This window comes from Eublepharis macularius, chromosome 5 (assembly GCF_028583425.1).
Source record: "Eublepharis macularius isolate TG4126 chromosome 5, MPM_Emac_v1.0, whole genome shotgun sequence".
NCBI classification, from domain to species: domain Eukaryota; kingdom Metazoa; phylum Chordata; class Lepidosauria; order Squamata; family Eublepharidae; genus Eublepharis; species Eublepharis macularius.
In genome coordinates this window covers 132221400-132454069 of record NC_072794.1, presented here as the reverse complement: position 1 = coordinate 132454069, position 232670 = coordinate 132221400, and the positions used below count along the sequence as shown (strand labels likewise).

Below are 232670 nucleotides of genomic sequence, written 5' to 3'. Positions count from 1 at the left end.
CCAAATGCTCTTTTAACAGTTGACTGGAATTTTTTTGTTTACTGTCAACACATTTGTGGTACTTACGAAATCTAACTGGTTCCTTGACCAGTGTTTTATTTATTTCAGTAGATGCTAATGATGGTTTGAAACATTCACCTGCATCATTTTCCGAATCTTCTGTTTCTGTACAAGGAAAAGAAACTTGCTCGCTTTTCTTATGGCTAGAAGTCAGAAGGTAGTCAGCTGGTGTCTGCTTTTGATATAGCTTGTTTAATACACATGCTTCCTTAACTACATGAAAGGTTGGCTGCTTTACTGACTTCTCAGTGACGATCAGATGAGGGATTCCACTACTTAAACAAAAAGTATCCTGACAAGCCCCATCACATGGTGGATAATCACTTGTCTGGTAGCCTTTAAATGTGAAATGCAGCAGAGACTCTGGAGATGATTCTACTTGAGAGTCTCTAGGGTTTTCTAATTTTTGCACTTGTAGAAGGAGGCAATTTTTGCAACAATCTGTGAAGTTGGTTGGGGTGTTTTCTGAGATCAGTACAGTTTCATTTAATTTGCTTTCTCCTTTTTTTGTCTTAAATGAACTGCATGGAAGATTTTGATGAAAGCACTGACAGAGATCACTTTCACTATCAGAAGCAACCAGGTCTACAGAACAAGGGGAAAAAATTACCATCAGCTCAAGAAAATTCTTTTCCCGCATACAATTCATTGTTTTCTAAATGCTGTTATTTACAGAGGAGTTAGCCGTGTTAGTCTGTGGTAGCAAAATCAAAAAGAGTCCAGTAGCACCTTTAAGACTAACCAATTTTATTGTAGCATAAGCTTTCGAGAATCAAGTTCTCTTCGTCAGATGCCTGATACAGAGACTGGTCAAATACAGAAGAGGAGGAGAGAGAAGAGGCAATTAGGGGGAGGGTGCAATCAAAACATTCCTTTGCTAGTATATGTAAACATCTTTTAGTGTGTGTATCAGTTGGCTTCAAAGGAGTTTGCCCTGTTAGTTTGTAGCAGCCAAACAGCTAGACCATCCAATTCCAATGCAGTATGAGCCTTCGATAACCACAGCTCTCCCTGCCAGATGCATCTGACAAAGAGATCTGTGGTTCCCGAAAGCCCACGCCAGGTGCCACTGAGCTCCCCCAGACCCCACCTCTGTAAAGGAAATCTGTTACCTGTGGTAATGTGATAACCATTCATAGTCATTTATGTACAGTTCGTACTCACTCACAATTACTTCGAATTTGGTGACAACTTATATCTACAGATTAATGGCACAGCCATGGGCACACGCATGGCACCACAATATGCTAACATATTCATGGCGGACTTGGAACAACGCTTCCTCAGCTCCCATCCACTGGAACCACTACTATACTTAAGATTCCTGGATGACATCTTCATCATTTGGACCCATGGGAAGGAAGCTGTTGAGAGATTTCATCAGGACTTCAATAACTTTCACCCTACTATCAACCTAAGCCTGGACCACTCTACACAACAGGTACACTTCCTGGACACCACTGTACAACTACATAATGGACGAATAAATACCACCTTATACCGGAAACCAACAGACCGATACTCATATCTACATGCCTCCAGCTACCACCCTAAACATACCACTCGGTCTATTGTCTACAGCCAAGCCTTACGTTACAACCGTATCTGCTCCAATGCTCTCGACCGAGACTCACACTTAAGAGATTTACAACAAGCATTTTTGGGACTACAGTACCCACCAAATGAAGTGAAGAAACAAATCAACAGGGCCAGACTAGTACCCAGAAACAGTCTACTCCAGGACAAACCTAAAGGAACTAACAACAGAACACCACTGGTTGTCACCTATAGCTCCCAGCTCAAACCCATCCAACGTATCATCAGTGAGCTACAACCCATCCCGGAAAATGATACCTCTCTCTCAGAAGCCCTGGGTGGAAGACCTTTCCTTGCCTACAGACAGCCCCCCAACCTTAAATGACTTCTCACTCACAACCATGAATCGGCCAGCAGAGTCACCAGCACAGGTACCAGGCCCTGCAACAGACCCAGATGCCAGCTCTGCTCCTATATCTACCCAGGGAATACAATTACAGGACCCAATGGCATCAACTACACTGTCTCTGGCTCTTACAGCTGCTCATCCTCCAATCTGATATATGCCCTCATGTGCCAACAATGTCCTTCTGCTCTGTACATTGGACAAACCAGCCAACCTCTATGCAAAAGAATAAATGGACACAAATCTGACATTAGAAATGGAAACATCCAGAAACCAGTGGGAGAACACTTCAATCTACCAGGACATTCCATCAAAGACTTAAAGGTCGCAGTAGTTCAACAGAAACCTTTCAAAAACAAAATCCAACGGGAGGCTGCTGAACTGGAATTCATATGCAAATTTGAGTCTGTCAAGCTGGGACTGAATAGGGACTATGAATGGTTATCACATTACCACAGGTAACAGATTTCCTTTACAGAGGTGGGGTCTGGGGGAGCTCAGTGGCACCTGGCGTGGGCTTTCAGGAACCACAGATCTCTTTGTCAGATGCATCTGGCAGGGAGAGCTGTGGTTATCGAAGGCTCATACTGCATTGGAATTGGATGGTCTAGCTGTTTGGCTGCTACAAACTAACAGGGCAAACTCCTTTGAAGCCAACTGATACACACACTAAAAGGAGATGTTTACATATACTAGCAAAGGAATGTTTTGATTGCACCATCCCCCTTCCTCCCCCTAATTGCCTCTTCTCTCTCCTCCTCTTCTGTATTTGACCAGTCTCTGTATCAGGCATCTGACGAAGAGAACTTGATTCTCGAAAGCTTATGCTACAATAAAATTGGTTAGTCTTAAAGTTGCTACTGGACTCTTTTTGATTTTGCTGTTATTTACGTAATCCATGATTCTAACACAAGCAACAAATGTAATGCAGAATGAAACTGCCAAAGTACTCTATGTTTAAACAACCCTGTAATAGTTTGATATCCAGTTTACCTCCTGCTCCAATCAAGCTGCATTGTACCTTCAAATCCTGATGCCCTCCCTTGTAAAACCCGCCCACCTCTGGCTGGGATATAAAGGCTCAGGGATCTCCATTCCTACCCCTGTCTGAAGAAGGGAGCTCTGACTCTTGAAAGCTTATACTGTGAAAATCTTGTTGCTCTCTAAGGTGCCACTGGACTCAAATCCTGCTGCAGACCAACACAGCTACCCATCTAACACTTTACCTTTGTAGCTACTTTCTTCCCAACGGTCAGAGTAATAATCACATTCACTTTCTGTATCACAGTCTGCTGAGTTGTTGCTGGACATATCACCTAAAACACAAATATAGCATAAGAAGCCTTTATAAGCCAAATTAATTTTAAAAGAGCAATGTATAATACTGCTGCATACTTCTATGTATAAAAATTAATTCTCACGTTGTTATTGGATTGCTTGCAACAGACCTAATTTTGGAGCCAATGGTTTCAAATATAATTTTTGCCCCTAGCTGCCCCATGAAGTCAATGGATCTTTGAACAGTGATATTTAATTCATGCTGTAAAGTACAGAGTTAGGGTTTTTATGCAACACTATTTACATTTTAATCTATTCTGAAGATTCAGGCAGTCAATAACAAAAATGTAGTGCATGCTAAAGCACACTGTTATACCTAGTACCCAGAAACAGTACAGTAAAACCCAAGTACAGTAAAAAACAATAAAAAAACTCCCATTACATACTATCCACAAAAGCATAAAAACAAAAATACGAGCATTGAACAATCATGATTCTCCTTCTATTATTGTGTTGCCAGATCCATCCTCTATACAGGTATGACCATAATTAATCCAATCTAGATATATCACTATGTGGGGTATTCTGTCAAATTTTACCAAGATGTGGATCTAATCTCTTTTAATCTCCAATTGCCGCAAAATGCTGTGGCTCGACTGTTAGCAGGAGCGAGCAGGAGCATGAACATCACTCCCATCCTACAGTCACTCCATTGAGCAGTTACCATGCTCAATTCAAGGTATTGGTTATTACATACAAAGCTCTTCATGGCCTTGGCTCAGCATACCTACAAGATCGCCTCACTCCTTATGTCCTTCCATGGTAGCTTCGCTCATCTGAACAGGGTCTCTTGCAGGTGCCAGCCTGCACATGGGCAAAATCAACAGCAGCCCACATACGAGCTTTCTCTGTGGTGGCCCCTACCCTGTGGAACGGCCTGCCTGAGGAGCTCAGGAGAGCCCCCACTCTCCTGGCTTTCCGCAAACAATGCAAAACCGAATTATTCAAAAAGGTTTTTTACTCAGATCGGAAGGATTATAGGGAGGGGTCTCAAATGTTTCACTAACGGAACTAGGGACCATAGATTTCACCACTACATTGCCTTGCATATTATCTGTTGCTTGAATATGTACTCTTACACTACCTGTACTTCATGTTTATCTAATGTCAGTCCTAGAATTGATTATGTTCTGTTTCAGCACAGATCCTTGCTAATGCTACATCTTTGTAAAATCCTATGACATTGTTGTGGAAATGTCCTTGATACAGTATGGAAATGTTCCCGATACTGATTGCACTAATCTCACACTATGTAATCCACCTTGAGTCTCTAAATGACATAAATAAATAAAAAATAACTATGTTCAACAGCCAGTCTTGAACGTTTGGCATAGTTTTTTGCTTCCTTGTATCACCTTTGCATCACCAGCGATGACATGATGTTGCATTGAAAACTGCATTGCAACCTCGTAAGTCTTCCCGTTTCCCTCCGTTTCTTCCCCTTCCAGCCAGCTGAGTGGCAGGGAGGTGTGAGCTAGGGGGCAAGCAGCTAGCAACCTTATAAGAATGGGCTAAGGGAAGGGTGTAATGGAAAATTCAGCCTCTGGAAAATGGCCTGGGCATCATCATCATTAATTTATTTACAAAGTTTATACTCTACCTTTCTGACTTCCTTAGGCCAGTCTGGCTGCAGAAATATTATGTAAGTAGCACAAATAAATTGTTATAAGAGACTGCTATGTCCAAGATCTCCTTGGGCACATAAAGCTAGTCTTGCAGTTTAAGCAGGCCCATGGCTCATCAAGGCTGCTTTGCAAGAAAGTCAGACATTGAAAGGTAGGTACTTCGGTTGTGCTAAGACACCACAAGTCCAGTCATGAAAATAGCACCACTTTTATGTTTCCTATTACCTGCAATGCACATAGTTACAGGCAGGAAACTGATACAGGATGAACACTTTTTGATGAGCTGTATGTCCCTTCAAATCTGTGCCTAAATTCTTAAAGTCTTGAGCTAAAAGAAGCACAGTACAAGAGATTTGTCTGTTCCAAAGATCCACTGTTTGGAGGGAAAGTACTTTAGCAGAGATTTCTTTAAAGAATTTGTCCTTTCTCCTAAACTCCTAGAATCCAACGGGAGTTTTTTCCCAGGACAGTGCACCCAACATATTAAAGATTTAAGAAATATAGTAATAGATATGGATAAGAACTTAAGTACCCTAAAAGTCCTCAATTGGAAATGTGAAAATAAATCAGAGAACCCTCACACAGTAGATCTGACATTCAAAAACAATAACTGAGAATTTTCCTACAAATATATTCTTGCATGTATTTAACTGACAGACCAAAATGATAACTTTGTAAAGCAACAAGAAAAACACTATCTTGACTTCACAACTGTTCAGAAATATTTAACTAATCCCATCCTAAACCGAGTTATGCCTGTCTAATTCCACTGACCTCAAAGGGCTCAAAACGATGTAACATTATTAGTATTGTACTATAAAGGCTTCCTAGAATATTGAAAAAAAAATCAAATGCTTTTATCTTAACTGCCAATTTTAGCCCTGTGATATTTATTCCAGATGGTTGTGATGAAATGAGATCTATGCTGGGATAAATTCTGTTCGCTTTTCTGGTGCCACTTGAACTCTGCTTGATATTAGTTCTATTTGACAATCGGGCCATTGCCTCAGCAGTTTTTTTGAGACATCCTCCAGCACAAGGAATGAGGCTTCTCTCGTCTTGTTCCAATCCAGCTCAGTCAACCCCTTTCCCAATGGAAGGACGCGTGATTGATGCCCGTTGGCTTTCCCCCCGCTCTGACTTCACTAGGGCAACCCCTTCCTCACCTGCAGGCGTTGCCCCTTCCAGTTCTTACAGCGCTTCCACCCCCATTGCCCTTTCCCGACATTTCACTTAAAGTTTAGGGAGCTCATGAGTGACGTCAGAGATCCTCACAATCCGTCATGTGACGCCACTGCACCTCTGTGACGAAGCAAGGTTTTATGCCCTTCTCCTTTTGGGAACCTGGCGAGTGTAACAGGCGACCCCCCCCCCCCTTTTTCCAGGGTGCTTCAACGAGAAACGACGGTTAGAATTCAAACCAGCCAATTGGAGTGTGCGTAATGCAAACATTCACTCTCACGGCCCTCGAAATCCTAAGTATTACATCCATGTTCCAGTCATGAAGCCCATCTCCGTTCCCTTCGCCCGGACAATCAGAGCGCGCCCCTGAATATGACCCCGGGCACGCGAAAAAATCCCAACCACGAAACCTCCGTTATGCAGCGCGCCGCGCCTCCTTTAACTACTTTGGTTCCACCCTGGCGTTTAGCATTCCTCTGCGGCTATTGTGCAAAAGACCTGCCGTTCAGGAGGGAAAGGCCGCCTCCATTCGTTGATAGGCTGATCAGCTCAGCCAATCCGGCGAGGCGGCGTCTGGCTCTTGTGCCTAGAGAGTTAAGCGGCCACAGCAGGGGACTTTCGCAAGAGCCGTTCCAGGTACCCGGATATAAGTATGAAGGGGAGGGAGGAGGGGAAAGAAGCCTGATGTCAATCGCCTTTCAGCGGTCATGCAGGCAGCTTTGACCCGCGGGGGAGGGGGTGCCGCTCTGAGGGGAGGTTGGGGGGAGTAGGGGCGCTTCCCTTTGAGTAGGAGGGACTCTGAGGGCAAGACGGTGCCGCTCGTCCCATCCACCCCCCCTCCCATGACTTGGAAGGGTGGGTGAGATAATGAGGGCTGAGTAGCCTTTGCTTCCTTCCTTTGATGGGGGGGGGGGGTTGAGGGAAATTCTGAGGGTGGGCTGGGTCTCCATTGAGGGGACCCATGACTAGAAGATAAAGGTCACCTTTGAAATGCAGGCACTAGTAACAGATTTCCTATGAGAACGAAGTTGTCAAAATGCCTTTTAAAAAGTTTATTATTATTATTATTATTATTATTATTATTATTATTATTCAGTTTGTGTTAGGCTGTTGATAGGGAGCGATTGGAGGCTGGAGTCCAGAAAATGGTCAAGAGAGAAAGCAGGAACAAACTGCCTAGTCATAATTTGTGTCTGAGATGGGCCACAAATGATTCAGCATTTGCTTCCTTCTGTTTGACTAGAAGATCTTTTCCTTTGAATCCACCCCCCCACACACACCCGGTTGATTTTCTTTATGACACTGGTCGAAGGAGTATGGTATTTTTTAGAAAGTATTAAAAACCCAGAGAGGTAAGATGTTCCCCCACCTATAAAAATACTATCAGTTATGTACGTTGAGCTCAGATTTTTCTCCCAGTATACTTCACAAACGACTGTGTTGTATACATAGGAGGAAATATGCTTCCTAGTTTGTTTTACCTTTGAAGGTGTACTTGTTGCTTTTAGCAGCAGCTGTTTCAACTTGCCTAGTTAAATGGCTAGAAACCCTTTGAATACTGTTGTGATTAGAACTATTATAGGTTAATGGCCTTTTTGGATCTGGCTTTGTGTAAAACTGTCTTATTGAGCAAGCTCTTCAAATTTAATGTGATCACTGCTTCGACATGAAGAATCAACTACCCATGTCCTTGGGGCCTAATTATTCTACTTGTTGGCACATGAATAATTGTAACATATTCATACTTCATTGCTAATGTATCTTAGCTCTGTCCAAGAGATACAAGTACCTGATACACCTTGGAAATGCATTCAAAAATAAAACAGAGACACAGGTTCTTCTGACAGAATTGGGATATTGCATCAATGCAGTTTTTCTCCCTGTCCAATATGACTATATTAACCTGTCCTATATGAACAAACACAGAAATCTCACTGCATTCTGGGAGCTCATGCTAACAATGTCAGCTGCTGGACACAGGCAGGTTATGCAGACACAGCCTGGCAGTTGTCACAAAAGAACAGTGTAATAAATTGATGACAGCGTGACATTTGTATTGTAGCTTTGTTCATACACATGCTGCTGTTCATTTTCATGTAACTTATGTTTATTCTAAACATGTGAAGGAAAGTTGCTATCATTATTTCAATAAAAATGACTAAAACTGATCTAGTTAGCTCTCCCTCAAGCTACTAGTACATACCAGCCCCCATACTTACAAAGAATAAAAGCTATGAGTGTGTATGGAGGTCAGGGGGTTAATCAGGGAGCTGTTGCAGTGGGAAAAATTATCCCCCTTCATTCCTCATTACCATGCCCCAGTACCACATATCCTTCCCATGATGCTGCTTTTAAAAGCTAAATTACATATGAGGGTGGGCAAAACAGTTTTTCTGAAAGGTGTTTTTATAAAAGGAATTAAGTTGTAGTATAATGGAATGGCCCACTTTTATAAAGGGAACATGGTTGTAGTCAGTTCCTCTGTTTATTGTATAATCTCACTCTTACTGCATTATTTTCTACTTTTGTAAGCTGGGTATAGAGGATGGAGGGTTCACTTTGGATGTGCATTATATGGGTTGATCTCTTACAAAGCTCATTTGTACAATTTGGTATCTTGGTCTGACCTGGTTTTGCCGGGTTATTTAGAACAGGTATCCTTAACCCTTTTGAGTCAGCAAATATCTTTGGAATTCTGACATAGGATAGTGGGAACAACCACAAAATGGCTGCCACAGGAGGCAGCACCAACCACAAAATGTCAGGGAGTGAAATTATGCTTAACTCTCATAGTAATTTTTCAACATGTCAGGCAGAAACTGTTTAACAGGACAGTTTTAAAAAATGAACAAAATGTTTAAAATTATTTTCTTCTTGCTTACTCACAACTTATACTTCAACTTATGCGGTGAAGATCCTTATGCTGGGACGGCAGCTGCTGCCAAAGCCATGTATTTTTGAATGCCCAGCCAATCACGTAACCAATGGCCAATCTAAAGCTCTGCTGCACAAAAGACCTACCTGAACCTCCCCACTTTTTGTAAATGTTAAGCACAAGGAAAGCTGTGGGTGAGCTCCATGGTGGCTATGGGCACTGCTGGGAACCCATGATTTACAATATAAGCGTCTGAGTATCAAGTGGATGATACAAATGTATCAAAGAAAGTTACAAATTCCTTCTGAAAATTCAAAAACAGTTGATTTGAGTCCCTCTTTTTCATTATCTATCTGCCCAAAATAACTTACCAAATCATAATGGGTTTTTGTTGGGGTCAGGAACAGGAAAGGAGCATATTTAGAGTGCAGCATAGCTTGGGTATCTTCAGTGTCAAGACTGTTAAGATCTTTTGTCAATAACAAAAGAAAATGCAGTTTCCAGTATTAGGTTTTCTGCCTGAGTATGATATAAAGAAAGCTTTATTGAAAAACCCTTTAAAAGCTGTGGCTGAGTGGCTGTCATGCTGTGTGATTCTTGTTAATTGTTTTCAGTCTTCTAGGGACTGCTTCCTTATCCTTTGCAATGACTGCTCTTTGGGATGATATTTTACATAATGACCAGCTCATTCAGTATGTGGCCCCAATTGCAGTGGATGCAGCACTACTTGAAGGAGTTCTAATGAGGACCAAAGATGACCCCAATGCATCTGATGTAAGCTGAAAACTAGATTTCATGCAAATATGTAGACAAATCTAGCCTTGTATACCTTAGAAGGAAACTAGAAAAAGGGAGGGTGGGTGTCTCAGCCCAGTTATAACACTTGCTTGGCCTTGTCCCAGACTGCCAGATGATTTTGAGTAGTGTCATGCTGCTGTCCAAACAGGGTCATGGCAGTGCTGCATATTTCACTGTTACCTATAAAACTGACCCATTCTGTCCTTTGGTATAGCATGATGTATGTTTTGCTTACTGGGTTATTTGGGCCAACTGTGGTTGTTTTTGCAGCCCCATTTGCTTTCAGTAGCAGGTTTGACTTCTACTATGTAATGCTGTGAAATAATTATATGTAATGAATAACCTGTCGGTATATGGCTGGGAAATGTGAACTAAGCAGTACATATGAGGAGATGGTTTCAGACTCACTTCATGTACCATTCGGTTACAGTATTTATAGTCCCCCTTTCTCACTGAGACTCAAGGCAGATTACACAGGATATGCATGATAGTGGGCAAACTGAGGACCACTGCATGTGTGATGCTGGGAAATCCATGACTGGATATCCATAACATCTATTAAAGGGAAGTAGAAGTCTGGACTTCGATGCCTGGAGGGGTGAGGAGTGTTGCAAATCCAAATATCCTCTTTTTACCCATATTTCCCCCCTTCTAGGTTAAAAGCAGCCCAAGAAAATTGATTTTGATCAGTGAAACTATTCAGGGACAAGGATTATATCTCTTCCCTCCTATACTATAGCCTTGATACAAATTGAGGTCATATAGGACTGCCATTTCCCTTCCCAATTAAAAAAAAACACTGGGAGAATATGATCATGATCTTCCAGATCTCATCTGATTTGCCTTAGTTTATGTAATTCAACATTTTAGTCTATCGTTCTCTCTTGTGTGATTCCTGTACTAGTTTCCTGTATACATTTGTGGTCCCTCCCTCTTCTTGTTGTTTTATGCCACTTAGGAGAAAGCTGACCCCAATCCTTAAGGTTTGGATTACTTTTGACATGGTGAACTCTGTGTAGGGCTTAGGATTTGCACAACTGCTGTAGATATTAAGCATATTCCCTGTGGGAAAGGAATATGTAGTTAATATATCTGTTACTGCCCCATTAACAACAGGTTGTGAATTATGCTCCCTTTACACTGCTCCCGTCTGTAGTATCAAGCAGTCTTCTTGAGCAAGCCTATTCAGTTCAACAAGATTTTAATCTGCTTGTGGATGAAGTTAGCCAAAATACAGCATTCTTGGAGTCCACTCTTGCTAGGTATGTCTGTCATATTATAATTAAGTAATATCTTGAATGGAAACCTTCCATTAATGATGGATATATTTCTTGCACTGATACTGCATTATTTGCAACCCTCAACCTACGTTTTTGAATGTCTTCCAGTCATTCACAACCTTACCACCTCTTGAAGGGCATTTAAATACTTGAACATAAAAGGCTGGAAACACCCAAGTTTCTGATTTGACATTTCTAAGAACTACATGAAATACAGCATATTGTTTTAAGGTTTTCTTCACAGAAGTTCTGCACTCGTACTGAAAGTGTTTTCCTTACCTCCTTAGGTAAAATTTTGTCAGTTGAACTTCAGCTTGTCATGTACCTATTAAAATATTCACGGTAGATATTTTTAAAGTCTGTTAGGAGGATACTTTAATTCTGTAGAGTGAAGTCAGGTTCAGTCAGAGACAAACTATGGGGTCCTGGGATTCCTTTCCCTCTCAAGTAAGTTGACTTTCATGGTCCCACCATAATTTGCCATTGCTCCTGAACCACCATTTTGTTTTCTGCCTTACAAGCTACGATTCCAAACCAGAATTTGGAACTTTGATTTGTAGAATGCAGAGCAAACCATAATGTGGTTTGGACATAAAGACAAGCTATGCATCTGACCATGCCTGAGGCTTGATCGTTTATGTGAAGTAATTCCATTTGATTTTCTTGGTACGTGCTACTCCTGCATAATATGTCCAGGGTCACAGCATAGATTACATCTGCTGTTGCTACTGAGATCAGAGCATTGAACCTTTTGGCAAAGAATATTATTTTGTTCAAGTTGTTTTGATAAGACTTTCTTCAGGTAATTTTCTTGTTTTGTCATAGCAATGTAAATGCTTCATTTGTCTTCCTTTTCTGTCCTTCCCAGTACTATTAAAGTGGATGACTTTACAGCACAGCTTTTTAAAATCTATAGGCAAGTTTTGAAAGAAGGAGTTACTCAGGTATGTCATATGAATGTTCCTGTTGCTTAAATATTCTCCTTTAAAAAGTTGTAATTCCATAATCTGTAAAACTCATCTGAATTGTTCAGTTGATATAGACATGCTTATTCCTAGAGCATAAATGAAGGCAGAAGTTGCTCCTGTGTGAGGCATTTAGTTATTCTAGTTCCAGAAGCTGTCTCAAACCTGTGTGGCACTTACACAGCAATCCAGTAGCTTTTTTAGCTGTCTGACTAAAATATAAGATGTTTTAGTTAGCACTTGACATATAACATTGCCAGTGTAGTTGTCAGTTGAATGCAGAAGCATTGTGTTATGATTTCCAGTACAGCTAAACTATGAAGCTGTGATATATTGTCGAAGGCTTTCACGGCTGGAGAACGATGTTTGTTGTGGATTTTCCGGGCTGTATAGCCGTGGTCTTGGCATTGCAGTTCCTGACGTTTCGCCAGCAGCTGTGGCTGGCATCTTCAGAGGTGTAGCACAAAAAGACAGAGATCTCTCAGTGTCACAGTGTCACTGAGAGACTGTGACACTGAGAGATCTCTGTCTTTTGGTGCTACACCTCTGAAGATGACAGCCACAGCTGCTGGCGAAACGTCAGGAATGCCAAGACCACGGCTATACAGCCCGGAAAATCCACAACAACCATATGAAGCTGTGAATCAACTCGTTGCAGGGGCAAGTGCGAGTCTCCAAATAAGTTGGCTGAGGATGTTTTGTGAGGTCTGACAGTGATCGCTTACTACATATGCCTCTTGTTATTTTTCTGTCCTGTTCAGACAGTGGTTTTAGGAATCAATCGCTCTGACTACATGTTTGATCAGGAAACAAATAGCACTCCAGCTCTAAAGCAAGTAGAAATCAATACCATTGCCGCCAGCTTTGGAGGACTCACATCACGGACCACTGCAGTACATCGGTAAGTTGCCAGCAAAGTGACAGACTCTGGTGTTGTAACCCTGAGCAGTTAACTCCCTTCAGACTTCAGTGGATTTAGATCGGTGTAACTTGGTTTAGGATTGCACTGCATTGCATATTCTCAGCAGTGCAGCTTATGGTTACTCTACAGACAATCTTGTCCATGTACTTTTTGAGTCTGGGCAGTTCATCATTCTGCTGTTGTAGGCAGGATCAATGAGGTATGGAAGATTATGAAGCCCCTCTCTTCATCCACTGGAAATCCTGCTCAGTTCCTTCTGAGGTTTTATCTACATATTTTCAAGCTTACTTGACAATCTAATGCATGCTTCTTAAACATGAAAGCTGATCTTTCTCAGAATGCTAAATTCTGTCCCTGATGTCAATTTTTTCAATGCAATTGTAGAACGCCTGTGAAAAATCAGTCTCGAATATAGGAACTCTAGTTCTCTTAGGTCACTTCATCTGTTACATTTTGCACACCAGAATATTCTAAGGAATACAAAATGTCATTAATCAACATATGTATGCATATATAGCAATTGGGACCCTGTACATAAAGGAGTGATGTTTATTTAGAGTATTTATATACCCTGGATCAGTGTTGTGTAGTCCTAGTGGGCGTACCCTGATAACAAAAAGGCCATCATATCATACAATCTAGAAAGTAGTTCTTGCTTAATTCCAAGGTTATATACATTAATTGTATTCTGATTTCTTGTCACATATATTTGCTTCATTATCACAGTCACGTGTTGAATGTTTTGGGGAAGTTCACAGAAGCGTCAAAATTGCTGACCAATAATCCATCTAAAGGGATCGCTATGGGCATTGCAAAAGCTTGGGAACTCTATGGTTCAGACAGGTAAGAAAGAGCCAGCAAGAAAATGTACTCTCCTATGTGTATACACACACTGGTCCAACATAACTTCATTGTGAGGGGGCAGCTACAATATTGATTTTACTGTATTTTGTGATTTTTGTCTCTTTAATTTTGATTTCCCAGGTTACCTCTTACATCCCTTGTGTTTCTTTTCTGTTTTTCATGCACACACAGAAAATAATGTGTGTTTGTTTCAGAGCGGTGGTAATGTTCTTGGTTGAAGAAACTCAGAGGAATATTTTTGACCAACGCTGTGTAGAAAATGAGCTCTGGAAGAGGTAATTGTCTAATATAATAACATAATAATAACATTCGATTTATATACCGCCCTTCAGGACAACTTAATGCCCACTCAGAGCAGTTTACAAAGTGTTATTATTACCCCACAACAATCACCCTGTGAGGTGGGTGGGTGGGGCTGAGATTGCTCCAGAGAACTGTGACTCGCCCAAGGTCACCCAGCTGGCTTCATGGAGGAGTGGGGAATCAAACCCGGCTCTCCAGATTAGATTCCCGTGCTCTTAACCACTACACCAAACTGGCTCTTATATTAGGAGGATGTGAGGTTTCAGGGAAAGCTATTTTATTAGTCCCCTGAAAGTGGATGTGTCTTTCTCTTAAGAACAGCCCTTAACTCTCCCACTGAAGTTAGTAGGTCTTAAAAGTACTTAAGTCAGCCCGATTTGTTCTCAGTGTGATGTTTACTTACATGTAAAGTTGTCTTAGAATGTAAAAGTTGCTTTTTAATCTTCTTGATAGTACTGCACTGCAGTTCATATACAGCTGCTTCTATCTTACTGTACCTAGGCTCTAAAACAGGGGTCCACAACTTTTCCAGCCTGCAGACACCTTTGGAATTCTGGCACAGGGTGGTGGGCGCCATCACGAAATGGCTGCCATGGGAGGCGGAGCCAGCCACAAATTTTTAGGGAGTAAGGTTATGCATAACTCTGATAGTAGGTCTTCAGCATTTTAGGCAGAACTTCTATGTAACAGAAAGTCTTTTAAAATTAGCTTATTGTTTAAAATATTTTCTTGCATACACACAAAGTAAGTATAGATATAGGGCTAGCTAAAAAGCTAAGAAACCCTCATCTGGCAATATGTGTCTTCATGTTGTAGACATCTAATGCAAAAGGAAAAGAAAGAAAATGCTTCTTGTGGCTATCCCTTTACATGAGTCCTTTTCTCATGAGCCCAGCCGTTTAACCTTCACTGTTACTTATAAGAATGATTGTTGGTGCTGAAGGGCTGATGAGAGTTCCTTGCACACGTATACAGTACGAGAACAGCTCTGGCAAGATTTTGACAGGAACATACATGATTTTTAAGCGAACAAAATTTGATGTAGTGATGTAAGTACATTAAGACTTGGAATATCTGAGGATTTCAATAGAAATGCAAATATGTTGCATTAAGCACTTTAGCCATGAAGCCCAATCATGTTTAGTCAGAGTCAAGTCCCACTGTGTTATTATAATATCAGTTTGTTATTAGCACAGAAAACCACTGTGTGTTTTATACCACAAATATCGAAAACTCAACAAGCCTCACTTGTTCCCACTCACTTTCTAAAAACATTTGGCAGGTACCAGGAAAGGTGCCACATTGGTGACCCATGTTCTAAAAAATAGTGCGTTTAAATCAAGTTGTTCATCACTTGACTGCTGGTGTTAGGTTTTAGTTTGATCATTTCTTTCACCTTTATTAAAGCAATACTGTGGTACAAATTATTCTTTTTCTTCAATTGGGTTTAATTCTGCACACCTTCCCCAAAGTTATTTTTGAGCTCTGATGTTATAACTGGAAAACGACTTAACTTGAATGCGTCCATTTCTCATTGCAAAGGTCAATACCTTTTGTCACTTGTTTTCTAAAGGAATATCCGAGTGATCCGAAGGAGGTTTAAAGATGTGTTTGAAAAGGCATCTTTGGGTAATGACAAGAGATTGCATATGTAAGTTTTCCTCACAGAGTTGCCATTGAGTATGGGCAAGTGCACAGTTCTCTTCTGCCATTTGTCATGTTTCTGTTTGTGTCAAAAATAACACAGAGTGTAGATTAATACCTAACTTTAGGGCTAGATGTTTGCAGGTGTTCACACGTCCAGCTTAATGTAGGCTGTAACATGTTCTGGTAGTTAAACAATGACTGTTATGTTTCTTCCCATGCTTCCAGATATACTCTAATGCATCGAACTAAAAGTTTATGTGGATTTTCTCAAATTCTTCAATAAGAGAGTTAATCCTTGTATCCATAAACAAAATAGGGTTACGCAAACCCTATGTTAATCCAATGGTGATCACTTCCCTACAGTTGTATGAAATTTTACCTTAAATTAGAATCTTAACTGCTTAGAAACAGGACTCCTTTGGCATCTTAAAACCTGACCATATTTTCCCAGCATAAGCTGCCATGATGGGCTAGAGCCCACTTCATGCAGTCTTATATGGGAATAAAATTTTGTTAGTCTTTAAAGTACCTTAAGACTCCTGCTAATTTTTGTAGCAACAGACTAAATTCCTACTCCTATTAAATTAGTGGGGAGGATCCTACCCTACAGTGAGCAAAGTTTGTTTATTTACTGAAATATTTATAGCCTACCTTTCTTTTTGGCTCACGTTTGAAGCCTTCCTCCAACTTAAGTGGCTCTGCTGTTGGATGGGAGCTCCTTAAGCGGGAGGAAAGAGGTATGCTCAACTGAGAGATTCCGATGTGCCCAAGGTCACCTAGCAGGCCTCCATGGTTGAACAAGGGATCCAAACCCGCTTGTCCAAGGTCCTTCTTCGACATTCTAACCACTATCCCACACCAGGACCCGGGAGGATGGTTGGATTCACCCTGTTGACTTCGCAGGGCTACTGATCTACTGCTTTCATATTGTGCCCTTGTTGATAGGTTAATGAAATGTGGGATTGATTTTTTTTTATCTTTAACTCCAGAGATGGGGAGGAAGTTGCAGTGGTGTACTATCGAGAAGGTTATGTGCCAAAAAGTTACAATAAACAGGTCAGTACTGTTGTTTTGAATCCTTAATTGTATCAGACATGAACTTGCAGAGCTGAGTTTCCAGTGTGAATTTAATACATTGAAGTCATCAGTTAAACAGTACTGTATTCCATACTAGCATGCTTGTTTATGCTGACACCAAGATTTCACATGAGTAGCCCAGTCTGGGAATATAGTTGATGCATGTGTAGGAGCAGGAGCTTACTGTTCTCGGCTGAGTGTTCTCCCTCTTGCTTAAGATTGTGGCTTTTGGACTGCTATGACTATTTTAAACAGAGGTTTTCAGTTGGGGGTGGGATGTGGGTTTACTTCAAGAACTTAACTGTAATGGTTCTTATAACTGACTCTTGCATCGTATTAGTAGCCTGCCATGGATAAACAGAAATGGAGTTTTTTCAGCCACTTCCTTGGTCTGTGATCTAAGAAATTCTCAGAGGTTGTTGCTGTGCTTCCTTTTGCTATATGTTAAACTGTAATGGCATGTGTGTTTCTATTTATTTTTACTTACATATGAATTCTTCTCCTCCAAGAGAACATGGAAAGATGTGCCTAGTCCATCTAGTCAGTTTTGGTCCCCCTCTGTGATCTTAGGGGAATAGCATTCTGAGATGTTCTCTAAGAATTCTCTTGTGAACAGAAACGTCCTCTGACTAACATCTTGCTATGTTCCCAATGCCACCTTATTAAAGAATGTATCAACAGCTATTCTGAGTCACTGAAGGATACTATTATGAATATATGGAGTTGTTATACCAATGGTCTGATTCAACCCATCTTGCTCAATATTGCTCTAACAGCAGCTCTCCAGCATCTTAGGTAGGGTAAAACTTGCCACCTGCGATCATTTAACCAGAGATGTTAAGGATTAAACCTGACACCTTTCAACAGGTGCTCTGTCACTGAGTCACAATCTCTGTTGGATTATCCTGGATGGTTCTGCTTTCTTTTGGAGCAATTTGTATTCCAGAAAGATCCACAATATGTAATGAAAGAACTTAGCATTGCTAGCGACTATTAATTTCTGCTCTGGCATCATGGAGTTGTAGAATATGCAACAGTTCTGATTGGAAACTCTTAAATAAAGAATAGATGCTTACATTGGAAACCAGTGTGAGATGAATGACATTTGCTGTATTTATCCTAAGAACTGGGAAGCACGGTTGCTGTTGGAAAGGTCCAGAGCAGTGAAGTGCCCTGATATTGCCACACAGCTTGCTGGGACCAAAAAAGTTCAGCAGGAGCTGAGCCAACCAGGAACACTAGAAAAGCTGCTGCCCAATAAACCTGAAGCAGTGGCTCGAATAAGAGCAACATTCACTGGCCTCTACTCTCTGGAAATGGTAAGGAGTGATGCTTTGTCCTGTCTTTGGTTTGTATGTACACTGCTATCATTGTGTTTACAAAGATGGTAGGAAAGCAGTGCAAGTTAATTCAATTAAGTAATCTGCGCATGGCAATATTGGATTGTTTTGTCTAGAAAATTCTGTACTGTGCCCTAGAACTCTGTTGTTGGAAGCCAAAACTGAGAAAAAGTTACACCATAATAAAATATTAGGGGTACTTTTTTTTCTCTGCAGGATGAAGAAGGTGATAAGATGGTTGCCATGGCCATAGCTGATCCAGAGCGGTTTGTTTTAAAACCTCAGCGGGAAGGAGGAGGTACTTGGTTCTCTCTCTTATGATGAGCACAACAGTCCACTGAAGAATTGGGTATTATCATTGACTAGAACAGGGCTTCTGTTACAGTTCTCTTAGGGCTTATCTACATGATCATTCCTCTTTATTGTGCAAGAATAGAAGTATTGTATTGTAGTCAGAAATCTGTTTTAGAAGCAATAGGGCAGCACATATCTACAGCACTGAATATCCCAAATGAAATTTAGTACGGATAGGACCAGCTATAGGCTTGTGGGTGGAGGACCTCTGGGCCCTCCATTAAACCCCACTAAATGTGCTGTCCCTTTAGGCATAAATACAGCCTTCTGAAGGAAAGCACAACTCTTTTCATAATCTTTTAACCCCCATCAGTGCCAGCAGAGTTCAAAAGGAGCACCAAAAAAGGTTCTCTCTTTTCCATGTCTCATTCCCAGGAGAAACCTGCCCTTCCTTGTGGGAGCAGGATGGCCCAAGCACCTCTGGTCAGCCATGTTCCCTCTGCCAAGCCGTGCTTCTTAGCAGTTGTCCCACCATACAGACCCCATGCTAAACATATTTACATTAATAAATGTTGCAGAAACTTGAAATGCTAGTCCTAAGTATATTTATATTTTACAAGCATTTATTTGCAAGTAGGGGGTGAGAGTTCTAGAGTCTCCCTACTTATTCTGTAACATTTACTGTCTGCATTTGACATCTACTAGCAGTGAAGGGAAGGAAGCCTGAAAAAGAACCTCTTTCAAGGCAGATGTTTTATCCCAACAAAATGGTAGTCTGCTCGTCACTTACAATGTGGCCAAGGATGAGTGTGTATTTTCTTTCTATTCTGTATTTGCTGGGGTAGCTTCAGGGACAACTGCATTTACTAGTTGCTCCAGCTGTGTTAATTTGAACTTCTGTTATATTGTCAGGGAACAATCTCTATGGTGGTGAGCTCAAACAAGTTCTGGAGAAGATTAAAGACAGTCCTGAGAGGACTTCTTACATTCTCATGGACAAGATAAGACCTCTTCCAGCACTGAATTACTTGCTGAGGGCTCACAGCCCACTGAAAATATCAGAATGTGTGTCTGAATTAGGAATCTTTGGTGTCTATGTCCGGTAAGAAAGCACCTTTATTTACTGGACCAAGGCCTTCACTTTGAAAAAAATATATTCATATATGACTGCTGCTTTTCAAAGAGCAGCACTTTCCACTAGCATGCTGGTTAAAATTCTATATATACTCAGTGAATACAGAACAAAGTACTAATGTGTGCACTTAACAATATTGGGCAAAAAAGCAGTTTGAATCAATAAATGGAAAATGGATGCTTTTAAGGGCATTTTAGTTAGATGCTTTTATGCCACGTTCATCATGTAAGTATATTTCAAATCACTGAACCTTCATTGCACATCTTCAAGAGGTTAGTCCAGAGGCATGGGATAGCCACTGAAAAGCCGCAATTTATTTATTTGTTTTAGGCTATTTCTATGCTGCCTCTTCACAGTCCTGTTTGAGGAAGCTTACAAATTAAAAACCACAATATTAAAACACAGTATAAAAACTATCCATAAAACAGAAACAGGCCATTGAAAAGGTGACCAACCTCTAATTAAAAACCCAGCTTAAAAGATAGGATTTTAGCCAGCCACCTAAAAGAAAGTGAAGTGGGCACAGGTGAGCTTCAAGGCAGAAGTGGGTTAACCAAGGGGGAAGTGCCACCACAGAAAATGCTGTCTCTAGTCACCATCCCTCTCACCTCCAAAGGCAGAAACAGAGAGAGCAGGGCTTGAGAGGAGGTTCTTAACTGGCAGGCTGGATAGTATGGGAGAAGGCAGTCTTTTGGGAATCCTGGCCCCAAGCCAGTAGGCCCTTAAAGGTAAGAACCGGCATTTTGAATTGTGCCCAGAAACAGGTGGGTAACTAGTGTAGATCGTTTAGCACAGGGGTGATATGATCCCTGATATGATCAGACAGTAGACTGACTGCTGCATTTTAACCAATTGAAGTTTTAAGTAAGAGTGGAACCACCAAACCACAGCGCCCCCTACTCCCAGCCCAGTCCACCTCTCCAGAAGGATTCCCATGGTTGATGGTGTCAAAAGCTGCTGGGAGGTTAAAGAGAATTAACAAAGAGACACTACCTCCCCCTCCCCCATCATGGCAACATTTCCACCCATATGTCTACAGCCCAGGTCATCTCTATTCCACGGGTCAACCAGGGCTGCAACAGGAGTGCCAACCTTGCTGACCAGAAAGACCCCCAAGAGACATCAGGAACCTCTTGGAATCAATCAGCCTCCTGGGGCAGACCATCCTAATTGTCCCCCCACGCTTGCAGCAGCTTTAAGAGTCCATGAGTCTAAATGTCACCAGCTAATGGTCAGTCTATAACAAGGGCAGAATGGAAAATTACCGTATTACCAAATCATTTATCTTATCGCCTGAGAAAACCAACTCGAGAAAACCTACTGTACGAGTCAGTACCAAAAAGTTCTGGGATAATCCCATTGTTGTCATGGTGGCCAAGAAGTCTTTAATCAAAAACTGCACGTTTGATGGTAGAAAGAACAATCCTGTTTAAAGCAGAGGCCTTTCCAGCTAGGGTCAATCTGTCATGTATCTGAACTGAACTTCAGTTTGTTCTCTCTCAGCCATTTGACCATCACATTCAGACACTTTGTACTTCTGATACTCAGTTGTTCAATGCTTTTCAGTGCCTGCATTTTGAGGGGTTTTTTTTCTCTTGCAGGCAAGGTAAAGATCTCATAATGAACAAACATGCTGGTCACCTCTTGCGAACGAAAGCTGTAGAACACGCAGATGGTGGAGTAGCAGCTGGAGTAGCTGTATTAGATACTCCCTATGTGATATGAAAACACAATACCTCCTCATCACCAGCATCCTCACTGTGCTTGAAGTGGGACCAGTTTTCTTTGAGGGCATGATTGCCAAATGGTGAATAATCAGGTCTACACTAGAAGCCCTGCTCTGTTATAATCTTAAGGCCAAATGGTAGCAAAGTTGTGCTGATTTTCACATCATTTCTTCTATGTCTGACAGTAATGATAACCAGTTGACCTGCATTGACAACTGCTTCCTGCTTGATGTACCTCATGGACCTCTAATCCTTTTTGTGGTTCTGTGATGGACAAGATGTTCTGAACAGATATTACATGGATAAGACTGTACAAGTTTTTACTACAACTATCCCCTTAATCAAGTGCCTGATTTGCATTTGACTTGATAACTAATTTTCTCTCTTTTCAATCTACTTGGGGCGGGGAATACTTCTTCCTGAGTGAAATGGATGGTTTTCTTCGCATTGTACTAGTTCCTGTTCTTACATTCCTGATAGACCAACATATGACTACAGAATACATTTTTTCAGTCAGTTCCCCTTAGACTCTTCAGATGATTAAATACTCAGTATATGCCTGGATCTTAGTTACCATAAAGAACATGAGAAGGGTGGGCAGTTTTGCAATGTAAACTCTAGAGAAGGAAGGGTTAAAATGCTTGTGACCCTTTGACTGTAGCCGAATGAGTCTTTAGACTCATCTTAACTGAAAATTAATGTGTCATTTATCTTATGCCATTTTGATGAGTAAATAATCAGTGCTACAGAGTGAACAAACATCTCTTTACTGCTTTGTTTTAAGAGAGATGTGAAAAATAGACAAGAGATGTATTCATATTCAAATCTCAATATATATTTTAAAATACATTCAATCAAGTATTCTTTTGAAAGGTCTCAATTTATATTAAAAGTCCAGAAATTTTAAAGAGATGGAACATAATTTTTGATGGAACATGTAAATCCAGTGTGTGGGGAAGGGGTAATTGATGAGGGGGGGGAAGCACAATTTTAATTCAACTACTAATTCTGTATGAGAGGTTACTTTGGAATAACAGCTTCTCAGGTAACATAAGCTGCTTTTTAAGTTTATGGGAATTCATACAACGTGCAGTATGGTGGGGGGGGGCGGTTCAAGTGTCCGCTGTTCAGAAAAAAACCTGAATTTTTTTCATGGTTCTTTAAGATCACACTTAGTATACACAGAAAATTTATGCCTTTGGAGAGAAAAGGTTTATGGCTTAATTAACCACACAATATTAAGGACCAGTGAATACTAGCCATACCAAAATCATCACTAATGGCTAAAATGAACTTTGTTAATAAAAGGGCTCAATACATATTGGAAAATATTAGTAGCAATTGTTTTTCCTTTTTTCTCTTGATACTTTATTTCTAGGCTTTTTATTTCAGCATCTTAGTGCCCAGCAGAACTAAAATTCTTCATTCATAGTGTATATGCAACTTGTTTGCATATAGTAATAGTTGTCCACCTAAGTTCACATATACCTCCCCAGACCAGATAAATTGCCCTACCTCAATGGGATCTACTCACAACATTACATTTATAAAACTTCAGATGTTCAACTATATTCTTAAACTACAATTTTTGCATAGATCCTATTATTAATGATATGGTTGCAAGGCATCACATATTAAAACATTATATACATCAAAAATCAATACAAAAAACACAAAAGTAAATTACAGTATCTACAACTTCTACCAACCCTCAGTGACATCACCATATTCCTCTAAAGGCTTTCTGAAATAAATATTTACTTCCTTCTAACAGCAAATAGGCAATGACTCCTACATACAACTAGAGAGCCCCTTCCAAAGAATTGGAGTTACAGCAGAAAGAATTCTCAGAAGCTCATCTGTGGTTCCAGCTGACGTGAGGCAGAATATGGCATCCAGGTTTTTAGAACTTTTAGCAGGAAAGAACTAGCAACCTTGAATTGAACCTGAAAATAAATAGGCATAATTTGCTCACAGTAGCCTACACCAACTAACAGACTAGCTGCCATGTTTTTGCACAAGATGAAGTTTGAGTTACCTTCAAGGTTAGCCCCACAGTGTGTGTGGACATATCCTTTTCAAATACAGCATCTTTGAACCAACTGCCTCCTTAGTGTGACTGCAACAAGTTGTCCTTCGAGACATATTTTGAACAGCCCACATTTAATGCAACAATGCAAGTTTACTTGTATACTGTATGGGGTGTTAGCACATCTCTTGAGTGATTTGTAAAGTTCTGTGTGCAGCTTCAGTCTGTGATATGCAACTGTTAGAAATAGAATATTTGCAACAAACAGATCAAATGTTTTTAAATGTAAGCTGATACTGGATGTGAAATCCTCATTGTATTCATTGTTACAAGTACAGTACTTTTAAGTATTTCACAGCATTGCTTGATACACAAATTTCATTCCAAATGGTCATACATGTATGGCCAGTAACCTTAGTGAAATTGAAGCAAAATCGTTTTAAAACCAAAATCTGTTTCACAGTACAAACCCAGAAATCTGAAACTTTAGGTTGACAAGTATTGCTCAGATCCAGGAATGTCCCTATCTCCCAATTTCCCTCCATTAGGCATGGAAATGGAACAATTAGAATAAATGAACCTAATTCTACTGAACACTAAACTGACTGCTGCAGGTTAGGTTCAAATTTCAACCAAACAATGCTGCTTGTATGGGGGAGGAGCTAATGCTGCTTATGTCCAGTCCCAAATCTAAGCAAGGGTTCCTTATGAAAGGACAAATTCTTAGGAAACCACAGGTGGATCCTCCCCCCACACACCAGTTACATTCACACATGTTCATCAAAATAGCACTGACACAGGAACTGAAAAGGGCATAAGCTATGACACACTGCAAAAAGTCTGCAAATCCTGGTCTAAGTTTCACAATGACCTGAATTTTGTTTTACAAAACAAGAACTGGATAGGGCTCCCATAAAAAAACCATACACATCCTTCAAGTATTTATAGGTTTATTTCTTTGATTTTTATTTCAATTAAAAACAAATCTAGCCATTTTCCAACCAAAAATACATATCGGACCAAGATTAAAAGTAAAGGACTTGTTTCCTATTAACAGCACATAGCAGCCACTGGCCTAGCTTTAATGCTGTAGAATTATGGGGGTTAAATATACACAGATGTTGCAGACCAGACAAGTGCATTTACAATACGAAACAGCAGGTAAGGAATGAGAGATGAGCCAAGATCAGGGCAATATTCATCGTCTCAAAGATATGGTTTGTGGGATGTACTGTTTTAGGCAGTTTCAATTTGCAAACTATTACATGGGCAAAGCAGACAATTTTGGATGGTACAACACTGCTATCAAAGCCAAGATTTAACACCTAGCTTTTGATAGAAGTTTACAAGCATGGCTTTTCCCATACAAAGTCACAGAGGAAGCACACCCTCAGATCATTCACTAATCGTCAGTTATTGCAATTGTATACTTTTATTAGTTTGCTGAAACATGAAGATTATCCTTGTCATCTGTATTTACTAGAGGGGTTTGTTTCCTCCATTAGTCACTTGCATCACATTTCCTCCTACACCTGATTTGATCATTTTTTTCTATGCCACCTCATTGAGGAACTGAACATCCAAGAAGGACCAAATTTTGCTGACCTTCATGATGACTTTGGTGGGTTGTCAACTATGGCTGTATTCCTCTGACTCTGAGAAAGGATACCTCTTGCACGGGCTAGTACACAGGGGTATTTTCCCCCCTCACAAGCAAGCATCTTGTTTTTGGTCACACATGCACCATCATGTGAAGAAACAGAAGCATAAATTGGCTATATAGTTGGAAGTAATTTCCACAATTGCAGTAGTTCTTTCTAGCTGTCACAATCGCCAACAAGAATCACTATGATTATCCATATACAACACAATTCACACTTTTCCCCATGTAACTGTGTGCCTCACATGGAGAAGGACATCGCTGAATTGATGCTGCTTTAAAGTTCCTTGGATATCTACAACATACCACTTGAATGAAGAGTCCTCTTACTGTTCAGATTCAACCAGTTCCAGCATTGCAACAACCCCACAGCAAATCTGAGAGCCAGCCTCTGTACAGAACAGCCAGATGCTGAACTCAGCATTTCATGGCTATCACCTCCTGCAAATAATATCCACCAACAGTAAGGAACAATTCTCTGGGAAAATTCAGCTATGCACTTACATACAAACTCTTCATGCTACAAAACCCCCAAATACCTAGACACACTGCCCCCCTTGGGAAGGAAGATTTACAGCCACCAACAGTTAACTCCAGACTAAAATCAAGTAAAGTTAATGTTTTTCCAATGTGACAGTTTCATGACAATTCTCTAAAAGTTCCCATAGTCTATGACACACAGCCAGAGTACTATTCAGAGATTTTTAAACTAAATGCCAGATTGCTAAAAGTTTTGTTCCAATAACTCTGCCTCAGCATGAGGGTACCTGACCAGTCTGTTGGTTTTCCAAGGCTTTTGGAGGCCTGTAAATACAGTTCAGGAGCAAGGCCATGTTTCCAGATAAATACCTGTGCTTTCTAAATTCTGTCCGTTGCAACAGGTTAAAAAATAAAAATAAAACCAGAAAACCTATGAAATGGTTAAAATATTAAGTTGTTCTGCACAACATGAATGAGGCTGGAATTTCAGATATTTGCAGTATTGGTCTACAACATAATGCACACAATTCTGCAGGGACACAGACAGCTACAATACAACATAAGGACTGGATCTTGGAGCACCAGTTTCTTCTCTTCATTTACAGTATCTTACATTCTGCTCAGCTTGGGGCAACTTTTCTGCCTTGAAGAATACAGTCATTGTGTGGATGGGGCCCATTTTCTCGCCAAGTTTCCTGTTCTGCTGCTCTTTTCTCTGGTATGACCTTGCTACAGTATTGTTTCACACCTATTGTTGAAAAGGTGGTTTATAACCGCTGGGTCTGCCACAGTTGAGGTATCTCCCAGCTCCCGATCATTTTTGGCAATCTTCCTTAATACTCGCCGCATAATTTTACCTGTAAAGAAATGGTAGCCCAGCATCAGTTATATGTCATTATTGGGGGGGGGGAACCCTGTGATACTTGGGCAACTAGTTATGCAGGATTTTAGGACCTGGGCACTTTAGCACAACTCACAGCTGACACACAGTGTGATTCTGAACTCTAATCCTAAAGAAATGCAAGATTCTAATCTCTGAGAAGAACTAAAGTTCAGAATAGAGCTGGGATTTATTAGCTAATTCTTCCTAGCCTGGCAGTTCCAGAAACGAATCAGCTACCAAAGTATTCTTTTTTCATTTTGGGTTGTCTCATCATAGGGTTGGAAACATAGTTGGAAAATTTGGATTAGGATCACAAAATGAAGCAGGAGAGCGGCTCATAGAATTTTGTGAAGCCAACAACCTGTTCATTGCTAATACATGCTTCAGGCAACCAAAATGACAATTGTATACGTGGAAATCACCAGGTGACCAATACAGGAACCAAACAGATTACATAATTGGAAGCAGAATATGGAGACACTCTATTCTCTCAGCTAAAACAAGACCAGGAGCTGATTGTGATACAGATCATGAGTTGCTAATATCAAAAATTATAATAAAGCTGAAGAGAAACACTAAAAGAATCGTAGCACCAAAATACAATCTAAATAATATTCCTGAAGAATTAAAAGACCAGGTAAGAAACAGATTTGCAATACTAAGTTTAATTGATCATGAGCCAGAAGAACTATGGACTGAAACCAGAGATATTATCAAGGAAGAATGTACAAAGACTATTCCTGTAGCCAAAAGAAAGGAGAAGCCTAAATGGATGACTGAGGAAACTCTTAAAATTGCTAAAGGTAGATGAGAAGCAAAAGCAGACAGAAATAGGGTCAAAAATCTAAATACAGCTTTTCAGCGGCTTGCATGCAGAGACAAAGAAATCTATTATAATAACCAGTGCAAAGAAATAGAAGAGAACAACAAAAAAGGAAGAACAAGAGACTTGTTCCAAAAGATCTGAGAAATCAAAGGGAAATTCAAGCCACGGCTTGGGATGCTGAAGGATCAACATAGCAATACAGTATCTGATCAGGACAAAATAAAGGAAAGATGGAAACAATACACTGAAAACTATACAAAAGAGATGGAAGGATGACAGACACTTTTGACAAAATCTTTTGATGAACCAGAAATCCTAGAAAGTGAAGTAAAAGCTGCACTCAAAGCAATTGAGAGAAACAAAGCACCTGGAGTAGATGGAATACCGATAGAGCTATTTCAAGCTACAGAAATGGAGTCCATCAGAATCTTAACAAGAATATGTCAACAAATATGGAAAACAAAACAATGGCCCACAGACTGGAAACACTCAGTCTACATTCCAATTCCCCAAAAAGGGGATGCCAAGAAGTGCAGCAACTATTGGGCAATCGCGTTAATTTCCCATGCAAGCAAAGTGATGCTCAAAATTATACAGCAAAGACTCTTACCATATATGGAACGATGTTCAAGCTGGATTCAGAAAAGGAAGAGGCACCAGAGATCACATTGCAAATTTACGAGGGCTAATGGAATACACCAAGGAATTTCAGAAGAAAATCAGCCTGTGCTTTATAGATTACAACAGAGCTTTTGATTGTGTGGATCATGGAGAGTCTTAAAAGAAACGGGAGTGCCACAACATTGTTTTGATGTGTAACCTGTACTCTGGACAAGAGGCTACTGTCAGGACAGAATATAGGGAAACAGAATGGTTTCCAGTTGGCAAGGGTGTCAGACAAGGATGCATATTATCTCCCTACCTGTTCAACCTCTATGCAGAGCATATCATAAGGAAAGGTAGATTAGATCTAGAAGAAGGTGGAGTGAAAATTGGTGGAAGGAACATTAACAATTTGAGATATGCAGATGACACCACATTACTAGCAAAAAATAGGGATGACTACTGATGAAGGTTAAAGGAGAAAGTGCCAAAGCAGGATTACAACTGAACATCAAGAAGACAAAAATAATGACTACCGAGGAATTACACAATTTTAAAGTTAACAATGAGGAAATTGAAGTTGTTCAAGATTTTCTATTCCTTGGCTCAATCATCAACCAACAGGGGGACTGCAATGAAGAAATCAGAAGAAGATTGAGGCTTGGAAGAGCAGCTGTGAGGGAGCTAGATAAGATCCTTAAAGATAAAGATGTCTCTCTGGGAACCAAGATCAAGATAATCCAAACTATGGTATTCCCCATTGCCATGTATGGATGTGAAATCTGGACAGTAAAGAAAGTTGACAGGAAGAAAATTGATTCATTTGAAATGTGGTACAGGAGGAGAGTTTTGCGGATACAAGGACAGCCAAAAAGACAAATAAGTGGGTACTAGATCAAATCAAGCTTGAATTCTCCCTAGAAGCTAAAATGACAAAACTGAAGCTATCGTACTTTGGTCACATTATGAGAAGACAAGATTCTCTGGAAAAGTCAATAATGCTAGGAAAAGTGGAAGGCAGCAGGAAAAGAGGAAGACCTAAAACGAGATGACTTGACTCAATAAAAGAAGCCACGTCCTTCAGCTGCAGGATTTGAGCAAGTCTGTTAAAGATAGAACATTTTGGAGATCTTTCATTCATAGGGTCGCCATAGGTCGGAGGCAACTTGACAGCACATAACACACACACACACACACCAAAGTATTCTAAAAGCACACCAAAGAAGGAAGCCACACACTTCTTTGAAGAAGAAACTGACCCGAAGCAAGTTTTACCGAGCCCTGGAGTGGCTGCATGCAAATTCCCTTGCTTTAATCTATACAGGCATCAAGCCTGCTCCCTCAGGGCCTGCTTGCAATCCTTCCTACCATTCAAAACCTATTCTCATGCATGATAAATGCACCCAAGCCCAAAGGAGAAGAAGGAGGATTTTGCCTGGCTGTGGTTTTGCACACATCCTTTAGGTTAAACTAGGAAGAACTGTGCCTTTACTGACAACTTTATGAGCTTGCCAAATCCTGCTACAAAAGGGAAAGAAAGGAACATTCAAGCACTAGCAACAATCTAGAATTATTTCACTAGAATTATTTCACTAGAGCTGTGCTTCCTAGCTCCATGAAACAGAGAAATCAAAATCATACCTGAACGGGTTTTAGGCAGACCAGGAGCATGCTGAATATAGTCTGGAGTTGCAATAGGTCCAATCTTTTCTCTAACTGCAATGGAGAGACTGATGTTAACTGCTACAGCTTGATCTGCTCAGCGCATTTCATACAAGAGGCTTGAGGAAATCAAATCCTATCAGAACAGGAAGCATGATAAAAGGCTTGCCTCCTTAAATCAGCTGGAAACAAACAGTAACTGCACAAAGCACTGACATCCCACCAAGTAAAGAGATACTATTGAACAAATCCCCCCCCACACATTACCCGTGCTGGAAGATGAAAAATCTGACCTAGGTTTTTAAAGGAAGAAGTAAACACTCCACCTTTGGACTTGGATATCCCATTATACACAGGAGGAAGGCTTGGAGAACATCTGCAACACTAAACTTTAGAAAGTTATCATACAAACTCTTCCTTTGTTTCCCCTTTGGGGTTGAAATTATTTATTTACTTTCTTTATACCCCACTATTCTCCTCAATGGGAACCCCAAAGCAGCTTACGTCTTCTCCTCCATTCTCACCATAATCCTGTGAGAGGTTAAGCTAAGAGAGTGTGACTGGCCCAATGTCACCCAGCAAGCTTCCATGGCAGAATAGGGATTCAAACCTGGGTCTCCCAGATCCTAGTGTGACAATATAACTGCTACATTACAGTGGCTCTCGTGGAAGGTTCTTCCCTCAGAGTTTTCTATTTCCAGTTAAGCAATCATTCATTTCCTCAAAAACATGGAAGTGCTGAGCAATACACAGAAATCTGGGGCACATTCAAAGGTTCCAAGGTTCCTATTCAATTCCATGTGTAGCTGTGCACAATGCACGCTTCCTTCCACTGGTAAGAACTCGTCTAGTGAGTCTCCCACTGAAGAATCTCAAGATCTCCCAGAACAGACACTTTGGAAGCCTCTAATCTCAACAGCCATATATTCTCAAAGCTTAAAAATGATGTACCTTTAAGCACAAGTTCCTGTAACAGCTAGATGAATGGCACCCTGTTTTGGAGTCTTAAAAGTGCTAAGCATCTTTATTAACACTGCAGAACTCCAAAGTTTCATTTTCCCTTCCAAATTCCTGGCCATGATTAAAGGCTACTATAGCAAAATGAGAGACATACCACTACGCAGGAATCATTCAGGGAGTAACTACCACTTACAGGCACATTCTTACTTCCCACACCTAATATAAAGAAGCTCTGGGAAACCTTTCCTCATTAAAAGATAGTTCATAGTTCATTTAGTTACTGCTGTCATATAACAGCACAGCTAGGCAATTGCCCAAAATATCAAGGGCAACCTTGGAGACTGGCCAGCAACAACTCTGGCAATGGGAGCTGGAAGGCTGCTGTGCATATGCCACCTTTACAGAACCCATGCCCTGTTCATGGGGCAATCAGCCTGCCTTGTGCATTCTGACCGGCTGCCAGCTAGCAAAGAAGGCACCACGTGGGAAGCAACAAGGCCAGCAAAGCTAATTTTAGCTTCTGGAAGAACTGAGATGACCCTTTTATTTAAAAAATGCCTTGTCAGCAAGGATGAGAGAGAATTGTTACAGGGCAGGGTTGATCTGAGAAAGATCATGCCAGAGCTGAATGGTCTCTTTCCAATCAGAGGAAAATTCACTTCTCAGCTATCACAGGGGCTCTTTTTTGCTGAACAGGTTAACAAAACATCAACTATGTTGTGCAATACCTGTGCTCCTGCACCCAAAGTCTTTTAACCCCATGAAACTTTACCCCATCCTGCCTGATGGATGCCCTTCACTCAGTCAAGCAACAAGGGAAGGTCTACCATGGTCACCTTGCTTCTTCAGTTCCTCCATCAAAGTCTTTGTGAATTCGTGACCATCCCTTAGAGTCACAAAACAGTAGAGGCACTCTCCCTTCACCGGATGCGGGTGGCTTACGACGGCTGCCTCCGCAACAGCAGAGTGTTCTACCAGAGCTGATTCGACTTCCGCAGTACTAAGCAAATGCCCTGCAAGCAAGAAGAAATGAGCTGGCCTGAGTCACAAGGCATCTTCACAATCATTTCTCTGACATTTTTTCCCATTCTTCCACCAAGGAGTTCATTGCAGCATACACTGTTCTCGCCTCCTCCAATTTTATCCTAACAACCCTGTTGGATAGGCAACTCTGAAAAAGAGTGGACAGTCCAGCATCACCCAATAATCTTCTTAGCTGAATGAGGATTTGAACACAGGCCTCTCCAGTCCTGATCCAACACTAAACACAAAACACATGAAGTAAAAAGCCCAGTAGCACCTTTAAGACTAACCAATTTTATTGAGCCATAAGTTTTCAAGAATCACAGCTCTGAGCTGTGATTCTTGAAAGCTTATGCCTCAAAAAAGTTGGTTAGTCTTAAAGGTGCTACTGGACTTTTTACTATTTTGCAACTACAGACTAACACGGCTAACTCCTCTGGATCTGAAACACATGAAGATGCCTTATACCAAGTCAGACTATTGGTCAAAGTAAATCTTGTCTGCTTTGAATGGCAGCAGCTTTCCGGGATGTCAAGCAAGGGTCTTTGATATGACTTTGTACTTGTTCCTTTTTGTTGGAGATTGAACTTGGGACCTTCTGCAGGCAAAACAGATGCTCTGCCACTGACCCACAGCCATCCACCACATTATACTGGTTCACAGATATTAAAAGATGTTGCACAATGAGAGGGGCAGTTGAGTCCCAGCTTAGAGGCTGGAGCTCAAGGAACTCCTTTTTGCTATGATAATATTGGCTGAATGTCAGCAAATTCCCCACGTACCTAAATTTTGGATTATGCTGGTCAAGGAGATAGTACAACAACAACAAACCCCCTGAAACAAACAAGGAAATCCTTTGATTGAATCTTTAGTTAATATGGATACTTCACATGATAATGTTCTGTTAGACTGTGGTGGGAAAAGAGTCAATTCAAATGCATTTTATGAAGGTGAATGCCTTTACTGTAGCTTATTGGAATAGCAATTCTAATGGGTGTATTATTTCCAGGTATCTCTGTATGCCTAAGGATTTATCTGACAGAAGAAAAGTTTATCCTACAGATGATATTTCTAATGCAAGGTAATCTGCCCACTAGGCAATGAAAACACATTACAGGAATTTCGACAATCATTGTACAAAATTAAACGTATCTATTTCTAAACTAGATTGAAACAGATACACATAACAGAAGCAATGACATCGTTTTCAGGGATTTCAGTGTTTACTTCTCAGAGTCCTAATCATTTTGAGAACTCAATGCCTACGCTGACTCTCACCATTCAAAATCAGCAGGATTCAAAATGGCTCAACTTTGGTGGGATCATGTCCCCATTTAGCACAACTGGTGTACCCAATGCTGCTCCTGGATATCCTTTCCATCTGCTCTACTTTATACTTTTCAACAATGACTGAAAACCTACTGAAGGAGGAAATATTTCATACCCAAAAGCTTGAAGATATTATGAACTTTGCCATGTTTCTGTTAGTTTTCAAGTAGCCCCCCACCACCACTTTCCACAAATATTGGAGGACTTGCCTGAAACATTCAACATGTCATCAATTCGACCTGTGATCCAATAATAACCATCTTTATCTCTTTTGCAGCCTGGAGAAAGGAACAATAAATTGTACAGTATAAGGAAGCCAAACAGGAAAAAGCATGTAGGTTGGACTGGGGGGTTATTGTAGCACAGTGCACTAAGCACACAGAAGAAAACAGAACAGTAAAAAAGACTGAGTTAAAAAGAAAGAACAAAGATAATACTATCATTTTAAAAGGTATTATGAAAAAAAATAAATATAGGGGAAATGCTAGGGCCTAGAGTCTTCCTAGGGAAATTCAGTTCCTTAACCTCAGCTATAAGGGAATTCAGGCCAAGATTAATGGGAGAGAAGGAGAAAAGAGATCTAATTTGAAGGCCTTGCTCATTACATTACATGTTTCAAGCTAAGCTCTAGCATTCAAAACAAATTTAAGCCTTCACAAAAGCCAAATATTCTGTGAACCTGGGCAGGTCATGAGAGGGAGGGCAGGAAGGGTTACATGAGTGCTTAGTTCTCGTGGCCCCTTTTTACATGCCTAGGGTAAGTCTGATTGCCACCTTGGGACCAGGTAGCAATTTTCCCCAGGTCAGTTTGGCTAGGGATCCTGACAGTGTTTTGCCATCTTCGGTGCATGGAGCAGGGGTCACTGGGGGTGTGGGGAGGGGAGGTAGTTGTGAATTTCCTGCATTGTGCAGAGGGTTGTACTAGATGACCCCAGAGGTCCCTTCCGACTCTATGATTCTATATCAACTTGCCAACACACAGAGCTAGTTTTGCATCCACATTAGAAAAAAGGTTCAACTCAGATGATGACACTGGAAATGGAATGAGCCACTGCAAGGAAGTGTGCAAAGCCTCTTGTAGCTAATGATTCACTCTTCCACATTAGTAGAGAGCAAGCTCGCTAAAACATGAATATCTCTGGCTGCAGGATGTTGTGTTGGAGCCTTACCATCTCCGGTCACATAGTAACCAGGAAACTTCTTGAAATAAGTGGTCTCAAATCGCTGGTGATTTTTGTACACGGTGCGCATTATTCCAGGCCAGGGTTGCTTAAAAACCTAAAGGAGAGGATAGAGAAGAGACTTTATTAAAAAGTGAAGACAAGTAGAATGCACAGCTTCCAAACCATTTCTCCTTTCACAAAAAAATCATGTATCTACCTGGCTATGTGCAACCTCTGCTTCTGGACCTTCATACTGATCACTTAGCCATATGAAGAGGGAGGGATGTGATAGTATGGACAGTGGGGTGGATTTGGCATGAGAAGAGTAAGTTCAAATTCTCACTCAACCACATAGCTCACTTGGATAAGTCATCATTTCTCAGCCTAACCTACCTTGTAAGATAATTTTGAGCTTCTTGTTGGAGAAAAATTACAAGAAGTATGTCACCCCACTGCCATGATGCCTTACTCAGTCTCACAGCACAGTTCCAAGCACACTGTGCTCAGTGTGTGGAGAGCAGCAGAACCCTATGTTTGCACCCTTGGCAATGATGCCCAGCGCTCTTGGCTTGCTCTCTATAATGCAACCATTAAACACAGGCAGAATGGTTTCAACTTTCATAAACTGATGTGCAACAGCCAAAAACTGGACAATGTTCAAGCAACAACTCTCTCTCATCACCCCCATTGCCTTTAGTCACTATAACTCTGCTCTGAGCCACAGTGCATTCTACCAACATGTTCCACGGAACGCTACTTGAAAGCCCTTTTGTGAAATCACAGCGCCAATATTCTAAATCTTCTCTTTTCCCGGAAGGAAACTCTGATCTAATCCAAGACCAGGTCAATGCTATTACAGTGCTGAAGTGCTGTCACACTCAAAAACCAAGATCACCACACCAGGCAGATAAAAGCCACTACAGCACAAGAATGGTGCCATGGGACAGAGGGTGCATGAACAGGCTTTTGCAAAATGGGAATTATACTCCATCGCTCATAACACACTTCCATCACTGATTGGATTTAGGTAGCAATAACAAGAACTTCTCACCAGGTAGCCTTCTGCTTCTCCTTCCAGCTCTTCCCCAGCTTCATCCAGCACTGCAGGAACCACCCCAAAGAAAGGGAATGTCTGCCACAGAATAGTCATAACAGAATTTTGAAGAATTGAAAAAATACAAGCTTAACACCAGAAAAAGGACAAAGGAGCTGGACTTGGGAAGGGAAGCTAGCCTAGAAATGAGCAAGATCTCCAGACTTTAAGACGGCCAATGTTGCTGTTCAGCATTCAAGCTGGCTTCTGAGAAGGAAAGTCTATTAACACACAATCACCCCATACCAGGTTTGCCTTAGAATGTGTTTTAAACATGGACACCCCGCCGCCATTCATATTGCTGTCTGCTGTTTCCGCTGCATGTTCTTGAGAGTAGTACTGTGCAGAACCGGTGCCCCCTGACCCGGAGCAATCCCCAAGTCAACAATTAATCGGAAGAAAGAGCACTGCAACTCAAACAGAAAAGAACTAGCAACTGCCATACTCACTGCAGAGCCTGGCTTCATAGGTATGGCGGCAGGGAGAGGAGTCAACACATGGCCACCCTGGAGGAGGAAACAAAGAATGAGAATGAAAATACCCGTTTCTTCAGACTGAAAGGACCCACCTAAACGTTTTACAGTCCGAAGAGAGCAGAAAGTTAGTTCTCAACATGCTGGTTCATATATCTAAATGAAGGCCACAAAGCAGAAAGAGAAATTATACAGGGTTGAGAAAAAGAGGAAAGAAAAGGAAACAGAAGAAGAAAGCAAAAAAGCTGGGGATGATGGAGTGGGTATATGGATTTGGCATGGGTCTATGGAGTGCTCTTATTAGCAGTTTATTAGAAAAACTAGAGGCAAGAGCTGGGAGACAGGTTTGGGGAACAACAGGTTCCCCAAAATGCCCAGGCATTTCTAAGCTACAGTTCTGCGACAGACAGACAGTACAAGTTTGCAGATGCAATCCCAACATCCAATGCTTGGAAGAGAGAAGGGAAATCGAAGCATTCACACTGACAAACAAGCAAAAGAACTCACTGTTTCTGTCTGCCAGAAGGTATCCACTATAGGGCATCTCTCTTCTCCCACAACCCTATAGTACCACAGCCAAGCTTCTGGGTTTATTGGTTCCCCAACCGTTCCTAACACCTTCAGAGACTTCCTGCTGTACCTGCCGTAGGAAACGTGTGTTTTAAAAAGAAACAAAAAAAACACCCCTTTTCGTATGAAACACAGAACTCACAGGGGATACTCACTAGCCTTATACAGCAGTTCTAGAAACCCCAAAATTTCCATGTACATAAAACAGTACATAGAGTGGCATGCCAACAGATAGCAATGGCAAGCACAGTTATCTGGCTGAGGTTCAGGCAATGTTTTCTAGCACCTGCAGTAGCAGGGCTCAAACTAAGTTCCAGCCAAGTGTATTATTCCCTTCTACCTTTCTTTAGATGGTTACATAATACAAAACTGAAGGATAAAACTAAACATTCACTCAAAACGCAGGGGTAAAGACTGGGGTAGTTTCCTTTGCCCCAATCTAGAGCAGTATTATTCTAAATGCACGCCGGGGAGTCTGTGGTTAAATGATAGAGCACAAGTCACCAACCTTTTCTTTAAAGAGAGCTACTTCTGAGCAACGAAAAATATCCTGAGGTACTTCCTCCCCTGGCATGCTACCAAGTTTTATTCTGTCCTAGAAAAGGGACACAGACTAGAAAAAGCCCAGAAATGAAGCTATTGGCTAAGCAGCACAGGGAAATATTCTATGAAATAAAAGCTTTTTTAAAAGCCTAGGGCAAATACTTTTGCAATCTTCTCCTGGGTTTTCTAGGGGATATGCGAACTATTCTGCAGCAGCCAGCAAGCTACCATCAGTAGCTCATGGGCTATCTGTGAGAAACCCCTGTTAATTTGTATGCAGAAGATTCCAGATGGAATCCCTGCCATCTCCAGTTAAAAATCTCAGGCAGCAGGCACTGCTGAAGAGGTCTTTGGTTAAATGACAGAGCACTGCTGAAGAGGTCTTTCTATCCCAGACTTCAGATAGCTGCTCCAGTCAGAGTAAACAATATTGAGTTAGATGGGCCAATGGTCTAACTTAGTATGAGGCAGCTTCAAATGTTCATATCCACTTTCCACTTCTCCTGAAGTCATGCTTACTTCCTAACAGGTTCTTCTCCATACTTCATAAGGAGGCGGATGGCGGTGGGTGCTGTGTAGAACTTGGTCACCTTGTATTTGTCAATGATGCTCCACATGCGGCCAACATCTGGGTAAATGGGAAGCCCTTCAAACTGAGCAGGAGACACAATTATTAGCAAGAACCACTTCCACTGTTACTTCCAGTACTCGGTGCAAAATGCAGTCCTGCAGTCCAAATAATAGTGATCAACACAAATGTTATCTGGGACCAGTATCACCATCTAGCTCAAACTAGCAAAAGCAGGTGCTTCAAACTCAGATTAGTTGCTCAGGAGAATGCACCCAATAGAAGAATGGCAGAAAGAAAAATGGAGACAGTATGGCACTTTGTTTTATGAGACTGTCACAGAACATGAAACTCATCTCCTTTGCTCTGGACAGCATGAATTTCTGTACAAGATATGGCATTAGAAGTCACATTCATCTTTAGATATCAACATTGCTTAACTATTCTCTCTGGCTCCAAGCCATTGAAGAGGATATTTTTGGACATTGATATAAGCACATCACCCTGAGATGACATACAAATTCAATTGCTGTCAAGGCATTCAGACTTCTTGTCTCCAGTTCAGAAAGTATCCCCTTCCCATACACCTGTATCTCACATCACAGAACTTACTAAAATACTGGTTGCCCCGTTTGCCAAAGGCCCATATGTGAGGTAGGAATGGCCAGTTATCCATCCAATGTCAGCTGTGCACCAGTAAATGTCCTCAGGATGGTGGTCAAACACATATTTAAATGTAGCAGCAGTGAAAATCATATATCCACCTATAGTATGTACAACACCCTGAAAAAAAGAACACAAGGTGTTCATAAAGAGATGGCACAAAAGGACACACTGCAGCATTGTTTTGCCCACCACAATCAAATATATTAATATCAACAATACTTCAGAACAAAAGCAGGAAATCTCTACTTTTAAGATGGTTCAAGAGGTGAGTTTGTGAGACCAGTTTTTACAGGGGAACACCACAAAACTTAGTGACAGGGCTTTTTTTCTGGGAAAAGAGGTGGTGGAACTCAGTGGGTTGCCTTCAGAGAAAATGGTCACATGGCTGGTGGCCCCGCCCCCTGATCTCCAGACAGAGGGGAGTTTAGATTGCAATCTAAACTCCCCTCTGTCTGGAGATCAGGGGGCGGGGCCACTAGCCATGTGACCATTTTCAAGAGGTTCCGGAACTCCGTTCCACCGCGTTCCTGCTGAAAAAAAGCCCTCCTTAGTGACATTTCTCTGTAATTATTCTGTGTTCACTGGCAGTCTCCTAACTGAGGTGAAGCAGTGCTGGTGCCTATTCCAGTACAATTCTGATAGGGACTCTTAATTGATTTACAGTGATGTGACATTTTTACAGTTATTAAATAATGGTAACATTCTAAAAGTCTCTCTGTCCAATTTAGAATAATCAGACATGATGTTAAGGTGATAAATCAACTTGCTGGGAGGTAAAGCCAACTGGCACTCTTGGCCATGGCATCCATGCCTATAGCTTAACACAACCCAACTCAGTAATGTTAACCAGGGAGTAGAGAACTGAAGACATATTTTTGGCCACTATTACTGATTGGAGAGCAGACGGCGCATGTTTGGAGTTTTTTGCACAACAGCTTCTGAGCTGATTCACTGCAAAACCACAAGCAAAAGGATCAGAGAGAATTTCAACATTGTTTCTGTTAGAGATCATTAAAGATCCCCCTTCTTGACACACCCAAATTTTACCAATTTTTCTTCACCCTAAGGATAATTACTGATTTATAATTATATGCTATTACTCCTATAAATCTTTTATGAAGATGAACTAGTCCTTTTGAGTGTATATGAAGCTAGAAGTCAACAGCAATGTTGTACAAAAACTGGACTGTTCCCTAGATGTTGAAATAATGTTTTACAGTGTGAGTTACTTTCTCAACGTATGCCCCAGGAAATAAAACTAAGATACTACACTAAAATTATTCAATGGTTACACCTTCAAATAGTTTTTTTTCAACTGCTCTGTGTTAGAATTGCATTTTTAAGAATAAAGTACAAGGACATACCATTTCATTTTATTTCACAGTGATAATAAATTCATTATATTACATCAATTATTTTCAGGGAGAGAGACTAATAAACTGACCTCTGTATAGCATGCAGCAAAGACTTAGGAACTGTTCTGTGTTACCAACAAAGCTTGTACGTAGTTATCCCGGAACAGGTCTGCGGTTTATACTTCACCTAATTGGTAACACTTGGCACACATCACACTACAGAGAAATCGTTGTAAACACATCCTTCCCTGTGATTCCACTGCTACCCCCAGCCCAGCAAAACCGTAAGCAGCAGGAGTCTGAATACAAGTGTACACACAGCAGACAAGGGAGTGGTAAATACAGTGATATATAAAGCCATGTTGAGTCCCTTTGGGGGCAAAAGAGGGCTATAAATATTTCAAGTGAATAAATATGCATGCAAGTCTACCCTTCTACGTTTTGACATTAGCCTAGAATACAGCAACATACCTTTGGTTTCCCTGTTGATCCAGAAGTGTAGAGAATAAACAATTCATCTTCTGCATCACACCAAACAGGCTCACACTCTTTGCTAGCATTTTTCATAATGTCATGCCACCAAATGTCTACTTCTGAATCCCAAGGAATCTGAAAAAAAAACACAGAATAAGAGGCATGATATTTAAAGACAAAGAGAATGTGGAGAAATCACAATGGAACTCTTGCTTCTCAAGTGAAGGCACTTAAAGCTTTGCTTCACAGTTCCTGTTTTTATTTTTAAGAGCAACTTCCCCCTTTATTGGCTGCAAAAACATTACACTCATTAAAGCGCTGTTTCCAGAAAGTGTTTACCTTCAAACCCAATCTGTGTCATCATTGAATGACTATTCTTATTCTTGAAAGTAGTTCTTTTTTCCCTAGATGTAACAAAGGCTGCTTTAGAATATTCAACTGCTTGAGTCTCAAAGGCACTTGAAAGGCATGTAGTTCAGGAGAAAACACGCTTTTTGATATTACTGCTACTGTTTATAATTTATACACACGCTTAACTTACCAAGTTCCTTAAAATGCTTTTGTTTTCCCTCCATCCAAGGAGACAGGATGCTGTTCCTGATGTTTTACAAATGGAGGACTGAGGCTGAGATACAAACTTAAATTTAAATTTAGTTTAGAATATGTATCAGCTTTTGGTTGCTTCAAATGGAAAATAGAAAATTGGTATATATTCCTACGAATTAGTTTTTTTCCCCTCTTTTTTCATGATTTTTAAATTTTTTGTTTTTTTATTGTTATCTAGTTTTTTCATGTCCTTTATATTGTTTGTTTTGTAATGATGTTGAAAATTTCAATAAAAGGCATTTTTAAAAAAAGATACAAAGTTGCCCAAGGTCAAGAATGAGCCCATGGCAGAAGTGCTTGAGAACAATAACTCTTTCACAACAGTCCTATGCTTTAACAATTGCCCTAAATCTACATTGTTTCTTCTAGTGAATATAAAGAGAAGTTAACATGAGCTCCTAGTATTAGAAAATATTCATTTCCAACCTGCTGAATTCGCATCATTTGAAAGCCATTCCATTTTTATTTGTATCTTAGGACTTTCAAGAACACAGATAATCTTGAAGAACAGATCAAAATTGTAAGTGAATATTAATAAATGGTTTGGGTGCCTTTGAGGTGTTCCTATCAATCCAGCCAAGGCAGCTGAGCTTCTCCCACACTGAAACCAGCATCATCCACACTTACTTCATTTTCAATGTTCTGTGCATACAGTGAGGCCATGTTGAAAAATCAAGTACTTCTGTGATATGTAAGTAAGCGTAAGGCCACTTGGAGATTCTACTGGCAGAGGTAAGATTCAAACCAAGGTCCCTGATTTTTAGCTCACTTTCTTAGCCACTTTTTCTACCAACTCACTCCTAAGAGCATCTTCCAAGCATGCCAAGAACTCCAACATGCGTGTTTGCAACAAATACTTCTCACACAGGGCCATGAAGACATGCAATTAGTGGTTTTTATACTTAATGTTCACACATAAATATCTGATCATTTTAGTGCTTGTTCTATATTAAATTTAAAATGCAAAATAAGCAAGTATACCAATTATAATTATACTATTATACTATACTATTATAATTATACTAATTACAATGCTTCTATTGGGCCTGCAAGTGCTCAATAAGCGGCCCGTCCCTACATAAATCTCACCCATCATCACGGCATTGAAGAGAATATTTCAGCAAAACAGCTCTCTGAAAGCCCAGTGGCACTCTGGAAGAGGAGATGGTAGCTAGCTACATTAATCTATGTGCTTCTTCACCAGCAAGCCCATCACTATTCCTTGCCTAGTTGCCCAGAGACAGCAACTCCCCTATCCCAGACAAGATATACACATAAAAGTATCCTGTAAGCAGCTCATGGTTCACCATGTTCACCATAGTGCACATCGACTTCCTGATCCTGAACACAGTACTGAAAATTAAGCAACCTTTGTTTAATAGGGCTTACTTCCAAGTAATGTATTTTAGTTAAAGACCCCAGGAGGGCAGACATTGCAGAAAACACACTGCAATGGAAATTTCCACCGTACTGCTCAGCAGCCACATAAGCAGAAAAGTAGGCACACTACTTTCAATTTCAGCCTGCAGCGTGCTTTGGGGTAAATACTTTTATTTTTAAAATATACTGCCTTTCTGCCACAATGAAGACAGTAATTACAACAGCAATGCCTGGAGGAGAGGGAAATCTAGATAGCAAACAGGAGGGACTTCATCCGGCGCCTAAAAGAGGGGTGAACATCCTTCAGAAGTGAATTTCATAGGTAGGGCACAGAAAACTATCTTATTCCTAAAGGTGGAAGGTCCCCCAAGGAAGACTTCCAATTACTATCTTGATAGATAGGTAGGCTCATATATGTAAAGATGGTTCTTCAGACTCCCTGTGGTTAAGAGTGGCAGGACTCTAATCTGGAGAACCGGGTTTGATTCCCCACTCCTCCGCTTGAAGCCAGCTGGGTGACCTTGGGTCAGTCACAGCTTCTAGGAGCTCTCTCAGCCTCCACCCACCTCACAGGGTGATTGTTGTGAGGATAAATATAACACACTTTGTAAACCACTCTGAGTGGGCATTAAGTTGTCCTGAAGGGCAGAATATAAATCAAATGTTGTTGTTATTCTCAAACTGTTACAGCATCAAAGTTTAAAACTTTGTGCCTGGAGACAACTGAAACAGAAAGAGCACCAATAAAGTATGATCATTGTGTCAATAACTTTGCCTGCATATTCTGAACTAATTCTGAAGACTTTCCAAAGGCAGCCCTACATATAAAGCATCAGTACTCTAGCATGGGTAGCTGTGACACAAATCATCCATTTCTGAAGAGGGCCACACTGGTGTATCATCTAAAGCTGACACAAGATGGTCTGAGTTAGAGGCTGCTGATGCACCCATAAGCAGTTTTCTCCTTGCAACATGCTCACTGCATATAATAGTGTGCCCAACATGCATTAATCTATACACTGTGCCAATGGAACAGTCACTCTGGATTCTTGGATTCATCAAAATCAAGCAACTCCTGGTTAAGACAGGTTCAGCTACACATTCAGCTCTACAGAAGTCTAGAATTGTTATGCAGAGGCGAGCAATGGCAGATCACCTCTGAATGTCTCTTGCCTTGAAAACCCCTATGAGATCGCCACAAGTCGGCTGTGACTTGATGGCAAAAAAAAGCTAATGTTACATAATTTGCAATAAGGAAGGCTAGATATATGGCCTGAGCTTCTCTCTTCCATTTTCCCACTTACAAGGCCTCACTCTCACCTAACCCATTTTCTGTAAGGCTTTAAGTTTGCATGCTTTGTCCCACATTACACCAATTTCATCCTTGCTGTGCATATTTTGCTTGTGATGATTCCTCCTCACACTTCAACCATTTCAGGCTCTTAGTAAATATCTACTGCTTTAAATTTATTACACTGACCTTCAAGCCCACTCCCACCCACCCCCAAGACAGGCAGGCAATTATTTCTATTCTGCAGACAGAGAAATAGACGACTGTGCATACAAAAACAATGCAAAAGACCCACCAACAGCCAGGACAGACACAAAACACAAGGCAAGTGGGTAAGACCATGTGCTCTGCCCTGCCCCCCCAGCATGCCAGAAACAAGTTAAGTATCACTTCCCTGAACAAATTAGTAACTCCATTCAGCTGCCTGTTTTTATGTATATATTCTCTCAATACCCAGCAAACAAAAGTGTGCACATGTACTGGCATTATAGCCGAATGAGTTGTAAAGCAGTCATCTCAAAATTTAAACCTCATGCCCAGGTTTTTGGCCAGCACATGATGAACCACGTATATTTCCATCCCATCACTAAGCTCATCTTAAACTGAATACAGATGCACACTAAAGTGACAGTTTATAGCATGTTCTTTGATCCTTTCTTCAAACCTGAATCTGACAGACATTCCTGCAGGAAATCAAGCAATGATTGCAGTTCTTCATTTGCCCCCTCAGTGGCTCCATCATTCACTATTCCTGCATCTCCCACTCCCAAATTTGGGGGAAAGCTTTCGCGCAGCCAAAAGTGTGCATGGATTGAGAGAAGCAAGAACAAGAGACAGAGCATGTAGTCGTATACTATGGACTAAATGAGGATTCTGACACATGATGAAGCAATCCCATCAACGATATACCACCATGTAACTAACATTTCTTTGTGTGTCAACAAGTCATAAAAATGATGCAGAACAAAAGCAACTATGAACACACTAAAAGTCTGCTTATCAAGATATGATCTCACTTTCAACTTGGAAAAGTGATCATTATATTATTATTTGTGATGTACATTAACATGTTAACTTTTAGAAATTAACATAGCAAAGTAAACTTTGTTTCCTTTTGACAAGTACAGAATGATATGGTCCCAGTTCTCACTGGATGTAAAAAATCTTCTTTGAAAATCCCAGCCCAAGGAGTCAAATTAAAAACGTTATCTTTTCCAAAGGGCTGACATGGAATGTTTGTACAAGAGCAGCAGCAGGACTCGTGCAACCAAGAACAGGATATCCTCACGCAGGCTTCTGTGGGGTTCCCTCTCCCTTTGAAGCCCAACCCTCATTACTAATGCTTGTAAACTTTTGGAAAGAAGCCATATAACTACCTCCCTGAAAGCTTACAGGTATAGCACTCTCTTTTTACACTAACTATAGAATTTACAGGTTATAAAAGTCCTGCCCCAGTTACTCACTCCCTAAGGTGAACAATAATGAAAGGCTGATGGTCAAAACTGGCATACTAGCATTCTCTTATATCACATGTACAGAAGGTCTGTAAATTGACATTTGACTAGCATTTCAACACCCCTTTTTTCCAGTGTCGTGCATAAGCAGGAAGACTGTCCCTCGGGAAGGGAGGGGGAAGGCAGACAGCCCAAATCACTATCCAATTGGTGCAGAGGCAGCTGACCTGGCACAGATGACTGTGTGGCACGGGCAGAATGGGATGTGCATGTGCATGGAGCTTGGACTGAAAGGGCAACATATAGTTGAGCAACAGAACCTTGCATTAGTGGTGGCACACTGGTGGTTGACCTTGGGGTTGAAGTCCAACATACAAAACAAGCAGTAGCAACTGACACACTCATCACCATTATCCCTTTCTCATTATCCTCCTCTTCCGCTATAAAGTCTTCTCTTTACTCCTTATTCTCATTTTTCAGGAATCTTTTTATGGGGGCGGGGACAGTTGGCTGCATTAATGTACCAAGGAAACAGAATTACTTAAATAGTTTCTGGGGGGGTAGCCATGTTAGTCTGTAGTAACAGAACAAAATTCAAGTCCAGTAATACCTTAAAGATGAATAACAGTTTTCATGGTATGAGCTCAGTTTGTCAGATACAAAAAAAGAGGCTTTTAAAATGATAAAAGAAACTACACATTTACAGGTAGATTGTTCCCCAGGTCTGGCTGAAGCCAGTTCACAGATCTCCATGCTTGTCTGTAGGACTTGTAGATCTGTGTGTGGTCTAGCAAGGTTGCAAGCATTCTCCATGCCATGCATGTCTATGCTGACTTTCTACATTCCTGCTGAGCCTGCATACATTGGATGGCTTTTCAAGGAGCCCCAATAATACCTGAAGTCCTATCACCCACACTTGAGAGCTGTAAAGATATCACCCTCTCTCTTTCTCCAGACAGGCACAGAATTACATGTCCAGAAAAACAATCGGAAAAAAGACTATCTATAAATGGTTTAACATGCCTTAATAAGAGAACTCTGAATAGAAAAGCCAATGGGAAAAGTTAGTACTGTACGTTGAAAGATGATTTAATTTAACTTAACTTTATAGAAGCTTAGCACCGGCAATCATTTTGATTGGATTAAAGCTTTGCCCGCTAAGCGCTGGAAAGAGTATATAATACATAAGTCTAGAGCCACATTTCACCCTGTTACCAGCAAGACTCTGCCATTTTTGTATAATGCCCACAAAAGCAGAGCTGCCAGGACGGAAGCACCAGAATGCCTTGTTCACGGGCTCATAAGAGCTGTTTTGACTAAAGAAATAGATTCAAGTACGGGACTCCCAAGAGATTCAGCATGAGCATGCTGTGCATTATGCCTCTTCATTTCAAGCAGCTCCAGCTATAGTTGAAGAGACATTACCACTTACACTCAAACGCCCCCAAAGCGCACACCTTACATATGTGAATTTCAAAGCTGATTTAAGTTTTTAGATTAACAAGAAGATAATCTAAAAAAAAGGAAGTGTTAGCACTACAACAAAGTCACTGTCCCTCCACAACAATCCCAGGGCAATGCTTGTATCCTGCCAAGCCCTTCCACTCTTTGGGACAGTGATGTCTATAACTACCATGCAACTGCTGGAAACGTGGTTAGAAGCGCACACGTTACCGTGCAGAGGGTGAAAGAGTGAGCGCAGTTAAGAGAGAGGTGCAGAAAGGGGCAAGCAGAGGAGAGGAATGTTGAGATAAAGTTTCTGCTACACAGTAAATACCTTGGGGTGGACTTTCTTTGAGCTCTCAGCCTTTTTTTCCTGTTAAAAATCCACAAAGAGGATATAAGATTTGAGAAGCGAAAAAGTTGCATTGGGCACCTACTCAACTTTATGTTAAAATGGCATGGGATTAGGTTATGCAGCTACAAAGGCCCAACAGGGAGTGCATTAGACGGTTGCAAAAGCTCTTCTTCCAGGAAGCCAGAACAGCAAAGCAGGGTTTGGGCCAGAGACAGTCTCTGTTGAATGCCTCTCTCTTCTCTTCAGCATTTTCCTCCTGCATACAGAAGCCAGAGCCAGCTGCAGTTGGGCCACTATTTTGGAGATTAAGCAAGAGCACAGGAATATTTCCTAATTAACCAATTAGTCTCTGAATGGAGCTGCCTGCACAAGACCAAAAGGCATGATCAATGGGGAACTAAAGGCTAAGGGAAGGAACACAGGTAGTGATGCTAACGAGTAATCAAAAGCCCTTATCAGCACAGATATTCACTGTGCATTTTTGCACATTGCATTATTCTGCCATGTAACTTCCCACTATTTCCTTAATCAAAGCTCTTATCTTAAGTTAGAAATGCAAACTAGTTACTTCCATGAGTGTATCTTCTGGCATACATCCCTCTTTATTATCAGACTTTATCTGGAATGTCCGGGTACCAGTGAGACAGCGACAACCGGCAGGCTGTATGGCCCAGCGGACTGGGAGATAATCCTGTTCACTCCTGCCCACTCGGTTAAACAGCCCTGGGTTTCCCTGGAATGCCCAGATAGTCCTCCTGCAGTGATGGTTAGGAATGCTTCTCCCCAACTCATACTCCACTTCCTTGATTTACACTTTGTAACCAGAAGAACCAAAGCCACAACAAGAGTAAAGGCTTACCACTGGGGCTGAGAGTGCTGGGTGAATATGCATACATTTTAACACCCTACAAGCCACAAGGTGTAGAGTGGTGACATGTAAGTGTCAATACACCATTCTTTAGTAGTGCAAACAGGGGAGGATATTCTTTCTAGCTGCTCCTCAGCACAACACCATACACTAAAAAATGAAAGGCTTCTGGAAATGTTTAAGTCAGTTATGGCAGTGTGGCTGAAAGGAAGACAAATTACACTCGTGCAATAATTTCTTTCCAAGAAAAATTCCTGTACAAGCTGTAAGAAATCTTACAAGAACTGCCACTTTAAAACACAACCAACATCTTCAATTTCACACATTTCTAACAGGTGCAAGAAGAACATGGGGAGGGGGGTTGTAAAAAAGAGATGGGACCAATAGGACTTTTGAAAGCCAACTGATTTTTTTACTACATTTACCCCTTTGATTTGCTGGACAAGAAGACAGTAAGGAACAGATGAGAGATTAAATGTAATGGACAGCTTCATGTGAGGAAGCAAGTGTCCAAGAAGAGACTGCATCTGTGGAACAAAAATGACATGGACTGGTTTTCCTGCAGCTCCATCCAATGATGCATTCTAGTTTGGATTGCCAGCCTCCAGGTGGTGGCTGGAGATCTCTCAGGATTAGGACTGTTCTCCAGGCCACAGAGATCAATTCCCCTGGAGAAAATGACAGCTTTGGAGAGCGGTACCTCCCCTCTCCAGGTTCCACCCCCTAAATCTCCAGGAATTTCCCAACCTGAGGCTAGCAACAGTTGTACTAGTGTAACATTCAGAAGCCTGGCATTACATGTACAGGGCCCATCGCACAGGTCCTCTCACATGATCATCACCAGTCTCAACTGCTTGGCAACAGAATGAGGAAAACCTGCGGAACTGGCCCTAGACTTTTAACTGTTACAGCAGCACTATAGGATGAAGCCATGGAATAAGTGGCTCCCATGCTGCCGCTGTTGTAACCTACAAAGGGAACTGCTATGAGGCTTATAATAGGATACTTTAATGTAATGAACAGACAAAAGGAAATACTTCTTTGCTCAACAAGCAAGTGACAGCCATGAGCATAGATAGGGGTTTAGAAGGTGGTTAGATTCATGGATAATAAGCCCATTATGGTCATGGGGAGTAAAGGGAACTTCCATACTCAGAGGCAATAACCCTCTGAGACCTAGAGCTAGAGGCAGTATCAGGAGGAGAGCGAGGAGACAACATCAGGAAGTCTAGGCCTCTAGGCCCTGCTTGTTGGCCCTCCAGGGAAACTGGTTGGCTGTTGTGTGAGACAGGATGCTGGACTCTTACGTTCTTATGAATTTGGCCAGCTGGCACTTACTGAGACAGCATGCTTGTGTGTAGATAGTACTATGTCCCAGAGCAGGTGGGGCTTGCATGATGTAGTGTTCCTTCACAAAATTACTTCCCAATACATAGAAAAGTAGAGTGTCAAGGAGAAGTCTGATGCTTTTAGTATGGAGAAGTGTTCAGTCACGTGAACCCTCTACCACTTCAGGGAGAATGAGCCAAAGTTATCAACACAAACTCGCTGATCAACTCTTGCTTCAAGAATTGCTCACCATGGGCACTATTGTATACAACAGTGTACAACAGTGCGGAAGGCTCTCTAGAAGAGGATTACTTGGTTGTGAATATACCACTCTATATGAACAGTCTCTTGAGCCTGCTCTGAAAACATCTGTTCTCAAGGAAACTGCCAAAAACACACATCCTCTAAATTATTCCCTTGGAGCTATGATAGAAGAAACTAGTTAGCACTGGGCATTAACAAAACAGCACTGAGACTAGAAGGGTAGATGATTGAGAAACTGATTAGTTTGTAGGAGGAAATGTTGATATAGGCCATGACACATTTATATGATAAAAGGAACGGTCACAAGCAACAGAAAGCACTGTGGAAAACCTGAATGGTAATGGAGAGAGTTGTTACCAAGAAAATTTACACCACAAGGTTCCAATTCCACTAACAAAAGGAGCAACTTTATTAGAGCTATGCTCATTAGAGCTCACAGTTTTTCAACCGTAGCAGAAGATCCACACAAACATAATGGAGGCAGGTAGCATTGCTGTACTGGAAATGCCTGTTCTTTGCACACATCTATCCCTTTTATTCTTTTGTGGGAGTCACAGTGCTGGAGAAGGGAAAGAATACATCCTGGAAGGAAAAAGTAAATAAACAGATGCGTGTGCACGCACACAGAAATGTATATGTAAATACAGTTTGCATTTTGCAAACATTGACATATCCCCAGTCTCAGCTTAAAACTGGCCCAGCTGACTGGCAGAGAAACTCCTACACCTTTCCATGATATCATACAGTTGGCCTGGCTTGCTGTTTGGCCAATGCTTCCTGCTCTCATGAAATAAGATTTCAGCTCCCAAGTTCTAAGCAAGGAAGGTGAAAATTGCCCTCTTAAGCTGTACATGGGGCTGCCCTTGAAGACAGTCTGAAAGCTACAGGCTAGAACTTAGATGATAGCAACCAGAAAAGGGGCCTTCTTGGTCATGATCCCCAAACTCCCTCCTCAGGGAGATACATCTGTCTTTTTGTCTTCCACCAGCAGGTGAAGACTTTTTTTGGCATACCCCCAGTAACTTATTGGTCCTCCTCCTTGGTTGCTTTGTGTATGTTTTTATGTCTATATGTTTTTAATGGAATTTTTTTATACATACACTCACAGACATGTCCATTTTAAACGTTGCTTTAATGTTTAAAATGTCTTAATGTTCTGATATTTGGAGACTCTGTTTGGGTGGAACAGTGATACAGAAATTAGATGATTGATAGATACCCAATTTTTAGCTTTCCTTTTGTTTTGTTAAGTAACTCAGTTTTGATGATTTTTTGATATTTGATAATTATATCAGTTTTGATACAAGTGAAATGTATATCTTGTAGACACACTTTAAAACTTTAAATATGTTTTGGGGATATGAGAAAATTGCAGACTGGCATGTTTGCCACCATGCTTTCTTTTAAAAAGGCGATGTGAGACATCTTGTGATACAGTATGGAGGTATTCACCCTAGAAAAAAAAACCCCAAAATAAGCAAAGCCAAAATCCAGTTTGTCTCCTGTCATCAGTAATATTACAGGCTCAGACCAGCAGGTGCTTCAAAGAATTACACAACCACATTACACACAGCAATCTCAGTAACAATGCAAGGGCTAGTTAAGAGCTGCATTTCAAAAGTAATACCAAATTGCTACTTGATGGCCAAGTTGATGAAGGCATATCCTTGAGGAAAGATATAAGAATTCACCACTGTAAGAAGAATTAGAAGTGTATAGCCTCTCTCAAAAGATCCTAAATAGATCTTTTGAACAATTAAAGTAACGTACCTGCACACTTTGACAGAGTCTCTTAAGAGGTGGAGATTTGCTGCTGGGCCCATCTGATAACAGCTCTTCCCTCCCTAAATGCTTGACCACAATGCACCTTCGCAGAGGAGCATCTCTAAACAAGGGGAGGAAAAGTGAAGTCATTAGCTTAAACCACAGATATGAAAACCATGGACTAAGATGCAAGAATTAAGGAGAAGAATCTGGTTCAAACGAACTTCAATCTGTAAGCCTGTGGGCACCTTTGGAATTCTGACACAGGGTGGTGGACGCAACCACAAAATGGCTACCACAAGAGGTGGAGTCAACCACAAAATGTCAGGGAATGAGGTCATGGACAACTCTTAATAGTAACTATTCAACATTTCAGGCAGAAGCTCTGTAAAAAGATGCCTTTCTAAGTGAACCATTTTGGTGTAGTGGTTAAGAGCAGTGGGATTCTAATCTGGAGAACCAGGTTTGATTCCCCATTCCTCTGCTTCAAGCCAGCTGGGTGACCTTGGGTCAGTCACAGCTCTTCTAGAGCTCTTTCAGCCCCATCCACCTCACAGGGTGATTTTTGTTGTGGGGATAATAACATACTTTGTAAATGGCTCTGAGTGGGCGTTAAATTGTCCTGAATCTGATATAAATCAGATATTATTATTATTTTCTTGCATACACTTTCAGTCATGCAGTGAAGATACTTGTGCTGTAGTTGCAGCTGCTGCCAAAAGCCATTATTTTTAAAAACTGCACAGGCACCAGGAACTGTGTCAGCAGGCACCATGACACCATGTTGGGGACCCTTAAACTACGGTATTAAGAAGTCAAGAAGTTCTTGTACTACAAAGAACATGTGTTTACTCGACTAATTTGCTAACGCTCTTCCAGCTTTACTTAGCAGACACTACAGGCTGCACCAGTATACACAACTGAAGGAGAGCAATTATAAGGCAGCATGGAAGTCAGAGTCTCACTGCATGCACTGGCATTCCTAATCAGTGTGACTGAATGCCCCAATCCTGCAGAGATCAATATCCACTTCCCAAGTTCTTAAGAGCTCATGAAAATTTTTTGCTACACCCACCCTAAAAGAGGACACAACATTTCAAGACTTCAGCAACTTCCTGAAAATGAACCCTTGTTGGCCCTCTGCAGGTTTACTAAATATATGAACAGTTTGCCATTTTTATCCAATCCTTTTTCAAGTGGGGAAAAGAGCATCCCAAATCAGGAAGGGGAGGTAAGCTCTGTCAGCTTGAATTCAGACTCTTCCAAAACCACAGTCTGGTAGCAGAAGAACAAAAAGTATGCATAGATATGAGACTATGAATTCCATCCAAAGCATTACCAGCTGAGGTTATAAGATGATGGGGCTGGAAAAAACTACCAAATAATAGGCAAAATGTGCCGCAGTTTCCCCTTCCACCCAAATCATTGGGAAATCCTTCTCTTGTCTAAAGTGAAGAAATGAGTTTTTACAGAAACAAAAAATGTGTATGTTAAAAACATTTAATCAACATGATAAGGGCAAGGAGTTGATAATGATAACAAATGAAAGTCTGGGTAACTAAGGGTTTTGGGGGAGTGTTAGTAGTTGTATTACAATAATTTTTTCAAGGCATTAGTAGTCATCTCAACATCACAGCAAACCGTATTTCACATGAGTAATAGTTTAGAATCTACGCCAGGGGGTTCAGTCTTCCAGACAGTCAAGCATGCTGAGGTTTAGAACCAGTCTGTTCCTATTTTCCATCTGTTCAGCATGCCTATCTTTAGGTGCAGTGGCCTCCAGATGACAGATGTAACTCTGGTTTGTCAATTAAGCCATAATAGCAAGCTATACTTTGTTAAAACTGTGGCTCACAAAGCCCCGTCCCACATGGATTCTGATTCTGGTTTGCTAGCTAATCACAAACCATGGTTTGTAAATTCATACATCATACTAAGTTAAAGTTCCTTAGCCATGGTTTGGGGTAGTCTTGCCAAGTGCTCACAGTGGGTGGGCAATTCCCCAAGGAAGCCCCCCCCCCAAGCCATTGCCTCTTGGCCAGCAGGAGAAATAGTGCAGGGCAGAAATGATGCCAGGCTATGTGCCAACATCAAGTTCAGGCAAAAACCTGGATGTGACATCAGAGGGTAGCCCAATGTAATGTCCACCCCTTGCCCTGCCCTCAAAGCTCCATGGCACCACTAATTTGACTCCACTGCCTGGCACCACTAATTTGAATCGAGCCATTCTAAGTCAAATTCTAATTCACATTTTACCTCTGTATAGTTTTTATATGGGGGCATGTTTAATTTCCTATCCTAATTGTTAACAAGATTCTGTGCTAGAATGCTACTTACTTCCTGTTTTACAAGCAGCTAACTAAATTGATTTTTAAAAACTGCCTACAAACTATTAATCTGCCCTGACCTGGCCCAGGCTAGCCTGATTTAGTCAGATCTAAGAAGCTAAGCAGAGCTGGCCCTGGTTAGTACTTGGACAGGAGACCTCCAAGGAAATTCATAGTTGCTAAGCAGAGGCAGGCAATGGCAAACTACCTCTGAACTTCTCTTGCCTTGAAAACTCTACAGGGTTCTCATAAATTAGCTGCGATTTGACAGTACTTTCCACCACCATACAGACAATTAGTACAGTTACAGGTGCTTTCTAAAGAACCTCGTCCCAAGAGGAACTTTTTCAGCTTTTCCAACACTAAGCTATGACATTTCAAAGATCACAATTACGGATATTTACATCCGTACAGAAGCAAAAGTTTCCAACAGGAATCACTTCATTCCAGTGGACTTACTTGTCTTTACATTTCTGCAAGGCTTCATCTGCTATCTGCTTCAGGTTAATCAGTTTATCACCTCTATAAAAGGCATCTACAAAACAGTAAGTAAATCATTAAACTGGCTTGCCAGGATAGCTTGCAAACCCTTGAAGGTCATTAGAAGAAAGGAACAGATTAATGAAAAAAAGGATTGGAAACAATGCAATTAAGTTGAAGGAAAGTTTGCTGAAATATAGACCAATCAAAATAACAATAGATGCCTCTAAGAAACACAGCGAAATCTCATCCTTGGCAGGGGCTCAAGTTAAGAGTAAGCAATACTTGGAATATTCTTTAGGGAACAACCAGAAAACTGCATGACCCAACAACTCTTTGCCATGCAGTGGTTCTTTAAAACAGTCATCATTAGGACACAGTAATATGGAGCAACTGGCAAGGGACTAATATGTAAGCTCTAGAAAAACTATTACAAAACTAAAAGGTACAGTTGCAACTGCCAAGTTACTAGATGTCATAAGAATGCTACAATTTTTTTTTTGCATGGCAGCAAAATGGAATGTCAAACTTCACTATCAAAGCACCATTTTAAGGAAAACAGATATGCAATTTCCAATACATGTTGGTAATAAACATCTGACAGCGTTCATTGAACAAAGCGGCAGGATGCTGTTTTAATACAACTCCACCAATGACTACCAACAGCTTCTATACAATATTTAAAATTGCTTATATATTAACAATATTGAAGCTGGGTCAGCAGGAGGTTTGGGAAGAGAAGTACAATTCAGCACTTCAGGTCCGGAATGAGGGCAAAGGTGCCATCCTTTAATTATCCGTTTCTTCTTTTCCAACACATGAACCTCTGAATAATATAATTCACTAGCACTGACAAGGATTTGCTTGTCCCCAAAAGCAAAACAGAGATCTACAAGTTGATCAATGGCTGCCATTATTTGACCTGTATATTGTTAGGGACTTGAATTGCACCCTGATTGAGTCAATCTGGGTAAAAAACAGGGTTTAAACATTCTACATCAAGAACTCCTTCCTCTTCCCCCAAATAAAGTACAGTGGCCTGAATGCATTTTTCCTCATTAATGATTGATCCTGTTGCATGAAATATTTTGATATCCAGATTTAGAGAAAGACTTTTTACCTGCAGTAATGAGAAGAGAACAGCGAGAATCAAGGATCCTCTCACAAAGGGACTCTGCCGAAAAACCTGCAAACTGACAAGACAACACTGAAATGAAAACATCTTTAATTATACTTGCAACAGGGACACTTTAAAAGAATGCCAACATTCCAGATTGACTAGTGATTTTCAAACTGTGTTTTGGGGTACCTTAAGGTTTTTTGGAAGTTTATCAGGCATTTCTCACTGCAAAATTCAGAACTGAAGAACAATCTTCCCTGAAAGGCCACTTACTAGGACTAGTATTTACCCACCCCTAACTCCAATTTCCCATCTATGAGGAGCTGGAGAAACAATGGCCTCTACATAGAGATGCTTTAGACATTTCTATGGTAAAGACCACAGAGACTAAGGAGGCAGCCCTGAGCATCACGCAGAAGAGACACAATAGCCTTTCCAAACTCCACCATCTCCAGGCACTGCCTCCCAAATCTTTCAGCATTTGTTGAGAGTGTTTTGGGAACTCTACTGAATACCCATAACTGTCAATCATCTCCTGCAACATATATAGCCTGGCCAGCAGCCTTTATGTACCAGGCAGTGAATCTTAGAATACTTTCCAAAATACTCTGCAATGCTCAGGGTTTTTAGGAAATCCAGACATGGGTTCAAATAAGGCAACAGGAAAAGGATTCCCTACTGGTACCAACTCTGAAAACCAATAGACTACCCAAACCCCTGAGGCTCTCTGTGGCAAAGTAAAATGGTTACTCTAGCATCTGCTCAGCTAAAAGGAAGACTCCATGCAACAAACAAACCCTCAAAACAAATCAAAGATACATCAGACCAAGGAACCAGCTTTATGCCAGCAGTTATCTACTACAATTGCTGACCATTTCAATACGTAGTTTATAACAGAATTGACACCGTAAGTAAATTACCCCTTCCTACCACGATGGAATGAAGTGCTCCAATTCTGGCACAGGCAAGCATAGCTATCACCAGTTCAATAATCATCGGCATGTAGATAGAAACTCTGTCTCCTTTCTTCACGCCTGAAGAAGATAAAGAGATGGTGTTTCTCAGGCTGCTCAGCTGACACCATTCCACCAATCAACCACACTGTTCTGAGCCTATTTCAACAGACCGACTAAAACCAAAACAGCATAGCATCAAGAACAAGTTCAAAATCACAAGCTACCAATTTAAACAGTGAATTTACATAAATGATAATTTTAAAAAATCCAGGAAAAGGGGTTCTGCTGGAAATGTAAATGAAGAGAAAACATGATATTGAAATCTTCAGTCTGCTTTTGATATTTTAGAATCACAAGCCAAGAATCAGCAAACTGAAGTGTCTCGCCTTTAAAGCACTTTGCAAACACTAATGAATTAAAGCTAATGGCCCCAGTAGCAAGTAAATCATATTATCCCTATTATGGAGCCAGACTCATTTGTGACTTTCAAAATGACCATGGCTACATACAGGTACTTCGCTATTTTAAAAAGTTACAGGATATTATCAGCAAAGATTCTTTCATTGGTCAGTTATGTACAACAACATCCAGTGTTGTTTAACAGTTAGAGCATCAGCCTTTAGTCAGGGAGACATGGGTTCAAATTAAATCCTGCTCCCATTATGAAGCTCATTGAGAAACCTTCGGCAAGTTATCCTATCTCACTGCTGATTCACGTTACAAAGATGCATTCTAGAGTTCCGTGTTTCCCAGGCACCTGCAGGCCTGATTAAGATTGGGTCATCAGAATGTGGGGAAAGCATCCTTCAGCTCCCCCAACACACACACACACTATTCCCAACCTGAAATTAAAATTAACACACCACCTCTGCAGAGACCAGCTTAAGATGGCTCACAATCAAAATCAAACAAGCCACGGCATACGAACAGCATAAAACAAATAATGAGCAGCCTAAAATGATGTTCATGAACAGTCTCCATGCTACGGTGTTCCATAATTAAAAAGCCTGAATAAAAAGAAATGTTTCAGCCTGGTGACTTAAGGAAAGTAAGGCAGGCCCCAGGTGAGCCTCAAGGTATTTCAACAGTGAGGCATCATCCCTGAAAAAGCCTTGTGGTCGCCATCCTGCTTGCAACAAGGGGCACAGAAAGTAGGGCTTGAAAAGATTATCTTAACTGGCAGTGTGGACAGTACAGCAGGAAAATCCAAGCCATATGCCCATATCCATGCCAACCCCAAGCTATTTAAGGCTTAAAAGGTAAGAACCAGTATTTCAAGCTGTGTCCAGAAACAGTCAACCAGTGCAGATCTCTCAGCACCGCTTGGTAACCACATTTTGGGCCAACGGCTGTTTCTGGACAGTTTTCAAAAGCAGCCCCACATAAAACACATTACAGCAATCTAACTTGAAAGCAATCACAGTATGGGTCAAATGCTACAAACACATGAACACAAGGCATTACAGGTGAATAACTGTTACCTCCCATCAACTCTGCAAACATCTTAAATGCAATGTTTATAATATTTACTACATTTTAACAGCCATTTAATGATATTACTAAACATGTTCTTTGTTATCAGCTGCAAGAATTTTTTAAACAGTTGAAAACCCACTTTGTTTTGGACACTGGCATCACACAGTTCACATATATCTAGGAGCCAGCAAGGTGGAAAAAACATGAAATAAATTGTGCTTTCTATGTCAGCACTGCTTTACTGACACCCATCCACATATTTGTATCTTACTGCATTTCTACTAATAGAAATCACTAAACTATCATACAGCTACACTTCAGTGTTTTGAGAAAATATCTCTTTGCTGTATGCAGAAATAGCAAATTCTTGCTTAAACTCCTTAATGTTTTGTTCTATTACTCCCACTGTCCCTCCACCTCAAAGATTTTTGTGTTTTCTTATGTAGTCTATAACAGAATCTAGGCGTCTCCCCACCACAGTCAATAAATGCTACTCATTTTGTAGGCAAACTTATTGCCAAATTTGCTCAAAACTAGATAAATTCTTGTTATCAACTGCTAACTAAGCAGATGTATGCAAATTCCAAAGAGAGAGAATACTAATTTTAGAGTTTACTAAATGAGTGAGAATCAAAAACAGTGAAGAGGCCAACACTGTTAAGTCCAGAGTCTTAACAGATTAAATACAAAACAGTTAAGAGCAGGACCTGAATTGCAATGTTTGCTAAGGAACAATGTAATAAAGTTGGAATCAGTATTGTAAGACTCTTTTAGTTTTTTTAGTTTAAAATGTCCTAAAGTAGAAGACAAATCTTAATAGGATACTGATGGTGCACCAGTTTGGTGTAGTGGTTAAGAGCGGTGGGACTCTAATCTGGAGAACCAGGTTTGATTCCCCACTCCTCCACTTGAAGCCAGCGGGGTGACCTTGGGTCAGTCACAGCTTCTAGCTCTCAGTCCCACCCACCTCACAGGGTGTTTTCTTGTGGAGATAATAATGGCATGCTTTGTAAATCACTCTGAGTGGGTGTTAAGTCATCCTGAAGGGCGGTATATAAATCAAATGTTATTATTATACTGATGGTATATCGTGTTTTTAAAGGCACAAAAAAGTTAGTTTCCATTGCTACAAGCAAGCATCTTCCAGACAGTATCATATTAGCTGAGGCAATTGAAGTGGAAACCTAACATCATAAATGCAGCACATATTGATGCTGAGACATAAGGGTTCACAAGCTCTGGCTGTTGATCTCCATATTTAGAAAAAAATCTTACAATTATTCTTGAGTTGGGAGAGGGAGCATTATGCAGAGCTGCCAAGACCCCTGGAAGACCTTTAAAGCATAGGATGACAATCTCCCCCACTTTAACTCTCCCTGGGAAGGGAGACGAGAGCTCATCCAAACTGTGGTCCCTTGGAGCACTGCGTAAGTTCAGGAATGATCCCTCTGTCTCTGCCATCCCACCTTCAAGCCTGGGAGGAGGAAAGCAGGCCATCTTGCTCACTGGGATGTTCGTGCCAGTATGATAAGTTTGCGAAAACTCATTTTACCTTGCTCCTGAAGAACATTGGCAAACTGGCAGACTTTACACAGCAACTCATTGTAGGTGATCTTCATGTTATCCCCTGGTTCATTTCCTTCCCTAAAGAAAGTGACACAAGATTATATTATAAACACAAAGCACCTAAGGACAAACTTGTAGTTTTACAGCCTAAATAGTAACTACAGCTCAATACCATCCATATTTTCCTAAGGGTTGCCAGCAACCAAAACCCCACACAGCTTTACAAGGAGGTTTCTTAACCGATATCCTTCACAGAAGGTGAAACAAGGCTGATGCTACCTTAAAGATAAGCAAACGTCTTAATGGAGAGAGAAGAGAAAAGGGCCTCAAATTTACGGAGATGCTTTGAAAAATTCATCCTAGATTTTCAGATGCATATATAGCAAGAGGATTGCAGTAGGGTACATTACTGCTTATTGATGGAGTGCAATTTCTGGGGATTTTGGAGTGACAGGTCGCAAAACATTTTTCACCTATGGTATACAGAAGTTGCTTCACCTGGTTTAGCAAGAATCTTCTACCACCACCTCAACACCCCAAACACAAACATTTTCTGCTGCAATTCACAAGAGCTCTGGAACCAATTTATCACCTATAGTTGGCTTTTAACTAGGAGAGAATCCTAAGATATAAAAGGCAAACTGTGTTGCTAACAACTCACTTTTTATCCCCGCTCAGGCACACTCATGGAAATAAAAAGTGAGTCATCAGCAACAGACTTACCTGGCCGCAAGAGCCCAGAGACTGAGTCCGCGCCCACAGATTCAGCCGGGGCGCAGGGGGAAGATGCCCGTGAATGGGCCACTGCCAGAGCAGCCAGCAGAGCTGAGCCAGTCCCTCCTGGGCTTTGACCACCAGCCTGGGTGCAGGGAGGACATGCGCCAGCCTGAGTGGCCACTAAAGCAGCCAGCAGAGCCATGCCGGTCCCTCCGGGGCCTCAGCTCCTGGCCTACACAGTGCCAGGGACGGCACAGGTCAAACCGAGGGTGGCAGCAGCCGAGGGAACAGCTGGTCACACTGCATCATCACCTTCCAAGTTGCAAACGCTAGCGCAAGTGGCAGCAGAGACAGCAGAAGCCTCGGCATGGAGGGCCGAGCTTGTGGATAGGGTACTAGGTTTTCTAGAGCCCGTTGTTTATACAATGGGCTTGGTTGGTAGTTTAGGAAGAAAGTAATAAACTGGCCACTTAAATCATTTGACAGGTACATTGTATAAGGCATCACATATTAGGTCAAGCTTACAAATAGCTTCTTGAAACTGACTTATACCGAATCAGACCTTTAGTCCATCAGGATACGTATTATCTACTTAGACTGGCAGAGGTGATTCACATCATCTACAATCAGATCCTTTTAAGTGGCGATGCTGGGGATTGAACTTGGGGCCTTCAGCGTGCCAAACAGATGCTTTACTACTGACTACAGCCCCTTCCCTTATGTGAAAAGTAAGCATCATTTTCCAGGTCAGCAAGCAGTAAAAGCTTATGTAAAAGTAGAAATGAATTGGTTTTCAACCTTTGGACTGTCCATATGCCACTTGAGAAGCTGGCCAGTAAAAACTACAGAGCTACTATCTCTTCTATTTGCAATGTTTCCTTATCCTTCAATTGAGTTATATTTTATGTTCAGTGTTCAAACCTTTTAAACTTCAAATGTTTGCTGTCTTGGGAACTCTATTTGGTTATAAAGGTGACATAAAAATGTTTTTAAATAATGAAATATTTTAGGAACAGATAACACTGCATCTCCTAATTGGTACATTACCACTGAAAAAGTGACAGAGACCAGCATCACCCCTTCAAAGATTTTTCCCTACAAAGCTTAACAAGCTTGAGAAGCTGATTACTAGGAGTGGGTGGATAATATGTAGAGGTTTATAAACATATGCAAAGAAAATGGACAGATCTTTTTCTTCTGTTCCCCAGAACTCGTGGGCACCCATGAAGTTGATGGGCAGTAGGTTCACAAGATGAAGTACTTCTTCACTCAAACAGTAATTAACTTGTGAAATTTACAGCCACACAATGGAGTGATATAGTCACTGATTTAGTTGCCTTTAAAAGGAGACTGGACAAATTCATGGAGAATGGGCCCATCAATTAGTATTAATCATGAAAGCTAAATGGAACTTTCATGGTCAGAGGCAGCAACCTTCTGAATATCTGTGCTAGGGACAACAACAGGCTGAGGCTTTGGCCTTCGTTACCTGCTACAAGTCTCTGAGGACACCTGGTTGGCCACTTTGCAGAACAGTATACTGGACTAGATGCCCAGGTCGATTTACCCGAATTAACACGGCTGCTCTTACATTCTTCTATCAAGCTACACGCCTAATATTACTTGCAGCATCAGGGATAAAAGATCAACCCTTGAATATGACTAGTCACAACAACTTCAAATGCTGTCAGCTGGTGGTTTCTAAAATTATTAAGAAATAAAATAGGGGCAACTGAAGGAGCCACAGCTTGGTACACCAGAGCTGGAAATGGCACCTGAATGTAACAACGTGTCGGCATGGGCTGCTCAGCTACATGACATGCAATTATCGAAGGCTACTTAGCAAGCTTCCTCCTGGAGTGTTTCTGTGTGTCTATCTCCCATAAAGCATGACACTGAGGCTTCTCTAAGACATGGCCTGGATGGAGATGAAGAAAGCAACTATGGGACAAAGCCAAGAAAGCCAATAAAAATAAGAGAATTGAAATCCAATGCATTGCCTAGGCTAAGGAGAGAAAATTTAAATTTTCCTTTTAGAAAGCTTGTACTAAGAGTAAAGGTTCCCTGCTGCTAGCCTAAAAGGACACTGGAGTATTTGCCAAGCATACTCATGCTACAGTTAACAGTGCCACAACATGTTTTGCCTTTCCCCCCAGAGTAATCCCCAATTCAGGAGTACTGCTGAAGGCCACAAGGTAAAGCAAACTTAACAATTTGCATTAAGAACAGTGCCATATTTTGAAGGAAGATTAAAAATACTAGCTTAACATTGAAATGGCAATAATTTCAAAAAGTTACAGTTTTGTCTGACTCTCAAAAGCTCATACCCTGGAAATCTAGTTGATCTTGAAGGTGCTACTGGAACTGAATCTTGCTCTTCTATTACAGACCAACACAGCTACCCACGTGAAACAGTTCTAAGTAAGTGCAAAAATGCACAGGTAAACATGTTTTATTTTAAAGCTATACAGTCTCAATCTACAGGAAAATATTACATATAAACTGCATTTTAATTTTGACAGTGGCATGAACAAAAGTGATTGCCAACTGTGCCATTTGAGATTTCCTTCCGTTTAAAAGATGACATTTAAATGCATCAGAAGTTATCAATTATCCCTTGCCTCTACCTTCCGTTCAGAAGACATTTTTAGCCATCTGAACACAAAGTAGACAAAGTAGATAATTTGGGTTTTTTTAAAAAAACAACAACAACATAAAAGTCTGTGAATAAAATAGCGAAGATCCTCAACCTTCCTTATGCCACAGATGCAATTAAAGGTAAAACAGCAAAGACAGTTCTTAAACTTATGTTCTTACAACAGCAAGGAAAAAAAAATTGAGCAATAGCTAAACTGATATTTTTATTGTGGATCTTAAGTTATCTATCCAAGATAACCCAACTCTCTGCAAAAATTTACAAGTTATCACAAGTCAAAAATATTTCATTGAGGTGTTTATAACAAGCTGTTGCAGACTATGGCACAATAAATGAACAAAACAGGATGTGACATGCCTTATTCTTCCAAAAGGCAGGCATAATTCAATTATCCCTTGCCAAGAGGACTCTTAGAAATCACAGTGAAATCCTGAAAATTCTCAATCAGTATAGTTAAGTGGCAATATTTCAGGGTAGCTTGGCACCCAACTTAAGCACTAAAATGTCTTCTTTAATTCATATTCTACTACACAACACAATAGCAGCAAATGCCTTACCCCTCACACTTCAAAGAAGTCTATTTGTTTCAAACTAGAGGGAGGGGCTGACATGTTGAAAATAGCATAGGAAGAGAGCCAGTGAGAAATCGGTGCCACACAACTGTTTGCAGAGTCCAGCTAATATACACCAAGAAACAGAGTTGGAAGAATAGACCAAGCCCTGCTCTAGTATGAACTGACCTCATAGGAAAGTAAGCACTGTATATATTTCCATTTTTCCCCAACATTTTTGTGTTTTTTTCCAGAAAAATAGGATTCTGTCCCCCCCCCCCACATTACTTTGAAATTTCCAGAAATTTTACATGTCTAAATGGAATTAAGTGGAAGAAACAATGAGATGGGAAAATAGAAAAGTGGGAATGATTGTTTTTTTCAACTAATAAAAAATCTGAGCTAATGAAGTAAGATGGGGGAGTGAATGACTGAAAGAATGAACAAAGGAAGATAAGCAGAGACTGTGAGAAAGGATGAGGAAATTTATTTGAGCCTTAAGAAGCCCTAAAAGCAACATAATCTGCAATATCCACACATGCACCACTAACACGTATGTCTGCTCTGTGTACAAAAAAAAATTAAAAAATCATGCCAAATGACCAAAGCTTTTTGATGAAATAGGTAGTCTGAGTGCATATCCTCCAGGCTTCTCAAAAGCTACAGGACATGGTACAGAATAATCCACCAGGATGGATTAAATTTCCAAATCATTTTATCAAAGTACTCTAAACCTCGGGGGAGGGGGGGATGACACCAACACTTCCAACTCCCCTCCCTCAATGGAAACCTAAATATAACTTCACAGAGCAAATAACACAGCTCAGTAGATCCAAAAGCAGCTGAAACATGTCACAGGGACAAAAGAAGCAAGGGAGCTATTTAACCTGGGGTAAAATTGTCAATTGTGTATGAATAGTGTGCCTTGAAACTAAATATACAGGCCTAATTTGATCTTGAGCAGGGGGTGGGGAGGGGAAATAACCAACTATTGTTGATCGCCCTGCTTATTCTTTACATACTTGCTGCACATCTTCCTTTGATATTGACGTGCCTGCTCCTCCACCAGTTATGTCTGAATGCAGTCCACGCACCCAACCAAACAGTGTACACAACGCAAACATTGTCTCTTGCTTTCACATTAACTTTTTTCTCCATACATGGAAAAAGTGCTGCCAATTGTTCAAAACTGTTTGACTAAAAATAATTCAAGAAAACACAACTCTAGTCCTCATGACTGTGTGCTAGTAAACAAACTGTACAATCCTAAACAGTGTTACTCCAGTCTAAGCCTATTGAAATCACTCTTTTTAGGATTGTGCTGTAAGAGTTTGAAAAAATTAACTTTCAGCAGAAACTTGTATGCCTCTGTGATGGATTGCATTTTTTAAAAGCTTACAAGTGCTGTAGAAACAGCTGAAGGACTGTTAAGGGTTACTTCTTCACAGAAACTGAGAGCCTTGAGTGACAGGCTACTCTACAAAATCTGATTGGGTAGCACAAGCTGAACAGAGAAAGACTTCTGAACTGGATGCTGGGGAGGGAGGAGCCTGATTTCCACCCTAGCTGAGAGGAGTTGAGTACTGACAATTTGGAGAGTCAGCCCTGACTGAGAGCGGTTGAATACAGACAGAAGAACTCGAGGAAAGTTGGCAAGAAAGTTTGGGAAGTAGGTAAAGACTCCCATTCAGGCCAAAGAAAGGGGCTAGATCGAGAATTTCCCTACCCAGTCAAACAGAGAGTTAGCTCTGAAGAGAGAAGAGATTCCTGGTCTGGTGTGGTTAGAAACTGCCATTGGAGACCTTAAGAGTCAGTTAAAAACTCAAGACAAGTACTAGGGGATGGAATGAAAAACAAAGCTGCGTGTCAACACCTCACACCAAAACGCTTGACACGCCTCCAATCATCTTTACAGAGACATTAAAAACAGAAGCAGGAAGAGAACAGGCTGATGGGAAATGTTATGGGCTAGCTTCCAGGGGTCAGAAACATGTTCTCCCTGTATACATGCCAACCAGTAAAAGTTAAAGCACTCCAGGTCTGTCTCCACACTCTCATCAAAATGCAACATTCTACCTCATCATAAGCTGCTAAGAGGTTCAACAATAGTATCAGGGAAGTATTCCCTTGCTGATTTCATGAACAAGTCTGAACTTCCAAAATCAGGCCAGAGTTAAGGTGATACAAAACACTGTAATGAAACATCAGAATGCAGTGCTAAACAGAGTTGCATCATTCTAAGCCCTGCAACTTCAAAGGACTTAGGGCATAATTTTGCATATAGTTGCACTGTTAAGGGTTAAAAAACTGCCTACTACACTGTGCCAGAAACCACACCCTTGCACAGCTACTCACAGTTGCTTAACAGCCAACACTGACATAACCAGTTAGTGATTGTAAAAATTTAATGGGCCTTACTGCACTGCCACATATCCTGACACTCCCACTAATAGCCTCAGAATGGTAAGTTATATAGAGAAGGGTCCTCCCCCATGCCCCATTAGGACTTCAGAACATCTAGTGCACATTAGTTCTCTTCAGGGGCTAGCACAAGACTTCTGTGGACCAGCATACATAAATAAGCAGGACGTTTAGCCTGGAACCAGCAGCTTGGTATTCTATTAGTCAGACAGATTTTAAGCAAGATCTTTGTGGAAAGCAATTGAATATGAACTCTGCCTACCCTTTCCCCCGACCACACTTTCTGACATGTTAACCAAAAAGTGGCAAAAAAGAGATGAGAAATGAGTTTTCAAGACTTAGGGCAGATGAATGTGAGGAGATGTAAGGCAAGCCACTTGAAAAGAACCACATGGCGATTTGAAATTTCTATCACTGCACAAACCCAGCATGGGGCTTTTTTCATAGCACACTGAAGAATTTCCACATCTAAATAGCAAGCAACTTTACACTTTGCAGCCTCTCCATGAGGACATTTTAAGTGCCCTTGACTCCAGTTTTGAAAGAAGGTGGCTGTGAAGGTCTATCATATCAAAGCTTTGCTCATCACAAAGTGTTCAGGACAATCTGTTTAATTAAAAGCAATTCAGTAAATTCTGGGCCAGTGTGACATTTTACAGCATTAAATAGCTACCCAAAGCTTTTAAGTAAATTGCACTTTTTTTCCAACCCTCATTAATCAGAAGCTCCATCACCTATTATAACATAGAACTGAACTTGATCATTCGTGTAGAACAAATAGATTTATCAAGAAAACTGCAGAATTCTCCCACTTTTTTTCACCAGCAAAAGCTCAAGAGTGCTATCCAGCATTTGAGAAATACCTTCAGAGAGAGACAAACAGAGACAAACTTCATGGATATATGAAAATAAAAATCTATGTAAGACTCAGGGTTAGCTCATTTATATACTCTGCCCAGATATTACTATTCTACCAGTACAGCACAAAGTTTGGCACAGGTGATATCAAAGTATTTCACTTCTAGCTATCACTATTGCAGGAAGAAGTTAAATACAGGTGGAAGTTTGCATAGGAGATACACTCTCTTTCCAAAATGACTCTGGAACACCAAATTCTCCAGAAAAGCATAAATATTAAGCCTCTCTTGTACATGTGTGAACTCAGCCCCAATATCCTATGGCCCTAGCATGCAGAATGGCCTGCCTTAGGTCAGGAGGGCTCCTACACTCCTGTCATTCTGCAAACTAAGTAAAAAAGGAATTGTTCAGGAGAGCTTTTCTACAAAGGCAATAGGGCTATACTATAAGAGAATAGTTCAGGAAGGCATTTTATAAAGGAAATGGGCTGTGGATTATACCACTATGAACAGGATGTATTCTCAGTTTGAAATGTGGTGCTGGAGGAGTTTTGCAGATACCATGGACAGCCAAAAAGACAAATAAGTGGGTACTAGATCAAATCAAGCCTAAATCCTCCCTAGAAGCTAAAATGACAAAACTAAGGCTATCGTACTTTGATCACATCATGAGAAGATAAGATTTTCTGGAAAAGTCAATAATGCTAGGAAAAGTGGAAGGTGGTAGGAAATGAGGAAGACCGAAAACAAGATGGCTTGACTCAATAAAAGAAGCCATGTCCTCCAGTTTGCAGGATCTGAGCATGTCTGTTAATGATAGGACGTTTTGGAGGTCTTTTCTTCATAGGGTCGCCATAGGTCGGAGGCAACTTGATGGCGCATAACACACACACACATATCAGTTTGCTGCATCTATTACTTTGCTGCTGTTTCATGGTTTTCTACTGATATAATACCACTTTTCTTCATTATACCCACACTCTGTATCATGCCTAGTATCCTATGCTCATTCACATTTCAATAATCCTAGTCCTCCTAGTAGTACATGTTCAATGGAAGTCTCCTCATATTGATTGCATTGACCTACACTATGTTTATTAGATACCTCTTTGTAGGCACTGTTATCTATTTCCACTGTGTAATCCACCTTGAGTCTCAATGAAAAAGCCAGACTGTAAGTACAGTAAAAAGAAAGGTAATTGATTTTTCATATTTGGCTTACTGTAAGGAGTCTCAATGCCATTCATATAACTAAAAATGCTTACAAGTGACATACCACCTAAACAATATAGAGTGAACCTCATTCTCTTTCTTTCCCCACACCCCCAATACAACTATCAAATAACCCAAATATCACTTTCATTTGAGCATTATCATTTTGGGTAGTGTTCCATAAACTGCATCTGGCTGTGAACTGGAAACTTCCATAAACAAATATAGCTGGAAGTTAAATTTTTCTGCATTAGAAACAGAGGAACAAAAAACTGCCCCCAAGAGATATACAGTGAAACACGCTAGACATCTATCTACTGAGATGGTTTTATTCACTCTAGCAACATAAGCAATGAGCACATGGTATGCTTCTCATTTCAGTAATCTGAGAAAATGATAGCATTTTGCCAGCATTTCAACAACTTTATCATGAAGATTTAGCAATGATAATACATTGATGAAATACACTTAACTTCTCTAGGACTGCATGTTATACGGTTCAGGTTTCTCAATCACACAACAGAACACGCAATGCCTGCATACCAATCACGGTGGTATTTTAAGAATCAAGTTTTGTATAGAGTAACAAAAATACTAACATGACACCAACGTGAGCAACATTACCTACTTAGAAATCACCACGTGTTTGCTGAAACTGGTCAAGAGCAATAAGATATTTGCTAACAACCCCAACCAGCATTATTTAAAACATCCTGAAGGCTTCCTACATCCTGAGCACCATAATAATCTCTAAATATCAGAAACAGCACTGATCGTATAGTCCATTATAACAAAGATCTTTTAAAAGCCCCAAATCCTATATTATCTATAGACAGACATCCACAGACATCACCTTATTTAACACTTGCTTGTCTTGCAGATGACTCACTGAGACTTTCTCCCATATAAACCTACCTGGGATTAAGGGAGAGTTGTCTAAGAGCAAGATTGCATTCTTGCACAACATGCATTCATTTCAAGACAGCTTGAGCAAAATATTACACTGTGGAACCAGCTTCCCATGAACAAGAAAGGGATTTTACACAGACATTCTGTGTGAACTGTGGCCAGGCACAGCAGTCCTATTAGGAAACTGATCAACAGTCTTGCACATGGAAGAAAGAAGAAACTCTCCTAGAAATTCATTTGCAACAGTAGCTTCAAATTAAGGCCTGATGTAAAACAATTTCATAAGCCACAAATGACTAAGAGGACTGTGATGGAAATTTTGCAGATTTTGTAAATGGTTTAAATAGCCCCAAGCATGTTAAATGTAGCTGCCATTATCCAGTTCTGAACTGCCAAATATACTACTAGAGGTGGGCACAAAGCAAAAAAAATGGCAGTTCATTTGGTTCGTGGTTTGTCATGGTTCATGAACTATGAACTTTCACGAACTTGCCTTGGTTCGTGACCTGATTCATTTGGTTTGTGAAAACATCACTTCTGAGTCGGCAGAAGGTCTGCAGAGAGCCCATCCCCACCCCCCGTTGCCTACAAAACTGATTGATCGCCACCAGGTTGTCTGCAGTGATGAACCGAAATATGAACCAGGCAAAAATTCATCACAGTTCGTGAGAAATGAGCTCACACGAACCACTGGTTTGCGAACTACAAACTGGCCCGGTTCGTGACGAACTTTGGTTCGTAATTCGGTTCATGCTCACCTCTATATACTACTAAAGAAAAGGCTATGGTAATAAAGGGCATTTAGAATAATCTAAAAATATAAACCCTCTAAAAAAATTATGATTCATAAACAATGAGATTCCATATTCTCCATTGACTATTAATTTAAAAAGTATGTATATATATCAATTATAATGACCCTGCAATGTTGCTATTCATCTAAGCCATTTTACTGTGTTTCCTCATACCATAAAACCGGGTTTGTTCAGTCATATTTGACAAAATGTATACGTAGAATAGGATGGCAAGTATGGAAATGTATTTCCAGTTTTTCAAAATCGTCATCACTGCTGTAGACACTCAAGAGAACACTAGACACTCAAGTGACAAAATAAATAGATCAATTCCAGCCATAACAGAATGTACAGAGGTAGCTGTTGCACCAATAAAAGCACATGACATTAATCAATACTGAGCAATACTAGGCCATGTACTTGTATCCTAGATGAACTTTCAAACTTGGCATGAACTGTCTGTGTGTTTTTTTCTAACTGTTAGGTAATTCTAACAGGTGTGCTTTAATCTTTTGACAGTTAATTAAAATAGTGGACTCTATCGAGATTAATGTTCCTCTATCAGAGATTCAACCAATAGTGATCACTCAACTTAACTTTTTCTGTCACTTCTCAGAGATTTATAGTTTTGTTTTGTAAGTTTGAGTATAATGTCATTTTTTACTAATTGGAAGGTTATAAAATAGAAACTATGAATAGTCAATGAAGCATCAGACCAATTATCTTTGGTTTGTGCTATCATGTGAATAGATCTTAGATATTTGCATATGATGACTTATAAAAATGCAAATTCAGATAGAATGGCAGAGCTCTGATGGAAGAAATCTCTTGAGAGAATTTAGGTGAGAATTTATTTTTACCTATGCATTTCATAGAAACTTTGATTATGTTAAACTTGGAATTTATTAGGAAATGTTAGCAAATTTATTTCTTATTGCCTTTCTGTGTTCTGTTTTTATAGGATTTATATTAATAACCATTTATATTTTAATTACTTGCTTCATTAAAAACTAGGGTGTATTTTCAATAAAGTGAAATAAATTCTAGACAGGTGTCTGTGTGTTTGATAAAGAGTTGCAAAGCAATATTGAACCCTATATAAATAAATGTACTGATAAATAGGTGGTTCAAAGAACTTATGTGTTTGACAGGTCTGAGAACTAATTGCTGAAAGCTTTCCAAGAGAAAAGATACATCTTTCGTTTGGTTAAGTAGAAGCTTAGTTTCAGACACGGGCAAAAGCTCGTTAAATAGCTGCCTGCTACACATTCCCCTCTACCGAGCTGTCATGTTTCCCCAGATTCACAGGACGTCACTAAAAACCATAAAGACGCCTTTTCAAACACCTGAGCAGAGAAATCATTTAACTGAATAGTGACACAAAAAGCAGTGCTACATGATCAGTTGGAACAGAGTACCAGAAAGGGCATATACCAAAAGATTTAATCTGAAGCTGTAAGGGAAACCAGCTACAGAATTAAAAGCTCTGCAAAGAAACAAAGCCAAATTACCTCCTCAACAAAAATTTAAAATAGATGTTCTTCTGCAGTTACATTCATAAATTTCGAACTCTGAACACTCAATGAATAGACATGGAAATGGGCGTTTTCTAAACACAGACTCTAGTTTTGGCCCTTGCCACAAATCTATGTCATTTCCAATACAAGGCTATAAGTGAATCAGAGGTCATAATAAGTTCTTAACATGCTGTCTGCACAAAATATGACGTCAAGATTAGGATAATGATATTATCAATGCCATAGAAGTAGAAAAGAGGTAGGGTCCAGTAGCACCTATAAGACTAACAAAATTTGTGGTAGGGTATGAGTTTTCGTGAGCCACAACTCACTTCTTCAGCTGTGGCTCATGAAAGCTCATACCCTACCATAAATTTTGTTAGTCTTATAGGTGCTACTAGACTCTTGCTCTTTTCTACTGCTACAGACAAACTAACATGGCTACCTATCTAATGCCATAGAAGTTAGTCTTCCCCTTCAAATGTTATATCCATGCATAATGTTACTTCCCAATCACAGCACCGCAGAGTGATTTCATGATCTCTTAAGATTTTTTTTTAATATGAAAGATTCCACACAAACATCCAAAACATACCAGAAATCGGACTGAAGCTGCAATCTAATCAGTATTTCAGCAATGTACTTTCCCAAGCTTATTACGTTATTCAGTCTGGCTTCTTACTCAATTACTGCCTTGGCAGATGTCACTGCTGATGAAATGTGATTTATGAAATAAAGCCTTGCAATAACTATAAATCTAACTGCTACCAACCAGGAAGAGAAAGCTTGAGCAAATATAACAACTATATACATTAGAAAGCTGAAGGTTACATTTGTTATTCCCCAGTGCCACATTTGAACACTGACAAAAATCAGTCCTTTAGACAAGAATTTGGTTAGGCACCTATATGAAAAGGAGTCCAAATTTGCCAAATCTCCCTATCAGTTTTGCAAAGACATGTTACTGGAAAGAATCAATTCAAGGTATGTAAATATAGATCTATTACATCCTGTTGCAAGAAAGGAAAACACTACCAATTGTTTGCTTTGCAACCAAGAAAAAAAATGGCCAACAGAAAATATGTGTCAACTAGTTCCAGATTTTTGACTGATAAGAACTGAAGCGAATGAGTTCACATCTCCTTCCTTTGCACCACAGAGTGTTTTAGACAGATGTTAGCACCTTTCCTTCTATACTAAAAGCTGAAAAAGAGGCAAGAATAAAAACAGCATGGAAATTGAAGCAAACAATATCCCATATAGGTTGCTACATTCAGACTTGTTTCAGAGTTTTTAAATAAAAGCCAAAGTAGTTGTTGAGTTAAAACAGCAGTCACTCACTAACCTTGTTGAGCCTGTGGGCAATTTTAGAACTTGAAGAATGAATAGTGGGCATTTCAACAAAATGGCTGCCAGGGGGGATTGTCCCTCCCAAATGTTAGGCAGTTCCAAGACAAGCATACACCCATGAAGAAGGCAACTTTTTTCTGGGGAGGGGGTGCTCCTTGGAGAAATGCATGTGATACCTCCTGGGCCACCTCCTCTGAACCACCTCCTGCTCCAATGAGATGAAGGAAAGCCAGGATTGGGCCTCTGATTTGAGGGAAAGGGGAGTGGGCACCAAGAAACATGTTGATGGATTCCCTGGCACCCATGTGTCTATTCCCCACATTTAATAGAACTTGCCTCTAATCTGTTGTCACAATGTTAAGACATTTCTCTATCCCACATCTATAGCTGCTGGTAGCAAGAGTAACAAAATTAACAAGGCTGCAACTTCAGGACACAGGTAAATTCTTCCAGATGTTATGAAGTGGAGATCATTCTTTGTTCCATGCACTGTTTAACATTTGTCTTATGAACTTTTATCAGGGCTATATGCAAATCAATTTCTATTTGTGAAGGTCATTAATGATGGGTCCTAAGATCAGCCTCAATTAAAACAGAATAGTCAAAAGCCACTCACACCTGCCCACATTCTACGTGGTGTGCTACTATATATGAACAAGCAGGGGACTTCCAAGGACTTGCAGAGGTCATCTCATTTTCCCCTTCCTCACATTTCCTCTTTTCTTTCCATGAAAGTCCCCATAGCTTTTCCTTTCTTCTCTCCCCACCCATCAGCCAACTTATCTTTATCCTGCTGTCTTCAGCCTTCCTTCCTTCCCTCCTCTTGCAGTCTCTACCCAGAAATACTATGGCCAGTTGCAATTTGCCAGCAGCCAGGCAGGACCAAGTTATGGGGCAAGGAATCCACAGGGACTTGCAGGAGGTACTTTGTTTTCCCCTGTAGCCCCTTCCCCACACTATTTCCCCAAACTGTTAGATATATTGATTGATAGATACAATCCTTTAAAGTGGAGAGCAAGCAATGAATCAATACTTGAAGAAACCTATGTGCCATTCAGATTGTTATACTTAGGTCTGCAACACAGTATCAGTCTAAGCAACCAGGAACTTCCTATTATATAACCTCAGTTAAAGTTCAAGTTATTGTTAGAGCTTGAGCCACACACACTGAAAAAGAGCTGAATGAATGTAAGTAGCATAAACAGAGCCAGAATTCCTAACTGCACCCATACAGCAAACAGCATTTTAGTTTTAGGCTGAGCCAAGAGTTAACACATGTCTGCAAATAAAAAAAAACACCTTACATCTGCCTTTATAAAATGTTTAGGGGTCAAAATCAACACTGAGACAACTGTTTCATATGTTACCACAGAGATAACATGTGATGATGATCTTACCTGAAAGTTTAATCTATACATACGCATCTTGTGTACACATATAGTGAACCAGTAGCCATACACAATTCCCAAAATATATGCACACAAAGAAGTCTCTACATGTACACCATTATCTACCAATGGGATTAATGCTAATTCCTGAATAAAGAGTCTAGATGTGTAGGCAGAAATTCGGAGTAGGAAGATTGTAATGATCCTACTTTCCCTGTATGGGGAAGACGTTCATAAAAATTTGATCTGGCTTTATAGCAAAGACATTAATGCAAAAGGAACTATTTTCTTCTTCCTTTAAGTGCCTCTAACTAAAGGCAACAGTATCACTGTATGATACTGTATATGATACTCCCGTCTCCTGACAAATATGTTTGTACATTTATTTAGAAGATTTGTATGCCACCTCTCCAGAGAACCTGCTTAAGGCAGCTTACAGAATAAAACATACCATACCATAAAAGTCATTAGCAATAAAGTATTAAAAATCCAGCCAGAGCATAAAAACAGCATAAAGCATTTAGCAGGCTATAAGCTGATACTAAAAACTATTTTTAAAAATCAACCTCTTAATTGAAAGAATGATTTGACCTAGCATTTATAAAAAAATAGGCTAGTCACCATGTGAGCCTCAAGGGGAAGGGCATTCTATGGAAGGTTGGTGGTGCTACCACTGAAAAAAACCATCTCTGGTAGCCAGAAGACTTACTTTTTTAAAAATTATTTTTTAATTTTATTTATAGAATTAAAAGCACAATAAAAAGGGCAGAAAGCAAAACTAAAGAAAAGGATAATAAAAAGCTTACAAGAAGAAGAAAAGAGAACTTAGAAATAAAAGAAAACAATAATATATATTTCATTTCCATTCTTCTCTACATTTATCTTTTTTTAACAAACATCATACTTAAAATTTAATCTCTCCAAAAAATTTCCTCTACTACCTCCCTTTTATTTGTTTTTTCCCAGATTTATCTTCTTAAAAATCAAAGCCACAGATCATCAAATCATTTTTCCTTGTTTCACGCAGAAAGTCAACAAGGGGATTCCAGTTAGCCAAAAAAGTAGACAATGTTTTATCTCTGATCAAAGCTATACATTTAGCCATCTCCGCTAACTCTGTCATTTTTGTAATCCAATCCTCAGTTGAAGGCAATTCTATGCTTTTCCATTTTTTGCGCATATAAAACCCTAGCTGCTGTAATCATATACAAAAATAAAACCCCATGCTGATTTTCCAACTGTTTGTCCATTAATCCCAACAAAAAGGCTTCTGGCTTAAACTGTATAGTAGTCTTTAAAAATTTTGTATTATCATATGGATTTGAATCCAGAATTTTCTAGCCTTACAGCAAGTCCACCAGAGATGATAGAATGTTCTTTCTTGTTTCTCACATTTCCAACATTTATTCGACATACCTTTACTCATTTTAGCTAATTTGTAAAGGGACATATACCAGTGATACATAATTTTATAAAAATTTTATTTCAGTCTAGCAATCAAAGTAAATTTAAGCCCCTTTATCCACAAGACTTACCTTTTGAAGCTTTGTCATAAGGAGCAGGGCCCATAAGAAGGATCTTGTCAGGCTAGACATTAAGAAGCAGCATTGGAGGCAGAAATTAGAAACAGAGGAGCAGCCAAGAACGAAGAAAAGAAGGATTAACCGTTCTCTTCCATTATTTATCTGCTCTAAATTCCACACATATAAAGATACAGGGACATCATGCCTTTTCTTCTGCAGGTGGAAAAACATCTTGGAAAGGGAAATTTTGAGGAAACAGCAGGAAGAGAAACAGTTAAGCAGCCCCACTTCCCCTGCGGCTTTTCTGGTCCCACTGCATCCAATACAATTTTTCAGATTAAAACAAGACATTGGGAGACTGTTCATATATCTATGTATTTTCTGATTGGGTTCCTAAGAAATTACATAAGAACTTGCAGTATCTTCATGTGCTTGCAGAACAAAACAGCTAGCCTTAAATAGGATCTCAGAAAGTGACAAAGCTTGCATGTCACTTTGTTGAACTAGAATATATTAATCCAGTTACAAACACAAAAGTTATGATCATGTCCCTCTCTTACAATCTGGTAAAACAACAGTATTTGTTGTTTCTATCTGAGCACCAGCCATACCTCCTAAAGCAGTCCAATAACATCTCAAGAGGATCTCTCTGAACAGTTTTCCCTTTCACAAAAATTAAAGGCAACATATCTTTTTATGTCCTTAAGCCGTGTAGGCAAGGGTCATGTAACCCTTGCTATACACAACTTCAGTACATTCAACTACCAATATTAGAAGAGACAAAGAAAAGAGGACAGGCTCATGTGAAAACATTTCTGTTAAGTTGCTCCAGTCTAAGCTCACTGATTACATCTGGTTTAGGCTGGAATAACTCTGCACAGGAGACATCTGCCTTTGTGAAATAATTCTTCTCAAACCCCATCAAAGGCATAAAATCAACAATCTGTTCAAAGGAGGCAAAGAGCACTAAACATCAACTAGATATACTCAGCACAGACCAACATACTCAAAGGATAGTTAATGCACAAATACAAAACTAACACTCAGGACTGTTCAGCAAACTACCACGTCCATTCAAAGTGCATTTCATGGCAGAGCCTTCTCAAGTCTGATGGCATACATAGAACTAGAAGCACTTAATGAAATTTATTCCCTACAGTCACTGGAAGTTAAAACAGGTGCAGCCTTTTTACTGATTTCCCTAACTGCTATCTAAAAGGAAAGCAGTTACCCGTGCTGCAAATTCTATCCCACGAAAGGACTAGAACTGCCTTTGCAATCTTTGTTGTAATAGGCAGGCAGGCAAACATCTGACCACTCAAAAGGAATATTGTAACAGAGAGGAAGAGGAAGAGAAGGGAGCTTACAAAATGATAAAGCAAGAAGAGACCAGAGAACAACAATATGGGGGTAGGGGAATAGCATTTCACAGCCCAAATTTTACAAGGTTCCCCATGACCAGCAGTCATGAACATACAAAGATGCTCAGGGCTTGAACAGAGCCTCAAAGTTCATTTAAAAACACATGTCTGTTCTCCCTGACAATTTGAGCTGGAGATTATTTCTCTGTCCTGTCCTACCTATGATGCAATCCATCAGCCAGTACTACTTTCACAATACTGCCATTCTATTTGGGGGCTGATTAATTAAAAGAGCAAGAAGGGACTTAAAAGAATTCAAACCTAGATTTCTTCAAAATGATCAAAAATTTAAAGAACCTTCTCTAGGAATTTGGAGCTCATAATTCAGAAAGAAAAAAGACTAAAGGGAAGATTAGCGGTGTGTCACTCTCACGTAACACTACAACCCATTTAAATTGATTGGCGGTCAAGTTCAGGACAACCAAAACTGAAAAGAGCATTTTTTTTACACATTTCGAATGTGGTGAGTATGGCACCTATTGTGGTTTTTAACAGCCATCAGAAGTTCCACGATTAGAGGCATCATCAGTTGCTGAAAGACAAACAAGAGGAGTGTCCTGCTTTCATACCGTGTTCTATGCTTCTCAGAAGTATCCATCAGACCATCATTACAAAGGCAATGCTGGAACAGATGGACCCTTCGTCTAATCCAGGAGCACCGTGCTTATATATTCATGCTATTAGAACATTATTTAAAGAAAAAAGTTCAGAGGAAAGCAGCTATGCATTTTGCAAGTTTCTGTTTCATTGGTCCTCCCCAACTCCCTCTTCATATCCTTTCTTTAAATATAAATTCCTGTTACCAACCAGCCTAACCACCATTAACCATATGTCCCCACAGACATTAGAATGCTAGAGCTAAACAGGTTTCCAATTTTAGCCAGAATCTAAAACTACTATGAAGCTGGTATTATGTATTTTATGAATGTTGTACCCTGTCCTGAGCCTGCTTGCAAAGTAAAGTGTCCGATCTGGGTTAAACAGGACCCCCTTTGGTTAGTTTTAACCATGACTAACATTGCTATTGATGTAACAATTAAGGCACAGCAGCCCTAATGTGTATTTCAGGAAAGGGAGAAGTGAGTAAGTGATGCTGTAGCCACCTCCTAATCGTTTCACCATAGTTATGAAATATATTTCATTTTTTACGCGGCGCCTCTGTCAACGGAGCTTATATCCCACCCACCTACATTTTAACCAACAACACTTAAAAATAGAATTACCAGTATTATATTTTTTTAAAAAATTGTGCCCCACCTTTCCCTAGCTCAAGACAGCGAATAACTTTATTATTATTATATTTGCACCTGCAAAGTTCTATCACCAGATCCACTTTCTGCATGCTACATGACATTCAGCTGTAGCCACACAACACAGCCTGCAAAAGGCAGGGTAGCCAAGTCACACTGAGCTAACAATAGAATCACTTTGAAACTTACTTTAAAACCCGACCTGCTTCTTTAACAGAAGATTTTTTTAGGCCCACCTGTATCCCAATCCCAATAACAGTTTTAAGAAATCCCACTGGGACTAAACCAAAACAAAAACACAAGGTAATACATTATATACTTTTAGGAGGAAAAGGCTTGCATCTGAAACACATGCATGACTAAAGCTGCAACGCACATGCATGAACTGGTGAGTTAATGAAATCAGTGGGCCTTGCTTCCTAGTAAATATAGATTGGATTTCCTGATTCTCTGTTCGCTCTGTTAAGTTCGCAAGTACTAATCAAAGAAAAAGGAACTAGAACTGTCAAGGAAAGGAAATAAATTACGTGAATGTTCTGGAGCACAAGAAAATAAAGAGCAATAATGTGTTTAAGAAAAAAAATTATGAGTCTTCTTGGAAAAGGGAGCATCATGAATGGTAAAGAAAATAATCACATTCTGCTGCAGGAACCTGCTATAGAGACAATATTTCCTGTACTGACACTGCAATCTGGAGTAAGCTCTACTGAGTAAACCTGAGTGGACCTGCTTAGGATTGTTCACCGAGTGTCAAAGCTCCCTTAAGCTTCCTGTGCTCTGATCAGATATGCAAGTTTCACAGGGTGGCCATTGCTTCAGTGAATTTGCAGGGGAGGGAGGGGTGAGAGGAATTAGAATTGTTCAAAGCGCAAAGAAGAAAGTTACCCCCTGCCCTTGCAATGAACTTCAATGTTTGTGTTCTATTGAAGCACCTGTTATTTAGGGAACTCATGGCTGCTTGTAGCAAGCTTTCTAGAGGACTTTTTGAAGTACACGCAAGCCACTGATATGGCTAAAGTAAAAGAAGCATTACAGAAATTTTAAGCAGCGCTGAACACTTATATCTAGGAACCTGTTAGAACTTGAGGAGCCAGAAGCAACTGAAGGCAGATTTCCCCTCAAAAAAAATGTGTGCCTGCTTTAATTACAGACGGTTTCTCAAGCATGTTCAAGTGAAAATCAGCTGTAACGACACAATGCTCATTCTTTATTACTTACCTCTAAGGTCTCTCCACACACTGTGTCAGCACAAAATAAGCTAATGGCACAACACTTTTTTTCATTTTTAAGGTTTATACAAAAGAAAATAAAAAGCAAAATATTACCAGTAAAAAGCTATTTTGTCCCCAAGTTTATTCTCGTAGACATTTCTGTCCAGCAGATTGTAGCAAATGTTAGTTGTAGCCCCTTTCATCCATTCAATGGAGATTTTTCCTTTAGTGACATCAAAGTTGTACTGCAGAAATGGTCCACTGTGTTGGCTTCTCCAGTAAAATTCTTTGGCGATATCACCCCAAAATTCTGCAGAAGAATATATTAAAATGTTTAGACATCAGCAAATAGCTAGAGCCATCTAAATAAGACAAAACTTAATTGGTCTTATTTCAGGAAGAGAATAGATTAAGAGACTCAAGGATGCAAATGACTACAGCTGAATTGACATGGTACAGAAGGATATTAATTTCACCAGATATTAGCTTATTATTGAATAATAATAACTGCACTTATATACCACTCTTCTAAACAGATTAGTATCTCACCCAGAGCTGTGAACAAGTTAGTGTTATTATTATCCTCACAATACAGCTGGGGAGCTGGGGCTGAGAGGAGGGGCTTACCCAAGGCCACCTCCTGAGCTCATGGTAGTAGTGGGATTAGAACCAGTAGACTGCTGATTCGCAGCTGAACCACTGTGCCACAGCAGCTCAGTTTATTTCTCACAAACAACGAGTTCATAAATTCTTTTCTCAAGATTGCATCTATATCTTATATACTTGAGGGCAAATCACATACATTTCAATGGGAACTTTATCCAAGTAATCGGACTTTAAGAAAGCATAATCTAATTAAAATATGTGACTTCTTCCCATTTTGAAGACTGCAAAATTACAATTAAACTGCATCTTTCATGCATATATTAAAAATGATCCATTTCTACTCAACTTCATGAGAAGTCAGATATGAATCCAATATGTGCCAACGTTATACATTTTCTGCTTTATCCTTACTGCAAATTTTTTTTGAAACATGGCATTGCTAAACTGTACCTTCAGCAACTCACCCCTAAAAGTTTGTGCCACCTCTCTCAGTCACTGGCAGCAGACCATCAATGCCATCTGACAGCTTGAGAATATAGCCATTTATAGAACAGCAGCACTGACATATCTCACAGAACCCTGAAACTTAACACTACAGCCATTATATGCGAGTACAAAATACAAAGGGCCCATTGGTGTCTCAGAAAGCTGAAGAATAGAGAAATGTCTCACAAGGAAATCTGCCTAACATTTTCTCTCTGAATATATCTTCATCCCTGAGGCACAAACATCTTGACAGGGCCTCCATGTAGTAAATTCGGAATCAAATGGGGTGCAACTATCAGATGCATGCAGAAATATCTATGACAAATACAACAGTTAAAACCAGGCACACTCATGTCTTACTGTTTTCACCTCCAGGAAAGTATTACTGTTGCATTTGCACAAGTCAAAGGAAGGATTATTACAGCCATTTAGCTAGGGTGCTTCCAGCAAGACCTCCCAGGTACAGTTGATTGTATGTTCCCAAGCCATACAAAATACTGCCAACAATAAAGACACTTTACAACAAACATTTTTACTATCTAACCTATCTATATAACTGGCTCACCTGTTGTTCACTATACCAACACTGTAATACTTAATTTCTTTTTGAGTACTGTAAAACCTGAGTCTCTTTAACAACCAAATTTACGCCTTCTTAGAAACTGGCAAGTACCACACAAGATAAATTATTTCAGTTTCCCATTCAGAAAGAGGAGGCTATTTTGGCTATGCCATTTGCATTTAAAGCACACTGGCAAGTTTTATCTGTAGACCTCAAAGAAAAACCAAGAACTTCTCTCCTCCACTCCAATGGAAAATTAGAATGTGTCATCTACGCAGCTTTCTCAAAGGCAAATCTCAATCTAGCATCTTTAAATCACTTGGAAGAAAACATCAGGTACCTGTCACTACGAGAACCAACTAATCAAAGTTATGAAGCCAACACTATCTGACAAGATATTCTGACATGTATGCATCCTCTTGAAATTACCTCAGACTGGCCCTTGGCTTGCATTTAAACCTACTCACAAACAGCAGCAGTTTATTCCAATAGTAATTTCAGTGAAGGTCTTTCACTTTTACACTGATTGCAATGTCAGAAGAGATACAGGTATTGTAGACACTACAGAATTGAAGTACTGCCAACATTACGGCTGAAGTCAATGAAAGTATGCATGTATCACACACACATTAACAGAAGTGTGGAACGTTACTTCTTTCCCTGGGATTTGCCTCTGCGCACAAAACCATATCTACCAGTCTCGGACCCAACTGTAGCTAGCTCCTAAGTAACATTTAGGAGGCTGCCCATGACTTTAGGTAACTCTAGCAGCCCCAAAATTAGCACAATATGATACAGGCACTGTTGCTGGCCTACTGGCCTCATAGGTGATATAGAAGAGAACCTTGCTGGCCCCAGGCAACCACCAGACTCCAAAAGCTAGCACAGAAAGAACCCAAACTATATTACTGTCCTTCTATATGTTCCCCCATGCCGCTGCAGCACTATAAGAGCACTGCCACAGTAATTACACCATAAGCAAAGGCTTTGACATATCAGACCAGGAAGAAGAAAAAACATACATACAGATGTATATTTGGATAACCAAATAAACACACAAAGAAAGCTGTGTTAGGTGATAACTGTATATTACCATATTCAGTCTTAGCACAAATTAGGAAAATGTCCCCTGAACTTGGCATGCCTGAAAGAACAGCAGCAAACATCTAAAAATTTATAAACTTTTGTACATAGTGCAGCAACATCCAAACTACTGCTGCTTTCAGCAGTCTCCAGTGAGAAGAAAGGTGGGACATAATGAAGTAAATAAACAAACAAACAAATAAAACACTAACACAACTAAGCAACATTGTGGCTTCTTAAAATGCTGGCTCTCTGCTGGGATTTAGACGCATCACTTGTTTCACATACTTCATCTACAAGGCAACAACAGATTGGTACCCTACCCTATAGGGATTAAGTCCATAACTACCTATAACAAGCATGATGCCAAGTGGCTGTGCACCCAACTATGAAAATAAAGATACGGCACATTGTGGCACTAACAAGCAGGATTTGAGTCCACTGGCGCCTTAGAGACCAACAAGATTTTCAGGGGGTAAGCTTTCAAGAGTCAAAGCTCCCTTCTTCAGATATCTTCCTTCTTCTGAAGAGAGCTGACTCTGGACAGCTCATACTCTGAAAATCCTGTTGATCTCTAGTGCCACTGGACTCAAATCCTGCTGTTCTACTGATACCAGCACGACTACCTACCTGAAAGTGGCACAGGCAAGGCTGCCTCTCCTACAAAGGTTACCTACAACAACCCAGCAAAGTAACCCTAGCACAAACACATCCGTGTCGCGCAGGCTACCCGGTGCTGTCGGGTGGCACACAGACGCAAGGGCCGTCCATGCTCTGATCGCCCAATGGGAACGTAGGGTGAGGAAGAGCCCTGCGAAGCTCAGAGGGCGGCCGCGACTCGTCTTCGGACACTCAGGAATACAGAAGAGGAACTGGCATTCAGCCTGCATCCAGACAGGCAGGGGCGGAGGTCGTGCGAAGCACATGGCGAGGCAAAGCGAAGGATGGGGAACCAGGCGGGCCCCGAGCCCCATGTGCTGAGGGTGCTCACTGCCTGCCCCGTGCAAAGCGCCTCAACGGCTGGCGAAACCTCCTTGGCGGGCGCAGCTGTTTCCCGCCCAAGCTGCAGGCCCGCGGGTGGCTGGCTCTAGACCGGCCGGCCAAAGCGCGCCCTGCCCTGTCTGCCCGCCGCAGCCCAACTGGGCCTGGCTTGGCACTCACCCTGCGGCTCCTCCACCGAGCGGCGGTAAAGCTCCCTGTACTTTTCCAAGGAGGGCACATGCGCCTGCCGCACGAGTTCTGGGGGCGCCCGGTACAGCCCCGCAGCGCGCTCTTCGTCAGGCAGCACCATCCTCGCGGCTCCAGGCGGGCGAGCGGACAGGGCGAGAGCCTGCAGAGGGGAGCCGGCCAGCAGCAGGCACTGAGCGGGGAACGCCGCGGCGGGGCCACCTCAGCCAGGCTCCGGCTGAGGGGAGGAACCAGCGGGAATGGGAGGGTGGCAGCCAGGCCCCGCCCAGGGCTGCCGGGAGGAGGGAAGGGAAGCCGAGCCGAGCGCCGGGATTCGCCTTATCGCCCACGAGGTGTTGCTTCATTCTACGTCCTCAGCCGCCGCGCCGAGTCTCAGCAGATCCGCCCTCTCCCCGGCGTCCCTCGCGGGCAGCGTTGTGAACGGAGAAGCAGAAAACAGTTAGCTTCGGTTTAGTTATCAGCCTCCTCATCCGTTTATCGAAGGTTCATGACCACTTCTTATTTTAAAAAATAAGCCTGTGAAATTCCGTTCGTATCTCCGTATTAGCCGTGAAAAAAGCTGGTTCACACACTTGTGGGAAGATGAGGTGGCAGAGGCCGGAGACGCTAGAATAGACTACTAGTTCAGACTCCAGGAACTGGATTCCGAATTCCTTCATATCAAGAAAAATTGTAGAGTATTAGCTGAGCAGGGAGAATGGTTGAACTTCCTCCTTTACTTGCGGTGCTGATTTTCTGCATGTGTGGTGGATAAGGAAGTATGGGATCCTCGGCTTTCAGTTTGAAGCGGTTCATTCCATTCTGTGTGTAGGAATCTGGCATAAATCACGAACGTACCACTTTTTATATGTGCGCCTATGTATACATAAACTAAATTGTTCTTACCATGACGAGTATATAACCAGTTGGATACTAACCGGGGACAAACATGCACGGAGAAATGACACACAAGCATTTATTTTAAATTCTAGATGCACTGAGGAGAGAGCAATAAGCTGCTTTAGATCCCCAAACACTTGCACTGTTGTTCATGGCAGCAAATGTCTAAATGCCTGACACGGAGCAGAAGCTCTCACATGCTGATAGGATAATAGTTGGAATAGAATGGTCAAAACAAGGTTCTGATCTGCTGTGAGGAGCCATCTTTTCTAGGGCTGTCAGCCAATCAGGACACACTTTGAGATCAGCGTTGCCAGGCATAAGAAAGCGGGGAGGGCAATCGGAACTGATACTCCTTTACATCCAAAGACTTCTTGCCTGGAACAACAGGTTGCAGGCCCAGTTAATTAAGAAACCTGCTCTTTCCGTTCCGAGGGTGGCAAGCCAAAACTGGGTCTGTGGAACTCATGAGTCTGAAACCAAAGTCATTCAGGCTAAGGCACAGAGATTTGTGGCTGTTCTGTACAGTGAACATAACTTTGTAGGCTTTTTGACATATGAAAATGTAAAAAAACAAAGCCACAGAGCAAACATTCTGCCCAGTTGTTCAGTAACTACCTCACAAAGTTGTCGTGAGGGCAAAATGAGACCACACCCTCTTTGTACAATATTCTGAGCTCCTTGGAGGAAAGGTAAGATATAAATGTGACAGACGGAATATTAAACACTTGCAGTCTGGAATGTATCTCTTGTGAATGCAGATTAAAATCAAAGCGAACACCTTTAAAATGAAACATTCATTCTAGCTGCAAGGAGTTTTAAGTGATTTTTTATGTGACACTAAAAAATTCCTTTGAGCCTCTCCTGCTGTTTGTACTGTGTAGATTTTGTAAATGCTTAATAGAATGTGGTAGTAGGGTTTCATTTTATATTAAATGTACCTTTTCACCATTGTAGACCAATTTAAGCAAAGACTACAGTTATTTAAACCTCAGGTGTGAAAATGCGCTTATAGACAAAGCAAATGCTAAAACCAGTGTGTCACTTGTGGAAACATGTACATATGCAGATGCCTTCAGCAATTTACATTTGTAACCCACAGCTTGTCCCAGGTAGTGGCAAAGTGCACTGTGACTCATCAGCAGCATGATTCACTTGTGGGAGGGGTTTCCAAATCATGCCATGAAGGATGTGATCTCGGATTTCCTCCCACAGTTGCAATCTTGGCACCAGCTTTCTAGCAGTCAGGGTCAAATTAATGTTGAACTGCAATAAATTTGGGTAACAGGGTTCAATAACGACCCCTTGGTTAACAAACAGATCTCAATGGCAAAAAGCTCACACTGATTAAAGAACCTTAAGACCTGTAGGTCAGAGGAGTAGAGAAAAAAAAGAAAGATTGATTAAAGGACCTTTATTTTAGCAGTCCTTAGTCCTCTTGACCGTTGTTGCACCACAGTACCTATTGCACAAGCATCTATAGGAAATACTAGGCAATCTCCATAGCTTCACTGAAAACACTCTGCATTTAATTGAGCAATGCAAACCATACTAAAATGTATTGTGTGACCATAATCTGTAACTGTGTATGGTAAAGGTGGAGGAAGAGAGGTGGGGTTAGGGATGAGATAGGGGAAGTTCTGAAACGTTTGCCTAAAATATCATTGATAGAATTGTGTGAACGTATCAAGACTAATACATATGCATTATGCACATCACTTGGTTTCGCCAAACTTATTTACTCTGTGCATGACATCTGAAAACTGAATGTGTGAACTGACTTAGTTGAAATGAAATCATTCATTACATCTGAGATTAGATTAAAGTATAATTATTTATTGCATCAGATTATATAAAATTTCTTCCAGTGCAGTTCTAAAAACAGTTACCCCCCCCCTTCTAAGGCCATTGCCATTTTTCATCAATGTGCTCTGCAGAAGCTGAAAGAAGGTGTCAGGTCACTTCTCCTTCATTTGCTTGCTGCCAGTGATACGGCAGATTCACCAAGCACCAATTCCAATTAATTAATTAATTAGCACCATCTCTGTACACATGACATTACAAAGCAACAAACAGATCCCTGCAATGGCTTCCTTTTTTAGGCAGGGCCCATCAGCCTCTTAGAGATAGTGGTTGCAGCCTGATCTTTTCTGGAGCAGCTGTCAGGATCCAAACACTGCCAGAAATAATCTGGCAGGCCAAAAAAGAATGCCGTCTCTCATGTATTCGCTTCTCTTGTCAGTCATTCTATATATTTGAAACAGAGCAATGAAGTTCACTGTTTTCCTTCAAGTCTTCCCATAAATCCATCAAAATCTACAGCCACCAACGCTGATTGATCCTATCATGTGACAAGGGCAGTTGCTGCAGCTCTCACAAGACATCTCCTAACAGGCCAGCTGATGGATCAAGCCAGAGATAAAACTTTGATGCTTCAACATATGCCTTGCTGACAAACAGCTGCCATCTGCTGGAACAGATTATACTCCTCATAGTGGAATCATGCATTCACGTGATTTCAGGGGATGGAAGGTATACATAACCCACAGGAAATATCAGCAAGAAAAGGTCTGATATCAGCACCCAGAAACCCACCCTAGAAAGGTGAGCTACTCTAATGCAATCAGAGCTGGATTTATGTGCAAACTAAGTAAGCTACAGTTTCAGGCCTAAGATTGTGAGGGTCCTCCAAATCCAACCCTCCCTCTACAAATCGCTAAGTTACCATTTGGGGTAATGCTGTGGAGCCTCTTAAACTTGACATAGTTTAGGGCCTCAGCATGTCTTAATCTCCCCTTGTATGCAATAGTTACCCAGGACGTAAATGCAATAGTATCTGGCAGCTTGCCTTTGTCATTTCAAGCAGCCTTACTGTAATTCGAAAAAAGATGATCTAACTTTGAGGACAATTTCTTACTGTGTTTATTTATTTATTTTTAACCCGCCCTCCCCACAAGCAGGCTCAGGGCAAGGTACAGCATTGATTAAAATACAACTTAAAATGAATCATAAAAACAGCAACAGATAAAATACTGTACCCCTTTCGGGGCAACATTCAACTGTGTTGAAGGTTCACTAAATACAGTACCTAATAAACACATGTCAAGAAGGCAATTCAGTGAGGGATGTTGAGAAGATCTCCAAGGGACATTCACTTTTGGAAAGGTTGATATTCTTTGCCCATTTTTTCCACCTGTTCATTCAACTTAAAATAAACATATATATAATAATCTGTGTATGGATCTAGCCCAGTTGACTAATTAAAAGATACTTCCTCATAATTCCATTTACTCATACATTGGGGTGGGGGCAGTACTGCAATCAATAACATTGATATCCTGATAAATTTGGCACAGTCGGCATTCTTTTTGTAATCTGTTAGAGGGATTTTTTTTCTAACAGATTTTCTTTCTACCATGTCAATTTATTTATATTTAGATGTTGGCTAAGATGCCCCCTCTTGTTCTTAGCTATCATGATTATGAATGGAAAACAGAATAAGTAATGCTCGTATCTCCTGAACTAAAGAACATCTTGACATGAGTTCTTCGTGATCAGAGCATGGAACTTCTGTGCATTTACTCTAAACACATGTGTGTAGATTTGCATAATGTGCATAATTTCTTCTGTTTAATAGTTCATTTGTTGGTTTGTTTTTTATATTTTGGGGCCTAAATTCCACTCAGTCCTAATGAGTTCTTATTTTTGGAGATTCATCTATATTTTTTTTATATCCATAGTTCTCATGTTGGCACCTGTCTCTGTTGACCTATGAGAGTTAGAAAGAAGTACCACTCAGATATTCTCCAAATAATGCTGTCAAGACATGACAATCAATAAGACTGTGAGAACTGGCAACAGGTTGGAAAAGTATCAGGGGAGGAATATTTCCTGAGCTTCAGTTATACTAGAGTAGATTAATGGGTTGCACTTTTCAGTGCTCAACATGCTGTGAGATTATCTGTACAGTAAGTTGTACATCAAGAGGCAGGAGGAGCAGTAAATTAATGGCAAAGAATGGATTGGCCATTGGTTATAATGAGGCAATGTGACAAGAGGGAAGGAGTGCTGTAAAATACCCTGGAAAGCGTGACATACTTCCCTTTCTTGCAGTACCAAAACCCTTAATTTTTTGAAAATCTAACTATGATTCTTGTTTTCTGTTAATTTGTCAAAATGACAAAAGTATTTATTTCATTTATAACCTGCTTTTCTTTCCAATGAAGACCCAAAGTGCCTTACATCATTCTCTTCTGTTCTATTTTATCCTTGTAACAACCTTGTGTGGCAAGTGAGACTGAATGTATGTGACTGGTCTAACTGGGGATTCCAAGCTGGGACTCCAAGATTCTAGTCTGACATGCTAACCATTACATGACACTGGCTCTCTCTAAGCCTTAGAGTCTAAGAGGTTGGGTTTAGTCTGAAGGTGCATCTTTAAATGCCCAATCAGAAACTGAATAGATAGTTTTGGGCAAATCAATATTCCTCTGCCTAACCTTCCTTCAAAAATTGTTGGAAAGGTGAGATAAGAAATATAAACAAGATTTGAGTTTGTGATATGAAACAGATGTTCATAATTTCTGGTAAACATGTTTTGCAGGGTTTCACAGTGTTCCAAAACACAGCAAAACCTGTTTGACTAAAGACAGTAGGACAAACAGAGCCAGAGACCTACTTCCCAGGCAAGAGTACCTTTGCCATACCTCTTAAAAACTTTTGTCCATCTCCGTCCTGAGATCACAAACAAGAAGGCTTTGACGTGTTTCCCCAACAAACTGACTACACTGACTCAGGGATTATAAAAATAGGGTCTGTCCCAAATATGTTAAAAGGTAGATGCCTGCATCCGTAAATATTTCTTGCTATTGAAATATGCTGTATTTTTCCTTTGTAAAGAATCTTATACACCCTTTGGTCTCTTTAGCATCTTCCTGTGAACTTTTAATGCTCTTTGTAGAGAAATTCACTTACCTGATTTGTTTCTTTTTAAGATAAAATACCTTGAGTTAGGCTTTTGAGACTTTTTTTCCTTTTAGGAGACTGGGGCTGATCGGCACTGTCTATTCCGGCCAGCTAAGAGGTGTTGAGCCACAGGTGCAAACCTGAAACAGCTTTCAAGGACAAAACTTGATGGAGGCTCAGCCTCCTGGCTTGTTAGCACGTAGCCTTATGGGAATGGGGTGATGAGTTCTTTCCCCCCCTCCCTTACCTGTATGGACAGGCCATGGCTGATCCTGTCATCAGAGGGTTTGGCCCTTCTGACTGGCTAAGAGTTTAGGTCAATTGCAGGTGGCTGGTCTTGAGAAGAGTTGTCTGATCTCAAAAAGGCAAGAAAGAGAGCAGCAGGAAAGCAAAGAAGAGGGGGACCCATTCTTGTTCTTGCACCTATATCTGCATATGCTCCTTTTCTAGAATGCTACACCATTGGTGCAACCTTTGTGCTTTTGTCTTTGGGACCTCTGGACTTAAGAGCTAAAGCTCCCTTTTGGACTCTGAGACTTGCTGAAGGTAACATTTGGAACAAGTTCAGGGACTTCTAGTTAATATATCCTAGCTTAAATAGTCTGTTGTTGTTTTGTGCTTTTCCACATACTTCTGTTTATTTTGGTTGCCTTTGCAGTTTTCTTTAATACATTCCTTTTCTTTGGTGTGGAGTTACTGAGGGTTGTGGCTTCAATCCAAATCCATTTCTTTGGCCATTATGCCACTTGCTACCTTGTTGGTTTGTTTCTAGACTCAATTTGCTGAGTGCCTACCTCACAGGGCTGACTTCCTGTTTAAAACTTGGTAGGGCTGGGAACTTGCCTCTTGGTTCCCCAGCTGAAGGTTTAATGAAGAGGGGCTGGTGGCAGCTTTCTGCTCTGGCAGTGAGGCTTCACTTGCAGCCATTTTGGAACTTTGCCTTTTGACACCAGCAGGTGACTGGCAGCTTCCCTGGGGATCCAATCCGGGGATGATCCAGTCCAGCTTGCCAGAAACCGCTACACTCTTGCAAAAATTACGTGCACTATGATGTTTTCCCCTTTTTTGTTTTAGTTAAATCTGTGATTATGTTGCTGTATGTTTTTTGCATTTTGCAGCTGGATATCAGCAGTCATTTTAACTGATACAGGGCTGGTTGCATTTTCCTTCTAAATGATAGAAAGCCTTTCTCAAGGCCCTATCAGTGTGGCTGTTGGATGCTAGTAGATGGTATAGAATAGGGCTTCACTTACTTGCCTTGCGAGCCCTTATTAGAAGCAAAACAGCTTCTTCTAGGGGCTGTAATGAAGCACTGGAGGACTTCTGCAAACTAAAGAATAAGATGGAGAGACATTTTCTTTGAAACACACTAGAAGGAAAAGTGCACCATAAGTCTAAGTGATTTGAAGAAGAAAAAATCAGGGCAATTCAGACTGACATTGGCAAATGCTTGGCATGACTTCGCAGTTGGGAACTATGGAAAGACCAGGCTGAGCCTCACAGAAATGGTATCAATTTACCGCTTGGACTGTGAAAATAAAAGGACACTCTCAAGGGTATTTAAGCTAAATTGCACTTGCCTTCTCCAGTAAGTTTCCACTGGTAAGACTTCTGTGTCAGGAAGCCTATGAGAACATGTGAAGCAGGCTTTTGTGAGCCCACCTAGACAAGCTGTCAGAAAGCTGGAAACAAAGCGTCTTGATTCTAATTCTGTATACTTCTTGACAGCCCAGAGTGAGCCTCTTTCAAGTAGTGACAGGCCATACATGAAAAAGACCACATGTTGGACAATCTTTGGCACCAAACCTTTGAGGGAGGGTCTTCTTTTAGGACTGGAGATTCAGCCTGAACTGTGATCTGTCTGACCATTACCTACTTAAGGCAAGGGTGAATATGGCCCCAACACCCCATAAAAGGGGGGGCTGTTAAAATGGTCCATTCACAGAGGCACATATATACGAGCTCTGTTGAAGCAGCAGTGGAAGCTTGAAATATGAAGTTCCTTGAAGCCATTGATGAGACTGCCCCTTGTCAACCTCTCCCACCCTTGCAGTAGAAGCCAGCCCCATGATTCACCATAGAGCTGGATGGTCTAAAGAGGGCTGGAATATATCTAGAAAGACGCTGGTTGAAAACTTGCACTGAATCTGATAAGAGCATGTTACAGAACCCAATGGAGGACCTATGAAGCAGCTGTGATTGCAGCAAAGATACTTTACTTCTGTGCAACCATTGCATCAGCTGGTTTATAACTATCCCAATTGTTTAAGGTATCTTGACACCTTATGACCTCTAAATCTGAACCTTTACTGGCTCAAGAACAGAAAATTAGCTGTGACACTTTTGAAAAGTTTTTTGCTGATTAAATAGCACAAATACTCTCTAATCTGGATACAAGCTGTAATATAGGCAAGGCAGAGAAATGTTCAATACACCGTTTGGTCTGCATATGAACAATTTTGACCCAGTTACAGTGATGGATATTGACAGTAACCTGGCATTTCTGAAGGTACAACGTTTGTGCACTAGATCCTTGTCCATCTTGGCTGTTAAAATCATGAAAGGACCACATAAACGAGCCCTTGATGTCTATCATAAATCAGTCACTAGCTCAGGGTACCTTCCCCCAGACACTTAAAAAGCAGTCATCTATTCACTACTTTAAAAACATCCCTAGACAAAAATGAGGCGGCCAATTATCACCCAATTTCTAATCTGCCCTTTCTGGGCAAAGTGATTAAGAGAGAAGTAGTGAACCAACTCCAGGTCTTCTTGGATGTCTTGGCTCTGGACCTTTTTCATTATGGGTTCAGGCCAAGCTATGGTACACCTGGCTGTAGACAAAGGCCATGCGTCCTTGTTGCTTCTACTGGATCTGCCAGCAGCCTTTGACAAAATAGATCATGCCATCCTGTTGAGGCATTTGGAGGTAGAAGTAGGTGTCAGGAGTTATGCCTTAGAATAGTTGAAATCATTCCTCATGCAATGAATTCAAAAGTTTGCTGTTTGTGACTGGCTTTCTTCAGTGTGGGAATTATCTTGCAGAGTTCCACAAGACACAATTCTATCCCTCAAATTATTCAACATGTATGTAAAGCCCTTAAGAAAAATCATTTATAGCTGTGGAATTGGATGACACCCAGCTCTCTATCCCTCTGTCCAAATCCCCTGGTTATGCCGTAGAAGGCCTCGGCTGTGAGCAAATACCTGACAGCTGTGATCAAATGGCTGAAAGTAAACAAATTGAAACAGAACCCAGACAAGATGAGGTGATGCTGGTTGGGAAAGCAGAGATCTTGAAGGAATGCTTCCAACTTCCAGTGGGGTTTAGCTGACCCTTGCAGACAATTAAGATCCTAGGGGTTATACTGGATCCAGTGCTACTGCTAGAGAAGCAAACGAATGCAGCTGCAAAAATGGATTTCTTCCAATTCAGACTAACCTGGAAGATAACCCCTTACCTTGACATGCCTGATCTGGCCACCTAGATTCATTCCACAGTGGCATTAAGACTAGACTATTTTAATGATCTTTATATAGATCTCCCTTCAAAGTTAACTCAGAAACTCCAGCTGCTGCAGAATTCCACAACTTGATTATAATCAGGAGGTAGGCAGAGCATTTATATTGCTCCCATTCTGCATGATTGCACCCTACTGGCAACTCATCAGTGACTAGGCTCAATTCAAGTTTTGGCTATCACATACAAAGCCCTTCATGGCCTTGGCCCCTCATATCTGCATGACTGCCTCTCTCCCTGTGCTCCACCATGGCAGCTTTGCTCATCTGAATATCCCAGCTATTGATCATATGCACTTACCCAGTGTAATCTGCCTTGGGTCTCGGTAAGAAAGGTGGACTACCAATAACTATAAATAAATAAAAATTCTAGGTGTGTTGCCTGTAGCAGCTGGACATAGGCATATATATATATATGTGAGCTGTGCACGGCTTGGTATTGAGGTCACCACTCTGGTGTGGCTACCCTGTGTGCCCAGATCCACATGCCTGCTGCCAAGATGCCAGCCATTGCTGCTGAGACCCCTATAAGTGCCAGGGCTAGCAGTGAACCAAGGAGAACCCATGTTCCAGAGACAGATTAACTACCTTCCTGTTGGAGCGATGAACTGCAGGTGCTCCAGTCACACAGCACTCGCATTTGATATACAGACCTTTGACGTGCAGATATGCAGAGCATGATGGACTATCTAGAGATCCGATCAGTTCTCACCCATCCATCCTTATTGCCCCTCTGATCATTCCGAGGTGTCACCAACGCCAAATGTTAGATAGTGCTCTAAACCAATATATCAATTGTGCCGATCACACTAGTCCAGCACATCAATCGTTCTCTTTGTAAAAGTGCCTGGGAACCACTTTGGAGGTGCGTACCTACCTTGGGTCCTGCCTCCAGATAGGAATTAGCTATTTAAGAAGAACCTCGCAGGTCGCTCGGAGAGATCTTGTCCCCACCCTGCCTTGGGTAGTGCAGGCATTACACTAGGTGATCTTTTCCCCACTGCTGAATCTTGTTTCTCAATGGACAAGTGAATATTGCCCAGACAATGATCTTCCTGCTAATGCAACCATCTCTATATTTTCCCACCTTTTATTTCTTAGTCTTGTAATGAATGTGTTTTTCTTGTACTTGGTATATTCAAGGTTATTAAGTAAAATCTGTGATTCATTGAAGTAGTAGTCTCTTCTCTTGTTGGGTGTGTTCCAGGAACTCTGACCCTGGTATACACAGGTCATGATTCCTTAATATAAGCCTACTGTCTATTAATTCCCCATCTGTGAGGCAGTTTGGCTAACAGGTGTGTCTTTCTAAGGTCTTTAAAATGTTTATTTTCTTCTTAACAGGTTGATAAGAAGTATCAAGTACACTGATAGAACTAAGTATATTGATAGAACTCTGTTTATGATTGTACTGAAACGCACCTAGGTACAAAAAGGACTTCTGAATGCTCAAAAGAGGGACAAGTTCTGGGATAACCAAGTGTCCATCAACATGACTTGCCTTTTTGTGTTTAGTAGCTTCCCTACTAGCTCTTACCAAATTGGATAGACTCCTCCTTCGGTCAAAACAGTGGATCTACCATAGCACCTTTTATGACTTGTTCATTTCTGCTTTTTGAGGATAAGGAGCTTAGCAGGGCTATGCTCAGCCTCAAGCTGGTTTTGGTGATAAAGCACTTGTAAAAGAGAACTGATGTTACCTGGTTACTGAGAAGCTGAGCTACAAATCAGGAAATCCCTGGTTCAAATCTCACCTCTGTCACGATTTCACTAGGTGGCCTTAAGCAAATTATTTTCTCAGCCTTCCTGTTGTAGTTATAGGGTCACTAATGTGACCCAATTTGCAGGGCTGTTGTACAAAATATAACCAGGTAATGTATGAGAAGAGTTTTAAGCAATCAGAAGATGCTATGAATTCTTGCATCATCAACATCACAAATTCTTCCTTGACTCCAGATGTCCTTGGAAAACTCTAGCGCTCTAGATCCTTTCCAGTCTGGATTCAGACCAGGGCATGGGACAGAGACAGCACTAGTAGCGTTAGTGAATGATCTCCGTCTAAATATAGACAAAGGCCATGCCTCCTTATTGCTTCTCCTGGACCTATATGCAGCCTTTGACATGGTAAACCATGCCATCCTGTTGAGGCATTTAGAAACAGAAGGGGACATCAAAGGATGTGCCCTGGACTGGTTTAAATCGTTTCTCATGGAATGGACCCAAAGGGTTGCCAATCTGGAGATCAGCTATCTCCAGAATGGGAACTATCTTGTGGGGTTCCGCAGGGTGCAATCTTATCTCCAATGTTATTCAACCTCTACGTTCCGCAGGGTGCAATCTTATCTCCCATGTTATTCAACCTCTACGTAAAACCTTTAGCACTCATTCGCAGCTAAGGAGTGGGATGTCATCAATATGCCAATGACACCCAACTCTATATCTCGCTATCCAGGTCCCCACAGGATGTAGTAGAAATCTTAGATCACTGCCTGACAGCTGTGGTTAAATGGCTGAAAAATAACAAATTGAAATTGAACCCAGACAAGACTGATGCTTGTTGGGAAGGCAGAGATCTTGAAAGACATTGTACTCCTCACCTTCTATGGAGTTCGTCTGAAACTTGCAGACTCGGTAAGAGCCTTGGGGTTATACTGGATCCATCGCTACTACCAGAAAAACAAACAAGTTAAGGCAGCCGCAAACAATTAAAATCTCACTCTAGCCTGGAAGATGGCTTCTTACCTCGACATGGCTGACCTGGCCGACTGGATCCATGCTATGGTAACATCAAAACTTGACTATTGTAATGCACTATACATTGCTCTCCCATCTAAGTTAACTAGGAGGCTCCAATTGGTGCAAAATGCTGCAGCTCAACTGTTATCAGGAGCGAGCAGGAGCATGAACATCACTCCCATCCTACAGTCACTCCATTGGCTACCTATCAGTTACTGTGCTCAATTCAAGGTATTGGTTATTACATACAAAGCTCTTCACGGTCTTGGTCCGGCATACCTACAAGACTGCCACCCTCCCTATGTCCCTCCACAGCAGTTGCTCTCATCTGAACAGGGTCTCTTTCAGGTGCCAGCAGGGGCGGCGGGCCTATTGAGGCCAGGTAGGCGGTGGCCGCAGGCGCGGGGTGCCGGAGGGAGCGCTGGAGTAGGTGCGGCGCGCGGGAGCGTGCGCCACAAAGCACCAGCCTGCTATCCCTCCCACCCCGCGCTGCTGCCGCCGCCAGCACAAGCCCGCGGGCAAGCATCTGCAGCGGCGCAGGCAACCGAGCGGGAGAGCTCGGAGGCCGCCCGCCGCAGCAATCGGGCTGGTGGCGGCGCGTGTGCTCCCGTGATGATGTCACGCATGACATCATCACGCAGGCTGGTGTGTGCACGCGTGCACGTGCGCACAGGGGCGCCCGGCCAGCTGGCCGGCCACGAGCATGGTAAACCCTTGCGCCGCCCCTGGGTGCTAGCCTGTACATGAGTGAAATCAACAGCAACCCGTACATGGTCTTTCTCTGTGGTAGCCCCTACGCTGTGGAACGCCTGCCTGAGGAGGTCAGGAGAGCCCTCACTCTCCTGGCTTTCCACAAACGATGCAAAACTGAATCATTCAAAAAGGCTTTTTACTCAGATAGGAAGTTGTAGGGAGGGGATCTCGGATGCTTCACTAATTAGTTAGGGACCATATACTTCACCACTATGTTGCCTTACATATTATCTGTTGCTTTTAAATTTGTACTCCTATATATTACCTGTGCTTCATGCTGTCTAATGTCAGTTCTAGAACTGATTATGTTCCATTTCAGCAATTTTCCAACTCTGTATTGGAGCTTTGCTAATGCTATGTCTTTGTAAACTGTATTTATTTATCCTATGGCATTGTCTGTGGAAATGTCCTTGACACTGTATGGAAATGTCTTTGATGCTGATTGTACTAATCTCACACTATGTAATCCACTTGGAGTCTCAGTGAGAAAAGTGGACTATAAATGACATAAATAAAATAATAAATTATCCCAGATACTCTTCTGATCTACACACATTTCAGTAAGAAGGAATTTTAAAAATCTATCCAGTACATTTTTTATTCTTCCTTTCTTCCGAGGCATATGTTCTTCCTTCCTCCATTTTATTCTCACAACAATCCTGTGAGGTAGGTTACCATGAGAGTTTGTGGCTGACTCCAGATCACTTAACTATGTTTCCTGGTATGCAGGCCCATAGTCTGAAAAGGTTTATGGTGAGGGGCTTATGTAGACTGGGGAGCCATGTCCCCATCTTCCCAAACCCTGAGATTCATGAGGTGGTTTCCCTGTGATGTTATGATGGACATCTCCCCCCTTCACTCCTCCACTGAGAGGCCGATTTTCACTTTGCCTGCTTTTGCTGAGCAGCACCAAGTAGCATGTTGATCTTTGTGGTTTGAAAGTCTGTTTGTCTTTTGACTTTTTAGCCCAGTCCAGGAACTTGATGGGGAGAAGCAGGAGCCCTCTTCCTTTTTGTTGGAAATGGCACTGGAGAGTGTATAACATTCAAAAGGAAGTAACTTTATTTAACAGGCAGGTATTGAATAAGTGCAGACAAGGAATGAAAGTGCTGAGGTAAAATTTTGTTGGTGGTACAGAATACGCTTTGAGTAACAGGCAAAATAGTTTCCTTGAAGCTTAGTTTCTTATATTTTTGGTTCTTAGCAGTGAGAGGTGTTTTACTTAATAGTTTAGTTACAGCAACAATGTTTCTTCACAGAGTTTCCATTGACAGCTCAGATTTCCTGGAGTTAGTTTAAAACTCTTTCCCCTTCACAACAGACCTGGGGTCCTCCTCAGAGCCAACCTCTTTTTAGAAATGGCAGGAACTAATCTTCTCCTAAGATATAACCCTTCTTCTTTTGGCTTGACAGGAAGTCTAATCTACTACCAAATCACTCTTGCCAAAAATACACTCCCAGTTCTATGATGTTTGTGTCAAGTGGGCTTCAGCTTCTGTTGACACTCATACCAAGAATTCTTAAATAGAATTCTTCAGGACAGTGATGTTATGGTTAAGACAAAAGTTTCTCATCTGTCACTCCAGAGTGGAACTTGTCTGACCTTCTCTATCAGACTCACTCACAAAACTCTCTCTGAACAATCTTGTCAGAGACTAAATACCAGCCCTTCAGTCAGGTTCTAACTGACCAATCAGAGAGGAGGGAGCAGCCTGTTATTCAAACTCTCCATTCCAAGCAAGAGTTAACTCTTTCCCTCCCAGCACTCTGATTGCTGCACTTAGAAAACTTGCTTTCAAGTGCAATCCATCATAAATGTCATGGAGGGATTCGGTTTCGTTTTTGCAGCCATGTCGGACGCTCCTCTCGGCAGGTCCGAGAGGAAGCGGCCGAGCCGCCTGGCCGGGCGGCTGATCTGCAAAGGTTAGCCCCCAGACTCTCAGGCAGGGAGTCTGAGTCCGGGACGCGGCGGGAAGAGCCCTCTGACAGATCGAGGCAGGGGGTAAATCGCCCGTTTGTCCCTATGGAGGCCGGCAGACGAGCGCGGCACCCAGTGTGCTGCCGGGCTATGGAAAACGGCAAGGAGCAGGATTAGGCGAAAGCCTGCAAGTAAGCGAATCCCTTCTGTTACTACAAGCGCATGTGAGGAGTGGTGGGGTCTGAAGGTTAGAAGACTTGGATTTTTCCCCCCTCATAGAGTCTCGGAAGATTGGCGGTTCCCCCCCCCCTAAAATGGCAGCGAAAAAGCAGAGTCCTTCTCTTGGCAAGTCAGTTACGGCGGCCTTGCAGAGGGGCGAGACGCTTGAGGAACTGGTTAAAAGAGCGGTTATGGAAGCCATAAAACCCTTTGTTGACAAGCTGAATGAAACAGATCAAAGGGTGGGCTTAATTGAAAGCGATGTGAAAGCCATTAAAGAAGCAGCGGGGGGGGGGGCAGAGAAGTCTGCCCGGGAAAGTGCGTCACTTACGAGAGCAGCAAACAGGGAATTAAAGTTGGTGGAAAATCAGCTGATCGGATTGCAAGTGGAGCGAACACAAACCATTTTGCGTCTCCAGAATGTTAAAGAGGAGGAAAAAGAGGATTTATGGGATCTCGCCTCGGAACTTTTAGCGACACCCGCGAGGGCAACTAAAGAAGAAGTGAAAAGCGCCATTTTGGGAGTCCGTCGGGCATCTTCAAAATATGCAACGAAGCGGCAGCTGCCTCGCGAGATTGTTATCGAGTTTTCATCTAGGAGGGTCCGGGACAGTATCCTATATAATTCATACAATGCGGAATTGGACTTTCTGGGAAATAAAGTCAAGATATTGAAGGACGTTCCATTTTTAGTGCGGAAGAAAATATTTAAGTACAAGATGTTGGCAGCTCTCTTGAGGGAACGGGATATAAAGTACAAATGGCTACTCCCGGAAGGAATCGGGTTTAGTTATAAAGATAAAGCTTACAAGATTAATTCGGAAGATCAGCTAAGGGATTTTGTGGATAAAAATTCAGAATTTGGACCAGACACCAAGCAAAGAGAAGAGGATCCGAAGCCTGAAGGGAGGGGGGAGGCAATGAGCGCTCTGGCGGTAGCTGCGCAGAGGGAATTGCGTCCGAGGCCCAGGGGAGGGAAAAAGATTTAATTTGAACTGTAATTTGTAATTTGTATGATCAACCACTCAGTCACTATTTTACTAAGCTATTTTTTACTATGGCAGTATGAAGGGAAAACATTGAAATGTAGTGTTTAGTGTTTGTAGGTCACCTTCCCCTTTTTGCCACCCCTCCTTCCCTTTCTCTTTTTTCTCCCTTCTTTCCCATCCCTTGTGCTATTGTAGTCTTTTGTAGTTACTGTCTTGTAGGTTATGTATGTATGAAGTAGTTTTGTATGTTAGATATTGAAAAATAAAAAATATTATAAAAAAAAATAAATGTCATGGAGAAGAACCTGGTCATGTCACATTGAACAGCTGTATTAATAGTAGAACTTCCACATACTACTAGGTATATACCATGTGATACCTGTGTATCACCAGTGTTGAAGAGATGGGTTATTTACCAGGCTAAAAAATAAAAAAAGTATAAGCTATTTGCCAAATGTAAAACGTAGTGCCAATTATGGCCTCCCATCTTCAATTTGTATGTGCAGTTGTAAGTTGTAACCACAAGAAAGAGTACATAGAAGTCTTAGAAGAAGCTATAAAACTGAAGTATGGCATACCACCAGCTTTCTACAGAAAAATGGTTGGCTTGTAATCATACTATGAGTTCTTTGTTGATTTATGAGTGTACCTATATTCTCCACTCAAGATTCATTGCAGAGTATAAGGGGGATAAGATTCAGAACTATGTTGGGAAAACTGAAGGATGGGGTAGATGCAATTAATCCGTGCTTTAATTACTAAAATGGGAGTTTCCTACGTTATACCTGCTTTCTAACTTCTGTCTGCAACCTAGAAATTATCCTCCATTACTATGAGGAAGAAACAGGAAAGAACTCTGCGCATGTGCAGATTGTTTACAGTCTTGGCATTCCGAGTAGATACTATTCTTGGCTCAGTTTTTTTTTTTAGATTCTCCCCAAGAACCTTGCTTTTCTGCAGAAATGGGCCTTAAGACTTCCCAGACATTATGATCTTAGCTATTTGACTTTCTGCATTAAAGTACTTGTTTTTCAGTAGTGTGAGGTTCTAGAATTTAATCTTGCCTGAGCATCAAGACTCTTCAGTCTATTAGCCTTAATCCCAGGGTAGGTGGGAACAGGAGTTTGACAGCAGTTACTACTTGGTGAGTAAAGGCATTCTGTACACGCTTAGATGACCACATTATTTCATTTATTTTTTATTTTTTATTTTATTTTTTCAATTTATATACCGCCCATCCCCAGGGGCTCTGGGCGGTGAACAGTTAAAATCAATAAAAACAAAAACTAAAATCAATATACAAATAATAAAACAAATTAACAAGGTGCAGTGGTGGAGAGAACCCTCCCCCACCCCAAAGGTGGGAGGCCGACATGGCACCGCCCCCTTCAATCACCAAACGCCTGGCGGAACAGCTCTGTCTTACAGGCCTGGCGGAACGATAATATGTCCCGCTGGGCCCGGGTTTCCATTGACAGAGCGTTCCACCAGGCTGGGGTCAGGACTGAAAAGGCCCTGGCCCTGGTTGAAGCGAGGCGGGCTTCCTTAGGGCCGGGGACCACAAGTAAATATTTATTCGCTGATCGAAGCGATCTCCGGGGAACGTACAGGGAGAGGCGGTCATGCAGGCAAGTTACAAGAAGAGGGCTTGCAATTCATTTTTCCCTAGTTCTAAAACAAAGCATACCTAGCTGGAAGGAAAATACCTCCAGGAGGAGGCATTTGTGTTCAAGAATGTATGGCATTGGAGAGGTTATGCACTCCTTCCTCTTGCTTACCAGTCGTATCCCTCTAAGTATCCTTCATCCATGCATTCCAACTATCTTTGCAAAAACAGAATCTGGGTGGCAAATTTGCACAGATAACGTATCATTCTTCCACAAGACATTATCTGCACACATCACCATAAAAAGGTAGTTATGGCCTTTTCCACAAAACCAGGAGTGCATTGCTTCTTCTATGCTGTGCTATGCACAGTCCAGTTTCTTGCAGGGACTGGAGAGGAACCAGTCCACATGCATGGCAGCACTGGACAGGTTGTTGAGACTCTTAAACAAGATGGCTTCAGTGAGCCCCCCCCTGCTCTAAGTGGACGCACACTACTGCCTACTCATTGGCCCCTCCACACTGCTGCGTGGAGGGAGTGGTTGAACTGGCTGTCTTTTCCTTGCTTCTTTCGAAGATGGCAGACAAGCAGGCAGCAACAGTGTAGAAGAGAAACAGCAGGGCCAGGGGATTCCAGGAGCAGGCAGGGGAGCCCTTCTGGGTCCTGGGTCCTGCTGGCCCTGAGCCAAAGCAGGGGTCCATCCCGCTAGGAAATGAGAAGATGGTCAATTTGTGATGCTATGTTCTTCTTTTAAAGTTTTGGGGAGGCACACCTCATGGTGTGGGCTCTTGCCTAGGAAAAAACAGGCTACAATAAAGTGCCACAAGAAGCCTTGTTGCTTCTGCAATGTCATTATGGTAGAGAATTTGTACAGAGCACAGCAGCAGTTACTTATTTCTGTTCTTGAAGCAGAGGGTCACCCCAGTGTGTGTTCTCGGACTAAAAGATGTCTTGAACCGCTGAGTTTATTTTGCAGCAGAAAAAGTGGGGTCTGCTGCCCTCTGTTGGAGAAATATGGATTCTGCTTGAAGTCACTTGTTTCTGCTAAATGTATCCTCCGGAGCGTGTTCAACAAGGATAAATCATTTTAGTTATTCTCATGGAATTTGTGTTACCTCTGATCAAAATTTAGGTAGATGAGAATGCAGAGGAGACAACTGACCAGTATAGGTTTTACAAACCTGATTGAAATGAGAGTCAACAATGGTCCAAGGACTAATTTGTGCTTTAATTAGCATCCCTCCTTATTTGTGATTTGCCCAGTGACCACGTGGTCAGTGCTGTGAAGGGAGAGATGCACATCTGCAGCCACACGAAAGACCCATGCTGGGGAGTTGTGGCAAATGTTCAAACACCTCTCAAGGACCGAGCTACTTCACCGTGCAGTTTATATGCTGCCCCAACACTCCTTGACTGCAGGGTGCAGAAGGTCAGATTTCTAGCTTAGCATTCTTCCTGACATGTTTGCTTTCTATGTACAGGGAGTTTTTCCCCTCGCCTGGAGAAGTCCTCAAACATATAATCCCCCTGCATCCTAAGAGGGCTGAAACATGATTTTATCTGAACATCTCAATCAACTCATAGGTAAGCCATAAAAGATGTATGTATTCCTCACATACTTCCTTCATCATGCTTCTTTCATTTTGTCCAGCAAAATGTTCAGGTTTCAGGACTGACACTGCAATCCTAAACAGAGTTATCCATTCTAAGCCTTCAATGTATTTAGAATGTACTTAGAAGGGTATCACTCTCTGCTTACTGTTGCACTGTAAGACGGCTGTTTCAAGCACCTCAACTCTCTATGAGCCAGTTGGACAGTGTGCTTCCAGCATTTTATGAGATTCCTTTTAAGGTGCTGTATATTTTAATGCTGGGCTTTTAATAATAAATTGTTGCAGCTTTTAATGGTGTTCATATTCTTCTGTTTTACGTTGTTAGCTCATTTGGATGGGCTGTATGAACAGGCGGCATAGAAACTGATTAAAGAAATACGTACATTTAGAAATAAATAAATGAAATTACCCCTCTTTACCCATGACAGTCTCGGACTGCTCCGCTTTTAGGATGCCTTGTTAAAATGTTGCTAGATGTACCATTCTTTGGTATTCGGCTTCTCTGTCCCATCTCCAGTCTAGAAGCGCAGTCTCTGACATGGCTCTTGTGTGTGCATATAAATACATGCACATGGGCTGTAAGGCATCATGGCCTGTCATTTCACACACTGTAGTTGCTAAAGTATATTTTAAGCTTTTAAACTACAGCAGAACATTATTACAACACATACAAAAGTCTGTGACTTTTAAATCAGTGGAGGAAAGGCTGATGTATACTAAAAGAATACTGCAGACAAATTCAAGCCTTGACTAATAGATGACAGCAAGGGAACAGGACAGTTAGCCTTGGAGAATAGGGGTGCTAGAAGCACACCCCTATTTTATTCTACAACATGTTGAAAAGTATGTAGTTCCCACAGTCCATTACTTCAGTTCTTGCTCAGTCATGCCAAATGGTCCATGCTGTTGGAAGAGAGACTGACTGTGTGGTTTGTGCAGGCTTGTTTCTGAGGAGGGCATGCATGTCTTTTCCAGGGTTTCCATTTGTACTGCAGTCTATTAGATGGGACAGGTCACTGCTTGCCACAAGGGGGTGGCTTATAATCTCTCTGTGGGCATATCCAGTCAAATGGGGGAAGTCAGTAGCATCTGCCCACACAGTGGGGCAAATTTTAGCATGCCTCACAACTGGTCAGAAATGTGAATAGGGGGCCTTGATTAAATGTACTTCACAACCAATGCCGGCCTTCGGTATTTGTGCTTGAATGAAAAGAGAAAATCAAACACATACACTGCTTGGACTAGAGCTCATTTCCCCCCTAATGGTGCACAGTGATGGGAGATTGTTAAAAACATGCCCCCCCCCACACACACATACACCATAATCTGTTACCTAGGGGTGCTACTGTGAAATGTTGCTTCATGGTGAGGCCAGCCCTGCTCACCCTAGCAGGACACGTGAACTTACAGCCAACCCCCACATCGACTCTATTTTAAAGGAAGACCCAAAGCCCAAGTGCATTTTAAAGCAAAGGATGGTTGGGATGCCATTGTAACTCAAATTTTCTTCATGGCCATTTAAAAAAATATTTAAAACAACCCTTCTATTTTTCATGCATGCACACCAACAGGGGGAGTAGGGTTGGAAGATGGTTTAAACTGAACATGTGAATTTAGCCTGAACAAGCCCCAGCTGCTATACATGAGGCAAAAACCTGCGTTTGGGAGAAGTTTGTTTATTGCTATCTGGCCACCAGAGGGCGATATATAATTACAGCTCTCATTCCACGTTTTTCCAGGCCAGGCATAATAAACCCAACAAAACCATCATAATAATGGGCACCATTTGTAAACGTATTTTTCTAATTCCTGGTGTACCCTAGCTGGACACGAGGCATCGTCGCATCTAGGTTGTCAGATCCAGCAAGATAGGGGGAAGTGTAAGAACGATACTGGAATGAAAGAACAACTTGTGTATGGTGTGAGGTCTACCAGGCTGGTGTAGTGCATCCTGAAGATTGGAGTACAATGTAATGTGTGGCAGCATATGCAGTTCCTTGTTTAGGGTGAAACAATCTTCCTCACAAGCTGATGTGAATGCCTCTGAAATGCACAGGGAGACGATTTGTGATACGATGCACACAATTATAACCTGCTTGTGGAAACCATTCAGATAATCTCTTTGCCATGAGCATCTAATAGCAAGTGCCACAGACAAGGTATCTATGAGCAATGACACAAAGCCTGAGTTTTCTGTCCCATTTGCCCAGTTACTTGGTATGTTCTTTGTGTCAATTTGCTATCCCTACATATAAAAAGTTCAAGCTTCAGGACTTACCCTTTTAAGTATACAGTTTTCTTTTATTTAGCTCCTCGGCTTAAGGTTATATTAAAGCCACATTCCTAGTGCCATGTTTTCTAGAGACTGATACATTCTCAGGGTTCAGAATTCAAAGACAAGGTCTTTAAACAAAAACATAGCCTTTATTTTATTATTTTAAGTATTTCTATGCCACCTCTTCAGTTTTCTGCTCAAGATGGCTTACAATTAAAAACTACAATATAAAACACAAGGCATTTAAAAACCCTAGCCAGCAAAAATGCAAGCCCTTAAGCAGTATAAAAACTATCCTTAAACAGAGCAGACCATTAAAAAGCTGATAAGATAATGTCCTAATTAAGAGCCTGGCTAAAAAGATGTGTTTTAACCTGGTGCCTAAAAGAAAGTAAAGTAAGTGCCAGGCTAGCCTCAAGGGGGAGGGCATTCCAAAGGCAAGGTGCCAATATACAAAAAAAAAAACCCTCACAATGTGGGGGCACAGCAAGCAAGGCTTGAGAGGCAGATTTTAACTGGCAGATTGGATAGTATGGGAGGAGATGATCCTTCTCTTGAAGTTATGAAGATAAAAGTCAGAGGGACACTGAGTTCAGACCAATTGGGAGGTGCGCTCTTGCACACACTTAGTTTAAATATGCAAAGCTGCGCCAGCCATTTGCTACTCGAAGCTACTTCAGCACATGATTCAAAGGTAGCAGATGTGGATCTCTGGGTGGGGTTGATGGGACACAACAGTGGGTCCGTGCTCTGGCACTGATACAGGTGCATAAACTGAGAAGTGCATCTGGTATCTTCTGCAGTGTGACATAGGATCTGAAAGCCTCTTCACACAGAGTACATCATCCCAGGGTTGCTAGGAAATCTACATGTATCCCAGGGAACGTGGGTTTCCCCAAACAAGGACTGTAGTGTTTTACTCCCCTTATGAGACCTGCATCATGCTGCCATCCCAACTTTCTTAGATTTTTGCTGCCACCACCAAAGAATCTTGCCTTAGTTCTCTCTGTTTGACCAACAGTATAGGTAGGCTTAGTTATATTTGATAGAAGGACAGAACAGTCAGTGTGTGGGGGTGGCTGCGAAGTAAAAAGGTATCCTCTATTCTAGATAAAACAGATGTTTTACTTAAACAGAAATATAATTTATTTAGAAGTACATAAGCATAATGGTTCCAAGATAGTTACAAAAGCATAATGGTTTCAATAAGACTACTAGTTTCTAAGCAGGGTTGCCACTCTCCTGCTGGAGGTAGGAAATCCCTTGTTCCCAGGTGCTGCCTCCCCAGCACCTCTCACCTGACCAGCAGGAGAAGGAAAGGTGTGCTGGATGGAGCATGTGATGAAATTACGTGTGCAATCCACAGCCTCCTCAATTACACTGCTTCTGGTTTAAACCAGAAGCTACGGATTCTCAGCAGGATCAATTCTTTAGAAATCAGCCCAAAACATAGTGACAGAAGAGAAGCTGCATCCCCCTTCTTGTCAGATCCCCTCCTGCCCACCCCTCTGGATTTACAGATACAAGAACCTGGCAACCCTTTCTAGTTACAAGATAAGTCCATGTTTACTTTGTATTTTCTAAACAGACCTAGTCACACACACTAAGAAGCAGAGTTGCCAGGTAGCCCAGTGGTTGCTACCAGGCCTGTCTCTGATTCCCCCTCAAAGGCCATAACCGCCCTAAAAAGGACCCCTGCCCCTCCCCTTACTGACAGAAACTAAGGCTTCAATTGGCAATACTGTTGTGGTTGCCTTGCAACAGCTGATGAGAGCATTTCTTAAAACTACAGGCACTGCTTCTATTATTGTGGGTGATTTCAGATTTTTCAGGTGTGTAGAAAGATCTGTCTTGCCTGTTCAGGGCTCCAGTCTCCAGATTTAAGTAGCTACAGATTAATACACACTGAGATTAGATATATTGATTGATGGACTAAATCCTATCCTAGATTCCAGGGCATCAGCACTAAACTACATTAGAATTCCTATAGTCACACATAAAAGAAGTGGATAAATTGAAAAACAGAGGAACTTCACAGCTGAGGCAGGCATACCTGGAATTGTTGTGCCCTAGGGAGTTGCCTTGGTGGTCTCTGTGGAGGGTCTAGGATTGCAAGAAAGTGATTCTCCAAATGACTCTGAAAATTCACAGGCAGATACAGCTGTCTGGATGGAAAGTGGCTCTATGTGCTGAATGCACCCAATAAAAGGATACCTTGAGAAGCCATATAAAGAACATCACCTATTCCCTGGAGTGTATCATACAGCAGGTGTACAGTCTGGCAGTCACAGAGGTCAGGATTGCAAACAACCACTTTGAGGAAGCGTCAAAGCAGACTGAAATACGTAAGAGGGTCCAGGTAGAAGGGGAGGGGTTGTGAGGTTTTACCCTCCCCACAAAAATGAGGCTGGCAGTCAATTAGTAGCATGTGGAGAAGCACCTCCCCCATCAGTTCATTCAGACTGCTGCATACACAGCAGGAGGGAGCAATTGTAAAAGCTACGGCTCTGCAGGGATTCCAGCCCCACCCCCCTTTCCATTTCTCCTCCACTCCTGTTTCCATAGAAGCCTCAAAATCTGTTTCCATGGAAATGATAGTGATTGTTTTGAGTTCAGCACAATGAAAATAAATGTGGGTACCTGCCAGAGCTGCAGAGGCTCTGGATAGTAAGCAGCAGCAGAGGAGAAATCATCAAAAGAGGGGCTCCAGATCAGCTGGTGTGAGGATCTGGAGCTCACATAGAGAACAAGAGCAAGGCCAAGGGAGTTTTTCTGTACACCACCACCCCTGCTGTCCTCTAATTTGTCCAGGGCATCCAGAGGGTCAGTGTGGTTTTAAATACCATGTGCTAAGAATAAAGGCAATTGTCTTTATTCGAATACACGAATCATCCTGCATGGAATGGTTATACACGAATCATCCTGCGTGGAATGGTTGGTTTTCCTCATTTGCCCTTTAATGTGACGGCATCCTGACCTTGCTTATGGCAAATGAGTTGTCTGACTCTATCACCTTGGTCAGAAGCTGAAACTTCCTAGGCCGTCACCTTGATTGCTTCCACATGCTTCAATTTTTTTCAGGTTTTCCCTGTCCCAAAGCTGCGTCTTCCCAATCCTTTTTGAGAACTCACCTTCCACATGCGTCGTCCTCATGCGTGTTTTGTGGGTGTTTGTCGCAGGAAAAAAAAGGTCCCAAAACAGAAAACGCGTTCATCTGTGCCTCATCACAAATGATATTGGTGCATTCCTGCCCAACTTTCCTTTCTTTTGAACGCATGCGGGATTGCACGATACCATTGTCCTGTCTTTCAGCTTCTCTAGAAACTGGGCATGCATAGTATTCCTTCTCTACTGTTGATTTCCTGCTCAAAAGTTTTAGATGCAAAAGTGTTTAATAAATACGCGAACCATAGAGTAGCGCGATCATGCGATTCCGTATCCTACTATATAAAAGGGAAACCGTGTTCTCCATCACTCACACCTTATCCCCACGAAGGCACAGTACACAGGGATAAGAAGTGAGTTGTGGTGGTGAGGCCCTCCCAACGTCCCACTGCTGCAGGGCCTTGGGAGGGCCACACACAAGCCAAACGGTGGCTGAGAGGTCAAAGGAGAAGGGAGCCCCCCTCCGCTCTTGTCCCCAATCCCCCCCTTGACCGATGCTGCAGGGAGAGGCGGGGGTGGAGCGCTGCTAGAGCCGATTGTATTTCCCCAAACAACAAGCTTTATTGATAGTTTGAAATAAAATCAGAAATGGCATTCCATTCTCAGTGTTGATCCTAGACTGATACTTTGATTGCTGAGTGATCCAATGTAGCAAGCACTGCAGTATGATTCCCTTTGTATACATAGATATCGTGATAGCGCAAGGACCATTAAAAAAATTTCTAAAGGGGGAGAATTATACATCATGCATGCAAGCCAGGCACATGTGTGAGAAGGGTAATGATGAGAGGAGGGGTTGGAGATTTGTGGGAGGGCACAAAAAAGCCTCCACATGCATAGATACAGTAATAATCGCGCAGAAAAAGCAGCATCAAAAATGAATAAAACAGATCTCAGTGAATAAAAATGAATAAAACAGATCTCAGTGAATAAAAATGAATAAAACAGATCTCACAAAGAATGCTCCAGGATCATCATGACCTGCTTGCGCATGGGAAACAATGACGTGTACAATGAGTGAGATAACCCGCCAAAGACAACCAGGGCAAGTGTCATTGTCCTCACATGTACTGATGTGGTTTCTACAAGCCCAGAAACAAGAACAAAAACCATTTCACATCTTTTTATTAGATCAACCAAATTAGTACAGAACTCAGAGCTGATAGACCTCACCAAGGAGTCTATTTTGCATGTGCTATCCACACACAAGGAGCCTGCCAGAGATAAGGATCTCATTGTAGCTACTGCAGTATAGGGGAAGGGATTATTCTCATGGAGGGCAGGGGGTGGAAAGCAAAACGGGGGCGGGGAATCTCATCTCCATGGGTTTGAGAAGGATGAGGTGTGGGCAGGATAGGAAGGGCGCCAGCCTTTTCTGCAAACACACACACACACACACACACTTCTCATCTGATATAATGCTTGCAAGATGTCTTTCTCTACAGGAATCAGTGCACTCCTACAGAAGATAAGTGTTCCAGTGTTAAAGGATAAGGGACTAAAGCATAAGTGTTCCAGTGCTAAAGCATAAATTGATTTCATGTAGCAGCATGTGTTATTTGGTACATGGTGTGCACTTCCTTTCAATTAGGCTCCATCACAAAGGATTTCAACATTAGCAATGAGTGCAAAATTAAAACTTAAGACTAGGATAATGTTTAAAAAACTAAAATTGCCACAGCAACACAGAACCTTGCATGTAGCACTAGCTAAGTGGCCCATGTGCTCCAAGCGCCCTTTTAGACAGTGGTCCTCCTGTGGTTAGTCCATCTAGCAGATACAAGGTATATGGTTCCTCTCTGCACCTTACCCAGTACATTGGTTGGGTCTGAGTCCTTATCTTGTGTCAGATATAACACCACTACACGTGAAGCAAACAGTTCACAGGAATCTCACTGCTATCAGCAGGATCATGATGCCTCACTCTGTTGTAACCCAGCATGGCAGGATCTTGAGAGAGGCCGGGATGTTGACAACGTGAAGAGGAGGCAGAAAAAAATGATGGACCCAAACCTGATGGGAAAACTTAGCTGCCGTGCTCACGGCTTGCAGAGAACTGGTGTCGATTGCCTTCTACAAGCACAATACCAGTTTCCAGGGCAATCAGCCCTGTTTTGTGCGCAGTGCATGCTTTGCTATTGAGTCTTTCGTTGTGTTGCTCTATCCTTGCATTCTCTGCACTGTGCAGGCTACATGGTGGACAACTGACAGCACTGAATGGGTTGAGGAAAGAAGACAGATGCCGATGAGTTTGGCAAAATGGGAGGTAGCAGGTGTCAGTTGCAATTTGGAGAGAGGGTCTTGTGCTGTCTAGCATGCATAGCTGCATACAATGGGATCAAACAGTAGTAGTGTTTGAAATACATTCTTCCTTACAGCTAGTGATTCTGCAAGTACAACCATGTATTATGTGCAGTGCAAATAGTTTGGGCTGTGCCTTAAAGGAAGAAGTGGCCAGAGCTCCTGTGAATCAAGGCTCCTGCAGCGCATAATTCATTGCATGACATTCTCCACTGCAAGTCTACACAAGCATAGTTGCTCTTGCCTTTGCCTTCTACTGCCATTGCCTTGTACGTTAAATGCTTATCTCTCAGCAGTTGCTTTTCAGGATATATTTGTACCAGCTCTCTTTCACATGATTTGGACATGAAGCTGGTGCAGTTCGTAAGAGATTCCATATTCTATACAGCTTCCTTCTTTTTTTTTGTCACATGAAAGGATCTGAAGGAGAAGGAACTTCCCTTAGTGAGCACATTTCAGCATATGTTCTGCATTCAGGCCACTGTCCTGCTGGCTCCTCCTCTCCTTATACAAAGATCTTTTGTTTTAAACCTGCCCATGCAACTCCTATGGAACAATCTCTATCAATAGACAAATTGTTCCTGTTTATACTCTCTCATCAGAGAAAGTTCTCTGAGTATAGATGCAGGGGAGCGGGGGAGAATATACTTGAATTCCACAAATCATCAGACAATGGAAAAAACAGGACAGAGCAGGGATGCAATTTCTTTCCTTGCAACCAGTTTCTAAGGGCAAGTGAACACAACCGTGTTTTGCCACTCCCCTAACCACCACCACCACCACCACTCATCATCATAAAAGTATAATTAAAAAACAGTAAGAGTTCAAGTGGATCAGGCTTGAAGTCCAGTATCTTGTTTCCAGTAATAGATAGCTGCCTTCAAGAAGCCCTGCAACATGGCATGAAGACAATTCTCTGCCATAGTTTGTTCCCAGTTTCTTGTTTCATGTAATATTGCAAGAGGGGAAAGCAGCATTCCAATGCATGTGCATCTTTCACAACCAACAGATCCGTGCATGTATTAGAACCATGACAAGCTTTAGCTTTGTTTTCACAGGTTAAGTTGAATCCTGGTTTGTGCTCGAATACAGTGTTCACGTTACCACTCTGCACAAGTGATTAAAACCATGGCAGTTGGCCTATCACATAAGAAAATGTTACGTAAAGCAACTCTAAGAGAATGGAAATTCACCATTGCATTCAACTGGGCAAGACTACCCTTGCTATTCCTTCCACTGCGGTGGTTAATCTTCCTCAGTACCACCCCAGTCACAAGGATGCCAAATTATGGCTGCCTCCACACATTGTTGGAATTGCACTATAACTGCACTTAGAGCAATCATTAACCTCCTGGACGGTCTTGTCCACACAAGAAAATCCAGGTGTGAATGATCGCTCTGGAGCACAACATCAAATGACACAAGGATGCAGCCTACATATTTTACAGATCCTTTTCAGAATGAAAGCAAGGAAGCTTCTTCCGAGCAAAGCATTCAGCTGCAGAATATGAAGAGCCCTGAACTTTGACATATACTTCTTATTTCCATTATCTCCAAGTGCTAAAATGAGACAAAACAAACATTTTAAGGATTGCATGGAAGAGGGCTGCTGTGGATAGATAAAAGCCAAGCCTTAGAAAAGATGACACAACTACACACTTGGCATAGAGCTTTTTTGACACTTGCAAAACCCAGTAGGGTCCTGGCATAGACCTGTAAGCGTATGGACCTGGCCTGCTTCTTGATGCATTTCTACATACCTCTTCGCTGCTGGCAATGCCAATCCTTTCTTCCCCACCCTCTTAAATTCTGCAACTGAAACCTCTACCAAGAAGAGTCTGTCCTTTAAATCTACAACTGTCACCAAGAACCAGGAGTGAAGCATTCAGGTTTGGTGGCCTCAGGTTTAACCAGAAAGGATTCCGTTGCCACTGGAGAAATATAATGGGATTAGTTTCCATGTCCATTTCAAAAAATTCATTACACTTTCATGAGGGGGGGGAGGGGTCAGGAAACAGCTAGTTTGAAGCACATTTTCCCAGTGTGTTGTTAAATCACTTTTGAATAGTAACCTATCAGCATTAAGAGATGCTACTAGGGGATGGGCTTGCCCAGTTGCTATCACTTTTCCTACTAGGATTTTGTTTTTAAAGAAAGATTGGCTGAGTGCATCTATTTACTTGAATGGGCTTAACCAGAGAAAAGCTTGAATCTAGATCCAATCTAATCAATCAAAAGTCAAGGTCCTTATCACACTCGCAGTACTCGTAACAAGGGAAACAATCTCACTGTGCTAGCTTTCTTCTAATGCAGGCCTGGTCGAATCATGGTGTAAGATATCAAGAGTGCTGAGGGGGTGGAACCACTTCAGCCAGCAAGACAGGGATTACTTTTTTTTGTAAAAGTCCCCCTGCATAAATAAGTGTGTAGTCTAATGCACGCATACCTGTAAGTGAGCACTGTGTCCCCTTATGTTCACAGCAGACATGCACAGGATTGTACCGTAATTCTCTTTAAGTGAAAACTGGCACAGCATATAAAGACCTAGGCTAAAACTTCCCTCCCTGATAAAATAGTAATAAAACGTGTTCTTTTGCAGGGATCTTTTAAACAGAAGATTCAACTGACCCTCTCCCCTTACCATAGTCAAAAGTGGTACAGCCGTTTCTACCACCCAAGAATTTTACCATCTCATTCTGTGCTTCTGTACCCTGCTTTTCTCCCCCAAAGTAACCAGAAATAGTTTACAATAGTAAAAAATACATAAATGAAACAACAAACGCAAAGTAACGAACTGTGCCTTGGGATGGAGCCATAGGTTAGCAATAGGTTCATACAAAGGCATATGCTGTGAGCCACATGGTAAGAGCCAAAGGAACAAGAGCCCTCTGGCTGTTTCCCTTCCATTTGCACTTCTAGCTACGCCTGAGCTTTTATGTGCAATGGAAAGTGGGAAACAAACACTCAGTACGAGGTTGAAACTGGCAGACGTTCCTCCCCATCTTCCCCTCCCGGCAGGTATAGCCCAGACCTCAGTCTATCCAAGAGATACCAGCAATGCTGAAGAGAAGCACAGAGGTGACATTCATAATGCACTTACAACTCTTTGATATCTTACAGTAGCCAGCAGCTCATTCCACCTTCTCTGAAGGATTCATCTATTCATACAAACCAGAAATGTCTTAGCTCCGAATCTTTCATGTGTTTGCAGATAAAGGCTGCCTCCTGGGAATCCTGTGTGTTGTTCTGAGCTTCTTGGGGAAAGTGACAAATAAAAGGAGATATATGAAGTATATATGTAGCTGGTTCCTGCTGTACATACATAGGTGCTGTCAATTCACAACTGACTTATGGTGACTCCAGCAACACACTTCCAAGGCAAGTGAGAAGCAAAAGTAGTTTTGCCTTCCTCTGCTGTCTTGCTTATTGCTTCTCCATCAGAGTACCAACCCTGCTTAGGTTCCAAGTTCTGATGAGTTCAGGCTATACCATGCTGCCTTCCCTCTCACTTCCAGCTGTAGCAGAAGCTCATTTTTTTTTTTGCCTTACTACTTCTAGAGATTTCAGGGAAGGCACAGAATTCCCACCACCACCACCCCTTCAAATATGATTTGCGAGGCTGTACAAAATGGAGACCACCTGCTCAGTTTTGTTCCAACTGGGGACATTTTTGTTTTAAAAAATCTATCAGCTATCTCTGCAAATCATTGAGGAATCTTAACAAATAATAATAAAATCAAATGAAATTACTTTAAAATAGTTTCAAAGCAAATGGACTTCCTTCTGTTTGGACTGATGTTGGTTTAATGCATTTGGATTAGTACTGAACCTACATATCTTACCATTGTAACTGTGTTTCGGGGTTAGAATCAAATTGGCAATTATTCATACACAGCTGAAGTGTTCTGGAACAAATGGGTAAAGAGTCCAGTAGCACCTTTAAGACTAACCCACTTTATTGTAGCATACGCTTTCGAGAGGCTCTCGAAAGCTTATGCTACAATAAAGTGGGTTAGTCTTAAAGGTGCTACTGGACTCTTTACTGTTTTGCTACTACAGACTAACACGGCTAACTCCTCTGGACCTATGGAGCAAATGGACTGTCCCTAGGGATACAAAGCTGTGTCTTCCAGTCATCATCTTCCTTAAAAGAGAATCCAAGGCAAGCATTGCACAATTGTTCATTTATTCCATTTTTAAAAAGATATTCCATCCTGAATCTTTTAAGGAACACAGCCAAGGCTCATATATGAAATACCACCTTTGAAAGACATTTGGGCTTAGCATTACTGGAATCCCACAACTGCAGAACAGTTACCAAAAACCTTCCTCTAAATGTTTTGTGTTGTCAAGGTACAGCATAGTAGTGGCATAGAGATGGGGATGTTCTTACAGGTCACCAAGAGAATAGGAGAGAAAAATCTCCTCAGAATGTTGGTTCTAAGCTGTTTCGTTATGTCTTTTCATGGAGACAACTACTACTGAATGTGCACAAGTCTACAAAGTATAAAAAGGCAACAACCATCACAACAATTGCAGTTGTGCTATGTTTCTTTTCAAAACTTTTCAATGTGATTGAGTTTGAACAGTAGCGTAAAATATGAGAGTAAATTCCACCCACTTTGGAGAGTGATAGACCCAGTATCCAGATTGTGAGCTTGAAGTGTCTTTGTGCTGTGCAATAGAGTGCATAAGTTCCCCACCCCCTTCTCTTGCACTTTGCAGCACGGCAACACAACACTACATTTTGCCTATGCTAGTTGCCATATGTTATGCAGAGCAAGCTAGGCACACGGTGGAGATATATTATAGAGCTCATCTAATAATTCAGATGCACATTACAGATCCCAGAATAAATAAATAGGAACATAACCAGTAACACTGATGTAATTGATTGCCATGATATCTTTTAGACATTCTGGAGAATACATACCAGCTCTCTACTGCAACATTGTTCATCTGCTCCAAAGCTATACACTGAAAATCAAAGGCCATGGAAATATTCCTAGAAGGAATTAGAACACCGGTGGCATTCCATGAGTGTTATACATACATCTTGCTTTCATGTATAAGTGATATATAAATTCTATAGGTTTCAGGAAAGAGTTTCTATAGGTTTCTTGAAGAGCTGAAATTGTCCCCTGAAGTACAGGAAATAATTAACTTGTTGATTTAAAAATCAACTCAACAACTGCTTAAATAAAGACAACACAAAAGTTTTCAATAGAGATTTTTTAATGGCTCTCTTAACAGACTTTTAGATTCTTATTTTCTACAACAATTCTGTGTAAAAAGCCCCAAGATCATATACAAGAGTTTGAGAATGTGGAGTAAAAAAAATCCAGCTTGGGGGCATTGTGCGGCTCCTATTATTAGTTCCATTTGTTTTTTTTTTAATATAGGTAGTTACCCCCGAGGAAATTGACCCGACAGAACATTTCAACTTAAACACTTAAAAATACAGCAAATAAAATAAAATTAAAACCCTTTGCTATAACACTAGCAAGACATGCCCAAATCTAAAACAAGTATTTACAATCCTCTTATCAAGGAAAGGCATTGACCGGGCACAAGGCTGCCAGACGGAGAATGTGCAACTCCACATGAGAGCAATTCATGCCTCTGGAATACAGCAGGATGGATCTCAGGAATACAACAGTAAAGACAGTGGTGAGGTTTTTTTCCCTTGAAAGAAGAGTTGGAAACCAGAACCTGGGCTCTTATCCCCATGTTTCAGCAAGAAATTCTGAGCCAGTGTATGAAGGCGCTAACAAGGCATGTCTTTCCTCAGAGCATAACAGTTGTCTCTACAGAGTCCTATTTGTGAAATGCCAAGAGATGTGTGGTCTGTTCTTGTGTCACAAACAACCCCATTGTTTCCAGAACTTTTAAGAGTTAGAAATGTCTTTCTAAAAACAAATTCTGAAACAGCAACCAAGAAAAAACTGAGCCACAATTCTGTTTTGCATGTGCACACCCTTGGATGGAGCAAGCATGCACTGTGTACTTGGTAGGCAGCCCAAGAAGAAAAAGTAAAATTAGAATCAGCCCTAAATGCCAGCGTTATTTTGAAAATGTGGCTTTCTAAAGAGAAGAGGATGCCTGCCTGCTACACATAATAATTTCTACAGGGATGCAAAAACGAACACAGCATTCTGTGTGAGGGAGATGCTCAAAGAATGCCTAGGCCTTTGCACACATTGTACAGCATAGAGTCCCTAATACAAACCAGCCCATCCTGAAGCATAGTGCTCCTGCAATCGGGAATCAGGAGATGCAGAAAGGTAGACAAGGGGAGGGGAGAAAGTACAATCAATATTGGAAGACAACTGGAGGGAATGGAGAAAATGTATACTAGTACACCAAAGGATATAGTTAGAGATACAAATGCATGACAGCACCGCATGAGATCTGGATGGAGGTGTGTTTACCTTCTTACAAAATAATAGCCCTCGGTGAGTATGTGTTCAATGAAACTCAGGGAGCAACTGGAACCAATGGGACTCACAAGCAAAGAAGCAATAAAGAAATGATGGAGGAATGAAAAAAAGAAGCCATCACAGTATGCTTGTGAACAAGGCCAAAATGATTTAGGGACCCATGTGGAACGTTGGTGAACTGGAAAGACAGCAAGATGGCAAAGCAGAGAAAAAAAGAGTGAACAGAAATCCAGAAATTGTGTGCATTGAAGAATTGTGCATTGCTACAGCAGGAAATGAAAAGCATTTGAAGGTGATGGGAAATGGTGGAAGCCACACATTCAGACTTGGCCAGGAAGGAAGCCAGAGATGTAAAGAACTATAAAAAGTAAAACTGTAATGGAACCATGTAGGAAGTATACTTTACCTAGGAGTAAATCCAGAAAAAAACATGGTGATCCATGATACAAACTGGAGGTGTACAGTGCAATCCCGAGCAGTTACTGCCTTTCAACAGGACCTGAAAGTGTGCAACTCTGCTTGCACAGTCTGATTGCACTGTCAGAAGTGAGCAGACAGAAGAACCAAAAATGGAGAAGGGCATTGAGATAATGCTCTTGACTGAAATGAAATGAAGAGCAGGATTCTGGGTGATTTGCAGAAGCAGATGAAGATCAAAGTAGGGAGGCAGAGAAGCACAAAGTCATTGATTGGTGGAAGTAATAAAGAAGCAGAAACTAGATGCACCAAAGATGTGCATGGGATTAAAAGCCAAACCTGCCTAGCAATTGCCCATTTTAATTGGGAGTCTGTCCTTTGGGTGCCTCCAGTACTACAACTACCACTGGAGCTACTGCTACAGGTAGCCACTAGAGAGGGCCTTCTCTGCAGCGGTGTTGATTGTGGAACCTCCTTCATCCTAACTCCGATGTGCCTGATGCACATTCTGTCGTTTAGCTCCCAAGTTCCATACTTTCTACCCATGCTTTTAATCACATATAGGAGCTACCACTTACTAATATATGGGTTTGTGGCTGGTTTTATTACTCATTTTTATTCGGTTGGCTCCAATGACTCCCTTCTCCTAAGCAAGCCTCCTCATTTAACAGAAGAGAGCTGTTGAATCCAACCCATTGACTTTTTTAGTTGTTTCAAGGGCTCTTAAAGTAGAAAGGCAGAATAAAAATCTCTTCTATAAATAAAACACTGGAGACAGGTTATTAAGTGTATGGAAGGAACCAAGGAATAGCTGAAGGAGATAAGGAACGTGCTCTCTGGGAATGTAAATATTAAAGAACCAGGAAAGGCCAAAAAGTGGAAATAGGAAAATGCAGGTAAATAAGGAGGTATTAAAAGTGACAAACCTGAGTCATGGGAATGGGACAGCACATAGACAGTGGGGGAGGGGAACACTGATCCCGTAAGGGGCAGCAAGACAGTGTGAAGTGAATGCACGGCACAGAGGTACCCAAGAAGCATAGCAGCAGGTTGAGAAATGAGAGCTGGAGGGGATAAAAAGCAGATAGGGTAGAAAACAATCCAAGGTGGAGAGTAAGAGCAGAAGGATGGATGTAGCCATTTAAAAAGGAAACATGGAAAAGAGCAAGGGAAGGACAAGGAGAGCCAAGGGAATGGGGGAGGGTTGATCTAAGTCCATCCCAGGGACAAACATGATACACTCACCTCTGAGGAGTAAAATAAATGGAAATTGTCTCAATGTTAAAGTAATAAATGGGAAATTATAAATAATAATTGGAAAATTCAAACATCATATACATAACGAGGAGGCAAAGTTGTACTTCATGTTCAACTTTGTTGTATACTAAATGTTGGGAAGAGCATGGTCTTCGTATAACCTGTGTACCGCAGCATTGCTAGAAAGTGGACAATGGAAGATAAACTTTTTACAGGCTCCTCTAAGGGTGGGTGGGAAATATGCTGTTGGCACACAAGGGAGATGGAATCTAGAAACTTTAAAGTATTACGGCCCTCTCATGTTTCAGGCTATCTGCAGGGAGGGGGCATGGGTGTCAAAGCAATATGGGAGTTTGTAGTAGAAGAACAGAGTGACAAGAAATAACGTTGAGTTGGGAGTCAATTCACACCACTGAATTTCTCCCTGGAACAGTATCCAAAAAGCTAGTATGAACTGGTGAGTTGGCAACCAACTTGGTGATTACAGCTAGAAAAAGCGCAGCTGCAGTTTTAAAAACACTGTTGCCTAGTTCACATTGACATGTGCAACACTCAATTGCCCACTTGTTGATTGTAAATGGATAAGGGAAGGAATGTCCAATTCCCACTCACCACCATCAGCAATCTTCCAAGCCTCATCTCACACCATTCAGGGGCATCCTTTGTTCGTAGGAGTAGCTGGAGGTGAAGGGTTATTTACTGTTCGCCTTTCTCACTGAGACTCAAGGCTGATGACACAGTGTAAGTCAGTACAATCAACAACGGGCACATTTTTAAAAATGCAACAGGGTGTGCACATTGCAAAAATCTGAAAAGCATAAATTCTAACACAGGAATACAGAGATTAACCTTGCTGAAGCAAAACTTAAGAAGTTTGACAAACGGGGTAAAATGGATATACCCACTTGCAAGCCCCAACTAGATGCCAAGATTATCAAGTTATGACTCATGTGATGAACCTGACTTAACATTTCTCCACCGTTGCTAATAACCACTCCTGTCCGTATGAAGACATTTAGTGGCAAGAACTGGCAGAGAAATAGCAGTGGTATTCCTGGGGTGCAGAAACTTAAAGTATGAAGGAAGTGAAAAGGGGAGTTGGACTGGAAATAGACAAATGGGGATTAAAGAACCAGAGAAAAAGAGGAGCAGTAATAGAAGAAAAGTTCTGTAGAAAGTAACAAACAAGGAGTAACAGACCCACAGAAACATGGAAGAAGCAATGATGAGGAAAACCTGGGAGGAAAGCAGGTGATACCTCCCTTACCCACTTCACAGGATGATACTAAGCACCCACCACGCTATCCAGAGAAGGCAAAACTCTCCTTAGGGCACTTTGGTCCTCTGTAGGGGCTGACTAGAGTGACTTCAGAATCAATCTGGTGTTTTATCTTCTATATCTTACCTCACCATCACTGCCTACAGCAGAGAACCAAAATGTGAAGGTTGAAAGAGAAGTTCTCTTCAGGTTCATAGGTCCCATTCCTTTATTTTCTCTCACAACCAAAACTGCATTAAGAGATTCTGAAAGCCAATTTATTAAAAGTAGAATAAGCTACATTTGATGTAAAGTAGCACAGAAACAGTAAAATATGGGGGGTTGTTTAGGAAACTCAAGCAAAACAGAGCTGGCTCAAGCAAGATTTTTTCAGAGAACTGAAGCGGGTATAAAGTCATTGTCACGTGCAATTTTTAAAAATGCATTGCAGCATTTCTTCAACAGGTTTTTCAAGTGCTTAAAAACTCTGCAAAGTCAATTTGACCAGAGAATACAAGGGGACAAGGGAGAAAAAGGTATTTGTTTCATGGCTCTATTACCCTATCTTCAAGTCTTTGAAAAAAAAATGTATGCATAAAACATGAATGTTATTTTCAGAGGTAGCAAAGTCCTCACACACTGAATTCACTGCTTCAGTTTCATGTGGGAAACTGTATGATAAAAGTTCCCATGAAAAAAAATGTCAGTTTACAGTATCAGAAAAAATACTTGAAAACAAGCATTCCTCGTGACATAGGTTTTCATTTTCACGTGGGAGTTGTTTTATACAAATGGGCTCACTGTGAAAAAAGAAAGGATTTCATTGCCTCAGCAGTGCATACCAGCCTTCTAAGAAGTGATAGGAGACCATGGTAAGCCTTGCTCAGATTAAACATCCCCTCCCTTGCTACAAAAAAAGATAGCAAATGCCTACAATAAATCTCCAATATTTTTTCTTCTTAAAAAAATGGATGAAAAGTAGCTTGGAAGTCTGCAATTTTAAGCAGAGGTGCAGCAGGCGAGAGCATATTTAACCCCTTTCCCTCTGGGGTTGTTTTTCCGCCCCAAGTCACACCGCTTCCCCTTACAGCATCCCAGACATGTATGAGTAAAAGACTTGCAAAAAAGATGACAAGGAGAGAAAGGGCTAAATGCTCTCCACAAGCCCTGGAACTGCAGCCTCCTGAAGCTCCTTTTCATTCAAAACAGAACACCACTAGGCTGGTTTCATACTCAACACAGAGTCACTGAGTGTTGGCATAAGAAGACGTAAGAATGAGGAATATGTGAGGGACAGGCTTCAGCATGAGCTAGTCCTCTAGACGTATGCAAGACCTTCTGGCTTTTGCAGTGCACACCAGTAAGGAAAAGATTGGGAGTCGTAGGATAACAGCCAAGTGCAATTTCTAGGACATAAACAGCCTTCCTCAAAAATAGGGAAATGGGAAATAAGACATGACTGCATCAGCCAGTTGTGTGGGTGGGAAGCTTAAGCAATTGAATTAGCTCATGTTTAAATTTGATTAAACCATTTTTAGAATGCCCTGTCCTCTGAGGACACTTGTGACCATAGCCCAGTTTTTGTTAAAACTCTGCTCTTCCAAAATTCAGAGCAGAGAGGTGATAAAGAATTCCTTCTGAAAATCTGCCGTCCGTGTACCGTCCCTGCCTCAGGCTGTGTCTCTTCTACCAACTCCGACAGGGCAAAGCCCAGTTGTAGGTTCTGAGATGTGCTGGTAAGCGGAACACTCACTATGGGCCAGGGGAATGGGCCCCACTCAAATGCAGCGCAGGGCATCCTGCCTGTGACACAAGGCTGCCATTTTCTGAAGACAAAACATCCTAGAATCCATTAAGTCCACACTAAAAAAAAACCAGCACTGATATTTACAGAGTAAGACAAAAATTTAAGAATATACATATAATTAAAAGGCATTTGTAAAAAAAAAAATGGCCAAAAATCACAATCCAAAAAGTAGAAGATTCTTTTTAAAAAATTCCCCAATGAAAACACTAAAAACCATCTAAAACAGAAGTATTTACACATCAGGAGTTAGCAAGCACATTTAACCTCATATTCTGCCTGCCCTTTTTTTTTTTTTTTTACAAATCCATGCAAATAAAAGAAAGGGGCTGCCCCAGAAAAGCCAGTCCAGCCCTGAGCTGGGGAGCTAGTCAGCTGCCAGTGCCTGCTTTGCATTCCGCTCTTCAGATGAGAACAGGCCTGCCTCTGTCAGTGAAAGAAGACAGCATCAGCCAGGCAGACAATAGTTCTGTTTCCCTAACACTGTAAGGCGCTTGGTGGTGAGAGCACCGCCCAGTTGCTGCCAGTCTCTCGTTTGCTGGCAATAGCTGAAGTGCTCACACGTTAGAATGCAGACAGAGAACAAGGCCACAGATGTGATATTTGCATGGATCTCACTGGTCTGCCGAGGAAAAGAGCTTGGCTGCATGGACCTGCGATTCAGCAGTTCTGATGCCAAGTAGGCTGTGCTTTGTAGGTTAGCTTAAGAGTTCACAGTCCTGAGAGCAGAGACCCAGAACCTTGAGTCCCAACCTGAGGCTCTATTTCAGGGCGTGCACCCTCCAGCTGACTTCACTGCCCACCTGTCTAAGCCCTATCCTTCCACATCCGCTGTGCATTATTGCCATTTTGACTTGCAGCATGTACAGAGGATGGTTTCCTGTGTTATTTCAACGATGCTCACTTGAATGAGCAAACAAATGCCTCAAGCTCCTCCTGATCCCCTGCAGTTACAGCAACATCAGCTGAGGGATGCATAAGGCATTTCCGCTTCTGCAAGTGCCATTAAAGTAACACAGGGACAGATTTTAACAGAAGCCTACTGCTACTAAACAGGAGGCTGGTACCCTTTACCTTCCTGCTGCCAAGCCTTTGCAGTACACGAGCCATTACTAGCATTTGTTCCAACAAGCACTGGTTTATAGATGGGCATTAGGTAATTCTGCTTACAGAAGAGTTGAACCCTCCCCAGTCTCAGAATTTGTATCAGTTACTTATTGGACTGATTGCTTTGCCTGCTAAATACAAGGAACTTATCCACAGGTTGCAATACTAGGATAATACCAGCAGCTGCTGCACACTCGAAGTCCCATAACCCAAGAGGTATTTTATTTCAACTCATTTTCTGTCTGGCTCACCCTCTCCCTGCCCTTACAGTTAGAAAACTTCATTAATTAAAGGGAATCCTTTGTAATAAATGGAACTGAAATCATGTTGGTTTCTCTGCCCCTTGATCCAAGCTCAGTATTGTTATTGCATCAACAGTAACTTGATTAGCTTTAGGGACCATCCCAGATTCTGCCCAATAAAAATCATTAGATACAGGGAGAGTTCTGCAAATCCCATTTTAAAAAATCTACAGTTGCAATGGTCAGGGTTGGGGACACCTTGTGATCTAATTTTGTTCATGTGCGTATTTTTGTAAACTGAATCACAGACACAACCTGGATACAAAAGCAGTGGTACAAAAAACTATCAAAATTTTCCATGTCTGTTTTGTTTTTAACCGGCAATCCTATGCACACTTACTTGGGACTAAGAAACACTGAATAAATGGGTATTCAGTGGGACTGGGACTTATGGGACCGGGTAAATATGCAAAGGATAAGTCCTCCCTGTTTGAAATGGCAACATGGACCTTTCATTACAAATAGGCCTGTAATGGGCATTCACTTCAGCTCCAGAACATGAGAGGTCAAAGGTTTGTCAATTAGAAAACAACCACCCATCTGAAGGACAAGCTCTAGAACACACACAGGTATCTCTGCAGGAGTCCCAGAGGAAACATTCATCCTTCAGCTACAACAGCATGAATGGCTTTGGTCAGGAATTAAAAACCAAGAGTGATGTTTCATTTCTAGACAATACTGATTTATAAATAAATGACAGGGCTATACAATGCAGAAGATTCAGGGAGAAAGGCCAAGGCAGACTTGCATTGATGGCTCATGTGTTACTTCTAAGTGGCCTGCATGAGTCCAGCGGCAGAAATATCCTGCAGGGGAGAGAGGCACACATGCAGAGTCCAGTGTGGATCTACCAGTGTTTTTACAGATGGATTTCTGCCCACAGAGCGTAACTTTCTCCTCTCCTCTTCCCATTTAAAGTTAGGGAGGAGGAGAAAGTTTTCTCTTTGGGGCGGGGGGGGAATCCTTCCACCCACATAAATGCTTTAGTGAATGTGAGCCATTTTCTCTCACAGATACACATCATAATTCTTGTTGTTTAACAGAAACCACGCTCTAGGCACAAGACAAGGCAGGTGCCTTCCAATACAGATTTCCAGAGCAGATCCAGAGGTTCAGCGTACTTGTGTGACTCTCCCTGAGGGCTTTCTTTGATCAGGTAAAGCAAATCTAGTAGCTGAATTCATGGGGTAAGGAGAGACCCTTATCCTGCTCAAAAATCACTTCTTCCTTGGCTGCTTTTCTCCCTGAGGAAAGCAAGGGACCCCTATCTAACCCCAAAGTCAGGGAATACAGCTTCAAAAGTGGGAGGGCAGCAGGGGAGGTAACTCCTGAGGGGTGGGTATCTCTGAGCAGTATCTCCAGGCAGGGTTCACAAAGTAGGGGGTTAGAAAAGACTGATGGGGTTATTTTACAAGGGCCCAGGGGAAAGGCGCTAGGCACAACTTCAAACTCTGTATCTGACATGGCCTATTTATGTCCTTTCAGAATTAAGTATTTTCCTTTCATGACATGAGAATGTATGTTTAGGGTAAGACCACATGTGTGTGAACTAGTTACTAGTTTGTACCAGGCTCAGAACATTGATGCTTAGTCTGTATCGGCAGATGTCAGAGAACTGTACTGTACTTAATTTTTTGCCCAGAAGCAGATTAAATTGGCAAACAAATTCAGCATAATTTATACATTCAGCAGCAAAATTTCAGCTTAGCTTGGTGAGGAATTTAGTTTTTTAAACACCAAGTCTTGGATCCAGGGATGTGCAAGCAGAACGATAAACAGACTTAGGACAGTTCCACTTACTCAAGATGTTGCACAACACCTAGCATTTTCTTCCCTATATATTATAGCGCCCAGAAATCAGCTGCAGAAGATCTTGCACAAGTGGAAACTCAAGTGGGGATACATTAAGTTTGACAGGGCAAGTGGCTACTATGGTTTTTTTCTTGCATTTCCACTTGCGCAAGGGCTCTAGCACAAGCAAATATTTCATACTGGAGTCAACCCAAAGCATACACAACCCTATTTATGATCTCTTCAACTGTACACACACAAAAACAAAACAGATATGTTCTTGTTAGTAAATTGCTACTTCTAAAAATGTACGAGCCCCGTGGCGCAGAGTCTTAAGCTGCAGTACTGCAGCCCAAGTTCTGCTCACGACGTGAGTTCAATCCTAGTGGAAGCTGGGATCGGGTAGCCAGCTCAAGGTTGACTCAGCCTTCCATCCTTCCGAGGTTGGTAAAATGAGTACCCAGTTTCCTGGGGGTAAAGTGTAGATGACTGGGGAAGGCAATGGCAAACCACCCCGTAAAAAGTCTGCCAAGAAAACATTGTGATGTCATGTCCCCCCCATGGATCAGTAATGACTCGGAGCTTGCACAGGGGACTACCTTTACCTTACTTCTAAAAATAGTATTTCACAGATACTTCTATAGCTGCATAACTAATGGATATAATTCTTGAACTGAATCAGGGATTCCTGAATTATATCACTTAAAGGATGAAGCCTCAATCTCACATTGATGAGAAATGGAAATTAAAATTATTAATTGTGAGATAGAAATTCAGCAGGGCATTCATGATGAGCCAAAATTCATTGATGTTCCAAAAGGAGAGATACTGGGGAGAAAGTTATTGTCCACAGTGGTCTAATAATTTGAGAAGCTCCATATTCATTTTGCCTGTCTGATCTAAGTGAAGGAGAAGGACAATTTTAATCTTTTAATCTTCCATATAGAATATGATAACTCACTTGTTCCAGGGCAGCAATATGATATGCCCTTCTGTCATGGATCAGTCAAGTTCTAGTACATCTATCCTGAAAAATACTCTCCTTTATCCTTCCCCAGGAGAGATCGATATACATTTTTTAAAAAATGACTGCTGCCTTCCTGTAGTTTTCCCACTTCAAAATGTACTCTCTTAAATGCTTCTGCCCAGTAGAAATTCGGTGCATCAGGGAGAAGTGTTCAAGCTTAGCCTTCTTCATGACTTGGTCATTGTCTATGTGCATGGATTTGTATTTGTTTGTTTTTTAATGTAGAGAAGAATTCAAAGTTGTGATGCCCAGGCTGCATTCTGAAGGGGTACAGTCCTAGGGCATTCTTTCTCTTTTTAGAAAGATCCTTCCCAGGAATCTATCCCTTAGTCGATCATGTGCTTTGTACAGTGGTGGGATTGTACACAGTAGGGAGTACCCAACCACCTGCAAACATCACAAAGTGGGACATTCGCATGTCCTGCTCCCACTGCAGCCCACCGAAATTTTGTTTCTGGGCATTAGCCCAGGAATAGCACATGGTCAAAGTATGGGTCTGCAGTGGGATGGAGAAAGGGTTGAAATCAGTCCCCCTTTTCTGCAAAAGAAAGTGCCATTCCGCAAGAGGAACTGTATGGCTAGATAGATGGCAACACAGCTGGTAGTCTATGACATTCATGTAACCAGATAGCACCTGTGGATTTTAATGTATGATGTTTGCAGTGACACCATCCTACCATTTCAGATCATAATCCTGCATAAGCATGATGTTCAAGGGGCTGAAAAATAAACTGATGCCATGTTACCAATTCACTAGTGGAGTCAGCAAAACTCTCACTAATAATCCTTTAGCAAAACAGGGAGTAGCTGTCAGTGAGTAGACAGATGGTCAGTTGTGGCTGACACTGGGAACTGAACGGACACTGATCAAGCAGATACAGTTTTTCATTTCTCTGGCCTGGGATAAGGTTAACTCATATTAACTATGAAGCATCAAATAGCATCAAAAACCTGAGTGCTGTCTGGAACAAATCTGAGAGGGTGGCACAGAAGAAACCCTGCTCTGAGAGGCGAAGTCCCCAGAGATTTAGAATGTTCGGCACTTCTTCAGCTCTGGAAACGAGGTACTTAATCTCCCCATTCTCTGCCACCAGCCATGTGAAATTTCATTCTGTTGGGTCTGGCAATTTCATCCTTAAGAGTACACAATTCTTAGAGGCCAACTTATCACAAAACTTCGAAAACCTCCATTAAAAAGACAGGTGGCCTGATTTTCTTCAGGATCTTCCCTCTGTGCGGGGCAGGTACAAGTGGAAAACAGCCTGGTTTTGCAGACATGGAGGTATTTTCATTCCCTTTTCATGACCTCTCTAGACTCAACCACTCCCACATCAGCCAAGCACAGAAGAAGAGGCTGCTCATACAAAGAAGAAAGTGTTCCAATCTACAGAAATAAAACCAGCTGCCTGAAGAAGAAAGTCTGGCTCTCCTAATACATTTCAGTAACCACAGGAAGTCTGATACACAGGGATAGGAAGGCAACATAAGCCACTTCTGCTGTTGTTTCTTGCAGATCAGATGCAGAAGTGATAATACAATACTGTGTCCTTGTTTTATCAAGAATGGACATTGGTGCTGACGTCATCCTTACAGGCCCTTACTATGGCAATACCCAACTGAAATGCAGGCTGTGTGGATGGCAGCGTGCAGAGAGTACTGTCTCAGCACACTCGCACGAAAAATATCCATGCAAACATGGCTATAGAGCAGAACCAGCACATTTCCAGCTTACTTATACATAACTCGACATTCAAGAGCAGTGACCTTATTGTGGCTTTTCTTTCTTAGCAAAGATTTGACCAAAATAAATCCTCCCCATCCCACACTTCCCTCTATACAACGTAAGAGCCTCATTTGGGGGGGGTGAGATTCTTTATCACATACACTTGTTCTTAGGAAACCTCTAGCAGGTGGCGGCCCTCAAAACCAGATCCCCATGATTTCCGGACTGTGGTTTCCTTTTCCTTTAAACCAAGTCAGGGCCAAGCAAGCTTCGTCGATGCTTCCCCTCATTCCTGGACTCCTCTCGCTGTGGTGCCCTTTTTTGTGGGAAAGGGATGCATCCCATGGAACTGGTGACCATGGGGGGGGGGGACTGCCACACATACACACACACACCCTGTGCCATGGAAACAGCAAGGACTGCTTCGTTACACCCCAGCAATGCTCATCTCTTGTAGAGTGTGGCTGAAGGGTTTCCTGTGACAAGAAACCACACCACCCCAGCAAGACTCCCACTCTGTCCCCTGGCTCTCTAGCGCTGCTTTTGTGTTTGCAAGGACCCCTGCTAAGAAAAGACAGGAGATGCATGTTACTGCTCTGAGTATAACTAAGAGTGGAGCCCCTCGGGATCTCTGCTGTGGCTGGCTTTCTCGGGGCAGCCAGTCCTCTAGTTGCCAAGGGGACCGGCATGTTCAGGGAGGAGCTGCTCTTCCATCAGCACAGCAGCCAGCGCAGCCCTTTCACTCACTCAACGGTCCTGCCTTCTCCTCCGCCCGGCTGCCCTCGGTGGAGTGCAACTTGCACTTGGAAGGGGAGTGGCGGACAGCTGAGCGTGATGGCCGAGCAAAGCAGGAGGTCAGCGACTGGGAGCTGCAGTCACAGGCAATATCCTGCAAAGAGAAGGAGAAAGTAGCACAGTGAGAAAGAATGGGCCATAGGGAATGACATTAGCTTGGTGTTGTGTGAGAATGGGAGATTTCCCTGTTCGAAACCCAGCTCTGTCAACAAGTGTCCTTTAGACAAGCTTTCAAACCTCATCCTCCCATAGGCAATATGGAGATAATCATAGAGGCCTACTTCACGGAGAATGGAAAGACAATAATGCTAGGAAAACTGGAAGGCCGTAAGAAAAGAGGAAGACCCAAAATGAGATGGCTTGACTCAGTAAAGGAAGCTATGGCCTCCAGTTTGCACGATCTGAGCAAGACTGTTAATGATAGGGCATTCTGTAGGTCTTTCATTCATAGGGTCATCATAAAGCGGAATGTGTATTATGATAGCACATGATACACATGCACTTCACAGGGATGTTTATGGGAGTCTCTTTGAACAACAGAAACACATGGAATAAATGCTAAATATTAGAAACAACTACTGCTATAGATGCATTGCAAGCATGGCTTCTAAATTAAGGTGCAGTTTAATATACCATTTGCTTTGTTTTTATTTACTTCATTTATACCCCACCTTTCTCCCCAATGAGGACCAAAAACAGTTTTCATCGTTCTCCTCTCCTCCATTTTATCCTCCCAAAGACCCAGTGAGGTAAGGTGAAGTTGAGTGTGTGTGGTTGGCCCAAGGTCACCCAGCAATGTTTACACGGCAGAATGGGGATTCCAATCTGGCTCTTCCAGATTCTAGTCTGGCACTCTAACCACGACACCATGTTGGCTCTGCACTTTTCATTTACAACATCAGTGCTGTTTTTATAATTTGCCTGCAGCTTCATTACTAAAAGAGTGATCACCAGAAATATGTGAACGATTCATCAGCTCCCTCACTCAACACAGACAGAACTGCCCACCTATCCCGGACGTGCCAGATACGACAATGTGGGTTTGAAGGCTAGGCAGTTGTCACATCCAAGAACAGTGGAGGCTGATGGTGTCTTTGCTCTGTGACTCCTTAAGTTTTCAGAGAACAGAAGACAACTATGGTATGTTTCCACCCACAGATGGACCTTCAGGGCAAGTGAGAACAAGGCAGGCTCTCTGCTAGTACTTTATGTCTTGGGGCAGAAAAACATTACCTCGTTGGCAACAGTAGCACAGATGATGTCTGGCTCTCTTAAGGCTCTGTCCTTGCCTCCCTGGCTCTGGGTGGACAGCTTTGGTTCCTCAAAGCAACCTTGCTTCAAAAGTTTTTTGTCAAGGGTCTTGGAGGTGTTTTCAGATGAGTGGGGCATAGCTACGGGTGGATGATCTGGCTTCTTGCTGCTGCTTTCTACTCCTATGGGGTCCTTCTTCTCAGGAGCCAAAGTGGGGCTCTGAGTTCTGCCACACACGTTCCGGAAGAACTCCTGCACTATCCCGTACTTGGGTGCTTCTGACTTGGCTTTGCTTTCCTGGCAGCCTGGCTTCCAGATGGATTCTGTACTCCCAGAATGCTCTACAACATTGAACAAGCTAGACAGGCCATCGTTAATATTGCTGAGGACTGGGCTGTCTCTGGTTGTCGTAGACCGAGCCCAAGCAGACCCATTTTGCTTACTCTGATGGAGGTTCCACAGACTTCGATCCTTAGAGCTGTCCAGCTTGGAAGATGATCTTCTCTGGAGTTTGGGGGAGCCATACTTGGGAGAGCAACAGGGCCGTTCAATCCTGGAGTGGACTTTGTCCAGAGATGATGAAATCTGTTTGCTGCGCACAGACATGAGAGAGGAGCTTCGCGGGGACCAGCTTTTGCTGCTGTGGATACTGCCTCTGGACACATCTGTCTGTAGGCCAATGCTGACCGACTGGATAGTCTGAGTACTGACGCTGGTCAACCCCACGGTCTGGCTGGAAGTGCTCTTCACTTTTCTCTCTAAAGAGCTGGAGCGGATAGCTTGCCGCACACAGTTGGTGATCTCCTTCATATCATCACTCATGTTGCCAGAGATCTCGAGGTCATGCAAGGAAGATGGAAATCTGGGGACGGGGGCCACAGCTTTCTCACTAACAGCACTACTGTCAAGCAGTTCGCGATGCTGCTTGGAGAAATTGCACAGCCACCTGCTGTACATGTTTTCTGAGTTGTCCGACTCCTCCTTGGGCTTGGCCATTGTGAACAAGAAGCCAGGCTCAACCATGATCTTCCCCTCTCTGTTGTGCACTAGAGGTGATTCCAATCTTCGCACCACTGGAGGGCTATAGTATATGCGGATCCCGGTCTTATCTGGGGCTGTGTGGCTCCTCTGCATTTGTTTCTGGGACTGATCCTGCACAGACAAGCTGCTTGTCTTGGTGCAGTCATATGACGAGAAGGCCAGCTCCTGTGTGGCCTGGCTCTCAGATGTGGGTTGCTCACTATTCACGTAAGCACAGTTCTTGGGGCCGATCCCTGCAGTCTCCTTTAATGTGTCAGGCAGCATCGGAGTAGCCGGAGACCCCTTTTTGGTGTGGCTATTATCTGTGATGACAGGGCTGGACTTGCCAGGAAGGTAAGGAGAACAGTCGAGCAAGCTTTCAAATTCAGACATTGAGGAAACCGACTTTGTCCTGGTGGGGGCAAGATGGGAATGAGCACAACATCTGTTAGTCATGACTGAAAAGTGAATCATTTCTGGCTGCTGCCACAGCTAAGCAAAAGCATTTTGCCATAGCTAAACTACATACCTTCTTTTCAGCCTCCATGTTTCTCACCAGTAAGTGCCAATTTTGCCATTATTGTTCTGACTCTTTTAAATATATGGGGAAGAAACAAGTGGAGGTCAAGCTTCTTTAATGGTTAGGCTAATGAGAGGATAGACCAAGGCATGGAACTGGAAGGTGTGCTACTAAACTGGCATTTAAATAAAAGCTGGTAGAATCCAACACACAGCAGAGAAGGCTGTGTATGCCCACAATAGAAGGTTATATGCAATGCATCCCTCCATGGCTACCTTCATCATAAGAGTGTATGACTGTATGGAACCAAAGTGTAGCAATTATCCTGGATTAACTAACACAGTGTGCAAGAGAGTAGTTTTTTGCTTGAGGCACAACCGTTCCCACCCTCCATCTCAGAGCCCATCAACTCTGATAGCAACACATCACCTCTCTCTCTTTTGCCATAGAATTGGTACGAAGCTCCAGATGGGAGGAGCCTCCCTTAGGTAGCGTAAGGAGCAAAATAACTGCATCAGTATTGAGAAATCTCTGCCATGAGCAGTTTCCAATACACAAAAGTTACAGGATAAGACTTTTGTTAAGGTTCCATTGGGATAACTCCCTGCGCTTTAGAGTTTTCACAAATAAACCACTTTGGATAACACAACGGACCCCCATAAGGGAATTAAACAAGGACAATAAGCATTGTCAAGATGTTTGCATTTTCATTGAGGGAGTAAATTAAAAGCGCTGGTCTCCTCAGCATCATTTTTCTAAGAGACATGAGCAACACCCAATTTTCATTTATCTGATGGAAGACATTAGGAGACACACACACAGAGGAGTCCACTCACAGAAGGCAGAAAATGCAACCCCAGCAATTTGGCCCACATAGGAAAGCCCCGTCATTTTGGGTTATCCAGTCAGCGACAAAGCTAAGCTAGCCTGCCACGGTGTCCAACTGCAGTTTATACTGTGCTCCAAAGAAACCAGTGTGACTGCTCCCCATGGACAAGTGTGCTTCTCACCCGAATCATCAAGAGGAGGTCTGGGGAGAGGAATGCTTTCTACACAGTGAAGACCTGAGAGAAATAGGCCAACCTTTGGTGCTTTGCAAGAAGCCATGCATGCCTCTTACCTTTTTAGATTACTTCCTTTGATGTCTGTTTCAGAAATGGTTTCTTTGTCTGTGATCTTCTCATTGAGAGTCTGAAAAAATGTTAAGAGCGTTTTATCATCTTCTGTGCTTTGTTCCATTCCTATAGGCCTGGAAGTCTCAGTTGAGGTTTGGCAGTAGTTACAGATGTCTTTGGCGACTTCTGGACAGGACTGCTCTACATGGGGTTGTCTTGGGAAAGTTTTTGGAAACACAGCTGACCATTCGTTGAAAGGGTTCAGTTTCATTAGTTTCCAGTTTGTTTCTCAGCCCAATTCAAAATGCCAATTTCAACCTTTAACTGGTTGGGGTCCAAAGGACCTAAAGGACCTTGTGCTTAAAAAATATTAAAGAGGCCTTGCTCTGTGCTCCATCACTATCAGAGACTCACTGGAAAGCAAAGTGCTACAGAGTCTTCTTGGCAGTGACACCAAGACTTTGGAACTCCCTTCCCTGGGCACTGTGCTTGGTTCACCCCTTTAATTTCTAGAAAGACTGTCCTCTTTTTGCTGGGTTTTTAATAGGAGTTCGTGATGGTCATGGTGAAGACATCCTATTTTGAGTTTCTGCTGATGTCAGAATGTGGCTGTTACTGCTCTACCAACTAATTCTTTGGTTTCTTTACATGCCTTCCTGACAATCTTTGAGCAGTTACATGGCAGTCAGAAATTCAACAGGTTCAGCTTTTTCCTGGATTTTCTATCACACATCTGCTTAAAGCAACAGAGCCCCTGTCACAAAAACATATTTACCTATTCAACGCCCCTGGTGCTCCCAAGCACAGTGTGAAGGGTGATGGCCATCTTTGGGTTTGTCTCCAGCCTAATTCTATGGTTTCCCTCCACCCTTTTGGGATATTATTTTATTTATTTTAGGGCTGCAAACACCCAAATGGTTACTGTCTCCTGGATCTTGCAGTAAAGAATAAGGCCATTCTTCTTACCTCTTTCCAGCTACTGCCATGCTTTTCCATCTCTGAATTTTTCAAAGCCCATCGGTCGGCTCCCTTCTGAAGCTGGAAGAGGAAGCACACAAAGCAATTTGCAAGCTTGGCTTGCACATAAAAAGCCTACTGTCCTCCGCATGTCATTGCTTTGGATTTGTTTCAATTTCCGATGGGCACATCACAAATTCTAACTGCCTGCAGGGACTTCCCACTGGCATGACAACACTAGTAGAATATCAAGTGTCCCTTGCAGGACCCCGCACACATCACTGGCATACTTACTATTCTAAATAAAAAAAATCAATCTCTTTAATACACAAACTGGTGCTTAGGGGCAGATAGCTAGCTTGGTATCCATGCTGACCCAGGGTCACGCTGAGGTTATGTCTATGAAGCATTAACTAGTGGCAAAGAGAAAAGTTCAGTAGGTCACTAGGAGGAGGGTAGATCTATTTGACTGTGGCTATTGAGAATACTGAGAAAATCCACAGAAGGTGTTTTTGCTACAAAGGAGTAACCTTCAAGGAGGGTCTCACCACACCTCTATGATGCTTGCAGTGGAGGCTCTTTACTCAGGAAATAATAAATAATCACTACAGAGATCACTGTATTGCTTGGGGAAGCAGTCAAGTCTAAGGCATGTGCATGTCTTACTCTACCCTCACATCTGTTAATGTGTAAACACATTCATGTAGGACAGATATTGGGAACTCAGGTCCCCATATGTACCTACATTCATAGAAGGAAACATGCATTCATTCTGGAACAAAAATGTGCATGTATATAGGGTATATTCACCCAGAAAGGAAGAGTGATATGTAAGCACACCTACTCAACTCCCACCTGGTTAAGTTTGTTCTGCAGCTCCCTCACTTGCTGCTCTGCCTGCTGCTGCTCATTCTTGAAGTGGCCCAAGAGCTCCAGCTTCTCCTGGCCCCAGTTCTTCTCACTGATTTGCAGCTGTTTAGTCAGGTCCATGACAGCACTGTAGGACTCAGCCAGGAGGTGCTGGTGTTCTTCCCGCTCCCTCTTCAGAGCTGCTTTCCAGTCAGAGAGCGCTCGCTCGGTCAGGCCTTTCCCCCCCTTGGATTCCAGCTGCAAGGACCAAACAGGCAACCAATCAAATCAAAGGCTTCTTTGCATCTGAATTCGGTGACAGGAAACTGCTCAGCGCTTTTTCACCTGCCAGCTCTGCTAGAGGATGGGCAGGATCTTTTCCCTTATGATGGGAATTCTGGATCAGGATGGGAATAGGGATCTTCACAGAATTCACTACTACTGAATTTCTCCTCTGAATGTGACCTGTTCACTCACTGAAACATTGGAAAACACCCAGCCCTGCTGTCTTTTTTTAAAAAACTCATTTAACCACTACTAAATTATTGTTTAATACAAGTTTGTTAACCTGTTTGTGTATTTATTAATCTAGATATGCCCCACTTCCCTCCCCAATGGAGATCCAAGATGGCTCACAACTCTGTTCTCCCCTCCTCCATTTTATCCCCACAACAACCCTGTGAGGTAGATTAAGCTGAGACAGTGACTGGTTCAAGACCACCCAGTGAGCTTCCATGCCAGAGTGGGGATTTGAACCTGGGTTTCCCAGATCCTAAACTGGCAGCAGCTGCTAATCCCAGAGACCAACATTTCATGCCTCTTGTCTCCCTTACCCCAAAGAGGCTGGAATGCATAGACAAGGAACAATGTACAACCGCAATGTTCACTCAGCCAAACACATAGAAAATGTCATATTGAGCAGCAAACTAAAATACGTATCAAATATGTACTCAGGGGTGCAACGCAAAGGACAGAGAGAGAATTCTAGAGAGAGGAATGGAATGTCTCAAGTGCATGACAAATCAGAGCCTGGGGGATTTGTTGTCAAACTAAAGCAACAGTTCACAACAGAAGCAGAAAATGTGTCTGCAACTTTCAGCACAACGTAGCCATGTCTTTTCCTAATGTGGTGGTGGGTGAGTAGAAAGAATGAAGACATTGGCTGCATGTTCAGTGCAAGAGGAGGTTAAACTGGGGCTCTTTAAGCCTTCACACTAGGATTACATATTAGAATTCTGGCTGATATGACGTTTTCACCCTCTTCCTCCAGAGAAGTCAACCAGGGGATCTACAGCCCCAGCACACAAGATGAATTCCTTTTGTTGTTTGTACATAGATTGCTGCTGCTTAACACACTTATGATGCTTTTGCCAGGAAAATCAAAAAGAGTCCAGTAGCACCTTTAAGACTTACCAATTTTATTGTAGCATAAGCTTTCGAGAATCAAGTTCTCTTCGTCAGATGCATGATACAAACTGGTCAAATACAGAAGAGGAGGAGGGAGAGGGGAGAGAAGGGGACATATATCAGAAGGGGACAAGATGAAATTAGCGGGGAGGAAAACTGACTCCACACCAAAAGGAGATGCTTACATTTACTAGCAAAGGAATGTTTTGGTTGCCTCCCCGCTAATTGCATCTTGTCCCCTTCTGATATATGTCCCCTTCTCTCCCCTCTCCCTCCTCCTCTTCTGTATTTGACCAGTTTGTATCAGGCATCTGACGAAGAGAACTTGATTCTCGAAAGCTTATGCTACAATAAAATTGGTTAGTCTTAAAGATGCTACTGGACTCTTTTTGATTTTGCTACTACAGACTAACACGGCTAACTCCTCTGGATCTTTTGCCAGGAAGAATCAAAGGCTTGGTTATGCTTCATGCCTTTTTAAACACAGCAGCAATCGACACTTCATGAGGGTTTCAAGATATGCTCTTTTGGTGAAATGCAGACCCTCAAGGATGCTGTGTTCAAGGTGATGATGAAAGAATGAAAATGGCAAATATTTGCATAGGTGAAAAATGGAAGGAAAACATATGCAAAATGAAATTATATAGGTTATCACTGCATTCGCTACAACAGCAGAATAATCCATGGTACTCTGGGACCAAATACAATATTCTGAGACTGAACTCTGGTTTTGGAACTGAAACAGTCTTGGTTGCCTTGATATCTGCTTTGAGAGTGACAAGAGGAGTGCAACCCTGTTTATTCTCTTGAACTTTTTGACAGCTTGTGATACTATTGATCATGGTTTCCTGTTCGTTAGTCTGGCTGAGTTTGGGGTTCAAGGAACCGCACTCTTATGGTTCCACTTGGGATATGACCACTCATTTCCAAAAACGGGTGCTCTGGGACAGCTGCTCAACTTGTGACATTTACACTATGGGGTCCTGCTTGGTTCTACTCTCTCTCTCATGTTATTTCACATCTAACTAAAACTATGGGAGAGACTGGGCATTTGGAAAGAGGTGCCATCAATATGCTAGTGACACCCAGTTCTACTTCTCTTTACCATCTGTCAAGGTTCTGAATGAGCACTTAGCATAATGTGAGCCAGTGAAGTAAAGCTCAGCCCAGATAAGACTGAAGTGCTGTTGGTCAGTGAATTGGTGAATAAGTAGGCAGCCTGTTTTGGATGGGGTTGCATTCCCCATGAGCCAGCCTACAACTGAAAGCTCAGATTTCCTCAGATGTAGCACCTCTTAGCAGCTTCAACCACTTTTTGGAAAGTGAGATTTGGCCTTTTTAAACCATATCATGATCAAACCCAGATTGGAGCACATTAAAGCGCTCTACAAGGGGCTGCCTTTTAAGACAGGTCAGATTCTTCAATTAGTACAAAATGTCATGGCCAGGTTGTTGTCAGGGTCTGGATCCAGAGAACATATCACTTTGGAATATCTACCCTGGCTTCTTGTCTCTTTCTGAGCACAATTCAAAATTCTGGTTCTTACTTGAACCAGAAGGGCTACTTTCTCCCACACTGTCCAGCCCTTCAGCTGAGAGCTTCATTCCAAACTCTGCTCTGTGTGGCTCTTTTTTGTGACAGAGAGAGAGGTGATGACTAGATATGAGGCTTTTTTGCTGATGATGCCCAATCTATGGCATGCACTCCCCCCAAATGTGTACCTGGTTCCTACTTGTTTGGCCTCCAGGCACTAGGTCAAGACTTTCTTTTCTGTAAGCTTTTAATTTAACTTTCTATCTTGACCATCTTTTTGCTTATTAAGTTGATCGTTTTTACATCTAATTTATAGCCAATAGGTTTTATTTATTTGTTTTATTTAGAAAATGTGTATGCTGCCTATCCAGACTGCTCAAGGTGGATCCTCACAATACCACAAAACTAAGTAAAAAAAAAACCCGTATCAATAAAATTTATCTCAAAAACAATCAAAGTAAATTAAAAACAAAAAATAACAATAAAAACCACCAATAAAGTAATCCAGAAAGCACATAAAAACAAAACAATCTAAAATGATGTCAATAAAACAGTCTAGAAGCAGACCATAAACCAGCTAGAAAAGCCAGGATCCCTTAATTAAAAGCCCGGGTAGAGAAAAATGTTGGACTGTCACCTAAAAGAATAGGTGCAAAGCAAGCTTCATTGGGGAGGGCATTCCAAAAGCTAGATGTCCTGCAAACAGCCTTGTTTCTGGTTGCCATCCACCTTACCTCCCTAGCAGAGAGAGCAAGGCTTGGGAAAAGGGTTTCAACTGGCAAGATGGACAGTATGGGAGGAGGAGGTCCTTTAAGTACTCTGGTCCCAAGCCATCTAGGGCCTTACAGGTAATAACCAGCCATTTGAATCATGCCAAGAAATGGATGGGCAGCCAATGTAGATCTTTCTGCATGGGGTGATACAATCCCTATAGTCAGCCCCTAACAACAATTTGGCTGTTGCATTCTGGGCCAACTGAAATTTCCAAACAATTTCCAAGGCAAATTCATATCCCAGCATATTACAGTAAGCTATCCTAGATAAGGTCACAGCATGGATCACCATGGCCAGATAATGACATTTGAGGAAGGGCCATAGGCAGCATATCAGCTGAAGGTGACAAAAGTTGTTACATGCCGTGGAGGAGACCTGAACCTCCAAGAGTAAGCCAGAATCCAGCAACACCCTCAAGCTAGAAATCTGTTGTTGTCTGACAGTCTGCTTGGTCAGTTTCTGTGGAGTTTAGATATGTCTTAGTTTTTGATAATTTTAATATTAAGCACATTATTGTTCTAGATTATGCTGAGTTAATAAAATAGTAATTTATTGGCCATGGTTATGTGCTTATACAGAACTGCAATGCACAAGAAAGAAGGGTCAGCAAGAGTAAGTGACTACCAAAGCAGATACTGGTCCACAAATGCAGACCATGACCAGCCTTGGATCTGTTGTGACCATTTTCTCCGAGGGCAATCCACTGAGTTCCACCACCTCTTTTCCCAGAAAAAAAGCCCTGGAGGACGGTATGGGTTGTATTGTCGAAGGCTTTCACGGCCAGAGAACAATGGTTGTTGTGGGTTTTCCGGGCTGTATTGCCGTGGTCTTGGCATTGTAGTTCCTGACGTTTTGCACTTCTTGATCAGATTTTCCCAGAGGATGTAACAGTCTTATTCCATCATTGTCTGACAACCAGTTACTTCCAATGGGATAACGAATTCTATGAACAGGTGGATGGGGTGGCCATGGGGAGCCCACTCAGCCCAGTTATAGCAAACTTCTACATGGAACATTTTAAAAAAACAGCTGTAGAATCAGCACCCCACAAACCTAGTGTATGGTTCCAGTTTGTGGATGATACATTTATCATTTGGAGCCATGGGGAGGAAGAATTGATGGGGTTTTTGAATCATCTCAACAACATCCACCGGAACATACAATTCACAATGGAGAAAGAAATCGAAGGAAAACTCCCATTTCTGGATACCTTGGTCATCCGCAAAGCAAACTGTCAGTTAGGTCACAAGGTCTACAGGAAACCAACTCACACTGATCGGTACTTACACAAAAACTCCAATCACCACCCCCGACAGAAAAGAGGCATAATGAAAACATTAGTGGATCGTGCAAGACGGATATGTGAGCCGCACTTTCTCAATGAGGAAATTAATCATCTAAACCACACACTTCAGGCAAATGGCTACTCCAGAAATGAAATCCGAAGAGCAATCAAACCCAGGATGAATCAAACAACCAAGGAAAAACAGTCTCCTACAGGAAAAGTGTTTTTGCCATATATCAAAGGAATTACTGATCAGATGGGAAAGCTTATGAAAAAGCATAACCTTCAAGCAGTATTCAGACCCACCCGAAAAATACAACAGATGCTACGATCAGCAAAAGACAGTAGAGACCCCCTCACCTCTGCAGGAGTATACCGTATACCCTGCAGCTGTGGACAAGTTTACATCGGGACCACAAAGTGTAGCATCCAGACAAGAATAAAAGAACATGAAAGACACTGCAGACTTGGACAACCGGAAAAATCAGCAGTGGCTGAACATAGCCTAACTCAAACAGGGCACAGTATCTTATTCCAGGACACCAAAATACTGGACAACACTTCCAACTACTTTGTCAGACTGCACAGGGAAGCCATTGAAATTCACAAGCATAAGCAAAACTTCAACAGGAAAGAAGAAACCTTAAGAATGAACAGAGCATGGTTTCCAGTTCTGAAAAACACCAGGCTAACAAAACACTCTATACTCGACAATAGCCCTGCAGAGAAGATTAGCACATCAAGCACCAATCCATATGCAAAAGAACCTCCTCAGGATACAGTGAAGCCTCCCGCCATTAGCATTCCACACCCTGGGAAACTCTTACAGGATGACTCAGCTCAACCCCACCCCTCCTGAGTAGATACAAATGACCTGCCAACATCTTTTCCACACTGTGACACTGAGATATCTCTGTCTTTTGGTGCTACACCTCTGAAGATGCCAGCCACAGCTGCTGGCGAAACGTCAGGAACTATAATGCCAAGACCACAGCAATACAGCCCAGAAAACCCACAACAACCACGGTATGGGTTGGTTGACCCTTGGGCCAGTCATGACAACTCCACCCGCTCTTGGACCAGTTTTTTTAAAAAAGGTGTAAGATAATCTCCCCCCCGCCCCAGGCCCCAACAAATATCTGAACAGATAAAAACTGCGGGAAAAGTAGAGAGAGTGCCAGAAGGGGGCAGGGTAGTTACGGGGCGGGGGGGTAGAGCTCTCTCCCTTGCAGCAGACGAACTCACACCGATTCCTGTATGAAGATACATCAGTATGGTTCTTAAGAATGGGATCAGACAAGAATGACAGATAAACAGCAGGCAACTTTTAAGTGAAAAATAATTCAGAATTTCTTTGCTCTGGTACACTTGCACAACCATATCGAGGAGGGATAAATAAGAAGGAAAATTAGTCTGGGGAAAGGAGTAACAGGGATACACAGAAAGAAAAGAAGTGGAAGAAGCACAATCGTAATCACAAAATACAATTATATTCCACAAAATTACAATTGCAAACTCCGCAAACGTGCAGAATCACAATTCTTCCGCTACAATAGGTAAATGTGATACAAAAAATTCAAGCCGTAATACATATAGGCAATAGGCTATGTAGAGGTACCAGTCAAGAGTCCAATTAAAGACCAATCGTGGTCGTATCAAGTAACAGTGTGAATGCGTATACAAAAAGCAGTGCTGCAAGCAGATAATTGGTGAAGTAAATGGATGGCAACGAGTATGAGCCGGCAGTCTTTCTTCGCTCGTTTCAGACTGCAATGTCTTTCTTCAGGCCACCATATCTGGAAATAACAATGCACAGTAATACTACAATTATCATGCCAATAGCACAAGATGTTACAAAATTAGACACCATTCAATTACTTACATCAAGGAAAAATTTCCAATCCATTCAATTCCACCAGGGTACCGCATCCGTAATACCTTAAGTTATCCAATGTGAAACACAAGCCCTCCTTTCCCATTTAAATATATCTCCTGATAAGTTAATTGAAACACGCCCAAATTAATAAGGGTTCCATTGCACTTTTCCCCGTTTACCAATTACAAGTATTATATATAGTTTTTAATAAATATTTCAATAATAAATACTTGATAAAAATGTTTTAAAATTTAAAACTTTTTGAATGTAGTATATTCTAAATGGGGAAGGCACCTAGAGAACCGGCGTTTAAGGGGAGGGCGAGAAGACTGAAGGGGGGGGAAGAGGGGGAAGGAGAAACAAGGAGGGAAGGTCATATAAGGGAACTTAAAGGGGACTATATAAGGCCTATTGTTATATTCATAAAAAGGATGAAAAATCGATGTCATGATTAAGGCCATGAGGGATCATAGTGTTTAATCGAAAGATCCATCTGATTTCTGCTTGAAGGAGGAACTTCACATGATGTTCAGACTTCGATATCGTTTCCAAGACCGAGAAACAAAAGGTTCTGTCATTAAGATGTGTAGAGCGGAAATGTTGGTATAAGGGTGTATCCATATTAAGATTTTTTATCCTTGAGATGTGCTCTTGGATGCGAAGGCGGACCGGACGGGTGGTGCATCCCACGTACAGGAGACCACAACTACACTGGAGGAGATAGACGACATATGAAGTATTGCATGTAGAGAAAGACCTGGAATAGAGTGGTTTACCGGTGAGTGGATGGCAGATCTGTTTTAAGTCTATGCAGAATCTGCATACACTGCAATGACCACAGGGGAAATGTCCTAATGGAAGATCGTTTTTTTCGGTCCCTCTCCTGAAGTCGGAGTGCACCAACATGTCCCGCAGGCTCTTGGTTCTCCGGTAGCCAATTTGAGGTGGTTTGTCACATCCAGGTAAGTTTTTAAGTATATTCCAGTACTTTCTGATGGTCTGAGTGATCGCTCCTGACATAGGAGTGAAATCAATGGCCCAGGTAATCCTATCTGGGTCCCGATCTCGAGGTCTATAAGTGAGTAGGTGGGATCGGGGTGTTGACTCGGCTCTTCTCATAGCCCGATTTACAGTCCAGCTGGGGTAATTACGTGCCATAAAGGCTGCCCCCATTCGTACTGCCTCTTTCTGGAAGTCTTGTCGGACCGTAGCATTCCTTTTGATACGAAGGAATTGTCCCACTGGTATATTTTTCTTTAGAGCTGATCGATGGTGAGATGTATATTCCAGGTAAGCTGCTCTATCTGTGGGTTTTCTATAAGGCTTGACCCCAAGTGATCCCACTGCTCGTTTAAACACAATCACATCTAAAAAGGAGAGATGTTCTGAACTGCTTTGATATGTGAATTTAATGTTAGGATCGATCCCATTAATCCAGTTCATGAATCCCTCTACCTGGTCCTTATGTCGAATTATGCAAAAAATGTCATCAATAAATCTCCTGAAGCAAATTAAATCCTCATGAAAGGGGTTGGATATTGGATTATAAATAAACCGTTCCTCTAAATCCGCCATATACAGAACCGCAATACTGGGAGCCGCCGGGCACCCCATAGCGACTCCCTTAATTTGATAAAAAAATTGGGATTCGAACCTGAAATAGTTCCTTTCCATTATAAGGTCTAACAGGTCTAGGAGGAAGCTGGTAGGAGGTGACCTCTCAGGACGGGAGTCAAAAACCTTCTCAATTACTATCCGAGCATCTTGATGGGGGATGGACGTATAAAGGGACTGAACGTCCATAGTAAGTAACTGTACTCCCTCTGGGACATCCATATTTTCTATTAGTTGGATAAAATCCGTGGTGTCCTGAATAAAGGATTTTACACTTTTAACAGCCGGTTGTAACAAGCGGTCAATATAGATAGCTAACGGCTCTAGGACCGAATTGCAAGCTGATATTATTGGTCTTCCTGGGGGGGATTGTAACGATTTATGAATTTTTGGTAAGCAATAGAAGACTGGGACTCTCGGATCTAAATTGGTAAGCAATAGAAGACTGGGACTCTCGGATCTAAATAAATCGTTACAATCCCCCCCAGGAAGACCAATAATATCAGCTTGCAATTCGGTCCTAGAGCCGTTAGCTATCTATATTGACCGCTTGTTACAACCGGCTGTTAAAAGTGTAAAATCCTTTATTCAGGACACCACGGATTTTATCCAACTAATAGAAAATATGGATGTCCCAGAGGGAGTACAGTTACTTACTATGGACGTTCAGTCCCTTTATACGTCCATCCCCCATCAAGATGCTCGGATAGTAATTGAGAAGGTTTTTGACTCCCGTCCTGAGAGGTCACCTCCTACCAGCTTCCTCCTAGACCTGTTAGACCTTATAATGGAAAGGAACTATTTCAGGTTCGAATCCCAATTTTTTTATCAAATTAAGGGAGTCGCTATGGGGTGCCCGGCGGCTCCCAGTATTGCGGTTCTGTATATGGCGGATTTAGAGGAACGGTTTATTTATAATCCAATATCCAACCCCTTTCATGAGGATTTAATTTGCTTCAGGAGATTTATTGATGACATTTTTTGCATAATTCGACATAAGGACCAGGTAGAGGGATTCATGAACTGGATTAATGGGATCGATCCTAACATTAAATTCACATATCAAAGCAGTTCAGAACATCTCTCCTTTTTAGATGTGATTGTGTTTAAACGAGCAGTGGGATCACTTGGGGTCAAGCCTTATAGAAAACCCACAGATAGAGCAGCTTACCTGGAATATACATCTCACCATCGATCAGCTCTAAAGAAAAATATACCAGTGGGACAATTCCTTCGTATCAAAAGGAATGCTACGGTCCGACAAGACTTCCAGAAAGAGGCAGTACGAATGGGGGCAGCCTTTATGGCACGTAATTACCCCAGCTGGACTGTAAATCGGGCTATGAGAAGAGCCGAGTCAACACCCCGATCCCACCTACTCACTTATAGACCTCGAGATCGGGACCCAGATAGGATTACCTGGGCCATTGATTTCACTCCTATGTCAGGAGCGATCACTCAGACCATCAGAAAGTACTGGAATATACTTAAAAACTTACCTGGATGTGACAAACCACCTCAAATTGGCTACCGGAGAACCAAGAGCCTGCGGGACATGTTGGTGCACTCCGACTTCAGGAGAGGGACCGAAAAAAACGATCTTCCATTAGGACATTTCCCCTGTGGTCATTGCAGTGTATGCAGATTCTGCATAGACTTAAAACAGATCTGCCATCCACTCACCGGTAAACCACTCTATTCCAGGTCTTTCTCTACATGCAATACTTCATATGTCGTCTATCTCCTCCAGTGTAGTTGTGGTCTCCTGTACGTGGGATGCACCACCCGTCCGGTCCGCCTTCGCATCCAAGAGCACATCTCAAGGATAAAAAATCTTAATATGGATACACCCTTATACCAACATTTCCGCTCTACACATCTTAATGACAGAACCTTTTGTTTCTCGGTCTTGGAAACGATATCGAAGTCTGAACATCATGTGAAGTTCCTCCTTCAAGCAGAAATCAGATGGATCTTTCGATTAAACACTATGATCCCTCATGGCCTTAATCATGACATCGATTTTTCATCCTTTTTATGAATATAACAATAGGCCTTATATAGTCCCCTTTAAGTTCCCTTATATGACCTTCCCTCCTTGTTTCTCCTTCCCCCTCTTCCCCCCCCTTCAGTCTTCTCGCCCTCCCCTTAAACGCCGGTTCTCTAGGTGCCTTCCCCATTTAGAATATACTACATTCAAAAAGTTTTAAATTTTAAAACATTTTTATCAAGTATTTATTATTGAAATATTTATTAAAAACTATATATAATACTTGTAATTGGTAAACGGGGAAAAGTGCAATGGAACCCTTATTAATTTGGGCGTGTTTCAATTAACTTATCAGGAGATATATTTAAATGGGAAAGGAGGGCTTGTGTTTCACATTGGATAACTTAAGGTATTACGGATGCGGTACCCTGGTGGAATTGAATGGATTGGAAATTTTTCCTTGATGTAAGTAATTGAATGGTGTCTAATTTTGTAACATCTTGTGCTATTGGCATGATAATTGTAGTATTACTGTGCATTGTTATTTCCAGATATGGTGGCCTGAAGAAAGACATTGCAGTCTGAAACGAGCGAAGAAAGACTGCCGGCTCATACTCGTTGCCATCCATTTACTTCACCAATTATCTGCTTGCAGCACTGCTTTTTGTATACGCATTCACACTGTTACTTGATACGACCACGATTGGTCTTTAATTGGACTCTTGACTGGTACCTCTACATAGCCTATTGCCTATATGTATTACGGCTTGAATTTTTTGTATCACATTTACCTATTGTAGCGGAAGAATTGTGATTCTGCACGTTTGCGGAGTTTGCAATTGTAATTTTGTGGAATATAATTGTATTTTGTGATTACGATTGTGCTTCTTCCACTTCTTTTCTTTCTGTGTATCCCTGTATTGGAAGTGGAACTCCCCCTCTTGTTTTGCCGAAAGGAGTAACAGGGCATGCCTTTGGACGCAAGTTAAACACATGCCCCAATTAGAAAAAATGCTCTAGCACTAAACTCCTACAGCACTCCAGAGAATAGTATGCTAATTTTAGAAGCCCGATTTCCCATGCTCACTAGCACCTGACAGTTCACATAGCTGAAGGGGAAATGATTATTCTAATCAGATAATAATTGGGCATGTTGGCTGCATTTATGCATAACAGCAATTCACTGCAGATGCCATTCTGGGTGATAATGGGCATCTGGAGGTGGAAATTCATGGAAGATCTAATAATGGCATCTCCAGGGTACAGTAGGCAAGTGGGTTATTACTCAAAACTTCTTTATTATAACCTTAATGAGTATTCTCACAGACACTGAAATGAAAGTGCAATCAAACAAAAGTGATGTCAGTTTACAAGTGTTCCTCCATGAACTGCAACCTCATATAATAACTAATCTAAGAGATTACACTGATAGCTGTCTTTTCATGGAACTTCTGCTTCTCAACTCTCACTGTATACGTTCAGCAGCAGGTCAGGAAGGGAAGGGAGTCCATATTATTGCATCAAAACAAGAAACTCTCCATGTGTTGCAGAATGATTGACAGAGCAACACCCCTTGCAACTTTAGCCTCACCGTACTCTCTAAGGACTCATCCAAACAACTTCTAAAATTCCTGGGCAACAATGGGCTCCTGTTTGCCCTGCGATAGTATCATACTTAGCATGGGATGACATCTGTACGACTGCACAGCCAAAGCCTCTCTCCGACCATAAAGTTATACTAGAGGGGATCACAACTGCTAACAATGCTCCCAATCCTCTGAATTAGGGTCATTTGCACATGCCGTAGCTATTCAGATAAATGAAGCATCTGATTTCTCACTGCATGCTACCAATGGCTCGGGCGCACTGAATTTGTACCTGGTAACTGTAGCTGAACACCAGTCTCTAATCCATTAGGGACCCTGCTCACCTGTGCAGAGTCAAGGATGGTGACTGAGGGAGCTGGGCAGTGCAGCCTACACATTCTGTGCTTACCAAAAATGCCTGCTCACCCACTGCCCTGAAAATTAATTTAAATGCCCAATTTACTGGCATGTGTGCTAACTCCAAGCAGAAGGTATCTCCCAGCTACTGAGGATGATGTGAAAGTACTGCATGTAGGGCTGGCCATGGAGAAAATAGGTCAGGTATGTCAGGCTTCTCCCGCATCTCAAAATCCACTAAGTTCCTATGTCTGCCTTCACTTCAAAGGAACTTGCTGCAGGTCCATATGTGTAGTAAGTGCTTGGCTGGTAGAACACAGAAATGATTCACAAGTTATGAATATTCTCTGATATGAGTGAATATTTCTGCTCATGCAAGCCATCTACTCATCTAAGTAACACAACATTCAAGAAGTTTCCTAACAGAAGACTCAAGAGCAGTTAGTGACACATGCTGAGCATAAGGAAACCCCTTGTGCATGTACGTGGATACTCCTATATAATCTATGAGTTTCTCCAATGCTTGTGCATATCAGAAGTAACGTATGAACTGATGCACAGTCAACTTCAACTTAGAAAACACATCTCAGGATTGCTACATTTCTGTAAATGTCTAGGACTACAGCATGGGGTTTATGGCAATTAAAAAAACAAATGTATAACTCATGTGTGAAAAATTATTTTTAAGTTAGGAGTATTTATTGGTTCTAGAGTTTGGCAATACCACCAGAACTCCTGAAAGCATCTTGCTCCACTCACTGTCCACCTTACAACATCTTCACAACTTTTTTTAGTCTGAGAAGCAGGACATGAATCTTTTAAATAAATAAAACCACATGTCTGTCATTCACAATACAAAACTAAAGTGCCTACTATCTTCTGTTGGAAAGTATTTGTCATCACCCCCTACTATCTTGTCTGACCCAAACAAGTTCAACATTTTACTAACTGCTGCAAACCACAGAATGGATAGCAAGTTTCCAGCAGCACAGCTAGAACAGAATGACCACTATTGATCTACATAACCCTGAATAAGGATGAACTGTCTATTAATTGCCTCCTAACCATCATATTTCCCTAGCGGCACTGAGCACAGCACACGTAATGCTGAGTATCTTCCACTCATCTCAGCCAATTGGTGGGAAGATAAATCAATAACATTCATGATTAAAGACTGCTTCAATAGCGGCCATTAAGAATCTACTGAATGTCAGGCCAGAATAGCAACAACTTGGGGCCAAACTACAAGTGATAGCAGCCATGGGTCCATCCCATGGCCACCAATGCCATTTTAGAAGCAGTTACAATTCTTTAAAAATTGTTATGGGGCCCCAAACTGGATCACACATATAGCCCAGCAGCCCCAGGAGCTTTTGTTTCTGTGCCTTTTCAGGTGCCAAAATAGCTCCCCCCATTGCTATATTGGCAACTGAAAAGGCACGGGGGGCGGGGAGAGAACAAGAGCTCTGAGGGTTAATGTGCACATGATCTTGATTGGGGCCCTGTAGCAGTTTTTAAAGAATTGTAACTGCTTTTAAATGGTTTTGGTGGCCACAGGATGGACCCACGGCTGCTACCACTTGTAGTTTGGCCTTCAACTGCACCCAAACCCTTCATGTACTGAACAAATAGCTAACTATGAGATGGGTATTTACAAGCAACTACAACTGATGCCCAGAGGCAAGGTGGGGCTACGACTGTACTTTTTATTCAGGCAAAGCCCATGGAATAGACCCCAATTGACACTGCAATAACAACAGAACAGCCTTTGGCATGCTTAATAGGACAGATCATCAATATTGAGCTGAAGAAGCATGTGGAAATTTTAAGGAATCAATCATATTGATGAAAGTGTGCTCTGAAAGGGAACTAAAATGAAAACCTAACAGATTTGTTGTTTTTTTGGAGTGCCTGAAAACTCCACAACCCCACAGATGAGAAATCCCATCACACAGATGTCAGACACAAGACCTCTTTGGCTTGCTGCCTCTGGAATCAACGTCAAAACACCATCTTCCGATAGGAAAAACACATAATCCAGTGAGCCCATGGAGAGACATCAGAGGTGTAATGTGTAAAGAACTGAGACAGTTCTTTTGTACTAGCAACCAAGCTAGTTTTCAGAGCTTTTGAATAGGAACAGTGAGGTAGACATTGTCAGACTTTTACAGCATATTCTTCAGCCAATTTTTCCAGGTCTTGCAATTAACAAAGAATACTAATTACAATTAATGCTAGTAAAGGTGGAAGGCAGTAGGAAAAGAGGAAGACCCAAAATGAGGTGGCTTGACTCAATAAAGGAAGCCACAGCCTCCAGTTTGTAAGGCTATTAATGATAGGACATTTTGTAGGTCGTAAGTGCATAGAATCACCATCAGTCAGAAGTGATCTGATCGCAAACTGCAGGACAAGCCAAACACTATGTTGGTCTCACTGTGTGAAAGTGCTGTGGAAAGGGAGAAGTGAAGTACAATCCTAATAATAATTAATGTGCTTATATACCGCTCTTCTAGACAGATTAGTGCGTCACCCAGAGCGGTGAAGAAGTGTTATTATTATCCCCACAATACAGCTGAGGAGCTGGTGCTGAGAGCAGTGGCTTACCCAAGGCCACCTGCTGAGCTCATGGCAGTAGTGGGATTTGAACCAGTAGAGTGCTGATTCGCAGTTGAACTACTTAACCACTGTGCTACAGCAGCTCTCAATCCTAAGGAGAATTATACCCTTCCAAGTCTATTGAAACCAATGGGCTCAGAAGGTTTTAACAGTTCTTAGGATTGCACTAGTAGTGTCCTTCTACAGAACACATCCTTTTCATCACACGTTATGCTCTCAACCTCAACTGTCTGCATACATGTTATTCCTCTCTTTCTATGCTTCTCTTCTCAACCTCCAGCCTTACCTGGCTACTTAAGCTCCAGAGTTTCAAAAGATGCCTCTTATATACAGTTCTGTACCACCACACAACCTAAATGCAAGATTTCTCTCTTCCTTTTTTTAAGGTTCATAACAATATATAAAAGCAAAATGAAACATTCAAGACAGGAGCCAGCACCAACAGCTGCAAAACTAGCAAGCAGTCCAATACACGGATGTCCCCCACCAGCAACACTCAAACATTCAGTTAGTTTGTTATCTATTTCTTTTAAGGTCCAGAGGAAAGAAGGTGGTTTGCTGTACCAAAGGACCCCAGCTGACCTCTAGTAGCAGAACTGGGCCAAGTCTTAAAGGAAAGGGGCAGGAGCTCACAGGAGTTCTCAAGACCTTGAGAAACCTGTTACAACATCCAAAGATACTATTTCGAGTTACTTTGTTCCTAGGAGTTACTAGTATTGGGCTTGGCCTGCCACAGGTTGTTCAGAAATTTTCAGGATAACTTTGGAAATTGTTTTCATTCAACCAGTCCTATGCACAATATAAACACAGACAGGGACTTCAGCCAAAACGAGACTGTGAGAGAACAGGGACTAAGGCCACACTTAGGTTTTAATGGCAGACTTTAGGAAATTACCAATATCCATTCCCCAAGACAGGATTTTTTTAACAATCAAAGACTGCTGTATAAACCCACAGGGCCTCTCACTGCACTAGAAAGGCGCAGGAATAAGACAATGTGCAAGAATGACCACACGATAATCATGATGAAATAGTCCATGCCGATAGCACTGTGTAGATTCAAGTGCAAAAATGAAAGCAGCATTCTACAAGAGACTAGGGCAGGGGGTGGGGGGTGGGGAGAGACAGGATATGAACTTGCTTCTTCATGAGTTATTTCATGGTAGGGGAAATAAAGGAGGTGACTCAGCAACTCACAACGGTGAGGATGTTATTCTTCATCTTAGCCACTAACCAGCCAGCTCATTTCCCCCCCCTTACACGCTAACCCAACACACGTGCTTTTTAAGAAAATGCACCACAAGCATCCTGGAGCATTGGCACCAGCCATTCACTAGTGTGCATGCAAACACACGTAAGTCAGAAGCATGACTGACTGTTCTCTGATGTCAGGTTGCCAGACTTTCAGGCATCACTTCCAGTGTACATCATGAAGAAAGCTTTTGGGACACCAACCTTAGAGGGTAGCAGATACACGATCAAAATATGAATACTTCTCTTGTTGTTCTCCTATCCTTCATGATATCCAGCCTAAGATATTTTCTTGTCTCTTTCCTCCATTATGGACAGAGAAATGGATTTCAGACATCAAGGAAGGATATAAGAAATAATTCTAAGGGCCTGTAATCAATGGCTTTACTCTTTCGTTCTTGAAAATACAGTGACCCAAATCACACCCAGAGAAGTTCTGTGGTCCATGACACAGCTGGAGGGTCAGAGTGAAAAACAGGAGTGAATTTGACATGGCTGTGTTGTTGAAGACCACCAGATGCAGTTCTTCCACAGGGTGAACACATGAACTGGTGAATACAACTGCAGCTTCCAGTTTGAGAATTGCGGGGGGGGGGCAGGGGGTGTCACCCAAATGATGAACATGGCTTTTTGTAAACTATGATTGCTTCTTCTCACATATCCCTGATGCAATTATGGGAGAACAGTCAAATGAGGACAACTCAGGTTGAACTAAGCGGACAACATTCACACCACATGGACTAGGCTCCTGCATTTACAAAAGAAATAGAACAGGGATGCCTAAAGTGTCATGGGAGCACTGCACAAAAAGAAGGAAAAACAACTCATGAGGGTTGTGTGTGTGTGTGTGCGTGCGCGCGTGTGTGTGCGTGCATAAAAAAAATCTCTGCTGTGCTTTGAGTTACTGCTTTAAGATTTACTGCTTCTGTACATTTTCTTTCAATAATAATTATTTATTTCATTTTAATTGTAAATCAGCCCAAGAACCAGATGTTTGGGGGAGGGATATAAATGTTTTAAAGAAATAAATATATGAGTCGGTTTGCACCCAGAGCCTGCCTTTATAAAGGCGTAATGCAGAAGGCAACATTTACACTTCTTTGCATACATCTGGAGGGTTTGTTGCCAGCACCCACAGAGACAAAGCATTTTAAAGCACATGGAAAGGAAGCTTGTGAGCTGCTTGCAGCCTAATCTGAAGAGGGCTCTTTGTTGGGCAGAACCACTGTTGTTTGGATATGTCCGCAGCAGGCTGCAGCACAGCTACAGTGAGAAGACTTCAATTTTATTACATTTTTCCAAAGCCACACTCCAAGGCTGAGTGCCAGATTACATTAATCCTAACGTTATGTTGGCTGACAAGAGGCTTTCTTGCTGTGTATGTCATACACAGCAGAAAGCAAGAGAGAAATAAACACAAAAACGGGACATGCTTGGTTCCATTTCTGCATAGCCTCATGAATGTGAAGGCCAGACCAATTGCTGAGGACTCTTTTACTCTCTTCCTCCTAACATCTAATCCAAACAACAAACAGTGATTCATCAGCATGCTGCAAATCTCCCAACTCCCACCTAACAGGAAAGATTATGGGAGGCAGGGGTGGGGAGACACATAATGTGATGACCGCACATTACACTTTGTTTGTATTAGACAAGGACAAGAGAGTAAGGAGATATGAAGTCAGTTCCACGTCTCTTATAACACCTAGATAAGAAGGTCTGTACCATGCTGCTTATTTTTCACTTAAGAATGGGAGCCGTTCAGTGCTGCCTAAGGTTTTCTAGCAACCTTTCTGGCCTCCATACCAGGCAGAAGTTCAGCTTTTCCCATTACTGCATCTCCTTGCTTGAAAAAGATTCAGTTGTTAAATATCAACCCATCATGCAGCTATCAAAATTACAGAAGGCCCATCACAAAAAAGAAGACACTTTTACCCCTGTAGTGATTATATTACTTTTATTACATGGTGACACTTTATGTTCCATCTTATCCAAACTTTAAAAAAACATACAGCCTACGCCTCAAGACTTGAAAGAGAATGCCTGTGTAACTCAGCCCTCAGCTAGTTCTCTTCCTACTTGGGGAGTTCTTCCTCTGCTTTCCCTCTCTGTGTCAAGGTACTTCAGGGATGTCCTTTTGGCCCTCTAATTTTCTTGCTACATTCTGTCCCTGGGTCTCACTTCTTTCAGGGCCACCTCTACACTGAGGGCACGAAGCTCTGTCCTTGAATTTCTTCCTCCCATTGAGTCCTGTATCTCCAACTGCTTGTCTGAGACAGCAATGACGAATCCAAGCAGATGTGCCAAACGAAATTCTTTCCAAATTTTCATCTTTCCTCTTATTTCTTCTCTCATCATATTCTTTCTGTACCCACTGATATTACCATCCATCTTGTTGATCAGGTATGTTTTACTCCATCCTCATCCAGTTCGCCCCACATATTCAGTCACGTCAGGTTGTTTCTGCCTGTACAACACTGCAAAAATCACAGCACTTCTTCCCTTTCTCCTTTAGCAGAAGTCTGACTCATGCTCTGATCATGCCTTGACTACTGTAATCTTCTCTTCCCTGGTCTCTGTCATATCTTAGGAATCTCACACACAACCAGTCAACACAAAAGTATCTCCTTCTCCTGTAGTTCAGACCACACAATGTAATCGCAACTAGATCTCCACATCGACAACATGCATATTCTCAGACCCAGCATATATTCATCCTCCTCGCATTTAAAGCCCTCCATGTTCTTGCTTCCCTCATCTCTGTGCCCTTCTCCCTGAAGATTTCTTTCTCCCTGACCATGGCTTCTCCAGTCTCATCACCCTCTGCCATCCAAACTCTTAGATGAACTTTCCCTTTCTCCCTAGCTACACCTTATGCTTGGAATTCCAGTCTGCTTCTCCCTCTTCCTTTCAATTCCCTTTTCAAAACCCACTTTGGGGGGTGCACAAACATTCTGCCTCTATCCCTCTCACCTCCAACTTTTCAACTTTCCATAGCTTCCTCTTGTGCTGAATTGCAGAATGCAAACTCCTGGGGCAAAGACCTGCTGTTGTGTTTGTTGCTCTGCAAAGAATCAAGTAGATTGATAGCACTGTATATAATAACTCTTGGTCAGAACAAAATAATTGATTATCCTAAAGACGGTTTTTGCCACCTTCTGTGCAATGCACATTGTCAGAAACCAGGTTATTGAGTGAGAGATACCCACGTATTCAAGCAGACCTAGAAAAGGCACTGTCAGACCGATAAGCCCCGGTTCCTCATTCCAGATGTGTGAGATTACTCAGTGGTGAGAGAAGGCACTCTGAGCATACACTGAGCATCATCTCTGCTTTATTACTATTCATGTTCATTGCATTTGAATGAGTGATAGGTCAGCGACCTGGCAGAAATTAAACCTCCGACAAAAGACAACATGACCTAAGAGAAATAACTGTTCATCCTCACATTGTAACAAAACTTCTGGTTTACTGGTTTCTTGATGCTTTCCTGCTTTCTTTCAGCACTATCTTTCCTTGAAATAGAAAGCAACAGTGCTTAGCTCACAGTATCAACGTCCCAGGTGGGACTCTCTCACCGATCAGCCTATCTACATGATCCATATTTAGAACTACACTATGTCAGGATATTTTTCACAGAAAGGGGGGTAGAATGGAGCGGGCTCCTCAACAAACAGGTATTCTTTGTCTACAAGAGAAACTGTTTCAGCAGAAAGTTCCTACAATGCACTCTTCCCAGTTTATGAAGTTACAAATATCCCCAAGTTCTGTGGATTTGATACTCCACAGTTCCCAAGAGTATCACCTGTTTGATTCCAGAGGCTCCCTGTACCCTTCAATCATGGAATGTAATCGAAAGTCTCAACAAGAAATACAGCTCCTTGCTTGGAGTAGGGGAGGACATGGGGGAAGCTGTGACAACAGTGAGAAATCACTTTCAGAGAAAACCTGGAAATGACATCACACCTCTCTAGGAATAGCCAGAAAATCTATGGTAAAAGCTTCTGTTTTTCCCCAGAAATTATCTCACACAATTGGTGAAGGCACTTTTTTAAACACCATTTTTCTCTCACCTGCCGCAGGACGAGGGTGAGAAAATGGCATCCCTAGTTGGAAAGGAGGTTCACACAGGGATCTGAGAAAGTAAAATGTGATTCTTGAAAGTCTGACCTGTGTGATAAGACACTTGAGCTCAGTCCTCTCCATCTCCCAGGTCGCCTTGGCCTTGACAAACTGTTGCTGCAGCTCATTCATGCCTCTCCTCTCTTCACGCAGCTCTGTGCACAGTTCCTTTAAGATTACCTTCATGTCTGAAAGGGTCTTGATGTACTCATTGGGCTGCTGAAAAGACAAAGAGATGTGCCAAATAAATTCTCAAGTGTTTTGGACAGTGTTGCCGCTGTTTATCCACAATCCTCTTTAGATGAAGAAATTTGTTCCACCCTTCCTCCAAAGAGGTCAGCACATGCATGAAGTCCTTTCCCATTTTATTTTCTCAACTATCCTGTAAGATAGGTTAGGGGGAATGTGAATGGTCAAAGGTCACACAGCGAGCCTTATAGATTTGAACCTGCGTCGCCCAAGTCCTAGGCCTGACACTCTTTAACCACAATATACATGCCATTAATGCTGAAGAAGCAGCACACACGAGAGAAACTAAAGGCAAAGAGAAGCAGCTTGGTTTGAGCTATACCACTTCTCTCAAACTTTGAATTCTTGGAGGCAAATTAGCCTAGGGAAAGCACAATCAGACCCAGCCAGCCTCAGATGTTTGTGGTGTGTAGGGAATGGGCAAAAAGCAAGAGAAACGTGCAGCCCAGATGAAAGTGACCAGGTTGGCCACAGACTCTGAGGGCCAACCAGGTGAGATGCTGAAGGGAGCTGCCAGCATTTTTGGAGGGGTTTTTTTTGGGGGGGGGGTTCAAAAGGTTGTGAAGCGCTATTCCAGTCATTACTGTGGCATCAGGGAGGGGGGTTGGGCCTTCCTGTTCATGCCATTTTCTTGGTAACTGAATTTGTGAAACCACTGGGAGCTCTGCTCCTGAAATTTCTGGGGTCTTATCTGATTTGGCTCTATGCCAGCAGTCTAAAAATGCAAACAAAGAACATCTTTCCATGCCAAGTGAGCAAAAGAGCACTTAAGAACTTGTGTGCTGTAATGTGGCTAACAAAGGCAGTCCGATTAAGTGCAATGATCAGTCTGGGAATCCTGGGCATATTCAAATGGCAGACCTCCCACTCTTTTCTTTCCTCCTGTTCTCAATACCGCTTTGGAAAGTTCAAAATCCAAAGTTTCTATCACATTTACTTACAATGCTTGCCTTAGTATGCTTGCCTAATGCTTAAAGTTAGTATTACTACTGGCAGCGTTGGGATCTTTCTCTTTTGCAGCCAGGACTGTGGCCAAGAAAGGAGAAAGGTGGAGGAATTGTGGGGCAGAATGGGAGGCATGGCTTGGAACCATGAGAGCATAAAGATCAGTGAATTGAACATAAAAAGTCGTGAAAGACACCTAAGGTCCATACATGAATAAGTCATCTCAGATCAAAAACTACAGACAGAATTTTCACATCGTGTCAAACAAAATGAAGTCAGTTCATACATTCAGATGTATCGTGGAGAGCTATCAAGGGATACACATGAATGGGTGAACCAGTCCTAAAATACTGTTCAGAATCACCAGAAATCCAGGCTCCATATACACTGGGCCTCCCGTGTCCCATCTCACCGTGTTCTGAGACCAGCCGTCTCCGATACACATCTTGTTATCTGCTTGCTGCTGGGGGTTCCGTTCCTCCTCTTCTATCAGCAGGTACAGTTCTTTCATGCTATTCACCTGGGAAAGCACAGAATAGAACATAACGTGAGCCGAAGAGTCTGCAGTGGCTGCAGCTACATGCTTCATGCACAAAAAAAGCAAGTGTGCAGCCCACTGGAAAGTCAAGCTGATGGTAAAGCATTTAAGACTCTCTGCAACAAGATAAATAGAAGAGATCAGAGCACAAGATGAGGCTGTCTGGAGCGTGCACCAAGTTTCTCCATTGTCCCGTCAGCCTTGTTGCTTTTTCTGCACCAGGCACTCTACAGCACACTTGCCATCATTTGAATTCTTCCGCAGCTAGCCTATAAAGAGGCTGTTGTTCCCAAGCCGACAATCACTCAGCTGCCCACAGACCATGTATTCTGCTCTCATCAGGAATGAGGCAGTAACAAGAGGCTATTTCTCTATCTGACTAAGCCTCCCCTTCTCCTGATATTCAGATGCGGTATTGCTTGCTGGCAATTATCAGACCAGTAAAACAAACAAAAAAAGATGCCCCTCTAAACAAAAGTGGGAATAAAATGAATATATGCTAGAATGGGGATTACAGGTTCCTACAAGAGGCCACAGCCTCATCTTCAGGCTGTGGTAGAGTTTACAGCTCTCTCTTCATTTATGCAGAGGCCAATTCTCTTTGCGCATTTTCATCCATGAAAATAACCTCGTGTGCTTTTTTACTCCTATCACTTGTGAATGTTGTTCACACAGGACAGAATTCAGAAGAGACATCAAATATATACTGCAGCCAAGGTGGGTTTCTTATTTGCATTAAGATCCAACTGAACACAAAAGTTATTTATAAATAAACTTAAACCTTGGGTGCAACATCACTCTAAGTAGCTGACCTTTATTGTGCTATACTTTGTACAGCTGAGAGAACCTGAGCACTGAAGGCTAGATAGCAAAGCTTGCCTTCAAAGGACCACAGACATACAATGGACAGGAGGAGTTAGATACAGCTAAGCTGATATGGCCCCTTCTCAATACATACTGCTTAAGCCCAAAGCAAGAACATACAGCATCACCTGCTCTCCTCTGGGAGAAATAATACTGTGCGATCCAACCATTGTATTATATTAATCTTATCTTTCTCCTTTCTTTTTCTTTGGCATAATAAGAACTCATGAGTGACAGGAAGTGTGGAGGGAAGGATGTGGCCAATGTGGAAAAAGACATCAACTCAGCAAAAACTATTAACAGAAGCAAAAATACATGCAAATGACATAATTGTCTATTCTAAAGTAAAATGCATTTACGTGTATTTTTGCATGTATTTATATCCAACTTCTCTCCACAACAGGGACCCAAAGCAGCTTAGAACTTCATTCTCCCCTCCTCCATTTTCTCACAAGAACAACCCTATGAGGTAGGCTAGGCCGACAGAATGTGACTGGCCCAAGGTCACCCAGCAAGTTTCCATGGCTACTGTAGCACAGTGGTTAAGTGGCTGGGCTCTGAACCACCACTCTGCTGGTTTGACTCCCACCACTATCATGAGCTCAGTAGGTAAGCCACTCCTCTCAGCCCCAGATCCCCAGCTGTATTGTGGGGATAATAATAACACTGACTTTATTAACTGCTCTGAGTGTGGCACTAATCTGTCCAGAAGAGCAGTATATAAGCACACCGTGGTGGTGGTGACGGCAGAGTGGGAATTCAATCCTGGATATTCCAGGGTTCTTTCTAGTCCAGCACTCTACCCACTACAACATGCCATCTGACAATGGTAGTACAGAAGTACTCCAAGCACTTGTTTGCTCTGGACAGGACGTGCATGCCTGTGCATGCCGCTCACTGTACCTCCAAGAAGTCATTGCCTTCATTCTGCAGAATCTTGCCCTGTCTCCAACGTTTCAGGAACCACTTGAGCTTCATGAACAGGAGCAAGAAATTTTGCTTGAACTGCTGGGATTCCTGCACCAGAAGATTTTTCTCTTGACTCCAGAATTTTTGCTCCAGCCTCCTCTGAAGGTTCAGGCTCTGCAGTTCAAAGTCCCGCCTCAGGAGGCCCTTCTGGTGATCTTCCTTCAGCTGAACAGGAAGAGCAAGAATGTTAGACGGAGAGCAAGGATGTTAACCAGAATAAAATAGTTGCAGGACCAGCAGTACGCAACACCAAAATATTGTTTATTGATCGATTACAGAAGACAGTCGTTGCAAATATTGAGCTTCAGTGGCCTCAGGTGGAATGGGTGTCGTACTGGAATGGACGCTTTGGAAGTTGACAGGACTCAAGGAACTGCCTGCAACTTCTCTGCATGAAATGGCTGCCTACTGATCAAGTCTGTGGGACACGGGAAGCCAACGGTTTGTAAGAAACCTTTCCATATGCTCTATTTTGAGGATATAAAGAGATTTTAGACAAATTTTGACTGTTTTGGCAAGGACTAATGTCATAGCAGACACACTGTCAACCTGTTTAAATTTCTGAACTTTCCATTCAAGTTGTGCATGTGCAACCAAGAGCCCCAGAATTCTTTTTTGTTGGTTTTTTTTGGAGGGGGGAGGGGGAAATGAACAACTAACCTAAATTCTTATTTAAAAAAAGGTAAAGGTAGTCCCCTGTGCAAGCATCGCCGACGTTTTCTTGGCAGACTTTTTACAGGGTGGTTTGCCATTGCCCTCCCCAATCACCTACTTTACCCCCAGGAAACCGGGTACTCATTTTACCGACCTCAGAAGGATGGAAGGCTGAGTCAACCTTGCGCCGGCTACCTGAACCTGGCTCCTGCCAGGATTGAACTTGGGTCATGAGCAGAGCTTGGACTGCTTACCACTCTGCACCTTGTATTTAATACCTGATACCAGAATACCGAGTCATACAACACTCACAGATGGAATATACACAGAGGTCTAACTAAAAGCACCAGGAAATTGTCTTGCCACTATATTTTACCCATATATATTGTTATGGGATTTCATCAGAAAGGTCTAGGAAGCAAAGAAATTTTTGGATTCTCAGGCTTGCAAGAGAGCATCCTATGCAACTTTGGTTCTTTGGCTGTTGGTGGTGCAAGAACAACAAATTATTACCTGAAGTGCTCCAGAATGGCCATTTTTATTTGGGAACAGAGGCGTCCAACTGCTCCAGGTACCTGTTCCCAAATTTCTAGCAATTTTGAGGCATTTCAGAAAACCACCAAGAACCAACACAGTTTAGATATGACATTACCAAGCGATGTACGCTATTCAACATGTAGGGGGACCCAAAGACTCAGTCGGAAGCGTTTGCCTCTTTAGCTAAAGAGGGCAGGGGTTGTTTGTACTTCCATACACAGCTGCACCAGGATAAGCCTGAAGTGGTAAGGATTGTTCTGGAGTCCTCTGTGCATTTGCCTCACAGCCTGTGGAATGGCTCCCAGCAAATATCTCTGACCTGGCAGATTTTCTGGGTGAAATTCTCCGCTTCCTCCTTCCTCAGTTGCCTCTCCTGGGACAGCTGTTCCTGCAGGCCCCTCAAGCTCTCATTGGCCTCCGAAAGAACCAGTTGCAACTCCTTGATCTGCAGGAACAGTTGCAAAGACTACTGTCACAAAAAGCGTCATGGGGGGCACTCCATACCTCCTTTTCATTTACGATCTGCTAATCATAAGGGAACAGTGCCAGTTTCAGTCAGTGGTCTCCTAGGCCTATGCTCATAATCCTATGCTTCCCTGTCACTATCACCATGGTAAGCGTCACAAATTTCCTTGACTAGTTCTTCGCATTTTTATCTAATCTGTTTAATAGTGTGATGGCTTTAGAAGACAGCAAGAAATCAGGGATCTTGGAAATATTTGGTTGATTAGTAGGCTTGTTTGCAGCCAATGCAACGTCTTTGCCTGGCAGATATGCAATGCAAGCTGAGTTAGAGCTGCTCAGAAATAGTCACCGAGCTGCTTTGAACCCTGGTGCTCAGCAGAAAAGTAGGGTATAAATATTTTAGATAAAATAAACAAATATATTGTTGATACAAAAACTGCACTGCTTCCTTTTTGGTTATTGGTATTTGAGAGCTGCTAAATCAGTCATTTTTAAACACTAGCTTTAATAAAGTGTACCCAGAAATTATATGTCAGTGCTATATAGAAATGCACAGAAAAGTAAGACGTGTGCAAAACAAAATCAAGTGCCTCCTCTGGACAAGCACTGAATATGAGGAACCGAGCTGAAGCTTTCTTCACGGACCACTAAGTTTGCCTTCATGCCATACCCACCATGCTCCATTCTCAAGTTTTATTTTGTATTCACTAAAGACGTGTGTGTCTTGAACTGGCAGTTTTCAGGTCACATCATTATGCCCTGAGCCCCTCTTCTCCCTTCCCTGGAGTCTGTGGATTCATACCTCAGAGGCATAGGAGTCTTTTTCCTCTGGCTGGTATGACTTGTAACTCCGGTCGAGTCCCACGTTGGTGTCCATATCAATGGCGCTGGTGTTGCTACTGGTGTGGTAGAGATCAGAGGGCCTGCTCTCCCCGATGTCCCAGTCTGGGGCCTCCCTAAAGTCAGACTGCTGCATGCATGGGCAAGTTAATGAGAACAAACCAAAAGAGCAGGAAAAAAAAGAAAAGAAAAAATAAACAAAACAATGGGTCTCAGAACAATAAGAGAGCTACAAGACAACAAAAAGGATGAAGAGGAGGAGGAGCTTCACTACTGTGGCAGAAGACAGAGTGGAAAACAAAAGGAGACACAAAATGAGCAGACACGTGGGCTGGATTGTTTGCGGGAGGGGAAAAAGAGAGAGAGGGAAAAAATGTGCAAACACCAGTTATGGTGCCATGCAGTGCCAGGGGTGGGGTTGGAGCTAGTTGGGACTGGAAGGGGATGGCCAGCAGCATGCGCAAAAATAGAACTCTGAAAAATTGGAGTGTGCTTTAGGAGGTTGTAAACCGAACCCAGCTCCCCACAATGCCTTCCTTTCCTTTCAACCTTTGCTTTGCTTTTGCCCTAACCATAACACCAGTTCCTGATCAGCAAAGAAGTTCTTGGATACACTACCTCTTGGCGTCCAGGCAGAAAAGCTGAATGCTCATGGATATAGGACCAGCTTGCCAAGGCACCAGATACACCATATGTTTGCAGAGACATCATTTCCAGCACCCATTTATCAATCCAGTCTACAAAGGGCAAGTGCAGGCCTGTTGATACTGTGTACAACACCTTACTCCGTATCCCTGAACTTCCAGAGAAAAGACTGCATCAACTGAACTGAATCAAGCATTGTCAAAGGTTGCCTTCTGATGCTACAAGGGGTTACGGTGCAACAGCATTCATATTTTGTTCCTTCCTCTCTCTTCAATCTTTGTCAAAAAAGCTTTGACATTTTCTTCCTAGGAGCAATGCTTTGAAACATAAATCCTAGAGTTAAAAGGCAATCTAATCCAGTCCTTCAAGAAACACTCCTCATCTTTTACAAACATAAATTATCAGTGTCCAAAGTAAAGACTGAGCCCATGTTCTTGAATCCAGGTGGAAGAGCCAATACTACATATGCAACATTCCTGTGTTATGTTCGTGATCTGCTGTGAAGCACAACACCCTACACTCAAGAGTTCCTCTCTATTTAGTAGACTGATGAGAGCTCATAAGTTATAGTCCTCATCACTGTCTACCTCTGGGCCAAGTTGTACATTTATATTTGAGTTGGTTCAGCCAATACTTTATCAGTGCATTCTACAGTAGAAGTCATTTCTCTGAAATAGTATATGAAAAAAGTTCCCAAGTTACCTCATCAGAGTTCAAGTCTACCATTTTTTCCAATCTAGTTAACTTTGCAGAGTTTCACAGTGGTACTATTTCAGGCAACTCTCTCCATATGCAAAAGTAAGTTGTTAAAACTGCATGTTGGCTTTTACCACCTCAAGAAATAAATATGTGAGCCTATCTGGCAAAGGCCTATGCCGTTACTCTGCACTACACCTGCACTCCGTGGTGCACTACACAGAAGTTCAGCAGCACAGAATACTTTCCCCTGGTCTCTGCACCTCCTGTCCCACGCACACTCTGCTAAACCAGAGTCCTATCTCATCACTGGCCTCAATTCCATGCAGTGAGCCAGGTGTTAGTTTGTCATTTCACTCTGAGAAGGCAGAAAAGGGAAGTTACATTAGAAGTGTCAGATTCTGGATTTGTTAAAGCAGGAGAAAAAGGCATGGCAAATAAAGCAATAACTGCAAGGGAATCACTGTCAAAAGCCTGAGGGAAACCCTCACCTGGAATTCGGAGTTATGATCTTTCCGCAAAGCCTCTTTTGTGGCGTCATGAGAGCTGGAACTTGGAAGTGAGTCTTTCTGGTCTTTCAGGCAGTCCCCAATGTGGTCCACTTTCTTTGTGAAACTGTTCAGCTCCTGCTGAAGGACCCCAAGACGCATCAAAATGGCATTGATCAGCTTTGAATCCGTGGCGCTCTCATTATCCATGGCCTCACTCAACACTAGCTCCGCACAGTCGTTATCCACACAGAACTTTAGGCTGGAGGTAAAGCCATTGGCATCTGAAATCAGGACATCGATGGCTTTGCTGACCAGTGCGGCCTGGTCCCTGATGTCAAGGAGGGTCTCAAAGTCCTTGGATCTGAGAAGCCTGCTAGGGCTGGTTTCATGAGATTTGCTAATACTGCTAAGGCCATTTCCCGGTGCCCTCTCCTTAGCATCATTCTCTCCCCCAACTGGGACCTCTCTCCAAAGTGACATGGGAATGCACTGGGCAGAGTCTCCAGCCTCAGCATCTGTCTCCAGCATGGGCCGGGTAGTCTGGCAAGAGGCAAGGTCACAACGCTGCAGGTTAGAGAGCAGCACTCGGTTCTCATACTGCAGTTTCTTGACCTTGCCACTCAGCTCACTGATTTGGACCTTGGCGGTGGCTAGTTCTTCTTGGGAGGTCTCGCTGATCACTGAACAGCTGTCCTCAGAGAGGGTGATGTCTAGGTCATGGTCTGACTTGTACTTATTGAGCTCATTCATGAGGAGTTTGTTCTGCTCCTCCAGTTCCATCAGCGACCGCCTCAGCAGCTCTGCCTCCTCCTCTACGAACTGCAAGTGCCTCCTGAGCTCTGCTACACTCTCCCCTGAGTCCCCACAGTTTGTCATGGAGAAGGCAAATTGGATGTCTTGTCCCAACAGTTCTTTGTCTCCTTGTACTTTCATGTCATCCATCTCTGCCCTCAGCCCTCGGTTTTCAACCTCGAGCTCCACTATCCTCCTGCTCAAGATGTTGGCTTCTTCCTCGACAAGCTTCAGGTGGACCTTCAACTCTGCCTCTCTGGAGTGAGGGGAGTCGGCCAGCTCCTCTATGGAGAGGGAACTCTCCAGGTCCCCATACAAGGACCGGTATTTCATCAGTTCCTCTTTCATACTGTCATTCTCTTTGGCTAGCTTTGTCAATTTTTTGCACATCAGGGCAGACTCCTCCTTAGCAAAATGCAATTGACACTTGAGGTCTGCACTATCCTCCTAAGATTGAGAAAGAAAATGGTACAAGAATAAATAAATAAGTTGCAAAAAAGATTTTCACTGAGGTTCACATCTGTATAATGAGTGGGAGGAAAGGGTAAAGCCCCAGCACTGTTCATCTGGTTACCTCCAAATTCTACCTTCACACTGGCAAGGGATTTCTTTCCACAACAGTTCACATGGATTTAAGTATCAGGAATTGAGACTACAGTTGGGTATTTTAAAATAGCTGCCTAAATGAAAAATAACTGATTGACAGAACAAGTTTCCTGGGGTAAACTCTGGGTTGTTTGGGTTGAGCAGGTGGGAGATTTAATAGGAGACCAGATCAGCAACTGTTAAGGAAGGAATATTCCTGCAAGTCCAAAGGCCAAGCAATGATCTAACACAGCTCCAGAGAATTCTGTCATGTTAGAAATTTAGAGGTCAGGTGATGTAGTAATACTTACTGTTTTCCAACTCTACGGTTTGGAACAGGAGGGAAACTAGAATGTCTGTGAATACATCTCTATCTTGGAAAACAGAAAGTTTTTTTTAAAAGAGCCAAAAAGCTCATCAAAGAGTATCAGTCATCCTACAATGATAGGGAAAAATCTGCAACCACATCTACTCCAGAATTCTAGGGAAACTTTCTTTCAAAGGAGCCCTCATTCTCAAGGCCAAACTGCCCATGTGTAGCTTTTTGCTCATTTTCAACAATAAAACAATAACAATAGGGTAAAAAAACAATAAATAAATAAAGCCAGCATCATTCTGTCACAAAACCCGCCATTTAAAAAGTCCACAATAAGAACCAGAGGGGGCAAGGGCAGAATGATCCCGAAGGAAAACAGCAAATGGAAATTTTTCAGGAATTTCTGGCAGAAAAACTGCCACAACAGAAGGAATTAAGAAACCCTGTCCCTCCCCCGTCTCAGATCTTTAGCCCCAAGTTGCAGGCTGTCGTTTGCAAAATACATACAAACATACATGTTAGAAAAGCAATGCTTTCATGCATCCCAGGCACTTGAATCAATTAGCCAACACTTCTGATTTCCAGAGAGCTTTTTATAAGACCAGAACAGTTTCATTTCTGATGGAAACAGGCTAGGTATGCCAAGGTTTAGCAAACACTAACTGGGCAGCTTCCTGATGCTCAGCTGGGAGCACTTTTGCAAGAAGAAACAGCTGGAGAGGTAAGAGCACGGAGGTGCTTCAGCAGTGGGATGTTATCCAGCCATCAAGAGTAGAATGAAACTTTTCCCCCAATGCTAGAAATCAGTCCTTTGGTCTTAGTTCTGTAAAAGTAACCTCAAGTCATAACCAACAGCCTAGGCCCAGGTCCACAGTTCTGCCTGCTCTTCCTCATGCAGCTGCCTTACCACAGAAGTTCTGAGACATAGAGAAGACTGTGGACTGCACAATATAAACCAATAATCACATATGCTGTTTGTCACAAAAAGAGCTTGCTTAAAATGACTAGAGAAACATTTTCAAAACAAGTTGGATGAGTGTGTGGGCAGAGAATGTGCACGTGCGCAAGCCTGAAAATGCTTCTTCCCCCAAACAGATACTACTTGCCTCAGACTCACATTGCTGTTAATTAAAAATATGACACTGGATCCTTATAAGAGGTTCCCAACACCATCACTAGGAGGGTGTGAGGTTTCCCAAAATTCTTAAAAATTGGATTCTGACATTACCCACTGTTCTCTCTTAGCCCTAAGGGAAGGAACTGGTGGACTGACAGAGAAAGAACTTTAGACTTTATTAGCTTTTACAACAAAATAAACAAGCCTTATGTCAAATACATATAAACTGGAAAAAATAAGCAACAATTTAGAAAATATGAATGATAATACAAAACAAATTGTACTGGAGACCAATCGGTTTCTCCTTCTAACGATTTTTCTGCACAATACAAATCTTCCACATATTTTGCCGAATCCAGAAACATTTGATCTTCCTTCCTTCCAGAGTATGCACGCTGCCCACTCTCTGATTAATCAAGTTTGCATATGAGGAAATCCCCTATCTTTCCAAATCTGTGCACTCATATTTTACACATAGTGTAACAAGCGTTTGCAGTTGCATATCCTAATCTGAACAAACGTAATATATCTTTTTTTGAATGCTGAATTCTCTCACAAAATCCTAAATCACCTATCCTATCCCAATTCAAACACATGCTTACTTCTTCCATTACCCTTTGCAATGTTTCTTTTTGTTGGATTTCAGTCATGTCATTAGGATTTCAAAAACATTCCCTTGATTCCCCAAACCATCAGATATCTACAAAGAATACCTTCCAAGGAGTGGTATAGCCTAGGAAGGAATGCTTCATGTACTTTTCCTGTGCATCTGAACTGCTTCTAAGGTCAATTTAATTTGAGTAAGGAGTGGGAGCAGAATTCAACAAAGAGGGAACAGGATGGAAACGACAGCCTTCTGGCCCTCCCAGATCTCATGATCTCTTGTTCCTAAGTAAGCCCTGAAGCACATAAAAAGGCTACAGTTGGGACTGTGTTTCTAGCTGTTTCCAAACAGAACCGGGGAAATGCGACTAAGTCACTGTCTATATATTTCCAAGTGCTGGATATGTTCCTTTTCCTGAAATTAATGGGGTGGGGGGGGAGAATGCTCAGTTCTCTGTCTTACAGACATTTGAAAGAAAAGAAAACCGTTAGGAAATGCTATACAGTTTGGAGAGTTCTTGGACTCCCTGTGGCAATTTGGGGATTTGAAATTTTTCCCTCAATAAATATTACCTCATAAATAGTGACCGTTGGTTATAAAACTCAGTGTTCATTTCCTGTTTCTGTGGCTCATTAAGGGGGAAAAAAACTGACAAATCTTTCCCCCAGTCAAGATACTCTCCACCAGGCACTCAAGATCTCCTTTCCAGATGGCCAGTACAGTACGAACATTCAACTGCAACGGTCATGCCTGAGATTACATCAGCCCAGAGCTGAAAAGAGGCTATTATTAACTCTCTAAAAGTCATACACTGCCGTATTACATTTTCAAAAACTTCATGAACCAGATTCCAGCACAGCATGAAGAAAACTGAAAAATTCACTGAATAAAAAACCTCCCCTGGAATTGCTGGGGACACAGTGATCTCTGATGCAAGTAAATATTCATGCTGTCTCAGAACACCAAATGGGGTGCACTGTGGTTCAATAGAAGTCCTTTAATAGGAAAGCAGCATATAATCCTTAAGGCTTCTGACTACTGGGGCCTGATTTTCACCGTCCCTCAAAAAGCTTACATGTCAAATTCCAAAAACAATGTAGTGTAATTTTTTTTTTCATTAGGATCAACCAAAGTATCACAAAACAGTGAGCAAGTTTTCACGTTTCCCTGAATTCTTCAGCAGGCTGGATATATAATTGAAAAAACGAGAAAGGGAAAAGAAAATGTCTCGGGGATGATGGAGGCCCCTAGATCGTCTTCGTCCTTCTGTGCAGCCCCACATTGGGACTGCGCAGGCGCAGGCCAGCCGCGGAAAAGATTTTTCTAGCTCTAAGAGATGTGAGGGGGACGTTCGGATCCACCGCGCATGCGCGCCGGTGTTCCCGCCAATTTTGAATGCATATATATCCGAACGTCCCCGGCATTCCCTCAGTTCCTTTTTCGCCGCCGTCGAAAAGGTTCTTATTGTCTAGCGTTCGTTTCCAGCGTCTCTTCGGAGTTTTGGATCGTTTCTTCTGCTGGTCGGTATTTTCCCCTTGTCATCTGTCGGGAGATACCGTTCATTATGTCGCAGACATCTTTGTTTAAAAAGTGTCATAAATGCGGCACTAAGATGACCCATTCGGACGGCCATGAGCTCTGCCTCATCTGCCTGGGCGAGGGGCATGTTGTCGAGCGCTGCTCCATTTGTATGTCCTTCACTCCGAAGGCAAGGAGTGATCGGAAGGCCAGGCTCCGTGCCTTCTTGTGGGATGCCAACCTTCTCCCCCCCAAGCCATCGGGCTCTTCGGGAGATAGGCCGCGCTCCGCCGCTCCGTCACCGGCGCCGTCTCGTAAGTCGCCAGAGCCGCTCCCCTCGGAACCGACGGGGCAACCCGTTCCGGAGGCCCGACCTGATTCCGGTTCCGGGGATCGTCCTTCGAGCCGGAAGGCCAAGAAGCATTCCGCGCCCAAGCCGAAGTCCTCCTCCAAGCCTTCGGTTCCGGAGGCTGTTTCGGAGCCCCCGTCCAAGAGGGCCAAGGCGAAGTCGAGGGCCAAGGGCCGTGCATTGTCCCCAGCTCCGACTGTGCTGCCTGGTTCTCCGGCCGAACCAGTCCTGATACCCGACGATGTGGTGAGTCTCCACACCCCGTCGCCTCCTTGCACGCCTCCTCCGTCGGTTCCCGAGGAATTTATGCCGTTTCCGCCTTTCCCGGAACCGTTCCAATCTTTTGAGCGCTCCCTGCCGTCCGCCCCGGCGCCTTCAGAGGCCTCCGTTCCACTGCCGTCTACCTCGTCGGTTCCGATGCCTCTTCGCTGGCCTGCCCCGGTGCCTGCTCCTCTGCCCCCTTGCCAGCCGGTCGCGGGGGTTGGGAACATGACCTCCTGGCAGGATTTTGTGGCGTGGTTCCAGCAGTCGCTGCCCTTCCTGCAACATCCGTCGGTTCCGATGGTCTCCGTTCCGGCTCAGCCAGTCGGGCTCCCAGCACCCGCTCCTCCACCTCCGGGCTTGCCTCTGCGACCGCCGGTTCCTGCAACTTATCCGTCGGCCCCGACCGCTCACCGGTCTTCGGTTCCGACGCAAACCTCGCCGGAGTTTTCGGATTCCGAGGATGATGAAGGTCTGGCGTCACCGTCGGATTGCTCTTCAGACGCGGCCTCGGATCCTTCCCCGGATGACACCGTGGGTGGGCCCCGCTCATCGTCCCCGAATGACGATTACAGGCTATTCTCCGAACAAATGGTGCGGATGGCCGCCGCGCTGGAGATAGACGTCTCCTCCACGACCTCCAAGCCCAAGAGTAAGCTGCTGGAGGCGCTGTATTCCGGGTCCCCCGCGTCGGTGGCGTTTCCCCCTGTGGAGGATTTTGTTGATAACGCTCTCGCGCTCTGGCAGACGCCGGCGTCCCTGTCCGCGACGGCAAAGAAGGTGGAACGGTACTACCGCTTAAAGCAAGATGATTGCCCGTACCTCTTCAATCACCCGAAACCCTCGTCGATCGTGGCTGAGGAGGGTCAGGCTCGGTTCCGTTCCGGTTCCTCGTCGGCCCCGGCGGACCGAGAAGGCAGAAAGCTGGATGGCGTGGGCAGGAAACTCTACTCATCCGCGTCTCTGGGATTCCGTATTGCCAACTTCCAGGCCATAATGGGATCCTATAATCTATTCCTGTGGAAGAGGCTGTCCTCTTACCTCTCCGACCTCCCGGAGGATCGCCGCCACCTGGTTAAGGCCCTCCAAGCCGAGGCCGTGAAGCTGTCAAAACAGCAAATGACAGCTGGCAAGGACGCCGCCGACTCTGCAGCGCGAGCGATGGCAACTTCGGTGGTCCTGCGTCGGCACGCCTGGCTTCGGTCCACGGCCCTGCCTCCAGAGAAGAAGGCGAAGGTGGAGGACTTCCCGTTCGAGGGGCCCCAGCTCTTCTCGGAGAAGACGGATGAGTCCCTCTCCCTGATGAAGAAGAATCAGCAGACGGCCAAGTCCCTCGGGGTCGCCCCCTCAGCCCAGTCGTCGGGTCCGAGGTATCGCTATGGTCGGTTCCGATCCTACCAGACCCCTTACCAGCCTTACCAGCAGCGTCAAGGGCGCTTCTTCTCGGGCCAGTCCTACGGTCACCGATCCTACTCTGCCCAGCAGCGTCACCCTTCCAGGCGCTCCGGCCGGTCCAAGGGCAGGCAACAGCCCTCTTCACCCAAGCCTTCGACCTCGGCGCAGAAGCCCTCGGTCTTCTGACTGCGCCTGAACGCTCCCCCGTTGGCCTCCGAGGGTGCTTCCTCTGCTGCCCAGTTTCTGGACAGGCTTCGACCTTTTTTGCCCTGTTGGCAACGTGTTACTTCTGACGCTTGGGTCCTGTCCATTGTGGCCCATGGTTACAAGTTAATGTTTACGGATGCACCCCCTCTCTCACTCCCTCCCCGTTGTTCTCCATGTTGTGATGTTGTGTTACACAATAATGTTATGGAGTTGGTTACCAAAGGTGCTGTCCGGGTGGTCAATGTCTCTACTTCCCCATGGGGATTTTATTCCAAATACTTCCTTGTGGATAAGAAGGGTGGAGGTTCCCGGCCTATCTTAGACCTTCGAGGCCTCAATGGTTATTTGAAGGCTGAGAAGTTTCGCATGCTGACCCTGGCGCGAGTCATGGAACTCCTGGAAGTGGGCGTCTGGCTGGCCATTCTAGACCTGAAGGATGCCTACTTCCACATTTCTATATTTGAGGGCCACAGGAAATACCTGCGGTTTGTGTATGGGAATTCTGTGTATGAATATACAGTGTTGCCCTTCGGGCTAGCCTCTGCACCCAGAGTGTTCACAAAGTGCATGGCCACCGTAGTGGCATACCTGCGGTCCCAGGGTTGCTTTATCTACCCGTACCTGGATGACTGGCTCCTGGTGGGACCCTCGCCTGACTCTCTCCAGGCCCATATTGCCCTCACTTTGTCCGTGCTGGCTAGGCTGGGCTTGGTGGTTAATGGGGATAAGTCTATCCTGACCCCAGGCATGGCCATTAGGTTTATTGGGGTCCATTTCAATTCCCTGCTGGGTAGAGCCTACCTGCCCCCAGACCGGTTGGCCAGGCTTTCCGCTTTGGCCCGGCATTTTATGCATTGCCGGTATCAGACTGCCCTTTTGGTTCAGACTCTGTTGGGCCTTATGGCCTCCACCACAGGGGTGGTTTTCTTTGCGCGCCTGCGTGTGAGGCCTCTGCAAAACTGGTTTGTCCGGAGGTACAACCCCCTCACCATGGGTCAGCACCAAAGGTTTTCCATCCCCAGGGTGGTGCTGCGCTCTCTGGCCTGGTGGACTGTCCCTGGGAACCTGTCTGAAGGTTGTCCTTTCGGCCCCTTCCTAGCTGAGGTCACGGTTTATACCGATGCCTCCAACTTGGGATGGGGGGGGCGCTGTGGACAGCTTTCGGCTCAGGGCATCTGGTCCCCATCTGAGGCATCCATGCATATCAACCTTCTTGAGCTTAGGGCGATCCGTTACTCCCTCGCTTCTTTTGCAGATGCCATTCGGAACAGGAGGGTTCAGGTCCTGTCGGACAATACCACGGCCTGCTACTACCTCAACAAGCAGGGAGCGACGGTCTCGCTCAAGCTCTGCAAGGAGGCAACGACCCTATGGAATTGGGCCATGGTCAACAACGTCCTTCCCAGAGCCGTGCACATTGCCGGGGATCTCAACACCTCGGCGGATGCGCTGAGCAGGGTGTTTTTGCCTCAGCACGAGTGGTCCCTAAACAGGGTTTACCTCGACCAGGTTTTCCGCACATGGGGCACGCCGTTGGTCGACCTCTTCGCCACTGCCCGCAACAAACAGGCCCCGCTGTTCTGCTCCCGGGCCGGCATTGGCCGCCACTCCCTAGGGGATGCCTTCCAAATACCTTGGTCCCCAGGGCTCTTTTATGCCTTCCCGCCCTTCCCGCTCCTGTACAAGGTTCTTTCCAGGATCAGGGCCTTCCGAACCCACTGTATCCTCGTTGCCCCTCGGTGGCCTCGCCAGGATTGGTTCCCCCTTTTGCTTTCCCTGTCCCAGGGGCGATGCCTCCCCCTGCCTCACGCCCCGGACCTCTTAACCAGGGACGGGGTGTGGCATCACGATGTGGCTGTACTGAATCTGACTGCCTGGCTTCTGGGCACCCGGGAGTGAGCCTCTCTTCTAGAGTGCTTGGGGTGATCTTGAATGCCCGGAAACCGTCCACCAGGTTGTCCTATCAGAGGAAGTGGTCACGTTTTTCCCGGTGGTTGGCCCTGAAGGGGGTTTCTCCCTTTAGTTGCCCGCTTCCTGTCATCCTGGACTACCTCCTGGAACTCTGCTCCCAGGGCCTTGCGTTTTCCAGTGTTAAGGTCCACATGGCTGCAATCTCTGCCTTCCATGAGCAGATTGATGGGAAGACAGTTTTTACTCACTGGCTTTCCAAGCAGTTCCTGAAGGGCCTGTTCAAGACCTTCCCTCCTAGGGCCCATCCCATTCCGCAATGGAGTCTCTCCCTGGTTCTCTCCCGGCTGATGCTCCAGCCCTTTGAGCCTCTATCTTCTTGTCCCCTACCTTTGCTCACTCAGAAGGTGGCTTTCCTGGTAGCAATCACGTCCTCTAGGCGTGTTGGGGAGCTGTCTGCCCTGCGGTGTGACCCTCCCTTCCTGCAGTTTTTCCCTGGTACTGTCATGCTCCACACTAGCATGGAGTTTCTGCCCAAGGTAGTCTCAAGGTTTCACCTACAGCAAAAGGTGTTCCTCCCTTCCTTTTTTCCAACACCTTCATCCCCAGGGGAACGAGCACTACACACATTGGATGTAAAGCGTGCTTTATTGTTTTATTTGCACCGCACCGAATGTTTCAGGAAGTCTCCTGCCCTGTTTGTGTGTTACTCTGGCCCTCGCAAGGGCTCACCTGCTTCTGCCCAGTCCATCTCTCGCTGGATTGTGTCTACGATTAAACTTTGCTATCAGCATGCTGGAGTCCAGTGTCCCTTGTTGGTTACCGCTCATTCCACTCGAGCGCAAGCTGCTTCTGCTGCCTTCCTGCGAGGAGTGCCGCTCCGGGACGTCTGCCAAGCTGCGACATGGTCCACTGCAGACACTTTCATCAAGCACTATTCTGTGGATGTGCATGCACGACGTGACTCGGCTGTGGGCACAGCTGTCCTGCAGTCCTTGTTCAAGTAGACACTCACACCCGCCCCCATTGGTGAGATGCTAGTTACTCTCCCAATGTGGGGCTGCACAGAAGGACGAAGACGATAAACAGGGTTTCTCACCTGTAACTGTTGATCGTCGAGTCTCTTCTGTGCAGACACACATTCCCTCCCGCCTGCCCCGCTGTGAGTGCTTGGTTTCTTCCATTGTTTCTCCGGCGGCTCAGGTGAACTGAGGGAATGCCGGGGACGTTCGGATATATATGCATTCAAAATTGGCGGGAACACCGGCGCGCATGCGCGGTGGATCCGAACGTCCCCCTCACATCTCTTAGAGCTAGAAAAATCTTTTCCGCGGCTGGCCTGCGCCTGCGCAGTCCCAATGTGGGGCTGCACAGAAGAGACTCCACGATCAACAGTTACAGGTGAGAAACCCTGTTTTTCTACAATTTGTAGAGTGTTGAAATGGACCCCCCCTTTTGTTGTTGTTCTAGAGATTCAGCCTGATGAAGAGTTCTAGAAAACTCAAAACCTTGATCACTCTTTTGTGATATTCTGATTGGGGAGAGCTTCCCGGTGAAACTCAGCATAAAGTGAAGGGGGAGCACCTTTAATGGCACCCAAACTACACTGCGAGTCATAAAATAAGTGCCGCTTATGCTGGGTCTGCTGTATTTTCCTTCCACTGTACAGACGGAAAGGAGAGGGGAATCGGCTCAGGGCATGTGCTCATTTACATACATTTTCAATATATGCAGTCCAATACTATGCATGTTTACACAAAAGATTAACTGTGTTCAATGGGGCTTGCTGCTCCCAAGTAAGTATGCACAGGATTGCAATCATAAAGAATATGGTGTTCTCAGCACAGAACTCCCAAAGCCGCCTAAAGAAAACCCAGTTTACACGGTGAAATCTAGCCATAAGAACAGCCAAACCACTAACCCAATATTAACAACTGTGCAGAAAGCAGTCATGGACCTTCACAGAGAAGATAGATGGGCCTTTTAATTTCCTGCTGAGGTTATTTTCATTTCAAATAAATCATGTACTGGTGTATGCATGGATGATATATGTGGACAGGAAGTTCAAGAACTCTCAAGAAGAGTGAGTAGCTTGGGAATCCAAACTGACAGAGTAAGACATGTAATCTTACTCCCACATGGCTGAATACTCTCTGTGTACCAGGGTTGGCATCAGCACATGGAGAGGTGGGGCAGGTGATGGGGCCCTACTCTCCCATCTTCCCTGATGCCTGCACTCATACCTATTCACTGCCTGCTTACACGTGCTTTGTCACCTCTGCTCCTAGCTGCACATGCTGCGTAGTGCTGCTGGAGAAGGACGTGAGGGTGGTACATAAAGCATCAGCATTCCAGGTGGCCATGGCAGCTGCACTCCTAGTGGCACCCACCACCCAGCACCATTAGGGAAAGGGTATGCAGGCAGTGTGGACAGCTGTGACTGCAGGTGGTGGGGAGAGCTTGCAAGCAGGCATATTAAGGATGCACAGGCAGGTGGGGGCAGGTGGGTGGGAGGGCAATGGGCATGTGGCGCCCTGAGCACTCTCTGCCCATGGCCCCCCAAAACCTGGAGCCAGCCCCACTATGTACACCTGGTCTCTTCCCAAGACACTGGCAGTGACAGGGAAGGACAGAGTTGATATAACAACCACCTATCCAGGTGTCTAGATCTTAACCATAGCCCCAAATTTTACCCTACAGATTTTCTGCATGGAAAGCACTTCCTACAAATTGCCTAGTATTAGAGCTTTGCCCAAACCATAACCCGCCCTCCCATTCATTCTTCGCACATGGCAACCCCTTCCCAGGCAATGAACGGAGAGTGAGCTGATGTTTGTTATATTGCCCTTTCCACATCTGAGGAATTTAAAACCGAAGCACAGTACATACAAGGATGCCATATCTGGTTCCGGTGCTCAAGGGAACAAAAGATTCCCAGTTCTTAAGAGCCACAACCTCTGATTATTTCTGTTAGGAAGATAAAGCTGCTGTTCCAATATATTCTATGTTGTAAACATCTGCCCTTCAAGGTCTCTGAAGAAACCATGAATATATTGGCAAAGCTATTCAGCCACCCAAAATTAGGAATGCACCACTAATTTTAGGAGAAATATCCATATTTCCCCCAGCTATTTGTCTAACAAATGCACGTCTTACTGTATTAATTTTTGTCTCAGCAAGGGGTATAAACTCCATGTAAAAATCAACACTACATTGCAGTGTACTGCTACTCATTCTGGCCCTCATTCTGCCACTGAGCTATTTCATTTGCATCAATTGCTTCTTTCTAATGGCACCCTTTGGCATTGTTGTGGGGGATTTGGCTAATATATTCTTGATGTTCTACTGCTATTCAGGGTCAGCCAACACACTGCAGAGTATTTAACTACTACAACCCAAGAACTAAACCTACACACAAAATGGAGGGGGGAGTGTTGCCATTGTTCTACCACTTGTTTAAAACGTGGTCATTAGCATTTCAATATGCATAAGAAAAGCAACTGCATGAGCAACTACCCTGAAGTGCCTCTGCTGTACACTTACAACCTTCAGCTCTGACCCTTTGCATCATGGTATATCGACTTTGAGAACATTTGGAAGATTAACACACATACACCCCTCAGCTCTCTGGCAGATGAAAAGTAATTATTTACAAGAGCATGTTGCAACTCGTTAAGTATGCAGCAGCAGGGAAGGTAGTGGGCAAGCTAAGGCATTTTGGAGATTTACAGGTCTGCTGCCCATTCCTAACTAGGGCTTTAATTACTGTGATGCACACAACTGCTGGGATTGTAACAGCTCAAGGGGCATCTGATGCAAGACAAGCGAAGCAGAGCTCTCCACCTGGCTTGTCTACAAAAACTCTCAAATCACCCAGCCGCTGCATTTATGGGCCACTCCTTATGCTTTTTTAAATGCCAAACAAGGGGCCATGGTCAAGCTTGAGCCTCATTGCTCAGTGCACAACTTTTCTGTCACAGAGCAGGGCTGAATCCCCATTTTAGGGCATGACCATGCTAAGCTGAACAAACCTGGTCCAGGAAGCCACATGTTAGGTATTTTTTTCCCATAACCAACATAATCCCCACAATTGATTCTTAGGAGTCAAAGTCAACTGTGATTGCCAGTGTAAATGAGATTAAATGAGCAGGAGTACTGCCCTCATGTGCAAGATTAAGCAGCAATTTCTAATCTTGCATTGTTATATGTATTTTACTGTTTTGTCTTCTGCAATCTACCTTGAGTCTCAACTAGAAAGGTAGACTCTAAATAACTAAATATTCCAGCACAACCTTATACAGCTAATATACATTGCAGGCTATACTTGTAAAAGACATACACTTGTAAAAGACACACAAAGAGTTACCTGGGCAGATGGTTTTTTGTCTGCCTTCCCAAGAGAGCGTGATCCTCTTTTCTTCAAAGAATTCTGAAATTAAAAAAGAAAATGGATTAGTGATCGGTGGACACTGATGTTTATTTCTCAGCATGATTAGACTTCTTATCCGTTCCAAGCCTTCAGTTATCTCTACCTACCTTGCTATAAATACATGGTAAGAATGATGGCAGCTACTCTGGATTAAGTGCCAACATGCAACTTGTACAACTGATACCTTAAGAAAACTATATAAATGCCTGCTTTCTGTAATACTGAAAACACTTAACTAATCAATGGCCATGCTGGAGGGTAGATTTAGAACGTTACAAATGGGGGACCTGCAAGGACTTGTGGGGAGGGAGCACTTCATCTCCCCCTCCCCTACCATGTCCTCTTTCCCTTCCATGCCCCCCAGTCTCTCCCCCTTTTCCTGCTTCTTTCTCTTCTTCACATCAACATTTGTCTGCCCAGTCTTCACCCTTTCCCTCTCTCCCCAGCAGCCTCTCTCCTATGGCCCAGTTGCGTGGTGATGGCTAAGTTAGGCCCTGCTGCATGGTGGGGACCCTGCAAGGACTTGCAGGAGGGGGTACTTCACTTTTTGCTGTATCCCCTTCCGAATGCTATTTCTTCTCTCTCTTCTCCTGGCTCCCTTCTCCATATGCTCACCTTTTCCTACATCCTTCTCTCCTTCAAACCCACAAAACAATTTACCTTTTATCTGCCCCCTACCTCCATCTATATTTATTCATTTACTTCATTTAAATATACTGCTTTTCTCCACAATGAGGACCTAAAGCAGCTTACATCACCCTCACCTCCATTTATTCACACAACATCCCCGCGAGATACGTTAGGTTGAGAGCGTATGACTGGCCAAAGGTCAATCAAAGAGTGTTCATGGCAGAGTGGGGATTTGAATCTGAGTCTCCCAGATCCTACTCTGAAACTCTAACCACCACAGTACACTGGCTTTTGTGGGGAGGCTGCTATTGAACAGTAGCAAGCAACCAGGCCTGGGTGAGTCATGAAACTTGCATTGCATCAAATCACCCAGTGTTTGCTGCCAGGCCTGGCCTTCATTCCCCTTCAAAGGTCAAAACAGCTTTTAAAAGATCCCTCGCCCCTCCCCTTGCCTTTTACTGACAGAACCCAAGGCTTCAATTGGCGATACTGTTGTGGTTGCCCAGCAACAACTGCTGAGAGCATTTATTCCTTAAAGCTACAGACATTGCTTCTAGTATTTTGAGTAATTTTAACCCAAGTCATGTGGTATCAAGTCACTCAGTGGTTGCTTCTGGGCCTGGCCCCAAACAGTCCTCCTTCAAAGGCCAAGACAACCTGGGAAAGGGTTCTGCCTCCTCCTCTTGCTTTTTACTGAGAGAAACCAAGCCTGGAATAATGGCTAAACTGTTATGGTTGCTTAACAACAGCCACTGAGTGCATCTGGTTAAACCTACAGGCACTCCTTTTATCATTATGGGTTTTTTTAAAACCAAAGACTTAAGACTTAAGATTTTTCTGCAAACCTGTGGCATTTTTCAGGTGTATAGGAAGATCTGTCCTGTCCGTTTGTGGTTCCAATCTCCAGATTTAAGTATCCACAGATCAGGGCCACTTGGGTATTAATATGTAAGATTTGAACCTCCCTGTGTTTTTGTGCTAACAGTGAACAGATAAGTTATATCTGAAGATTTTTAGATGTCCAGTCAGTATTTTTGCCAGTTTTTCCTATAATTTAATTTCTTTTCTTTCTACCAAAAATGTTCTTAGTCGCTTATCCAGTTCTTCATTTCCCCCCCATTACTGTGGGCATCAGCCTTTACTAACCTCTCAATAGTGGTCAATTTCACCAGCATAGATTCTTCCCCTCACACAAAGGCATATACACCCAACAGCCTAGAGCACAAAGTAATACTTTATAATTTTTTAAGTGTCAAACCACTGGCAATATTGACAAGATTTTTCCTCCTGACCTGGTTAGTTTTACTGGAGTCCAGAGAGGGGAGAATACTGAAATCAGCAACAGTTAAATTAAATAAGTTTTCTGGACCATGTCAGTTTTGCTGGAGACAAAAGAATGGATTGATGCAACTATTCCTCTACTCTTATCAAGTTTGGGGGGCGGGAGCTGTGATGAAAAACTCAGGTCTTTTGCGTACTGGGCTTTTTCATCAATTGTGGCCCCATACTGGATCAATTTCTCTCCAGATTTCTGCATGCATGGTCAAAATACCCCAACTCAGTCTCCAAACTGCTTCCAAGATTTTATTGCATTCTGCATAGTGAAAGGTTGCATCAGCTGTAGAGTCAATGCAGGTTTTCTGCATTTTTTTCTCCCTAAGTACATACCCAAATTTTTTCCCCAGGAAACTCATACCAGGGCTTTCTAACAATGTTGCAAGGTTGGTGCATTTAAAAAAAAGAAACAGAACAAAACTGGCAGGTTTCCCCAGCTGATCAACTGATGAACCTGACCTGTACTTAGCTGATTAACTGATGAGTTCTCAGCCGATCAACTGATGGAACAGAAAGTCCTCAACAGAAATGGGGCATTTTCTACTGCAGAAAAAATAGACACCACTTCCGTTTGACTCCCTCAAGTGCAGAATTACAGAGGCTCAAAGCAGATCTGATCCTTGTGGATCGAATACTCAGAAAACCTCGTGTAAGCGTGCATGTGGAAAACACCTCACTGAGTGAACTGGCAAATAATGCAGTTTGTAACCCTTGTAAGATTGTCACCAAGGACTGCAACCAAATCCAGTTAAGAGGCAGCACAGGCCAGCATCCCAAGTAGGAAATATATTCTCCCATTTTAAGAGGATGGGTTGTGGTGCCACTTACAGTAAGAAAAGCATAGCTTGTCAAAAGTAGTATTACCGAACCGAATGTACCAGTTTCTTTTCCTGTGTACACCCCTAGAAATATGTTTATTAAATGGCTATCATCTTAGGACTGCTCTAAACAGGCAGGCCTGTAGTGCTAAAGTGACAGAGTACAGACAAGGTATAATGGACTGTACCATTCCAGACTGCAGATGAAGGATTGCTGTTCTCCTAAATTAATCACTCCTTACAAGTGGAAAACTAGCACAGCACAAATGAAAGATTAGGCTAGAACCTTTCTCTGTGATGTACTACTACTGAAGTGAGTTTCTTTGTTTATTTAAGATTTACATGGGGAGCATTAAAGAGGAGCCTCCCCAACCTGCAGGTTGAAATGGTTCAACCCATTCTGCCACCTCCTAATTCTAACACCTTTTTCTACTGCATTTTAAAACCAGCCCTAGACAGGTTTAAATCTGAATTAGATGCATTCATGGAGAGGGACTAATGGCTATCAATGACCGTTAGCCATGACAGCTAAGAATGGAGCCTCTGCCTGGTGCTGAGGATAAACCACAGTGGAGGGATGTTGCCTTTGCACCGTGTTAAGAGTTACCAGAGACATCAGGCTTGCTGCAGCTGGAAACAGAATACTGGACTAGATAGGCCTTTGTCTGAGTAGAAGAGCAGGTATAAGCATGCTTTTCTTCTAACAAGCGATACCATCCTAAGCAAGTATACTCATGTCTATTCAATGGGGCTTATACCCAGGGAAGTATTCTGAGGACTGCACTGTCAACATGGGTTCAAATTCCAAAGGAACAAAAAGAATAGTATAATTTAAAGTGACTTTAGAAACTCTCTCTGCCAAATCCACAACTTCTCTTTCCTCCTCCTCAATGGTCTAACATATTATCTTACTGCCAAACCTTTCATCAAAAACCAAGCTAACCAAAATGGAGACACCACAGCTGTAATTGGAACGTGAAGACTTGGACCTTGATCTCAGCTCAGCCAGGAATTTGCTGGGTAGAAATAGGAATACTGCTCTCATCAAGCCTCATGCCTTGCTTATAAATCTGGAATAAGAAATTCAAAAGGATGCTTTAACGCTGACTAAGACTATAAGGCGTTTGATGCACTTAAATTACTCAATTATCTGGTTAAGCGGATAGCTTTTATTAGGCCACCTTTTGAAGCTCAACGGCTGGTGAATACTCAGCAATAAAAGGTTTCTCTTTAATTTATGTCTCTCTTCCCCCTCCTAACAAGCATTCCCCACCCCCACCTACATCTCCACTGAAGAAGCCTTGGAATAAAGCCAGTGCTTTTAAAGAGCTCCCCATAAGGAAGAAATGACAAGCCAAGCTGCCTGTTGCAACCTCCAACACCTCGCCCCACAAAGTGTTTGGTAAACTGTGGAGGGAAACACACATCAATAACTTATACAGGGAGGGGGGTCTCGACAATGCCCCTTGGATGCCATTCTGTCCACATATCCTGAGCCAAAAATATTCACAAGCTGGTGTTAGAGTTCCATAGCCAAGAAATGCGGCTGTGAAATGTGAGTGGGTGCCTCTGCCAAGGCTCAGAAATCCAAGCCACTCCTATTAAGGATAAACCTTTTCTTCAAAAGCATCTCTCTGTGGCTTGGCGCACCCCGCATAACAAGCAAGAAGGCGAGGTATGAAGGCAGCAGCACAAATAACGCACCGCTTGATCACAGCTTCTATGGAAATCCAACCCATTTCCACTGCAGCACTAAGTGATCCCCTAGAAAGGTAGTTGAGCCAGCCATTCCTGTTCCCATCCTTTACTAAAGTATAAAAAGAAAGAGATAAAGCAAGCTAATAACTTATGTTTCATCAATGCCAATAACACTACACACAGCAATGAGCCTGAGTATGAAGGGTGTGGAGGCTGCTCGGCTCACTCTGCTGAAACCACCATTTCTGCAGGCATCTTCTCCAACAGGGATCTAGTACAGAACACCTTGCAATGTTTTAGAAACATCCACCCCATAGGATACTGCCTCCTACACCAGCACTCAATTGTCAGGTCTAAAAGTGTTCCGTGACTGCATAGCTGCACTGCAATTGTCCAGTGCAGACTAGAGCTGAAGAGCGTGTGAGCAATACAAGATGAAATATAACCAGAAGTCTGAAGATTGACCATGACCAGCAACCAGTACATCAGTGCTCTTGAGATACCTATTGATCACTTTCCAGTACTAGCAGAATTAAACAAATAAAGTAAACATGTGCACATTTGCATATTTTGCATTTGCAAAACAGGTTGTAGAATTCAGCTTCCCTTGAAGCAGAATAAGGGTTGCCTTGTCCTGGCACAGAATTCCAGTCTATTTATTTTTAGCACAGAGTATATACTACCATAGGCCTGCTGTCACATAAACTGACAAAGTATAGATGAGATTATAGAGAACAAAACCTGGCATTTACAACGAAAGTCATGCTGTCACAAGAGAAAATGCACTTGTCTTTTTTCTGAGAAAGTTCAGTGAACACGAGGGACCCCCCCCCCCCCATCTCAGAACACAGCTCATCAACAGTACAGGGCAACACAATGATTGTGGCCATTCTATCATCACAATCTGAAAGTGCTGTGACCAGGACGGTTTGCCAAGCAGAATACCACCGGAGGTGGCTAGGCCAGATTTGACTGGGCCTATTTTCTTCCTGCTTTGTTTGCCCTGCTTTTCTTCAATGCATTTTTACGCTGTGGTTTGTGTCTAAATTCACTGGATAGCCAAAGCTGACAAATGTGATTAGATTTGACTGCTACCATACTGATGCCACCAGATGTATGCATAAGATCCCTTTCACCCCCTTCCTAGCTGATGCCCCAGGCTCAAGCGTAAACAAGTCCTTCTGAATCCCTCTCAGCAGGACAAATGAAGCCACAGGTGCAAACAGGCACAAGTGTGACAATTAATTGGCCTTTCCAACACTTATCCAATTATCAGAGATGCTCCCTCCAGCTGGAGAATAATCAGCACATAATCCCCTTAGGAGCAAGCTTGCCCCCCTGCTCAGAGTCTTCTAGAGGCAGAGGCAGGCAGAGAGAGAGGGACGGACGGCCAGGCAATAACAAAGGTCTGATAACCGGCTTATAAGTACTGATGATGCAAACAACAGAGTACTTGAATCTGCACTGCAGGCAGTAAAGTCAAGCCCGAAAGGCGTCTTGAGGGCTCTACTTCCTGCTAATGTATAAGGAGCGTAACTGTTCTAAGATCACACTCAGGGCTCACATAAATATGCCAGCTCTTTCTTCTGCAGAACAGCACTAAGACAAAGTTTGGGATCACTGCCAAAGAGGGTGGTATAAATAAATTTGTTGAAAGGTATGAATTCCCCAACAGATGCCAGCTGGATTTCATGGGCTGTCATCACCTAAATATTTGTACTGCCTGCTCTCAAAAAATTAAAAGTTAACTATTTGATGTGGCATTCCTAGAAGATGGAGTTCCCATTCATCAATTTGCATCTGAAGAAAGACATTTTCTTATCTTCTCATCACAAATCACACACAAAATGTAGGAATCAAAATAACTGTAATGCCAAAACAGAAAGCGCTTCATGGTCGAGGATCCACGTGTCTACAGGACCACTCCCCTAACATGCCCCGCCACGATAACTATGCTCATTTGAGCAGTCTGCTGAAGGTCCCCCTGCTCCGCATGCACATGAGCATTCTGTGTCAGCTCCCACCTTGTGGAATAGTCTGCCTGAGAAGGTGCAAAACTCATAAAATGGAACTGCCCAGGGTTGTAGTTTATTACTTAGGTTACTGTTTGCACTGCATTGTTTTTCTAAATTTGAAATCCACCTCAGGAGGACACAGCCTGCAACAACCTCCCATTCCCTTGACAAGTTGCTACCATCAATCAATTTCCTGAAAGTAGCTTTAACTACTCCAGACAAGAATTCAGGCAAAGCTGCATATCATAGAGGCAAAGTATTCTGTGCCTCTCTGCAGAAAATCCTTCTGCCAACTACCTCACACCCCTAACTGATCACTGCCTTGCATCATACACAGGGGGGTGGTTCTACCTCTCAAGGGCACTTCTGAGGAGGGCCCTTTCTCCTGGAATTCTCCAGTGTAGTTGGCATATCTTAAGATTAAGGGCAAACTCTGCTCTGCCTCGACCATCAGACTCCTTGGCATTGTCTGGTGGCAAAGATGGAGCTTATCGAAACTATGTGCACTCTACATTATTTTATGTAAACATGCCTATGTCCTACTTTGGTAGATAAGATATTGTGTATAGGCAGCTAAAGGGAAATGTTTCTATAACACTGAAGCAGACGTTGGACACAGAAAAAATACAGAAAATCGTGAGTACAGCAAAAGCACTGAAAATGGCTCTTCCCTGGACCAGTGCTTTAGCTCGGCAAACACCAGAGACAGAGAGAGAGTGAAGATGGCAATTGTTCTGCTCTCTGAGGAGGCCTCAAACCAGGATGAGTCAGGATGGTCTCTAGCATCATCTTTTGCAACCTCTGTTCCTCAGGCATACTGTTTCAGAATGGCATTCTGCGGAAGTGGGAATAGCATCTCTGTCCCTTCCCAGCAGGTCCAGGATCTTCTTCCTTACTCAGACCAGAGATGGCAGACAGGATGGGCTAGACAGAGCTGAAGTTCAAGGAAAGCTTTCTATGGAGAATCCTCAAAACACATCTGGCTTAAGCTGGTGGGTTTGGGAAGGAATATTATTATAGGCCACAGCAGCCTGGGATTGTTTTCTTGTCTCCTATGAGAATGGCACAGCTTGCTTGAGCCATTCTAAAATGTGGTTAAAAGGTTTATTAATATGTCCTGCAACATCTCTGCAACAGTTCCTCATGATGGCTTGTTTACATTCTCTGTGCCTTTCGTTTTGACTCAACATAGCCCTAGAAATCTGCATCAGATGTATAGCACAATAGATGATCTTCAGGTTCCTTTCCTGCCCCACAGCGTTATTATTCTAAGTCAGGGTTCATACAGATGTTTTATCCATGTGGAGTAATTCTGAATATAGGCCAGAAGTGGGCTGCTCTAGTGCAAAACAGATGGTCAGCAGAGATAGCATAGCAGCTCTTGGCCATCAGGCTCATGCGCAAAAACCCACTTTGGGGGGCTTAAAAAAGGAAGAAGTTGGAATAAAGAGGAATAATCTGAAGAAGATTCAGCCTGCCCTGATGTGATGAAGGCAGTACAGCATAGTGGTCAGAGTGTCAGACCAGGATCTGGGAGACCCAGCTATGAATCCCTACACTGCCATGGAAGCTCACTGGGTGACCTTGGGCCAGTCACATTCTCTCAGCCTAACCTACCTCACAGGGTTGTTGTGAGGATAAAATGGAGAACAGGAGAATGATACAAGCCACTTTGGGTCCCTATTGGGGAGAAAGGCAAAGTACACATAAAGTAAATAAAAATAACTAAAATAAACAAACATGGAGGAGAGCAGAATGATGTAATCTGCTTTAGGTCACCATTGTGGAGAAAGTTCGGGTCTAAATGAAGTAAACAAATAAATAAACCACACTTCCACAGAGCCTGATAATTCTAAATACCATGAACACATATGATGATGCTGTGAGGGTAGCATAAAGAGAGTAGCATAAAGAAGCAGACAAGATACAAACAAACTGTAAATATGCTGCTAAGAGATGCTAACCCACAACATTTTGTAAGATGCAATGAGCAAATAGGTGCAGACATGCGTTTGTTTATAAGAAAGAGCTCTGTGAGGAAGAGATGGGACTTTCAGAATGTGTGCACTGCAGAACATTCAGTCTAGAATACAAGTGATTCAACTGGTGTGTGATGTCCAGGTCTCCTCTAGCAGGCCACAGGAGCAAGTCTCTCCTCTTCCGGGCTATTTAAATTGCTAAGAAGTTTGCATCTGAACAGAACACTCCTGAGAAAGCCCAACAGCCCTATGGAGCATTATTTTTCTCTATCTGACTTAAAGGAGGTGCAAGACATTGCACAGGTCTCTGCACTGATGGGTCCTCCTCTTTCCGTCTGGTACTTCTCTTTTCCAGGCAACACATCTGTAGAAATAAGAGGCTTTGCTTCCAAGACTGTGTACTATCCTTCAGTGTAACAACACTGTCATGTTCACATTCAAAAACCCTGCAACAAAGTATGGAAATCATTTCTGGAGGCTACCATTCTCATTTTAATTGGTTATCAGAACAGACTTTCCACAAACCAGTCAGCCAAGGTGGGAAGAGAGGAAGAGGGAAACAACATATGATAGTCCAGCATGCTACACTGAACACACTGAGTAAAAATAAATTGTAAATACTGCATTCATCTGTATGCAACACCTCTCCTTGTACACGTCATGTGACTTCAATCTAGCATGCTGACCACAGGACAACTCTGTCTTTCTTTCCACTTCCCAACCCCCCACCAACAGCCGCTGCTTCCCTATTTATTTACTATTCAGTTCATGCTTTCAGGCTGCTCAGAAACCAATCTCATGCCCATTAGAACTGCCTGTGCTGTGGATAAGCAGTATGCACTGTCTAGAGAGCAACAACAAAGGACAAAAATGACCAGTCCTATCCACCAAGGACAGGAAGAGCGGAGGGAGCTAAAGCTGCCTGTGTGGCTATTTTGCACCGAAATTTGACACAGACTTCACAAAAAAAGGGTTACACATTCTGTTCTCAATAGCCAAAATTTCTCCATGTGCTTTTGTAGGTAATACAACTGCCTGGGGGAAAAAAATTAGCATGAAAGCCCTAAGAATGGGCATCACCGCTGCCCTTTTCCAGCCTGCCATGCAAACAGTCCCTTTACACACAAGTCTTTCTTCACATGCTACATGCATATGACTGCATGGTGGAATTCAACTGCATGAGCCAGCCCTAATTCTTAGCCACTCACCATGTGATTAGGAACAAAAGAACTCTCCATATGCAAACAAACCTGACAGCCTTGGGCAGAGGGCAAAATGTATCAGTGGCACCCAGGTGTCCTGTACAGCACCACACCCAGTAATGCTGCTTGTCAAGCAAAAGGTTAAACTGCATTATGAAGAAGGGCTGGCCAGGCAGGCAGGCAGCCTCGCCAGAACAGCATGGTAGAGTCCTCGTTGCTGCATGACCCAATACAGAATCAGTACCTCAACAGGATAGCAATGAAATACTGTTCTGCAAGGACAGGGTTTCTCAGAGAAGTGATAGTACCGGAACCTGTCATCTTTAAGCTGGAAAAGCTGGCAGGGACTTTTACTCTTTACAAGAATCAGGGTAGTAAGGAGGGTTGCCTGGCCCAGCTCCAATGAGGATAATTCCATGCTGCCAAGACTGCATTCCTGCTGTGATGGCAACTGGACACCAGATTTCTTTTAGCCTGACCACTCTGGCCTCTCACACAGTCTTGTTCTACAGCTCAACTGTTTTGGCAATCCTGTCAACACCATGAGCCTATTTGTCTCTCAAGATAATCCTCTAAGGTGCCCCTGCTGAACAAACCTGCCCCGCCACCTTTCCTTTAATTAGGGATGCCAAACTCCAGGTGGGGCCTGGATATCTCCCAGAATAAAACAGAGGTGCACTTACAGTTGACTACAGTTGACTGTACAGTTGACTACATTGATGTCTTCTGTGCAGGACACATGGGACTGCGCACACATAGGCTTACCAATACGGCAAAGTTTTAAGCTAAAATTCACTAGGAGGCGCTTGCCTACCCAGTGCACATGCCTACCCAGTGCGCATTTCCCGCCCAACATGCCACTAGGAGGCAGTGCCCCTTACCCTCAGTTCTCCTGAGTCACTGGCATAGGGTAAATATTGAACAGGCACAGTGGGGCAGGAGGGAGGGTATGTGTGCCTGCACAGAAACGTCAATGAACAGCAGTTATGGTAAGTGCAACTCTGTTTTCATTGTCCATCTTCTGTACAGTCCCACATGGGAGACTAACAAGCTTCTTACCCTGGAGGCAGGTGTGCTCTCATTGGAAGAGTGAGTGGAGTACAGCTTGTCCTACTGCTGATTCTTTTCTCTCCATCACATCCAGAGCATAATGTCTCATGAAGGTGTCCGAAAACGACCAAGTCACTGCACTGCAGATGTCACAAATGATAACTCCCCTCCACCATGCAGCCGAAGAAGCCTGAGATCTCGCTGAATGTGCCTTCACTTCCACGGGACAAGGTAAGTGTGCTAATATATAGCATTCCTTGATTGTTAATGTAACCCATCTGGCTATAGATTGAGCTGTCATTGCTTTCCCTTTACTGGGCCCTGCATAACATACGAATAGTTGTTTGTCCTCTCTAAAGGGCGACGTATGATTTAAGTAAAATAATATTGCCCTTCTTACATCAAGTGTGTGCAATGCCTTTTCTAAGTTATCGGATGGTGAAGGGAAAAACACCAGGAGTACTATGTCCTGGGATAAATGAAAAGTACTTGCAACCTTTAAGTCTAAATCTAGTACAAGGGCATGATACCACCTTACCCGGATGTATCTTAAGAAAGGGAGGGTCCGATCTTAGAGCAGCTAATTCACTCATCCATCTAGTGGATGTAATAGCCATTAAAAAGGAAACTTTCAAGGCTAGATATTTCAACGAACTACTCACTAGTGGCTCAAACAGTGGAAGCATCAGCCTGGTCAAAACTAACTACAAGGACCATTGAGGTACAATTTTCCTTCACTGGTGGAAAGAGTTTTTCTAAGCCTCTAAGAAACGACTTAAGAGATGTGGTGGGAGGAAACCAATGAAAGGCCAAAATGGCTGCTAGATAGAGCTTAACTGATGAATTGGATAAGCCTTCATCTTTGAGCATCAATAAGAATTCTAGGACTTGTGACTAATGGCATTCAAAGGGATCTAACTCTTTCTCTCTAGCCCATCTGGTAAATCTGTCCCACTTAAAGCCGTATGACTTTCTGGCGTTTTCTTGTATAGAGTTGAGGATGACCTCTGCTACTCTATTAGAGAGTCACCCTGTTGTATTATGAGCCATGCTGTTAGTTTCAGTCTGGGTAGGTCATGATACCATACCCCCATGTGACTGAGTAAGTCTGGCTCCGATCCGAAATGAAAAAGCAAACCTTTGGATAGGTGTAGTAAGTGTTGGAACCAAGGTTGTCTGGGGCAATAAGGTGTTACCAGAATTATGTTTGGGATGTCTCTCTATATCTTGCTGACTCTTGAAGAGGAATACAATTTTCTACCCAGAGTGTCCAGCTTTCTTCTCTCCTTGTAGGGGAGGTGTGAGAGCTCTGTCTTGTTTGCATCTCCTCCATCACCAGAGATGATGCGGAGGATGACTAAATAGGAAATGACAGATGTCCTCCCTAGTCTTATACAGTCCTTCAGACTTCTTGGTGGTAGCATGAGTCGAGGCTGGCTTCCCACAAATGGAGTTCATGAGCTCCACAAATCCCTCAATAATAGGGAAGTCTACATTAGTGGCAGTACCAGAGTACAGATATTGTAGGACCTTGTCTTTAGGTTTTGGGTCCACTGCAGATATCTCAATGTCAAGAGCGCGAGCCATCCTGCCCATCTACTCCGTGTAGAGGCGATAATCGTCTGTAGGAGAAACTTGGCCAGTTCCCATTACAGCTTCATCTGGTAAAGGATCAGGAGCAGGGCTGGGGTTCCTCTCCTGTTCTGAGGGTTGGTGGGAGATCGATGAATGAGGATGCTCATAATGCATCCCTGTTACTTCTTGTTGAGTGAAACCCTTTAGGGTCGATATCACAGAGTGGCCGCTATAATGTCCAACCAGATCCAGAGGGTGTCTGGAAAATGGGGTCTGCTGTGGCCAATCACAGCAATCATGTGAGCAGCACTGGTGGCTGTCCTCATAGTCTCCCATCAAGGGTAGCTCAGAAGTATATTCCTCCTCAATTTCACCCTCCTCAGCCAAGGAGTGGTAGGAGGGAGATCTGGAGCAAAGAGAAGGGGTCCAAGGCTCGTCTATAATGATGATCTCGGACTGTTCTGTGCATCTCTCCTTAAGTTTTGTCTTGGTCTTCAACTTCTTCCTCGGAGGCTCAAGGACCTTCGAAGTCCTCTGGCTAACACCCTCCAGTGTAGATCTGGTCTGGTTGTTGATCTTCAGATCCGAGTCCTTCAGATCCGAGCCTGCCGGATCTGATCTTGGTGTTGAATCCTTCAGAGTTGAGCCTTTCAGATCCGAGCTTCTCTGAATTGCTCTTGGCACTGAGCTCTTCGGAGCCAATTCCATCGGATCCGAAGCTGATGAGGTTGTGGTTGGCTCCACTCGCTTCTTTTTGGGGTTCAATGTTGGAGCAAGCACTGGCTCTGATCTCAAGGGTGACTTTGAAGGCAGGTGCCCGCTCCAAGGAACCTCTGTGAGGCGCTGGGTCTCAAGTGGGCGGTGCAAGCTTTGAGTCGGATCTGAAGCAGTTGAAACCGAGACAGCCAAATGGCTTGATGGACATTGGCTCCGAGTCAGAGAAGCTGTTCTGGAGGCAAAGGCTGGCGTGGTTGTCTGATCACTGCTAGCAGCTGAATGGATCAATATCTTAGTGATATCTGAGGGTTTCATGGTTCTCTCCCAGAGTAGCACTTTCAGCTTTATGGCCCTCTTGGCTCATGCTTTAGGGGTGATTTTTTTTGCAATGCATGCAAGTCTGGACATTATGCCCTTCCCTTAAACACTCCAGACAAACTGAGTGTCCGTCCGTTCTGGTCATCTTGGTGGCACAAGTAGTACAATGTTTAAATAAGGCCTTCTCAGCCATATCGACAACTTATCTCTCTCACTTTCAGAACGAAGCGGATCAAGATATGAAGCTTCCTGGTTGGCGGAAAAGAACGAACTGAGGGTAAGGGGGTGCTGCCTCCCAGTTAAGCGAGAAAGCTGTGCGTGCGCACCAGGTAGGCGAGCGCCCCCCCCCCAGCAGATTTTATCTTAAAACCTTGCCGTATTGGCAGGCCTGCACGTGCGCAATCCCATGTATGCCTGCATGGCATACATGAACAAGCAAGCTCCAGACTACAGAGATCAGTTAACCTGCAGAAAATTGCTGTTTCAACCTCTATGGCTTTATACCTGCTGAGGTCCTTCCCTTCAGCAAACCCTCCCCTCCTCAGGCTCCACCCCAAATTTCCAGGAATTTCCTAACCCAAAGCTGGCAACTCTAGCTTGTAATGGGTTCAGCAAGTTCAGACTATTTCCTGTCACACTGCCAGTCTGGCACTTTATGGAGCTTAAATCCAGTATAATATTATATCCGAACAACACTATGACACCAGAAGAACATTAAGCTGACAAACATGAAACAGCCCTGAACGATGGAAATTGAAGGCTCTTCCCATACTATCCCACCCACTAGTTAAGATCTGCCTCTCAACACCTGCTTTTTGTGCCTCAGTCTTTTGAGTTGAGGCAAATGGCAACTAGAGACAGGGCCTTTTCTGTGGTGGCACCTTGCCTTTGGAACACCCTCCCCCACCCCCCTAAGGCTCATCTGGTCCCTATTTTACAGTCTTTCAGGCATTAGGCCAAATCATACCTTTTTTACCCAGGCTTTTAATTCACGGCCAGAACATAGCTCTAAGCTCCTTGAAAGAAAACCAGGTGTAAGGAGCAGGCCTTGTTCCACCTAATGCAGAGTAAAACTTTGGTTCAGGCTTCGTATCTTGGAAGAAATCTCACTAGGCCTGTTTACTGGGAAAGGCACAGGCTCTGTTAATTAACTGTATCTGGGCTGCTTTCTTCTCCTGAGAGAGTGGCCTTGGGAAGACCAGTGCTTGGTGATGATCTCAGCTCTAGCCATACTCCCTAAACTTTCGCAGGGCTGTGAAACCTAATTAAGAAACAAGCCCTGATTGGTTCCTTGAGTGGGCTGATGCCCCCTCCAGATTTCAAGAAGCCTCTTTGTTTCTAGGCAATTTACTATACCATTACCATTACCTCTACCAGTCTTGACCAGCTTGCTGCCTTGTAGCCATTGCTAACTACCTGCAATGTGAAAAGAGCTTCTAGCTCCATGCCTCCAGGATGCCTAGAGTAAGCTGGCATGGATGGACTTTGGTAAGAACAACCAGCTTTGGAACCAACTCAGAGAATGCTTAGTCAGTTAGCAAGTAGTATTTTAGCCAGTAAGAACATATTTAGATTAGCAAGTTGTTACTTGTCTTCTGCCTTGCCTAAATGCTTTTATGAGCGGTTTCTGCCTCGCATACGCTCCTATGTTCTTTCTTTAGTAAACTCCAATAATATATTTTACCAATTTGCGTCCAGTGTTGCTTGCCAAGGAGGTACACAAAGAACCCAGGAAGCCGGGGTGCTTCAAACAAACGACCAGAGCTCTAAGAGGCTCCTAGGGGACCTGAGAGGCCAGGAGAGCCACCAGGGACAGGGGATGAGAGTCTCTGGGACGATACGCCAGGATACATGCAGAACAAACAAGTACCTCAAAGGGTGCACCTACCTCCCGCAGTTTGTCCATCTCATTCTGCAGCACCTGCTTAGCCAGCTCACTCTCAACAAGCCGCTGCCGCAGGTCCTCATTCTCCTCCTCCAGCTTAATCCGCTTTTTCTCCACAGCCTCCAGTTCATTATGCAGCCGGACAGAGACATCTTTGGCCACCTGGAGATCCAGCAAAAAAATAAAAATGCATGAAGGCCCTAAGGGTGCAAATAGCTCAATCAACTATCATTTTGCAAAAGTACCAACACTCGGCATTAAATTCTGCATTTTAGATCCAGGACCATTTCCTGACTCTGCTTCAAAATGCTTGACAATCTCAGGCGCAAGCACTGGCACAAAAATAGCATCTCTAATCTTCTTGGAAGGGTTTTCTTCCAAAAATGCATGTTAACATTCAATAGTTCAAACAGGACCTAAGCTTTATGTAGTAGTAACCAATCAGCTTTCCCGAATTTCATTTTTACAAATCCTTTAGACTTGCATTGACACAACCATGTAGGTCAAAGGAGTGAAAAATTGTCAGAGATAAATTTTACAAATTCCAGTGGGCTCTTCCTCATACATCTGTCTTGCAAACACTGGGGGCTTCCTATATTACTCAGAAAGCAGCGAAAAAGGAAGTTGAAGTGAGTCATGCTTTAGGATAATGTCTGAAGAATTCATGTGCGAGCGTGCATAAGCTGTGCCCTGCAATGAAAGTACTCACATCTCTCCATGTTTACATAATATCCAAAAGGATGAAGAGAAGTTCAAATCAATTGCATATCCTCTATTGCTGCTTCTTTGTAACACACAAAGTTGCCCTTGATCTTCAGTAGATGTTAAGGAAGCATTATTCTTTTACATTTATGCAAAACAAAACTTCAGTGGTGCTCTGAATGCCAGCTCTGCTAGACAAAGGGGGGGGGGGAGTAACCGTCTCATGCAAGGCAGCTTTACCAAATGCATGAACAAGTTTCAGATATGTACATCAGAAGGCTTTAGAAATATATGAAGTACAAGGAACCTATTTTCACCTATATTTCTTTACTTCCACAGCAGACTTGTGATTCGAACCAGGGTCTTCCAAAGCCTACTCTGAAACTCTAACCACTGCATTACACTGCGGGGGGGGGGAGCTATGCAAGTCATGCAGTATTAAGTAGTCTGGTTGTTGCTTCTGGGCCTGGCCCCAATGAGCCTTCCCTCAAAGGCCAAAGCAGCCCAGGAAAGGGGCCTGCCTCCACCCCTGCCTTTTACTAACAGAAACCAAGCCCAGAATGCTAGCTAAACTGTTACAGTTACATAGCAACAACCGCTGAGGGCATTTGGTTAAAGCTACAGGTGCTCTCCTTTTATCAGACCCTGCACGCCCCCCGCCCCCCAAATTATGGATATCTGATGAAGGGAGCCTTGACTCTCAAAAGCTTATACCCTGGAAATCTTGTTGGCCTTTGAGGTGCTACTGTACTCAAATCTTGCTCTTCACAGATGCTGTCATCAATGGGGCAATAGACGATCTAGAGATTTCAGCAGCACTAGCCAAAGAACCCATGATTATAACTATGAGTATAACCCCCCTCCCAAGTTCTCTAACTTGGGTAGAAGAGACCCCAAGAGGCCTTGACACTAATACTCAAACAGCTGGAGTCAGGTTGCATAGCTAAGATATAAGCAGAGAACTCAGACCACATTGGGAAGAAAAAGCACAGTATCAAAGCCCCCAGATGGATGGAAAAAAATAACATGAAGTTGAAAGTCTGGACTGCATCTCCTACTACTCAACCCTCGGGACTCTGCTTAGATTACGGCTGTGTCAGGGTCAGCTGGTACTGTTTCCAATTAGACCAGCTACCTGAAAGGGCTATGCCAAAGGCAGGAAACAGTGTCAGAAGAGTTCAAAAAGCAAGCAATGGGGAAAGAGGCAGGAGGCATGGTCAAGGCAGGCAAAAGTCCACAGCCCAATGTACAGGAAGTCCAGAGCTAGCCCCTTTCATTGGTTGCCAGGATCAAAGTTTGCCACAGGATCTTGTAGCCATACTGGAGCTGCAAATTCCAGTAGCAAATCCATTCAGAAGCACTTCAGGGGCCTGATTCAGATCTGGATGGTGGCGCAAGGAGAAAAGGGGCTCTTTCCTTCCTCCCGTGCTGTTTTCTGGAGCCAAAATGGCCTGGGAGAAATTTTTTTCCCTGTCAGGAGGCTGCATGTGCAAACAGTGGGGGGGGGGCGGGGAGGAGCGGAAGCAGAAGCTCCTCTTCTCCTACACCACTGTCCAGATCTGAATTGGGCCCCTACTGCACTTTTACACAGGAGTTGCCACCAGGGATTTGCAGTTACAGTGTGCTGGAAGTCCCAGTAGCTCAGTTGTGTAAAATGTAATGTGTATCTTAGCCACCTGCTTCTGTGGGGCTGGACTAGGCTGCAGTTCCCAAAGTGGCCACTTGTGGAATGGTGTTGTGGTTCCCTTCAGGATTGCTACTCGCCTGTGGAGTTGTACTTTGGCTTCCAGAGTCCTAGGTTTGAGATTCCCAATGCTCTACAGCAGGTTGTCAGATTAAAGTATCAAAAACAGAGACTACAGTAAAAACGTAAGCATTCCCTTAACATTATTATTTGATTCCAGTAGCACCTTAAAGACCAACAAGAGTTTCAGGGCATAAGCTTTCAAGAGTCAAAGCTCCCTGCTACTGGCCTTGATTCTTGCTCTTCTACTACAGACTACCTTAAAACTATGAAACTACCTTATCCCATCCATGCACACAAGAAAACTATAAGCAGCGTGATAATTCTGGATGAAATTTATGTTCACAAACATTCACTAGCAAATGGCTCTGTCTGTATGACCAGTCATAAGAGAGAAAGGCTCCCTGTTTGAAAAGAGGACATTAGTCTAACAATAATCTTTTGCCATACCATGAGAATGGAGGAGGTAGGACTAATATAAATCTTAAATAGCTACATGAAAGGCCCTCAGCACTGTGATTCCAACTGAGAAAGTTGCCAATAAAATAAATAAATAAATAAATAAAATAGTGGCACCCTTACATAAACACGGTGGGATGCCTAATATGCCTGGCGTAAAGTCTTCAGCTAAAACATGCAGGGCAGTACATTGGCACGGATTTTACAACACAACAGATGTGAAGGTCAAAGGGCAGCAACATAGTACAGTAAAACAATCATGATTGACAAGTCAGACTGGAGAAGACGGGATGCTGTTCTGTGGGTTACAGAGGAAAAGATATGCAATTTCCCACTAAGCAGCTGATGATATGGAGGAAGGGGTGCCCTTTGCCTCACCTTTTACAATTATTTAGGCAAATTCCCAGTTGTGTAGTGACTATGGATACTGACAACTGAGCTAGCAGAGAAGCAAGTGGTAGCACAGCGACTATCGTGGAATGGGCATACCTTGGGAGATCTCACATGAACACCAAGAAGGAAAAAACCTCCGTTGTTTATTTCCTGTTTCTGCAAGCAAACTACTTGATCAAAGTGCATGATAAGAAAACCAGCAGACAGCTGCTAGGGACTTGAGGGAAAGAGGAGAGGAGAGGAATGCAGCCTGAAAAACGTGTGGGAGCTATCACATCACATCCAGCTTAGAAGAGAACCAGCCCATGCCGTGAATCCCGTGACCCGTATAAATTAAAACAGAAGGGTAAAGGAGCAAAATAAAATGCTGTATTTCTGAATCCAGAAAGTTTTTTCCAATGCAACCTTATTTCCATATCCTTATAACAAATAGTGGCATCTGTGTTCACATTCAAGAACAGAACCAACTCTATACCTCACAAGTTAGCAACTAGCTGTGCCGACACCATGGAGGAGCTAATAAAAATATTTAATCTACCGGAAGTCCAGAAAAGTATCTAAAGTGTAGGGTACATAAATACAAAACCTCAGTATACCAAATCAAGCCATTGCTGTTCATGTCATGTTAGACTGGCAGAACTCAAAGGAGAGCTGGAGTGATATGCCCAGTTCCTAGAAGCCAACACCTTGTAGAGAGTCAACCAAAAGAAGCCTGAAAATGAGAAGTGGGTTGTATTGTTTCCCTTCTCAATAATAGTTTGAGTAAATCATAATACTTGAAAGCAGCAGCCTTCAAAATGATTACCCTGAGATGAGTCCTGTAGCTCTCCCCACCCACTTGGGTTATAAGCTGCATATAGAACTGCCATTTACTGCTGCCTTTTGGAAGGAGATACTACTAGTTCACATCTACAAAAGCCAAAAGCATTGTGCCTCCTGCCTCTGTCTGCAGGCACGCTGAGAAGAACGGCAGGACCACAAGGCAAAGTCAACGCATGGTGGAGAGGATTCTTTCATGGACCTGATCTTTGGCTTGTTCCTCATTACAGTAACACCTAGTGCTTGACTTAGATTTTCTGTCCCCAGCTCTCTTTATCTGATCCTAGACCTGGCACTGGTGATCTCATAGCTCTCTTTCCCCTTCTTCCTATTACTTGACTCTGGTGTAACTCAGCAGACCCCAGTCTCAATGGGTCCCAGATTTGGAAAGGTTAACGAGTCCTGCCATAAAGCAAAACCTGGAGAAATTCACATGCCATAACTTCCTGAATGAAAAAGCTATCCTTTGCCATTTAGCTAGATACTTAGGCTGTACTGTAAGGAAGTGGTCTCAAAAGAGATGCATAAGTAAAAGGATAGGGACTATAGACTTTACTACTACGTGCTGTCTGTTTCTGTAAGTATGATCCTACTTGACAGTTTCTATGTTGTTGAATATGTCAGTCTTAGAATTGCTTGTGCACTGTTTTAGCATTTCGTCAACTCTACTGGATTCTTGCTCATTTTAAATCTCTGCATATTTGCATTTATATATCCTAATTACATTGTTTATTGAAATGTCTTTCAAATGGACTGTTCTGACTCACACTGTTCAATCTACCTTAAGTCTCAGTGAGAAAGGCAAATTATAAATTATGTAAACAAATTAATAAATACATAAATAAATGTTTTCTGACCACTGACTTACACTCTAGGGCACCTCACCAACCTTAGCCCACCAGCCATATCAGGTGTTTAGCAGCTTAAATGTTTTTTGCAGCCCAAGACAGACAACAAACCAGGACTTATCCATCCTTTGCTGGGCTCCATACATGACTGGTGAGCTGAATTTTAGTGGGTCACGAGTTATACAGACTTGCTCTAAATGCTCCAACATTTCATATGTTCTCTCAGTAATCCTTACAAAACTAGGTAAGCCAAAATAATTAGACCTAGATTATAAATCTGGGGAAGGGGACAGTTTTTCTGAGACTACTCAGTGTCCATAACTCAGCTGAAACTGGAGCCAGAAGCTTCTGTTTTGCCTTCTTAACCAATACTATTTGAGCACCCATATTTGACTTCCCAGCAGCTAACAACATTTATGACTCCTGAAAATATTTTCTTACCCGTAGGGCCTTGTATATTTTATTTATTTAAATATTTATACCACACCTTCTTTCCTTAGACTCAAGGCAGCTAACAAAACAATCACCAGCAGAAGCAGCTTGTCAAATGCTTTGGACACTCTTCTGTTAAAATCTATAAAAGTGTGGGAAAACAAACTGAAATTTCCCCCATAAAACTTCCTATGGTATCAAGACTGTCGATTTGGTTGTGCTTATCTCCAAAGCATATCATCAGGATACTCTGAATTCTGGTGAAACAACTTTAAAAACACCTGAGCTGAACCTATCATAAGCATCTGTAAGCAAGAAAAATCCTAGAAATAATCTGCCAATCAGGAGAAAGCAAGAAGATTGTGCTGCATAGCTCCTGAAGAGGTGAATGAGTTTGAATGACCACTGTCTTTCATCAGTTGCTGTCGGGGTTCTTCAGATTCAGATTTGGGTGTTAACTGGCAGCCTGGGGCCAGCCAATGTTGCCATATTTGCAGAGTGAAAAATAAACTGCTTCTGAGTATGAACTGGATCCAGTATGTACTGGACTGTTAATCTCTATTACAAGTAGGTAAATGGACGACAGTATTCTACCTTTGCTTGCATGCAGCGTATTTGGCATACCTATGGGACCACCTCTCTCCCTATGTTCATCCATGTTAGCTTCACTCATCTGATCAAGGCCTCCTGCAGGTACCCCCCTGCACATGGGCAAAATCAACAGCTGCCTGTACATGTGCTTTCTCTGTGGTCACACCCACCTTACAGAATGGCCCACCTGATGAAGTCAGTAAAACCCCTCCTCTCCTGCTTTCCGCAAATGAGAGAAAACTGAGTTGTTCAAGAGGGCTTTTTTAACTTAGATAAGGAGGTTGCACTGTAAGGAGTTGGTCACAAAAAGATGCTTCACTAAAGAGAGAGGGACTGGGACTGTAGACATCACTATTATGTGCTACCATGTACTATTTGTTGCTTTAAGTATGATCCTTCTGGGTAGTTCTAGATTGTTGAAAATAGTCTTAGAATTGCTTATGCTCTTCCAGCATTTATTCAACTCTTTATTGGGTTTCTGCTGATGTTATATCTTTGCAAATTCATATTTATATGCCCTATGGCATTGTTTATTGAAATGGGCATTTTTTCTGTCAGAACGCTCCGGAACAATGTTCCGGCAGTTCTCAAAACTGCTCTCCTTGCTCCTGGCTGTTTCGGCTGAAACAGGCCCAAAACAGCCAGGATCGGACCCGAATTTGCCTGGAACAGGCCACTGCCAGGTGGGGGAATACTCTCCCACCTGGCAGAGGCCCAATCCTGGCTGTTTTGGGCCCAATCCTGGCCGTTTGGGGACTGTTTTGGCCATTTGGGGCCCAAAAGGGCCTAAAATGGTCAAAATGGGCCTAAAATGGCCAGGATCAGGCCCAAAACTATCAGAATCAGGCTGCTGCTGGGCAGGGAGTGTTCTCCTATGTGGCAGCAGCCTATTCCAGGCCATTCTGGGCCCAACCCTGGCGGCTTCTGGCCCTTTTAGCCCAATTTAGGCCCTAAATGGCCAGGATCAGGCTGCTGCTGTCAGGGGAGCGCTCTCCCATGTGGCAGCAGCCCATTCCAGGCTGTTTCGTGCCCGATTCTGGCAGTTTCAGGCCCATTTTAGTCCAATTTGGGTCCTAAATGGCCAGGATTGGGCCTGAAACGACCAAGATTGTGCCGCTGTTTCGAGCCTGTTTTGGCCCCTAAACTGCCAGGATCAGGCCTGAACAGCCAGGATCGGGCTGCTGCCAGGTGGGGGAGTGCTCGATTCAGGCCCGATCCAGGCTGAATTTGGCCTGATCCAGGCCAAATTGGGGGGCCCGTGGAGCACAGGAGTGCTCCCGGGGCGGCCACAACCTGCATGATGATGTCACTTCCCAGAAGTGATGTCATCATGCAAACTTATCGCACAATCCTGGGAGTGTGTGCACACACAGCACGCACATATATAGTGACAAGGGTACCACCTCCTCCCAGGATTGCCCCGGGTGAGAGTTCCCCCACTTCTTTATCCAGAAAAAAAGCCCTCATGTCCATGAAATTGACTGTACTAATCTACATAATGCACTGAGACTCAGTGAGGAGGGTGAACTATAAATGACATAAATAAATATAAATAAATAAAACCACCTGCCATCTGCATAAAGAGCCTTCCTTATCAATGTGGTTGACTTCTGTGCAGTTCCTTCTTTTGGCCACAGTTGAGCAGTGCACTGGCTGAAACCCCCTGTGACATCCTTCAGGTTTGTCACTTCCTGATATACAAAGGCCAACAGTTTGCACACACACGCACACACCATGGTGGCTAGATCTAGAATTTTCACGTATCAGCAGTATCTAAACTACGGGCAGCATTGTATCTCTGGAGAAAGCAGCAGAGGATGCAGATCAGGACTTCTGACACCAATCCAGTACATCTCGGTAATGCTTTTTAAAAGATCTCAAAGACGTGGGTGGTGGAGGCTATCTCTGCTTTTAAGCAGCCATGCAAGCATATCCTGTTAATTATAGAGCAGTTAGCACTGGATGCTAGGGTGGAGACCATCAATCACTAGTGACAGTCTTCGTTTCCAGGATCAGCCATATGCTGGTGCCTAGGGCACTTGGCAGCAGACCCTCTCCTTTGTGTAAAGGCCTCTGCTTGGCTCAGACTCAGACTCTGCTCAGCTTCCCATGTGCCACAGTGCAAAAGCACTCGGCAGCAACATAAACAGTGCCCTGTCACTGCAAGCAGAGGGGCTGCTGCAGCTACTGTTAGTGAGGTAGGACAAATGCAAGCAGAAAGGCTGTCTGTGCAAAAAACTATGGGAAGGCTGCTGTGCTGGGCATTGATTCTTCATCCTTCTCCAAATGGACAGACTAGAAAACATAGCAACAGCTTTTTAAAATATCCTAACAGTTAATTTGATAAAGGAATGGCAAACGTCTCTTGTGCTGTTCAACTACAAATCACAAACTACCTCAAAATCCCATTCCTTCATTTTCTGTCTCCATCACCCAGAAAAATCCAGGGACCACATACATAGGGTTGAAAAGTCTATTCCGTTATAAGGCTTGTCCTTATCCAGAAAGAATCAGAGTTCTATATATTTTCCCACCCTGGAGCACCATGAAACATACAAGCGCATGACAAATCCTCACAATGCCTGCAAATGAACTGGACTTTCTCCCACGGTGAGTGTTCAGAGCATATAAAAAACACAAGCATGACAGAATGTACTAGAGTCCATACATTAAAAGTAGGATAACTGTGCCACCTAGAATAATGGCCAAATTTGGGCCCATTACTGGATTTCACATTGTATAGTTTAAATGTAAAAAGGAGCAGACATTGAAAGGATGGAATGCCCATCACAGCTCCTTGGTAATTAATCAGTGTATAATCAAAAAAAGAAAAGTGCTAAAAAGAGAGGGAGATGGCAAAAAGATTTAGGCTATGAAATTAGTCCTGAAGTGGATGTTTATATTTGGGAAAGGGTCAATGTTCACCATACACTTTTCCCTAAGGGAAAATGTAGTTAAAATGATCAATCAATGGCATATGTCACCAAGCAGATTAGCTAAGATTTACAATATATCTGGTAATTGTTGGCCCTGTGGAATAGGCAACGCTTCTTTTTTTTCATCTTTGGTGGGAATGTCCTTGGGCAAGAAACTATTGCAAGATAATAATTTCAAGTATTTTAGATGCTGTTGGGTTCAGAATCCCTTACATCCCTGCATTTGTGGTGTTAAATTTTATTCTTAAAATTCTGTATGGTTTGTAGAAGTTAGTTTTATATGTCAGCGCCCCCACTCGTATTGTCTTTGAAAAATACTGGAAGAAAACTAATCCTCCAAACAAAGGGGAATGGATTAATATGTTAAAAGACTTGTTTTGTGTAATAAGATCAACTGCCTATTTAAAAACGCAATCTGTAAAAAATACTGAAATGTGGTATCAGATGATTCAAAAGATGGACATTTGATAGAAGAGCCGATTTGACTTTTATTTTTACTCTAATAAAAAAAAATCTTAAAAAAACAAAACCCAAATGCATGCTGAACCTCCCACAGCCACTCTTTAAGTTCAAATTACATGATGCACAGATGCAATCACAGATCCTCTACATAACATGTAATTAGGCCTGAATACCACCTGCTCTGGAGGAGATCCAATCCATGCAAAAAGTTCCTGTCGAGAGGTCGGTGGTATCAACAGCACTGTTGATGAATCTGCAGATTCTTCATTAACCAGAAAGTGGAGAACAAGAAATCTGGAAAGGATCTCATCAACTGTTTGGAAATCATCAATTCTAGGCACTGTAATTTGTGCAGGAGGATGTTTATGAAAGTCACTGTTGGGGAAAGTTCAAAGAGCTAAAGCTCTGGAGCTAAATAGCCCCACATTTTTATTCATGTGAGAAGGAATCCCTGGTGATGCGTATGTAGTGTAGCACCTAAGCTTGCCTCACCTAAGCAGCCTAATTTGTCTTTATTTTCCCCTCTTGCCCAGCCACCCTGCCAAGGTTTTATCATTCCTCTGCCTCTCTTTTCTTGCTTTATTCCACCCAGCTGCTTGTACTTCTGTCCCTGTTGAATACTTAAGCCATTAGCTAAGGGAGCTATAGCCAAGAGACAACAGCAATAGGCCTGGGAGGCAGCAAGAGAGGATGCATTCCTCTAATGGGCTGTGTTGCCCGCAATGCCAAGAAAGCGCCACGCTGGAGCTACCCACCCAGCTGGCCTGTACAATCATCATGCTATGGCTCTTCCAGCAGCTCAAGAGAGGGGCTGGGCCTCTCTGGTCAGCTGCTTAGCTCCAGGTCTGTAAAATGAACTGACAAGAAAGCAGATCCCTTATAACTAGCCCTTCCCTGTGAAGCCTAAAGGCCATGCAGTGGAAAAAGACTCCAGACTGGAACAAGGAACAAAGGAAGTTAAAGGGAGGGAGAAGCAGAAGACCAGCTGTAACTGAAGGATGCTACCACTAGCTAGATCAAGAACAAAAGGATGGACTCAGCAACATAGCAGCTGTAAGGTGCGATGCAAACATCAGCTGTCACAGTGATGCTGGGATCAGAAAGGGATAAAACCTCCCTACACTAGATGCTAAAGTCACTCTTTCTCAGCCTCGCCTATGTTCACAAGGCTGTTGTGAGAGTAAACCACCACTCTAAAGCTCTTTAGAGATCAAAATGCAAGACTGTTCTGAGAACACCGAAGCGCTTCTCCTAGGCAAAGGAAGAAGCTAAGAACCTGCAACTTGAGACCAGAGACTGCAATGTGAAACCAGCTGACACACAGCCCCTCCCCAGAAACCCCAGGATTGGCCAGTTCAAAATTACACCAGACACTAGCTAGAAATCAGGAGATGAAGGAATTCTACTCTCCAACAGCATTTCAAGCAGACTAAATTCCAGCTATTTTGCCACAGCAAGGTTTGAATCAGAAAGAACTTTTATTGGATTGTGTTTACTCCATACTCATAAACGAAACAAAGAAAATTAAGTTAAAGAAACTCAAGCTCTGCACCAACAAATGTTCAAATCTTGGATCTCATGAGCATTATTAGTAACATTTATGTACATTTTGCATGTTTTATTTTGCTTGAGTTAGTTATGAGGATAAGGAAAGAGCCTTACACGGCTTTGCACGCCAGCTCTTCCCTGCCCACCCAGTATTCTGAGAATTCACTTAACTAGTAGTTTCTCCATACATTTTACTCAAAGTGGCTTATAACAAGATCAACAGAAACAGTAAAAAATATTAAAAACCACTAAAAACAGTAAAGAACTAGATAACAATCTAACATATCATGAGCCAAATCAGCAATTTTCTACGAAGTTCACAGCCATCGAGGATTAGAATTGTTTTAAGTGTTAAATGTCTCAGGATGCTGAATTTTGTATCTCATACCAAATTCTGTGACTGTGTAGTAAGATGATAAAACTGTGAAACATACAGGACCTGACCCAAGTACCACAGCTCAGTAACAGCACAGGATTTTATTTATTTATTCTGGAAGAGACCAGCAGGGTCACTAGCCGGACCCCTACTGACATAGGAACGACAACTATAATATCCCCAACAAACAGGTATCCAATCAATGGCTAAAAACCTCCAGTGATGAAGAATCCACCACCTCATAAGAGAGACTGTTCCAGTGTCAAACACATAGCACTTACCAGGAAATTCTGCCTTAAATGTCTTGTCCTTCGCTGTAATTTATATCTCTTAGTCCCAGTCCTTTATCCAACACAACAGAGAACATATCTGTCCTATCCTCCACAGGACAATCCTTTACCTGTAGATGGTAGCAATCATCTCTTCTCCAACCTAGTGTCTCTTCTCCAGCCTAGAGATTTCCAACTCCTTCATCCTCTCCTCATAGGACACGGTCTCCAAGTCCCTCACTAGCTTTGTCATGCTATGCTGGACCCCTTCTGACGTATCAACATCTTTCCTAAACTGTGGTGCCCAAAACTGAACACAATACGCCAAGTGAGGCAAAATCAAAGCAGTGTAAAGCAGCACCAAAACCTTATGTGAGCTCAACACTACACTTCTGCTAAAGCAACCTAAAATCCCATTCGCCTTTTTTTACCACCACATCACACTGCTGGCTCATATTAAGCTTATGTGCCACTAGAACGTCTAAATCCTTCTCATAGGTGGTACCGCCCAGCCATGTTTCACCCGTCTGATATTTATACAACTGATTTTCATTACCCAAGTGCAACATTTCCCACTTGTCTCTATTGAACTTCATTTTATTTGCTTGTGCCCAATCCTGCATCCTATCCAAGTCCAGCTGCATCTTATTTCTATCCCCCAATGTATTAACTACCCCACCCCAGTTTAGAATCATTCACAAACTTGATGAGCACATTCTGTTCTCCCTCATCTAAATAATTTTTAATGATTTTAAGCAGCATTGGGCACATGACAGAACCCTGAGGCACCCCACCTGTCACCTCCCTCACCTCCCTCCAGGCTGATGGGAACCACTATCACCTTTGAGAATGGTCTCTTAACCAGGCCATCATCCACCTAACAGTTATAGGGTCACACTTCTCCAAATTCTCACTAAGAACATCATGGGGCAGGGGCACCATGTCAAAATCTTTACTAAAATCCAAATAGACTACATCCACTGCATATTACTGAACCACCAAACTAGTAACTCTATCAAAAAAAGAGGGGGGGCGGGGGCGGAGAGATAGATCCCATTGGTCTGACATAACTTATTCCTACAAAAATTGTGCTGAAACTTAACAATCACACCATGCCTTTACATTTACATGCAGATAATCTCAGGACTAATCCCTGCTGTTAGCATTAATGAACTATGTGCACCAATGAACTGGTACAAGACAAAGCAGCTTCTGATACTTAGCCCTTTCCAGGGTTTTTCTTTTCGGGAAAAAGGTAGTGGAACTCAGTGGGTTGCCCCCCGGAGAAAATGGTCACATGGCTGGTGTCCCCGCCCCCTGATCTCCGGACAGAGGGGAGTTTAGATTCTAAACTCCCTTCTGTCTGGAGATCAGGGGGTGGGGCCACTAGCCACGTGACCATTTTCAAGAGGTTCTGGAACTCTGAGCAGAACCACAAGTGACAAAAGGCACAGATTGGACACTTGTCTGCTTCCCTCAAGTTTTGATGGGAAATGTAGGCATCCTGGTCTCGCAGCTTCGCTCTCTGACTGCTGTCCAATGGACTTTTCAACTGTCACTTGTCCAACATTCCGCCAAACTGCCTACATTTCCCATCAAAACTTGAGGGAAGCTGACAAGTGTCCAATCTGTGCCTTTTGTCACTTGTGGTTCTGCTCTCTGTCCCACTGCGTTCCCGCTGAAAAAAAGCCCTGGCCCTTTCAAATAACTCCTCTCTTGTGAAATAAGACAACTTATAACTGCAGACTTACTTTGACATCTTGTTCAAGGCCGTGGATGAGCTCTCCATCCACTTGGCCAGTCTGTGCCACACGAAGACTGCGTCGTTCTGCCTTACGCAGACGGTACTGCAAGATGCGGCAAGTCTTACTGGCTTGGTCCAGCTGTTGCCGGAGCTCCTGTAGTTGGTAGACATCTTCCTCCATGTAGACATCTCTCATCTCCAGCATTTCAGCACGTAGTTCCTCAATCTCATCCTGAGGGGAAAAACAGACACAATAGTCAAGAGATGGATAATGCAGATGTCACAAAACCACAGCTTCTAACCTAGTGTATTTAATGTGGGCATTCCACATAGGCTCAAGGTCTCCCGTCAAGATGTGTACTTTGTCATTACTTTTAAATCATTCCACCCATCTTTCACCCCCTTTTTCTTTCACAAACTCTTCTGCTACAAAGTGTATCAACTGGGAAAGGAGCAACAGTAAGAGGGGCAGTAAGGACATCTAGGAAGGTAGGTAACATCCTTGTGACTCCTGACTCAAAATAATTTTGATGTATTCTAGACCTGAGAGGAGAGACTCTTTATGCTTGAGACACTTTCAGATAAACACACTCCACTCCCTATCCCAATTACAGGTAGAAGGTTCTTCCTCTTTTGCCCTCACAAATGCAAAAGTCATCAGAAGAAATGGTTGCAGGAAAAGGAAGATAGCTAATAGGGGATGTAGCCTCCTATTATTGACAGTAAATAAATATTTATTTACATGCAGGACCTCCGCAAAAATTGAAAGGGGGGATTCCAAGGAGCCATGCTGGACTTCCAGCCCCTTCCCTTGCAGAGATCCTTCTGCTCTGCCACCTTCTCTCCAAACACCATTGCCTTTTGCACCCCCCTCCAAAGGGGAGGTGGCGGCAAAGAGGAAGAGTATTTGATGGAGGCAAAGGGGAAAGATCTTTTGGAAGTAGGAGGCAATCCAGATGGACCATACGGCATGGTGGATCAGGGCCTTGCAGCAATTTTTAAAGATCTAAATTCATCTGCAAAATAGCTTCCTGTGTTGGTGGGCCAGAGAGAAATGGGGAGATTCCAGGGAGCCACCTCTTCACACATACCTCTCCTCCTACCCCACTAGGACTTCAATGCTGCCACTGAAGAAAGAGATAAGGGCCTTTTCTGTATCTGTCCAGAAAATGCTTTTTTTTAAAAAACCGAATGTATTTTTAAGGGTTCCAAGTGGCCCCTATCCACAGATCAGGGCCACTTGTCTATTAGTATATGATTTAAAACATTTTTATGCCACCTTTCCAAGAAAATAGTATCCCCAAGGTGGAGAACATTAAAATATTAAAACATCGAAGCATTGAAACATCATTTAAAATAATATATCAAATAACTCAACAACAGTGGGGAAGGCAATGGCAAACCGCCCCATAAAAAGTCTGCCAAGAAAACATCATGCTACAATATAAGGTTGCCAGATCTCCTTGTCCTCCCAGTGGGAGGTAGGGGATCCGGCATGTACATTTCTCCCTTCTTCCTCGTGCATGCACATGCGCTCCCAGCCCACGTGTGCTCCTGGTCCATGTGATGACATCACTTCCCAGAAGTGACATCATCGCACAGGCTGCAACCACCCTGGGAATGTTCCTGTGCTCCACAGGGAGCTGAATCAGGCCGGACTGGGCCTGAATCAGGCTGGATTGGGCCAGAATCAAGCCAGATTTGGGCCAATTCAGCCCGAATTGGGCTGCTGCGGAGCACAAGAGCGCTGCCATGCTCCACAGCAGCCTGGTTTGGGCTAGATTGGGCTCCCAGGAAAGGCGCAGCACCACCCAGGAGGGCGCCCCTGGGAGGCGCATTCCTCCTCCACCGGCCAGGTAAGCAAGGGTGGAGGATGGGAGTGGGGGCTCTCCCGCTCCCAGTAGGGGACTGGCAACCCTACTACAACAAAACTATGGAGGGCCATTAACCATTATTGGGGGTATGCCAAACAAAACAAAAAATTCTTCTCCCACTGGCAAAAGACAATGCTTGAGAAAGGTAAGATGAAATCTCCCTGGGGAATGAGTTCCAAAGTGTTGGTACCGCACTTTCTCAGGTTGCTACCAGTCTAACCTCATATGGCGGGGGTACTAGAAGCAGGCCCTCCAAAAATGATGAGAATGGATGGGTAGGTTCACATGGGAGAAGGCGGTCCTTAAGGTATGCTGGTCCCAAACCATACAGGGTTTTAAAGATCAATACCAGCACCTTGAATTTAGTCTGGGAGCAAACAGGGAGCCAGTGTAAATAGAACAAGATGGAAATACACAAAGAGCTGTTCTTCAAAATAGGGCATAATAAAAAACAGAGTTGGAATTTCATTGGAGAATGAAATTACAAATACTTATCCCTTCCACTATCCAGACTACAGCCTGTACCTGGTCTCTGATGCACTCCTACAGGAGAAAAGTGCTGGAGTAATATTCCACTACTAGAATCCCATTATGTATGCAAGTCTTCAGCTTCCAATGAAAATTTAGGATTTCCCAAATCCTACTTCCAATAAATGTAAGTTATCAATGTACCCCTTAGCCCGCCAGAACCCCAAATACATTTCAAGGACAATGCTAACTTTCCCATTGTAATTCCGGACTCTTCACCAACTTTCAGAACTACACATGAGCAACAAACAATATATGAGATTAACATCTACAAATCAGCCACTTACAGAAAAAGATCAGGAAAAATCCCATACATCAGGGTCTCAATCCACCCAGTACCAGAGTACAACCGGAGAATGCCAATATAAGCGAATTGGTCCCAGGAGTTCAGAAGCACTGTATATACCACACATGCAAAGCTAGGTTAAAAGACTGCTCAGGTTACTGCACAGCAGGAGAAAGGCAACAGAATGCCAGTTCGGGTTGTCACCTAAAGAACTCTTCAGTAAGGAACCCACTGTGAGACCACAGGTAAATGACGTACTGCCTGTGTGAAGAAGCCACTCCTGTCACTGTGTGTGCTGTGTACTGCATCAATGGCCAAGACAAAGACAAAATTATTAATTTCAAAAAAAGAACACTGCATTTTAATACTAAACAACGAACAGGTGGCAAGCCTACCGCCAGTCATGTACTTTGAAGAAGTGCTAAAATTACTGTGATGTATTTCTCCTGCAGAGAAGACAGTGCCTCCCCACCCACACACACACAACAAGGTGGTGTGCAAATGTATAGTAGAGAGTCCCTGTGGAACCCAGGAACACCAGCAGAAGTAGAGCACAAAGAGGGAACGAGGCATAAATACCACTGACAGCAGCTTAAATGATCATATATTATATACAGTCATCTTGCTCTGCCAGGCCATGAAAATGAGCCAAAGTACATCCAAGAGGCAGTGGCATACAAGAGAGTGTAGTAACAGTGCTTTCTCTAGTAGGCACGCTTCCAAAGTTGCAGTCAAATTGCCACAAAGTTGTTCTTACTTCATCTAGGAAAACCAGCCCAAAGAATTATATATATGGACTCAGCAAGGCAGAGAAAACAGGGCAACAAAGAAATGAGACAAGCCCTTTTATATACCTTCAGAAATGTCACGTCCTGTATTGATGGGCTGTGAAACCACTCTTCTCCCAGTGGACGGGCTTCATTCTATACTTAGTGTTAGAGCATGCACTGTAATATAAGATCTGGAGTCCTGGTTTGCTAGACTGCCTTTGTCCCTGATACCAAAAGAGAGGCAGATTGCCTCTCCAAAGCTTCTATGTGTGTCTTTTCAGCTCAGGCTTATTCATGGTGCATGTGCACACACATGCACACTTTAAAGCATCTTCATTAACCACCAGTCCATAGAAGCTGTTAGCTAGAACATCATATGCATGTTCTTAAACCAAGCACCCTACTATTTGCAGCAATGGAATTCCAGCTGTTTTCAGGGGTTTTGTTCTTATTGTCACATCTGTGAACTATTGCTTAGTAAAACATGCTCCCACTCTGTTGGCTTTCCGCAAACTATGCAAAACTGAATTATTCAGGAGCGCTTTTTTACTCAAGTAATAGAGCTGTGTGTAAGAAATGGCTCAGAGTGATGCTCTGGTGACGGAACAGGGACTATAGACTATACTACTGGTTACTGTCTACTGATGTAGCTATGTGCATACTGTGTAGTTTCCACGTTGTTTAATGTGTCACATCAATTACTTATGCTTTATTTCAGCAATATTTCATCTCATTTTCAAATTTCTGCTATCCATACCCTTATCGTTTATTGAATGCCCCAGCCACTGATCATATTGACTTACACTGTGTAATCCACCTTGAGACTCTGTGAGAAAATAACAATGCTGAGTCATAGGGTTCTGTTCTGAGCTTCACCTCCCCCTTAAGTCATTTGCAGGTCACCACTGTGTCCCTTTCCATAAAAAATAGACAGAACTAGAAATACATTCATTTGTTTCCTAAAGAGAGCAGACAATATTGTCATTGTATGGGCTTGGTTCATTTACCGTTTGGTTTGTACATTGTTTTATGACAATTAATTGGTTGCATTAATTGTTCAGCTTCATAACGTAAAGATAATATTTTAACTATCTGTCAAACTGATAACCATTCTGCCTCTCCTCACTGGTGGCTGAGGAACTTGGACATTATTCTTGCATTTTCTTTAGACCAACCTAATTGAAGACTGGTTGTTGTGGATTTTCCAGGCTGTATTGCCGTGGTCTTGGCATTGTAGTTCCTGACGTTTCGCCAGCAGCTGTGGCTGGCATCTTCAGAGGTGTAGCACCGAAAGACAGGGATCTCTCAGTGTCAAACTGTCTCAGTTTGAAATCTAAAGCCCTTCCCCTAATCAACAAAGGGCATGATGAAGGATATTCTCCTGCTTAAATCACTTTGACATGAACAGGCGTTGCACAAAACTACTGTAATGCTCTTGCTCAGTGCCTCTTCATTTCAATGAGATTTGCAAAGGAGAACTTCCTAATGGATTGTGCTCATGGATCAGGTCTCTCTCACCCACTCTGCTGCCCTTAATAACACCCAACTCTTACTGCCTCACACAGCCTCTTCGTAGCAACAACTTTAGGCATTGTACCAGGATAGCTGCAAAAATGAGGATCTCTAATGAGCTTCAATAGCAGTCCTCATTCAGCAACAAAACTCGGTCTGGTACAAAAGTACTACTTTTGTTTGTATCACCTTTACACATACATAAAATCAAAACCCACTGCCTTCCCACGTGTAGGGCTAACCATCAACCAGCACATCACTTTCCCTCACCAGTCACAACTGAGCGAACATAAAAAAACCTGACAGTCTGGAAGAAGAACTCCAATATCAGAAGGGAACTCGCTGAACACAGAGAGCCTGGAGCGAGGGCGGCTCGAAAGAAAGATGCTTGTTTCTATAAATATTTTAGAGGGAGATTAAGAGGAAATTGTGGGTGGAGATAGGATTCTCCCCACTGTGAAGCTTAAACCAAAGGAACAACTAACACCAAAAAATGTAGGTCAACTAGAAGGAGAAAAGCGTCATCCTAGTGGATAGATATATTCACAGGTTGTGAAGTAACAGCAGCATTTCCTTCAGAAGAACACAAGGTAGCTCCAGTTACAACTGCTGCTCCTGGAGTGCAATCAAGAGAGATACATGTGCCTCCATTTACAGGTCAAGAGCAACTATAGGCCCAACAGAGAAACCTAGCTCACATCATACTCAACATAGGTTGCTTCTTTGTGGGGGCATGAAAACCTCACCACAGCAGCAACTATAAGTGGGGCAGAAATGGGCAGAAACAATGCCCACGTGTTCCAGTTCTTGGTGTGCTTTCTGTAATGCTACACTGCAGCTTGGTACAGAAAGAGAAGGGGGGAATGCGCAACTTATCTCCCCTCTCCCTCTTAGAGATGGGCATGAACCGAAATACGAACCAAAATTAAGCACGAACCAGGCCAGTTCATGGTTCGCGAACCACGGTTCGCCAGATTCCATGAACTTTTAGGCTGGTTCATTTGGTTCATTTTTTGGTTCCTCACTGCAGACAGCCTGGTGCCAATCAATCAGTTTCCTAGACAACAGGGGATGGACTTCCTGTAGACCTTCTGCTGACCCAGAAGTGATCTTCTGCTAGCCCGGAGGTGATGGTTTTCTGACCTGGATGTGCCGTTTTCACGAACCAAATGAACCAGTTCGTGAACCAGGGGCAGGTTCATGAAAGTTCGTGGTTCGTGAAATTTGCCAAACCACATGGTTCGGGTTTTTTTCCGGTTTGTGCCCATCTCTACTCCCTCTCCACACTGGCTGTGGGTGGAGCATCTATCCCATCATTTCCTCTTTGAGCTGGAGAAAATGAGATTTTTATCTTCTCCTATTGGGGGAAGGAGCCAAATTAGGCACAACATTATTGGGATGCTCTCATTTATTGGGGGGCTTCCTGCTGTCCATGTATGAAAAAACCCCAAGTGAAAGCAGTCATGGATAATTCAAACATATTATATAATGAAAACCAGGCATCTTATAGGCAATCCAAGCCGCCTTCTTTGACTTTTCAGTATTTGGATTCAGAAACAAAACCAAATCTGACACCCTTTATAGAAAATCAAGAGCCATTGTGAGTAGGGATTTCAGTGGATAAAGTACCCTTCTATCTGAGAGTGGGACTTCTGCTCAAGCAGACATGAATTTGCACTTCAGGAGGTGGAACTATCTATCTACTGACCAGGAGGTACAATGAGATCCCCACCTTCACCACCAAATTAAAAATTAACCAAAAGCTACTCCACTAAACATCTAACTGATTGGGAATATTCTTCTCTACATACAAAAATCAGAACTAATACAAAGCTATTGTTAAATACAGCTGTATTTCTGTCAGCTGGCCAGTGCACTGGAGCGTCTCTGTCCAATAATCCAGAAACAAAGTTTAGTCCATGTCTTTATTTAAAACTTCATCAGCTGATGATATGGACACAATCAGGTGGCCCAGAGCTATAGTGCCAGCCTGGAAACAAATCTGATGGATCGATTACATAAAAGGAAATGGAAATCCTACATCACTTCCACAAACTGGCTCCACAAAATAAAAGTAGATGGTTCCTAGGACATATTATACAACAGCCAAGGGAAGATAAGAAATCTCTTGTTTGAATCTCTCCACTTCTCTCTTACAATGTAGGATATTGCTAAAATCCCAGTTTGACCATCTGGCCGTAGTTTCACTGGCAGTAGCAACAGCACCTGTGCAAGAGAACCAACCGCTCTGTCACATCCCCTCTCTCCCCTGGCCAAATTCCCTGCTCCCTCAGGGAGACCCTTCAAATTTTTGCTCATTTGAAACTGGAGGGTGAGAGCAGGTAGATAAAATATGCTCTAGTTCTTTATGAGCCAGTGGTTAATCTGTTTACAATCAGCAAGGGAAACAATCACAGAATGGCACCCATTAGGAAGCCTTTCTATTGAGCAAGTGAGCAACGAGGGAACACAAACAATGGCCTCAAGGCCTGCCTCCCAACCAGCATGTCAAAACTGATGATGAAACAAGGCATCATCTACAAGGGCACAAAAGGATTCAGTTCTCTGTGCAAACAGCACCCAAGCAAATTGCAATCACAGAGAAGTCTTCTTCAGCCCACTTCCTTGTAAATTAAATTACACTATGGAAAATCCCATAAACTTCCCAAGTCGCAGCAGGTCATGCAATTTATAGGATAGGTTTGTACAAGGGAAATTCATTCATTTTTAATTCACTAGCTCACATGCATTAAAACCAGACTGCAAAACAGGCCTACCTTAATCACATATTTTAGCATGCCAGAAGCACTGCCCATGTGCTCAGCAAAGTACCATACACACAAAAGAACATACTGCAGTGAAATTTCAAGAGCTAAATCCTGCAGAAAGCAGTTCAGTTTACGTGTGAGATCAGCTCTATCAAGCTGAACTGGTAAGGAGGGAACACCGGAAAGGCTTTTCCAGCTGCTTCCATGTGATGGAAGAGAGCATGAGTCACACTAGTAAGCTCTCCGTTTGCAACCTGAATCAGATAACCTCTTTCAAGGTTATCTAATAGCCAATCAATAAACAACAGGCTAAATGAAATCTAACTTTTTTTTATTAGCTAATGCAATAAGGGAAAGAAACTGTTCCATTGCTTTAGATACTGCGCACATAACAGGTAAATTTCTAAATATGATATGGTACTAGAATTCCAATGTGATGGTATAAGTACACCAAGAAGATAGTTTCAGCATTGTTGGTCTGCAGTAGAACAGCAGGGTTTGAATCCAGTAGCACCTTAGAGATCAACAAGATTTTCAGGATTTAAGTTTTGGGGAGTCAAAGCTCCCTTCTTCAGATATCTTCTGAAGAAATATCAGTATCCAAAGAAGAGACCTTTCACTCTTGAAAGCTTATGTCCTGAAAATTCTGTAGGTCTCTAAGGTGCTACTGGACTCAAACCCAGCTATATTTGCACCATTACTGATCATTTTATTTATTTACACACACATTACTAATCATGGAAGTGTTATTATTGCACTGATCTCCCTTACGTGCCTGGCAATACTGCTCAAGTGTGCACAGGGGAGACTAATACACATTACGTATTGTATGTATGAAACAAGACTGTGTATGTAGGAGGGGCCACACATTACATATCTGCATCAGGCCTGCATAAATAATTCTTGAGTCCTGCAAGGCAGTCCATTAAGAAAATAATTTAAAAGCCATGCTGGTTGTATAGCCAGCTTTCAGTTTCTCTTTCCACATCTCATGTTTAGCCTGAGTGCCCCAACCAATCAGAGCTCCTGGCATGTGTACTACCACAATGCACAGGTTTCCAAATATACAGGGCATGTTTATATTTTACATGTTTTAAATGTACATCTGAAATGTTTATATATAAACCCAACAAAAATAAAATGGAAAAGCAGCCTTCAGAAAACATTCCTGACTTGCACTTCTTTCTACAAGTTCAAGAACTTAAGAAATACTTAAAGATTTAGAAGTTGAACCAAACTGCCTTGTGTGAAAGAAATTATAAGCTTCTGTGTTCCCTACCAAGACAACAGCAAGAAATAACATTTGGCTCAGTACCTTACAACTCCCCACCTGCAGATACATTGAATGGATATTACAGAAGAACAAAGGGCTACCCCTAGAGCTACCAGAAGACACTGCTTCCATCTCGGGCTTCCTCATCGGTAATGAACACTTAACAACTTCAGCCCCAAACACTGCAGGAGGAAGGAGGAGGGCTCACGGCTCAGTGGTAGAGCAGAAGCCTGGCATACGGGAGATTCTGGGTTTTTTCCCTGATATCTCCAGGCAGTTCAAGGAACTTAGATAAAAGGTGTTGGGAAAGACCTTTCTCTGTCTGGAGAGCTGCTGGCAGTCACAACAGACAAGACTGGGCTGGGCTGACTCAGTACAAAGCAGTTTAATGTGTTTGGAAAAGCTGTCTCTGGAGCTCTTCCATAACCAGCTGAAGCTGCTACTGAAAACTCTGCAATAGCATTTAGGTCATATGACCAGTTTTTTGTTGGTATTCACAAGGGAGATCTTGATCTGAGTAGGTGGGCAGAAATGCCAGTGTAAAATGAATGGATGTGTAAGACTGTTGTTAGCTGTCTGGATCAGAGAATTTTGCAGCCCAGCAGAGTGCTTTAGTGTGTGGTATGTTCTGATGGGTAATTCAGTGTTGCAAAAGACTACAGAAAGAAGGTTCCTTTTGAAAGTAAGTGAACATTGGCCCAAATGACTGGCAGTATTATTGCACCAAGCCTATCTTAGCAAACAGGCCTTGCATGAACCATGATGATCAAGTTTCAGTGAATGACAATAATTAAAGGTTGTACTTGTATCATAATAATGCCTGTCCTCTTTTGAAAGGCACTATTATAACAATACTTATATAAAACTAGGGGCTGAGACAGTAAAATACAAAGGAACAGAGTAATTAAACCCACCACTCCACTGGCCCCAACATCAAAGTACCGCACACAGGTATATTTTTCCTATAGAGCTGGAGGGATGCCTCTGCTTTGACAGCTGCAATAAAAAAAGAAAAGAGAGTTCAACCTGGACAGGCAAACACAGCTTCAAAAGCCAGGCCAACCTCAGAAGACTTGGAACAAGAGCAAAGCCGCCAGGTGATTACCCAAAGGATATTAATCCATAGGGCAGTTAGACTGCCTCCCGTACCAATACAAAGGAGTGCTTAAAAAAGAGCACTCTCTTGAGTAGGCAGACCACAACAAAGGTGAATGGAGGAAAGATGGGATTAAGATGCACTTAAATAAATATATCCACACCAATAGGTTCCTTGGCACCCAAGCATCAACCAGAAGTACTGCCAGATAATAGATGGTAGAACATTTCCACCAAGTAGCTGATTGTAAACCAGATTCCAAGGAAGCCGATTGCTTTTGCCTACATTTGTAATCCACGCCATACTTTTCCTTGAAGCCATAACCAAGTGGTCCAAAAATTACAACCAAATTTTTCATTCTCCAATAGCAAATACTATATTCATAATTTACAAAGTCATTTAGAATCTATTGTTTCCACTCTAAAAGTTTATAGTTTTATTACTATTTTTAGATAAGGCTCAGAGAAAGTGCCTCGTACAAGAGCACAAAATTAATCTAAATTCACGTCTTCAAAGTTAAAATCAAACTCTCTAGTCCCAGTAAAGCACTCCTTGTATGTGACAAACGCCAGTTTGTATGTTCCACAGCCTAAGTTCCCTAAAGAAGAGCTGCAGCTTCATAAGATAAGCCCCAAAATGCAGTACAGTCATATTTTTCAGGATCAATATTCCATACCAAGGTAAAGCTTTCCTATTAATTCATGCTGTGGAACAAGGGATCTAAATCCTTTAAATAAATGTTAATCAGGAGTCTTTATTATGGAAAACAACAAATAGTACCATCTTTTGACCCCAGCCTTCATACTATGGACTTCAGTCACTAAAAGATACAGAATAGCAAACCTTAATAATTAAACTCTCCAACTGCATAGCTATGGATATACTGCAATGCACTCATCCATGGGTGATTCAGGAACAGGAACACATCTCTGAGGCTTCCATGCGACACACAGCTCTCACTATTCCTGCCAGTGTGGGATATGATGTGGAAACATAATCCTGATGAGACAGGGGTTCTCTGGGTTAGCAGAAAGGCTGACCAGCAAGATGAGATCTCCGCCGGCTTGGATGGGGTTATACTCCCCCTGAAAAGTCCCGTTTCCAACTTAGGAGTACTGCTAGACACAGAGGTCACCTTAGAAAGCCAGGTGCCTGAGGTGGCTCAGACTGTTCAGCTTCAGCTGGTACATCAGCTGCATCCATTTCTGGTTCAGTCAGATACAGCCACAGTGATTAGTGCATTAGTTACATCTTGACTGGACTATTGCAATGTGCTGTACTTGGGGCTACCCTTGAAGTTCAGAAGCTGCAGGAGTGACCCCAATATTACAGCAACTATACTGGTTTCCAATTTGCTCCTGAGCCCAATTCAAGGGGCTGGTTCTATCCTTAAAAGCCCTACATGGCTTGGGACCAGGATATCTAAAGATTGTCTTCTCCCATGTGTTCCTGCCTAGGAGTTAAGATAGGGTTGCCAGGGACCTAGAGTCCCTTGACAGGGGCCCCCCAGGCCCCTGTAGTCTCCTGGCAGGGGACTTGGGAGCTGGTATTTACCCAGGCTTCCTTTCTCTGGGCGTGCGTGTAGTGCGCACTTTCTACCGGCTCATGTGATGATGTCACTTCTGTGAGTGATGTCATCACACTGGGGTCAAAGGGTACCCCTGGGTCAAAGGGGGCCCTTGTTGCAGCTGCCGCCGGCTCTCACTGCAAGCACGTCTGCCACCACTGCCGCCGCCAGGGAGGTGTGCCTGGCCCCCTCACTCTCTAGCTTCAGGAGAATAATGAAGACTTTTATTTAGGACAACTTTTTAATGCATTTTAACTATGTTTTAACTGTTGTTTTTTGATCTATTTATGTTGTTTATTTCTTACATTGTAAGCCACCTCGAGCAACTTCGATGGAAAGGTAGCTAATAAATGTTATCTTACTATATAACTGAGTAAGCGTGTTTCAGACGACTCACTTTATACCCTGGTGCACCACCAGAGGGCACTGCCACAGAGGAAAGCCCAGGTAACTCACCATATCGCTCTAGAAAACATGCCATGGTGGAAAGCCCAGGCAGGGAACTGGAGGTGAGCAGGTGGCAATGCCCTCCCCGCACCGTAACCCGGTTGATAGTAGGTGTGGAGCAGATGGCAATGCCCACCTCCCACTTTAACTCAGCTAATATTAGGAGCAGAGCAGGGGGCAATGCCTGCTCCCCCTTCAGCCAGCTGGTATTAGAAGTGGAACAAGTTGCAATGCCCCCCCCCTTTAACCCAGATAATATTAGGAGTGGAGCAGGGGGCAATGCCCGTTCCCCCTTCGGCCAGCTGGTATTAGGAGTGAAACAAGTGGCAATGCCCACCCCCACCTTAACCCAGCTGGTATTAGGAGCAGAACAGGTGGCACTGCCCACCCTCCTTCAGCCAGTTAGTATTAGAAGTGGAGCAGGTGGCAGTGCCGGCCCCCACCTTAACCCAGCTGATATTAGGAGCGGAGAAGGTGGCAATGCCCCCACTTCACGCAGTTGGGATCAGGAGCAGAGCAGGTAAATATGCCCACTCTCCAGTTTAACCCAGCCAGTATTAGGAGTGGAGCAGGTGGCAATCTCACCCCCACCTTAACCCAGTTGGTATTAGGAGCGGAGGAGGTGGCAATGCCCGCGCCTGTCTTAAACCAGCTGGTATTAAGAGAAGAGCTAGTGGCAATGCCCACCCCCATCTTATCACAACTGGCATTAGGAGCAGAGAAGGTGGCAATGCCCACCCCTGCCTTAACCCAGGTGGTGTTAGGGGTAGAGCAGGTGGCAATGCCCACCCCACCCTTAAGCCAGCTGGGATCAGGAGCAGAGCAGGTGGCAATGCCCACCTGTGCCTTCACTGAGCTGGGATCAGGAGCAGAGCAGGTAGATATGCCCATTCTCTGCCTTAACCCAGCCAGTATTAGGAGTGGAGCAGGTGGCAATTCCCACCTCCCGCCTTAATGCAGCTGGTAATAGGAGCAGAGAAGGTGGCAATGCTCACCCACACTTTAACTCAGCTGGTATTAGGAGCGGAGAAGGTGGCAATGCCTGCCCCCTCATCACAACCGGCATTATGAACGGAGCCGGTTACAATGCCCACCCCACCTTAACCCAGTTGGTATTAGGAGTGGAGCAGGTGGCAATGCCCTCCCCCTTCTCCCAGGTGGATTTAGGAGCAGAGCAGATGGCAATGCCCACCCCCTTCACCCAGCTGGAATCAGGAGTGGAGCAGGTGCCAATGCCCGCCTAGCATCTTCACCTGGGTGGGATCAGGCACAGAGCAGGAGGCAATTCCCTTCTTCTCTTCACCCAGCCGGGACAAGAAGTGGAGAAGGTGGCAATGCCCACCCCCCTCCTTCACCGACTGGGATCAGTGACAGAGAAGGAGGGGATGCCAGCCTGCCCACTCTCCCCTTTCTAGAGCCCGTTGTATTTTTTCCCACAACGGGCTTTGTTTCTAGTAAATAAATAAATAAGACGCACAACAGTCTTTCGATCATGTTAGTTCTGAAGGCAACTCCCTTGATAGCAGCATGCAGAATGACATCTGTTCACAAAGTCTTATTTAATCTAATTCAGTCTTTACCAGACCTAATCTATTAAAAGTAATTACCCCATCAAATGTTGGTAGTTACTATTTTTGGCACCATTTTCCAAATTATAAATTTTTTATTCAAAGGGAGTTAGAGTCTTAAAGTATTCAATAACACATGTAAAAAGCCAGACAAGGTAATGAAGAACACAACTGGCAGACAAAAAACAAAAGCGAATGAAATCTTTGGAGAGTAAAGGTTGTTTTGATATGGGTTTTATTGAATTTAAATCACTGTCTCACAAAGACTATATAACCAGTTTATACAAACTGGTCCGAGCATACAGATCCCCAAACTACTTAGAATACACAGCAGCATAACAATGTGGGTGTCCAAGACAACAACTAACGCTGATCCATAAACCTGCTCTTGCCATTAAGAATGAGACCAGGGTAAAAAGAGAATAAAGGATGAATAATGAATGTGAAGGTCCATGGCTAGAAAGAAATGCTTTATTTCTCAACAAAAAGTAGGAGCATTCAAATTTCCAGCAATGTATTGTTTATTTGCAATCCATGGATAGGGTTACCAGCTCCCCAGTGGGGGCAGGGGATCCCCCGCTCTTAACCTCTGACCCCTGCCACATCTAACCTGGCTGGTGGGAGGAAGGTACAGGAATGGGCCTAGAGACCCTGCAGCATGCTCCGGAGCACTTCCTCATTGCACCAATAATGACATCACTGCAGGCACAACGAATCACACACAGGGTTTATTTGATAAAAAGAAAAGGTAAAGGTGCAAGCACCGCGTCATTACTGACCCATGGGTGGACAGCGTATCAAGACGTTTTCTTGGCAGACTTTTTGTTACAGGGTGGTTTGCCATTGCCTTCCCCAGTCATCTACACTTTACCCCCAAGAAACTGGGTACTCATTTTGCTGATTTCGGAAGGCGAAGTCAACCTTGAGCCGGCTACCTGAACCCAGCTTCCACCAGGATCAAACTCAGGTCATGAGCAAAGCTTGGGCTGCAGTACTGTAGCTTACCACTCTGCGCCACAGGGCTCTTTTCATTTGATAAAAATGATTTTTTTAGTCAAATTTGATAATTTTTTTATTTGATAAAAATCAGCTCCCAATCTACTGTTTGGGGCCAATTTTTGCCAAATCAGCCTGGTGTGACACAAAAGTGATCCAGTAAGTCCTCTTGTCACACCCTCTCAGCCCCTCCCCCCATCCCGTGTTTTCACACCCAGGGGATGTGGCAACCCTACATGTAGGGCATAAGTGCACAGTCTACCATTAATGGTAAAGTGGCTAGGCCCCTTTAAGACCATGCAAGGTCAGGAGTCAGGAGGACACCCACAAATCAATTAGAGGTTCTACATACTCAGAGCACTTCCCAGGTTAAGTACAAAAACATGATTTTATAAATTTATGAGAAAACAATCACAGTTTGATGAGGGCTGATAAATGCTCCAAAATTACAACAGAATGCTAAAAGTAAAGAAGAAAAGGGGAAAAGGAAATTAAATCAGCTCAAATCGAGAGTTCTTGAATCAAACAGAGGAAATTTGGGAGTCAGGGTAGAATTTCCAAATTGTTTCCTCCCTTCAACTATTTCTTGTGGAGCCCTTACTTCTTATAATAGCTAAAAAGAAAGAGGCTGCACCCGTTTCAATCAAAAAAGCTGTTAAATCCAACCATCTACATCAAGGAAAAGATTTATGTATATTCAGGGCACTCACTGGGTACACAGAAACATATGACTTTGTAAACTAAGAAAGAAAAAAAAGTACACTGCCACCACAAAAAGAAAGGACTAATGAGGACTGGGGAACTATCCAGAGGTACAGTATGTTGGGCGCAGTTGAGAATCAGTTAAAGCAAAAAATAGAGGATTAATCTTCTTAAGCTCGTGAAAACTCATAGAATCCTGGAGAAGGACATTTGGGAGAGGGGATTTCTGGGAGGATTTATCTCAGAAAATCTCTGTCTCTCTCTGTCTCTCTCTGTCTGTCTGTCTGTCTGTCTGTCTCTCTCTCTCTCACACACACACACACACACACACACACACACACACAAAATCCATCATGGGCCCTCAACTTATCGTATGTAATAATAGCCAAATGGCCCTGATCTGAGGTTACTTAAATCCAGGGCTTTATTACTGGGAAAAGAGGTGGTGGAACTCAGTGGGATGCCCTGGGAGAAAATGGTCACATGGCTGGTGGCCCCGCCCTGATCTCCAGACAGAGGGGAGTTTAGATTGCCCTCCGCACTGCTGAGCAGCGTGGAGGGCAATGTAAACTCCCCTCTGTCTGTAGATCAGGGGGCGGGGCCACCAGCCATGTGACCATTTTCAAGAGGTTCCGGAACTGCGTTCCACCACATTCCAGCTGGAAAAAAGCCCTGCTTAAATCCAAAGATTGGAGCCAAGAACAAACAATACAGAATACACACTTGGAAAATGTTCCAGGTTTACAGAAAAATCTGAAATCTAAAAAAAAAGTAATAGTATATGTTTTTTTAAAAAATAATAATAATAAAAGGAACGCCTGTAGCTTTAACCAGATGTCCTGCTCGGCCCACAGCATCCCCTAAAATGCTAGCTTCAGGTTTCAGGGGATCACCAGAAACTTTCTAGTACGGTGTGGAGGCCTGCGGATTGGGAATCAGCTAACACTTCTCTCCGCCCGTTTACCAGTGGAAAGCAAGCATTGTGCCCAACTCTTTGTATCTGAATCATGGTTGACAGAGTTATTTCGCTGAATGGGCTCCTTGCTGCAAAGAACTCTTTCCTGTACTGAATAAATATCTTTAAAATAACTCAATTCTGCCCTTGCTTATCATTTTACCACCCAAGATTTATATTCTAATGATATTAAGGAATACTTCCCACCACCACCACCACACGCAGGCCGCTAACCCTTATTTACACAAATAAAATTTATACAAAGCCCTCTTTGTTTTAGGGAAAATTTAAATAAAACCTGGCTGCTTTTGAAGATATTGTTGAAAATATTTTATGCATGAATGTCCCACAGACACTGAACATACTATATATGCTATACTACTGCAATAAGTAGAACCAGTTGTTTAAAATTCTGAAATATTTGTCTGCAGGAGACACACCCAGAAATGGTCCTTTACCTGACAAGGGTTTCCTTGCCCTGGCATGTACTCCACGGGGTCAACATGAAGACACACAGGGAAGGCTAAGCCTAGCAGCATCAGACTGATGGTGGAATCTATGTTTGTCCCAAAACTTTAACAATAAATCTGTCAACCTGTCTGCACAAGCCCTATAATTGCAAGCCATAGGTCTGCATATTACGCATGAATGGCTCATTCACTTTTTGGCAAACTGCTCCTCCAAGCTATAATAAATGGGAGTTACACTAGACATTGGGGAAGAATAGAGAGTAACTGGAGCAGTGGTCACAAAAAACTGTGTGTATGTCCACTGAGCCCAGTATAATTGGCTGAAGGTGATTAAAATCACCCAATATACATGCCACAGCTGTGTTAAGCAACAAAAGACAAACAACAGTATAACAGTCTCTCAGGAAGCTATCTGCTTCCTAGAGGGAGTTACTATTTGTGGTTTGTAGAGAGTGACCTTGCATTCTACAGGCTAATAAATTAGTGCTTAGCATCCCTAATTACATGATGAAAATATCACCATTAGGAGAAGCAATACTGGCTCTTTTATTATATTTATAGTCCATCCTTCCTCTAAGGTGCTCGTTTCAGCACTCGTGGCGTCTTTCTCCCTCCCTCATTTTATCCTCACAACACTCCTGTGAGGTAGTTTAAGATGAGAGTTGGGTCATTGAACTAGAGCAGAGACTTCAATGTAGGTCTCCCTAGGTCTTCTGGTCTAGCACTGTATCCAGGATTGTGCAGTGGTAACTGCATGGGACTTTGATCTAGGACCCAAGATTGATTCCCCACTCTGCCATGGTAGCTTTCTGGTTGGCCTTGGCCCAGTTGCATACTCCCAGACCAACCCGCCTCACAGGACTGCTGAGAAAATAAAATGGAGGAGAAGAGAACAATGTAAGCCACTTTGGGTCCCCACTGGGGAGAAAAATGGAATATAAATGCATAAATATGCACTAAACCACACTGGCTCACCTCTTGTTCAACTGTACACTCACACTTCTTGCTTAATCTGAAAATAGTTACTGACTCTCTTGAGAGGGGGCACATTTTGAACAGCATGAAAATTGAAATTCTGCACTGAACTGACCCCCCCCCCAGCAAGATCTGCAGGGCTACACTCATATTCTTATAATCTCTCACGATAATATGGAAATCGGCATCAAGGAATAACAAGGAAACATTTCCTTGGAGATTAACAAGAACAAAAGCAGCAGCTTTCAATTAACTCCAAGCCACAGACGGACAGAAGGAACAGCACTGCAAGGGGGGGGGGGGATAAGATTTCCACGGGGAAATCTCAGTGAGGTCTCCAGCACACAGCCCTGTCAAGGTCCTGGCCTAGCAAGTTCATGTGACTCAGAAACCAACAGAGTCTATTACAAGTAACTTTGTCACTGAAACAACATAGGCTCAAAACACATGGATTATTATAAGACCTCATGATCTACTGTGATAAATATAATAATACTTAGCATTTATAGAATGCTTTTAGTGTTCCACACATATTATCTTATTGCAATCCTTAGTTTTAAGCCCTGTAGGGCACTTCAATATTATTATACTCTACATTACAGATGAGGAGGTATGGAGAGACTGAAAAAGAACAGCTCACTGAAAACCACCTAATGAATTTGTGGCAGCAGAGAGATCTGGACCAAAGCCTTGCAGGATTACAGTTCATTATCTTAACCATTATGCTGGTACTAGTACCCTTTCTACAAGGTATATGTACTGTTAAATAATTATCAGGACCACCACTAAGAATCTCAGTCCCTGAAATGCTGACCTTGTTGTAAAAGCTTTCCCAGATGGCTCCAGGTGGAAATCTTATTTCTACTTCATAGGGCTTTTCAATAATTTCTGAGCCTTTCATGCCACTGAAGAGAAGGAGACAGTCATGTTTGCAATATGGCAGAACCCAGTGGCACTGAAAGCCTCTGCCAGAACAGACTGGGCTGCTAGGAAGTAGTCCTCAAGATACCTTTACTCCAGACTTCAGCAGAAAACTATGACCCCAGAAACTTTTCTTACAGTATATCCTAGAATACTTTCCTCAAATACAGAATACAAGGAGCCTGTGTTCTATCCTCTGAAATGTAATATGACATGCCAAATTCCCCAAGTATTGCAAGGCAGCAATACTTACAACTTGCCAACAAAAGAGAGCTCCAAGTTATAATAAGCAGCTGGGGTGGGGTGGGGTGAAGAGGTGATGGAATAGGGAAAACATTTTCACAGATTTACATCACTCTGTATAAATTAACAGCACACCAAAGCAATGCAAATGCAAACAAGTTACATCTCAAAATTAAAAAGACTTTTGAAAGTGTAATTTTCATTACTTTACACTGGGAAAAAATGTAATGCTTGTGTGCTAATTATTATATTCAGGAGGGGTTTTTACATTGGTAGGAGGGCTGAACTGTAAGAAATTAGTTCATAAAGATGCTTTAGTACAGGGACAGAGACTGTAGACTATATTACTGTGTACTGTCTGTTGCTATAAGTATGCTTCTACTAGATAATTTCTGCATCATTCAACATGTTATGCTTTGTTTCAGCATTGTTTTAGTTCTATATCAGATTTTTGCTTGTTTTTCAAATTTTTCTGCACAAACTGTATTGCATTGTTTATTAGATGTTCCAGCCAAATGTAATCCACCTGGCATCTCAGTGAGAAAGATAGACTATCAATAATGTAAAGAAATAAATAAAATCTATACTGCAAAATGCCAGAAGTTGGTGGTGTCCTCAGCTACTTGCACTGGGGAACGGAATAACTGAAATGTAGATTTCCAAATCTAAAATGTAGATTTCCAGCCTCATTATAGAAGCTATGGTTTTAAGAGGCAACACACAAAATGTGGCCCTCTATCATACCCTCCCAGGAATGCTGTTAAAATGAGTAAGAATAATAAACTGCTGATACCCATAAATATGAATTTGGAGCTAAGCATTTACGGCATTTCACCCAACATGTGTTCCCATAAGGAAAGTTCGGACCCTCTATAAAAATTTCAAGGAATAAAGTATTTGGGCATCACCTGAAGGCAGAAATTTCCTATTACTCACTTCTATTATAGCCCCTTGGGAAAGAAAGAAAACGCACTATCCACTCATAGACAAGGTTTGCTTTTTAGCAAGAAAAGAGCGGCCTGAGATTAACACATTTACACAGGAGTGAAAGGGGACAGAGCAAGCAAGCAAGAACTGAATCCGAAGATGAGCAGGAGGCCAATTAGAACCCGTGAGCTAAGGTCCTTCTGAATCCCATATGTTAGTTATCCAGGGCATATGTCTGTTATTTTGACATGTGACTGGCTTGAAGATTTCTCTTGCCCTCATTGCAAACAGGTTCCCCAGTGCCCAGTCTTTGTCTTTGTCTCCTTCTGCAGCTGCTGCCATATCACATCTCACATTTTCCATTCTGCTGAGCAGAGCTCTTATTCCCCACACATGGATGACAAGGCGATGGCTGGCAGTGCTCTTAAAGGCACAGCATCCTATTATGGCCACTGTTGTTAACAGGTCTTTGATGAGAGGTCAGGCAGGCAAGGTCAGCACAAGCATTCTTAATATTGCCCTTTATAAGCTTATCACAGGAGACAAAGAGAACCGCTTACTCCTCCAGCACAGCACCTTCAGTCAGAATCAGAAACTTTCATAAGCACAGCCTAGCAAACCATAGCACTATGTTTCTGGGATCAATAACAGAGAGATTTTACAAGATGGACATTTCCAACATCAGCCATTTTCACATGGGTTAGTTGCCCCTGGTTTAATGCTGTTGAGAAGCAGCAGGTTTTCCTGCCTTCCCACAGCATCGTGGTGTATTCATACTCCTCCCAGGTTTCCCTGGCTGTTCTCCAATCTTTCCCAAACTTGCTTTGTTGTGAAGTTCTCGGAAAGACGGTAGCAAAGCCTGGACTGTGGCCACGTGGGTGAAAAACGTCAGATTTTCCCAGTCCTGCCCAGACAGCAGCTATTTCCCCTGCCCCTGTACCCATGGAGGCCATTTACACCCTTCACCACTGGGGGATGTTTTTGTGTGTGTTTTTTTTAAATCAGCAATTAATACAGTTATTATAACATTACTTCCAACATGATAATAATCTGTATATCAGGTTCTCTGAATTCCTAGCTTTGAAAAAAAGAAGCAAGTCTCTAGCCCTAACCAGTGAGGAAACATAAGGAGGAAGGAAAAACTTCACCACAAAAGGGGCTGGAGACTTATTTGTTTAAAAATGAAAGCTGAGAATGCAGAGAAGCTGAATATCACTATAAAATCATATTGATATTCAATTGCAGATGTTTAAAAAACTAAAAAGGCCCTGGTGACACAGGGGGGGGGAGCACTGCTGTGGACTGGGGCAGAGAACTTACAGGGAAATCTGCTGCATGGAATCCCTGTTGCCCTTGCATTGTATCAGTGGCTGCTAAAGCAAGGGGGAAACTACAAAATCCTGGCCCTGTGTAGAACACACCATGCTCACACATGTTCCCAAAGAAGATATAGCAGATAAAAAGCCAGCAACAGCTTTGAAAATGAAAAGAAGCATGGACTACTCCAAATGAATCCCACTCAGAGCTATACATTCAAAATTTCAAAACCCTGCTGTGTTACTGGAAGCACAGCGGAGCCCAAGTGCTTTCCCTCACGCTATGAACCTGCTAATTTCCCCTCCAAGACCCCCAAATCTTCCACCCACACACACCCTTCTACTGTTCACATACCTGGCTGCAGCAACCTTTCTGCAAGAACAACATTCCTGCCTGGCACAAGGAATTCTAAAACTGCAAAATCCAAAGTGCAGGACAGGTGGTTTTTCAGAGCCCCCAGGGACTTGGTAGGAACATTAGGATTCCTGGAAATAGGTTCATCAGCAGCATATTCTGAGGTGGGGCAGCTGCCAGGGCCGAAGGCTGCAGGCAGGGCCCTCTGCCACCAACCTCGCACCCATACATCTCTCCACTACCAACCTGTGAGCCTTTCCCCACTCATTCACAAGCCACTACCCATGCTACCCAGAACCACTGGAAAGGACGTGCAGGTGGTGCGCTCTGCCCACACTGCCCAGCATCAATGGGGAAAGGTCATACAGGTGGTGCAGGCAGCTATGAATGCAGGCTGGGGGGAGGGGGCTTGTGAGAGGGCAGGAAAAGGGTACTCAGGTAGAAGGGGGACACCATAAGGGAAGTACAAGCAGGGAACCTGGTGGTGGGCAAAGGAGGAGAGGAATCACTGAATACTCTCTTTACAGGGCTCCTCAATACTTGGAACTGGCCCTGACTGGAAACTATACATACTAGGACTTCTTGCATTTGGGAAACTATTATGAGTATGCTCAACAGTGCCCCCGGTATCCATTTTCCAGGGTACCTGATTTTCCTCACTGAGGCACCCTCAAAAACTATATGTTCAGTACTTCAACTGTCAAGGAACAATGGCGGCTTCATAGAAAAACTTCCATGTTGCCACAATCAAATATGCTTTTGGTGGGAGAAAGGGGGCAGAAGGGCTCATGGGTGAGAGGGTTCAGGATCAGGAAAGTTCGTGGGGCGAGAAGAGGCATTCAGGCCCTGTTAAGATCTGGTGCACGGTATGGTTTCTGAATTCCAGAATTAGGCTTAGGAAAAACAAAATTGCAGATTTTTTAGAAAAATACCTCATATTAACCAGTCCAACTCTGCACTGAGCCGGGGTGAATTTGCAAAGCATTCAGATTTAAAACACTGTTTAATGAAGCACAACCCCAAATGCAATCCATCTTACCATCAATTACCAACATTTGCACTAGGGCTCCAAATGCTGGCACTGGCCATAGCAGGATTCCCTCTTCTCCAGAGGTCAGCAAAAGTTATGTACAGACATGCCATATAGCACCCAACAAAAGGTAGTAGGGACAGAGGCAGAATCAGCACGGGACACCTAATGTTCCTAGTGCTCTGGTCTAAAAACCAGCTTTAACTGTGTGAGGATTGGAAGTCACTGTTAACAGTTCTGAACTTTACTTACTCCCTGCTGGAGATAAAGGAGTAAGGAATGAGGAGAGTTTCAAAATAAACACAATAGCCAAAGAAAAAAGGCAGTCTTTCAATTGTCACAAGTATAAGCAAATTTTGTGATCAGTTTAAAACAAAGGAGGGAAAGATTATTAAAATCTTAAAGGTTAGTTCCACAAATCTACACCTTCCACTTTTGAGTAAAATTAATTTAGAAATATTTCATGAACTTGGTAAATTAGTGGTGACTGGGTGGTTTACCAAAAGAATTACTGGAGGAATGATCTTTACATGTAAGAAAATTCACATCCAGCCCTCTATACTGGGAGGAACTAATTTTATTAATCAGATTCAAGAATCCCTCTCGTCTCTCCTCCCCTGCAGAGAATTCTTTATTTTGCTTATCCTTTTTTGGTGCACAGAAGAACATTTCTGACTCGCTTGAGGTGGCATCAGGGTAAGGTTTAGGGTTTTTTGAAAGTTTTAATTCGGAAATTAGATTTCTCCAAAGCGCAGAACAGAAAAGAACGTAGAAAGCACATACCTTGCTGTGAGCTACTCATTCCCACTTGTAGCAGATCAGGGACAGCTCACAGGAACCTGGCTCTGAGAAGTGGGTGTTAAGAAAACACAAAATTCTGTTGGTAGGCTCCCTTTGGTAAACAGTTTGGAGCCCCTGTGCTACTTTACTAAACACAGATTCAGAAATACTGGCAATACTCAAGAGCTCGAAAAAAGAAAAGAAAAAAGAAAACGAGCTCACCAGTAGATAATATGCACTGCCAAGCATTGGGTTGAATCCAGCAATCTGCAAATGCAAGAATCACAGATTTTTCCTGCATTCCCTCTCCCCAGAAGCTGTTTCTGACCCCAGTAAAGTTTATTCACAGGGACTGGGATGCTGCAGTAGGAAGCAGAGAATGAGTGAAATCACAGTCTCCTCCCTCATTTTTTAGCAGAGCTGAGAAAGCGTCCCTGGAGTGTGAAAGGACTATGAGGGATAGGAAATTCAGGAGACTATCAGGCCCTTCTGCTGATCACTGGATCCAAACCCTTAAGTTTCCACCCAAATCCCCTTGAAATTTCAAGTCTTGCTTCTAGTCCTCATAATTTATTACAAAAGAATTTCCCATTATGATCCAGGCAAACCAAATTTTTTTAAAGACTGGATTCAGCTGCAACAGATCCTAGAACATCCTCAAGGAGGGAATACCATGAAAAAACTTGCTGTTTTTTACTGCTTCCCTTCTGGCAACATTTCTTTTCCTGTCTCCACCCTCCCTGAGTGGCAACAGATTCCAGAATAGTTTAAGTTAGGTGTTTTCTTTCTTATAGTTATAAAACTAATACTTTTTTTTGTTTTGTCTGACACTTCCTCACTAACTCTCATTGGCCAGCCCTCGCTGTTTGTGTATCTGTGTTTATAGACTATGATGTTCTCTCGTCCTTAAACAACAGAAATGCCACCAGAGGCATTTTAAAATTCAAAAGTAACTAATATATATATATATATATATATATATATATATATATATATATATATATATATATATATATATATATATATATATATATATATATATATATATATATATATATATATAAACTGAGATAAAATCAGAACATGCAGAGACTTCAGTTCTTATGCTCTTCACAGATAGTGAACGTAAATGGGTCAAGTGGTCGGATATTAGACATGCTCTGGTTCTGTTCTTGCATACAAAGCCACAGCAAGTGAGAGGCTATGATTCAACTTGCACAGAATTAAAAACAAAATGAAAAGATCGGCTTCCAATGCCAAGTTTAAGCACAGTTAATTTAGAAATCTCAACCTTCCTGGCCCATGCTAGAAGTAAATCCTACCTAATATTTGCATGCATTCAGATCCCCTAAGGTAAACATATGATATGTTGTACTACCATGTTGTAAAACTAACAAGTGCTGTTGTTCTTGTACTCATTCCATTTTTATGCTCTGTTATGTTTGAAAGGCTGAATATGAAGACTCTCAAACGCTTATACCTCAAAAATCCTGTAGGTCTCTAAGGTGCTACTAGAGTCAAATCCTGCTCTCCTGCAACGAAGTTTTTGCGTCTGATGAGTCAAAGCTCTCCTAAGTCCCAATGATTCCAGAGGAAATCTTTGGAACAAGCACTTTAAACTTCGTCTGAATCGTGCCTATCATCTTCAACATAAGTAACCTTGTTTATTTCTAATTAGTGTGAAATGTTGTTACATTGCCATGACAACGTTAAATCTCTACAGCCGCTTTTTATCAGAACACTGAGAAGGGCCAGTATAAATGAAGTCTTGACTTTCTGCCAGTTTTCCTTTAGTTAGAAAGGGGAAAAAATAATCAACCACTTTATTTGGCTTTGCATGAACTGGTTCTGCTAATGCACTCTCTAGCTTTAGCCCAGAAGCTCTCTGGCCTCTGAAACAGACATACACGGCACCAGCATTAAGTGTGCGAGTGCAAGAGGTTCACACCATAAGCCTCTAATCTCAGCGTGAACAGTAATGAAATCCTGAGCCACTGGATAGAAGATTGAGGAGCGGGGGAGGTCAAAGAACAATTACGCTGGTCTCTATACAAGAGAGTCAGAAAATGAACTCAGAGTGCCGTTTTTGCAAGAGGCAACTACAACTCCCTAGATAGATGCACTTCTGGCATGAAGGGTTGCCCCCTGATATATGCTACCCAGTCTCTAGATACTGGCTGCTTCTACACACGTTGGATAATCCACTTTCAATACTCTTTAGCGAACATTTGAAACTGATTTTCCATGTGTGGAACAAAAAATCCACTTCAAAAGGATTGTGAAAGTGCATTGAAAGTGCATTATTCAACGTGTGTGGAAATGGTCACTGACAGCAATCCTAATCAGGTCTACTCAGAATCCTATTTATGTCCATACAGTGGAACTTTCTGCAAAGAAAGTGTTCACAGCACTGTAAATGCTTTCCACAAGTCAAGTAAATTGGAGTGTACCAAACTACACATGATGATGGTATCCCATGATTGGAACTCCTGATACATTATTTTATCCTTAAGGGCCTCCACTGTGGGTCTGGGCCATAGCTTCACCCTCATTGTTTTCCCACTGAAAATTGACTCCCCTGGGTTGTTTTAAGTTGCAGGAAGCCCCCCCCCCTCCACACCCAAGCACAATAGGTCTTTTGAGGAAATAGTCTATTGGGGAGAATTTTTTTTAAAGTATAGTACTGCACCCTCAAGCCATATCCCCTCCCCACATAGCTGCTTTTAACAGCCACGGAGCTCCCTCGTGTAGTTTGGCTCTAAATAGCAAGAAAGGCAGTGCTAGGTTATTGAATTTTAAACCATCAAAACCGATCTTGCCACACACACCCAACCAGGCAGGTTTGGTCTTGGCTGGCCTCCAATTTGTCAAACAGCACATAATGCCTGTAAGCAAAGTATGGACCAACAGTTAATACTTATATGAACACAACATTTGGAATTAGTACTCATTTCACAATTCAGCACACACTGAATATACATGGGAGCCAAAATGATGAAAGGAGGACAGCTGGGACACCCTGCAAGGGCTTCTAGCAACAGTGAAAGACTTTCTCAGGCAAATGAAACCCACAGATGCATCCCAAACAAAGAAAAAAATCCAGTTCTGGAGTCTTTATGTTCAAAAGGTGGGGAACAACTGCTCTGCAGAACAGGAATGAATTTAGTATAGATAAAGCATCCCCCACAAAAAGGAATACACAACCATCTTCTATTTTAATGGTCATAGATCCAGAGGAGTTAGCCGTGTTAGTCTGTAGTAGCAAAATCAAAAAGAGTCCAGTAGCACCTTTAAGACTAACCAATTTTATTGTAGCATAAGCTTTCGAGAATCAAGTCCTCTTTGTCAGATGCATGGTACAGAAACTGGTCTATGCATCTGACGAACAGAACTTGATTCTCAAAAGCTTATGCTACAATAAAATTGGTTAGTCTTAAAGGTGCTACTGGACTCTTTTTGATTCTTCTATTTTAAGTGACTTTTCCCAGCCTCTCTCATACAGAAAGTCAGAGGAGATCATCATATTGGTTTCCCCCACCCCCGATAAGTGTGTATTTGGCCTTACATTTCTAGATCTTGTGCTCTTCCTCTTGCTGAAGCTCCTGATTCAGACAGCAACTTTATCCACCTCCAGAGCAGATTGTTATGCACAGCCATTCAAAGAATCTCTACAACTGTTGCCATGCCAACACCAACCTCACAAAATAAACCCATCACTGCTCTGTAGTACTAGCAAGAGAAGCAGGGCAGGAACTAAACCAAGAAACAGCCCAACTGCTGCTTCCAGAAACCACAAGGCTAACTTGTCAAACAATATCCTTACACTATCCAAGCTCTGTTCTAACAGTCCCTCTACATCACTCTGAGAGCAGGTCGCCAAGGCATCTTGCCAAGCTATTAATTTAGCTAAACCAGAAGTGTGGAGAGTACACAGGGAAAAAAATCCTTCCAGAAAGAAGGTCCATTTTCCACTCGTTGAAGATGGAAACTATTCATGCAGACTGTGTAGCCCTGTGTTGGATGGGCAGCTAAGAGTAGAAGAGTTCCAGCAGAGCTCTGGCAACAAAGCAATACATAGATTTATGGGACAGTCATAAATCTAACTGGAAATAAACTAAAAAATGCTTTCAAAATCTCCAAGTGGATAATCTCTGAGAGTGTGTACAAGGCTATGTTAAGTCTAGCTTGTAGTGATGGATGTGGAGATGGATGTTGGCACACCCAACAGAGCCAAGTGGATCAAGAACTTTCCAAGATCATACCATGAATGTTTTTAAAAATGCAACTATCTCCAAAACAACAAATTCTCATGGCCAAGGATAAATGTTAACAAGGCTTCCTTTCAAGAAAGCTGTTTGAGGGTTGACCAGTCAGCCTGACCTGGAAGGAGCAGCTTCTTAGCTTGGCGATGCTGCAGGATCCTGACCCAAGGCCAGGGACTCAGGTTTCCTCTGTGGCACCTTTCAGCTTTGACTGATACACCAATCAGAGAGTGACTGGCCAAAGGTCACCCAGTGAGCTTCACAACAGAGTGGCGATTTGAACCTGGGTCTCCCAAATTCTAGCCTGGTTCTCTAGCCATGCTCGCTTTATGTGGAGTTGCCTTTGAAAACTGTTTAGAACTTTTAATTGGTGGTTACACACTGCCCCTAATCTAAACCAGTTTGCCATTAACAGTAACAGGCTATGATGTGTTTGTCTGATGGGACCGAGGGGTATTTCTGACCACAAGGTGTTGTGAAACTGTAATACCTCCTGTAGGACTGTATCAATTCCATCTTAGCTTTCTATGGGGATTTTATCATGTTACTGCATCTGATTCTATTTGCTGGGCATGATACTGGAAAGTATATTCTCTTGTGATATGAGGTCCCAATTAAATAAGGCTGTGAGAAATCTTTTTCATATGGTTCTACGAAAGAAACCCCATCAATATTATGAATTGTCTATGTGTTTTAAAAGGAGCTTTATATTGCTGGCAAATGGCCATCAAATGCTGGGGGAAGGGGAATACTCTGTTATTAGAATGTGCCACGGGAATGTTCTAAAACCATGGCTGGCAACTAGTCTAAGGATCTTATGTGTCAGGCCAATAGGATCTGATGAGCATTTGTGTCTATGTTGCTTAAAGATGTCTTGTTTGGGGTTGTGCAACATGTCCCATGAGGAATGACCATCCCTAGAGGCTTTATCATTCTGCAAGATGTCTTCCCTGCCTCAGGAGGTTTGTGTTCCATGTTGCAGGAAAGCACCTGTTCCCTTTGATGTTAGGAAGTGAAGGGGGGGCGATCATCGGCTCTCCTTCGGGGGCATCTGTTTTGCTCCCAGGGGCTCTGTGAGGGTGGGAGGAGCATGGCCAGTTCACCGCCGACGATGCTTCCGAATAGAGCTTGCGGGAGGAAAGGGGAGGGAGGATGTGTTGCATGAAGCCGTGGCACGAAGCGCATCCCAGGCGCAGCCCCGGAGCCGCTCTGGCCCCCTAGCCCGGCCCCCTCACCTTGAGATAGTCGTTCTCGGAGCGCAGCTCCTCTAGCTCCCTGGCGACGCCGGCGTCCAGCAGCTCCTCGGTGAGGTCGGAGAAGGCCAGCGACGTGCTGAGAGGCAGGCGGCTGCTGGCCAGGGAGGCGGCCGTCGACGGGTCATCCGGCAGCGGGGACGCGCCGTCGGCGGAGGCGCTGGCGGGCTGGGCCGGGCCGCTGCTGCTGGGAGGGGAGTCGGTGTCGCTGCCGCTCAGGCCGCCCAGCTCCAGCAAGGAGAGCAGCTTGGTCTCCTCCGAGGCGCTGCAGTCCGACACCTCCGAGCTGCTGTCGGTCAGGCTCGGCGCTGAGGGCACCTGGGGGCGCCCCGAGGCGCCAAAGGCGGCGGCGGCTGCCCCCTCGCCAGCCACGGCCAGGCGGCTCCGCCCCTTCCCCCTGGCCCCTGCCCGGCCCGCGCCCTTCGCGGAGCCCCTCGCCCCTGCCGACGGCCCGGCCTTGCCCTTCCTGTCGCAGCGGCCATCCTTGGAGCCCCCGAGTCGCCGCGAGTGCCCGCTCCCGGCGCCTAGTTTGCCGGAGAAGGGCGCGGGTGAGCCCGGGTGGCTGCCGCGCCGGCTCTTGGCCAGCGACCAGCCAGGCACATCCTTGGGTCTGGCCGGGGACGGCGCCCGCTGCAGCTTCTTCTTCTCGGGCGGCGGCGGCGGCGCGGGGGTCGGGGCCGGAGCGAGGGGCTGGCTGGGCTCCGCCTCAGCCGGCGCTGCCATCCCCGGCCGGCTCTCCCCGGCGCGGTGCTGGTTCCTCACTGGAGCCGTCTGGGGCC

General features: G+C 42.9%; 3 protein-coding genes across 6 annotated transcripts; 1 reads left to right on the top strand and 2 right to left on the bottom strand.

Annotated features, from left to right (window-relative positions):
• The first annotated feature begins 6720 nt into the window (after window positions 1–6720).
• Window positions 6721–23100, top strand: GSS (glutathione synthetase). Of its 3 annotated transcripts, none has more exons than XM_054979170.1 (13): window positions 6721–6783; window positions 9637–9796; window positions 10937–11082; window positions 11969–12044; window positions 12827–12966; window positions 13714–13830; window positions 14046–14126; window positions 15728–15805; window positions 16791–16857; window positions 18003–18197; window positions 18435–18516; window positions 19425–19614; window positions 21249–23100. In XM_054979170.1, the coding sequence occupies exons 2-13, from the start codon at window positions 9668–9670 to the stop codon at window positions 21370–21372; spliced, it is 1425 nt and encodes a 474-aa protein (XP_054835145.1). In that variant the 5' UTR covers window positions 6721–6783; window positions 9637–9667; the 3' UTR covers window positions 21373–23100. The 3 variants fall into 3 exon arrangements, with proteins under 3 accessions (XP_054835145.1, XP_054835146.1, XP_054835144.1); XM_054979171.1 differs by having other exon boundaries at window positions 6783–6797; XM_054979169.1 differs by lacking the exon at window positions 6721–6783 and adding an exon at window positions 7179–7499.
• Window positions 23101–24336: 1236 nt separating this feature from the next.
• On the bottom strand, window positions 24337–82331 carry ACSS2 (acyl-CoA synthetase short chain family member 2). Of its 2 annotated transcripts, XM_054979167.1 has the most exons (19): window positions 82089–82331; window positions 78305–78500; window positions 58400–58491; window positions 55346–55449; window positions 54416–54488; window positions 53275–53350; window positions 50495–50609; window positions 46243–46281; window positions 39732–39869; window positions 37852–38022; window positions 37191–37324; window positions 36066–36198; window positions 35535–35591; window positions 35044–35124; window positions 33999–34107; window positions 33039–33107; window positions 31314–31490; window positions 29497–29571; window positions 24337–26400 (listed from the first exon to the last, which is right to left on the bottom strand). In XM_054979167.1, the coding sequence occupies exons 1-19, from the start codon at window positions 82216–82218 to the stop codon at window positions 26273–26275; spliced, it is 2097 nt and encodes a 698-aa protein (XP_054835142.1). In that variant the 5' UTR covers window positions 82219–82331; the 3' UTR covers window positions 24337–26272. The 2 variants fall into 2 exon arrangements, with proteins under 2 accessions (XP_054835142.1, XP_054835143.1); XM_054979168.1 differs by lacking the exon at window positions 46243–46281.
• Window positions 82332–126802: 44471 nt separating this feature from the next.
• SOGA1 (suppressor of glucose, autophagy associated 1) lies at window positions 126803–231942 on the bottom strand. Its single transcript, XM_054979207.1, has 15 exons — window positions 231874–231942; window positions 203025–203249; window positions 189698–189856; window positions 174410–174472; window positions 160992–162230; window positions 159122–159289; window positions 158174–158299; window positions 156598–156828; window positions 154705–154812; window positions 153147–153314; window positions 132693–132944; window positions 131847–131918; window positions 130886–130956; window positions 128208–129657; window positions 126803–127068 (listed from the first exon to the last, which is right to left on the bottom strand). Exons 2-15 carry the CDS (start codon window positions 203220–203222, stop codon window positions 126919–126921), a joined length of 4455 nt encoding a protein of 1484 aa, XP_054835182.1. The 5' UTR covers window positions 203223–203249; window positions 231874–231942; the 3' UTR covers window positions 126803–126918.
• Window positions 231943–232670: the final 728 nt, after the last annotated feature.

Coding starts and splice junctions, on each gene's coding strand:
- GSS (XM_054979169.1), top strand. CDS start 7,444: ATGACACTGGTCGAAGGAGTATGGTATTTTTTAGAAAGTATTAAAAAC. Junction 13,831..14,045: donor GAACTCTATGGTTCAGACAG/GTAAGAAAGAGC, acceptor TGTTTGTTTCAG/AGCGGTGGTAATGTTCTTGG. Junction 15,806..16,790: donor AATGACAAGAGATTGCATAT/GTAAGTTTTCCT, acceptor CTTTAACTCCAG/AGATGGGGAGGAAGTTGCAG.
- ACSS2 (XM_054979167.1), bottom strand. CDS start 82,218: ATGGTGCTGCCTGACGAAGAGCGCGCTGCGGGGCTGTACCGGGCGCCC. Junction 58,492..78,304: donor GACAAAATAGCTTTTTACTG/GTAATATTTTGC, acceptor CACTTTCTTTAG/GGAAGGAAATGAACCAGGGG. Junction 31,491..33,038: donor TGACATGTTGAATGTTTCAG/GCAAGTCCTCCA, acceptor TCTTGCTTGCAG/GGCATTTGCTTAGTACTGCG.
- SOGA1 (XM_054979207.1), bottom strand. CDS start 203,222: ATGCTGGAGATGAGAGATGTCTACATGGAGGAAGATGTCTACCAACTA. Junction 189,857..203,024: donor GCCTTGAACAAGATGTCAAA/GTAAGTCTGCAG, acceptor CTGGATCTCCAG/GTGGCCAAAGATGTCTCTGT. Junction 159,290..160,991: donor ATCATAACTCCGAATTCCAG/GTGAGGGTTTCC, acceptor CCATGCATGCAG/CAGTCTGACTTTAGGGAGGC.